The 288,358-nt window shown below is 49.0% G+C and overlaps 1 protein-coding gene across 1 annotated transcript; it reads left to right on the top strand.

The window, feature by feature from the left end:
* Positions 1 to 96,987: 96,987 nt before the first annotated feature.
* On the top strand, positions 96,988 to 281,507 carry TDRD12 (tudor domain containing 12). Its single transcript, XM_069215982.1, has 5 exons — positions 96,988 to 97,228; positions 99,293 to 99,432; positions 164,387 to 164,607; positions 234,388 to 234,501; positions 281,363 to 281,507. The coding sequence occupies exons 1-5, from the start codon at positions 96,988 to 96,990 to the stop codon at positions 281,505 to 281,507; spliced, it is 861 nt and encodes a 286-aa protein (XP_069072083.1).
* The last annotated feature ends 6,851 nt before the right edge of the window (positions 281,508 to 288,358 follow it).

Here is a 288,358-nt window from a genome sequence, read left to right as displayed (position 1 = left end):
GGTATTAGTAGAGGGATTAAGCTTAACAAATTTGGTATCCCCCTTACCTGCCACCTCACCCTGTTGACATTTGCATCCACATTGAGGTGCCATTTTTCCCTTCATTAATTTTGCTAATTGCAAAATCAGGTTCCTGACTTCATCAACCCTCTGTAAAATAAGAGCCACTTTGGCTTCGCTAACAGGTTGCTTCAAACCAGTGATAATAATAGGGGTATTAGATGAAGTGACATCCTCTGGAACTGGCTCAGACAAGGATTTCGCATGATCCATGGGTAAGTCACCCTCCTCAGCCAGGGGGCCAAACTGATTAGTGCATAGTATATCGGGAGCCACCCTTGCCTCAGGGCTCAATGGGACGGGTATGGTTATTACATCCTCTACAGGGATTACCCCCCGTCCAGACAAGGAGTTAGAAGCACTACACACAGTTCAAGCCCTGCGACTCCTGTCACCGAACTATGTCGGTGACTGATCTGTACCTTGTGTGTCTTTGGTGCCTGGAGCGTGATGACGTCCCGTAGTCGTGCTCTGAGTGTCGGCCCATAAACCCGAAAGCTTTGACAGAGCGGTCCCTAAAGCTCATGTCGGCCCGACACTCGGCGGCGCTCACGGTCTCGTTCGAGAGAAAGGTCTTGAGATCAGCCACGGAGTCACCACCACTCCTCGTCATCCTAGCCATCGGGACATTGGGGTCACAAAAAGAAGTCGAAGAAGGACAAGCGTTTTTTGACTTCGCCCCGTCGCTCGGACGATGTGACGCGTTGAAGCTCTAGGCCTCCGTCATCGGAGCCTTTATCTGGGTCGGCTCTGCGTTTCCCTGACTTCCCAGGAGCCGGAGCCGCCCCTGCCCAGCGGAGAGAATTTTATGAGGCAATGCGCCTAATTTTTGGCAGTCTGACCCACCTTCGGCTCCCTCGGGCACAGGTGAGTCAGTGGGGGCCCCCTCGGGTTCAAAGTCATCGGCTTCAGCCACGGCTCCGGAGGGTCCCTCCAGATCCAATTGCGTACGCGTCCCGACGTCGGTCGAGCCAGTGTGACCAGCCTCTGTGTCGGGTCAGACGTTGGTGCTCTCGATGTCGGTTGGGCCCACAATCGACATCGATCCCATCTTCATAACCAACGACCTGGAGCCGGAACAACGTCGATCGACACCAATTCCGTTCTCTATGGGCTCTCCTGGGCCGAAGGTTGATCCAGACCCTTATTCTTGTGGGTAATGATAGGGGGAGAGTATGGAGGGGACGCTGGACCCTTTAGAATACCAGCTTGACCCCCAAATGGACTGGGTGCAGGATTTGGGTGATGCCAGTGGTTTAGACACCTGACCTGACACAGGCATGCTCTCTCCTCCTACCATGGCTACAGAAGAGGGTGCTTCTTATTCCATGGTGGTGAGAAGTGCGACTGAGTTTCTTGACCTCCAGTTACCTTCTGTGTAGGTTAGGCCTAATATCCTAACCAACACGCTTCAGCCAGGGTCTTCCTCTTCCGAGCCCCTTCTTCTCTTTAATGAAGCACTGACAGATGTCCTTTTGGGTACTTGGTCCAGACCCAACATAGGGGTTTCTGTGAATAGGACGATTGTCCACCGCCATCGGCCTGCGCCGTTAGACCCAAAATTCCTCACCAAACACCCCACACTTGCGAGCCTGATCATCCAGGCTTCTTCTTCAACTGGTGCATTCCCTGCCCCCTCCCCCCCGGACAGGGAATCAAAAAGACTAGACAACTTGGGGAAGAAGTTGTTTTCTTCCGACAGTCTAGCGCTGCGGTCCTGAATACTGCATACCTTTTGGGCCGCTATTCCCATACCCTCTGGGATACGGTTGCGCAGGTGCTGCCTAGAGTTTCGAGCCAGAACAGATGGGGACCATACGTCTCTTCGGAGACAAGGCGGATTCAGCGCTCGAGCGCTTTAACGATTCCCGAGCCACGGCCCAATCCCTTGCCCTCGCGCCCGCTCCTAGACCCCAGCAGTCTGCCTTTTGCCCCTTTCGTGGCTACGGAAGGGGCACCCTATCGCATCCTCCCCCCTCTGCCCATCAACCCGCGCATGCTGTACGGCCCGACGCCGCTGCGGACCTAGGATCCCATGCCCCTGGGGTTCAGGGAGCCAGCGGGCTCCTCTGCCTCCAATTCTTCCTAGTCGGCAGGTACACCAGGAGCCAGTTGGCGGCAGAATTCGCCATCATTTACCCCAATGGCTACTCCCTCCCCTTCGAGACACTTCCTCCAGCCATGCGCCTTCATACAATCAGATATCGCAGGATCATATAGCGCTTCTCCGCGAGGAAGGCCAAGCCCTTTTGGCCAAAGGAGGAATAGAGAGGGTTCAGTTGCCAGGAGTAGGTCATGGTAGCTATTTCCGCTACTTTCTGGTGCCGAAAAAGGACAAAGGTCTTCGGCTTATGTTAGACCATCTGTCCCTCAATCTCTTCCTTAAAAAGGAGAAGTTCAAAATGTTGACATTGGCTCAGGTCCTATCTGCCTTGGATCCCGGAGACTGATCGCTAGCGTTGAACTTGCAAGAGGCATGCTTCCAAATTCTCGTTTTGCCAGCCCACAGACATTACCTACGATTCGTGGTAGGTCACCAGCACTTTCAGTTTACTGTGCTTCCCTTTGGCCTTACCAGTGCCCCTGGGGTGTTCACGAAGTGATGGTAGTGGTGGCAGCTTTTCTGCGCAGGTTAGGGGTCCCAGTCTTCCACTTTCTCGACCATTGGCTGTTAAAGGCAAATTCACCCCAGACAGTCGCCTCCCACCTCCAGACTACGGCGAACCTTTTGCATTCGCTGGGGTTCACTATCAACGTGGTGAAGTGTAAGGAAATGCCTTCCTTGGCATGGTTACCCCCTACCTTTTTGCCTTTTGTTGATACCAGTTATGATTGAAAGTGTGCTTGGGACCCTGCTCACCAGGCCACAGCACCAGTGTTCTTTCCGTAAACTGTACCTTTGTTTCCTCAATTGGCACAGCCCTGTCACCCAGATAAGTCCCTTGTAAATAGTACCCCTGGTACCAAGGGCCCTGTGGGCAGGGAAGCTCTCTAAGGGCTTAGCATGCATTAGGCCACCCTGGGGTCCCCTCACTCAGCATACTGCCTCACAGCTTGTGTGTGCTGGTGGGGAGAAAATGACTAAGTCGACATGGCACTCCCCTCAGGGTGCCATGCCAACTCTCACTGCCTATGGCATAGGTAAGTCACCCCTCTAGAAGGCCTTATAGCCCTAAGGCAGGGTGCACTATGCCACAGGTGAGGGCATATGTGCATAAGCACTATGACCCTATAGTGTCTAAGCAAAACCTTAGACATTGTAAGTGCAGGGTAGCCATAAGAGTATATGGTCTGGGAGTCTGTCGAACACGAACTCCATAGCACCATAATGGCTACACTGAAAACTGGGAAGTTTGGCATCAAACTTCTCAGCACAATAAATGCACACTGATGCCAGTGTGCACTTTATTGTAAAAATACATAACTTGGCATCAGCAAAGGCAAAAAGTCAGGGGGTAACCATGCCAAGGAGGCATTTCCTTACAGCATCTCACCAGATAACGAACGCAAGAGCTCACCAGAGTTCCTCTGCACTTCCCTCTTCGACTTCTGCCAAGGATTGACCGCGGACTGCTCCAGGACGCCTGCATAACCGCAACAAAGTAGCAAGAAGACTACCAGCAACATTGTAGCGCCGTATCCTGACGGCTTTCTCGACTGTTTCCTGATGGTGCATGCTCTGAGGGCTGTCTGCCTTCATCCTGCACTGGAAGCCAAGAAGAAATCTCCCGTGGGTCGACGGAATCTTCCCCCTGCTAAAGCAGGCACCAAACTTCTGCATCACCGGTCCTCTGGGTCCCCTCTCATCCTGACGAGTGTGGTCCCTGGAACACAGGAGCTGCGTCCAAGTGTCTTCGACAGTCCAGTGGCCCTTCTGTCCAAATTTGGTGGAGGTAAGTCCTTGCCTCCCCATGCCAGACAGTAATCCTGTGTACTGTATGAACTGCAGCTGCTCGGGCTTCTGTGCACTTTTGCAAGACTGCCTTTGTGCACAGCCTAGCCCAGGGCCCCAGCACTCCGTCCTGCATTGCCCAACTCGCTAGTAAACAGTTAGCAAAGTAGTGCAAATACTGTAGAACACAACAGAATGCAATAGGAGACAACAGGCCTAGGGGCAACACAAACCATATACTCCAAAAGTGGAATGCGAACCACAAATGGACCCCAGGCCTAGTGTAGTGTGTAGAGGGTTGCTGGGAGTGTAGGAAAACACTAAGGGTGTCCAAGATACCCCATCATAAGACCCTGAAAAGTAGGAGTAAAGTTACCCTACTACCCCAGAAAGACGGTAAAGTCGAGATAGGGGATTCTGCAAAGGCAACAACTGACTGCAAAGCACTGAAGACGGATTCCTGGACCTGAGGACCTGTAAAGGAAGGGGACCAAGTCCAAGAGTCACTCAAGTGTCCAGGGGGGGGCAGGAGCCCACTAAACCCCAGAGGAAGCTGCATAAGGGCTGCCTCTGGGTGGAAGAAGCCGAAGATTCTGCAACAACGGAAGGTGCCAGGCACTTCTCCTTTGGTCAGAAGATGTCCCACGGCCCACCGCGTCCTGGAGGATGCAGAGTTGTTTCCACGCAGAAAGACCGCAAACAAGCCTTCCTAGCTGCAAGAGTCACGGAGGAAGGTTTTGGGTGCTGCCAGGGCCCAGGAAGGACCAGGAGGTCACCCCTTGGAGGAGGAGACAGAGGGGGCGCTCAGCAACACGGAGAGCCCACGCAGAAGCAGGCAGCACCCGCAGAAGCACCTGAACAGGCTTTCAGAAGATCTGAGCACGACGGTCGACCCAACACAACAAAAGAAGGTCCCACGAAGTCAGAGTCCAACTCAGAGAGTTGGGCAATGCAGGATGGAGTGCTGGGGACCTAGGCTAGGCTGTGCACGAAGGAAGTCTTATAAAGGTGCACAGAAGCCCTTGCAGCTGCAGTTCACGCAGAACACAGGATTACTGTCTGGCGTGGGGAGGCAAGGACTTAACACCACCAGATTTGGAGAGAAGGGCCACTGGACTGTCAGGGATACTTGGACCCAGCTCCTGTGTTCCAGGGACCACGCCCGTCAGGATGAGAGTGGACCCAGAGGACCAGTGATGCAGTCTTTTGGTGCCTGCATTAGCAGGGGGAAGATTCCGTCGACCCACGGAAGATTTCTTCTTGGCTTCCAGTGCAGGGTGAAGGCAGACAGCCCTCAGAGCCAGGAAACAGTCGGGAAAGCCGGCAGGATGAGGCGCTACAATGTTGGTGGAAGTCTTCTTGCTACTTTGTTGCGGTTTTGCAGGCGTCCTGGAGCAGTCAGCGGTCGATCCTTGGCAGAAGTCGAAGAGGGAAGTGCAGAGGAACTCTGGTGAGCTCTTGCATCAGCTATCTGGTGAGATACCCACTGGAGAGACCCTAAACAGCCCTCAGGATTGGTTACAGAGAAAGGTAAGCACCTATCAGGAGGGGTCTCTGACGTCACCTGCTGGCACTGGCCACTCGGAGGTGTCCATTGTGCCCTCACACCTCTGCATCCAAGATGGAAGAGATCTGGGACACACTGGAGGAGCTCTGGGCACCTCCCCTTGGGAGGAGCTGGTCAGGGGAGTGGTCACTCCCCTTCTCCCCTTTCCTTTGTCCAGTTTTGCGCCAGAGCAGGACTGGGGCGATCCCTGAACCGGTGTAGACTAGCTTATGCAAGGAGGGCACCATCTGTGCCCTTCAAATCATTTCTAAAGGCCAGGAGAGGCTACTCAACCCAGGCCCTTCACACCTATTTCCAAAGGGAAAGGGTATAACACTCTCTCTCAGAGGGAATCCTTTGTTCTACCTTCCTGGGACTGGGCTGCCCAGACCCCAGGAGGGTAGAAACCTGTCTGCGGGTTGGCAGCAGCGGTAGCTGCAGAGAAAACCCCGGAGAGTTAGTTTGGCAGCACCCGGGCTCTATGCTGGAGCCCCAGGGATGCATGAAATTGTCCCCCCAATACCAGAATGGTATTGGGGGGACAATTCCATGATCCTAGACATGTTACATGGCCATGTTCAGAGTTACCATGGTGACGGTACATATAAGTATTGACCTATAAGTAGTGCATGGGGGTAATGGTGTCCCCACACTCACAAAGTCCGGGGAAATTGCCCTGAACAATGTAGGGGCACCTTGGCTAGTGCCAGGGTTCCCTCACACTAAGTAACTTTGCACCTAACCTTCACTAAGTGAGGGTTAGACATATAGGTGACTTATAAGTTACTTATGTGTAGTGAAAAATGGCTGTGAAATAATGTGGATGTTATTTCACTCAGGCTGCAGTGGCAGTCCTGTGTAAGAATTGTCTGAGCTCCCTATGGGTGGCAAAATAAATAATGCAGCCCATAGGGATCTCCTGGAACCCCAATACCCTGGGTACCTAGGTACCATATACTAGTGAATTATAAGGGTGTTCCAGTGTGTCAATCAGAATTGGTACAATTAGTCACTAGCCTGCAGTATCAATTTTAAAAGCAAAGAGAGCATAAACCCTGAAGTTCTGGTTAGCAGAGCCTCAGTGATACAGTTAGGCACCATACAGGGCATACTTTGAGCACTGGGGTCCTGGCTAGCAGGATCCCAGTGACACAGGCAAAAACAAACATACATACAAGTAAAAATGGGGGTAACATGCCAGGCAAGATGGTACTTTCCTTCAACTATACCACAGGTGAGGGCATAGTTGCTTAAGCACTATGCCCCTACAGTGTCTAAGCAAAACCTGAGACATTGTAAGTGCAGGGTAGCCATGAAGAGTATATGGTCTGGGAGTCTCTCAATTACTAACTCCACAGGTCCATAATGGCTACACTGAAATCTGGGAAGTTTGGCATCCACTTCTCAGCACAATAAATGCACACTGATGCCAGTGTGGGATCTATTGTAAAATACACCCTGAGGGCATCTTAGAGATGCCCCCTGAATACCAGTCCGACTCCTAGTGCAAGGCTGACCAGTTTCTGTGAGCCTGCCACAACCAGATGAGTTTCTGGCCACTTGGGATGAGTGCCTTTGTCACACTGTGGCCAGGAACAAAGCCTTTAATGTGTAGAGGTGCTTCTTACCGCCCAGTGCAGGAACTGTAACACCTGGCAGTGAACCTCAAAGGCTCCTGCCTGTTGTTCCAGCACCCTAGGACATCCCAGCTAGTGGAGATTCCCGCCCCGCCGAACACAGCCCCCACTTTTGGCATCAAGTCCGGAAGAGATAATGAGAAAAACAAGGAGGAGTCCCCTACCAGTCAGGACAGCCCCTAAGGTGTCCTGAGCTGAGGTCACCCCTGCCTTTAGAAATCCTCTATCTTGAGTGTGGAGGATTCCCCCAATAGGAATAGGGATGTACCCACCTCCCCTGTGGGAAGAGGCACAAGGAGGGTGTAACTGCCCTCAAGGACAGTAGCCCCCTGAGCTAAACACACCCCTAAATTCAGTATTTAGGGGCTCACCAGATACCAGTAAATCAGATTCCTGCAACCTCAAAAAAACAAGGACTGCTGACCTACAAGCCTGCAGAGAAGGAGGAAGACAACTGCTTTGGGCCCAGCCCTGCCGGCCTGTATCCAACTTCAAAAACCTGCTCCAGCGACGCATCCGACAGGAACCAGCGATCTCTGAAGCCTCGGAGGACTGCCCTGGACTAAAGGACCAAGAAACTCCTGTGACTGCACGTTTCCCGCCGGAAGTGTGAGACTTCACACTCTGCACCCGACTCCCCCGGCTTGAGATCGAGAGAACAAACACCTCAGGGAGGACTCTGGCAACTGCGAGCCCTTGAGTAACCAAAGACGACCCCCCTGAGCCCCCACAGCAACGCCTGCAGAAAGAATCCTGAGACTCCCCCTGACCGCAACTGCCTGTAACAAGGGACCCGACACCTGGACCCAGCACTGTACCTGCAGCCCCAGGACCTGAAGGAACCGAACTTCAACGCAGGAGTGACCCCCAGGCGACCCTCTGCCTTGCCCAAGTGGTGGCTGTCCCAAGAATCTCCCCCCGTGCCTGCCTGCACAGCTAGAGGGAACCCCCGGTCCCTCCATTGTTTTCTACCTGAAACCCGACGCCTGCTTTGCACACTGCACCCGGCCGCCCCTGTGCCGCTGAGGGTGTGTTGTGTGTGCCTACCTGTGTCCCCTCCATTACTGTACAAAACCCCCCTCGTCCGCCCCCCAAGGACGCAAGTACTTACCTGCTGCCAGACTGGAACCGGAGCACCCCTGTTCTCCATAGGCACCTATATGTTTTGGGCACCTGTTTGACCTCTGCGCCTGACCGGCTCTGAGCTGCTGGTGTGGTAACTTTGGGGTTGCCTTGAACCCCCCAACGGTGGGCTGCCTATGCTCCAGGACTGAGACTTGTAAGTGTTTTACTTACCTCCTAATCTAACCTTTACTTACCTCCCCCAGGAACCGTTGATTTTTGCAATCTGTCCACTTTGAAAATAGCTTATTGCCATTTTTACAAAGACTTTATATGATATTACTTGTATTCAAAGTTCCTAAAGTATCTAAGTGAAGTACCTTACATTTAAAGTGTTTACTGTAAATCTTAAACCTGTGGTTCTTAAAATGAACTAAGAAAAAATATTTTTTCAATATAAAAACCTGTTGGCCTGGAGTAAGTCTTTGAGTGTGTGTCCCTCATTTATTGCCTGTGTGTGTACAACAAATGCTTAACACCACCCTCTGATAAGCCTACTGCTCGACCACACTACTACAAAATAGAGCATTAGAATTATCAAATTGTGCCACTATCTTACCTCTAAGGGGAACACTTGGACTCTGTGCACGCTGTCTCTCACTTTGAGATAGTATATACAGAGCCAACTTCCTACAGGAGGGATGCAGTCAAGTTCACCATGTGGTCTGGATACGACGGGCAGGCGAGTCAGAGTTTTTTCATAGTCTGTGGTTCGCCATCTGGCTGAAAACCACTGGCTTTTCGAGGCTGTCCAGGCATCACTCATGGCAATGTCCTTTAATGGCTTTCGGTTGTTTGGTGAGAAGGTGGTCTCTGCATTTCAGCGCTTTAATAACAGCAGAGCCTTGTTCGGGTCCCTCGGCCTTTCCATGGCCCCACGCCAACCTCAGTTCACCTTCTGCCCCTTTCATGGTCACATCTGGGGCTTACAATTGCTTCTGTACATGCCAAGCCACCCAGCAATCTACACAGTTGTTTTTATGACTGAAGAAGTGATTCCCTTAGACCACATGGGTCAAGCAGCCAGAGTTGGAGCTAGTCCACCACCCCCAGCAGCCTCAGCCTCCAAATACTTTAGTATGCCCTCTGATCCTCATGGGCATTCGGTAGGGGGCAGGATACCCCATGACCTTCACCACTGGAGTTCAATAACAACTGACTGTTGGGTTTCGGAGCTTGTCCAGAGGGGCCACTCCCTCCCCTTTGTGACAACCCTCCAAACCATACCACTTATTTATGATAAGCTCACGGAAGACCACCTCTCCTTGCTTTGTCTGGAGAGGTTGGCTCTCTTGGCCAAGGGAGCTTTAGGGAAAGTGTTGGCATCAGAAGTAAGCTGTGGTAGTTAATCTCTCTGCTTTCTCGTGCCCAAGAAGTATGGAGGACTTCATCCTATTTTAGTCCTGCGCCACCTTAATCTCTTCCTGAAATAGGAAGAATTCAAAATGCACACACTCACACAGTCATGCCTGCCCTAGACCCAGGAGACTGGAGGGTATCACTAGAATTTCAGGACACTTATATTCACAGTCCTGCCCTGCCTGTCCACAGGTGCTACCTTTGGTTCACAGTAGGCCAAGAGCACTTTGCCATGCTCCCCTTTGGTCTTACCAGTGCCCCTCAAGTTTTCACAAAAGGGATTGGGTGGTTGCAGTTCCTCTGCGGAGATCAGGGATTCCAGTCGTTCCCAACCTCAACAATTGACAGTTAAAGGAAGTTTCACTACACACAGTAGTTTCCCACCTGCAGATTATGGCAAACCTCCTGCACTCAGTTAACTATCAACCTGCTGAAGTCACACCGGACTCCCTCTCAGATGCTCCCATTCATTGTAGCTGTTCTGGACAGAGTGCTATTTCGGGCTTGTCCTCCTGATTGGCAAGTCCAGGTTGTACAGTGTAGGAAGTTTGCTCTGTATATACTATCTCAAAGTGAGAAATAGTGTGCACAGAGTCCAGGGGTTCCCCTTAGATGTTGATAGTGGCAATAATAGATAATACTAATGCTCTATTTGTGGTAGTGTGGTCGAGCAATAGGCTTATCAGAAGGTAGTGTTAAGCATTTGTTGTGCACGCACAGGCAATAAATAGGAACACACTCAAAAAGTTAACTCCAGGCCAATAGGTTTTTCTATAGAAAAATATTATTTTCATTATTTATTTTAGAACCACAATATTCAGATTTCAAGTAAATACATAAATTGTAAGGTACTTGGCATAGATAAGTATACAACTTTGAAGTAAAATAGTAATGTACACTGGAAAATTCAACAGTTCCTGGGGAGGTAAGTACATGTTAGTTTAGCAGGTAAGTAAAGCACTTACAAGTTCCGTCTCTGTGGCATAGGCAGCCCACCGTTGGGGGTTCAAGTTAACCCCAAATACCCAGCACCAGCAACACATGGCTGGTCAGGTGCAGAGGTCAAAGTGGGGCCCAAATATCATAGGTGCCTATGGAGACTAGGGGTGCTCCAGTTCCAGTCTGCTAGAAGGTAAGTACCTGTGTCCTCAGTGAGCAGACCAGAGGGGTTTTGTAGAGCACCGGGGGGAGGGTCCCACACAAAATACACCCTCAGCGGCACAGGGGCGGCCGGGTGCAGTGGGCAAACAAGGCATAGGGTTTTGTATAGAAATCAGTGGAGGGACCCAGGGGTCACTCAGATGATGCAGGAATGGCACAGAGGGGCTTCTCGGGGCAGCCACCAACTGGGCAAGGGTGAGGGCCGCCTGCTGGTCACTACCGCACCGGTGCTTGGTTCTTCACGGACCTGGTGGCTGCGGGTGCAGTACTTCTTCCAGGTGTCGGGTTTGTTTGTTACTTGCCAGTCGCGGTTGGGGAATCCCCTGGATTCCCTCTGCAGGCGTCGTTATGGGATTGCAGAGAGGTCAGGTCAGGGTGGACACGTCGTTGGAGTCGCCTGGGGTTCCTCTCTGTATCATTGGTTTCTCTGGACACGGGCCAGGGGCATCAGGTGCAGAGTGGTGAGGACTTGCGCTTCTGGAGTGAGGAGGAAGTCCTTCAGAAGAGGTTTCTTCTGTTCTTCTTTTGACAGGGCCGCTGTCCACAGGAGTTCTTGATCCTCTGGGATGCAGGCAGTCCTCTGCAGGAGTTTCAGAGGCCACTGGACCTGCAGGACGCGTTGCTCTTCTTGTGCAGCTTCTGTGAAGCAGGAGACAGGCCGGTGGGGCTGGGGCTAAGTCAGTTGTTGTCTCCTTTCCTTCTCTGCCGGGATTTCCGCTAAGCAGTCCTTCTTCTTGTGAGGTCGTCAGGAATCTGATTTCCTGGGTTCAGGGTCGCCCCTAAATACTAGATTTAGGGGTGTGTTTAGGGCTGGAGGGCAGTAGCCAATGGTTACTGTCCATGAGGGAGGCTACACCCTCCTTGTGCCTTCTACCTTTGTGGAGGGGGGGCACATCCCTTATCCTATTGGGCTAAATCTTCCAAAACAAGATGGAGGGTTTTCCAAGGAGGGGGTCACTTCAGCTCTGGTCACCTTAGGGGTGGACCTGGCTGAGAGGGTGACTCCTCCTTGTTTTTCGCATTATCTCCCCAGACTTGCAGCCAAAAGTGGGGGCTGTGCCCGGGGGGGTGGGGGCATCTCCACTAGCTGGAGTGCCCTGGGGCATTGTAACACGAAGCATGAGCCTTTGAGGCTCACTGCTAGGTGTTACAGTTCCTGCAGGGCGGAGGTGTGAAGCCCCTCCGCCCAGTGCAGACTCTTTCTGGCCTCAGAGAGCAAAAAGGGTCTCTCCCCAGGGGATCAGAAACTCGCCAGTCAGTCCTGCACTGAAGAATTTGGTAAAATACTGGAGGCATCTCTAAGATGCCCTCTGTGTACATTTTGTAATGAATCCAGCACTGGCATCAGTGTGAGTTTATTATTCTGAGAAGTTTGATACCAAGCTTTCCAGTGTTCAGTGTAGCCATCATGGAACTGTGGAGTTTGTTTTGACAAACTCCCAGTCCATATACTTAATATGGCCACACTGTACTTACAATGTCTAAGAACAGACTTAGCCATTGTAGGGGCATACTGCTCATGCAGCTATGCCCTCACCTGCGGTATAGTGCACCCTGTCATAGGGCTGTAAGGCCTGCTAGAGGGGTGACTTACCTATGTCACAGGCAGTATTTTGTGTGCACGTCGACTTTGCCTTTTTCTCCCTACCAACACACACAATCTGCAATGGCAGTGTGCATGTGTTAGGTGAGGGTCCCTTAGGGTGGCACAACACATGCTGCAGCCCTTAGGGACCTTCCCTGGCCACAGGGCCCTTGGTACCACTGGTACCTTTTACAAGGGACTTATCTGTGTGCCATGGGTGTGCCATAGTGGAAACAATGGTACATTTTTAGTGAAAGAACACTGGTGCTGGGGCCTGGTTATCAGGTTCCCAGCACACTCTGCCAAGTCAGCATCAATATCAGGCAGAAAGTGGGAGGGTAACTGCAACAAGGAGCCATTTTCCTACATACAGGCTATGATATCAATGTTTCAGCCTGCTGAATTTTGGTGAAAATTACTGAGGACATAGGGCCTCCTGTCCTCCTCCGTGTCTCTTATGACACTTGCCTGCTGGCATATGAGGGCTCAGCAGTCATGCCTGAAATTCCAGTGAGCACACCACTGGGAGAAAATCTTCACCATGGTCCATATCTCAAAGGGAACTACAAAATATCTGCAGTGGTAGTTAACAAACCATGATTGGGTCATATCAGACCCCTCTCCCTTCCCCATCCAGACTTGAATACCGTGACACATGCATTATGTCTGGGCTGGGGAGGCCATCTGTCAGAAGTGGAGATCTGAGGACTCTGGTGGAAGCTGGACTCCACATCAACCTGTTGGAGCTCTGAGCAATCCAACCGGCGTTGAAGGCCTACCTTCATTTATTTCTTCCCTCTCTCAAGAAAAAGATAGTGCAGGTGTTCACAGACAACACCACCACTGTGTGGTACTGCAACAAACTGGGCCGAGTGGGGTTGTGGACCATTTGTCTAAAGGCTCTGTGCTTCTGTACATGGCTGGAACATCATGCCATATCTCTGGTGGTTCAACACCTGGTGGGCTCTCTGAATGCCAGGGCAGACTAACTCAGCCCTCTTTACCATTGATGCCTTGCAGATCACGAATGGTTTCTCCATCTGGAGATGGTGTACTCTCTCTTCCAAGAATTGCAAGATCTTTGGTTGTATCTGTTTGCCTGCAAGAAAACGCAGTGTCAGTGTAGTGCATGTTTCCATTTCTGTCTTTCGTTCAGAGGTGTTTTTCATCTCATGTAGAGTTCTGCCCTCCTGTAGGCATTTCCTCCCATACTATTCCTCCCTATAGTTCTCAAGAAACTCAGGAACGACTAGGCCCAAGTTATTCTAGTGGCTTCAGATTCTGGTATCCTGAACTACTGAGCTTGAGAATGGGTCCTCTGATCAGGCTGCCTCTTCAGGAGTAATTTCTGTTGCAGCAAAATGACAGGGTTCTGCACCAAACCTGACAACGCTTCGCCTTCATGCATCAAGATTGAGAGACAACAGGGTACAGCTTTCGATCATTCACCTGAAGTCTGCAGTGTTAATTTGTCAGCCAGACGTCCCCCCTTAAAGACCGTGTACGCTTGCATTTGGGGCAAGTTTGTCTCATGTTGTACAGTTAAGCAAGTTGCCCCACTGTCTGCACCCCCTTCCCATGTTCTTCAGTTTACTCTTGGTCTAGCCCAGAAGGGCTCTGCTTTGGGCACTTTAAAAAAAGAAAATCTTTCTGCCATCACTGTATTTAGTTTGTTTCAAGAGGTGTGCAACACTTGTTTCCTCCTTCAACCTTCAGTATGCCTCACTGGGACATTAATTTAGTTCAACATTTCTCATGTGTGCTCCTTTTGAGACTTTAGACAACTGCCCTGTTAGACTCGTCACTATAAAGAACACCTTTCTCATGGTATTAACAGCTGTCCGGAGGGCCAGTGAGGTACAGGCTTTATCTCAGCCTCTGTATCGTACTGTTTACCCAGACAAGTGTTCTTCGGACTAGGGTATCCTTCTTACCAAGGTGTCTGCTCCCTTTCATTTAGGCCAGTCCATCACCCTACCTACTTTTAGTGCTCCCCCCACCCCTCTAAGGAAGAAGAGAGACTTCATCATCTGGATCAAAGGGTGGACGATCATCTGTTTGTGGGGTATGTCCGCGCCAAAAATGGAAGCGTCGCAGAAACAAAGCATTTCACGATAGATAGAAATTCTGTCACCCTGTCCAAGTAGGGACTACAATCTGTAGGAAAAGGACCCTGTTGGCATGATCACCCCCCAACACGTTTTGCCTAATGTTGATGCCAGATTTGATAGGACGTGTGCTGGGTCCCTGCTAACCAGGCCTCAGCACCAGTGTTCTTTCCCTAAAACTGTACCTTTGTTTCCACAATTGGCACAGCCCTGGCACACAGTTAAGTCCCTTGTAAGAGGTACCCTTGGTACCAAGGACCCTGTGGCCAGGTAAGGTCCCTAAGAACTGAAGCATGTAGTATGCCACCCTCAGGGACCCCTTACTCAGTACATGCATACTGTTTTGCAGCTTGTGTGTGCTAGTGGGGATAAAAGGCAAAGTCGACATTGCACTCCCCTCAGAGTGCCATGCCCACAAACCACTGCCTGTGGCATAGGTAGGTCACCCCTCTAGCAGGCCGTACAGCCCTAAGGCAGTGTGCACTATACCACAGGTGAGGACATAGCTGCATGAGCACTATGCACCTACAGTGTCTAAGTCAATCTTTAGACATTGTAAGTGCAGGGTAGCCACACTGAGTATATGGTCTGGGAGTTTGTCATTACAAACTCCAGTGCACCATAATGGCTACACTGAATACTGGGCAGTTGAGTATCAAACTTCTCTGCACAATAAACCCACACTGATGCCAGTGTGGGATTTATTGCGAAATGCACACAGAGGGCATCTTAGATATGTCCCCTGTATGATAGCCCAACTGGTAGTGCAAGGCTGACTGGTGTGTGCCAGCCTGCCACTGCCAGGTGAGTTTCTGACCACATGGGGTGAGTGCCTTTGTGCACTCTGTGGTCAGAAACAAAGCCTGTCCTGGGTGGAGGTGCTTCACACCTCTCCCCTGCAGGAACTGTAACACCTGGCGGTGAGCCTCAAAGGCTCAAGCCTGGTGTTATAATGCCTGCAACTGAAAAGCAGCATGTTCTACAGGACCAGCGACCCCTGAAAAGCCTTCAGGGGACTGTCTGCAACACAGAGGACCAAGAACTCTGATGGGCAGCAGCTCTGCCCAACCAGATGAAAAGACAACCAACTTTAAAGGGACTCCCACCTCACTCCAGAAGCATGAGTCCCCACTACTCTGCACCCGATGTCCCCGGCCCGTGTCCAGAGTAACCAACTATCTAGAGAGGGCCCGTGGGGACTCAATCAACGTGTCCACTCTGGCCTGACCTCCCTGCACCCCCACGACGACGCCTGCAGAGGGTATCCTGAGGATCCCCCCCGACTGCAACTGCCCGGGACGAAGATACCTGATGCCTGGAGAAGCACTGTACCCGCTGCCCCCAGGCCTGTGAGAAACCGACCACCGGTGCAGCAACGATCAGCAGATAGCCCTCACCCTCGCCCAGTCGGTGGCTTGCCCGAGAGGCCCCTGTGCCCTGCCTGCAGCGCCTGTGACCCCCGGGTCCCTCCATAGAGTTTTATTGAGACCTGATGCCTTGTTTGCACACTGCACCCAGCCGCCCGTGCTACTGAAGGTGTGGTTTTTGTGCCTACTTGGGGCCCCTCGAGTACTGCTCCAAACCCCCCCACACCCCACCCCCCGCCACTACCCTCTGATAAGCCTAACTGCTCGACCACACTACCACAAATAGAGCATTAGTACTATCTATTATTGCCTCTGTCAAGCATCTTGGGGAACCCCTGGACTCCGTGCACACTATACCTCATTTTGATATAGTATATACAGAGCCATCTTTCTACAAAATCGTAGTCAGGGTAAGTCACATGACCCAAATTAATCTTTGCTCATCTTCTGGTAGTTTGGCACAGAGCAGGCAGGCCTAATTTGGAAGGCAATGTGTCAAGCATTTGTAAACACACACTGTAGACACAATGACAACACCACAAAAAGAATCCACACAGGTTTATGAAAACTAAAATGTATCTATGTAATCAAGACCAAGATGACGAAAGATCCAATCAGTACATTATGTTGTATTGTTTTAAGATACTAATTTCAGAAGCAGTGCTATATGAATCAATTGCGCTCTTGATATGGGGACTACGGAAATGTTTCTTCACAAGTGCAGTGTATCCGTGTCTGTATTGCGTTGGCCCTCTGCCGTTTCAAAGGGTGCCAGGATGTCACCACTGTGTGGGTCGTTACAGACCTGGGTGAGGCCAGGTGTTGGAGTGGACACGAGGCAGCGACTGCCTCGCAAATCCCGCAGCGACTCTGCTCCGAGACAACAAGGTGAGTGAAGTGCTGATCCTGGGGGTGGGAAGGAATGGGGGGTAGGCAGGTACCAGGGGACAGTTCTCACTGGTGGAACAGGGCAGAGGCTATGGGGAAGCCTTTCCACAGATCGGTACATCCTTAAGAGCTAACACTGCTTCTGGAGTGCTGCAGGGGGAACACTGAGCTTACCCAGATAAGTCATGAGGTGAAGTTCCTTGTCAGGCTTCCCTTTGATGGCCAGCGCCACTTTGATGTTCCCCCAGAGACCGCAGGGAAAACGGGGGCAAGCCAGCAATCCCTTGGAGTCACTCTGTAGGATAGATTTTTGGTTCCTGAAACTGGGCAGAAGTCAGCAGGCAGCAGGGCATCTCACCCAGGTAGAGTATCAGTACCATGGAACAGTCACGCCTAGCAAGATGGCAGTCCTTCGGCACAGCAGCTTTTATTCCAGTGTAGATTCTTCCAGGTCCAGTGTGTACTGATTTTATTGGGTCAGAAGCACAGTACTTGTACTAAAAAGTGCCTGTGAAGTGCACAGGCCCCCCCTTTCAGCTCCACCTTAGCTCCAGACTATTAGTGGGGGGGGTAACCAGCCCCTTTGTCAGGGCCTTGGCCAACTATCCTTTGAGCTGTAAGTGAAAGCCCTTCCCATATTCTTGCCAGGAAGACCCATCAGTATGTAGATGAATGCAGATGCAGCTGAGTATCCTGTGTTGTGGGTGTCTCGTAGCCCAAGCCAGATGTGTATTTGAGATAGACTGTGGGCACACAGGGCAGTGAGTGCAGAGAAATGGCCACTTTCTAAAAGTGACATTTCTAAAATAGGAATGATAAATTCAACTTCACCAGTTAAGAGGATTTATTATTGCCATTGCAATGTTACTAAACATGATACCGCTACTCCTCTCAGATCCGGAATTACAGCTTAAAAGTATTATAAGAAATTCCTAATGCTATTCTATGAGAGGGGCAAGCCTTTCAGTAATTACCAGAACATGAAAAACGTAGTACGTGTCCTGCCTTTCGCTTACATGGCACCCTGCCCTATGGGCTAACTTGGGCCTACTTTAGGGGTGACTTATATGTAAGAAAAGGGGAGTAATGGCTGGCAAGAGGTTTTGAATGCCAAGTCGGGGTGGCAGAGAGACTACACACACAGTTTCTGCAGTGGTAGGCCTGAGACATGTTTACAGGGCTACTTGAGTGGGTGGCACAGTCAGTGCTGCAGGCCTGCTAGTAGCATTTAATTTACAGGCTCTGGGTATATGGTATACCACTTTACAAGGGACTTACATGTAAATTAAATATGCTAGTTGTGAATACACCGATGTCACCATGTTCTAGGGGAGCAGCATATGTACTTCAGCACCTGTTAGCTGTGGTAAAGTGCTCAGAGTCCTAAGGCCAGTAAAAAGATACAGCAACAAAACAGGAGGTAAAGGCAAAATGTCTGGGGGAAGACCACCCTAAGGATGCCAGGTCTAACAATAATACTCTGCATCAAAATCTGCTATACATTGGCTAAAAAGGAACTTCCTGAAGGTTTGCTTGCTCACTGTACCAGAGCCAAGGCTGTAATCACTGCATTAACTCTCTGATTGCCCATCATGGATATCTGTCAGGCAGAAACATGGGCTTCTCTGCACACGTTTATGAAGCACTGCTTCCTTGGCAGTCATTTTGCCAATTTGGTCTCACAGGACTTTCTAGTATAATGCATGTTGCAGTCCCACCTCCAAACAAGTATTGCTCAGATATCTATTCTAAGATATGGCATCTGCGGAAAGAAGTCTTTATCAGATGAACATGTTGCTTACCTTCGATAGCACCTTATCTGATCAAGACTCTTTTTAGCTGCAGATTCCTTATTGACCAACTATAGGAGGCTGTCTGGTTTGTAGTGGGTACCTTTGGTACTTACCCCTTATACGAGGTCCAGTTATCCCTTATTAGTGAAAAGTAGGCAGTGTCTAGAAGCCAGGCTCTCTAGGGGTAGCTGTAGCTGAGCTCCCAAGGCTTATCTAGGAGACATGCAAAGCTCATGCAATAACACTGTAGTCACTCAGTACTAACACACATGAAAGAAAATACTCAGTGTTCCAAAAATAAAGGAACTTTATGTTGGTGACACAAATGCCAAAAATACCGTAGAGACTATATTCCCTTAGGAGGTAAGTAATACGCAAATTATATACACTAGTATGCAGAAATAGCTATAAAAACAGTTGGAAAACAGTGCAAATAGTGAAAATCCCAATAGTTAGAAATGGCTCTGGGGGAACACAAACCATATACTAATAATAAAGTGGAATGCGAATGTTGTTTTCCCATCTAGGCAAGTGTAGTGTGTAGAGGGGCGCAAGGAGTATTAGAAAACACCAAAGATAAGTAATAGAACCTACTCAGAGCCCAGAAAAGCAGGAGTAAATCACATTAACTTTCCTAGAACACACAAGAACACGAGAAAGAAGATAATGCAAGAAGCAGAAGAGACTGCAAGACACCAACAGTAGATTTCTGGACTTGAAGATCTGTGGAAGAAGGGGACCAAGTTCAAGAAGCACCGAAGAGTCCAGGGAGAACAGGAGCCCCTGCTAACCCGGAAGAAGGTGCAAAAGAACCACCACTGGTGAAGAACAACAGTCAGTACTGGACCCAAGAAGACGGATGCGGGTTCCTGGTTGGTGCAGATGATGTCCCTCGCCAGATGTGTGATTGCAGTCTGGTTTGCTTCACTGCATTCCTCCAGCAAGCCTTGGCGCACACACAGCTGCGCGGTGAGAGTAAAATGGCGCTGCCGGGGACCGGGAGGGACCTGGTGGACTCTACCCAGGAGGGGGAGTCCGAGGTGGCTCTCAGCAACTCAGAGAGCCCTCAGAAGACCAGGCAGCACGCACAGGAGTCCCACAGCACGGGGAAAAAGAAGGTGCAAAAGGAGAACCACGCAGCATTACGACAAAGGGTCCCACGCCGCCTGAGAACCACGCAGGAAGCTGTGTGTCGCAGGATGGAGTGCTGGAAGCTGGAGCTGCACAGTGCATGAAGAACTTGGTGGAAGGATGCTATCAAGCCTTGTTAACTGCAAATCACTTGATGCACACAGTACTGTCTTGCGTGGGGAGACAAGCTCTTACCTCCACCAAAGTTGGACAGTAGGATGTCAGGACTTTTGGGACCACTTCAGTCCACCACCTGTGAGGCAGGATCCACGCAGCTCATCAAGAGAGAGGATCCACGCCGCTTGTCGTTGATGCAGAGAGGTGCCTACTGAAGCAGGGGAGTGACTCCTTCACTCCAAGGGAGATTCCTTCATTCTGGTGCAGGCTGAAGACAGGCTGTCCTCTGAGGATGCACGACCGGGAAACAGTTGCAGTTGCTGGCAGGAGCTGAAGATTATATTGCAGAAGTCGTTTTTTCTTCTTTGTTGCAGTGTGTAGAGCTCCAGATGCAGTTTCTTCGATGAGAAGGTGAAGTAAGGATGCAGAGGATTCCTGCTGGAGTCTTGCAATCCGAATCTGAAGAACCACGCAAGAGAGAGACCCTAAATAGCCCTGAAAGGAGAATTGGTCAGATAAACAGGTAAGCACCTATCAGGGAAGAGTTCTGACGTCACCTGCTGGCACTGGCTACTCAGATGCTCCTAAAGTTCCCTGCCAACTTGGAATCCAAGATGGCAAAATCCAGGGACCCTCTGGAGGAGCTCTGAGCACCACCCTTGGGGTGGTGATGGACAAGGGAGTGGTCACTCCCCTTTCCTCTGTCCAGTTTCACACCAGAGCAGGGACTGGGGGCCCCTGACCCGGTGTATACTGGATTATGCCAGGAGGGCACCAAATGTGCCCGTCATAGCATTTCCAGTGGCTTGGGGAGGCTACCCCTCCCAAGCCTGTATCACCTATTTCCAAAGGGAGAGGGTGTAACAGCCCTCTCCCAAAGGAAATTCTTTGTTCTGCCTTCCTGTGCTTGAGCTGCTCAAGCAACAGGAGGACAAAAACCTGTCTTAGAGGTGGCAGCAGCTGGGGCTGCCTGGAAAACCTCAGAAGGCTGAAATGGCAATACTGGGGGTCCTCTAAGGAGCCCCCATTGTACGTGGAATCATACAACCAATGCTTGCAAAAGCATTGGGGTATGATTCCAACATGTTTGATACAAAACATGCCTGTGTTCGGAGTTATTATGTAGCTGGACATAGGTAGTGACCCATGTGCAGTACACACGTAAAATGGCGTCCCTCATTCACGAAGTGTGGGAATATGGTTCTGGAGGTCATGAGGGCACTTCTGCTAGTGCATGGGTGCCCTCACACATAGGTACTCTGCACCCTTCCCTCAGGGCCTGCTTATAGGGGAGAATTATAAGTGACCTGGTGCAGTGTAAATGGCAGTGAAAGGGTATCTGCATCTTTTCACACAGGCTGCAGTGGCAGTCCTGTAGAAGCCGTTGCATGGGTTCTGTGTGGGTGGTAAATATAGTCTGCAGCCCATAGGGATCCCCTGGAACCCCAGTGCCCTGGGTACCAAAGTACATGTACTAGGGACTTATAAGTGGGCACCAGTATGATAATTGCGGGTGAAATACTGGATTACCAGTATGCAGTAACCATAATTTAAGGAAGAGAGCATAACTACTGGGGTCCTGCTTAGCAGGATTCCAGTAGACACAGTCAAACACACTGACAAACAGGCGAAAAGGGGGTCGGTGGTAACCAAGCTAGAAAGAGGCTACTTTCCTACACCAAACCATCCTTTGCACTCTACGAATATATTAAGAGTAAAGGGCTGTTTGCTCTTTAAGGGGTCTAGTTTCACACACCAGTGGCAATGTTCTTTGTGGCTCTGTGCTTCTTGGGCTGAAAGTCACAAAATGAAACTGACAGCATGCTGGGGTTGTGCCTGTATAGGTACTGCCCCATGTCACTTCTGGCACAGACAGTGACATGCGGAGGTGAAATTCACCTACTGGCACCCAGGGGTACTGCTCACGAAAAATCCTGATCCAGTTTGACGCCTGGGGATAATTCTAAGGTAAGGAGTCCGCAGGTGTATAGTGTCTTCAAGATAAGACGTTACCAAACGTAATTAACTAGTTCTTCAACTCTTTCTCCTGTGACTATTTTAAACCTATTCTCAGTTGATAAGCATTAATTCTCTGAAGTGCTCTGTAATGGAGAGATGCTGGAAAAACGTCCTGAATTGAATCTGATAAAATTTCCATTAGTCTTGCTAGATGTCGTGCAGAGATTCTCTTTTTCATTTTTCTGTGTATCGTCTTCAACTTCTTCACTGATAAACTCATTACACAGTCTGTTGTCTGTACATGAAAAGCCATTGTTTGTATCTGTAAACCTAAAAAGTTCAGTTCCTGACTTTAAATGCATATGTCCCAGTTTACAACAAAACCCCCATCTTCTATGATGCAAACTGCAAGTTCTGTATGCTCCTCTGACTGCTCCTTTGCAACTGGTTAACAAGAATATCATCCACAAATATAATCGGATGCACACCTCTAGCTCTCAACCAACCCCCTGTTGATCTCATTACCTTCATAAAGCATTGGGAGTTTACATCAACCCAAAGGGGGAGGCATGTAAATGTACAACTTTTCTCTTGCCATTGAAACCTTAGATTAGTCTGTGTTTTATGCACACTGGTAAAGTCATGTAAGCATCCTTCAAATCCAGTCTTGTTAACAAGTTGTGTCTCATCAAGACATCTCTTAGCAAATGGGCTCTCTCCATTTTTAAATGACTGTAAATCACAGAGCTGTTTAAAACTGAACTTTATCGCTTCTCATACCCTTTTACTTCTTTTCCACTAATAGATTGCTCAAATGTCCCTCTAACACTTAAGCTACCATTTATCTTGCTACTTTTAGAAAGAACGCTTCCAGTGGAATGCTTTCCAGAGTCTATTCCTCAGAAGTGAATTAGAGAAATTTTGGTTTCTGAAACTGAATAAGTTGATCCACAAACACTATTCTGAAAGTAGAGACTTCTAGTTGCAGATTCCTTACCTTAGAATTTTCCCCCAGGCGTCAGACTGGATCCGAAGATTTTTTTCTTTGAGCAGTACACTTGCGCATTAGTAGGTGGCATCCTTCGACTCCGTGGGTGTTGTTGGTGTCGTAGACCAGTCACAGAGCCACCACCATTTGTCTTCGAAGTCTTTGGATCAAGGTAAGAAGAAGTTGAAGAAATCCCTTCATCATTCAACTTCACCCGGTTCCTCGGTTGATTCAACACGGGAGGAGTACGGATGCTCGAGGCTTCTGTCTTCGGAGCCTGCTTTTGGGTCCTCTAGGAAGGTAGCCTCTTTCAAGCCTTGTTACCCCCACTTTTGGCCTGTTTGTGAGTATATGTCAGGGTGTTTTCACTGTCTCACTGGGATCCTGCTAGCCAGGGCCCAGTGCTCATAATAAAAACCCTGTGTTGTCAGTGTGTTTGATATGTGTCACTGGTATCCTGCTAGCCAGGACCCCAGTGCTCATAGGTTTGTGGCCTATATGTGTTCCCTGTGTGGTGCCTAATTGTATCACTGAGGCTCTGCTAATCAGAACCTCAGTGTTTATGCTCTCTCTGCTTTCTAAAATTGTCACTGCAGGCTAGGGACTAAATTTACCAATTCTCATTTGCACACTGGTACACCCATAGAATTCCCTTGTATATGGTACTTAGGTACCCAGGGTATTGGGGTTCCAGAAGATCCCTATGGGCTGCAGCATTTCTTTTGACACCCATAGGGAGCTCAGGCAATTCTTACACAGGCCTGCCACTGCAGCCTGAGTGAAATAACGTCCACGTTATTTCACAGCCATTTTTTACTGCATATAAGTAACTAAAAAGTCCCCTATATGTCTAACCCTCACTTAGTGAAGGTTGGGTGCCAAGTTACTTAGTGTGTGGGCACCCTGGCACTAGCCAAGGTGCCCCCACATCGTTCAGGGCAAATTCCCTGAACTTTGTTAGTGCGGGATACCATTACACGCGTGCACTATACATAGGTCACTACCTATGTATAGCGTCGCAAAGGTAACTCCGAACATGGCCATGTAACATGTCTAAGATCATGGAATTGTCCCCTCAATACCATTCTGGTATTGGGGGGGACAATTCCATGATCCACCAGGTCTCTAGCACAGAACCCAGGTGCTGCCAAACTGCCTTTCCGGTGTTTCCACTGCTGCTGCTGCCAACCCCTCAGACAGGATTCTGCCCTCCTGGGGTCTGGGCAGCCCCGGCCCAGGAAGGCAGAACAAAGGATTTCCTCTGAGAGAGGGTGTTACACCCTCTCCCTTTGGAAATAGGTGTGAAGGGCTAGGAGGAGTAGCCTCCCCCAGCCTCTGGAAATGCTTTGATGGGCACGGATGGTGAGCATCTCTGCATAAGCCAGTCTACACCGGTTTCCCCCAGCCCTGCTCTGGCGCGAAACTGGACAAAGGAAAGGGTAGTGACCACTCCCCTGACCAGTACCTCCCAGGGGAGGTGCCCGGAGCTCCTCCGGTGTGTCCCGGACCTCTGCCATCTTGGATTCAGAGGTGTTGGGGGCACACTGGACTGCTCTGAGTGGCCAGTGCAAGCAGGTGACGTCAGAGACCCCCCTCTGATAGGCTCTTACCTCTCTTGGTAGCCAAACCTCCTTTTCTGGCTATTTAGGGTCTCTCCTCTGGGGTATTCTTCAGATAACTAATGCAAGAGCTCACCAGAGTTCCTCTGCACTTCCCTCTTTGACTTCTGCTGACTGCTCCATGAAGCCTGCAAAACCGCAACAAAGTAGCAAGACGACTACCAGCAACATTGTAGCGCCTCATCCTGCCGGCTTTCTCAACTGTTTCCTGGTGGTGCATGCTCTGGGGGCTGTCTGCCTTCATCCTGCACTGGTAGGCAAGAAGAAATCTCCTGTGGGTCGACTGAATCTTCCCCCTGCTAACGCAGGCACCAAATTTCTGCATCACCGGTCCTCTGGGTCCCCTCTCATCCTGACGAGCGTGGTCCCTGGAACACAGGAGCTGGGTCCAAGTGTCTTCGACAGTCCATTGGCCCTTCTGTCCAAATTTGGTGGAGGTAAGTCCTTGCCTACCCACGCCAGACGGTAATCCTGTGTACTGCGTGAACTGCAGCTGCTCTGGCTTCTGTGCATTTTTGCAAGACTTCCTTCGTGCACAGCTTAGCCCAGGTCCCCAGCACTCCGTCCTGCTTTGCCGAACTCGCTGAGTTGGACTCCGGCATCGTGGGACCCTCCTTTGTTGCTCTGAGTCGACCGTCATCCTCAGATCTTCTAAGTGCCTGTTCCGGTGCTTCTGCGGGTGCTGCCTGCTTCTGCGTGGGCTCTCTGTGGTGCTGAGCGCCCCCTCAGCCTCCTCCTCCAAAGGGCGACCTCCTGGTCCTTCCTGGGCCCTAGCAGCATCCAAAATCCTCAACCGCGACTCTTGTTTGCGGTCTTTCTGCGTGGAAACAACTCTGCACCCTCCAGCACGCCATGGGACATCTTCTGGCCAAAGGAGAAGTTCCTGGCACCTTCCGTTGTTGCAGAATCTTTGGCTTCTTCAACCCAGAGGCAGCCCTTTTGCACCTTGATCCGGGGTTTAGTGGGTTCCTGACCCCCGGCACACTTGCGTGACTCTTGGACTTGGTCCCCTTCCTTTACAGGTCCTCAGGTCCAGGAATCCGTCTTCAGTGTTTTGCAGTCAGTTGTTGTCCTTGCAGAGTCCCCTATCTCGACTTTACTTTCTTTCTGGGGTAGTAGGGTAACTTTACTCCTACTTTTCAGGGTCTTTGAGTGGCGTATCTTGGACACCCTTAGTGTTTTACTACACTCCCAGCGACCCTCTACAGACTACACTAGGCCTGGGGTCCATTCGTTGTTCGCATTCCACTTTTGGAGTATATAGTTTGTGTTGCCCCTAGGCCTATTTCTCCCTATTGCATTCTATTGTGTTCTACATTGTTTGCACTACTTTTCTAACTATTTCTTACCTGATTTTGGTTTGTGTCTATATATTTTGTGTGTATTACTTACCTCCTAAGGGAGTATATCCTCTGAGATACTTTTGGCATATTGTCACTAAAATAAAGTACCTTTATTTTTAGTAACTCTGAGTGCTGGGTTTTCTTATGATATAGTGCTAAATTATATAAGTGGTATAGTAGGAGCTTTGCATGTCTCCTAGTTCAGCCTAAACTGCTTTGCTATAGCTACCGCTATCAGCCTAAGCTGCTAGAACACCTCTAATCTACTAATAAGGGATAACTGGACCTGGCACAAAGTGTAAGTGCCACAAGGTACTCACTATATGCCAGGCCAGCCTCCTACAGGGACCAATAGGGATAGGAATGTGCCCCCTCCCCAAAAGGAGTGAGCACAAGGAGGGTGTAGCCACCCTCAACGACTGTGGCCATTGGCTACTGCCCTCAGACCCTTAACACACCCATAGATCTAGGATTTAATGGCCTCCCTGTACCCAGCTCACCAAATTCCTGGCGACCTACAAGAAGGAGGACAACTAAGCTGAAACCCCCAGCAGAGAAGAAGGAAGACAACTGCTTTGGCCTAAGCCCTACCGGCCTATCTCCTGCTTCAAAGAACCTGCAAAAAGACCAGAGACTCGTCCAGCGGGCCCAGTGACCTTTACCAACTCCAGAGGACTGTCCTGCACCGAAAAGGACCAAGAACTCCTGAGAACAGCGACTGTCTGAAGAAACCTACAACTAAGGACTCTCACCTCACTCCAGATGCGTGAGTCTTTACCCCTGTGCACCCGATGCCCACAGCCTGTGTCCAGGTGGTCCACCCAGCAAGTAAGGGTTCCCAGGCGACTGCAAACAAGTGCCCAGCTTGGGTTAACCTCTCCTCCCCTCCACGACGACGTCTGCCAAGGGAATCCCAAGGACCCCCCTGACCGTGAAGCTCCGGACAGAGATATCCGACGCCTAAAGGCACACTTGACCCGCAGCCCCCTGGCCTTGGAGAAACCGACCCCAAGTGTCTGATGGTTCAGCAGGCAGCCCTCCTCCCTATCCGACCGGTGGTGTGCCTGAGACACCTCCCTGGACCCTACCTGCAGCCTCTGAGTGACCTGACTTCCTGCTTTCACCCTGGACCCAACCGCCTCTGTGCTGCTGAGGGTCTGTGTTTGGTGCTTGCTTGTGGCACCTTCAGTGCTCTTCTAATTGCCCCTGGTCTGCCCTCCGAGTCACGGGTACTTAACTGCTGGCTGATCGGATTCCGAGTACCCACTGTCTCCATAGGAGCCCACGTTAAATTTTCTCATCTTTGATCTCTGCACCCGGCCAGCCTGTGTTGCTGGTGGTGGGTGTTTGGGGTTAACTTGAACCCCAACCGCGGACTTCCTGAAACCCAGAGACTGAGACTGTAAGTTTTATACTTACTGTAGGAAGTTGGCTCTGTATATACTATTTCAAAGTAAGAAATAGTGTGCACAGAGTCCAAGGGTTCCTCTTAGAGGTAAGATAGTGGCAAAAGTAGATAATTCTAATGCTCTATTTTGTGGTAGTGTGGTCAAGCAGTAGGCTTATCAGAGGGTAGTGTTAAGCATTTGTTGTACACACGCAGGCAACAAATGAGGAATACACACTCAAAGACTTACTCCAGGCCAATAGGCTTTTATATTGAAAAATATATTTTCTTAGTTTATTTTAAGAACCACAGGTTCATGATTTACATTAAACACTTTAAATGTAAGGTACTTCACTTAGATACTTTAGGAACTTTGAATACAAGTAATATCATATACAGTCTTTGTAAAAATGGCAATAAGCTATTTTCAAAGTGGACACTGTGCAAAAATCAACAGTTCCTGGGGGGGGGGGGGGTAAGTAAAGGTTAGATTAGGAGGTAAGTAAAACACTTACAAGTCTCAGTTCTGGGGTATAGGCAGCCCACCGTTGGGGGTTCAAGGCAACCCCAAAGTTACCACACCAGCAGCTCAGGGCTGGTCAGGGGCAGAGGTCAAAGAGGTGCCCAAAATACGTAGGCGCCTATGGAGAACAGGGGAGCTCTGGTTCCAGTCTGCCAGCAGGTAAGTACCTGCGACCTCGGGGGCAGACAGAGGTGTTTTGTAGAACCCTGGGGGGACACAAGTAGGCACACAAAATACACCCTCAGCGGCGCTGGGGCGGCCGGGTGCAGTGTGCAAAGCAGGCATCGGGTTTCAGGTAGGAAACAGTGGAGGGACCCGGGGGTCACTCTAGCGGTGCAGGCAGGCATAGGGGGGGGGGGAGCTTCTCAGGACAGCCACCCCCTGGGCAAAGCAGAGGGTCGCCTGGGGGTCACTCCTGCGCTGAGGTTCCGTTCCTTCAGGTCCTGGGGGCTGTGGGTGCAGTGTTGGTTCCAGACGTCAGGTCCCTTGTTACAGGCAGTCGCAGTCAGGGGGAGCCTCTGGATTCTCTCTGCAGGCGTTGCTGTGGGGCCTCAGGGGGGTCGTCTCTGGTTACTTACTGGCTCACAGTCGCCTGGGAGTCCTACCTGAGGTGTTGGTTCTCTGAATCTCAAGCCGGGGGCATCGGGTGCAGAGTGTGAAGTCTCACGCTTCCGGCGGAAAACGTGCAGTCTTTGAAAGTTGCTTCTTTGTTGCAAAGAAGTAGCTGTTTTTGAACCGGGCCGCTGTTCACAGGAGTTTCTTGGTCCTTTAGTCCAGGGCAGTCCTCTGAGGCTTCAGGGGTCACTGGTCCCTGTCTGATGCGTCACTGGAGCAGGTTTTCGAAGTTGGAGACAGGCCTGTAGGGCTGGGCCCAAAGCAGTTGTCGTCTTCCTCCTTCTCTGCAGGCTTGTAGGTCAGCAGTCCTTGTTTCTTCAGGTTGCAGGAATCTGATTTCCTGGGATCTGGGGAGCCCCTAAATACTGAATTTAGGGGTGTGTTTAGGTCTGGGAGGGCAGTAGCCAATGGCTACTGTCCTTGAGGATGGCTACACCCTCTTTGTGCCTCCTTCCTGTGGGGAGGGGGGCACATCCCTAATCCTATTGGGGGAATCCTCCAAACTCAAGATGGAGGATTTCTCAAGGCAGGGGTCACCTCAGCTCAGGACACCTTAGGAGTTGTCCTGACTGGTGGGTGACTCCTTGTTTTTCTCATAATCTCCTCCAGCCTTGCCGCCAAAAGTGGGGATGCCCTGGGGTGCTGTAACAAAAGGGGTGAGAACTTTGAGGCTCACCGCCAGATGTTACAGTTCCTGCAGGGGGGGGGTGTGAAGCACCTCCACCCAGTGCAGGCTTTGTTCCTGGCCACAGAGTGACAAAGGCACTCTCCCCATGTGGCCAGCAACATGTCTGGTGTGTGGCAGGCTGGCATAAACTAGACAGCCTACACTGGAAGTCAATTGGTATTCAGGGGGCACCTCTATGGTGCCCTCTGGGTGTATGTTGCAATAAATTGCACACTGGCGTCAGTGTGCATTTATTGTGCTGAGAAGTTTGATACCAAACTTCCTAGTTTTCAGTGTAGCCATTATGGAACTGTGGAGTTCGTTTTTGACAAACTCCCAGACCATATACTCTTATGGCTACCCTGCACTTACAATGTCTAGGGTTTTGCTTAGACACTGTAGGGGCATAGTGCTCATGCACATATGCCCTCACCTGTGGTATAGTGCACCCTGCCTTAGGGCTGTAAGGCCTGCTAGAGGGGTGACTTACCTATGCCACAGGCAGTGTGTTGTTGGCATGGCACTCTGAAGGGAGTGCCATGTCGACTTAGTCATTTTCTCCCCACCAGCACACACAAGCTGTGAGGCAGTGTGCATGTGCTGAGTGGGGGGTCCCCAGGGTGGAATAAGACATCCTGCAGCCCTTAGAGACCTTCACTGGCATCAGGGCCCTTGGTACCAGGGGTACCAGTTACAAGGGACTTACCTGAGTGCCAGGGTGGTGCCAATTGTGGAGACAAAGGTACAGTTTAGGGAAAGAATGCTGGGGCCTGGTTAGGAGGGTCCCAGCACACTTCTAAATCATAACTTAAAGTTAGGGGGTAACCATCCCAAGGAGGCATTTCCTTACATTTACCTGTAAACATATCTAACTTTTTTTCCTCCCATGAACTGTTTGAAAAATGCAGTGTGTCAATTTTTAAAATAGCTTTTTGCCAACAATTCAAAAACTCTTTTACTTAACCTTTTCCAAACAAAGTACTGTTGATACTTGTGTGAAATCCAAAACGTTTAAGGTACTTACCTGCAACTTGAATGGTCTGGTTCTAAAAATAAACTAAGAAAATATGTTTTTGCAATATAAAAACCATTGGTCTGGAGTTAAGTCATTGAGTGTGTGCTTCTTCTATTTTCTGTGTGTACAAAAAATGCTTTGCACTGCCCTCTGATAATCCTAACTGCTCAACCACACTCCCACAAAGAAGAGCATTAGTATTATTTACTGTAGCCTCTGGGGAACCCCTGGACTCTGTGCGCACTATATTTCACTTTGATCTAGTATATACAGAGCCAGCTTCCTACATTTGTTAATATCATGTTCTCATCCATCATGGAGATTTTGCTTAGTAGCACGTTTACATGCATCTGGTGCTGCAGACGACTTCTGTTCAGTGGTTGTTATGCTGTTAATGACATTTATAATCATGTTTTCTCCGTTGTTCCACACATGGTGGTTCTTTTTGTTATTTCAGACCAGGTCTGTGTTCATTCCACGTATGGTGTGGTAACTGTTGTGGTATTTTTTATAGGCGGGTCTCCTACAATCTCTAATTTCTATGGAGATTTGTGTTCAGCCACTGCTCATCGGAGCCATTGGGTAAGCTTTCCGCTTCTCTTTACCTGCTTCTTGTTCCCTTTTCATGGTGGTCATGAGGGTCATCCCTTATTTTGTTTCTCTATAACAATATCTTTATTGTCATATTTTCTTTTTTGTATGTAGATTTACGGTGAAGTTGTGGTCATGGTATGTGGTGAGCTCCCCTGTGACTTTGTGGCTAGGCTCATGGATGTTCCCACTGAGTAGTAAGGGTTCTTTTCCGCATATGTTTCAGTTATTTCCCTCCTTCACCTTTGATTTCAAAAGCCTTTTTTTCCTTTCAGGCATACCTCACCTCTTCCATGGACATGTATTCTAATCATTAGTCCACTGTGGCAGTGTTATCCTCGTATACCACCATTAGTTTATGCAATGGATGTTGCTGTTTGTTCCCTTCCTTCCATATGGGAGGGAAATAGTGCACCTATGGGATGTTGTTGACCCCTATTCTTTTATGACTGGCTGTGTGTCTGTCTTGGAGGGTTGTTTCCCTTTCTGTATGTAAATTTGTAACCTGTTTTCGGTTCTGCAGGTATCTCACTAAAGGCTTCTACCCCTAGCACTGCTACTTCATTTTTGGCTCAGGGTTGTGCAGGTTTTTTTTTCTCTTTTTCTATTACACCTTCCTTTCTGACCTTACAGGTTTCTAAGGTCTGGTACCTAGTTTCAGTTCCGGGAAGCATTTTGTTTTATACACCTTTTATCAGTAATCTGAGTGGTCTACACTTGGCTCTCTATTCTCTGTGCTGGTTCTTCCTTGGAAATTACTACTCTTACTTCCGTTATTCTTTTACAGATTTCTTCCATTTGTTGCTTCCATCCTTTTTGTGTTTAGACTCTCCTCAAAGGGTGTTTCTCTGCATTGTGTTTCTGTTCTAACTGTATCAAACAGTATCTGCCGATTTATCAGACCAGGTGGTTCTCCACCATCTACTTCCTTTGATGTACTGGCCTTGTTTTCACCTTGGTTGCATTTGCCGTATTGAGGAGTGTTTTATTATATTTCCCCCCCCCCCCTCTTCATTTTCCTCCAGTGTGGTCGCTCCTCTACAACCTTCTACTTTCTTCTATTAGAAGCACAGCTCAGATTTATTGCTTTCAGTGTGATGCTTCTGCTTCTTGCAGATTTCCAATAACCATTTTGGCACAAGCAAAGTTCTGTATCACTCCATATTGGATGATTATGTGCATCATTCATCTGGCTAATTCTTTGGAGAACTTCATGTCCTTTACCTGTTGTGGCTTCACCAATAGTTCATTTTCGTGGACATTTCTTAAATGGCCAATACTTTTTATATCTGCTTGTGATGCATGGGTCTCCTTCTTTTTGTGGATATGCTACATACTTCTTCTCTCCTTTGTCTTTCTCATAGCTTGTCTTCTACTCCTTAGTTGACCGGTTGTGTCTTGAGAGACTGGGTGAGATGTGTTTGCAGCCCTCCTCCTGGGTTGCTATTGCTTTGGCATCTAATTCTAACATAAGGAATCTGTGGTTAGTTGTCAATCAGATGAACAAGGGACTTACCTTTGGTAATGCCTTATCTCTTAGAGACACAGACTAGCCTCAGATTCCTTATTGACCCACCCATCCTCTCCACTCTGCGAACTGGGTTCCTTGGCTTCAGTCTCGCTTCAGGGCATTCTTTTGTTGTGTTTCATTTTGATAGTTGTTACATCGTGATTATGTCCACTCTTTTTGTGTATACCCTGTTCCATTACCAGTTTCTAAGTGGCTCTGCATCGTTGGGGGTTCAAGTCACGAAAGAAACAAACATTAGCGCATCAGGGGAGGGACTATATGGACTCAGTCGACATCATATTAGGGGGTGACGTTGATATGGAGTTGCACAACACCCACTACTGACATGCAGTGGTGCTGCTGAAGACAAGTTTTCAGATCCAGTCTGACACGTGGGGGACAAGTCCAATTCTAAGATGAGGAATCTGCGGCAAGTCTGTGTCTCTACCAGATAAGTCATTACCGAAGGTAAGTAACTTGTTCATCACATTGTTTTCCTCCTGCCATCTTAAGAATAAGTACCAAGATTTTATTTTGCTGAAAGAAACTCCTGCTATTTACATTCGTCAAGGAGCACTGTTTTCCAGTTATCCCTGCACATACGTCCTTAACAACTTTTTGAAATGGAAGAGAGGATGATGTCTATCAGTATTGGGCACTTAATTGTACAACCGTCTTGAATACTCCTCAGGCATATTTTCGAAATATTTTGTGACATGGGGAAATTGCCTGTTGAAAGCCATCAATTTCATACTAACGTCAGCTATTAAGGTCTTCTCCAAATCCTTAGCTCCAGTTGTAGTTTGCTTAAAGACATAGCATACTAGTTTTCCCATGCCTCAGTGACTAACATGTCAATTTAAAGTAGACTGCTACTTGAAACTTTAATTACAAGACTTGCATGTTCTGGGAGTTGACAATATTTGGAAAAATAATCCCTGGTGAGGCGGCTGATGTAGACATGACGTCCTGAAGCTTATATGCAAAGAACATTTACTCTTGCAGATAATGTTTTTGTGTGATTTGATGAATTTGAAGTCTTATTTTATGTTAAATTCTGAAAATGTTCATAGTTCACAATTTTCCTATCTAAGGAGAAACATAATTTTAGTGAAAGTAAGGGATAGACTGTGGCCATTTCACTTGTTCTTTTATTTGAACTCCTGCTTGTTCCATGAGTTTTGAAGGGCCTGATAACTATCTCCTTCTCTTACCCAAGCATTATCTTCAGATCCATAATTGTAATCTTTAACTTTGAAACAGGAATCATTTTGCCCCTTTTTTATGCACCCTAAAAATAATGCTTGAATGCTGCTTTGATATTATTGCCTAAAGCGTGAAGGATCTGCAACCTCTCTGCAGAGATCCCCCTTCCGCTCTTTTCATGTGTGACAACATTGTGGAGTTAAGCCATTCTTTTTCATAAATTAGTAGGAGAGGTAAAAATGCATTGCTGTATTTATTGCTCAGTCTTATTATGGCTTGGTGTCCAGTACAATTCATGAAATGAAGAAATAATTAATACATTTATTTTCATGAATTAAAACGTGTCCAATTATGGTCACAATACAAAATTTCTCAAAATGAAATTCAATTAAATACATATAAGCAAAGGAGCCCCAAAATAATGCAGTTCAATATAAAACGGCTCCAATCCAAGAGAATACTAAAATTGAAGTAGACAAAAGTATAAAATGATTTTTTCTGCCGCAGTGATAATGGTTAGGGTGTTTGGGTCCGTTGCAGCCTGATGGCAGTGGAAATAATATTGACATATTTCCCGAAGTGTGCCAGATACATGGGAACAGTAGTGGTCACACAAAATCCCAGTGCATCATTACAAGTAGAAACCCCATTCTTCAGGGAAAGTGCAAAGGGCATTTAAAAATTCAGCAACATAGCCGGTGCAAAATAGATTGTCTTTTGTAATTACAGAATCTGTAGGGTCTGATGCCAGGTGTTGTGCTCAACCAGAGTAAATGTCATTGATTGGAAGGACCATGAGACGCTTTTAAAATCCAGTGTCTGGTCTCCTTCCTTAGTACTGCCTTTAAATACAGTTGCAATCTCATTTCCCCATATGACTTTTATGATTGGTGTAGCATAGGTAATGGTATGCACAGTTGCTAGGTCAGCCTTCTTAAAAGGGACACAGCTTTTTTCTTCAGAATGGACTTTGTTTGACTGGGGACCAGTGAGGACCACCTGCATGTTAAATATAGACATTTAAATCCAAGACCACATTTCTGAGTCATGGATTGGTCAGAGTGCTAATGATCACTTGGAGAATCATTCAGGTATCCGGTTTAGCTTGCTGAGTGGCATGATAATAGTTCAGAAAGACGGCATGTCAAAGTACTGCCTGATCAAGCCAAATTTCGGGAAAAGCAGCTAATGGCGGATGTATTTTGGAAGGTCAATCAACCCTTAAGGGGTGTTGAACTAAAACTTGAAATGTCCTTGAGTAGGCTTGTAGGCTGTAAGAGAAGTTGGGTAGCAACTTTGCTCATGTAACTCGCAAGATATCCTCTGCTGATGGAGAATATAGTTGTCAAGGCGATAATGTTATTGATGGTGGAAGAGTATTGTCTGTAGGTAGCTTGATAAAATGGTATATTTGCTTCAGCTGCCCCATGCCTCAAGTTTGTGTAGTAGAAATTAGCATAAGCTTTAACCTCGGTGTCCATTTAGCTGAGTGGCATTGCTTCCCTTTTTTGTGAATTGGCTAAATATTAGATCCATTCCAAGACTGTGGGACCTCTGCGAATTGAATACAGTCCACATACTCGGGGTGAGCAAATTTGGCCATAAATATGTACCTGTCTTAAAGAATGCCCTTGGTCAACCACTGGGGCTGGACACCGAGTCAGCTCTCTTGGACTTAATATCTTTGTAGACAGATGCTCAATTGAAGACCCCGGACCAGTGCTTCTCATCTTCATTCTCTAGCTCCTGCCCCAAATGGACACCTCAGTGGCTGACGGAGGAATCTGCATCTCTGTAAAACTTCTGAACGTGTTCTGCCCATTACATTGTTGGTACACCATTCCCTCTAATAGTATATTTATTGGTTAGTGTGTTGATGCATAGGCAAAGCTTATCTTGATTAATGTACATTTAACCATTCCGATTCCACTTGGTTGACTTTTGTGATCCACAGTGTTCAGCAACTCCTTATTTTGCTCAGCTACCGATGTGCTGCCTGATTTGTTGTAGCCTTACTGCATCTTCTGGTGGCAGATTTCAGTGCAGTTTTGTTTAGCTTTAATTTGATGGTATACCGTGTTCTTAAATCTGCATTTCTTAATAGCTAAAGGGCAATGGTTTATTTGGCCCTCTAGGTTGCAAAACACCAATTCTCTAATTGAGGCCAAGTCACGTTGCAGGTTACCAGAGCTAACGTGATTTTGTAGACTCTTCTTACTGGTGTTAAATTGATTCAAACTGGCCTCTCTCGATTTTGGTCTCCTTACCAGCTTGTTTTTTCCCAATCCTGTAGAGGTGCTTAACATGTTTAATTAAGTGCAATTGGATGCTCCAGGTCAGACTGTGTAACAGCTGCATGGTGATTGCTTTCAGAGCTTTTTATGGCCCTGCTTTACATGAGGCCAATAGCAAGGCCCTTGCAAAGAAGAACTCCAGCGTGATGATAACCCTGAATGTGTGTATTGGTGTGCCAACAATATTACTGAGAGTTAGGAGAGTTTGCATGGATGTGAGTGTTAGTTTGGAGCCAAGCGGATATTTCCCCTGCCGAATGGGTACCGTTATAATGTGGATCATCCACCAAGTTGTCTAAGTTTTGTATATTCAAGTCACCTGTTAACAGAATCTCATTTGATGGGAAAATCAAGACTAGGTTTGTAAGCGCCGTGCAGAAGACTGAAATCATGGCATTTCTGCCATGTCTGAGTGTTTAGGTATACTTTGATTTACATAATTAATTTGACTCTTTTGGAGTTTGTTCCAGTTGATTGTAGCTTCTAAAAGGGATGGACACTCCATCAACTATGACTATGGTTGTCTCAAGGTTTGTGCTTGTGGCTATAGAGGTCGCAAGGCCACCTGTTGGGAGTCCAAAGTGATTTGTTTTGAAAGCCACTTCCCTGCAAGCAAAAGAGGTCAGCCTTTTTGGTGAATTTAAGGGCCTGTCCTGGGTTAAGGTCTGTCTTGGTCCTGCTGCATTCCAGGAGAATATGGTGAGCTTAAATTTAAAAATGCAGCCTCTGCGTTCATACCTTTACTAACAGTGCTAAGATCAGTTATCTTTCTTGGCTGATTCACTGTACACATTGCTTGCTGGCTTTTGTTCAGACTTGCCTGAATCCAGATATTACTCTGCTGATTCTGGTTCTACAGTACATGTCAGTACCCCACTGTGTGAAGCAGTGTTTTTCACAAAGTACTGGGTTTGCAATTAACAAGGTTCTCAGGGTGACAATCGTACATTCAGTACTTGGAAATGAAGAGTCTGTCGACCTGGATTCTGAAACTATCTTTGCTCTAATATTGGCATAAAGTTGGAATATGTTGTGAGAGATGGAGGATGGTTGTCCTATTTAAGATGATGTTTTGCCCACTGAATGTATATGATGGAATAAAAATAAGTTTCAATGTTCATGTGTCGTCCTGTTTCGGATTAAATACCACCCTTGGGTGGTTATATTTTTGAGTAACAAGTGCTTGAGGGATTGTTCAGGGAGTTAATACGGAAGCAGTTCTGGTTGTGGCCTATTTGCTTTGTCCACCAATGTCCATGACTGGTGTTCCTTGAGTGCTGTTTGGACTGTTAGGTCCACAAGGCTGTTGGAAAGCCTATCTGCAACAGTCAGTGTAGCTGGAGGCTTTTGGGATGGTTCCCCTTGTGGATGGTGCCCCTGTTCTCATCCAATAGGGTTGCTGGTGCATGTGGGAGGACCTTTTCCCCAGGGGGATCATACTCCCCTGCTGCAGGTGAAGAGTTTTGGGCTTCACAGACAATTGAAACTGGTGTTTGGTTAACACTCATTAATGTGGGTCTAGGGGCCTGGGTTTGCAGCTGGGAATGAGTCACCATATTTTGAACGAGTGGTGCACCCCAACTGAGATGATGGGGTGATTTTGGCCTGTAGGAAAAATGGAAACCATTGTGAGGTCAGTATTGGGGGAGGAGGAACATTATTGTGATCCCTAAACTGAATTTAAGACCGTCACCAACCACGCTGATCTTGTTGTTTTTTTTTCATTATTCCTCCTTCTGTCTGCTGGCTGGGGGTTCGAGTGTCAGTCGGGGTGCCTGTAAAGGAAGAAAACTAGTGGAAGAACCTTTGCCGGTTCATTCATGCAGCTGTTTATGGCCAGAGTGCCGTTTGATGGGAGCTGAGTTTCTAATTCCAACAGAGTCACAGTGTTGCCTGGGCCACCAGACTGTTTGGAGATGTAGCTGCTCGGGACATTTTGCCCTCTTCTGAAGCAGTTAGTCTGGTGGTTCAGTCTAGTGGGTCACAGCTTTGATCTCTCCTTTCTGTGGGATTATTAGTTTTAAGATTTTCCACAAGAATTGGGAGTAACTCAGTGTGTGTGCAATGATTGTCCACTTTTGGAGTACAGGTGTGCGTCATGTTCCTGTCAACGTGGAGGTATGCACTTAGCTTGGCTTCCAGGTTTATTGATTTTGAATCCATGCTAGTTATTTCATTTGCAAGAGTTTGCCTCAAATCAGCCTAGAATTCTAGTTTGTGTGACTGCCAGGTTGAGGTGTTTGTGGCGGCAAGAAGAGTTGAATTAATAGACAGCAAAGTGACCTTAATGGGTGTTTGCCAAGTAGACCTGAATTTATTCGCAATGGTGGATGTACAATCGCCTCTAGTAATTTCTAGTCTGAGTTATTCAGTAAGAAGCTTGCTGAGTTTCTTAAAGGCACCTCCAGTCTGTTAGTTTGTGGCCGACTGCATGGAGACAAGACCAGGGCCCGTGTCAACCAGGACTCATCCCTTTCTGGCCCAAAGGCTTGATGAACTTCTGCTGTCACCTCTGTTTGATGGCCTAATGGTGTCAGCCAAGAAGTTACTGGTTTTTATCTTTTCCGGGGCGGGGTGTGGCAGTGTAGAGGTAGATAGCTCCGATGTTGACTAGAGTTAGATAATGTAACTATTATGGGTTTCTTGACCTGGGTGTAAGACACTTGCCCGACACAGAGTAGATAGGAGTGGAGTGCTCACTTTTTGTTTGGTGATGCATTCTGTGGCACGAGTGGGGGCAACCCGATGTTGGGTTATTGCGATGAAAAAAATAGTGCTTGATTGAAAATGGGCTCTTTGGTCTTTGCTTAGCTTTTGGGTGATGATGCTGTTTATGCACTCCTCCGGCCCTTCTTCATCGCACTCAGTGTATGTTTGTTGTTGGCATTTGATAACGTGCATTTTTTTTTTCAACATGCCGCATGCTTATTCCTCATATTGAAAATTATACGCAAGAGTTTCTGCATATGTAGAAGTGTATAGAAGGACTTACAGAACTTGTGATACCGCTGCAGTTACTGATTTCAGATGCATTTTCTGTCCTGGAGCCAGGCAAATTATGACCGGCATCATTAGGAGGGTGAGACGCTTGGACAATGTGACATGTATGGAATAGGCAATAGCCAGCCTCTGTAGTGGAATTTGCAGCCACCTTCTCACCCAGTCCCCTGATCTTCTGGTCGTGTTACCCAAGCAGCATTTTGTCGGCTCTGTGCTAGCCTACTTTTCTCTGGGGAGGGGCACAAGCACAGCAATAGCAAGTACAGGCGCAAAAAGAGGCCTAAGGACAAAGGTTGGTCTGATGGTGGCTGAAAGTATTCCTGGAATGCTGTTTGAGGTTTGCAGTTAAGTTTGCTCAAAATCCCTCTCAAGGTCCATTGCAAGTTTATTAATTTTCTCATCTGAGATTTGAAACTAGCACTGTTGACCAAATACCTGCTGATTGGGATATTGAATGAAGTGAAGGGGCAGGGAGGAACAATGGAGTTGTTAAAGCAGGGTGGCAAGCCTATGGGAGCTACAGGTACTGCTGCAGAACACTGCCAGTCGTGAGTCTGGCTGAACGGAGTCCAGACGGGAAGAGTCACGGAGGTTAGAGAGGCTAAGGGGGTGAGGGGCAAGGGCCAGAGGAGCATAAGCGTGGACCTGGGTGCAAGGCGCACCAACCACTATGCTGACTGGATCAGCGCCCTGAGGTTTCAGTTGCCGGTGCCTTGTTTATTCCTCCATAGTCTAAACTTGTGATTCCCCAAGCTACTGCCAAATTGCCTCACACTTGCCCCTCCTGTGATCGATAAGTTATTTGGAGCAGGAGAAGCAATGCTTTCTCTACCCTCCGGTTTCACTCCTGGCTCTTCCCTGCTACATCTGTGGCTATGCCAGTGGACTCCTCCTTCTTCTGAAATTAATAAGAAGTTAATACATAGAGGAGTTCTTTAGTTCAACCACTTCATCATTTGCTTGCTAGAAGTTTCATTCACATTTTTGGGTCAGCCCACAGGATAGCATTCAAAAGATTGAGCAATGGATTATCCTGTTGGCTTTTTGTCTCTTTACCTCTGATTCCGCATGCGGAATGGGTGAACTACTACTAACAAAGGAGTCTGCCTTTAGCTTTACTGTTAGGCTAATTTCTTCATGCTGTGGAGCTTATTTGACCACTTTAATTGCCACATATCAGAGGCTCCATATCTGTGGGCTGACTAGTAGTGCTTCACTATCATGAGTAGCTCAAAAGGTGTAGCACTTGACACCCACCGCACTGGCGTGGGGCAGCTGTGATAGGTACCAACATTAGATTGTTCTGCACCTACTTGACTGCAGGGTGACGGAGCCGGAAGTAATGGAAAGTCGTGCACCTCTAATTTCCATTATGACAGGTCGTTGCAGTGTAATTTAAATGTCAAATGGCTTCTTGTTTCAGGCCTGCAGATTATGCTATGGTCAATGTTTGGAATGGCTGCTGCTTTCATGACTCCTGACTTTAGTCAACATGTCTGTGCCGAGCCTTGGGGGAACTTGGTTGCAACAGGTTGTAGGAGACGTGTAATTCTCTTATTAGGAGGCAGCAGATGTCTTCTCTGCTGGTGCATTTCAAACTGCAGCCTCAGTTTCACAGTGGTTTGCCTCTCATTGTTTAACACTAGCTTAGTGGCTCTGTCAGTCATGATTTGTGCTAGTTGTTTAACATGAAGCAAGGTGCTAAAAGGAAGACTCAGACGTGCTATATATTTGCAGTTGCTTGTTGCTAGGTTACAGCTAGCTCTAATTGATAAAGTAACATTTTATATGATGCCTGGAGAGGCAGAACGTGTTAGAGAAGATCAAGAGAGCTTGGCTGGGGTAATGTAATGTGGACTGTTTGGAAAAAGAAGAGTGGATGGATTTGGTACTTTGAGCAGTGGCTGGGGGGTGTACAGGATCTTCAAGGTTTTTTTTGCAGTGGAGGGCACCACTATTTAGATGCAGGTGTCCAGGGTGAGAGCGCGGGAAATTAAAGGGGCTAGAGCTCTATTAAAATGGTAGGACTTGCAATGAAGTTCAAAGGATTCTTGAGAATAGCAATTCTTTGAATGTGCCAGTGGAAGCTCAAGATGGTTTGTGACTGTAAAGCACTCTTGGTGTGGACAGAGCTACTGAACTGCTACTCATTTGAGGCTTATGAGGATTTGTGGCTTTTAAATGTTTTTCTATCACAGCTACGAATAAAGTCTTCTGTGTTCTCCTGTGAATGGCAAAGTGATCTAATTTAGGACAGGGTTCCCTCACATGTCTTGTGCGTCTAGGTAAAATAGACCTTGGCACAGTAAAACAGAGAGCCCCCTTTCATTTGTATAAGCTTAAATTAGGACTTGCTGCAGAAGCTTTGTCTAATTCAAAATCTAATGGTGATGATGTTGTTGGGACTTCCACGCTGGTCGCTCTTTTCTTAACATCTTATTCATTTGTTCCTATTGCCGAATGAGTACATTTTAAAAAGCCTTTCCATTTGCCATAAGACCATGTGACAATTGTTGTGTTAATCTGTAAATTAATCATGCTCTATCCACCTGCATGCTGAGTTTCATCAGGTGCTCTTGTGGTACCTGAGAATAGAGAACTTTGGGGCTGGCGGATCAACTTTTTCTTACTCTGCTTTTGAAGCGTGGAATTCACTGCCTCCTTATTTGCATATGATATTTGTAGGAGGCTGGCCTGGTTTGTAGTGGGTACCTTGGGTACTTACACCTTACACCAGGTCCAGTAATCCCTTGTTACTAAATGTAGTAGTGTTCTAGTAGCTTAGGCTGATAGAGGTAGCTGTAGCAGAGCAGCTTAGACTGAACTAGGGGACATGCAAAGCTTATGCAATACCACTTATAGTTACATAGTACTTATCCACAAGTAAAGACAATACTCAGTGTTACCAAAAATAAAGGTATTTATCTGATAGAGACGTCTAGTTGCAGATTCCTTACCTTCGAATTTTCGCCCAAGCGTCAGGCTGGATCCGGAGATTTGTCTTCGAGCAATACCTTTGCGCGTCGGTAGGTGTTGTGGTCACCGTGATGACGTCAGGAGTAGTACATAGACGCCGCCCTCGCACAGTGACGTCCGTTCTTTTCTTTTCACGCCACACGCTGATACGGAGAGAGCTACCCTGGCTATTTTTTGGCCCAATTCGACGGTTTTGTCGAGTTTTTTTGTGTACGACTTTGGTGTGTCGAGATGTCCCCGAAGACCGGGTTCAAGCCTTGTGAGGACTGCCATCGGACGATGTCAGTGACTGATCCTCATTGCGTTTGTCTGTGGTGCCTCGAGAGAGACCACGACACGAAGTCGTCCTCTGAGTGTCAGGCAATGCACCCGAAAGCTTTGAGGGAGCAGTCCCGAAAGCTAATGGTGGCCCGGCACTCTACTCCGCGTAGGTCCCGGTCTCGCTCAAGAGGAAGGTCTAGAGATCGGAGGTGGGGCCATGACCACTCGTCTTATTTTAAGTCCTCGGGTCAAGGTAAGAAGAAGTCGTTGCATCGCTCAACTACTTCACCCTGTCGCTCAGCCGACTCACCGCGGGCGAGCGTCCACGCACTAGGCCTCCATCCTCGGAGCCTGCGTCTGGGTCGATGTAGGAAGGTAGCCTCTTTCTAGCCTTGTTACCCCCACTTTTAGCCTGTTTGTGAGTATATGTCAAGGTGTTTTTACTGTTTCACTGGGATCCTGCTAGCCAGGGCCCAGTGCTCATAGTGAAAACCCTATGTTGTCAATGTGTTTGATATGTGTCACTGGGATCCTGCTAGCCAGGACCCCAGTGCTCATAAGATTGTGGCCTATATGTGTTCCCTGTGTGGTGCCTACCTGTACCACTGAGGCTCTGCTAACCAGAACCTCAGTGTTTATGCTCTCTCTGCTTTCTAAATTTGTCACTGGAGGCTAGTGACTAAATTTACCAATTCTCATTAGCACACTGGTACACCCATATAACGTCCACGTTATTTCACAGCCATTTTACACTGCACATAAGTAACTTATAAGTCACCTATATGTCTAACCCTCACTTAGTGAAGGTTGGCTGCCAAGTTACTCAGTATGTGGGCACCATGGCACTAGCCAAGGTGCCCCCACATCCTTCAGGGCAATTTCCCCAGACTTTGTGAGTGCGGGGACACCATTACACGCGTGCTCTATACAAAGGTCACTACCTATGTATAGCGTCACAATGGTAACTCGGAACATGCCCATGTAACATGTCTAAGATCATGGAATTATCACCCCAATACCATTCTGGTATTGGGGAGACAATTCCATGATCCCCCGGGTCTCTAGCACAGAACCCGGGTACTGCCAAACTGCCTTTCCGGGGTTTCCACTGCAGCTGCTGCCGCCAACCCCTCAGATAGGATTCTGCCCTCCTGGGGGCTGGGCAGCCCCGGACCAGGAAGGCAGAACAAAAGATTTCCTCTGAGAGAGGGTATTAAACCCTTTGGAAATACGGATTCCTGGACCTGAGGACCTGCAAGGCAAGGGGACCAAGTCCAAGAGTCGCGATAGTGTCCATGGCGGCAGGAGCCCAGGATGAAGGTGCAAGAAGGCTGCCTCTGGGTGGAAGAAGCCAAGGATTCTGCAACAACAAAAGGGGCTAGGAACTTCTCCTTTGGATGGACGATTTCCCACGGCGTACTGGTGGAAGTGTTTCCACGCAGAAATACCACAAACAAGCCTTGCTAGCTGCAAGGGTCACCGTAGAGGTTTTTGGGTGCTGCTGGGGACCAGGAAGGACCAGGATGTCACCCCTTGGAGGAGGAGACAGAGGGGGCGCTCAGCAACTCAGAGAGCCCCCACAAAAGCAGGCAGTACCCGCAGAAGTACCGGAGCAGGCACTTAGAAGATTTGTGAACCGGAGCTGGCTCAGTGCCACAAATGCAGAAGTTTGGTGCCTGCGTTAGCAGCGGGAAGATTCCGTCGACCCAAGGGAGATTTCTCCTTGGCTTCCAGTGCAGGGTGAAGGCAGACAGCCCTCCGAGCATGCACCACCAGGAAACAGTCGAGAAAGCCGTCAGGATGAGGCACAATGTTGCTGGTAGTCCCCTTTAGGGAAATGGACCACATAAGCATTTTGGGGTTTTTATCCTTCATCTGTTGTAGCCATCTGAGAGGCCAGTGGGCAGTCTGAACTATGAAGTCAGAGCCAAACAGGTGTGGCCTAAGCTTCTTCAGGGCCCAAACCACAACCAAAGGCTTCCCTCTCTATGGTACTCCATGTTTGTTCCCTAGGGAGTAGTTTCTTGCTTATAAAAGCAACTGGCTGGTCATGCCCATCATTTTTCTGGGTAAGGATTGCTCTGATCCCCATTTCTGAAGGATCTGTTTGGACTATGAATGTCCTGGAGTAGTCTGGTGCTTGTAGGGCTGGAGCAGAGCACATAGCATTCTTCAGTGTGTCAAACGCCCTTTGACAATTCAATGTTCAGTTAAACTTTTGGGACATTTTCTTGGAGGTCAGTTCTGTGAAGGGAGCAACTGTAGTGCCATAATCCTTCACAAATCTCTGGTAGTTCCCAGGCAAGCCAAGGAATGCCCTAACTTGTGTCTGGGTTGTGGGAGTTTCCCAAGCCAGAATAGTCTGAATCTTGTGTTGCAGGGGTTGCGCTTGGCCTCCACTAACCAAGTAAACAACTTGTCTCAGCTGTATCTGGCACTTACTGGCCTTGATAGTGAGGCCTGCCTTCTGCAGGGCCTCAAGGACCTTCCCTAGGTGGATCATGTGATCCTGCCAGGTGGAACTATAGACAGCTATGTCATCCAGATAAGCTAAACTAATCGTTTCCAGTCCAGCAAGGACTTGGTTCACCAACTTCTGGAAGCTGGCAGGTACATTTTTAATCCAAATGGCATAACCGTGAGCTGATAATGCCCACTAGGAGCATCAAATGATGATCTCTCTCTTGCTGCTGGGGTCTGGCAAATCTGCCAGTTCCCAGATGATAAATCAAAGGTACTCAGATATTTTGCTGCCCCTAGTCAGTCTGTAAGCTCATCAGCTCTTGGAATTGGGTGAGCATCCATTTTTGTAACAGCAGTTAGGCCCCTTAGTCCACACAAAACCTAATTTCCTTTTTCCCTCCCTTGGAGTGAGGTTTGGGGACTAACACTACTGGGTGTAGGAATGTAGCCTCTTTCTATCCTTGTTACCCTCACTTTTGGCCTGTTTGTGAGTATATGTCAGGGTGTTTTTACTGTCTCACTGGGATCCTGCTAGCTAGGGCCCGGTGCTCATAGTGAAGACCCTGTGTTGTCAGTGTGTTTGATATGTGTCACTGGGATCCTGCTAGGCAGGACCCCAGTGCTCATAGTGTATGCCCTGTATGTGTTCCCTGTGTGGTGCCTAACTGTATCACTGAGGCTCTGCTAACCAGATCCTCGGTGTTTATGCTCGCTCTGCTTTTAGAATTGTCACTGCAGGCTAGTGACTATCTTTACCACTTCTCATTGGCACACTGGTAGACCCATATAATTCCCTTGTATATGGTACTTAGGTACCCAGGGTATTGGAGTTCCAGTGCTGCAGCATTTCTTTTGCCACCCACAGGGAGCTCAGACAATTCTTACACAGGCCTGCCACTGCACCCTGAGTGAAATAACATCCACGTTATTTCACAGCCATTTTTCACTGCACATAAGTAACTTATAAGTCACCTATATGTCTAACCCTCACTTGGTGAAGGTTGGGTGGCAAGTTACTTAGTGTGTGGGCACCCTGGCACTAGCCATGGTGCCCCCACATCGTTCAGGGCAATTTCCCCGAACTTTGTGAGTGCGGGGACACCATTACACGAGTGCACTGCACATAGGTCACTACCTATGTGTAGCGTCACAATGGTAAACTCCGAACATGGCCATGTAACATGTCTAAGATCATGGAATTGTCCCCCTCCGGAATTGTCCCCCCAATACCATTCTGGTATTGGGGGGACAATTCCATGATCCCCTGGGTCTCTAGCACAGAACCCGGGTACTGCCAAAGTGCCTTTCCGGGGTTTCCACTGCAGCTGCTGCCAACCCCTCAGACTGGATTCTGCCCTCCTGGGGTCTGGCCAGCCCCGGCCCAGGAAGGCAGAACAAAGGATTTTCTCCGAGAGGGTGTTACACCCTCTCCCTTTGGAAATAGGTGTGAATGGCTGGGGAGGAGTAGCCTCACCCAGCCTCTGGAAATGCTTTGATGGGCACAGATGGTGCCCATCTCTGCATAAGCCAGTCAACACCTGTTCAGGGATCCCCCAGCCCTGCTCTGGCACGCAACTGGACAAAGGAAAGGGGAGTGACCACTCTCCTGACCAGTTCCTCCCAGGGGAGGTGCCCAGAGCTCCTCCTCTGTGTCCCAGACCTCTGCCATCTTGGATTCAGAGGTGTTGGGGGGCACACTGGACTGCTCTGAGTGGCCAGTGCCAGCAGGTGACGTCAGATACCCCTTCCTGATAGGTTCTTACCTCTCTTGGTAGCCAAACCTCCTTTCTTGGTAGCCAAACCTCCTTTTCTGGCTATTTAGGGTCTCCCTTCTGGGGTGTTCTTCAGATAACGAATGCAAGAGCTCACCAGAGTTCCTCTGCACTTCCCTCTTCGACTTCTGCCAAAGATCGACCGCTCCAGGACACCTACAAAACTGCAACAAAGTAGGAAGACGACTACCAGCAACATTGTAACGCCTCATCCTACTGGCTTTCTCGACTACTTCCTGGTGGTGCATGCTCTGAGGGCTGTGTGCCTTCACCCTGCACTGGAAGCCAAAAAGAAGTCTCCCATGGGTCGACGGAATCTTCCCCCTGCTCCAGCCGGCACCAAACTTCAGCGTCACCGGTACTCTAGGACCCCTCTCATCCTGACGAGCGTGGCCCCTGGAACACAGGTGGTGGACCCAAGTGACCCGGACAGTCCAGCGGTCCAACTTTTGCCTCCCCTCTCCAGACAGTAATCCTGTGTACTGCAGCTGCTAGGGCTTCTCTGCACTCTGGCAAGGAATCCTTTGTGCACAGCCTAGCCCAGGTCTCCAGCACTCCGTTCTGCATTGCTCAACTCGCTGAGTACATCACTGGCTTCGTGGGACCCTCTTTTGTAGTGTTGAGATGACCGCCGTGCTCAGTTTTCTTGAACCCGTGTTCAAGTACTTCTGCAGGTGCTGCCTTCTTGTGCGTGGGCTCTCGGTTTGCTGAGGGCCCCCTCTTTCTCCTCTTCCAAGTGGTGACCTCCTGGTCCTTCCTGGGCCCAGGCAGCACCCTTTTCCTTCGACTGTGACTTTTGCAGCTAGCAAGGCTTGTTTGCGGTCTTTCTCCAAAGAAACAACGCTGCATCCTCCAGCACTCTGTGGGACATCTTCTGTGCAAAGGAGAAGTTCCTGGCACCTTCCATTTTTGCAGAATCATCAGCTTCTTCCACCTGGAGGTATCCATTTTTCACCTTCATCCGGGGTTTAGTGGGCTTCTGCCTCCCCTGGACACTTGTGTCACTCTTGGACTTGGTCCCTTTCCATCACAGGTCCTCAGGTCCAGGAATCCGTCTTCAGTGCTTTGCAGTCTGCTGTGGTCTTTGCAGAATCTCCTATCACAACTTTATTGTGGTTCTGGGGAAGTCGGGTCACTTTACTCCTACTTTTCAGGGTCTTGGGGTGGGGTATCTTGGACACCCTTAGTGTTTTTTTACACTCCCAGTGACCCTCTACACACTACACTAGGCCAGGGGTCCCTAAGTGGTTCGCATTCCACTTTTCTTTTTTTTTATAAAGAAATTTTATTGATTTTGCAAAAAGATAAAACATATAAATAAGGCAGTTATACATATAGATAACTAGACGTCAGCGGGCACCAAACAGTGGTCAATCCCAATGTCCCAGACAACACCTTGTGCGAGTAGATTGTGCATCTCTACGGTGGCATATCTCGTAAGTACCTCATCCCATTAGGAGGGGGGGAGGGGTGTGTGTTCCGGCTCACCCTCTTGGTATGTCAGTCAGTTTGTGGGGGGGGGTAAGCTGTTGTGGCCTCCCACTTCCCCAGACCTTATTATATTTTTCCGGACAACCTCTAGCTTCGTATACTAGCTTTTCACATTGAGCACACCAGTCCACCCCCGTCTCCATTTAGTCAGAGCCGGTGCTTTATTGGCTTTCCAGTCTGTCATAATGTCTCTTTTGGCTACCAGGCACGCCAACCCTAGGCAGGCTCACTCTGCTCTTCCTAGTCCAGAGTCTTCCATGATCCCTAGCAGGAATGTCAATGGTGTCAACTCCGTGTCTACCCGGAAGGCCGTTGATCTCTCGCGAGATAACCCCCCAATAGGTTTTAATAGCTGGGCATGTCCATACCATGTGGAAGAAGTCGGCATCTAAACTCATACAATGGGGGCAGTCAGCTGTGGGTCAGAGACCCACCTTGTGCAGTTTGGCGGGTGTAAAGTACGCCGCGTGGAGATAGTAAGTCTGAATTAGTCGGAGTCGAGTCGTCATCGTTAAGGTGTGAGGAGCTGCCAATGCTTCATTCCAGTCCACCTCTTCCACAGGACCCACCCACCCCTCCCATTTCCGATGAAGTCCCTCGAGGGAACAGGCAGTGGTGGTGGTTAGTGTGCGATATATCTGGGAGACGCCTCCCTTACCCAGATTCCCCATCAGTGCCCTCCTCTCCATAGGGCTGCCCTCGGGAATGTTGTCCCCTGTCTGGATCTGCGCCTGTAGGGCGTGGCGGACCTGGAAATATTTATGGAATTGCGTCTTATTTAGCGAAAAAGTTTCCTGGAGGCCTTCAAAGGAACGGATGTGTGAGCCCTCCCATACATCCCCCAGTGTGGAGATACCTATTTTGTCCCATTTCGGGAATCCTTCTAGGCCCGCTACCTCTTTTAAGTATGTCCCATGCCATAGTGGGGTCCGTTGGGTAAGGCGCCCCCATCATCCTGATACCTTCTGGGCTGTCCGCCATCCCTGCAGTACCACTCCGGGACCCCACGCGAGATCGGGCCACCTTACATGGCATCAAAGATCCTAGGATAACTCAATGTCTGGAGTTCCAGCCGGTACGCCGGATCTGTCCATCCCCCCCCATCCAGTCACTGATCACTAGCAACTGCATCACAAGGTGGTAATAATGAATATTGGACATTCCCAGACCCCCTTCATAAACGTCTCTCTGGCAAGTTTTAAGCGCCAGTCGGGGCCGGGTGCCACTCCATAAGAACTGGCGCGCTAGCGAGTCCATTTCCTTGAACCACTTCATGGGGATAGGGTGTGGGACGTTTTGGAGGAGAAGCCTGGGAAGAACCATCCTCTTTTAGAGTGCGATTCTTCCAAGTAGGTTGAGGGGGAGGTCCTTCCACCGTTGGAGATCGTTTTTGATTCTTTTGGTTAATGGTGTGATGTTGAGCTCCCATGTTAATTCAGGGAGCGTTGAGACATGTATCCCCAGGTATTTGAAGTTATTCCTCTGCACAGGTATGTTTTGCTGCCAGTCCACACAGTCTTGAGATTGATGGAGGGGAACCAGCAGGGATTTTTTGGGGTTTAGAGTCAGTCCTGAGGCCTCTGAGAAGAGATCTAGAATTTGCAAAATGCGTGGGCCACTCTTGGCCGGGTTAGAGATGTACAACAGGACATCGTCCGCGTACAGCGCCACCCGGTCCTCCGGGCACATAGGCCAAGGCCAGCCCTCTATCAGAGGGTCCTCTCGTAGTAGTTTTGCCAGGGGTTCTATTGTTAGTGCAAAGAGCAGGGGGAATAATGGACAACCCTGTCTAGTGCCACTGCCGATAGGGAATGCATCTGAGACTACTCCGTTTACTTGGACATGAGCTGTTGGGTTAGAGTAGAGTAGTCCCACCAGTCTCCAGAATTTGGGTCCGAATCCGTTTTTTTTAATACGTGTTCAAGGTAGGACCAATCCACTGTGTCAAAAGCTTTCTCGAAGTCAAGTAAGAGCAACGCCAGTGGGGTGTGTGACAGGGTCGTGCGGTGTGCCAGGGCCAGGTGTAATTGCCTAATGCAGTGCCTAGTGCTACGAGCAGGCATGAAGCCACATTGATCAGGGTGTACCAAGGTGGGCATTGTATCTTTTAGTCTGGAGGCAAGGATTGAGGCTAGCACCTTGATCTCGGTGTTGAGGAGTGAAATGGGTCGGTATGCCGAGCAGTTTTGCGATGGAGGTTGGGTTTTAGGGATCATTACAATTGTAGCTAGGTCGATCCCAGGAGGGAAATGACCCTTCTGCTCAGCTTCCTCATACATCTTAAGTAAATATGGAGCTAAAATGTCACTACATTTCTTGTATATCTCCGCTGGGAACCCATCTGGCCCTGGAGTCTTGCCCATGCCAGGCTGGCAATCGTGTTAGTTACTTCTGCGATGCTAATTGCCTCATCCATCCTTGCCTTGGTCGCCTGGGAAAATCTGGCTAGGGTTATGTCGTTTAGGAGGGGGGATTCTTTTTCCATAGTGGGCCGAGGGTGATCTGCGTACAGGCGCGTATAGTAGGAAGCGAAGCTCTGAGCAATCTCAAAGGGTGCTTTGGAGAGGGTACCTGAGTCGTCCCTAATTTCGGGAATGGTTCTGTTGACTAGGGGGCGAGTGGCCAACCAATGGAGGAGCTTCCCATTTTTGTCTCCCCAACCATAGATTTGTGCGGATGATGCCCTCCACATGTGTTTCACTGACTCTAGTACTAAGTGTTTGATTTCGTCTCGGACCCTGGTAAGCTGTCTCATTGTAGAGGCCTCAGATGAGGTCGTTTGTTGGCGCTCCAGCTTTAATGCTTTGGCCTCCAACTTGTTCACTCGCGAGTCTCGAGCGCGCTCGCGCGCCCGTAGGAGGCATTTAGCATGCCCTCTTAGGGTGGCCTTACAGGCAGCCCATAATGTGCCCGAGGACTGAACCGTTCCTACATTCAGCTCAGAATATTGTGTGAGGTGTTGCCTAATTTCCAGGGTATAGTCGTTATCTTGCAAGAACCATGCGTTCAGACGCCACACCGGACGCCTAGTGGGGTCCACTCCGCCCAACCGGATTTGCACGGGTGCGTGGTCCGACACCCCTCGAGGCAGTATCTCTGCCCCGTGACGCCGGTGAAATCCAGGGCTGGCATGAATACTAAATCCATTCTGGAGTGTGCCTGGTGAGCGGCCGATGTGTGTGTATATTGACGTTCCTTGGGGTGCCAAGTTCTCCACACTTCACACAGGCCAAGGCTTTCAGCCCAGCCATTAAGGCTCGTGGCTCGGGAGGACCTGCCTGCAGTAACATCCCCGGATACATCTAGTCTGGGGTCCAGAACCTCGTTGAAGTCCCCTCCTACTAACGTGGGAGCCTGGGCGGGCTCCCGGGTCTGAGCCCCTTGCGAGCGGAGGAGCGGTGCTGTCGACGCGGCCGCCTCGGATCGAGTCGCAGAGGGTGCCTGAGCCAGGGGCCGGCATACGGGCCCCCCGGCGGGCTGAGAAACAGTGCGGCCAGCGAGGAAGACCCTCCCGGCGACCGTGCCCCGCAAATCAGGTACGCGGTGGGCTGGGAGGGAATCGAATCGACTCGGAGAAGTCTGAGTCACAGATAGGCGCCCGCGCTCCCAGCGGCTGACTCCGGGCGCCTGGGGTGAAACGGGCGGCGACCCTCCCAGAAAACTATCGGGCCCCGGGGCCTAGCGCCAGAGAGGAGTGGCTCTCCCCTGGGAGAGAGGGGAGAGGAGACAAGAGACTCGGCCTCAGAGCAGGAGCATTGAAGATTTCAGGTGCAACGGCGGGCAGGGCGGCTGGACAATCCCAGACCCCCTCCCGTCAAAGAGACAATACACAAAACTTTAATAAACCCGGGCCCCCAAGAATGTCAATCCTGAATGCTGGGGAGAGACTCCTCTGAGCCTCGATCATATCGCTAACCACGCCAGCCAACCCGGCTATAGAGGCAGGTCGAAGAGGTACTAAAGCAGCCATAGGGGGGGAAATATTCCACCTCCTCCTAGAGACGCGAAACAAGACCTGGTACGAGAATAATCAGCCACTTAACGGCACGGCCCAACGGAGCGGAGTAGACCAGCGGCTGCCGGATGCTGGGGAAGAAACTGAGACAATGACCACCCGTATGACCTAGGTGAGATCCCACTGGCGAACCTCCTCCGAGACTTCCCCATGGGAGTGCGCATAGGGTGCGAAACTTAGACGAGGCGGCTGTAAAAGCCGAATAGGCCACCTCCAACCCCTGAGACAAAATGAGGAAGGACAGAGCGAACAAACAACCCCCACCCTCCCAGCAAAAAATCGACCAGTTCACAACACCAGCAGGCCCCAGGGGAGAAGGGGAGACAACCACTGGAGGCCCAGCACTAGACGGAGTGAGTGCCATCCTCCAGGCAATTCAATCATCGCAGTCAGCCGTAGAGACTAAAATCGGGGAAGTGCGTGAGGATATGGGCCTCATCAGGCAAGATCTCAGAAACGCGGTGAACCGAATCACTGAAGTAGAAAGCCGAGTCTCCCAAACTGAGGACGAACTAGCTGATCTCCGAACCAAAGTGGCCCAGTTGCAGACGCGAACATCCGAGCTACACCGCCATGCGGAGGATGCAGAAAATCGATCACGACGTAACAACCTGCGCTTTGTTGGATTTCCTGAGGGAGCAGAAGATAAAGCCTCGGACTTCTTGGAGCAATGGATTAAGACTTGGATGCCAGACCAAACTCTTTCACCCTGGTTTGCAGTGGAATGTGCCCAGAGGGCCCTTGCTCCGCGCCCCCCACCGGGCGCCCCCAGGCGCCCGATGATGGCACGCATCCTCAACTTCAGAGATCGCGACAATATCCTCAAAGAAGCAAGACGTTCGGAGGATCTTCAATGGGAAAAAACATAGAATCCTAATATTCCCAGACTACACCCGGGAGGTCCAGACCCGTCGCCGCTCGTATGAACAGGTCAAACAAAAACTTAGAGCCATGCAACTTTCGTACATACTCCTCTTCCCTGCGCGACTCAAAGTCATTATGGCGAGTAAGGCGCATTTCTTCGAATCCCCGGAGGAGGCATGGGACTGGCTAACCGAGGAGGGCTTGGGGACTCGCAAAAGACTTATGACACGAGGGGGGGAACCCTCCCGTGATGATCCCCCACCTGTTGGGGGGCCCCGGAGGAGCCGTAAACGCACCAGATCTCGGAAGGGAAGACAAAATGACCTGGACACTCCCATGGAGGGGGGGGGAACAGCTGGAAAACCTGGCTCCCGGGGGAAAGGGACGCCTGGCGAGCTCTCAGAGATGCAGAAACAGACACGAACTGGAGACGACGGCCGCTTGAGCCAATCCCCGGTGCTTGGTTGACATGTCACACGGAGCTCCGATTGGGGTGCGGGGGGGACCGGAGGGTCTGGGTCGCCCCTGAGAGCCCCCCCCAGGGGGCTCCACCGGTGATCCGGTTTCTCCTTGGGATTTGCCAAACATGGCCTGACTTCTTGCGAATAATTGTAAGTGGAGGGGTCCACCACTCCACTCCTAGGACAGCTTCACTGGCTGTTTTGTTCTGGTTGGGGACTAGGGCGACAGATGGTTCCTGGGTGGGAGTATGGGATGGGGGGCGGTTGGGGGATAAGAAGTTTGAGTTGGGGTTAGATAGCTACAGTTTGATAATTGTTTCTTACAACTTTAGTAGTGCACTGTTACGGTTTAAATGGTCATTCCTGTGTCCGCTGGCAAACACCCAACAATGCAAGACTCCCAAGCAGTCCACGCCTGGTCCTCACTGACACAAATCATCTCCTGGAATGTGAACGGCCTATTAGATAAGATCAAGAGATCCGCAGTAATTAACACTCTCCGTAGATACTCCCCCTCAGTGGTCCTACTGCAGGAAACCCACCTCCTGGGAACTAAATGCCCTATGCTCGCACGAGGAGGAATCAATAGGGTTTACCACGTGAGCTTCTCTATAGGCTCCAGAGGAGTGGCCATCCTGCTCCACCACTTGCTACCTATGGTGATCACATCTACATTGGCTGACCCGCAAGGCAGATTTAGAGTTGCCTCAGGGTTACTTCGCGGCTCACCGCTGAACCTCGTTTGCGTGTACGCCCCCCTGCGGGACTTGACGCCTTTTTACTCACACTCCGCCAGGTAGTAGCGGGACTCCCCTCGGGGCGGCCGCGTCAACAGGCCAGCCCCAAGCCCCGGGCCCGGCTGGATGCCGCGGGTTCAGCCGCCATCTCGATTTTGCCGCTTTGGTCGCGATCGGCGTCCGCGGCCCGGAGCATGTCGATGCCGGTTTCACAGGATTCTCAGGAGTCCAGGAGCCCGTGGGAGCACTTAGGATTGCCTTTTAGGTGTTGTGTTCGCAGCTTCTTTGGGCGGATGCCGGAGGGGTCCAGAGCACTCTGAGTGCGACCACCATCTTGACGCCCGAAGCCACGCCCCCCTCCACTTTCTTAGTATATGGTTTGTTTTGCCCCTAGGCCTATTGCATCCTATTGCATTCTACAGTGTTTGCACTACTTTTCTAACAGTTTACTTACCTGATTTTGGTTTGTGTGTATATTTTGTGTATTTTACTTACCTCCTAAGGGAGTATATCCTCTGAGATATTTTTGGCACATTGTCACTAAAATAAAGTACCTTTATTTTTAGTAACTCTCAGTATTGTGATTCTTATGATATAGTGCTATATGATATAAGTGGTATAGTAGGAGCTTTACATGTGTCCTAGTTCAGCCTAAGCTGCTTTGCTATAGCTACCTCTGTCAGCCTCAGCTGCTAGAACACTACTAATCTACTAATAAGGGATACCTGGCATGAGGTGTAAGTACCATCAGGTACCCACTGTAAGCCAGGCCAGCCTCCTATAAAATGCCTCTAGATTTTTCAGGTGGTGTGCTATGTGTAGGAAAGTACCATCTTGCCTGGCATGTTACCCCCAAATTTCACTGTATATATGTTGTTTTAATGTATGTGTCACTGGGACCCTGCCAGCCAGGGCCCTAGTGCTCATAAGTGTGCCCTGTATGTGTTCCCTGTGTGATGACTAACTGTCTCACTGAGGCTCTGCTAACCAGAACCTCAGTGGTTATGCTCTCTCTGCTTTCCAAATTGTCACTAACAGGCTAGTGACCAATTTCACCAATTCACATTGGCATACTGGAACACCCTTATAATTCCCTAGTATATGGTACTGAGGTACCCAGGGTATTGGGGTTCCAGGAGATCCCTATGGGCTGCAGCATTTCTTTTGCCACCCATAGGGAGATCTGACTATTCTTACACAGGCCTGCCAGTGCAGCCTGAGTGAAATAACGTCCACGTTATTTCACAGCCATTTACCACTGCACTTAAGTAACTTATAAGTCACCTATATGTCTAACCCTCACTTAGTGAAGGTTAGGTGCAAAGTTACTTAGTGTGTGGGCACCCTGGCACTAGCCAAGGTGCCCCCACATCGTTCAGGGCAAATTCCCCGGACTTTGTGAGTGCGGGTACACCACTTCACGCATGCACTATACATAGGTCACTACTTATGTATAGCGTCACAATGGTAACTCGGAACATGGCCATGTAACATGTCTAAGATCATGGAATTGTCACCCCAATGTGATCCCCCGGGTCTCTAGGATAGAACCCGGGTACTGCCAAAATGCCTTTCCCGGGGTTTCACTGCAGCTGCTGCTGCTGCCAACCCCTCAGACAGGTTTCTGCCCTCCTGGGGTCCAGCCAGGCCTGGCCCAGGAAGGCAGAACAAAGGACTTCCTCAGAGAGAGGGTGTTACACCCTCTCCCTTTGGAAATAGGTGTCAGGGCTGTGGAGGAGTAGCCTCCCCCAACCTCTGTAAATGCTTTGATGAGCACAGATGGTGCCCATCTCTGCGTAAGCCAGTCTACACCGGTTCAGGGATCCCCCAGCCCTGCTCTGGCGTGAAACTGGACAAAGGAAAGGGGAGTGACCACTCCTCTGAACTGCACCTCCCAGGGGAGGTGCCCAGAGCTCCTCCAGCGTGCCCCAGACCCCTGCCATTTTGGATTCAGAGGTGTGCTGGCACACTGGACTGCTCTGAGTGGCCAGGGCCAGTAGGTGACGTCAGAGACTCCTTCTGATAGGCTCTTACCTTTCTTACTAGCCTATCCTCCTTCCTAGGTAGCCAAACCTCCTTTCTGGCTATTTAGGGTCTCTGCTTTGGGGAATTCTTCAGATACCGAATGCAAGAGCTCACCAGAGTTCCTCTGCATCTACCTCTTCACCTTCTGCCAAAGGATCGACCGCTGACTGCTCAGGACGCCTGAAAAACCGCAACAAAGTAGCCAAGACGACTACTGCAACCTAGTATCGCTTCATCCTGCCAGCTTTCTCGCCTGTTTCCTGGTGGTGCATGCTCTGGGGGTAGCCTGCCTCCTTCTTGCACCAGGAGCTCTGCAGAAATCTCCCGTGGGTCGACGGAATCTTCCCCCTGCAACCGCAGGCAACAAAAGACTGCATCACCAGTCCTCTGGGTCCCCTCTCAGCACGACGAGCGTGGTCCCTGGAACTCAGCAACTCTGTCCAAGTGACTCCCACAGTCCAGTGACTCTTCAGTCCAAGTTTGGTGGAGGTAAGTCCTTGCCTCCCCACGCTAGACTGCATTGCTGGGTACCGCGTGATTTGCAGCTGCTCCGGCTCCTGTGCACTCTTCCAGGATTTCCTTCGTGCACAGCCAAGCCTGGGTCCCGACACTCTAACCTGCAGTGCACAACCTTCTGAGTTGTCCTCCGGCGTCGTGGGACTCCCTTTTGTGACTTCGGGTGGACTCAGGTTCACTCCTCTTCTAAGTGCCTGTTCCGGTACTTCTGCGGGTGCTGCCTGCTTCTGAGAGGGCTCCCTGACTTGCTGGGCGACCCCTCTGTCTCCTCATCTGAGTGGCGACATCCTGGTCCCTCCTGGGCCACAGCAGCATCCAAAAACCCTAACCGCGACCCTTGCAGCTAGCAAGGCTTGTTTGCTGTCTTTCTGCGTGGGAACACCTCTGCAAGCTTTTTCATGACGTGGGACATCCATCCTCCAAAGGGGAAGTTCCTAGTCCTCTTCGTTCTTGCAGAACACAAAGCTTCTTCCATCCGGTGGCAACTTCCTTGCACCCTCAGCTGGCATTTCCTGGGCTCCTGCCCACTCTCTGCACTGTCACGACTGTTGGACTTGGTCCCCTTGTCTTACAGGTACTCAGGTCCGGAAATCCACTGTTGTTGCATTGCTGGTGTTGGTTTTCCTTGCATAATCCCCCTATCACCACTTCTGTGCTCTCTGGGGGTTGTAGGTGCACTTTACACCTACCTTTCCGGGTCTGGGGTGGGCTATTTTTCTAACCCTCACTGTTTTCTTTCAGTCCCAGCGACCCTCTACAAGCTCACATAGGTTTGGGGTCCATTCGTGGTTCGCATTCCACTTTTGGAGTATATGGTTTGTGTTGCCCCTATACCTATGTGCTCCTATTGCAATCTACTGTAACTCTACACTTCTTGCATTACTTCCTTTTGCTATTACTGCATATTTTTGGTATTGTGTACATATATCTTGTTTATATTTGGCATCCTCATACTGAGGGTACTCACTGAGATACTTTTGGCATAGTGTCATAAAAATAAAGTACCTTTATTTTTAGTATATCTGTGTATTGTGTTTTCTTATGATATTGTGCATATGACACCAGTGGTATAGTAGGAGCTTTGCATGTCTCCTAGTTCAGCCTAAGCTGCTCTGCTATAGCTACCTTCTATCAGCCTAAGCTGCTAGAAACACCTCTTCTACACTAATAAGGGATAACTGGACCTGGTACAGAGTGTAAGTACCCCTTGGTACCCACTACAAGCCAGGCCAGCCTCCTACACTATGTGGCAGAATATCTTAAAGCCAGTGCGGACGAAGTCAGCTGTCAACCACTTGCAGATCAAGAATCGCAGTTACATCTGGAGGTGGCTCTGGAAATCTTCTGCCAACAGGACGAACCTTGGCTCAATCTTTTCACAACCGCAGAGACGGCAGAGTCAGCAGTTTTGCAAGTTTGAGTTTCCAAGATGTTGCTTGCTCAGAGACATGTTCCCCATATATTGGAACTCTGGACTCCTGTACGCATTTCTTCTAATACAGTGATTCCCAACCTTTTGATTTCTGTGGACTCTCACTTTAACATTAATGGAACCCAGGGACCCCCACTCAATCATCATTAGAATTCGGGGACCCCCGCCTGAGTCATTACTGGAAGCTGGGGACCTAATTTGTCAATATTAATTAATATTTTTTAATTTTCTAGGCTCTCGCGGACCCCCTGAGAAGGCTTTGCGGACCCCTAGGGGTCCCCGGACCACAGGTTGGGAACCACTGTTCTAATACCTCTACTGCTCCGAGGTCTGAGGAAGATCAGCATGGACTGAGCCCAAGTCATCTTCCTGGCCCCAAACTTAGCACAGAGAGTATGGTATCCTGAATTCCTGCCCTTGAACATCTGTATTTCAATCAGGTTTCCCCTTTGGGAGCATTTCCTGACGCAGAAGTAGGGTAAGTTCTCGCATCAGAACCTGCACATGCTCCAACTCCCTGCTTGACGATTGAGCAGTGACAGTTGAGGACTTTGTCTTTCTCCTGAGGTAGGTGATGTGATCTTGGCAACCAGTTATCCCTCAATAAAATCTTTATACTTCCACTGTTGTAACACGTTTATGGCTTAGTGTATTAGCAAGCAAATTGAAACACTTAGTGTCAGACTGTCCAAAGTGTTTGTTAGTGTTTGTTGTTCCTAGCCCAGGAAGGCCTTGCTTTGAACACTGTTAAAGGATATCTGTCAGCTCATTTGCTCTATTGATGGTTGCCAGACTTTGCCATCTCGGTCTTTTAAGACTTTTGTTTTGAGCCAGTTAACACCTAGAATTTACTGCTTTGGTATCTAATCAAAAAGTGAGAAATCTGCAATTAGAAGTCTCTATCAAAAGAACGAGTTATGTAGTTTCTATAACAATTTTTCTGTTCGAGACTATGTAATTGCAAATTCTTCAATGACACTCCCATTCTCCCTGTTTTGTTCTGTAAACTGGACTCCTACTTGAAAAAAATTCCCTATAAGCATTCCACACATTGGTCACTGTCAAGTTAGTGATTGGATTCCAGGAGTGCAAACACTTCAGAAAGCAACTGAATTCCGCTTGTATGGGTGGAGCCCACATAAGGTCCCACATGTCTATTCTGAGTGGAGTGAAGTTGGTGCAGAGCCGCATTGTGCCACCCGAAGTATGCAGGGGTGTAACTTGAGATTTTCCAGATCCACTCTGATGCATGGGGAAATATTTAAGGTGAGTAATCTGCAGTTAGGTAGAATCTCTAACAAGAAGAGTGTTACCGAAGGTTAGTAACATGTTCTTTAAACTGCCAAAGTGTGTTGACTCACCAGATAAATATGCTTTAGCTAAGCTGTAGGAAGCTTGCTCTCTGTATAGTGCACTAAAATGAAGTACACTGTGCAGAGAGTCCAGTGGATCCCTAGCTAGTTTGGCAGAGACAAAATTAGATAGATTTAACTAATGCTCTATTCTGTGGTAATGTGGGTGAGCAGTTAGGCTTATTAGAGAGTAGTGCTAAACATTTGTTGTACTCAAATGAGACACACTCAAATAAAGCCAAGACCAATTTAGAGAAAATAGCAGCTCTTTTTATGTTTCAAACCCAAGAACTACGATATCAGGTAAGTAGACTTTTAAGCATAAATACTTTGCAGTTTCAGAAATCAACAGTGCAATTTTCAGAGTTCTCTATGTTATCCTATGAAGGAAAACAATGTTCAGCAAACACACGGTTAACAATGACTTACAAAACCACTCTCAGGGAGTTAAGGAAAGTAGTAGACACTGATCAGAACCACACCAGCAGGTTACTCCGGGCAGCACTGGGGCGGGCGGGTTCAGTGTTGCAGTATGGTGTCAGGTGCCCAGTGGTTTTCTATGGGAGTTGGACCTCATGACAAACAGGCTGTAGGCTCTGGCTAGGAAGCCAGTCAGGGGCAACAAGCAGGTAGGTAGTATATCTGGAGTACGCTGGGATGTAGGTGCCCCTTTGGTCCTCTTCTCCAATGCTCTGTGTCGACGGATGCAGGGGTGTCTTTTGGTGTCGAGTTTACTCATCCAGGAGCTCTCACGGTCAGTAAGTCCGGCGTGTTGAGGCTTCAGGTGTTGTAGGGTAGTCTAGCAGGGGTGGACCCAGGGTGGACTCAAGCTCTTAGGAGCCGGAGGACGTCATTGGCACCAGTGACCCACCTCAGGTGGGGTTAGCGGCGACCAGTACAGTGGTTGCTGGAGGTGTCGGGTTTCCTCTCACCATCAGGCTGCAGAAGGGGGGGGGGGCCTGTGTGCAGAGGCTGTAGTCGTCTTGGGTGAATCCAAATGGGTGAGACCACACTGGACTCAGTTTCTGGGCAGCTGGGTACCCATGTTGGCAGTGTTGGTTGGCTTCACCTCAGGTCATGGGCGTCTGGTGCAGTGGTCACTTCTGGTGTTGGGTCTTTTGGGGTTCCAGCAGCTACAGAGTCTTTTACTTTGAGTTTCTTGTTGCAGAACACGTCTGCTGCTCACGGGAGACTTGAGTCGTTGTTGAAGGCTCGACAAGTTGGCTTTTTGGGCAGTATCCTTTGAGGCTAGCAGGTAGTCCTGCGTGGTCTGCTGCTTCTTCTTTTCCCCTTCTGCGGGTGCAATGCTTCTTTGTCCTCATCTTGGTAGGTCGTCAGGGTTTGAGTACTAGGGTTCAGGGATACCACCTAAATATTAAATTTACAGGCATTACAGGGTGTGCCAGATGGGTGCCAATGGGCTGCCCACCTTTAGGCTGACTACACCCTTCTTATGAACATTTACGCTGGACAGTGGGCACAACCCTAAACCTAGTGGCCTAATTCCATCTAACCAAAATGTATGAATTAAAAAAAGTAGCTAACCCTCCACCTAAGGATCCAGCTCGCATTCCTTCTTCTCGAAGAATGATTAGTGCTTTAGATGAGTCTCCAAATAGTATTGGTCCTAGACACAGAGCCAACACTCTTTTCCTAACTAATGTCCCAAAGTTGCCATCCAGGTCTGTTGAGGGCCAAGAGTCTAGACTTAAGGTTATTCACTGGCTACGCAATCGGCAGGGATGCCTTTCAGTTATACGCTCAGACATTCTAAAAACTGAAAGATGGAGCCCCTCTGGGTCCAATCTTGATGTAATTATGATTGTGTTTTTGGATAAATTCTTGGCAGACCAACTTATTGACTCTGTTGCACGCAAGGGACAGCACAAGGAGCTAAAAGGAGGAGGCATCAGGCTAGTTTCTTATCTAACTGACTCAAAACAGGTTCCTGTGTTCGGTCCCATTGCCAATGTTAATGAGAGAGGCTCTAGGGAGGAAGGCATATTTATGCATCATGGTTCTGTATGACTGTCTTCCGCCCAGAAAGCCGTCAATGAGGATAATTTAGTGGCATCCACAATAGTCAAATCAGATAAGACCCTTGTTAATGAGTCGAATTACAAGGATGCTCTACCCTCAAAACATGGGACTGTAACGGGAACTAATGGGTTATCCATTATGACTTGGAATCTTGCTGGCCTTGCTAGGAAACTGGATGATGTGGACTGGGTTGCTTACATAAAGTCACAAGATGTGTGTCTTTTCCAAGAAACCTGGGTCGAGGGCCAATCAAGTATGGATGGGTTTCTCTCTTTTAATATCCCTGCACAGCCATCAGAGAAAGCAACTGGTCGTGCAAAAGGGGGACTTTTAATTCTTTTAAATTCAAAGCTCCTATGTGATTATAAGGTTTTAGAATTTGATTGTCCCGACTTGATGGGTTTACAAATTTCTTTTCATCAAAATTTTAACATAACTCTTATCAATGTTTATGCCCGTTCTGTTGCACGTGGTACAGAATCACATATTTTAACTCTACTCTCTGATTTTTTAGACACAATACAAACTACTTCCTATTTAATTATCGCAGGGGATGTAAATTGCACTTTCGAACCCTCTGGATTCCTTAGTGATTTAACTGTGGAAGAGGACGAATTATGGGGGATTGCACAGTTGGATGGTGATAGTTATCCTCCGCGCTCTCGTGTCGCAGCACAGCTTACTAGATTATGCTTAAAGTTTGGCCTAAGGGCCTGCAATGGTCGAACTCCTTCTGACTTAAACCTTGCACCGACATTCCTACGAGGTTCTGTGGCCAGTGTAATTGATTATTTTTTGGTGGATGTGCGTCTTTGGCCACTGCTGCTAGATATAAGGGTAGATTCAAGATGCAAGAGTGATCACTTCCCACTGCTGCTTACCCTTTCTGGGAATACCTTTGGTAGAACCTCGAATACGCAACTATCAATGGTCCCTCCCCCTACCTTAAATAATGCTAATACAAAGGTGAGGTGGCCCAAAGTCATGTCAAACCCTTATTTGCTACGTAAGATTTATCAAGTGTTTCTAGATAATCTGTCAGTTTACGAAGACCTTGAGCCGGAAGCCATCCCACTTCTTGATATCCACGAAGATATGATGGTCAAACTTCAAAGTGTTTTTTATAAAAAGGCAGCCATGGTAAGCCGGCAACACGGGGGTTCATCTAACAGTAGATGGTTTAATGATGCATGTATGAGGGCTAAGACCGAGCTAAGAAAGGCCATAAAGGCCGGGTCCACGGGGGCGATCAAACAAGCAAGATGTATGTATAAAAAGACAATTTTACATTCAAAGAAAAATTGGGAAGATGTTATTTGGCAGGATTTGTTAGATGCTACAAAAGCAAACAACAATACGCTTTTCTGGGAACTCCTGACCAAGTACGAGAGAGGGGGTAGGTCTAATCTAAGGAACCATATTCAACCCGGAGCCTGGGTGGAGCACTTCTCTCTCTTGTATGAAGGAACTATCTCCACTGGGACTGCTGACTGTGACAAAGTGGGATTAGACCCCCTAATTTTACCAAATGCTAACCTTGCCACTTCTCCACCTGATGGGAATCTATACAACTCTGAGAGTTATATTTGTTTCTCCTTAGAAGAAACTGCAGATGCTATCAACTCTTTAAAGTCAGGTAAAGCCCCAGGTCCCGATAAAATTCCAGGCGACCTTTATAAATCAGAGTTATCCATATGGACCTGGTATATTAACCTACTGTCAAATAAAATCACAAAAGGAGGACAGATCCCTGAGACGTGGAAGGGTGCAGAAATGATCCCAATCTACAAAAAGGGTAATGTAAATTTTCCAATCAATTACAGACCGGTTAGTTTAATCGACAACTTACAAAAAATCTTTGCCAAACAGTTGTTAGTTAGACTATCGAGCTGGGCGACGGAGCAGCAGATCCTTTCACTGCTTCAGGCAGGGTTCCGCTCTAGAGTTAGTACGGTTGACCAGGCTTTTAGGTTGACCGTGCTACACTGGAAATATGTAGTCTTGGCAAAGCAAACTCTATATGTCACTTTTGTTGATCTGCGCTCTGCTTTTGATTTGGTCCCAAGAGATAAGCTTTGGGGAGTGTTACACAAAATAGGGGCACCATCCGATATTATCCACCTATTAATACGCATGCATGAAGGCACATACGCGCAAGTAAGATGGGGCAATCAAGGTGAATTGACTAACAAATTTCCCATTAAAAGAGGTGTCCGTCAGGGATGTGTGCTTGCACCACTTCTGTTTTCTTTATTCATCAACGAGGTGGTCCAAGAACTAATGACATGCCAGAACGATGCTCCCTCCCTAGTCAATCAGAAAATCCCAATTCTCCTGTTTGCGGACGACTCTCTATTGATTTCAAAAATCCCTATGGGGTTGCAAATTCTTGTGGACAGATTTAAATCATTCTGCTGGAATTTTGGTTTAGAGCTGAACTCGAAGAAAACGAAATTGATGGTGCTTCGCTCTGGCCCTCGTAAGAAATGTACTATTAGGTTAGAGGGAGCTATTTTGGACCAGGTTAGCTCCATTGACTACTTGGGTGTGAGACTTACAGATTCACTCCTTTGGGAGGAACAAGTTGGCAAGAGTGCTGGGCTCTTGCAACATCGGGCAGCATCCATATTGCGCCTCTGTAGGAATACCGTCGCTAAAGTTGTATCTCCAGCAGTAAAGATTTATGTGGCTAAGGCACAGGGTGCTGCTGTTTACGGCGCATAGATTTGGGGCATGTCAGATAGTAGTAGGATAACCAAAATTGAGAATAGCTTTGCACGGGCTTTTGTGCTTGCCCTACTAGCACCCCATTAACCCCCCTATTTTTAGATCTAGGGTTTAAACGAATAGCTGATTTAATTATCTTACGGCCTCTATTATATTGGGTGAGGCTTTGGGTAGTTCCCGAACTGGCCATATATAAGCTTTCTCTATTAGAATTGTTAAAAAGCCCTAACTCTACGTCCATCCCATGGATCAAATTTGTATCCGGTTGGTTTTGCACGCTGGGATTGAGGAACTTTTGGGAGAATCCCCAGCAGCTTGTGAAGTCCCATGTAAAAATACTGAAAGGAGCTTACTGGTCCCACATACGCAATAATTACATTTCTCAAAAATCGAATGGTCATTTAACTAATTTGTTTATTGATTTTAAATGGTACTCAGAGTTAGAACTATATTTAGATATAATACCTGATTTACTAGGCAAAAGTTTGTATGCCAGATTTCGATTCGGAACATTACCCTTGAAGGCCTTGACGAGCAGATGGGGACCTAAGTTAAGCTCTGATATTTGTCCCGCATGTGGTACTTCTTCCGAAACAGTAGAACATTTTCTGTTTTTTTGTCCCGCTTACTCAACCCCAAGGTTTAAATGGATTCACAAAATTTGTCGGGAATTGAACTTAAGGAAATGTTTTTTAGCTTTGAGGATTTTAAAAAGCCATAATTCAAATGTGACAATTTATGCAGTAAGTAAGTTTTTAGTAATGGCATGGCGCATACGCATCTTTTATCTACAATGATTTGAAATTGTTCCAAGTCGGGCATACATGGACTTTACTTTCTTTTTTAAAAAAAATTTGCTATGATATTTTGATATTTATTTATATTTATATTGTATTGTATTGTATTGCTTTGATGGTCTGTTGGCCGAATAAAGCTTATGTGTGAGACAAAAAAAGTAGTGTCCCTGTCAGCTCGTCCACCGTAGGGGTGGGACTGGCATGAAGTGCACACCTCCTAATCGAACTAATTTTCCCGCTTGTGCAGCTGCCAAAAGTGGGGTCAGGACAGGGAGCTTGGTCATCGCTGCCATTTGGAGCGACCTGGTTTGTATTGCGAAGGCTTCAAGGCCTTTGTAACATCCCATCCTGGAATGTTCATCCTGCCTGGTGTAGGAAAGTACCATCTTGCCTGGCATGTTACCCCCATTTTTCTTGTATGTATGTTTGTTTTTGCCTGTGTCACTGGGATCCTGCTAGCCAGGACTCCAGTGCTCATAAAGTGTGCCCTGTATGTGTTCTCTGTGTGGTGCCTAACTGTATCACTGAGGCTCTGCTAACCAGAACCTCAGTGTTCAGGCTCTCTCTCCTTTTAAAATTGTCACTGCAGGCTAGTGACTCATTTTACCAATTCTGATTGGCACACTGGAACACCCTTATAATTCCCTAGTATATGGTACCTACGTACCCAGGGTATTGGGGTTCCAGGAGATTCCTATGGGCTGCAGCATTTCTTTTGCCACCCATAGGGAGCTCAGACAATTCTTACGCAGGACTGCCACTGCAGCCTGAGTGAAATAATGTCCATGTTATTTCACAGCCATTTTACACTGCACTCATAAGTCACCTATATGTCTAACCCTCACTTAGTGAAGGTTAGGTGCAAAGTTACTTAGTGTGAGGGCACCCTGGCACTAGCCAAGGTGCCCCCACATTGTTCAGGGCAAATTCCCCAGACTTTGTGAGTGCGGGGACACCATTACACACGTTTCAGGTCCTGAGCTCGCCCCCCACGACCGCAGTACCAACCTGCTGCCTCCTGCCTCTGTCCCCCGACCACGCTGCTGTTTGCGTGTTCGAGGCCCTCCTCCACCCGCAGGCATCCTCCTGCGCCTCATCCCTGGGGTCTAGTGGGCTCTGACTAGCTTCACTTGACCCGTGTGCCGCTTTCCGCCGTACTGTAAGTTGTTTTTCTCATTTTTCTGCGCCTCGCCTCCGGCGCTTCTGCCCCCGTTGTGCCCCTCTGATTGCTGTTTCCCCGATCGTGTACTGTGCCATTACTGTATTTCATACTGTGTGTTTTCATATTGTGACTGCCTTTAATTTCGCTCGATTTTTTTGTGCCTTTTGCCCCTTGTGCGCTCCCCCTGCTCTCCGATCCCTGCCGCTGCCTCCCTGCGGCCCCGCCCCCCTCGCGCCCCCATTCGCCGCTCCCTCCCGCCTCCCAGCTGCTCCTCCCTCCCCCCTCCCTTCTTAATGGCTGGCGCTGCGCGTCGCGAGTGAGCGACCTCTGACCTGTTTCAGGTCCTGAGCTCGCCCCCCACGACCGCAGCACCAACCTGCTGCCTCCTGCCTCTGTCCCCTGACCACGCTGCTGTTTGCGTGTTCGAGGCCCTCCTCCACCCGCAGGCATCCTCCTGCGCCTCATCCCTGGGGTCTAGTGGGCTCTGACTAGCTTCACTTGACCCGTGTGCCGCTTTCCGCCGTACTGTAAGTTGTTTTTCTCATTTTTCTGCGCCTCGCCTCCGGCGCTTCTGCCCCCGTTGTGCCCCTCTGATTGCTGTTTCCCCGATCGTGTACTGTGCCATTACTGTATTTCATACTGTGTGTTTTCATATTGTGACTGCCTTTAATTTCGCTCGATTTTTTTGTGCCTTTTGCCCCTTGTGCGCTCCCCCTGCTCTCCGATCCCTGCCGCTGCCTCCCTGCGGCCCCGCCCCCCTCGCGCCCCCATTCGCCGCTCCCTCCCGCCTCCCAGCTGCTCCTCCCTCCCCCCTCCCTTCTTAATGGCTGGCGCTGCGCGTCGCGAGTGAGCGACCTCTGACCTGTTTCAGGTCCTGAGCTCGCCCCCCACGACCGCAGCACCAACCTGCTGCCTCCTGCCTCTGTCCCCCGACCACGCTGCTGTTTGCGTGTTCGAGGCCCTCCTCCACCCGCAGGCATCCTCCTGCGCCTCATCCCTGGGGTCTAGTGGGCTCTGACTAGCTTCACTTGACCCGTGTGCCGCTTTCCGCCGTACTGTAAGTTGTTTTTCTCATTTTTCTGCGCCTCGCCTCCGGCGCTTCTGCCCCCGTTGTGCCCCTCTGATTGCTGTTTCCCCGATCGTGTACTGTGCCATTACTGTATTTCATACTGTGTGTTTTCATATTGTGACTGCCTTTAATTTCGCTCGATTTTTTTGTGCCTTTTGCCCCTTGTGCGCTCCCCCTGCTCTCCGATCCCTGCCGCTGCCTCCCTGCGGCCCCGCCCCCCTCGCGCCCCCATTCGCCGCTCCCTCCCGCCTCCCAGCTGCTCCTCCCTCCCCCCTCCCTTCTTAATGGCTGGCGTTGCGCGTCCGCGCAGCGGGCGTGCCGCTGGCGCGCCAGAGGCAAGCCCGTCTGCGCCCGTCCGCGCCTGGACCGCGCCCAGCGCCACCCCCCCTGGTCCTCGCGCCCCCCGCATCCCCTGCGTCCGCTACTCAACCAACGAACTCCGCGCACTCAACCCCGTCCCCTCCGCAGAGTGCTTCCTTGCAACCCCAAAGCACACAAAAGGACCTTTCTCCTGCCGCACCTGCAACTTCTCCTGCGACAGAACGGAGAAGCCAACAACAAGAACTTCCAACACCAACCACCTGAACTGCATCCTCATCAACACACGCTCCGCACGGAAACACGCCATCGAACTCTGGGACTTACTCGACACCACCGCCCCTGACGTGGCCTTCCTGACCGAAACCTGGTGGAACGACTTCTCGGCCCCGGACATCGCAATCGCCATACCGAAGGGATACAAAATCACCAGAAGAGATCGAACCAACGGAATCGGCGGCGGAATAGCCATCGCCCACAAATCTACCCTCAAAATCCACACCCACACGGACGACACCCTCAAGACAGCCAAACACCTCCACTTCCAGATCCACACGGACCCCAACACGACCCTCAGAGGAACCCTCATATACCGCCCTCCAGGACCAAGAGCCCCCTTCAGCGACACCGTCGCCGACCTCGCGAGCACCCACGCCCTCGCTTCCCCAGACTACATCCTCCTGGGAGATCTAAACTACCATCTGGAAAATAACGACGACGTCAACACCGCATCACTGACCTCCAATCTCCTCAACCTCGGACTCCGTCAACTGGTCAACACTCCCACCCACATTGCCGTACACACTCTTGACCCCCTCTTCACCTCAAGCAACCACATCTCTTTCAGCCACACCTCCGAACTCCACTGGACCGACCATCACTGCGTCCACTTTTCCTATACGAAAATCACCGAACACCACCGCATCCCTCTACCTCCTCACCGCCGCTGGGGAAAAATCACCCAAGACCAACTAACCAGCACCCTCGTCAAAAACCCACCACCCGACTCAACCGACCCGAGCACTGCCGCCATCAACCTCCATCAATGGATCCTCGACTGCGCCAACACCTTAGCCCCACTCAAGAAACCCACCGCCAACCAAGGAAAGAAAAAACCAGCCTGGTTCACAGACGAACTGACCGCCTCCAAAAGCCTCTGCCAGAAGCTCAAGAAGAAGTGGATCTTAGAGCGCACACCCGACAACCTCGCCTCCCTCAAAGACGCCAACCGTGAACACCACCAACGGATCCGAGTCACCAAGCGCGCCCACTTCACTGAACGCATCAACAACGCCCACGACTGCAAAGAACTCTTCGGCATCGTGAAGGAACTCTCAAACCCCAACGCCAACTCCAACGACATCCCGCCCTCCCAGGAACTATGCGACGACCTCTCCACCTTCTTCCACCAGAAAATCACAACCATCCACGACAGCTTCAACGCCACTCCGCCGCCAGACCCCACCCCTGACATCTCCACAGACGCCTGCCGCCTCACCGCCTGGACCCACATGGACAACACCGAAACTATAACAACCATGAACACCATCCACTCAGGCTCCCCCACGGACCCATGCCCACATCACGTGTTCAACAAAGCCAACGCCATCATCGCCCCCAAACTCCGCAAGATCATCAACCTCTCCTTCAACTCCGCCACCTTCCCAGACAGCTGGAAACACGCAGAAATCCAACCCCTCCTCAAGAAACCCAAGGCTGACCCCAACGACCTCAAAAACTTCCGACCGATCTCTCTCCTCCCTTTTCCAGCAAAAGTCATCGAGAAGATCGTCAACACACAGCTCGCCCACTTCCTCGAAGACAACTCCATCCTAGACCCCTCTCAATCCGGTTTCAGACGAAACCACAGCACCGAGACTGCACTCCTCGCCGCCACAGATGACATCAGAACTCAAATGGACAACGGCGAAACCTCGGCCCTCATCCTCCTCGACCTATCAGCCGCTTTTGACACAGTCTGCCACCGCACCCTACTGACCCGCCTCATGACGCCGGCATCCAAGATAAAGCCCTCAACTGGATCTCATCCTTCCTCTCCGACAGAACCCAGAGAGTCCGACTCTCCCCTTTCCGCTCCAAAGCCACCAACCTCATCTGCGGCGTCCCCCAAGGCTCTTCGCTCAGCCCTACGTTGTTCAACGTCTACATGGCCCCCCTCGCTAAACTGGCCCGCCAACATCACCTCAGCATCATCTCCTACGCCGACGACACCCAGCTCGTCCTCTCCCTGACCAAAGACCCACTCACCGCCAAAACCAACCTCCACGAGGGACTAAAAGCCATCGCCGAGTGGATGAACGACAGCCGCCTGAAGCTCAACTCCGACAAGACGGAAGTCCTCATCCTCGTGCGCACCCCTTCGGCCTGGAACGACTCCTGGTGGCCCACCGACTTCGGACCCCCACCCACCCCAGCCAGCCACGCAAGAAACCTCGGCTTCATCCTGGACTCCGCCCTCACCATGTCCAAACAGGTCAGCGCCGTCTCCTCTTCCTGCTTCAACACCCTTCGAATGCTCCGCAGAATTTTCAAGTGGATCCCAACAGGAACCAGAAAGACGGTGACCCAAGCCCTTGTCAGTAGCAGACTTGACTATGGCAACGCACTCTACACAGGCATCCCAACAAAAGACATCAAACGACTCCAGCGTATCCAAAATGCATCCGCCCGCCTGATCCTCGACATACCCCGCCGATGTCACATCTCCCCTCACCTGAAGGACCTCCACTGGCTCCCCGTGGACAAGAGGATCACCTTTAAACTCCTCACCCACGCTCACAAGGCTCTACACAACACCGGACCTACCTACCTCAACTCCAGACTCAACTTTTACGCCCCCACTCGTCAACTCCGCTCTGCCAATCTCGCCCTCGCCATCGTCCCCAGGATCCAGCGCAAGACCTCCGGCGGCAGATCCTTCTCCTTCCTCGCCGCCAAGACCTGGAACTCTCTCCCCACCTCACTACGCCAGACCCAGGACCTCCTCACCTTCAGGAGACTCCTCAAGACCTGGCTCTTCGACCGCTAACAGCTCACCCCCCCCCCCCCCCCCCAGCGCCTCGAAACCCTGACGGGTACATAGTGCGCTTTACAAACGTAATGATTGATTGATACACACGTGAACTACATATAGGTCAATACCTATATGTAGCGTCACCATGGTAACTCCGAACATGGCCATGTAACATGTTTAGAATTATGGAATTGTCACCCCAATACCAGTCTGGTATTGGGGTGACAATTCCATGCATCCCCGGGGCACCAGCATAGACCCCGGGTACTGCCAAACTAGCTCTCTGGGGCTTTCTCTGCAACTACCGCTGCTGCCAACCCTCAGAAAGGTTTCTGCCCCCCTGGGGCTTGGGCAGCCCAGTCCCAGAAGGCAGAAAAAGGATTTCCTTTGGAAATAGGTGTTAAGGGCCCGAGAGGAGTAGCCTCTCCTGGCCTCTGGAAATGCTTTGAAGGGCACAGATGGTGCAGTGCGCCCCTTGCATAAGCCAGCCTACATCGGTTCAGGGATCCCCCCAGCCCTGCTCTGGCATGAACCTGGACAAAGGAAAGGGGAGTGACCACTCCCCGGACCAGCACTTCCCCAGGGGAGGTGCCCAGAGCTGCTCCAGTGTGTCCCAGACCTCTGCCATCTTGAATGCAGAGGTATGAGGGCACAATGGAGACCTCTGAGTGGCCAGTGCCAGCTGGTGACATCAGAGACCCCTCCTGATAGGTGCTTACCTCTCTCTGTAGCCAATACTCCTCTGAGGGCTATTTAGGGTCTCACTTGTGGGTTTCTCATCAGATAACGAATGCCAGAGCTCACCAGAGTTCCTCTGCACTTCTCCCTTCGACTTCTGCCAAGGATCGACTGCTGACTGCTCGAGGACGCCTGCAAAATTGCAACAAAGTAGCAAGAAGACTACCAGCAACATTGTAGTGCCTCATCCTGCCGGCTTTCTCGACTGTTTCCTGGTGGTGCATGCTCTGAGGGCTGTCTGCCTTCACCCTGCACTGGAAGCCAAGAAGAAATCTTCTGTGGGTCGACAGAATCTTCCCCCTGCTAACGCTGGCAGCAAACTTCTACATCACTGGTCCTCTGGGTCCCCTCTCATCTTGACAAGCGTGGTCCCTGGAACACAGGAGCTTGGATCCAAGGGTCCCCGACAGTCCCGTGGCCCTTCTGTCCAAATTTGGTGGAGGTAAGTCCTTGCCTCCCCACGCCAGACAGTAATCCTGTGTACTGCGTGAACTGCAGCTGCTAGGGCTTCTGTGCACTTTTGGAAGACTTCCTTCATGCACAGCACAGCCCAGGTCCCCAGCACTCCGTCCTGCATTGCCCAACCTGCTGAGTTGGACTCCGACTTCGTGGGGCCCTATTTTGTTGTGCTGAGACAACCGCCGTGCTCAGATCTTCTGAACGCCTGTTCAGGTGCTTCTGCGGGTGCTGCCTGCTTCTGCGTGGGCTCTCTGTGTTGCTGGACGCCCCCTCTGTCTCCTCCTCCAAGGGGCGACCTCCTGGTCCTTCCTGGGCCCTGGCAGCACCCAAAATCATCAACCGTGACTCTTGCAGCTAGCAAGGCTTGTTTGTGGTCTTTCTGGGTGGAAACAGCTCTGCATCCTCCAGCACGCCGTGGGACATCTTCTGACCAAAGGATAAGTTCCTGGCACCTTCTGTTGTTGCAGAATCTTCGGCTTCTTCCACCCGGAGGCAGCCCTTTTGCACCTTCATCCGGGGTTTAGTGGGCTCCTGGCTCCCCTGGACACTTGCGTGACTCTTGGACTTGGTCCCCTTCCTTTGCAGGTCCTCAGGTCCAGGAATCCGTCTTCAGTGCTTTGCAGTCAGTTGTTGCCTTTGCAGAATCCCCCATCTCGACTTTACTGTCTTTCTGGGTAGTAGGGTAAATTTACTCCTACTTTTCAGGGTCTTGGGTTGGGGTATCATGGACACCCTTACTGTTTTCTTACACTCCCAGCAACCCTCTACACACTACACTAGGCCTGGGGTCCATTTGTGGTTTGCATTCCACTTTTGGAGTATATGGTTTGTATTGCCCCTATGCCTATTGTCTCCTATTGCATTCTATTGTGTTCTACAGTGTCTGCACTACTTTGCTAACTGTTTACTTACCTGATTTTGATTTGTGTGTATATTTTGTGTATATTACTTACCTCCTAAGGGAGTATATCCTCTGAGATACTTTGGCATATTGTCACTAAAATAAAGTCCCTTTATTTTTAGTAACTCTGAGTATAGTGCTAAGTGATATAAGTGGTATAGTAGGAGCTTTGCATGTCTCCTAGTTCAGCCTAAGCTGCTCTGCTATAGCTACTTCTATCAGCCTAGGCTGCTAGAACACTTCTAATCTACTAATAAGGGATAACTGGACCTGGCACAAGGTGTAAGTACCACAAGGTACCCACTATAAACCAAGCCAGGCCAGCCTCCTACACCTGGGCAAGGTGGTTATATTTTTGTCCAGTGCAGGCTTTTGTCTCAGGGCCGAGAGCTCTGGCTCTCACTTTGGGGGTCCAGAAATGCATCTGTAGTGGCTGTGCTGGTCAGAACGTCACAGTCAACACACCAGTAGTTGGTAGGTTTCCAAGGGCCACATTGTGTGCATTTATTAATTAGTCTATCACTGGGTTGTAGGAACGTACCCTCTTTCTGGCATGGTTGACCCCACTTTTTGCCTGTCAGTATGTTTTGACTGCGTTCACTGAGATTATGCTAACCAGACCCCCGTTGACAGTGCTCTTTACCTTTCAACTTGGTTGCTTGGACCACAAACGCTCCAAATTTGGCATACTGGTGCCCCCTTATAAGTCCCTAGTATATGCTACCCAGGGCATTGGGGCACCAGGGGTTCCACATGGGCTGCAACATGTATTATGCCACCCAGGGGAGCCCATGCAAAGTGTTACTGCAGGCCTGCCATTACATGCACACTTCTCACTACAGGTCACTGCACCAGGTCAGTATAAGTCACCCCTATGGTATGCCCTCCTAGCCAAAATGCCAGGGTGCAGGTACCCGTGTGCGAGGGCACCCCTGCGTGCACAGAGGTGCCCCACAAACTCAGCTCAATTTTTACTAGAGTTTGTAAGTGCGGGGATGCCATTTTATGCATGTACTGAACATAGGCCACTACCTAAGTCCAGCTACATAATGGTAACTTCGAACCTGGACATGTTTGGTATCAAGCATGTCAGAATCATACTCCCAATACTGTTGCCAGTGTTGGCTGTATGATTCTATCCACTCTGGGAGCTCCCAAGAGGATCCCCAGCATAACTTCTACCAGCTTTCTGGGGTTTTCCGGGCAGCCCAAGCTGCTGCCACCCCTCAGACAGGTTTCTGCCCTCCTGCTGCTTGATGAGCTCAAGCTCAGGAATGCAGAACAAAGGGTTTCCTCTGGGAAAGGGTGGGGGTAGCACCCTCTCCCTTTGGAAATAAGTGTTGCATGGCTTGGGAGGGGTAGCCTCCCCAAGCTGCTGGTATGCTTTGAAGGGCACATTTGGTGCCCTCCTTGCATAAACCAGTTCGCACTGGTTCAGGGACCTCCAATCCGTGCTCTGGTGTGAAACTGGACAATGGAAAGGGGAGTGACCACTCCACTGTCCATCACCACCCCAGGGGTGGTGCCCACAGCTCCTCCAGATGGTCCCTTGATTCTGCCATCTTGAATCCAAGGAGGGCAGAAACCTCTGGGGGCATCTGAGTGGCCAGGTTTGCCAAGTGACGACACAGCCCCCTCCTAATAGGTTTTCACATGGCTATGTGACCAATCCCCCTTCCAGGGCTATTTAGGGTCTACTTGTTGGGTAGGTCTTCAGATTCTGCATGCAAGATTCCAGCAGCATGGATCCTTTCTCCTGCAACTCTGCATGGATCCTGCAACACAGGTGGTGATGCTGAGTGGTCCCCTAAACCAGCTGTCCAGCTCTGGAGATGGTGAGTCTCTGCCTCTCCATGAAGGACGTACCCCTGTGTACTGCTACTCTTGCAGCTACCTAGACTCTTTTTCCGAGGGATCTTCAGGCTCTTTGTAGCCCCAGCCTTCAGCATTCTAATCTGCAAAGCATGCTCTCCTGCCTGCTGCTCCAGCGACATAGGACTCCTTTCCAGGTGTGCTGAGTAGGCCTCCCTGTGACTCCTGTTCCTGTTGCCTGTGGGGTCTGCATCTACGACTTCTTGCTCTCCTACCTGAGTGCTGGGGGACGCCTGCGACTTCCCTCCTTGGGTTGAGTCCCCACAGATCTTCCTGCCCCCGGTAGCGCTGCAAATCTTCTTCTGCAACTTTTGCCTTTGCCACGGCTTGTTGAAAGTTTTGCCACACCACTGACCGACTGCAACTCTTCTTCCGACATGGGACATTGACTGCATCGCTTCTGGAACTCTTCCTCTGCTCCTGTGCTGCATAGCCAATTCCCGGTCTTCACCGTCGACCTGGTCCTGCATCTCCAGAAGGGTGGGTAGTGCCTACTGCCCCAACTGGACGCTCCAACTGGAACTAGACTTGACTCGGTCCCCTTCATTTGAAGCGCCTCTTCTATCTGGATCCATCTTCTGTACCTTGCAGTCTTGCTTGAGTCTTGCACAGTCCTTTTCCAAAGTTTCTCTGTGGGTTTTTTGAAAAACAGGTATTTACCTCTTCTCTCCTGGTCGTTGGGGGTCACTCTACGACTTACCATCTGATAGAATCCGGAGTTTTTTGTGAGCAGTACCCTGCACGTGCGCCGTCAGACGGCGTCGTTCGGATCCCCGTGGGTCGACCAGCTCCGCATGCGTCATCAGCGTCGTTGGAGTCGTCTATGACGTCACGGTTGTCTATATAGACACCGTCTTGGCGCGCGTACGTCAGTTCTTTTCCTTCCGCGCCGGTTAAGCGCAGTTTTGGAAAGAGCTACCCTGCTTCGACGGTTTGTTCTACACTTTTTTGACTGTTTGGAGTCATGTCTTCTAGAAAGACAGGATTCAAGCCGTGTGGTGCTTGTCGTCGCGCCATGTCGGTGACGGATCCGCACCGAGTTTGTCTTTGGTGCTTGGACAAGGACCACGATTCCACCTCGTGCTCCGAATGTCGGGCCATGGCGCCGAAGGCCTTGAGGGAGAGAACCCTTAAGCTTCTTACGGCCAGACATTCGTCTTCGGTCAGCACGACTCTGCGGAGGTCACGGTTTCGCAGTAGGAGGAGGTCGCGGCACTGCTCCCGGAGCCCCAAGCCCTCTTCCTTGCACTCGAGATCATCGGAAGGTAAGAGGCACAAGAAGAAGAAGAAGTCCAAGCGGACTTCGTCTTCGCGACGCCCGTCGACTTAAGAGGCGTCTAGGGAACGTCGACGTTCCAAGCGCGGTTCTGCGGAGCCGTCGCCAGGGTCGACTTCGCGTCTTCCCCCCTTTCCGGGGACCGGATCGACCCCGCTCAAATTAAAGAATTTTACGAGGCCATGCGTCTCGTCTTTGAGTGGGCTGTACCCTCGGGTGGGTCTTCGGGCCCGCGGGGTCAGCAGGGGCCCCTTTGGATTCGACGCCGGCGGCTTCGGCCTCGGCGCCGTTGGGGACCTCAGGATCCGATAACGGATCTGGACCGGCACCGGTTCCTCACAGTCGACCTCCTTCGGCGCCGGGTCTGACATCGACGATTCCGCCACCAGCACCCACCGATGGCAGCCCCATCCTTATTCTGGATGATCCGGAGCGACGTCGACTCTGACTCCGACGGAGCCGATTCGGCCCAGATCATTGTCTGAGCATTATTTGGAACAGATAGACGCAGGAGAGGAATGGTAGGGGTCTGAGGACCCTTTAGAATCAGGATTGCAACAGGACTGGTATGTGGATCTAGGGGAGGCCAGTGGACTGGACACATCTCCAGATACTGGTATGCTCTCTCCTCCTAATGTGGCTACGGAGGAGGGGGCTTCTTTCGCTATGGTGGTGCGTAGGGCAGCTGAGGTCTTGGACCTAGATTTGCCTACAGTGCCAGTCAGGACAAATATCCTGACAGAAGTGCTTCAGCCGGGGGTGTCAACATCGGAACCGTTGTTGCCCTTCAATGAGGCTCTTACAGACGTCCTTCTGGGTACGTGGTCCAAACCCAGCACAGGGGCTCCTGTGAATAGGACGGTCGGCCGCCGCCATAGACCCGCTCCCAGTGACCCTAGTTTCCTGGCACAACACCCCACTCCTGAGAGCTTGGTTGTCCAAACCTCTACTTCACATGGTGCCTTCCCTTCCGCTCCCCCGGATAGGGAAACCAAGAGGCTGGATCAGCTTGGTAGATATTTTCTTCCTCCAGCCTGGCATTGAGGTCTGTAAAACACCTCTTGCCTATTGGGCCGTTATTCTCATACTTTATGGGATACGGTGGCGCAAGTGCTGCCCCAGGTCCCGGAGGGCGTACGGGACACTCACCCAGGCTGTAAAGGATGGGAGAGATGCAGCCAAGTTTACAATCCGGTGTGGCTTGGATACGACCCACTCGCTGGGCAGAGCAATTTCATCGTCAGTGGCCCTTCGTCGCCACGCCTGACTACGTTCTACTGGTTTTTCAGGGGATGTCCAGTCTAGCTTGATGGACATGCCCTTTGATGGCTCTCACCTTTTTGGCGTAAAGGCAGACTCCGCGCTTGAGAGGACTGCGGAAGATCTGCAGTGGTGGCTAGTGAACTGCGAGTGGGTCAAGGGCAGACCCATCTCCCTTCCCCAACCAGATCTAACGGTAGTGACAGATGCTTCACTTCTGGAATGGGGCAGCCATCTGGGGGAGGTGGAGATCAGAGGTCACTGGTCTCCGGTGGAATTTGGGCTCCACATCAACTTGTTGGAGCTTCGGGCGATCCAGCTAGCATTAAAAGCATTTCTTCCAGTTGTGAAAGGGAAGGTGGTACAGGTGTTCACAACCGCAATGTGGTACTGCAACAAGCAGGGCGGTGTGGGGTCGTGGACCCTTTGTCAAGAGGCTTTACGCCTGGAACAGCAGGGCATGACCCTGGTGGTACAACACCTGGCAGGTTCTCTGAACGCCAGAGCAGACGAACTCAGCCGAAAATGCTTAGAGGGTCACGAATGGTGTCTCCATCTGGAGGTGGCGCAAGGACTCTTTCAGCAGTGGGGAGAGCCTTGGTTAGATCTGTTCGCCTCCGCAGAGAACGCGCAATGTCAGCAGTTTTGCGCGTTGGAGTTTCCAAGGGGGCTATCGCTAGGTGACGCTTTTCGTCGCGAGTGGAGTTCAGGCCTCCTGTACGCCTTTCCGCCTATACCACTTCTGCCCAGAGTTCTCAAGAAAATCGAGAACGACCGGGCCTAAGTAATCCTTGTGGCTTCGGATTGGGCACGGAGAGTTTGGTATCCAGAGCTTCTCAAAATGAGTATCGGTCCTCTAATCAGGCTGCCTCTTCAGGACGATCTTCTGTCACAGCAGCAGGGGAAGGTTCTACACCTGAACCTGTCAACTCTGCGCCTTCATGCATGGAATTGAGCGGCGACAGTTGATGGTTTATGACCTCCCTCCCGAGGTCTGTGATGTCATTCTGGCAGCCAGGCGTCCCTCTACTAAGTCGATCTACGCCTGCCGTTGGAAACGTTTTGTTTCTTATTGTTCAGAGAGGTCTATTGATCCTCTTTCTTCTTCTCTGTCTAACATCCTTTTGTTTATTTTGTCTCTCGCCCAGCAGGGTTCCTCCTTGGGGACTCTCAAGGGCTATCTTGCAGCCTTATCGGCTTTTCTTCAGTTGCCTGATCAACCATCTCTGTTTAAATTACCTATAGTACAGAGATTTTTGAAAGGGCTTGTACATCTGTTCCCGCCTGTGCCTTTCGTTATGCCCCAGTGGGATCTTAACCTGGTTCTTACCTTCCTTATGTGTGCTCCTTTCGAGCCCTTGCATAACTGTCCTCTCCGGCTGCTCACTATTAAGACAGACTTTTTGGTGGCAATTACATCTACCAGGAGAGTGAGTGAGCTGCAGGCTTTATCTTCTAAGCCCACTTATATAATGATTATATCCTGACAAGGTGATGTTAAGAACTCGTGCCTCTTTCCTCCCCAAGGTGGTGACCCCTTTCCATCTGGGTCAAAATATCACCCTGCTCACCTTCTTTGCACCACCGCATCCCTCTAAGGAAGAGGAGCGTCTCCATCGACTGGATCCAAAAAGAGCGTTATCGTTCTACCTTGACCGCACTAAAGAGTTCCGGGTGGACGACTAACTCTTTGTGGGGTACGTTGGTGCAAAGAAGGGTTGGACAGTACAGAAACGATCCATTTAGCGCTGGGTCGTTCTCTGTATAAAAATATGCTACGCTTTGGCGAAGAAGAAGCCTCCCGAGGGCTTGAGAGCTCATTCCACTAGGGGGAAAGCTGCTACCACTGCGTTAGCACGTGGCGTACCGGTGGTGGACATATGTCAGGCCGCAACGTGGGCTTCTTTACACATGTTTGCGAAGCACTACTGCCTGGATAGCCAGGTGAGGAGAGAGGGGCATTTTGCCCGTTCTGTCTTGCAGGACTTCCTTATATAAAAAAATTAAAATAAAAAAATAATCTCCTTCAGACCCACCACCATGGGTTATAGCTTGGGTGTCTATTCTGAGGTAAAGAAGCTGCAGCTAGAAGTCTCTATCAGATGAACAAGTTACTTACCTTTGGTAACAAAGTATCTGGTAGAGACTCTATCTAGCTGCATATTCCTTACACCCACCCAAGCCTCCCCGCTCTGGGGAAATTTTTTCTCATGTGTATATATATGTATAGATATATATTTTTCATTTTGGCAACTTTTGCCTTTCTTACAGGCATGATAGTGTTTTTCTCCAAACAGTCAAAGAGGTTAAAAGTGTATTGGTTGGTTCTTCCATGACTCTGTGCTTCTGGCGCGGGAAGTTGTGGAAAAGAACTGACGTACGCGCGCCGAGACGGCGTCTATATAGACAACTGTGACATCATAGACGACTCCAACGACGCACATGGAGCTGGTCGACGCACACGGATCCGAACGACGCCGTCTGATGGCGCGCGCGTGCAGGGTACTGCTCACAAAAAACTCAGAATTCAAAGCTGACGCCAGGGAATTCTAAGGTAAGGAATCTGCAGCTAGATAGTCTCTACCAGCTACTTTGTTACCGAAGGTAAGTAACTTGTTCGTTTGGGTTTCCTAGTTCCTCCAGTTCCCCTCTACAGATTATACTTACCTGGGTGTCGGTCCAGCATTCACATTCCATTTTTTTGTATATGGTTAAGCTCCCCCTAGGGTCACTATTGTCTATTGCACTGTTTTCTATTGCTATTTCCTGACAACTAAGGTGTACATAATAGTGTATTGACTCAGAATATTGCCTATATAGTTTTAGAGTATTTGTGCCACTAAAATAAATTACCTTTATTTGTGTTTCTTCCATGTGTGTAAGTGCTGTGTGACTATAAGTGGTATTGCATGAGCTTTGCATGTCTCCTTCGCTAAGCCTTGGCTTGCGCATTCACAGCTACTTCTAGAGACCCTGGCTTCTAGACACTGCCTACACTTCACTAATAGGGATACCTGGTATAAATAATACCATAGGTACTCACCACACACCAAACCAGCTTCCTACATGGGTGGTGCAGCGGTAGGATAAGCACTTTTAATTGCCTTACTACTCTGTCACTTGGTACTTTCTACAGGAAAGTCCATTTACTAACTATTAGGTACACTACACACTTAGATTTGTGGCTCTAGTCTCCTAAATTTGGGTAAGCTAGGGTCTGGCATAGCCTTGCACCAAACTTCTTTTGGGAGTTTGGGAGTTACAGTAGTTAGGGACACCTACACTACTCTAGCTAGACACCATATCTCCAGTGGAGAACACATGACAGGCCCTAGACTGAACACATGTGGGTCTCACTTTACAAGAGTTGAGGGAGTTATGTTCAGATAGGAAACTGAAAACAGGTAGGAACCCTTACAAAAGTCTACCCCTGGGAATACTTCTCCAGGCTGACTAGGACAGTGCTGGCAGCCAGGAAGAACAGGAGGACGTAGAGTCCTCCCCCCGACCCCCCTGTGTTAGAAAGAGACGACCTAGACACTGAAAAGGGTCAACAGGGTGCCATAGAGGATCAGATAATCCCTAGGAGACTCCCAGCCCTGCTGGGAGCACTACTGGTAGTGGGAGGGGAAGCCATACAAGTAGGCTCCCCTTTGTTCCCAGAGGGTCGGTTGAGATGGTGTCTAAGAATAAGAACAGATCCTCCTCTGCCCACTTGGTCTCCTAAGTATCTGAGGGAACACACTGCTCAACGTCAAATGAGGACTTCCTAGACAGGGAGTTCAGGCAACTGAGACTGGAGGAGACCAAGCTGAGGCTACAACAGCTAGCCCTAGATAGGCATTGGCAGTGTAGTGAGAGAGAGAGAGAGTCAGGGTTAGCACCAAATGGTGGCGGCCGTTTTAGTTTTAGGGAGCCTAAAGTCAGGGAGGGCTCTTGACTCCAGAAATATAAACAACTTGACCCCCCCTTTATAAAGTTGGGGTGACATTTACAAGTGGTTCACTGCTTTAGAGAGAGCCTGCAAGGTACAGAGGTCCCCCAAAGGCAGTGGGCTGCTCTCTTGTGGCTCGCCTTCTCTGACAAGGGTGGGGACTGTAGGAAAGTACCATCTTTCTTGGCATTTTACCCCTTTTTTTACCTGTATGTCAGTGTAGGAAAGTACCATCTTGCCTGGCATGTTACCCCCATTTTTACTTATGTGTCAGTTTGTTTTTGCCTGTCTCACTAGGATCCTACTAGCCGGGACCCCAGTGCTCATAGTTTGTGGCTTGAATGTTTGTCCCTGTGTAGTGCCTAACTGTGTGACTGAGGCTCTGCTAATCAGAACCTCAGTGCTTATGCTCTCTCTGCCTTTAAAATTGTCACTATAGGCTAGTGACCATTTTCACCAATTTTGATTGGCACACCGGAACACCCTTATAATTCCCTAGTATATGGTACCTAAATACCCAGGGTATTGGGGTTCCAGGAGATCCCTATGGGCTACTGCATTTCTTTTGCCACCCATAGGGAGCTCAGACAAATCTTACACAGGACTGCCACTGCAGCCTATGTCTTTTACCTCTGCATACATAGCACCAGGGCTTTATATTATGTGCAGAGTGAGAAAAAGAGGAAGATGATTTATCCCCACTCCTAGAAGAGTGTTTTGGACCTAAAGAAGGATCTTTGTGCTTACTTCTATCCCCATGCTTATCCGGAGATTTTTCACCATCTTTCTTCTTTTGTTTGTCATTCCCTATAAGAGTTTTTCTGCTCACCCTTGTTCTGACCAACTTGTCTACCTTCTTTCCCAATTCTTGGGAAGAGGTCAGATCTGAATCCACAAGATACTGGTTGTAGGATGCTGGCCTGGTTTTTTAGTGGGTACCTCGGGTGCTTATACCTTACACCAGGTCCAGTTAGCCCTTATTAGTGTAATGTAGTAGTGTTCTAGCAGTTTAGGCTGATAGAGGTAGCTATAGCAGAGCAGCTTACGCTGGACTAGGAGACATGCAAAGCTTCTGCAATACCACTTATAGTTACACAGTACTTCTACACAAGTAAAGACCATACTCGGTGTTAACAAAAATAAAGGTAGTTTATTTGGGTGATACATAACCAAAAACATCTTAGAGGCAATACTCCCTCTGGAGGTAAGTATTATACACAATATATACACTAGACACCAAAATAAGGCAAGTAATTAGACATAGAATAGTGCAAACAATAGCTAATGCTATAGAAAGCAATGGGAGAAAATAGGTCTAGGGTCAGCACAAACCATATACTAAGAAAGTGAAATGTGAACCACGAATTCCCCCTAGACAAGTGTAGTGTGTAGAGAATCGCTGGGAGAGTAAGAAGACAGTAAAGGTAAGTAAATTACCCCAACCCAGAGCCCAGAAAAGCAGGAGTAAAGTACTGCAAGCCTTCTTGGGACACACTACATGTTGTGATTAGAGTTATTGCAAGAACCAAGTATAGGAGGCTGGCCTGGCTTATAGTGGGTACCAGATGGTACTTAAACCTTGTGCCAGGTCCACTTATCCATTATTAGTAGTGTTCTAGCAGCTTAGGCTGCTAGAGGTAGCTATAGCAGAGCAGCTTAGGCCGAACTAGGAGACATGCAAAGCTCCTACTATACCACTTATATCATATAGCACTATATCATAAGAATTGCAATACTCAGAGTTACTAAAAATAAAGGTACTTTATTTTAGTGAAAATGTGCCAGAAATATCTCAGAGAATATACTCCCTTAGGAGGTAAGTAAAACACACAAAATACACACACAAACCAAAATCAGGTTAATAAACAGTTAGATAAATAGTGCAAACACTGTACAATACAATAGGATGCAATAGGCCTAGGGGCAACACAAACCATATACTAAGAAAGTGGAATGCTAACCACTTAGGGACCCCAGGCCTAGTGTAGTGTGTAGAGGGTTGCAGGGAGTGTAAGAAAACACTAAGGGTGTCCAAGATACCCCACCCAAAGACCCTGACAAGTAGGAGTAAAGTTAACCTACTTCCCCAGAAAACACACTAAAGTCGTGATAGGAGATTCTGCAAAGACCACAACTGACTGCAAAGCACTGAAGACGGATTCCTGGACCTGAGGACCTGTAAAGGAAGGGGACCATGTCCAAGAGTCATGCAAGTGTCCAGGGGGGCAGGAGCCCACTAAACCCCGGATGAAGGTGAAAAATGGCTTCCTCCGGGTGGAAGAAGCTGAAGATTCTGCAACAACGGAAGATGCCAGGAACTTCTCCTTTGCACCGAAGATGTCTCACGGCGTCCTGGAGGATGCAGAGTTGTTTCCACGCAGAAAGACTGAAAACAAGCCTTGCTAGCTGGAAGGGTCACGGTTGAAGAAAATGGATGCTGCCCGGGCCCAGGAAGGACCAGGAGGTCGCCCCTTGGAGGAGGAGTCAGAGGGGGCGCTCAGCAACACAGATAGCCCACGCAGAAGCAGGCAGCACCCGCAGAAGTACTTGAACACAGGTTCAAGAAAACTGAGCATGGTGGTCTTCTCAACACTACAAAGGAGGGTCCCATGAAGCCGGTGGTCAACTCAGCGAGTTGAGCAATGCAGGACAGAGTGCTGGGGACCTGGGCTGTGCTGTGCATGATGGATTCCTTGCAAAAGTGCACAGAAGCCCTAGCAGCTGCAGTTCACGCAGTACACAGGATTACTCTCTGGCGTGGGGAGACAAGGAATTACCTCCACCAAATTTGGACAGATGGACCACTGGACTGTCGGGGTCACTTTGAATCCAGCTCCTGTGTTCCAGGGACCACGCTCGACACGATGAGGGGGACCCAGAGAACCGGTGAAGCAGAAGTTTGGTGCCTGCGTTAGCAGGGGGAAGATTCCGTCGACCCATGGGAGATTTCTTCTTGGCTTCCAGTGCAGAGTGAAGGCAGACAGCCCCCAGAGCATGCACCACCAGGAAACAGTCGAGCCCACAGGAGAGACCCTAAATAGCCCTCAGAGGAGGATTGGCCCCCTAGTCAGGTAAGCACCTATCAGGAGGGGTCTCTGATGTCACCTGCTGGCACTGGCCACTCAGAGGCCTCCATTGTGCCCTCACACCTCTGCATTCAAGATGGCAGAGGTCTGGGACACACTGGAGGAGCTCTGGGCACCACCCCTGGGGTGGTGATCGACAGGGGAGTGCTCGCTCCCCTTTCCTTTGTCCAGTTTCGCACCAGAGCAGGAGCTGGGGGGGATCCCTGAATCGGTTTAGACTGGCTTATGCAAGGAGGGCACCATCTGTGCCATTCAAAGCATTTCCAGAGGCAGGGGGAGGCTACTCCTCCCCAGCCCTTAACACCTATTTCCAAAGGGTGAGGGTGTAACACCCTCTCTCAGAGGAAATTCTTTATTCTGCCTTCCTGCGACTCGGCTGCCCAGACCCCAGGAGGGCTGAAGTCTGTCTGGGGGTTGGCAGCAGCAGTAGCTGCAGTGAAAACCCCAGCGGTCTAGTTTGGCAGTACCCAGGGTCCATGCTAGAGCCCCGGGATGCATGGGATTGGCACCCCAATACCAGATTTGGCATGAGTGGACAGTTCCATGATCATAGACATGTTACATGGCCATATTCTGAGTTACCATTGTGAAGCTACACATAGGTATTGACCTATATGTAGTGCACGCGTGTAATGGTGTTCTCGCACTCACAACGTCCGGGGAAATTGCCCTGCTCTATGTGGGGGCACCTTGGCTAGTGCCAGGGTGCCTCACACTTAGTAACTTTGCACCCAACCTTCACCAAGTGAGGGTTAGACATATAGGTGACTTATAAGTTACTTAAGTGCAGTGTAAAATGGCTGTGAAATAAGGTGGACATTATTTCACTCAGGCTGCAGTGGCAGTCCTGTGATAGTATTGTCTGAGCTCCCTATGGGTGGCAAAAGAAATGCTGCAGCCCATAGGGATCTCTTGGAACCCCAATACCCTGGTACCTCGGTACCATGTACTAGGGAATTATAAGGTTGTTCCAGTGTGCCAATCAGAATTGGTAAAAATGGTCACTAGCCTGCAGTGACAATTTTAAAGGCAAAGAGAGCATAAGCACTGAGGTTCTGATTAGCAGATCCTCAGTTGCACAGTTAGGCACCACACAGGGAACACATTCAGGCCACAGCAATGAGCTGTGGGGTCCTGGCTATCAGGATCCCAGTGAGACAGGCAAAAAAAAACTGACACACAAGTAAAAATGGGGGTAACATGCCAGGCAAGATGGTACATTAATGCAAGAACCAAGCAAGACTGCAAACAACAAATAGTGGATTGCTGGACCTGAAGACCTGCAAAGGAAGGAGACCAAGTCCAGAAGTCGAAAGAAGTTACAGGAAGGACAGGAGCCCCTGCTAACCCAGAAGAGGGTGCAAAACAAGAGTCTCCTGTGGGACGAAGACTGCAGAAATGCGCCCAGGGAAGATGTCAGCGTGTTCCTGCGTGATGCACTGGATGTCCCACGAAGAGAAGTTGGATGCAGGCGAGTTTTGCCAGTGGATTTCTCCAACAAGCCTTGGTTCTGGCAAAGTCGCCTTTTGCCTCAAAATGGCGCTATCTGGACCCAGGAGGGACCTGGGGTACTCAACTCTGTGTGAGGAGGAAGAGGGGGCTTTCAGCACTTTAGAAAGCCCTCAGGACACCAGACAGCACTCATGGGAGTCCCAGAACACAGGGACAAAAGAGGTGCAAATTGCAGTTGGTGCAGCACTACAAAGGAAGGTCCCATGCCACCGGAGAACAACTCAGCGAGTTGAGTGTCGCAGGATAGAGTGCTGGGGACCTGGGCCAGGATGTGCATGAAGGAATTTTGCAAAGAGTGCACAGAGGCCTCAGGAGGTGAAGAAGACCAGTGCACAGGGGGTACTGCCTTTCTCGGGGAAGGCAAGGTCTTACCTCCTCCAAATTGGGACAGCAGGACCTCAAGACATTCTATGTCATAGGGGTCCACCACCTGTGTTCTAAGGAGCACGCTCGTCTCCAGTAGAGGAGTGCAAGAGAACCGGTCTTCCACTTAGAAGGTGCCTGCGTGAGCAGGGAAGTGACTCCGTCACTCCACGGGAGATCTCTCCGGTTCTTCTGGTGCGGGGTGAAGACAGGTAGTCCCCAGAACGTGCAAATCATGGAAATTGTTGCAGTTGCTGGCTGGAGCTGAAGTTGCAGAGGAAAAGTAGCCTTTCTAGATACTTTATTGCTGTTACAGCGGTTCCTGGAGCAGTCTGCAGTCGATCCGAGGTCAGAGGATGAAGTAGTAGTTGCAGAGGATTCCTGGTAGAAACTTGCAAGCAGAATCTGAAGAGAAACCCACAGAAGAGAGACCCTAAATATCCCTGAGAAGGGGATTTGAGACCTCATCAGGTATGGACGCATCAGGAGGGGTCTCTGACGTCACTTACTGACACTGGCCACTCAGAGCCCTCCAGAGTGCCCCCACACCTTGCAAAGCAAAATGGCTGAAGACTGAGACACACAGGAGGAGCTCTGGGCATCACCCCTAGGGTGCTGATGGACAGGGGAGTGGTCACTCCCCTTTCAGTTGTCGAGCTTCACGCCAATGCAGGGGACAAAGGGTCCCTGAACCGGATTTGACTGACTTATGCAAGGAGGGCACCATGTGTGCCCTTCAAAGCATTTCCAGAGGCTGGGGGAGGCTACCCCTCCCAAGCCGGTAACACCTATTTCCAAAGGGAGAGTGTGTAACACCCTGTTCGCAGAGGAAATGCTTTGTTCTGCCTTCCTGGGACTAGGCTGCCCAGAGCCCAGGAGGGCAGAACCCTGTCTGTGAGGTGGCAGCAGCTGTAGCTGCAGTGCAAGCCTCAGAGAGTTGGTTTGGCAGTACCAGATTTGGAATAGTGGCACAGTTCCATGATCTTAGACATGTTACATGGCCATATTCGAAGTTACCATTGTGAAGCTACATATAGGTATTGACCTATATGTAGTGCACGCATGTGATGGGGTCCCCACACTCTTGAAGTGTGGGGAAATGGCCCTGAACTATGCGGGGCACCTTTGCTAGTGCAAGGGTGCCCTCACATTTAGTAACTTTGCACCTAAGCTTCAGCAATTGAAGGTTAGACATATAGGTGACTTAAAGGTTACTTAAGTGCAGTGAAAATGGCTGTGAAATAACTTGTGCATTATTTCACGCAGGCTGCAATGGCAGTCCTGTGTAACGGTTTGTCTGAGCTCCCTATGGGTGGCAAAAGAAATGCTGCAGCCCATATGGATCTCCTGGAACCCCAATGCCCTGGTACCTAGGTACCATACACTAGGGACTTATAAGGGGGGTCCAGTGTGCCAATTGAAATTGGTAAATAAAGTCACTAGCCTACATTGACAAATTTAAAAGCAGAGAGAGCATTAGCACTGTGGTTCTGGTTAGCCGAGCCTCCGTGACACAGTCAAGCACTATACAGACACACATTAGGCCATAAACCATGAGCCCTGGGGTCCTGACCAAAAACATACTGACATACAGGTAAAAATAGGGGTAACATGCCAAGAAAGATGGTACTTTCCTACACAACTACCCCTCCCCCAAACGAGGGACAATAAGGCTAACCTTGTCCAGATGAGTCTTCATTGTCTAAGTGGAAATATCTGGAGAGTCCATCTGCATTGGAGTGGGTACTCCCAGGTCTATGTTCCACTGTATAATCCATCCCTTGTAGGGAAATGGACCACCACAACAATTTAGGGTTTTCACCTTTCATTTGTTTAAGCCATAATAGATGTTTGTGGTCTGTCTGAACAATGAAGTGAGTCCCAAACAAGTAAAACAAGTAGGGTCTCAGCTTCTTCAGTGCCCAGACCACAGGAAATGCCTCCCTTTCTGTGGTAGACCAACACTTTTCTCTAGGGGTCAACCTCCTGCTAATAAAAGCAAGAAGTTGATCCTGACCCTCTGAGTTCAGTTGTGATATTACAGCCCCTACCCCAAATTCAGAAGCATCTGATTGAACAATTAATTTTTTGGAGAAGTTTGGGCTCTTTAAGACAGGCGCAGAGCACATGCCTGCTTAAGCTCCTCAAAAGCTTTCTGACAGCTGGCTGTCCACAATACCTTTTTTTGGCATTTTCTTACTGGTGAGGTCGTAAAGAGGTGCTGCAGTGGAGCCACAATTCTTAACTAATCTCATGTAATACCCAGTGAGACCTAAGAAGGCTCTGACTTGGGTCTGAGTTGTAGGGGGATCCCAGTCCAAAATGGTCTGACTCTTCCCCTGAAATGGTGCAATTTGTTCCCCACTTACCAGATGGCCCAGTTAAACCAGTTTTCCCTGCCGTATGTGGCACTTTGAGGCCTTGCTAAGGAGGCCTGCCTTTTGCAGGGCCTTCAAACATTTCCAGAGGTGGACCTGGTGATCCTCCCAGGTGGAGCTAAAGACAGCAATATTGTCCAAATATGCTGTACTAAAAGCTTCCAAACCTTAGAGGACTGTATTCACCAGCTTCTGAAAAGTGGCAGGTGCACTTTTCAGACCAAAGGACATCACTGTAAATGCGATAGTGCCCTCCAATGGCATAAAATGCAGTTTTTCCTTTAGCATCTTCTGACATTTTGATCTGCCAATACCCTGCAGTCAAATCAAAAGTGCTTAGCTACTTGGCAGATGCCAGTGTATCTATTAGTTCATCTGCCCTGGGTATAGGATGAGCATCTGTTTTGGTTACTGTATTGAGACCCCTATAGTCCACACAGCACCGCATTTCTCTCTTTACTTCTTTGCTATGTGGTTTGGAGACAAGCACCACTGGGCTAGCCCAGGGGCTATCAGAAGGCTCACTAACTCCAAGGTCTAACATTTTCTGAACTTCAGCTTTTATGCAATCTCTGACATGGTCAGGTTGCCTGTAAATTTTACTTTTGACAGGTAAACTGTCTCCAATGTCAATTGCGTGATCACACCAAGTAGATGTACCAGGTGTGAGTGAGAAGAGTTCAGAAAACTGATCGAGGAGATTTTTACAGTCTTCCTTCTATCCAGTAGTAAGGCAGTCTGCCAGAACCACTCCCTCCCCTAAACTATTAGTTTCACTGGTGGAGAAGAGATCAGGGAGAAGGCCACTCTCTTTTTCCTGTCCCTCATCTGTTGCCATGAGCAGTGTCAAGTCAGCCCTGTCATAGTAGGGCTTTAGGCGATTGACATGAAGCGCCCTAAGGGGGCTTCTGTCAGTGCCCAGGTCTACCAGGTAGGTGACCTCACCTTTGTTCCCTACAATTAGATGGGGTCCACTCCATTTCTCCTGGGTGCTCTTGGGGCCACAGGCTCCAAAACCCCCATCTTCTGTCCTGGGTGATATTCTGTCAGGACAGCCTTCTGGTCAGACCATTGCTTTTGGAGCTCTTACCTGGCCTGAAGGTTTTTGCTCGCCTTTTTCATGTACTCAGCCATTCTACTTCTCAGGCCAAGTACATAGTCCACTGTGTCCTGTTTTGGAGCTTTTAAAGGTTGTTCCCAACCCTCCTTAACAAGAGTAAGTGGACCCCTAACAGGGTGCTCAAAGGGCTGTAGCCCACTCCTTTTTGGGGTACCTCCCTTTAGGCAAAAAGGGGGCATGGTAATAGGACATCCCATCTCCTTCTGAGTTTTTCAGAAAGTCCCCTAATCATACCTTTGAGAGTTTTATTAAACCTCTCAACCAGTCCATTAGTCTGTGGATGATAAGGGGTGTTGAATGTGTAGGTAACACCACACTCCTTCCACATTGCTTTTAGGTATGCAGACATGAAGTTACTACCTCTGTCTGACACAACTTTCTTAGGGAAGCCCACCCTGGAAAATATTTCCAGGAGGGCCTTTGCCACTGGAGGAGCTGTAGTGGGCCTCAAGGGGAGAGCTTCTGGGTACCTTGTGGCATGGTCCACTACCACAAGGATAAACCTATTGCCAGAAGCTGTAGGAGGGTAAAGGAGGCCAACAAAATCAACCCCTACCCTTTCAAAAGGCACACTAACCACTGGTAGTGGCATTAAGGGGGCCTTTGGGGTGCCACCAGTCTTGACACTGGGTTGGCAGGTGACACAGGAGCGACAAAACTCCTTTGTGTCTTCTGACATATGGGGCAGTGAAAATGTGAAACAAATCTGTCCCATGTTTTACTCTGACCTAAATGCCCAGCTAAAGGGATGTTATGAGCCAGAGTTAGAAGGAATTCTGTGTACTGAAAGGGGATGACCAGTATCCTGGTGGCACCAAGTTTAGGGTTCCTTGCTTCAGTATAAAGGAGATTATTCTCCCAATAAACTCTGTGGGTGTCAGTGACATCTCCATTCTGCTGTTTGACAGCTTTCTGTCTGAGGCCCTCCAATGTGGGACAGATTTGCTGTGCCACACTCAGCTCTTCCCTGGCAGCCCCCCCTGAACCCAAAAGCTCAGCTGTATCAGCTTCCAGCTCTTTTGGTGTAGGTTCTGCACAGGGGTTAGAATTCCTCTTCCTCAAAAGGGGAATCATCTGTGGAGGGAGGGATAGTGGACAAGTGTTTGCCCTTCCTACCCCTAGTTTTGGGGAGCACTTGGTACATTGTTCCAGGATCCAAGTTTCCCTGTCCTCTTTGCTTCTTGGCCTGAGCCATGGTAAGGGCAAAGATATACACAGGAATGCCCAGCATTGCTGCATGGGCCTCCAACTCCACTTCAGCCCAAGCTGAAGTCTCCAAATCATTGCCTAGCAGACATTCTACAGGTAATTCAGTGGCTACCACAACTTTGTTTGGACCAGTAACTCCCCCCCCCCCACCCCCCACCCCTAGTTGAGATTTCACAACAGCCATGGGGTGGCTTATAGGGTTGCTATGGGCGCATGGCACTTGGTACTGGTGACCAAGTAGGTGTTGCTCAGGGGCAACCAGTTTGCCCATCACAATGGTGACACTGGCACCTGTGCCCCTGTAGGCCTCAACCTGAACACCATTGATCAGGGGTAGCTGCTTGTACTTATCTATATTAAAGGGACAAGCAACTAAAGTGGCTAGGTCAATGCCACCATCAAAGACTAAAACAGCCTTAGTGATCTCCCTAACTAGACCAACCCCAACTACATTACCAATGGTGAGCCCAGCTTCACCCTTTTACTGGCTATTAGTAGTGCTCTTCCCACCACCACTGCTATTACTAGGGGCACTAGTGGTTGCAGTTGGGGTTGTGGTGGTGGGAGGTTTGGTGTTTTTCTTTGGACAATCACTGGCAGTTGCCCAGTAACCTTTGGCTCTACACAAATAACACCAAGGTTTCTTATCTTTGTGAGAAGAGGATTTGGACCCACCACCCCCCCGAGGATTTTTGTGGGCCGGATGAAGACTTTGATAATTTTTTATCTTTGTCCCCACCCTTGTCATGTGACTTACCATCCTTCTTGCCATCCTTGTCAACCATTGTAAGGAAATGCCTCGTTAGCATGGTTACCCCCCTGACTTTGTGCCTTTTGTTGATGCCAGTTATTGAAAGTGTGCTGGGGCCCTGCTAAATAGGCCCCAGCACAAGTGTTATTTCCCTAAACGGTACCTTTGTTCCCACAATTGGCACAGCCCTGGCACCAATATAAGTCCCTTGTAAATGGTACCCCTGGTACCAAGAGCCTTGTTGCCAGGGAAGGTCTCTAAGGGCTGCAGCATGTCTTGTGCCACCCTGGGGACCCCTCACTCAGCACATGCACACTGCATCACAGCTTGTGTGTGCTGGTTGAGAGAAAATGACTAAGTTGACATGGCACTCCCCTCAGATTGCCATGCCCACCTCACACTGCCTGTGGCATGGGTAAGGCACACCTCTAGAAATCCTTACAGACCTAAGGCAGGGTGCACTATACCACAGGTGAGGGCATATGTGCATGAGCACTATGCCCATCTAGTGTCTAAGCAAAACGTTAGACTTTGTAAGTGCAGGGTAGCCATAAAGAGTATATGGTCTGGGAGTTTATCAAATACAAACTCCCCATTTACATAATGGCTACACTGAAATCTGAGAAGTTTGGTATCAAACATCTCAGCACAATAAATGCATACTGATGCCAGTGTGAAATGTATTGTAAAATACACCCAGAGGACATCTTAGAGATGCCCCCTGAATACCAGTCCGACTCCTAGTGCTAGGCTGACCAGTTTCAGCCTCAACCAGACGAGTTGCTGGCCACATGTGGAGAGAGTGCCTTTGTCAGGAACAAAGCCTGTACTAGGTGGAGGTGCTTCTCACCTCCCCCTTCATGAACTGTAACACCTGGCGGTGAGCCTCAAAGGCTCATGCCTTTTGTTACAGGACCCCAAGGCATCCCAGCTCGTGGAGATGCCCGCCCCTCTGGCCACTGCCCCCTACATTTGGTGGCAGGGCTGGAGGAGATAATGATAAAAATAAGGAGAAGACACCCACCAGTCAGGATAGCCCCTAAGGTGTCCTGAGCTGAGAGGACCCCTGCCTTTAGAAATCCTCCATCTTGAGATTGGAGGATTCCCCCAATAGGATTCCTCAGGGAGGAGGCACAAAGAGGGTGCAGCCAGCCTCCAGGATAGTAGCCATTGGATACTGCCCTCCTGACCTAAACACCCCCTAAATCTAGTATTTAGGGCCACCCCAGAACCCAGGAAATCAGATTTCTGCAACCTACACAAAGAAGGACTGCTGACCTGAAAGCCCTGCAGAGATGACGGAGACAACAACTACTTTGGCCCCAGTCCTACCGGCCTGTCTCCAGACTTAAAGAAAAATGCACAGCGACGCATCCAACTGGGACCAGGGACCTCTGAAGCCTCAGAAGACTGCCCTGAAACCCGGAGGACCAAGAAACTCCAGAGAACAGCGGCACTGTTCACCCAGAGCAACAGTTTTGCAACAAAGAAGCAACTTTTAAAGAACTCACTCTTCCAGACGGAAGCGTGAGACTCCACCCTCTACACCCGATGCCCCCGGCTCGAGCTCCAGAGAACCAACACTACAGGGAGGACTCCCAGGCAACTGCGACCTCGTGAGTAGCCCGAGACGACTCCCCTGGACTCCCAGAGCGACGCATGCAGAGAGAATCCAGAGGCGCCCCTTGACCGCGACTACCTGTAACAAGGAACCGGATGCCTGTACCAAGCACTGCGCCCACAGCCCCCAGGACCAGAAGGAACTGAACTTCAGTGCAGGAGTGACCATCAGGCGACCCTCTGCCTAGTGCAGTCAGTGGCTGGGCCGAGAAGCCCCAATGTGCACTGCCTGCACCGCTAGAGTGACCCCCGGGTCCCTCCTTTGATTTCTATCACAAACCCGATGCCTGCTTTGCAAACTGCACCCGGCCGCCCCGCGCCACTGAGGGTGTGTTGTGTGGGTCAACTTGTGTCCCCTCCCTTATTGCTCTACAAAACCCCCTAGTCTGCCCTCTGAAGACGCAGGTACTTACCTGTTGGCAGACTGGAACTGGAGCACCCCGTTCTTCTTAGGCGCCTATGTGTTTTGGGCCCTCCTTTGACCTCTGCACCTGACCGGCCCTGTGTTGCTGGTGCAGCGACTTTGGGGTTGCCTTGAACCCCCAACGGTGGGCTGCCTATGCCCAGGAACTTGAACTTGTAAGTACCTTACTTACCTGAAAAACTAACCATTACATACCTCCCCCAGGAACTGTTGATTTTTGCACTGTGTCCACTTTTAAAATAGCTTATTGCCATTTTAACTAAAACTGTATGTTTAACTTACCTGTGTGGAGTACCTTGCATTTTATGTATTTTCTTAAAATCTTGAAACTTGTGGTTCTAAAAATAAATAAATTATTTTTTTCTATATAAAAACTATTGGCCTGGAGTTAAGTCTTTGAATGTGTGTTCCTCATTTATTGCCTGTGTGTGTACAACAAATGCTTAACACTACCCTCTGATAAGCCTACTGCTCGAACACGCTGCCACAAAATCTAATTTTGCCACTATCTTACCTCTAAGGGGAACCCTTGGACTCTGTGCACACTATCTCTTACTTTGAGATAGTATATACAATGCCAACTTCCTACACCCCCTGTATGAACGTTTCTGTTCACCCTTGTTCTGACCCATTTGCCTGCCTTCTTTCCCAATTCTCAGATCAGATCTGAGTCCACAAGATACTGATGCAACAAGTCAGACACAGAATGTTTTAAGATATGCTCTCTCAGAATCAAGTTCTATAGGCTTTCATAATCAGTCACCTTACTGCCATGTAACCAGCCTTCTACGGCCTTCACAATACAAAGTCTGTCCAGTCCTGTGATGACTCCATTCTGGTCTCTCTGAACTTAAATCTATACTGTTCAGTGGTTAAGCCCAAACCATCCAAGAGTGCATTTTTAAGAATTTGGTAATTATTTGCACCGTCCTCACTGACAGTAAGTCATCTGTCTCTCCCCTTGCCAGAGAAGGATAACCAAGGATAGCAGCCCACTGTACACGAGGGACCCTCTGAACTTTTCAGGCCCTCTCAAGTGCAGCAAACCACTTGTTGATGTCATCACCATCCTTATAAGGAGGGACATGTTTGTGCAGATTTCTAGAATCAAATGAAGGTTCCCTAACATTTGTATTTCTAAAACTGCTGCTGCCACCATGGGAAACTAACCCCAAACCCTGCTTCTCTTTCTCCACAGCCAGGGATTCCCTGTCTAACGCCAACTGTTGCTGCATTAGCCTCAGTCTGGTCTCCTCTAACCTCAGCTTTCTGAGTTCACTATCTAGGGACTGGTCCTCAGGGTTAGAATTACATGAAGCCTCTGAAACAGAGGTAACATGAGAGTGTACAGAGGCAGACCTATCTCTAACACTTGCCACTCTAGTGAATTGGCCTCTAGGGGTGAAGGGAGCCCTACTTGTGTGTGAACCATTCCCGCTACCAGTTATACTAGGGGGATTGTTGACATATAGGTCTGTGGAAGGACCCTCCCCAGGATTGTCAGTGTGCTTCTCTGAGCCTTCCTGGTTGGAGTCATCCTCTACCTCTTCCCCTGTCTGATCTGGACCAGTGCTGAGTCCCTGGTCATCTTGTAGGAAAAGATTTAAGAGGAACTCCTTATTGGGGTTCTTCCAAATCCCTAAACTTCTTTCAATACGGAGACCCCTTAAACTTTTAAAATTTAGATTCTCTTATGTTGTTCTCACAACTCTAGGGGTATCATCTACAGAAGACATATTGAAAGAAAAAAGTTTTAGGAAAATGAGTAAAAAGTTAGTAGAATAACAGAGCTAGCTTTTTAGAGAAAAGAAGAAAACTTTTTAGAACTTTGAAAACCTTTTGCAAAGTTGAACAGCACTTTAAAGAAAGTTAGAAAATTGTCTCTATGTATATGTTATATGTGCTCTAACTATTGGAGCAAGCTTTTCTTGTGAAAAGCACAGGTAAGAAAGTGCTAAAGCAATTGCAAGTACTTATCCCATTGCTGCTGCCAATGTAGGAGGCTGGCCTGGTTTGAATGGGTACTTTGGGTACTTACTCCTTATACCAGGTCCAGTTATCCCTTCTTAGTGAAGTAGTAGTGTTCTAGCAGCTTAGGCTGATAGAGGTAGCTATAGCAGAGCAGCTTAGGCTGAACTAGGAGACATGCAATGTTCACTGGGATCCTGCTAACCAGGACCCCAGTGACGATGTTCTGTACCTTTGAACTTGGTTGGTTGGACCACAAACACCCCACATTTAGCATACTGGTGCTCCTTATAAATCCCTAGTATATGGTACACAGTGTAGGAAAGTACCCTCTTTTTGGCATGTTATCCACTATTTCTGCCTGATGTCAGTGTGTTTGACTGTCACTGGGATCCTGCTAACCAGGACCCCTGTGCTTATGCTCTCTCTGGTCTCAAATTTGTCACTACATACTAGTAACCCAGTATTTCATCCCAAATTGGCATACTGGCCACCCTTTAGAAGTCCCTAGTATATGGTACTTGGGTATCCAGGGCATTGAGGTTCCAGGGGATCCCTATGGGCTGCAGCATTACTTTTGCAGGATTGCCATTGCAGCATGCGTGAAATTGTGCATGCACCATTTCAGAGCCATTTTCACTCCACCAGTTACCTTATAAGTCACACCTATATCAGGTCTTCCAACCCTGAAGAATAGGCGCAAAGTTCATGTGTGTGAGGGCCCCCCTACACCAGAAGAGGCACCACTACATCGCCCAGGACTATTTTCCCGAACTTCGTGAGTGTTGGGACACCATTTTACGCGTGCACTGGACATAGGTTAATACCCGTGTCCAGCTTCACAATGGTAACTCCGAATATGGCCATGTAAGGTGTCTAACACCTGGGAATTGTACCCCAATACTAATTCTAGTATTGGTTTTACAATTCCATGCACCCTGGGGGCTCCACAGTGGACCCCCAGTACTGCCATACTAGCCTTCTGATGTTTTCCAGGCAGCCCCAGCTGCTGCCTCCTCACAGACAGGTTTCTGCCCTCCTGTTGCTCAAGCAGCCCGAGCCCAGGAGGACAGAACAAAGCATTTCCTTTGGGAGAGGGGTGTTACACCCTCTCCCTTTAGAAATAGGTGTTTCAGGCATGGGAGGGTAGCCTCCCAGAGCCTCTGGAAATGCTTTGAAGGGCACAGATGGTGCCCTCCTTGCATAATCCAGCCTCAACTGGTTCAGGGATCCCCCGTCTCTGCTCTGGAGCGAAACTGGACAAAGGGAACCAGTCCCCTGTCCATCCCCACCCCATGGGTGCTGCCCAGAGCTCCCCCAGAGTGTCCCTTGATCCTGCCATCTTGAATCAAAGGTGGACAAAGACCTCTGGGAGCATCTGAGTGGCCAGGTTAAGCAGGTGATGTCACAGCCCCATCCTGATAGGTGGTCACCTGGCTAGGTGACCAGTCCCTCTTCCAGGGCTATTTAGGATCTTCTTTTTGGATGGTTCTTCATAACCGACATGCAAGATTCTAGTAGGACTCCTCTGCAACGTTTACTTCGACTGCTGGGCACTGGAACCACAACTGGACTCCACAGGAACCTACAATCTGCACCTCCAGGGACGACTTTGCTCTGCAACATTGTTTTTCCAGCTCCTTCCAACAACTGTATGAGTACAGTTAGTTGTTCAGTCTGCACCAAGAAACAAGAGGAATCTCCCTTGGAGTGAAGGAGTCACTCCCCTGTATCTGCAGGCACCAGCTGCAATGACGACTGCCCACGTGGATCCTTCCTCCTGCAACTCGGCATGGATCCTGCAACACAAGTGGTGGTGCTAAGTGGTTCCCTTGGTCCCCTCTTCCAGCTGTCTTGTCTTTGGAGGGGGTGAGTCTTTGCCTCTCCTTGTAAGACTGTACCCCTGTGCACTGTCACTCTTGCAGCTACCAAGGCTTGTTGACTATTCTTCCGAGGGATCTTCAGGCTCCGTATAGCCCTGGCCTCCAGTGCACTTCCCTGTAACACGTGGTCTCCTGCCTGCTGCTCCAGCAACTTGGGACTCCTTTCCAGGTGTGCTGAGGGGGCCTCACTGCGACTCCCACACCTGCTGCCTGTGAGTTGCCTGTGGGGGATCCATCCATGACTTTTTGCTCTCCTGACTGCCTGGGGGACGCCTGGGACACCCCTCCTTGGATTGAGTCCCCTCTGACCTTTATGGTCCCCTGCAGCAACGTCTTCCGCAACTTTTGCCTTTGCCGAGGCTTGTTGGTGGTTTCTCCGGACTGCAACTCTTTGGGATATCGACTGCATCACTTCTGGAACTCTTCCTCTGCTGCTGTCCTGGTCTTCACCGTCGGTCTGGTCCTGTATCTCCAGAAGGGTGGGTAGTGGCTCCTGTCCCAACCGGACACTCCAACTGGAACTGGACTTGGTCCCCTTCATTTTCAGGCCCTCTTCTGTCTGGATCCATCTACGTTTTCTTGCAGTCTTGCTTGGGTCTTGCACAGTCCTTTTCCAAAGTTTCTCTGTGGGTTTTGGAAAAACCAGGTACTTATCTCTTCTCTGCTGGGTTCACTCTGGTACTTATCGTGTGGGGGTTCCTAGTTCCTCCAGCTCCCCTCTATGGATTCCTGTTACCTGGGTGGGGCTCCAGCATTAGCATTCCATTTTTTTAGTACATGTTTTGACTCCCTCTAAGGTCACTGTTGCTATTGCAATGTTTTCTGTTGCTTTTTATGCTCTTTCCTGACCAATAGGGTGCAATAATAATGTATTTACTCACCTGCTAACAGATTATTGCCTATATAGTAGTTTAGTATTTCTGTCACTAAAATAAAGTAGCTTTATTTTTGTTACACTGTGTGGTTCTTTCGTGTGTGTAAGTGCTGTGTGACTACAGTTGTATTGCTTGAACTTTGCATGTCTCCTAGATAAGCACTGGCTGCTCATCCACAGCTACCTCTAGAGAACCTGTCTTCTATACACTGCCTACACTTCACTAATAGGGGATACCTGGACCTGGTATAAGATGATAACACCATAGGTACTCAACTCACACCAAGCCAGCTTCCTACATTGAGGGTTTATTATTCTGAGATGTTTGATACCAAACATACCAGGATTCAGAGAAGCAATCATATAGCTGGGGAACTTGTAATGAGCAGTGTCCAGTACGTGTTTTAAAATGGCATCTCTGTTCACTTACTATGTCTCAGAATCGACAGAGACATAGCAGGGGCATATCTTTCCATGCATCCATGCCCTCACATGCGCCTTGATGCACCCTGCCTTAGTGGTGACTTAAGGCACATCCAGTAATAGGTGACCTGGCACACAGGTGTGTGACAGGTTGTGTTTTCAATTTAGCCTGCACCACTGCACGCAGTCTTTATTTGCAGCACTGTGTGGGTTTGGTGAGGAGTCCCTGGGGGGTGGCACAGCTGGTACTGCAACCCTCAGGGAACTTCCTTAGTACCCCAGGCCCTAGGTACCAGCGGTACAATTTACTAGGGGTTGGAGTGGTAGCTAAAGAGGTTGCCAATTGTGCAAAACTACTGCACAGTTTGGAAAGAGATCTGGCACTGAGGACCTGGTTTGCGGGAACCCAGTGCACAGACACAGTCAAAGCAACATCAGAAACCAGGCAAACGGTGAGGGCTATCCATGTCAAAAAGTTTGCTTTCCTACATAAGCCAACATGACTGACTTTTTGTTGGTGGGAGGGCTAACGAAATTTGGGGGGGTGTTTGCCACAGCTGCCCTAAAAAGAAACTCCCATAATCAAGTAATGAATTAGGCTCCTCCATCAGACGAACGCTATTATGAAAATGAGTCGGAAGATGTAGCTGTAAGTAGTGCACTTGAAAGGCATTCTCAGTTGCTTATTTAGGAGACCTACGTTGTGCCAGTCTTTACTTTGTGAACAGAAAAGGTCATAAATCCAACAGCACGTTATGACAAAAATAAACTAATATGCAGGTGTGATTAGTGAAAAGCACTGTCTGGCACAGGCTAAGGCATCCAAACAACATACATTTCCGAATTAAAAAAGAAACCCTCTAAATCTGCAATTAAAATGTTATTAAAATAGCAAATGGAATGCCTTGAACAGCACACCCTTGTTGGCAATTACAATTTATACATCTTGTTGCTTCTGCTGTTGTGTGACATTTCATCACCAAACACAAATGGGGCAACATAGTTATCAATAAAATGGCATGTCCTAGTGAGTGGTACATCCAAGCAGTGGCAAATCATGTGAAAAAAGAGAAGGAATCTACTTTGTTATGAGAATTTTTCATAGCTATAGTGGTCTTTTTTTGTTTTTTTAATGGACACTCAGTGTTCAATTAAAATAGGGTAATTATCATTCATATTTAAATGGTGCAGGCAGTTTTCATTTCTAAGTATTGGGTAACTTATAGACATTTTTTTTCTTCCATAGTTTTAACTGATCGCTGTCTACCATCATTGCACATTTCTGATGCTACGTGTGTTATTCACTTTGGATTTCCAACATCTCAACGTATCTTTGGCATGCGTATGCTTTCCATGTTGGACAATTTCCAGAACAGATTTGATAAGGTTTGGAAGTGTTTTTTTTGTTTTATTTTTCTGTTACAATTAGTCTTTATTTTTCACTTTTGTTTCAGTAAAGAAATTGCTATGTGTTTGTTCTAGATAGTTGCAGAAATCTACAATTAGTGTGAGATAACTACAGTTTGCATATATGTTTACATGTATTTTAGTCTGCGTTTGTAGGAAAGTAGCACCTTTCTGTCATAGTTACCTCTACTTTTTGCCTGGTGTCAGCGTGTTTCAACTCTAGTACACTGGGATCCTGCTAACCAGGTCCCCAGTGTCCATGTTATCTCGCCTAAATGTAGTTGGTAAGTAACTTTTACAACTCACAATTGTCATACTGGTGCACCCATGTAAGTCCCTAGTAAATGGTACTTGGATACCCAGGGCATCAGTACACCAAGGGTCCCCCATGGGCTATTGATGTATTGTGCCACCCATGGGGGCCTATGCAAACTGTGACTGGAGGCCTGCAATTTCAACCTGCATGAAATGGTGGATGCACCTTCCACCCTAGATATAAGGTTAGCCTTATCTCGTGATCACTACACTCTGACCCTATACATCACCTCTAAGCTTGTCCATTCAGCCCAAGGGCAGAGTGCATGGTCCTCAGTGTGAGGGCACCCCCTGCATGAGCAGAGGTGCCCTCATAAACCCCAGACTCAAATTTCTGGGCTTTGTAAGAGTGGGGAAGCCATCTTAAGGTATGTAGTGGAAACTGGTCAACACGAGATGACCAACTTGTAGGAGGCTGGCCTGGCTTATAGTGGGTACCTTGTGGTACTTACACCTTGTGCCAGATCCAGTTATCCCTTATTAGTAGATTAGAAGTGTTCTAGCAGCTTAGGCTGCTAGAAGTAGCTATAGCAGAGCAGCTTAGGCTGAACTAGGAGACATGCAAAGCTCCTAATATACCACTTATATCACTTATCACTATATCATAAGAAAACAGAATACTCAGAGTTACTAAAAATAAAGGTACTTTATTTTAGTGACAATATGCCAAGGGTGTCTCAGAGGATATAATCCCTTAGGAGGTAAGTAAAATACACAAAATATACCCACAAACCAAAATCAGGTAAGTAAACAGTTAGACAAGTAGTGCAAACACTGTAGTACACAATAGAATGCAATAGGAGACAATAGGCCTAGGGGCAACACAAACCATATACTCCAAAAGTGGAATGCAAACCACAAATGGACCCCAGGCCTAGTGTAGTGTGTAGAGGGTCGCTCGGAGTGTAAGAGAACACTAAGGGTGTCAAAGATACCCCACCCCAAGACCCTGAAAAGTAGGAGTAAAGTTACCCTACTAAATTTGGTGCCTGCGTTAGCAGGGGGAAGATTCCGTCGACCCACCGGAGATTTCTTCTTGGCTTCCAGTGCAGGGTGAAGGCAGACAGCCCTCAGAGCATGCACCACCAGTAAACAGTCGAGAAAGCCGGCAGGATGAGGCGCTACTATGTTGCTCTCAATCCCAGGAAAGAACTGCAGCGTGTGAGATGTCCAGGTTGCAAAATATCTTGCAGACACATCTTGAAGTCTTGCAGACAATTCTGGGTTCCCACCCACAGGGGGGCCCTAAAGTAACCCAGGAAGGGGGTTGGATACATTCTGCAGGGACCCTATTGGAGTGGTGTGTGTTAGGGACGTCACCCAGCTGGACTAACCAATCAGATGCTCCCAGGGGCCTCCATCTTATTTCCAAGATGGCAGAATCAAGTGGCAACCTCGCAGAGCTCTCTGCATAGCCCTAGGGGAGGAGCTAGACAGGGGGGGTGGTCACTCATGTCTTTTGTGTGGCTTCACGTCAGAGCGGGAGCCAAGGGGCTCCTGCACTGAAGTAAAACGCTTTAGGCAAGGAGGGTACCAAATGTGCCCTTCAAAGTAGTCTGGTGGCGCTCAGAGGCACCCCTCCCCCGCCCAGTGACACTTATTTCTAAAGGGAGAGATGGTCACACCTCTCCTCCACAGAAAATCCTTTGTTCTGCCTGAGTTAGGCTCAGCAGCAGGTGAGCAGAACAGTGTTTGGGATTGTCAGCAGCACAGGCTGGCATGCAGATCCTGCAAGACTGTACAGGCAGACATGGGTGATCCCCTAGGGAAACCCCAGACTGCCCGGTGTCATGCTACTAGCAATGGAATTGGTGTGGTTGCATATTCTGACATCTTTGATACCAAACTTGGCTAAGTATGGTGAAGCCATTATGTAGTTGTGTAGGAAAGTACCATCTTGCCTGGGCATGTTACCCCCATTTTTACTTGTATGTATGTTTGTTTTTGCCTGTGTCACTGGGATCCTGCTAGCCAGGACCCCAGTGCTCATAAAGTGTGCCCTGGATGTGTTCCCAGTGTGGTGCCTAACTGTATCACTGAGGCCCTGCTAACCAGAACCTCAGTGTTTATGCTCTCTCTGCTTTCTAAAATTGTCACTGCAGGATAGTGACTAATTTTACCAATTTTCATTGGCACACTGTATAGGAGGCTGGCATGGCTTATAGTGGGTACCTTGTGGTACTTACACCCTGTGCCAAGTCCAGTTATCCCTTATTAGTAGAATAGAGGTGTTTCTAGCAGCTTAGGCTGATAGAAGGTAGCTATGGCAAAGCAGCTTAGGCTGAACAAGGAGACATTCAAAGCTCCTACTATAGCACTTATATCATATCGCACAATATCATAAGAAAACACAATACTCAGAGTTAATAAAAAATAAAGGTACTTTATTTTTATGACAATATGGCACAAGTATCTCAGTGAGTACCCTCAGTAAGAAGGTAAGTAATATACACAAGTTATATGTACACAAACCCAAAACAGGTAAGTAAGAGTAAGAAAAGTAATGCAAACAGTGTAGAATTGCAATAGATGAACATAGGTCTAGGGGCAACACAAACCATATACTCCAAAAGTGGGATGCGAATCACGAATGGACCCCAGACCTATGTGAACTTGTAGAGAGTCGCTGGGACTGTAAGAAAACAGTCAGGGTGTCAAAGATACCCCACCCTAAGACCCTGAAAAGTAGGAGTAAAGTACACCTACTACCCCAAAAGGACACAATAGTCGTGATAGGGGGATTCTGCAAGAACCACAAACACCAGCAAAGCACTGAAGACGGATTCCTGGACCTGCAAGGCAAGGGGACCGAGTCCAAGAGTCGCAATAGTGTCGGGGGGGGCAGGAAACTCTGGATGAAGGTGCAAGGAAGCTGCCTCCGGATGGAAGAAGCTTAGGTTTCTGCAACAACGAAGAGAGCTAGGAATTTCACCTTTGGATGGAAGATGTCCCACGGCGTGCTGAAGGTTGCAGAAGTGTTCCCACGCAGAAATACCGCAAACAAGCCTTGCTAGCTGCAAGGGTCGCAGTAGAGGTTTTTGGGTGCTGCTGGGGACCAGGAAGGACCAGGATGTCATCCCTTGCAGGAGGAGACAGAAGGGGCACTCACCAACTCAGAGAGCCCCCACAGAAGCAGGCAGCACCCGCAGAAGTACCCGAACAGGCACTTAGAAGATTTGTGAACCAGAGCTGGATCAGAGTCACAAAGGAGGGTTCCACGACGTCGGAGGCCGATTCAGAGTGTTGAGCACTGCACGACGGAGTGCTGGGGACCCAGGCTAGGCTGTGCATGAAGGAAATCCTGGAAGAGTGCACAGGAGCTGGAGCAGCTTCAAATCATGCAGTACACAGGTTTGCAGTCTAGATTGGGGAGGCAAGAACTTACCTCCACCAAACTTGGACTGAAGAGTCACTGGACTGTGGGAGTCACTTGGATAGAGTTCCTGTGTTCCAGGGATCACGCTCATCAGGATGAGAGGGGACCCAGAGGACCGGTGATTCAGTCTTTTTGTGCCTGTGTTAGCAGGGGGAAGATTCCGTCGACCCACAGGAGATTTCTTCTTGGCTTCCAGTGCAGGGTGAAGGTAGATGACCCCCAGAGCATGCACCACCAGGAAACAGTTGAGAAAGCCGGCAGGATGAGGCGCGACAATGTTGCTGGTAGTCGTCTTGCTACTTTGTTGCGGTTTTGCAGGCGTCCTGGAGCAGTCAGTGGTCGATCCTTGGCAGAAGTCGAAGAGGGAAGTGCAGAGGAACACTGTGAGCTCTTGCATTTGTTATCTGAAGAATACCCAAGAGGAGAGACCCTAAATAGCCAGAAAAGGAGGTTTGGCTACCAAGAAAGGAGGATTGGCTACCAAGAAAGGTAAGGGCCTATCAGAGGGGGTCTCTGACGTCACCTGCTGGCACTGGCCACTCAGAGCAGTCCAGTGTGCCCCTAAGACCTCTGAATCCAAGATGGCAGAGGTCTGGGACACACTGGAGGAGATCTGGGCACCTCCCCTGGGAGGTACTTGTCAGGGGAATGGTCACTCCCCTTTCCTTCGTCCAGTTTCGCACCAGAGCAGGGCTGGGGGATCCCTGAACCAGTGTAGACTGGCTTATGCAGAGATGGGCACCATCTGTGCCCATCAAAGCATTTCCAGAGGCTGGGGGACGCTACTCCTCCCCCCTTCACACCTATTTCCAAAGGGAGAGGGTGTAACACCCTCTCTCAGAGGAAATCCTTTGTTCTGCCTTCCTGGGCCAGGGCTGCCTGGACCCCAGGAGGGCAGAATCCTGTCTGAGGGGTTGGCAGCAGCTGCAGTGGAAACCCCAGAAAGGCAGCTTGGCAGTACCCGGGTTCTGTGCTAGAGTCCCGGGGATCATGGAATTGTCCCCCCCAATACCAGAATGGTATTGGGGTGACAATTCCATAATCTTAGACATGTTACATGGCCATGTTCGGAGTTACCATTGTGACTCTATACATAGGTAGTGACCTATGTATAGTGCACACACTAAGTAACTTGGCACCCAACCTTCACCAGGTGAAGGTTAGACATATAGGTGACTTATAAGTTACTTATGTGCAGTGAAAAATGGCTGTGAAATAACGTGGACGTTATTTCACTCAGGCTGCAGTGGCAGGCCTGTGTAAGAATTGTCTGAGCTCCCTATGGGTGGCAAAAGAAATGCTGCAGCCCATAAGGATCTCCTGGAACCCCAATACCCTGGGTACCTAAGTACCATATACAAGGTAAGTACATGGATGTAGCAGTGTGCCAATGAGAATTGGTAAATTTAGTCACTAGCCTGCAGTGACAAATTTAGAAAGCAGAGAGAGCTTAAACACTGAGGCTCTGGTTAGCAGAACTTCAGTGATACAGTTAGGCACCACACAGGAAACACATACAGGGCACATACTATGAGCACTGGGGGTCCTGCCTCGCAGGATCCAAGTGACACAGGGGCTAAAACAAACATACATACAGTGAAAATGGGGGTAACATGCCAGACAAGATGGTACTTTCCTACACACTGGAACACCCATATAATTCCCTAGTATATTGTACCTAGGTTCCCAGGGTATTGGGGTTCCAGGAGATCCCTATGGGCTGCAGCATTTCTTTTGCCACCCATAGGGAGCTCAGACAATTCTTACACAGGACTGCCACTGCAGCCTGAGTGCAATAACGTCCACGTTATTTCACAGCCATTTTTCACTACACATAAGTAACTTATAAGTCACATATGTGTCTAACCCTTGCTTGGTGAAGGTTAGGTGCCAAGTTACTTAGTGTGTGGGCACCCTGGCACTAGCCAACGTACCCCCACATTGCTCAGGGCAAATTCCCCGAAATGTGTGAGTGCGGGGACACCATTACAAGTGTGCACTACACATAGGCCACTACCTATCTGTAGCGTCGCAATGGTAACTTCGAACATGGCCATGTAATATGTCTAAGCTCATGGAATTGTCCCCCACTACCATTCTGGTATTGGGGTGACAATTCCATGATCCCCTGGGTCTCTAGCACAGAACCCGGGTACTGCCAAACTGTCTTTCTGGGGTTTCCACTGCAGCTGCTGCTGCTGCTGCCAACCCCTCAGACAGGTTTCTGCCCCCCCTGGGGTCTGGGCAGCCCAGTACCAGGAAGGCAGAACAAAGGATTTCCTCTGAGCGAGGGTGTTACACCCTCGCCCTTTGGAAATAGGTGTGAGGGGCTGGGGAGGAGTAGCCTCCCCCAGCCTGTGGAAATGCTTTGATGACCATGGATGGTGCGCATCTCTGCATAAGCCAGTATACACTGGTTCAGGGATCCCCCATCCCTGCTCTGGCGTGAAACTAGACAAAGGAAAGGGGAGTGACCACTCCCCTGACCTGCACTTCCCAGAGGAGGTGCCCAGAGCTCCTCCAGTGTGTCCCAGACCTCTGCCATCTTGGATTCAGAGGTATTGGGGCACAATGGACAGCTCTGAGTGTCCAGTGCCAGCAGGTGACTTCAGAGACCCTTCCTGATAGGTGCTTACCTCTTTCAGTAGCCAATCCTCCTTTCTCAGTAGCGAAACCTCCTTTTCTGGCTATTTAGGGTCTCTCCTCTGGGTTATTCCTCAGATAATGAATGCAAGAGCTCACCAGAGTTCCTCTGCACCTCCCTCTTCAACTTCTGCCAAGGATCGACCGCTGACTACTCCTGGACGCCTGCAAAACTGCAACAAAGTAGCAAGACGACTACCAGCAACATTGTAGCGCCTCATCCTGCCGGCTTTCTCAATTGTTTCCTGGTGGTGCATGCTTTGAGGGCTGTCTGCCTTCACCCTGCACTGGAAGCCAAGAAGAAATCTTCTGTGGGTCGACGGAATCTTCCCCCTGCCAACGCAGGCACCAAACTTCTGCATCACCGGTCTCTGGGTCCGCTCTCATCCCGACGAGCGCGGTCCCTGGAACATAGGAGCTGGGTTCAATTGTCTCCCACACTCCAGTGGCCCTTCTTTCTAAAGATGGTGGAGGTAAGTCCTTGCCTCCCCACGCCAGACAGCAAACCTGTGTACTGCGTGATTTGCAGCTGCTCCTGCTTCTGTGCACTTTTCCAGGACTTTCTTTGTGCACAGCTTAGCCTGGGTCCCCAGCACTCCGTCCCGCATTGCCCAACTCGCTGAGCTAGACTCCGACATCGTGGGACCCTCCTTTATGACTCTGAGTCGACCGCTGTCCTCAGATCTTCTATGTGCCTGTTCCGGTACTTCTGCGGGTGCTGCCTGCTTTTGTGAGGGCTCTCTGAGTTGCTGTGCACCCCCTCTGTCTCCTTCTGCAAGGGGCGACATCCTGGTCCTTACTGGGCCCCAGCAGCACCCAAAATCCTCAAATGGGACTCTTGCAGCTAGCAAGGCTTGTTTGCGGTATTTCTTCGTTGAAACACTTCTGCATTCTCCAGCAAGCCGTGGGACATCTTCTCACCAAAAGGGGAATTCCTGGCTCCTTCCGTTGTTGCAGAATCTTTGACTTCTTTCACCCGGAGGCAGCCCTTTTGCACCTTCATCCGGGGATTAGGGGGCTCCTGCCCCCCCCCCCAGTTACTTTCGTGACTCTTGGACTTGGTCCCCTTCCTTTACAGGTCCTGAGGTCCATGAATCCATCCTCAGTGTTTTGCTGGTGCTTGTGGTTCTTGCAGAATTCCCTATCACGACTATTGTGTCTTTCTGGGGTAGTAGGGTAACTTTACTCCTACTTTTCAGGGTCTTGGGGTGGGGTATTTTGGACACCCTTACTGTTTTCTCACAGTCCCAGCGACCCTCTACAATCTCCCATAGGTCTGGGGTCCATTCGTGATTTGCATTCCACTTTTGGAGTATATGGTTTCTGTTGCCCCCTAGACCTATGTCTACCTATTGCATCCTATTGTGATTCTACATTGTTTGCACTACGTTTCTTACTGTTACTTACCTGTTTTGGGTTTGTGTGCATATAATTTGTGTATATAACTTACCTCCTAAGTAAGGGTATCCTCTGAGATCGTTTTGGCATATTGTCACTAAAATGAAGTACCTTTATTTTTGGTAACTCTGAGTATTGTGTTTTCTTATGATATTGTGCTGTATGATATAAGTGGTATAGTAGGAGCTTTGCATGTCTCCTAGTTCAGCCTAAGCTGCCTTGCCATAGCTACCTTCTATCATTCTAAGCTGCTAGAAACACCTCTATTCTACTAATAAGGGATAACTGGACCTGTCATAGGGTGTTAGTACCACAAGGTACCCACTATAAGCCAGGCCAGCCTCCTACACGCAGTACTTATGCAAAGTAAAGACAATACTCAGTGCTACCAAAAATAAAGGTATTTATTTGGTTGACATGTTACCAAAAATATCTTAGAGACAACATTCCTTCTGGAGGTAAGTATTATACACAATATATATACTAGACACCAAAATCAGACAAGTAAATAGCCATAGAACAATGCAAACAGTAGGAAACCTATAGAATGCAATGGGGGAAAATAGGTCTAGGGGCAGCACAAACCATATATTAAAAAAGTGGAATGTGAATCACGAATTTCCCCCTAGACAAGTGTAGTGTGTGCAGAATCGCTGGGAGAGTAAGAATACAGTAAAGATAAGTAAATTACCCCACCCCAGAGCCTAGGAAAGCAGGAGTAAAGTACTGCAAGTTTCCTTAGGACACAATACACCTCGTTTTGGGGATTTTGCAGCAGCCAGCCAAGTCTGCAAAGAACAACTGCTGGATTATTCGACCTGAAGACCTGCAAAGGAAGGAGACCAAGTCCAGAAGTCGAAAGAAGTTCCAGGAAGGACAGGAGCACCTGCCAAGCTAGAAAAGGTTGCAAAAGAAGAGTCCCTGGTTAGTTGAAGACTGCAGAAATGCACCCTAGGAAGCTGCCAGCGGGTTCCTGCATAATACAAAAGATGTCCCATGGCTTGAAGATAGTTGCCTACGAGATTTCGTGTTGGAAGGCACCAACAAGCCTAGGCTATGACAAAAGTGTGTTTTTCATCTAAATGGTGCTGCATGGACCCAGGAGGGACCTGGGGGCATCAACTCTGTGACGAGGAAGAGGGGGCTTTCAGTACTTCAGAGAGCTCTCAGGATGCCAGCCAGCACCCCAGAAGCTGCAGGATCCGGGTTCAAAGGAGGTGCAAAACACGGTTGATGCAGCACAACAAAAGAAGGTCCTATGCCGTCGGAGAACAACTCAGTGAGTTGAGCGTCGCAGAGTGGAGTGCTAGGGACCTGGGCCAGGCTGTGCACGAAGGAATTATGGAAATAGGGCACAGAGGCCTCAGGAGGTGAAGAAGACACAATACACAGGGGTACTGTTATTCTCGGGGAGGGCAAGGTCTTACCTCCTCCAAATTGCATCAGTAGGACCTCAAGACAGTCTGTCGATTATGTCCACCCTCTGTGTCCTTAGGAGCATGCTCCTCACCGTGAGAGGAGTCCCAGGGTACCGGTGGTCGCCTTGGAAGGTGCCTGCTTGGATTATGGGAGTGACTCCGTCACTCCACGGGAAATTTCTTTGGTCCTTGTGGTCCAGGATGACGACAGGGAGTCCCCAGAGCATGCACTCTGTGGAAACTGTTGCAGTTGCTGACTTGGAGCTAAGGTTGCTGAAGAAAAGTGTCTCTTGTAGACACTTTGTTGCAGTTACAGCGTTTCTTGGAGCAGGCTGTGGTTGATCCGAGGTCAGAAGAGTCTGAAGTTGTTGCAGAGGATTCCTGAAGGAAATCTGAAGGAAAGGAAAGCAGACTCTGAAGAGAACTGTGAGAAAGTAGCCTCTTTCTAGCCTTGTTACCCCCACTTTTGGCCTGTTTGTGAGTATATGTCAGGGTGTTTTCACTGTCTCACTGGGATCCTGCTAGACAGGGCCCAGTGCTCATAGTGAAAACCCTATGTTTTCAGTATGTTTGTTATGTGTCACTGGGACCCTGCTAGCCAGGACCCCAGTGCTCATAAGTTTGTGACCTAGATGTATGTGTTCCCTGTGTGATGCCTAACTGTCTCACTGAGGCTCTGCTAACCAGAACCTCAGTGTTTATGCTCTCTCCCTGCTTTAAAATTGTCACTGCAGGCTAGTGACTAATTTTACCAATTCTGATTGGCATACTGGAACACCCTTATAATTCCCTAGTATATGGTACTGAGGTACCCAGGGTAGTGGGGTTCCAGGAGATCCCTATGGGCTGCAGCATTTCTTTTGCCACCCATAGGGAGCTCTGACAATTCTTACACAGGTCTGCCACTGCAGCCTGAGTGCAATAACGTCCACGTTATTTCACAGCCATTTACCACTGCACTTAAGTAACTTATAAGTCACCTATATGTCTAACCTTTACCTGGTAAAGGTTGGGTGCTAAGTTACTTAGTGTGTGGGCACCCTGCCACTAGCCAAGATGCCCCCACATCGTTCAGGGCAAATTTCCCAAGACTTTATGAGTTCTGGGACACTATTACACGTGTGCACTGTAGATAGGTCACTACCTATGTACAGCGTCACAATGGTAACTCCGAACATGGCCATGTAACATGTCTAAGATCATGGAATTGTCACCCCAATGACATTCTGGCATTGGGGAGACAATTCCACGATCCTCCGAGTCTCTAGCACAGACCCGGGTACTGCCAAACTACCTTTCCCTGCAGCTGCTGCTGCCAACCCCTCAGACAGGTTTCTGCTCTCCTGGGGTCCAGCAAGGCTTGGCCCAGGAAGGCAGATCAAAGGACTTCCTCAGAGAGAGGGTGTTACACCCTCTCCCTTTGGAAAAAGGTGTCAGGGCTGGGGAGGAGTAGCCTCCCCCAGCCTCTGGAAATGCTTTGATGGGCACAGATGGTGCTCATCTCTGCATAAGCCAGTCTACACCAGTTCAGGGATCCCCCAGCCCTGCTCTGGCGCGAAACTGGACAAAGGAAAGGGGAGTGACCACTCCCCTGACCTGCACCTCCCCTGGGAGGTGCCCAGAGCTCCTCCAGTGTGCTCCAGACCTCTGCCATCTTAGAAACAGAGGTGGTGCTGGCACACTGGACTGCTCTGAGTGGCCAGTGCCAGCAGGTGACGTCAGAGACTCCTTCTGATAGGCTCTTACCTTTCTTACTAGCCTATCCTCCTTCCTAAGTAGCCAAACCTCCATTTCTGGCTATTTAGGGTCTCTGCTTTGGGGAATTCTTCAGATAACGAATGCAAGAGCTCATTAGAGTTCCTCTGCATCTCTCTCTTCACCTTCTGCCAAGGAATCGACCGCTGACTGCTCTGGACGCCTGCAAAACCGCAACAAAGTAGCAAAGACGACTACTGCAACCTTGTATCACTGATCCGGCCACCTTCTCGACTGTTTTCCTGGTGGTGCATGCTGTGGGGGGTAGTCTGCCTCCTCTCTGCACTAGAAGCTCCAAAGAAATCTCCTGTGGGTCGACGGAATCTTCCCCCTGCAACCGCAGGCACCAAAAGACTGCATCACCGGTCCTCTGGGTCCCCTCTCACCACGACGAGCGTGGTCCCTGGAACTCAGCAACTCTGTCCAAGTGACTCCCACAGTCCAGTGACTCTTCAGTCCAAGTTTGGTGGAGGTAAGTCCTTGCCTGACCACGCTAGACTGCATTGCTGCGTACCGCGTGATTTGCAGCTGCTTCGGCTCCTGTGCACTCTTCCAGGATTTCCTTTGTGCACAGCCAAGCCTGGGTCCCTGACACTAACCTGCAGTGCACAACCTCCTGAGTTGTCCTCCGGCGTTGTGGGATCTTCTTTTGTGACTTCGGGTGAGCTCTGGTTCACTCCTCTTCGTAGTGCCTGTTCCGGCACTTCTGTGGGTGCTGCCTGCTTCTGTGAGGGCTCCCTATCTTGCTGGGCGCCCCCTCTGTCTCCTCACGCAATTGGCGACATCCTGGTCCCTCCTGGGCCACAGCAGCAGCCAAAAACCCTAACCGCGACCCTTGCAGCTAGCAAGGCTTGTTTGCGGTCTTTCTGCATGGGAACACCTCTGCAAGCTTCTTCACGACGTGGGACATCCATCCTCCAAAGGGGAAGTTCCTAGTCCTCTTCGTTCTTGCAGAATCCACAGTTTCTACCATCCAGTGGCAGCTTCTTTGCACCCTCAGCTGGCATTTCCTGGGCATCTGTCCATTCTCAACTTTGTTGCGACTCTTGGACTTGGTCCCCTTGTTCCACAGGTACTCTCGTCCGGAAATCCACCGTTGTTGCATTGCTGGTGTTGCTCTTCCTTGCAGAATTCCTCTATCACGACTTCTGTGCTCTCTGGGGAACATAGGTGCACTTTACACCTACTTTTCAGGGTCTTGGGGTGGGCTATTTTTCTAACCCTCACTGTTTTCTTACAGTCCCAGCGACCTTCTACAAGCTCACATAGGTTTGGGGTCCACTCGTGGTTCGCATTCCACTTTTGGAGTATATGGTTTGTTTTGCCCCTATACCTATGTGCTCTCATTGCAATCTATTGTGACTGTACATTGCTTGCATTGCTTTCTATTGCTATTACTGCATATTTTTGGTATTGTGTACATATATCTTGTGAATATTTGCTATCCTCATACTGAGGGTACTCACTGAGATACTTTTGGCATATTGTCATAAAAATAAAGTACCTTTATTTTTAGTATATCTGTGTATTGTGTTTTCTTATGATATTGTGCATATGACACCAGTGGTATAGTAGGAGCTTTGCATGTCTCCTAGTTCAGCCTAAGGTGCTCTGCTAAGCTACCTTTTCTATCAGCCTAAGCTGCTAGAACACCTCTTCTATACTAATAAGGGATAACTGGACCTGGTGCAGAGTGTAAGTACCTCTTGGTACCACTACAAACCAGGCCAGCCTCCTACAATAACCCACAGGAGAGACCCTAAATAGCCCTGAGAGGGGGATCGGCTACCTTACCAGGTATGGACTTATATGAGGATGGGTCTCTGACGTCACCTGCTGGCACTGGCCACTCATAGTCCTCCAGAGTACCCCCACACCCTGCAAAGCAAGATGGATGAAGTCTGGGACACACTGGCGGAGCTCTGGGCACCACCCTTAGGAAGGGGATGGACAGGGGAGTATTCACTCCCCGCGCCAGAGCAAGGTACAAAGGGTCCCTGAACCGGTGTAGACTGGCTTATGCAAGTAGGTCACCATCTGTGCCCTTCAAAGCATTTCCAGAGGCTGGGGGAGGCTACCCCTCCCCAGCCCGTAACACGTAGTTCGAAAGGGAGAGGGTGCTACACCCTGCTCTCAGAGGAAGTGCTTTGTTCTGCCTTCCTGGAACTGGGCTGCCCAGGAGGGAAGAACCCTGTCCATGTGGTGGCAGCAGCTGTAGCTGCAGTGCAAGCCTCAGAGAACTGGTTTGGCAGTACTGGGGGCCCATGGTGGAGCCCCCAGGATGCATGGAATTGGCTCCCCAATACCAGATTTGGAATGGGGGGACAATTCCATGATCTTAGACATGTTACATGGCCATATTCTGAGTTACCATTGTGAAGCTACATATAGGTATTGACCTATACGCAGTGCACTTGTGTAATGGCGTCCCCACAGTCACAAAGTCCGGGTTAATGGCCCTGAACTATGTAGGGGCACCTTTGCTAGTGCAAGGGTGCCCTCACAATTAGTAACTTTGCACCTAACCTTCAGCAAGTGAAGGTTAGACATATAGGTGACTTATAAGTTACTGTGTTGCTAAGCGCCCCCCTCTGTCTCCTCCTACAAGGGGCGACCTCCTTGTCCTTCCTGGGCCCGGGCAGCACCCATTTTCTTCAACCACGACCTTTGCAGCTAGCAAGGCTTGTTTGCGGTCTTTCTGTGTGGAAACAACTCTGCATCCTCCAGCACACTGTGGGACATATTCTAAGCAAAGGAGAAGTTCCTGGCATCTTCCGTTGTTGCAGAATCTTAGCTTCTTCCACCCGGAGGCAGCCATTTTGCACCTTCATCCGGGATTTAGTGGGCTCCTGCCCCACTGGACACTTTTGTGACTCTTGGACTTGGTTGCCTTCCTTTACAGGTCTTCAGGTCCAGGAATCCGTCTTCAGTGCTTTGCAGTCAGTTGTGGTCTTTGCAGAATCTCCTGTCACGACTTTAGTGTGTTTCTGGGGAAGTAGGGTCACTTTACTCCTACTTTTCAGGGTCTTGGAGTGGGGTATCTTGGACACCCTTAGTCCCTCATTTAAACCCTGGCAGTCCGTAACTGCCAGGGGAAATGTGACAGTAGTACCGTCAACAGGCTGGCGGTACTACACAATGTATTTTGACTGTGGCGATTTCTACTCCCCTGCCATGGAAAGGCTGGCGGTAAGGGGACTCGGGTTGCCCATTGGAGCCCCTGCACTGCCCATGCACTTGGCATGGGTAGTGCAGGGTCCCCCAGGCACAGCCCCATCTCGCAATCCACTGCCTGAATTACAGGCAGTGGATTGCGCGACGGGTGATGCTACAGCCGCCGAACGGCCACATTGCCGCCAGCTCCATTAGGAGCCGGCTGCAATGTTACGGCCCAGCGGGGATGTCCAAATGCAGCCGGCGGGTTCCTGGCCGCATAGGCGGGCGACTGGAGGTCCAATATTGGCGGTTGGCTTCGGCCAATGTTGTAATGAGGGCCTTAGTGTTTTCTTACACTCCCAGTGACCCTCTACACACTAGACTAGGCCTGGGGTCCCTAAGTGGTTTGCATTCCACTTTCTTAGTATATGGTTTGTGTTGCCCCTAGGACTATTGCATCCTATTGTATTTTACAGTGTTTGTACTACTCTTCTAACTGTTTACTTACCTAATTTTGGTTTGTGTATATTTTGTGTATTTTACTTACCTCCTAAGGGATTATATCCTCTGAGATATTTTTGGCACATTGTCACTAAAATAAAGTACCTTTATTTTTAGTAACTCTGAGTATTGTGATTCTTATGATATAGTACCTATATGCTATAAGTGGTATAGCAAGAGCTTTGCATGTCTCCTAGTTCAGCCTAAGCTGCTCTGCTATAGCTACCTCTATCAGCCTAAACTGCTAGAACACTACTAATCTACTAATAAGGGATAACTGATCCTTGCACAAGGTGTAAGTACCATCAGGTACCCACTATAAGCCAGGCCACCCTCCTACACTCAGTGACACAGTTAGGCACTAAACAGGCATACACATTAAGCCATAAACTATGAGCACTGGGGTCCTGGCTAGCAGGATCCCAGTGACCCAGTAAAAACACACTGACACACACTCACAAACAGGCCAAAAGTTGGGGTAACCATTCTAGAAAAAGGCTACTTTACCACACCTGGGTACATAGGTGCCATATACTAGGGACTTATAAAGGGGTTCCTGTATGCCAATCAGAATTGGAATATGGAGTCACTTAACTATTGTGACAAATTTGGTAAACAGAGAGAGCATAAGCACTGGAATTCTGTTTAGCGGAACTCCAATGACATAGTTAAGCATACTGACAACATATATAGGCCACAAACTATGAGCACTAGGGTCCTGACTAGCAGGATCCCAGTGAGACAGTAAAAACACACTGACAAACAGGTCAAAAATTGCCGTAACCATGCTAGGAGAAAGCCACCTTCCTACAACTTGGCCCTTTACTTCTGTCTGTGGAGCAGAACTCCAACATCCCTCTGGAAATCGTGAAACCATCTTAGAGTGCTCCAGTATCTCTTCTGCCTTTTAACAAAACTCTGATGGACCAATTTCGGCTGTCTGGGAGACTCAATTTTTCCACAGAGTTTGGCTATCCAAGCATAGTTGCCAAAACTAAATCCAAACGCCTTCGCTAATGTTCCTCTGGACTGAGAGTCTGAACAACGCACCTTCATGACGTAAAAAGTTTTTGCACTTGGCTCTTTTCACTCCAAATGTAATGTGTCTCCTAGGTTGATAACGCCACATGCTGTTAGAAATGGCAAAGGAGCTTATCATTGTCCTAGTTTTACGAAGAATCCGTTTTCTGAGTTTGTTTAAAAAAAAAAATGAAAAAAATGCTTATGCTGCCAAGCACGTTCTGAAATGTGACCTAGATTATATTGGCACAGTTGCCCAGTGTGTGTCTGTGGTGGCTGCCTTCCACAGGCATGCCGGGATGCACTCCAGAGACTTTCCTGGGAACGCCCAAACTGCCTTGATGGATATGCATGCCATTGTGTGGAAAGTGGCACTTAATCGTGGAAATGGATTCCTCCTTGCAGCGCTTCAAATAGTCATACCACAGTGCACTAACTTGGACTGTCCTCCAAGCGGTTCCATCAAGAAAACTGCCACTTTTCTGGCTTTTCAAGGGGCCAACCTTGTAGAGGAGGCAACCCTCCTGACCCTGAAAGTTTCTGCACTTCTTTCATGGAAGTGGTGGGCCTAAGTCTCCCCTTCTTCTGCTGTTTCTGAGCCCCTCTGTCTTCCCTGCATCTTCTGCTTCTGGTTGGAAGGAACATCTCTCACTGTTGCCCATTTGTGACGGATCACTCCCTCCCATCCTCCACCTTGACTTGTGCCTCTATTGTATTGTATTTGGGCGGTCCGACCCCGATACGGCACCTTCGGACTCCAGGGGTTCGGCTGAGAGGCCTTAGGGTTCTGCACCGGTGGCTTCGGCTACGGCCACTGAGGTGAACTCCGGATCTGCGTCAGTCACACCCTTGAGACCTTCCTCTGCGCCAGGTCAATCATCGACGCTCCCGATGTCGGTAGTGCCCACTATCGACGTCAACCCAATTCTTATCCCTGACGACTCAGAGTCGGAGGGGCATCGGCCGACGCTGCCTTCGACTTCGATGGGGCCTAGGTCGGATTCGGACCCTTTTTCTTATGGGTACGAATATGGGGAGGGATTGGAGGGGTCCCTGGACCCTTATGAATACCAGGATGATCCTTCTATGGACTGGGCTCAGGAATTGGGCAAAGCCAGTGGTCTGGATACTTCTCCTGACGGTGGCTTGCTGTCTCCTCCTACTGTGGCTACGGTGGAGGGAGCAACTTATGGTATGGTGGTCAGTAGGGCAGCTGAGGTCCTTGGTCTCGAGCTTCTCACAGTTGAGGTCAGGTCTTATCTTCTGATGGAGGTGCTTCAGCCTGGGGCTTCTACTTCAGAACCCCTTTTACCGTTTAATGAAGCCCTCACCGATGTCCTTTTGGGTACATGGTTCAAACCCAACACAGGGGCTCTTGTGAATAGGACTATCGCACATTGTCATCAGCCCGCTCCGAACAACCCTAAATTCCTGTTCCAACACCCCACGCCAGAGAGTCTTGATATCCAGGCTTTCTCTTCTTCGGCCGCATTCCCTTCCGCTCCCCCAGATAGACTGGAACAGTTTGGCAAGAAATTGTTTTCTTCCTCCAGTCTCGTGCTGCCTTTTGGGCCGCTATACCCACTCTTTGTGGGATACGGTTGCACAAGTCCTGCCGCAGATACCGGAGGAGGCCCGTGCTATAATCTCCCAGGCTGTGAAAGATGGGAGCGATGCAGCAAAGTTCACAAGCCGTTGTGGGCTGGACACGACCGACTCCTTGGGCAGATCGGTTTCTACGACGGTGGCCTTATGACACCACGTTTGGTTACGTACTTCTGGTATTTCTGGGTGTAGGTAGTTGGCTCTGTATATACTATCTCAAAGTAAGAGGTAGTGTGCACAGAGTCCAAGGAGTGCACAGAGTTGTGGCAGGCTGGCAGAAACTGGTCAGCCTAACACTAGAATTTGGATTGGAATTCAGGGGGCATCTCTAAGATGCACTCTGGGTGCATTTTACAATAAATTCCACACTGGCATCAGTGTGCATTTATTGTGCTGAGAAGTTTGATACCAAACTTCCCATATTTCAGTGTAGCCATTATGGAACTGTGGAGTTTGTGTTTGACAAATTCCCAGACCATATACTCTTATGGCTACCCTGCACTTACAATGCCTAAGGTTTTGCTTAGACACTGTACCCGCAGCCCCCAGGACCAGAAGGAGCTGAACTCCAGTGCAGGAGTGACCACCAGGCGACTCTCTGCCTAGCCCAGTCGGTGGCTGGCCGAGAAGCCCCCCTATGCCCTGCCTGCACCGCTAGAGTGACCCCCTGGTCCCTCCATTGATTCTTATCACAAACCTGACGGCTGCTTTGCACACTGCACCCGGCCACCCCTTTGCCGCTGTGGGTGTGTTTTGTGTGCCTACTTGTGCCCCCCCCCCCCCCCAGTGCCCTACAAAACCCCAATGGTCTGCCCTACGAAGACACAGGCACTTACCTGCCAGAAGACTGTAACTGGAGCACCCCTATTCTATAGGCGCCTATGTGTTTTGGGCACCTCTTTGACCTCTGCACCTGACCGGCCCTGAGCTGCTGGTGTGGTAACTTTGGGGTTGCCTTGAACCCCCAACGGTGGGCTGCCTATGTCCAGGAACTGAGACTTGTAAGTGTCTTACCTCTCCCAGGAACTGTTGATTTTTGCACTGTCTACTTTTAAAATAGCTTATTGCCATTTTAACAAAAACTGTATGTTATTGCTCTAATTCAAAGTTCCTAACTTACCTGTGTGGAGTACCTTGCATTTTATTTATTTACTTCAAATCTTGAACTTGTGGTTCTAAAAATAAATTAAGAAAATATATTTTTCTATATAAAAACTATTGGCCTGGAATTGTCTTTGAGTGTGTGTTCCTCATTTATTGCCTGTATGTGTACAACAAATGCTTAACACTACCCTCTGATAAGCCTAAAGCTCTACCACACTACCACAAAATAGAGCATTAGAATTATCTAATTTCTCCACTATCAACCTCTAAGGGGAATCCTTGGACTCTGTGCACACTCTCTCTCACTTTGAGATAGTGTATATAGAGCAAACTTCCTACAATGTGTACCCCCTTTGAGCCAATGCATAATTGTCCCTTGCGGCTCCTCTCCTTCAAAACTATCTTTCTGGTCGCTATCACCTCTGCACGCAGGGTGAGTGAGCTTCAGGCCCTTTCCTCAAAACCTCCACACTTATCTGTGCACCCTGACAAAGTAGTGTTGCGCACTAGGGCTTCCTTCCTAAGGTGGTTACACCCTTACATTTAGGCCAGGCCACCCCCACATCCTTCCCATGAGGCGGAGAGACTCCACCGCCTGGACCCAAAAAGAGCGTTGGCTTTCTACCTCAATCGTACTAAAGATTTCCGGGTGGACGATCAACTCTTCTTTGGATATGCGGGTGCGAAAAATGGGAAGGTGTTGCAAAAGCATGCCATCTTTCAATGGGTGCTTCTTTGCATTAAAATGTGCTACGCCTTGGCTAAGAAGCAACCCCCTGAGGGCTTGCGTGCTCATTCTACCAGAGCAACTGCTGCTTCCACTGCGTTAGCATGCGGGGTTCCTGTCAGGAGTAAACCGACGCCACCTGCCGGCGCGCAAGGGTATTGCTTGAAGAAAAATCTCCGGATCCAATCTGACTCCTGGGGTAAATTCTAAAGTGAGAAATCTGCAACTAGAATATGTTTCTACCAGATATTTTGTTACTGAAGGTAGGTAACTTGTACTTCAGGTTTACGTTTTACAAATGAAGTGTTTGTTTGTATTTTATACTACTGTTCTCTTTTTCTCTCCTACACAAGCCTGTAGGTAACCAAGCACCTGTGAGGGAATGAGAACTGGTTAATTATGATAATATAACAAAAAAATACATGTGTACATACTTTGCTGCTTCATCTTTCTTTTCATAGTTGAACAACAACGCAAGCTCCCATTTGGTCATTTGATGAATGGTGAAGCGTTCTTCTAATTGTTGTGTTTCGTTCTACTAGTCTCTTACCCTTCACATGTTTAATTTTTTCTCACTATTTTTTCCACCTGCATCTTCAGATTCCGGAGATTATTCTGTATTTTTTAATTCTGATGGATACAACTACCTGTGGATTCCTCACCTAATGAATACTCCCATGGCGCCAGCATTCGACAGAAATCTTCTTCCTAGCTTCTGCATGTCGACGAGGACGTCACATTTGCCCACGCGACGCCGTCTGACGTCATACAGGCAATAAGAAGTCCTCGCCGACGTGCCGACATCAGTTCCCTTCTTTCCGTGCCATTCGAAACGGTTATCTTCGAGGGAGCTACTGTTGCTTTTCGAGTTAGTGTGTTTTTCTGCTGCGTGTTTTTTCTCTGAGGTTACTGTGTCTCAGAGGAAGTCTGGTTTCAAGCCCTGTCGAGAGTGTGGGGGCAAAATGTCGGTTACTGACCCTCATTCGGACTGTTTGTGGTGTTTGAGTTCCGACCACGACGTGGCCACGTGTGATTCATGTCATTACATGAATCCGAAAGCCCTGAAGGAGCGAGAAGCCAAACTCTTTAGGGCGAAGTCAAGTCAAGAGTCAAGAGAAAGGAGAAGAGACATCATAGAAAATCCTCCTCGCCGAAGTCTCATCGACGTCATCGAGACTCCCGGCGTCGTCGGGACTCACGGCGCCATTCGAGCAAGGAGAGGTCTTGATCGAGGTCGCCATCGGCTCGGCGTCGGAAGACTTGGGAGGTCAGTCCCACAGTCACTCCTCATCCATCGACGCCGTTGCCTTCTCTGTTGCCTTCACCGACTTCGCCTGGACAGACGTCTTTAGTGTTTGAGGTGCCACAGCCTCAGGTGTTCTCACCGACGTCTCGGACGTCGAGGCCGGCGTCTGGGTCGCCTTCGATCCAGGCACCCCAGTATCCGGCTTTCCCGGCCCCTGGAGCCGTTAATACTGCATTTTTAAATGCGATGTTTACCATCTTCCAGCAGATGGCTCCAGGCAGTGCTCCGACTGGTCCTTCGGGTCCGTTGGCTTTCAGCTTGGGTGCTCCAGCGCCGCTACGGCCAGCACCCTTCATGCCCTTTCTCCCCTTGGGGAATGTGGGCTCGGCGCCGGTGTCGGCTCCGGTGGCTCCAGAGGTTTCGGCCCCGGAGGTTTCGGCTCCATCGGCTTCGGGGTTTCGGCCAGTGACCCCGGCATGGCCTTCTGAGATTCCGAGACACACTTCTCTTCATCCGACTCCTGGCTCGGCATCGAAGCTTCCTGTGGCGTCTGACATGGCGTCGGACGGATCCGGTGATCGGCGTCGTTCCTCGACTTCTGCAGACACCATGTCGACGCCGCGAATTGAGGAGAGGTTACATTCGAGGTGACGTGCTCTCCGTCTCTTGGAGGAACAGGAATATCAACGGGTCCTGGAGGAAGGAGAAATTGAGGATTCTGGCGAGGGTCTTCATGGACTGGATACAGCTAGTGGCCTTGATACTGCCCCTGAGTGGGACTTGTCATCTCCAGGGGAGTATACTGAAGAGGCAGCCACTTTTCATGCTGTGATAAGGAAGGCGGCTAACTTCCTCGAACTGCCTTTGCCGGTGGCTGAGGCGAAACAAAATTTACTGACTGAGGTCTTACATCCGGCCTCTACATCGGCAGAGCCTCTTTTGCCATTTAACGAGGCGCTGCTTGAACCGGTATTGGAGGTCTGAAAGAAGCCGGTATCTTCCTCTGCTGTCAATAGGTCTGTGGCCAGGAGGTATCGGGCTGCACCATCTGACCCTGGCTTTCTTTCCAGACACCCTACGCCGGAAAGCTTGGTGGTCCAGGCTTCGTGTTCTGCAAGATCTGCGCCTGGATCTTTTCCAACAGTGCCGGCGGACAGAGACTCCAAAAAGTTGGACTCACAGTCAAAGAAAGTGTTTTCGTCTTGTAGCATGGCGTTAAAGTCCACCAACGCTACGTGTATCTTGGTGAGGTACATCTATGCTCTTATGGACGAGATAACATCATTGCATACAGAGCTTCCTCAAGGACTCTTGAATCTCGTGTCGGATGCTCAGGCTGCTGCAACCCAGGTTATCCAATCTGGGTTGGATACAAGTGACTCGGTGGCTAGAGCGATGGGCATGGCGGTGGTTGCGAGAAGACAGGCTTGGCTTCGCAACTCAGGGTTCTCTTCGGATGTACAGTCGAAACTGTTGGACCTCCCGTTTGATTGGGACAAACATTTTGGTGCCAAAGCAGATTCGGCCTTTGAGAGGTTTAAGGAGAGCAGGGCCACGACCAAGTCGTTAGGACTGCAAGCCGCTTCTTCTGCCTCCTCCAGGTTTTTTAGGAGGTTTTGAGGATTTGGTCGCGGCTCATCCTCCTCTTCCTTTCGGGGGAAATTCCAACAACCTACCTCCTCTCTCACCTTTAGATCATTTAGAGGGAGGGGTAGGGTCCGTACCAGAGGAGCCTCTCAGCAGCACTCTGCCTCTTCCTCGTCCTCTGGAGGGGTGCAGCAGGGGAAGCAGCCTTAGGCTTCCACCAATTCCCACTCACTCCTCACCTGTAGGGGGAAGGTTACTGCATTTTCTTCACAAGTGGGAGGTCATCACATCAGACACCTGGGTTACCAGCATTGTGGGAAAAGGCTACACCCTTCCCTTTCGGGAGTTTCCGCCCCCCCATCCCGCCCCGCCCATCTTATTGTTCAGAAGAACACCTCCTGTTAGAACAGGAGGTTCAAGTCCTCCTTTCAAAGGGCGCGGTGGAGTTGGTTCCAGAGCAGGAAAAGGGTCAAAGTTGTTACTCAAGGTACTTCCTGATTCACAAGAAGGATGGTCGGTTGAGACCAATCCTCGACCTGAGGATTTTGAATTGGTTCCTCAAACAGGAAAAGTTCAAGATGCTGACCCTAGCTCAGGTGCTTTTGGCGTTGAACAAGGGAGATTGGATGGTGTCTGTCGACTTGCAGGATGCTTACTTTCATATCCCGATACTCGAGTCGCACAGGAAGTATCTCCAGTTTGTGGTGGGGTCGTAGCACTATCAGTTTGCGGTCCTCCCGTTTGGTCTTACTTCAGCACCTCAAGTCTTCACGAAGGTGATGTCTGTGGTTGCGGCAGAGCTCAGAAGGAAGGGGATAGCAGTATTCCCTTACCTGGACGACTGGTTGATCAAAGCCAAGTCCCCGGAGCTTGTGTTGCAGCTTGTGTTGCATCATCTGCAGTCGACAACCCAGTTGTTGTTCGACCTGGGCTTTTCGGTGAACGTGCCCAAATCTCACCTAGAGCTCTCAACGCCTCCTGTTCATAGGGGCAGTACTGGATACAACATTGGATCGAGCCTTTCCTCCGCCTCAGCGGATTCAAGATATTCAGGAGTTGGTTCCAATGTTTCGAAGTGGAGCGGTCGTTCCAGTCCTCAAGGTCCTTCGTCTGCTCGGTCTGTTTGCCTCCTGCATACTGTTGGTCACGCATGCTCGCTGGCACATGAGGGCTCTTCAGTGGTGCCTCCGAAGGCAGTGGTCTCAACACAGAGGAGATCTCGAAGGTTCTGTCAGGATCTCCAGAGATGCTGCCACGGATTTGAAGTGGTGGATTGCGGACGACAATCTTTCCCAAGGAAGGCCGTTCACGCAGCCTCCACCAGTGACCACGGTCATAACGGATGCTTCCACTCTAGGGTGGGGAGCTCATCTGGGGGACCTGGAAATCAAAGGGCTTTGGTCTCCAGAGGAACAGATTTTTCATATCAATCTGTTAGAGTTACAGGCTGTACGTCTGGCTCTCAAGGCCTTCCTCCCATCCCTTCGCGGTCAGTCGGTTCAGGTCCTCACGGACAATACTACCGCGATGTGGTATATAAACAAACAGGGAGGAGTGGGGTCGTACCTTCTCTGCAGAGAAGCTCTTCGGCTATGGTCCTGGGCGAAGGACCATCGGATTTTGGTAGCAAATCATCTGGCCGGAGTCTTGAATGTACGTGCGGACAGTCTCAGTCGCCATTTCTCGGCCGACCACGAGTCTGCCTTCCAGATCAAGTCCGTCTAATCTTCCAGTTGTGGGGGTTTCCTCGGATAGATCTGTTTGCCACCCGGGAGAACTCGCACTGTCCGTTATTCTGCAGCCTCCAGTATCTGGTGCAGGGAGCTTTGGGGGACGCGTTTCAGAGAACCTGGTGCAACCAGTTGCTTTACGCGTTTCCCCCCATACCCTTGATTCCTCGAGTATTGAGGAAAATTCGCCATGACCGGGCCCAAGTAATCTTAATAGCTCCGGATTGGCCAAGGAGGGTGTGGTATTCCGACCTTCTCCAGCTCTCACTGTGCCCTCCGCTCCGTCTCCCTCTTAGGGCAGACCTCCTCTCGCAGTCGCAGGGGCAGGTTTTACACCCCAACCTCCAGAGTCTGCACCTACATGCCTTCAGATTGAACGGGGCAACCTGAGTTCCTTCTCTCTCCGGCCTGATGTAGTGGATGTTATCTTAGCAGCCAGGCGACACTCCACTAAATCTATCTACGCTAATAGGTGGTCTAAATTTGTGGTATGGTGTGGAGAGAGACAGATTTATCCCTTACGTGCTCATTTGTCAGATGTTTTATCTTTCGCTTTGTCTTTAGCACAGAGGGGTTGTGCAGTGGCTACTATTAAAGGTTACTTGTCTGCCTTGTCCGCCTTCATTTGTCTTCCAGACCAACCTTCGTTATTTAAATCTCCTATAGTACTTTGATTCTTGAAGGGCCTTATGAATAAATATCCTCCAAATCCTTTTGTTATGCCTCAATGGGATTTGTCCTTGGTCCTGACTTTCCTTATGGGGTCCCCTTTTGAGCCTATGCATTCTTGCCCCTTGAGGTTTTTAGTTCTTAAAACAGTCTTCCTGGTGGCTATAACATCTGCAAGGAGAGTGAGTGAGTTGCAGGCTTTATCGGTAAAACCCCCTTACACAACTTTTTATGGGGATAAGGTGGTGTTGAGGACCAAGGCTGCTTTCCTTCCGAAGGTTGTTTCACTCTTCCATTTGGCCTAGACAATTACTCTGTCCACGTTCTATCCTCCGCCTCATCCTTCAAAGGAAGAAGAGAGACTACATCGCTTGGACCCAAAGAGGGCGTTAAGCTTTTACATAGACAGAACGAAGGATTTCAGGCTGGAGGATCAGCTTTTCATCGGATACGTGGGCAAGAGGAGAGGAAAGGCAGTCCACAAGAGAACACTCTCCAGGTGGGTTGTTCTTTGCATTAAAATATGTTACTCTTTAGCAAAGAAAGATCCTCCTGATGGTATTAGAGCTCATTCCACCAGGGATAAGTCGGCCACTTCGGCCTTGGCTAGAGGTGTTCCTGTGGTCGACATCTGCAAGGCCGCAACTTGGTCGTCCCTTCACACTTTTGCGAAGCATTACTGCTTGGACTCTGAGGTCTGAAGGGACGGCCATTTTGCACGGTCAGTGCTGCAGGATTTCTTGATTTGACCATACAGGCACCCACCACCGGGCGCGTTACTGCTTTGGGACTCTATTCATTAGGTGAGGAATCCACAGGTAGTTGTATCCATCAGAAGAACGAGTTACTTACCTTCGGTAACGACTTTTCTGGTGGATACATTAGCTACCTGTGGATTCCTCACGTCCCACCCGCCTCCCCGTTGCCTTTTTGGTCTCACCAAGTAATTCTGGAGTGTGCTCCTCTTGGTCTTGAGGAGTGCAATAGATTATGTATATATAGACATATGTATATGTTTATATGTGTATGTATATATATATATATATATATATATATATATTTGTATATACATATATTTAGTGTATATATTTGTTTATTTAAAAAAAAAAAAATATATATATATATATTAAATTTATAGCCATCTTCTTGCAATGATGTGTGGTTTACAATGTTGTGAGATGTTGCTTTTGTCTTTCATCGCATTAGATTATTGTTCTCAGGCACGTAAAGAATGTTGGTACTGACGTCGGCGAGGACTTCTTATTGCCTGTATGACGTCAGACGGCGTACCGTGGGCAAATGTGACGTCCTCGTCGACGTGCAGAAGCTAGGAAGAAGATTTCCGTTGAATGCTGGCGCCATGGGAGTATTCATTAGCTGAGGAATCCACAGGTAGCTAATGTATCCACCAGAAAAGTCGTTACTGATGGTAAGTAACTCGTTCTTTTGGTTGAAGTGATGTACATTAGAGGAGATGACCTAGATTTGCTCAGTTTGTTATGCCTTGCATATCACAGCAAGATTGTTGAAGGACGACGCACACTTTACAACATTGTTTTTATTTTATCTGAAAATGCATAGTTGAGCTAAGAATGGAGGTTGTGAACCTGTGACACTTGTCCACTGCAAATAGGTCCATTGTTTGCTGTGCTCTGGGAGTCCTTTCTTGAGGCCAGTTGCACATGTGAAATGTATGATTTTTTTTTTCTTTTCTTTTTTTAACTTTAGTAACCACTACCAGAATGTAAGACACCATGTTGCACAGCCATCTGATTTCACTGTTTGTTTATTCAATCTCTCCAGTAGGTCCAAGTATGCACCATTCAATGTCTAGAGCCTGTAAGTACCCTGTGTCCAAGTTTGTCTTTTGCTTCAGAGAAAGTGTTCAGTTTTAGGTAGAGTACAAAAAAAACTGTTGTCCAACCAACCTGGTTGGCATTGTGGTTTCATTCATCAGGTTGGTTTATTGTAATGCATCTGGATCAGTGGACGCTGATATTTTGCACTAAGAGGTATTGCACCCATCCCTTTCTGACTGCACGTCATGGAACCAAGTCTATTTTTGGTCTTCCTTTAGGTGGTTGCACCAGGGAGTAGAGCTATCCTTATTTAGTGGATCCCCACTAGATGGCACCTGTCATCTTCCTCACTGCTATTTCTCACTGAGTTTGACTCCTCAGTGCAAAGAGGAATTGGAGGAGCTACCTTCCAAGTCAGCAATTAAGAATCAAACTGAATGGAAATAAAGGCTGAGTTCCCTTGATTGTCAGGAACTTTTCACAGTGTGCTATTGCAGATTAAAGGACAGATTGTAGAGTAGGCAGTTCATTGGCTGAGCTTACCTTGACAGTTGATTGCCTCGGTCACCTGACTGTCTTTGATACCTGTTTCAAACCTTTTTCCAGTAACTGGTGATTTATCTTGTCACTTACCCCAGTACTTAAGTCAGGTGTTCTCAAGCACCTCATAGGTGTTTTCACCTGGCCACTTCCACATTCTCGCAGAAACGCTGAGGTGAAAAGAAAAGCATTTATCTGATCCCTGTGAGCCCTTCGATCTGTGTAACCCTGAGAAATAGTTATCCAGACATTCCTATTCTTGCATATTCAGGAGGTAGCATTACCATTTGACTTTCTTCCCTGCCTGTGTTCAATTCATTCTTGGTTTGGCTGTGTACACCAAGCTGAGTGCTATATAACAAGTTGTTGCACCTTCGCTGATACCACTCGGCTCAGCCTGAAATCAGTTTGAATCAAGTTTATTGTGAACTCCACTTCCAGTACTGATCTCAAGTCATTTACTTAAACTGCTGCTCACACCCCTCTTGTACTACAGCTTACCTGCTTGCAAGGCTGCCTTCATAAATGAAGCTCACTCTGGCAGATTCATGCAGTCTAATACAGCCTACTTCATTCTACATGTAGAAAACTCATCTTTGGGCACTTGGTTTAAAACCCAGTTCCCCCACAGGACGATAGCTTGTGACTCACAATTATTTTTCCATTGAATCCCAAGTTTGAAGGAATTGTTAAAAGAACATAGGAAAAGTATACATTTTTGACAGGGACTTCTAACTTCAGATTCTCTTCCAGGGGATCCTCATCAATAGTCATAAACATTGAATATTCCCGCCCTTGTGCGGGGACCCCGGAGCATATATATAAAATACATACATATCATGTGTAAAACAGCAATGCAGGCTATCATCATAAATAGGCTAAAATGCTTTATTTCTATGCAAGTTTTTTTTTTTTTTTTTTTTTTTTTTTATATTATAAAATCACAATAGATCATAAATATCTACCTAAGCCCCCAAAAACTGGACTTAGGGAAGTAAACAGCAGTAAATAGCAGAGAAAAATAGAAAAAACTACATTGAAAAACAGTGAAGCATTCTTAGCCAATAGGCTGCATGCAGGTTAACACAGGAGAACCATAAAAACTTTGGCACCGTGCCTTTAAGACCCTGAGCACCTCCAGTATCCCACCATGCCTCAGGGGTGAAGGGAAGGTGACAGTTGGTTCACAGTTAGGTCAGTTCTTTTTTCCGGCTTCTTCTGAGAGGATCCTGGAGCATTGAGCTCTCAGTTTTTCTGAGTTTTTCTTCAGAAAAATCCTTAAAAATAGTGTTTTTCCTATTTACTCGACAGATAACATCTTTTGTCTGAGTTTGGAAGTCTTTTTTGACAGAAAATGCCATCTCTTTTTGTAAAATGTCCTTCTTGTGGGAAGAAGAAAGCCCAGTCAGACCCACACTCTCTGTGTATTGTCTGCCTGCCACAGAGTCACTGTCCTGACACCTGCAAGTATTGTAAGAACATGTCAAGGAGGACTCTCAAAGACAGAGAGAAGATCAGGCTACATGGGCTTCAGGAGAGGAAAAAGTCAACATCCTCTTCACTTCCCAGACCTACAACAGAAGGAATGGCCCGATCGACGTCGACAGGTAGGATTGTGCCTGTTTGTTCTCCATCGACGTCATCGGCACCACCGTCTCACCGGCATAGATCGCCGTCGACGGCGACCAGACCGACGTCGAGGGACAAAACGTCGAAGCATGGACACAGGGGTACATCTCCGTCGACGGCAGGCCGCCGTTCGGCGTCGAGCCATCTCCGGCGCTCCCGTTCGCCGTCGAGAACGTCTCACCCCTTGGCGTCGAAGGACACAACACCAAAAACACCTCGACGGCATGAACATCCGCCGTCGAGCACTCGCCACTCAACGTCGAGACACACGACGGCGAGTAGGTCCAGGTCCCGCGATAGGCGATCGGCGTCAAGACACTCGACGGCAAGACCTCCGACGTCAAGACCTTCGACGTCGAGAACAGACCAGCCATCGCAACCTTCGACGTCGAGGATACAATCGACGTCGACACAACCTTCAGCTGTGTCACAGGCAGTAGAGCCAGCGGACAAAGCTCCCTCACCGGTGGTCTCTATAAGGAGTGCATCATCCCATTCCAGAGCATCGGGGCATGTTTCTCCCATCACAGCATCCCCGGATTCACAATACTCTAGGATGTATTCTCCTACTGCCTCATTACCGAGAACGCCATCGCCTACAGCTAGAGCAGGACGGGCTCGTTCTGCTTCTCGTCAGCCGACCACAAGACCTGCACACTCTGCTACAGCCTCTCGGAGCAGGTCCCGTTCCCGAAGGAGAACCAGGTCACGAACACCACACAGAAGATCACCTTCTTGGTCTTCTTCAGGATCGTCTGTTGGGCGCTACTCCCCCACACTCACAGATTCTCCACCTGCTAGGATTTCCCCGGTGGATGATATCACCACTTTTAATGAGGTTCTTCTAAGGGGAGCGCAGAAGCTAAATATTGAGGTACCGGAGCCGGCCACCTCATCCTCAGTTATCTTTGAGACCCTACAACACAGATCAGTCTCGAGAAAACTGCTGCCACTAGTACCGGGTTTGCTGCAACCGACTATGGACACTTTTCTGTCTCCAGCCACTCTCAAGTCTGCCCCGGCTAGGATTCAAAAGAAATACAAAGCTCCGGAACAAGATCCTTTATTCCTGCGGAAGGATCCGCCACCGGACTCTGTGATCTTAGCCGCAGCCAGAAAAACACACTCTGTGGCATCATCTTCCACAGTCCCCCCGGATAAGGAGAGCAGACACCTAGACTCTCTGGGGAGAAAGATGTGCGGTACGGCGGCATCTGCTATGAAGGTCTCCAGCGCCTCAGCACTTCTGGGCAGATATGACCGCTCTCTGTGGGACTCACTCCACAGATTTACAGAAAAGTTGCCCAGGGAAGATAGACAGTACTTCCAGGAAATCTTGCAGGAAGGGGGCCTAGTATCTAACCAGGTCATCAGCGCGGCGGCGGACGGGGCGGATTTGGCTGCGCATGGGTATGCGCACGGAATCTGCGCTAGGAGGTCTTCCTGGCTACGGCTCACGGGTCTGAAACAGGAAGCACAGCAGCGCATTTTGAACCTCCCATTCAGCGGGAGTTCGTTGTTCGGTACCCACGCGGATGAAGAGATGGCCCGAATGAAAACGGAAGTCGACACGATGAGGGCAGTGGGCCTGGAACGTAAAAAAGACTTCAGGCGGAGGTACAGGCCGTATGACAGACGACCATTCCAGCAGAGGGTTCAAACCCCTCACTGGTCTCAGAGGCCACAACAACGACAGGGACGTCCCCTGTTTCAGGCACGTAGACCCACAAGAGACCGAGGGTCAAGTAGACCTCAACAGTCTACAGCAAAGACACCATCAAAGCAATGAGGCATTGCTTCCCTCAGCACTGTGCACCACTCCGGTGGGGGGAAGTGTTACGCATCATCTTCGCGAGTGGCACTCCATCACAAAAGACAAATGGGTGCTCAATATTGTCGAACATGGCTATTCTCTCCTTTTCAAAAAACCTCCTCCACACTTGCCGCCAGCAAGGTGTTTTCCTTCTCATCTCAGCCTGCTACGCAAGGAAGTTCTCGCACTCCTACAAAAGAAAGCTGTAGAAAAGGTTCCTCCGGCACAAAAAGGAAAAGGGGTGTACTCCCGTTACTTTCTGGTGGCGAAAAAAGGTCAACAGGGCCTCTTCAGGCCAATTCTGGACTTACGGCTCCTGAACAAGTACATAAGAAAACAAAAGTTCAGGATGCTAGCCCTTCACCAGATTGTCCCGCAACTGCATCAGGGAGACTGGATGTGCTCCATCGACCTACAGGATGCATATTTTCACATCCCAATAGCAACCAAACATCGGAAATTTTTACGTTTCCAGATAGCGTCACAGCACTACCAATTCAGAGTCCTTCCATTCGGCCTGAAGTCTGCACCCCGAGTCTTTTCAAAATGTGTAGCAGTGGTAGCGGCACACCTTCGAAGACAAAAAATATTCGTCTACCCCTACCTGGACGACTGGCTAGTGAAGGCCTCATCTCCGGATCAGGCGAGAAAACATCGAGATATCGTTCTAAGAACTTTCGAGTCTCTAGGTCTTCAAATCAACCACGACAAGTCAACCTTGATTCCAACACAAAACCTCCACTACCTGGGAGCGATACTAAACACAGAGCTCCAAAGAGTGTATCCTTCGGAGGAACGACTTTTATCAATCCACAGGAAGTGTCAACAACTATTAACAGCCGATGCACCTACAGCTCGTCAGGTGACATCGCTTCTGGGCTCCATGGCTTCATGCATCTTCATTGTCCCGAATGCCAGGCTACGCATGAGGCCCCTTCAGGAGGCATTAGAGAACAATTGGAGCCAAAAGACTGGTCACTGGGAGGACAGAGTTCGACTACCAGCAGTGGCTTTTCAATCACTACAATGGTGGATGCACAGACCTCACCTGTCGATAGGTTCTCCGTTTCACCAGACAATTCCAGTCGACACTCTGGTAACGGATGCGTCTCTTCAGGGTTGGGGTGCTCATCTGGGTTCCTTCCAAGCTCAGGGTCTGTGGTCCGACAAGGAAAAGAACTATCACATAAATCTACTGGAACTCAGAGCACTCCATCTGGCGCTCAAATCTTTCTCTCCATTGGTTTAGGGGAAATCTATCCTAATTCAGACAGACAATACAACCACAATGTATTACCTGAACAAACAGGGGGGAACAAGATCACTACCTCTGTCTCGAGAATCCCAAACGATATGGCATTGGCTCCTGGCCAGGGGAATGTCTATCACAGCGGTACACCTGCCAGGCCAGCAAAACGTAGAGGCAGATTTCCTGAGCAGACATCTGGAAGACGCGCACGACTGGGTGCTACACGACGAAGTCGTCGAGGACATCTTCGGTCAATGGGGTCGACCCCAGTTGGATCTCTTTGCAGACGAAACAAACAAGAAATGCCCAGACTTCGCATCCAGGTTCTGCCGTCCGGGATCTCAAGGGAATGCCCTGTTGATCAACTGGTCAGGGACATTTCTCTACGCCTTTCCACCGATTCCCCTCATACCGGCAGTAATCAACAAATTTTACAACTCCAGAACCAGAATGATTCTGATAGCGCCACAATGGCCCCGCCAATTCTGGTACACGGACCTACTCAACTTATCGGAAAGACCTTACAGGAGGTTGCCGTGCAGACCGGATCTCCTGAGCAGAATGGAAGGCAGAATCCTACATCCCAACCTTCCCTCTCTGAGCTTGACAGCATGGCTCCTGAATTCCTACAGTATGGGCACCTAGGGCTCTCACAGGAGTGCATGAGCATCTTGAAAGAGTCAAAACGACCTTCCACGCGGCGTTCTTACGCTTTTAAGTGGAAGAGATTTTACATCTGGTGCTCTCAACAAGGTATAAATCCCATACGAGCTCAGGAGGACGTCATACTGTCCTATTTACTTCATCTGGCGAAGTCTGGTCTGCAGGTATCTTCTATTAAGGTTCATTTGTCTGCAATTACAGCGTATCGTAAGTCGCCTTCTCAGGAATCCTTCTTTACGATACCTGTAGTCAAGGATTTTTTAGAAGGCTTGAAAAAGGTTTTTCCTCCCATTCGGAGACCACCTTCTCCATGGGAACTGAATGTAGTCCTGTCAAAGCTTATGGGCCCTCCTTTTGAACCTATCCACAAGGCCTCTTTACAGCACCTTACGTGGAAGACGGCTTTTTTGGTGGCCATTACTTCAGCGAGGAGGGTCAGCGAAATTCAGGCTCTGTCTTGCAGAGAACCGTACACGGTTTTTCACGATAATAGAGTGGTTCTGCGAACTCACCCATCTTTCCTTCCGAAGGTGGTGTCAGAATTCCATATCAATCAGACTATATCTTTACCGACTTTCTTTCCCAAGCCGGAGACTCCGGCTGAGAAAGCATTGCACTCTTTAGACTTGAGAAGAGTGCTGAAATTCTATTTGGACAAAACAAAACCGATTAGACATTCTAACCATTTGTTTCTAAATTATGGTCATTTAAGAACAGGAGAGGCAGCGTCTAAACGAACGATATCAAGATGGATTGTGTCTTGTATTGTTAACTCTTACCAACTGGCTAATAAGAGATTACTGGCTAGGCCAAAAGCGCATTCCACAAGGGGAAAAGCGGCTACTGCTGCCCTCCTTAACAATGTACCAATTTCCGAGATTTGTAAGGCTGCTACATGGAAGTCTGTGCATACCTTTACTAAGCATTACTGTTTAGACTCGGATGCAAGAGCGGATGCCCAGGTGGGGCAGGCCTCTCTTAGAAATCTATTTGCATGAATATATATCTTTTCCTGCACTTCTTTCAGACAGTCCGCAGAGTTTAGGGATGGGCTTGCTAATCTATTCAATGTTTATGACTATTGATGAGGATCCCCTGGAAGAGAAGGATAAGTTACTTACCTGTAAATCCTAGTTCTCTTCCAGGGGTATCCTCATCAAAGTCATAAACAACCCACCCTCCTCCCCGGACTCAAGTCTCCTGGAAGTGCAGGACAGATTATCTTTCTGATCAGTTACACAGATTGTCACCGTAAAAAAGTACTGACCTAACTGTGAACCAACTGTCACCTTCCCTTCACCCCTGAGGCATGGTGGGATACTGGAGGTGCTCAGGGTCTTAAAGGCACGGTGCCAAAGTTTTTATGGTTCTCCTGTGTTAACCTGCATGCAGCCTATTGGCTAAGAATGCTTCACTGTTTTTCAATGTAGTTTTTTCTATTTTTCTCTGCTATTTACTGCTGTTTACTTCCCTAAGTCCAGTTTTTGGGGGCTTAGGTAGATATTTATGATCTATTGTGATTTTATAATATAAAAAAAAAAAAAAAAAAAAAAAAAACTTGCATAGAAATAAAGCATTTTAGCCTATTTATGATGATAGCCTGCATTGCTGTTTTACACATGATAATATGTATGTATTTTATATATATGCTCCGGGGTCCCCGCACAAGGGCGGGAATATTCAATGTTTATGACTTTGATGAGGATACCCCTGGAAGAGAACTAGGATTTACAGGTAAGTAACTTATCCTTCTTCACCTTTTGATTTTCCCCAGGTGTTATACTGGATCTGAAAATTTTACAGCAATTACCTTGTGATAGGTGGTGTCATGAAGCTCAGTGTTGCTCTGTCCACCTCGGATATGACATCGGGTCCCAATACATGCACTGTCCCCACTCTATCATTTTTGGTATTTCTGCTCCTGGTGCAGATCGAGACCTAGAAATGCTCTCTCTTTACGTAACTTTCCCTCAGGAAATCTTGTTTTTTTTCCATCAAAACTTAGTGTGCAGATATGCACCACAAAACAGGATTCAAACCGTGCTGTGAATGTCAACGACCAATGTGGGTGACAGACACACTCGTCTGCCTGTGGTGCCTCAGTGCCACATGATAGTCATGCTCATCCTGTGCTTAAATTAACTGTAAGGCATTTTGAGACTGCCACCAAGTTACCATTGCTGAACTCTGAAAAAAGTCATGAAAGAAGTTAGGTAAGCGTTGCCCCACCAGGTCGCGGTTGCCTACAAACTCCTGGACCGATCCCTTCACCACTCCACATCGAGATCAAGGACTTAAGGAAAGTACAATAAGCTGAAAAAACACTCAAAATCAAAGCATGGTTCTCCGTCGTCTCGCATCTCATTTCTTAGAATTGCGTGGCACCCTGGGTAATTCTAGTCCTTGGAGTTACTCTACAGAGCAGACTTCACAAGTCCTTTCACTCAACTTCGTCCCACCTCAGCGGTCAGTCCTGGCAGATGAGATGCCTTGTCTGTAGGAGTGGGTAGCAGTCTTAATTGGTAGTCCAAGTAATCTGTGTGGGCTACCCTAGGGCCTGGGTAGTTCCATCAGAAAATGTTACTCGCACCTACCAACCTCCACCCAAGGTCAGACCTGCCCTTGAGCATGATATCGCCGGCTCCATCCCTGGCACAATGTTCAAAGCTGTTCCCAGCACCACAGACTAGAACCTTCACACCTTCACTGACGCCAGACCTGGATTTGATAGTTGTATCACATTTGGAAGCTTGACCCCGCGTTCTCCACTGCATTGTATTTAAAAAAAAACTTTTTCTGATGCTGATCAACACTTTTATGATCAAGATATTGAAAACAATGTCTTTAATGATGAGGACAATGTTTGTTAGGACCTTCAAAGTGACAGTGGGTTAAATACCTCCCCTGACATGGACTTAAACTTGGCCTAACTCTGTGGCCACTGATGGCCTGCGTCCTTTGCAACTTCATTACAGGGGCAGCCAGAGTACTTGTCCACAACTTGCCAGTGCAAGAGGTGATGACCAGCTTGTTGACTGAGGTTCTTAACTTGGCACCTACCACTTGGGAGAATCTGCTTCCTTTCAGTGAGGTCCTAGTAGATGTGCTTGTGGGCACCTGGGTGAAACCAAGTTCTTGTCAAACAGTCAGGTGTCATATGCAACGGCCGTTCAGACCTACTTCCGGGGACCTACACTTTCTAAAACATTTCATCCCTTCTAATACATCATCTCACCCTGGAGAGAATGGTAGTATGAGCATCCTTCAGCTGCCAGAACCTTAACTGTTTTTTCCACTACTTTACTCAATAGAGAATCCAAACAGATTTAAACAGTTGCAAAATGTTTTATGTGATAAAGACTTCTAGCTGCACATTCCTTACCTGTGAATTCTCCCAAGGCGTCATACTGGATCTGTAAGATTTTTTGTGAGCAGTACCCCATGCACCTGTAGGTGGCAGTGACGGGCTCCGCGTCAGTTGTTAGTGTCGTCCGTGTCGGAAACGATGTTGCGAGACCTAAATGGACACTACCCAGGCTCACCATCAGTTCTTTTCTTTCCACGCCAGCCAGTGTGAGCAGGTATGTACTGGACACTTGTCATTATGAGTTATCCATCGATATAATGGTTTCACTGAACCCTATGGTGTCTGGTGATGCCAGTCTGTTGGAACTAGGAATTCTGGGACAGGGTTATGCCCACTTTCCACAGGAAGTGATCATATAGGGGGGTGTAGTCACCCCCAACGTTAAGTAGCCCATTGGCTACTACCCTACACTCCCCTAAACACCCCTAAATTCGATATTTAGGTGTCCCCATGACGCCAGAAGAACAGATTTGTCAGACCCAAGAAGAAGAGGATTAAGAGCCGGATAAGTGAGAACTGCAGACTGCTGGTGGACTTTTGGTGTGCAACCCTGCCTGCCTACCTGCTCCTTTCCCAACAATCTTGACATACCAACTTGTCCTACAGCTTTGCATGCCCCAAAAGCCTAGGAGGGCCTTCAGCACTTCACCAAGCAGTCAGCATCTTCCTTCAAGTGGAGGAGCTACTTTCCTACAGCACTAATGTACCAACCACAATGCTCATCATCACACCATTCTGCTGATCACCGGAGTCACTGACGCAGCAGCCACCCAGGAGGAGGTCATCATGCTCCAGGAGGTTGAACATTTCTCCCCACCAAGTGTGAAGGTACCAGGAGCCACCGGAGCCGTCTGCTCCGATACCCAGGGTATCAGACCACTTGCAGCAGCCAAATACAGCAGCTGAGGACCAGCCATCAAGGGACTGCAGCATTGCAAAGGACATCAGCAAGAGTGACCCCACTGCCCTCTTTTGTTGGTCCACCTAAGAACCATGGGCACCTTAACGCAGGAGCATCAGATGACGAAAACCCACTGCACCTGAGCTCCACAGCCCGTGTCCACAAAAACCAACTGTGTTCCCTCACACCCAGGACCCTCACTGACTGAGGCCCTTGTTGGGAGCTCTGACTTGTCCACAAGCCACCCTTTGCAGTCTCCTTCTAGGGTCCCCCCTCCCCCTCGTCATCAACTGTGCAGTGCGCAAGGCATCTGACTCGACCATCACCAATGCACCCAGACGCCCAGTGCAGGTAAAACTGTACTGCTGGTGTTTTTAGTGACCTTGTACCCCTAGCACTCTGCAACCTAGAGGGGGCCCCCAGAAACTCTAAGGACCCCATTGCAGTAGAAGTACCTTTAAGACTTACCGCATAAAAGCACATTTGAGTGAACTGTTTATTTACTTTCTAGATATTAATGCAAGTGTGTAGGGAAGTGTTTATTTTGAACATGGTCACCCCCATTCTTTTTTTTTTTTGTGCTAACTGGTACTGAATCAACTAAGGTGCACTGGGTCTCTGCCAAACAGGTCGCCAGTGCTCTTTCCCTAAAACAAGGTTGTGGGAAGCTGGCCTTCTATGTCGTGTGCAAAGCTAGGCATACTGTGCAAGGGATTCAAGCAACCACATGTTGGTTTGCAGAGGTAAAAATCGGATCACCTACTGCTCCAATTTTTGAGGGAGCTGATCGGGCAGTTAGGCTAATCCAGGAGATGTGATAAGCATTTGTTGTACTCACAGTATCAATCATGCACCACACACAGTTAATAAATAACCCGAGACCAGAATTTATAGAAAATACTTCAGTTTCACATAATTTTTAAGACCAGAATGGTTAAGATATGTTAAGTACTTTTTGAGTTATGATTTTTCAAAGTTTTAATAAAGTTAGCCTTCCTGTGCATTATTACACAGCATAGGAATCAATGGAAGGCCACCTGTAAATATAAAATCACAGTTTGGTTACCAGTCTCTTCTTTTGCAGGATGGTCGATGAGGATGGTGGGCACACTGTGCCAGCTACTGGAGAGCCTCGGGTGCCTTCCCTTTCCAGTGGGAGCGGAGCTGGAAAGTTGCGGTCGCAAGGAGTTAGGGAACCGTGGCACACAGCTGGTTCCGCGATGCAGTGCTCAGGGCAGCTGGTTGCAGGGCAAGTTGGAGATCTTGGAGGCTGTGCTCAATGGAGCCCTTTGGAGCTGGAGGTAAGTCTTTTCCCGGGGGCCTTGGAGGACGACAAGGGTGCTCTTGTGGGAGGTCCAGGGTATTCCTGAAGTCTGTCTACTGGGGCTTTTTCCTGGTCCAGTTGCAGCTCTGGGAGACATGTTTTTGCTGTAGTCTGACATACACTGACCAGTACCTGGGGAATTGGCACAACTAGTGCATGGTAGGGCGCAGTGCCATCAAGGTTGGCACACTTGTCGGTCTTGTCCGGGCTGTCTTTGATATGTCGGCGGGTCTGGCTGTGGCTTCTGGTTGTGAAGATATTGTCCAATTGGTAAAGTGACCCTCACCTGTTTGCTGGTTCTTTACAGGTTTCTTTTGGTTCTTGAGTGGTGCCTCCACTCAAGATGGAGATCTTGGGCTATTTCAATTAATCAATCAATCAAACATTTGTAAAGTCTACTACTCACCTACTAGGGTCTCAAGGCACTGAGCGGGGGGAAGGGAAGGACTGCTACTGCGGGAATAACCAGGTCTTGAGGCGTTTCCTGAAGGCCCGAGGTCCTGGGTCCATCGTAGGTAGGCAGGGAGGGTGTTCCAGGTCTTGGTGGCAAGGTGTGAGAAGGATCTGCCGCCGGCTGTAGTTCGATGGATGCGAGGGCAAGGTTGGCGGAGCGGAGTTGACAGATGGGAGTGTGTAAGGTGAGTCGCTCGTTGATGTAGGCCAGGCCTGTGTTGTGAAGAGCTTTGTGAAGCCTGGAGGTGGTCTGGGTCTTTTGAGGTCCGTCCAGTGGTCCGCTCCTCTGCAGCAGTGATTTTCGGGACTGGTGCAGCAAGAAGGGGTCTTGGAGCCTATTCTGGTGCAGCAGGTCACCTGTTCTCATGCTGTCGGGTTCTTTGGTGCTGTCTTCTTTTCTTCCTGATGACTCTGATTTCTTGGTCTAGGGGAACCCACTAAATACTGAATTTAGTGCCCGCTTTAGGGGGAACCTGGTAGTGTCCAAAGGTACACTTAACCTTGGGTGGCTACACCCACTACAGTGGCCACTTGCTGTGGGAGGGGTCACTACCCTAAACCTCATTGGCTATTTTCCTGCCATCCAACATGGAGGAAGATGAAATGGAGGGTCCACTTCTCCTGCAAGCCCCTAGGGGTGGTGCATGCTCAGCGAGACCCCTCCTCTTACCCTTTGTGTGTTTCCTCGCCTTAGCTCCAACCAAAAGTGGGGGTTGGCAGAGGGGGAAGCCATCTGCTGCTAGCAGCAGGCCTGGAGGCTTGAGTTTCACGGGTTGTAGCCCTTTGAAGCTCACTGCCAGGGGAATGCACATTCCTGAGGGGAGGAGGTGTTAGCTTCTTTACCCTAGAAGGACGTTGTCTTACAAACCAGAGACAGGACTCTCCATTAAGGTTTGTATATTGGCTGTCTGGAGGTGGCATGCTGGATGGTACCAGGCAGCAACCATGCCAGTTAGGTTAGTTTTTGCAGGGTGCACCTCTAAGGTGGCCCCTGGGTACATTTAGGGATAAATCCAATACTGGTACCAGTTTGGATTTATCATCCTGAATTGTTTGATACCAAACAACCCAGGGTACAGAGTGGCCTTCGTGTAGCTTTGGAACTTGTGTTTGGACAGTGTCCAGCACATGCATGTAAAATGGCTGCTATGGTCACTCGGAATGTCCCAGGTTTGGCAAGGGCACAGTGGGGGCATATTGCTCATACAATTATGCCCTCACATCTAGTATGTTTATGTGATTTACTCCTGCTTTTCCTCAGCTCTGGGGTGGGTTCTATTACTTACCTTTGGTGTTTTCTTACAGTCCCAGCAGCCCTCTACACACTACATTTGCCTAGGTGGGAAACCGACTTTTGCATTTCACTATTTTAGTATATGGTTTGTGCTCTCCCTAGGCCCATTTCTACCTATTGTGATTTTCACTATCTCCACTGTTTTCTAACTGTTTCTACAGCTATTCCTGCATTCTAGTTTATATACTGTGTATATTACTTACCTCGTAAGAGAGTATAGTCTCTAGGGTATTTTTGGCATTGTGTCACTAAAATAAAGTACCTTTATTTTTGTAACACTGAGTATTGTCTTTAATGTGTGACTACAGTGGTATTGCAAGAGCTTTACATGTCTACTGGTATAAGGTGTAAGTACCTTTGGTACCCATTACAAACCATACCAGCCTCCTACAGTTAGCAGGATCCCAGTTGTAGGAAAATGGCTCCCTGTTGCAGTTACCCCCCTCTTTTTGCCTGATACTGATGCTGACTTGAATGAGTGTGTGCTAGGACCCTGCTAACCAGGCCCCAGCACTATTGTTCTTTCACTAAAAATGTACCATTGTTTCCACAATTGGCACATCCCTGGCACACAGATAACTCCCTTGTAAAAGGTTCCAGTGGTACCAAGAGCCCTGTGACCAGCGAAGGTCCCTAAGGGCTGCAGCATGTGTTGTGCCACCCTAAGGAACCCCTCACTTAACACATGCACACTGCCACTGCAGATTGTATATGTTGGTGGGGAGAAAAAGGCAAAGTCGACATGGCATCCCCCTCAGGATGCCGTGCACACAAAATACTGCCTGTGGCATAGGTAAGTCACCCCTCTAGCAGGCCTTACAGCCCTAAGGCAGGGTGCACTATACCACAGGTGAGGGCATAGCTGCATGAGCAATATGCCCCTACAGTGTCTAAGTTAATTCTTAGTCATTTTAAGTACAGTGTGGCCATAATAAGTATATGGTGTGGGAGTTTGTCAAAACGAACTCCACAGCTCCATAATGGCTACACTGAATACTGGGAAGTTTGATATCAAACTTCTCAGACTAATAAACCCACACTGATGCCTTTGTTGGATTTATTACAAAATGCACCCAGAGGGCATCTTAGAAGATGCCCCCTGTATTTTACCCAATCCTTCAGTGCAGGACTGACTGATTTGTGCCAGCCTGCCACTGAGACGAGTTTCTGCCCCCCATGGGGTGAGAGACTTTTATGCTCTCTGAGGACAGAAACAAAGCATGCACTGGGTGGAGGTGCCTCTCACCTCCCCCTGCAGGAACTGGAACACCTGGAAGCCCCAGCCGCAGAACTCCAGAAGCAGCCCGGGCCTCCTGCCAGAGTGCCCCTGATGTGCTGTGAACGACCATGGAACCAACTTACTTCCTGCTCCTGAGGGCATTCTTGCGCACAGCTCCTGGATCTCCGATTCGCTCTCCACCCAACTGCCCTGTGCCCTGCACTGAAGAACCTGCTGTGCCCCAAAGATCCCCCACCCCTTGCGACCTCAACACTCCAAGGGGACCACAAGGAACCATCTTTAAACTTACCTGTGCAGCGCTTTTCCAAGTGGTCCCTTGCAGTGGCGCTGCACCGGCTCCAGAGACCTTTTCCCGCTGCTGCTTCAGGAACCGGGTGCTGCCCGATCTTCTCCAGCTGGCACAGTGTGCCCACTGATGACCTCGACCAACCTACAAGAGAAGAATCCGGTAAACCAACTGTACGATATTATATGTATTTTTAAAGGTGATCCTCCATTGATACCTATAGTGCGTACTTACGCATAAAACAACTATTTTTATTAATTTCAGAAATTAATATCTTGAAAAGTACTTAATTCGGATGATCTAGTTCTTAAAATGTATATTAAATTGTGAAATATTTTTATCAATTGGTTACGAGTTATTCCTTTGAGTGTGTGAATTGCAAGATTGATGCTGTAAGTACAAACAATGCTTTGCACTTCTCCAAGATAGGCCTAACTGCTCGACCAATCTATGTTAAAAATTAGAGCATTAGTGATCTAGTTTTCACCCCTGTAAACCAACGTGTGGTTGCCTGGACCCCCTGCACAGTGTGTTTAGCTTTGCACACTACCTAGAGGGCCAGCCTCCTACATTGCCCCACGAACTGCGTCTAAATATGTGTAAGTCATCCCTGTGGCAGGCCTTAGATCCCTAAGGCAGGGTGCATTATGTTTGATGTGAGGACATATCTGCATGAGCAGATACGGCCCTATGATGACAGGTTTGATTACTAGATACTGCTGGTGATCTGAGGAGCCAAGTTAAGTTATGTACTGGACACTCGTCATTACGAGTCCCCAGCTGCATAATGATGTCATTGAAGCCTAGGGTGTTTGGTATCAAACACCTCGTCTTAATAAATCCAGGTTGATGTAAGCCCTGGATTTATTATGCACCAAGAGGGCACCTTAGAGGTCCCCCTGACATATACTAATCTCCTAGTGTGTTAGCTGACTGGTATTGACCAGCTTGCCATCACAGACATGTTTATTATGTCCTGGAGGTGAGAGCCCATGCTCCGAGGTCAGAAAGAATGCCTACTTCGGAGGAAGGTGTTGTCATCTCCTCCAGTAGGATGGCTAGTGAATCTTCATACCAAGGCCAGGGGCTTTAAATACTCTGCCGCAGGCTGGGTGTTACCTGTCAGCCAGCACACTAGAGGACCTGTATGTTTCAGGGGGCACCTATATGGAAGGTAACTGCAAACGATTTGCAGTGGTGGCTGATGAACCATGAGTAGGTCAGCAGCAGACCGCTCCCCCTTCTCAAACCATATCTGACAGTGGTGGCAAGTACATCACTTCTGGGATGGGGCGTCCATATGGGAGAGGTGGAGATCAGAGGGCTGTGGCCTCTTTCGGAATCTGGACTCCAAATCAACCTGTTGGAGCTCTGTGCGATCTGATTGGTATTGATAGCCTTTCTATCCTCCATCAAGGGAAGGCTAGTGCATGTGTTCACGGCCAACACTACCAACGTGGTGCTGCAACAAACAAGAAGGGGTAATGTTGTGTACCCTCTCTCAAGAGGCCCTGCATCTCTGGACATAGCTAGGTCAGCTCATTTCACTGGTGGTTCAGAATCTGTTGGACTCTCTGAAAGTCAGAGCTGGCGAACTTGGGAGACGATGCCTTGCAGATAATGAATGGCAGCTCCATCTCAAGGTGGTGCAAGGTCTCTTTTAATAGTGGGTAAAGGCTTGGTTTGATCTAGTTGCCACTGTTATGAACCTGCACTGTTTGTAGCTCTGCATGCTAGAATTTGCAAGGTGGCTGATGGTCAGAGAAGCTTTTTGTCTATAGTGAAGCTCAGTCCTCCTATATGCCTTTCCACCCATACCACTCCTGCCCATTGTTATCAAGAATATCAGGCATGACTGGGCCCAAGTCGTCCTTTTGGCTCCAGACTTGGCACAGAGAGTTTGGCATTTCAGGCCATTGAGCATGGCCATTGATCCTCCGATCATGCTGCCCCTTCAGGAGGATCTCCTATCACAAAAACAGGAGAGGCTTATCTACCCAAATCTGTCAACTCTCTGCCTTTTTGCTTGGAAGTTGAGCAGCAACATTTGACAGCTTTCGACCTTTGTCCCATAGTCTGTAACATTATCTTGGCAGCCATGCTTCCCTCCACCAAGATGGTATATGCCTGCTGTTGGCAAAAATGTGTATCATACAGAAAGACAATTGGATCCCCTTTATGGCCCCCAGCAAAACGTGCTGGGGGTTGCGTAACTAGTTAGCATGGAGGAGTCTCGTTCGTTATCGGAAAGGATTGACAGATTGATAGCTCTTTCTCGATTCTGTGGGTGGTGGTGCATGGCCGTTCTTAGTTGGTGGAGCGATTTGTCTGGTTAATTCGGATAACGAACGAGACTCCTCCATGCTAACTAGTTACGCGACCCCCAGCACGTTTTGCTTGAAGCTATTTCCATTTTTCTCTTCAAATAAAATAATTGACTGTTGAATGTTTACCAACACTACTTATCGTGTTTACAGTGCTTTGTATCAATAGATAACTCTGATGTGGGGTCTTACAACTTACTAACTCAGTATTGTAGCAATTGGGAGGTCTGGGGTCCAGGCCCTCCGGTTTTAAGTTCCCACAGCCTTTCTAAAATTCTGCATTTTTCACAGGAAGTCATCCGGCCGGACCCTTCTTTTTTCCCTGAAGCAACTTGTAAATCATGAACCTGTGGTTCTTAAACTAGACTAAGAAAATATATTTTTCTGTATATATATATATATATATAAGTTATATCGAAGAAAAACGTTATCATATTGATTACATGATTATAGGTGGTTAAAAATTGTTCCAACATAGATAATTATTAATTCCCGGGAAGTAAATTGGCAAGATATATCATATAAGTATAAATATATAAATAAATATACATAAATAAAGATATATATAAATATTGGCATTAATGCATAATTTGATCCAAACAACAACCCCAATTTAAAATCAGTAAATATCTATCAAATATGAAAAGAGACAATTCAATATGCTAAGTGCAGATAATAATGACTATAACCAGTTCAGGTTCAAAATTATCACCTAAATTGGCATGTATAAATTATGGAAATCCAAATAATGGCTTTAGCAATAGGTCTATCATCGATAGAACAATCTCATAATAATTTCAACCAATTAGATGACAAATAAAATTAACCTCATGTATAAAAGATAATTAAATATATATATATCAATGTAAAAGAAACTATTTACAGTTGAACCGCCATTGTTGGTAAAGTACTTGTGTCAAAGTGCAATCATATCTAATCTATAATGTGATAGACAGTGTGTAAAAATGAATGAATAAATAAATAAAAGTTAAATTCTTCAATTGTAGATCTGGCTCTACTGGCTCCAGCACCAATTAAGAGCAAATCCTCATTAGAAACAGATCTTCATTTAACATCATCAACATAGTACTGTGAATTAGAAGTCTCCTAGAGATCCAATTTAGAAGAGGAGAAGAGAATCTAAGATGGACATATAACTCAGCATCTAAATTATGCCCCCATGGGTTTTCAAAGTCGAGTAATAAGATAATTTTAGATTCCATCCGTCTTAGCTCTGCTGCTCTGTTTCCTCCCCGCAGATTGGTTCTGATTGTTTTAATTCCATAGAATATCAAGGAACTACAATCACCCTCATGAGCCTCCCAGAGGCATATATATATATATATATATATATATATATATATATATATGTGTGTGTGTATATATACACACAGTAATAATTAGGAATTCGCTCAAGAAAGCATTGGTAAGAATTAGTGAAATGAGGTGAGAACCTAAGTGACACCCAGTGACCAGGAGAGCAGTACCTGGCCTTCCCAAGGACTAACAAAAGAACTTAGAAAAGGGATTGTGCAAGAACAGGACCAATCTAGGAGAAACCAAAGGTGGATTCTGGCAGAAGAGGACCTGCAAAAGAAGGGGACAGAGTCCAGTCCATGATGGAGTGTCCAGTGGGGCAGGAGCTACTACCCTCCCTTCTGCGGATGAAGATCCAGATCAACAGTGGAAGAAGAGGACCAGCTGTGGAGCCCAGGAGCTGAAGAATAGTCCTTGGAGCGGTGCAGGTGGTATCTCACATCGGTCGCAGGGTCGCAGATGGTCAGTGGTGTAGGAGAACCACTAACAAGCCTTGGCAAATGCAAGAGGAGCAAAAGAAGAGTTGCAAGGCTGAAGAGGACCAGGGAGGTCCAGGGGACCCAACGTGGGAAGTTGGCTTGGTGTGTGGTGGGTACCTAAGTTACTTACACGTTATACCAGGTCCAGATATCCCCTATTACTGAAGTGTAGGCAGTGTCTAGAAGCCAGGCTCTCTAGAGGTAGCTGTGGGTGAGCAGCCAAGGCTTATCTAGGAGACATCCAAAGTTCATACAGTAACACTGTAGTCACACAACACTTAAACACATGAAAGAAAACCCTCAGTGTTACAAAAATAAAGGTACTTTATTTTAGTGAACACAATTACCAAAAAGTACTAGATAGGCAACCCTCCAATAGGAGGCAAGTAACACATTAGATAGGTACATTAGTAATCAGAGCTAAGCATAACTAGCAGTAGAAAACAGTGCAATAGCAATAGGCAGTAGTGACCCTAGGAGGAGCCCAAACCATATATTTAAAAAAATGTAATGTGAATGCAGGACCCCCGCCCCCATCCAGGTAAAAGGAATCTGTAGAGGGGAGCTGGAAGAACTAGGAACCCCCAAAGGTAAGTACCACACTGCCCCCAGCGACCAGAAAGAACGGAGTAAGTAACTGGATTTTTCCCCAAACCACCAAAAGGACTAAAAAAAAAGAGTAATGCAACAACCAGACAAGACTGCAAGAAACCACCGGTGGATTCCTAAAGAGGGAGTCCTAATAAGGCGACAAAGTCCAGAAGTCGTAGGAGTGTCCAGTGGTGGAAGGAGCCACTACCCACCTGTCTGTTGTTGCAGGAGTTGGTAGGATGAAGACAGGCAGCAATGCAGCTCTGGAGTCGGTGAAGATTTCTTGGAGGATGCAACTGACATACCACACTGGATGGATGATTGCAGTCTGTCTGTGGCATGGAAAAGTCACCAACAAACCTTGGCAAAATCAAGAGTTGCGGTAGATAAAAAGCAGAGCTACCAGGGATCAGCAAGGTCCAGGAGGACTCAGCCCATGAGGGAACATCCCAGGGGATCCTCAGCGATGCAGAAAGTACACAGAAGAAAAGGCAGCCTCCACAAGAGACCAACTGGAAGAGGACCCAGGAGTTGCAGAGTAGTCCACGTAGCACAACTAAAGAAGGGTTCCACGCTGCAGAAAAACGCAGAAGCACACAGAGGGCTGTGTGTCACGGGTAAGAGTGCTGGGGCCACACGGAGCCTGAAGATCGCTTGCAGGAGATGCCAACAAGCCTTGACAGCTGCAAGAGGCAAGCTGCATGGGGTTCCTGTCCTGCATTGGAAGACAAGGACTTACCTCCACCAAAGTTGGACAGCTGGCAGAGAGGACCAAGGGGACCACTCCAGACCACCACCTGTGACGCAGGATCCACACAGCTCAGGATGAGAGGAGATCCACGCAGCTGGTTGTCGTTGCAGTTGGTCCCTGCAGGTGCAGAGGAGTGACTCCTTTGCTCCAAGGAGGATTTCTTCTTCCTTCTCTTGCAGACTGAAGACTTGCCGCCCTTCAGAGGATGCACAACTGGGGGAATGTTGCAGAAGCAGGAAGGAGCCGTGGAAACAATGTTGCAAGCAGAGTCTTCATCGTGCATGCAGCTTGTCGTTTCCTGGAGGGTCCAGTTGCAGTTCCAGTGGCCAGAAGATGAAGTAAACGATGTAGAGGAATCCTGCTGTTGTCTTGCTTGTCAAATCTGAGGACCCACCCAAGAGAGAGGCCCTAAATAGCTGTGGAAGGGGGATTGGTCACCTAGCCAGATGACCACCTATCAGGAGGGGGCTCTGACGACACCTGCCTGATCTGGCCACTTAGATGCTCCCAGAGGCTACTGCCCACCTTGGATTCAAGATGGCAGAAATTAAAGGACCCTTTGGAGAATCTCTGGCCACCATCCCTAGGGTGGTGATGGACAGGGGAGTGGTTTTGCGCCAGAGATGGGACTTGAGGTCCCTGAACCAGTGCAGACTGGTGTATGCAAGGCGGTCACCAAATGTGCCCTTCAAAGCATACCAGTGGCTTGGGGATGCTCCTCCTCCCAAGCCATGTAACACCTTATTTCCAAAAGGAGAGGGTGTTACCCCCCTCTCCCAAAGGAAATCCTTTGTTCTGCCTTCCTGGGCTTGAGATGATCAACAGCAGGAGGATAGAAACCCATCTGAGGGGTGGCAGCAGCTTCAGCTGCCCAGAAAACTCTGGAAAGTTGGTAGGAGCAATGCTGGGGGGTCCTCCAAGGTTCCCCAAGTGTGCATAGAGTCCTACATCCAATACTTACAACAGTACTGGGTTATGATTCCGACATGTTCGATACCAAACATGCCTAGGTTCGGAGTTATGATTATGTAGCTGGACATAGGTAGTGACCTATGTCTAGTATACGCTTAAAATGGCATCCCCACGCTCACGAAGTCACATAAAATGGGTCTGGAGTTCATGTGGGCCCCTCTGCTCATGCAGGGATGCCCTTACTCACAGGTACATGAACCCTGCCCTCTAGGCTAGGAGGGCCTATCATAGGGGTGACCTACAGTGACCTGGTGCAGTGACCTGTAGTGAAAAGGGTGCATGCACACAGGCTACAATGACAGGCCTGTGTATACACTTTGCATGGGCTCCCCAATGGTGCATAATACATGCTGGTGCCCATGGGGAACTCCTGGTGGCCCAGTTACCATGGTACCATATACTAGAGACTTACAAGGGGGCACCAGTATGTCAAATATGGGGGGGTGTAGTTGTAGGAGACTGACCTCGTTTGTAGTGGGTACCTAAGGTACTTACACCTTATACCAAGGCCACTTATCCCTTATTAGTGAAATGTAGGCAGTATCTAGAAGCCAGGCTGTCTAGAAGTAGCTGTAGGCAGAGCAGCCAAGGTTGAACTAGAAGACATGCAAAGTTCTTGCAATACCACTGTAGTGTTGGAGAAGAGGTCAGGGAGAGGGTCACTCTCTTCTTCCTACCCCTCATCTGTGGCCATGAGTAGGGTCAAATTTGCCATATCATAGTAGGATTTGAGGCAGTTGATATGAAGTACCCTAAGGGGACTTCTTGCAGTGCCAAGGTCTACCAAATAGGTGACGTCACCCCTCTTTTCCACAATAGGATGTGGTCTACTCCATTTGTCTTGGAGTGCCCTTGGTGCCACAGGCTCCACAACGCACACCTTCTGTCCTGGGTGGTACTGTGTCAGGACAGCCTTCTGGTCATGCCATTGCTTTTGAAGCTCTTGGCTGGCCTGAAGGTTCTTAGTGGCCTTTTTCACGTAGTCAGCCATCCTTGATCTTAGGCCAAGCACATAATCACAGTGTCTTGTTGAGGGGGCTTCAAGGGTTGCTCCCATCCCTCTTTGACAAGAGCAAGGGGTCCCCTAACAGGGTGGCCAAATAGGAGTTCATAGGGGCTGTAGCCCACTCCTTTTTAGGGTACCTCCCTGTAGGCAAAAATGGGGCATGGTAGGAGGACATCCCATCTCCTCCTGAGTTTTTGAGAGAGTACCATGATCATGCCTTTGAGAGTTTAGTTAAATCTTTTAACAAGTCCATTTGTTTGTGGAAGAAAGGGTGTGGTGAATTTATAGGTTACAGCACACTCCTTCCACCTAGCTTTTAAGCATGCAGACATGAAATTACTACCCCTGTCTGATACTACCTCTTAGGAAAGCCCACCCTGGAAAATATTCTCAGTAGGGTCTTTGCCACTGCAGGAGCTGTAGTGGTCCTTAAGGGAATTGCTTCTGAATATCTTGTGGCATGGTCCACTACCACTAAGATGAATCTGTTGCCAGAAGCAATTGGAGGGTCCGGGGGCCAACGGTATCATCCCCTACCCTTTCAAAGGGCACCCCAACCACAGGCAGTGGGGTTAAGGGGACCTTTAGGGTGCCACCACTCTTTCCCCTTCTTTTGCAGGTCCTCTTCTTCCAGAATCTACCTTTAGTTTCCTCTGGTCTGGTCCTGTTCTTGCACAGTCCATTTTCTAAGTCTGCTTGTTATCGCTGATCCCCTGGTCGCTGGACTTCACTCGGGTACTCACCTCTTGGGGTTCCTAGTTCTTCCAGCTCCCCTCTAACTACTCCATATCCTTGGGTGGGGAACTTCACTTTGCAGTCCACTATTTTAGCACATAGTGTGGTCCCCTCTTAGGGCCACAACTATTTTTCACTCATTCTTAACAATGCTTGTTGTTTCTTGTACCAGTTCCTCATTATTACTGGGTGTGTGTGTCCAGTTCCTAATTATTACTGTGTGTGTGTGTGTGTGTGTGTGTGTGTGTATATGTAATATATATATATATATGTTTGATGGCATGTGTAGCTGCAGATACACATGCTGTGCACATCCCGCCATCTGGTGTTGGGCTCGGAGTGTTACAAGTTGTTTTTCTTCGACGAAGTCTTTTCGAGTCACGAGATCGAGGGACTCCTCCCATTTCGGCTCCATTGCGCATGGGCATCGACTCCATCTTAGATTTTTTTTCCGCCATAGGGTTCGGACGTGTTCCTTTTCGCTCCGTGTTTCGGGTCGGAAAGTTAGTTAGAATCTCTGAAAAATCGTCGGTATTGTTTGCGTTCGGTATAGGGTCAGATCGACACCGACTTTTGAAGAGCTCCGGTGGCCCTTCGGGGTTTTTTCGATTCCCCGTCAGGGCCTGGTCGGACCGGCCACGTATCTCTTCAAGGCTGATGGAACGGACCCCATTCCGCTTCTGCCCAAAATGTCATAACAAGTATCCGTATACAGATCAGCATCTGGTCTGTAACTTGTGTCTGTCTCCAGAGCACAAGGAGGATACCTGTGAAGCCTGTCGAGCGTTTCGGTCGAGGAAGACATTAAGAGACCGAAGATCGAGAAGACTGCAGATGGCGTCGGCACCGACAGGACAAGGGCGTTTCGAGGAGGAAGAAGAAACCTTCTCCATCCAGGAATCGGACTCGGACGAGCTCGATCCCGAAGAAACGCCAAAAACCGTGAGTAAGACGTCGAAACATAAAACTCACGAGAAGACAACAAAAGCCCAGGGGACGCCACCGCCAACAGGCCATGGCTTAACCTGAAAAATAGGTGACCGATCATCGGCACCGAAAAAGGGCATGCTTGTGGCGAAGTCATCCGACTCCGGTCGAGATACCGCCACACAGCAATCTCGTGCCTGAAACAGCGGCTCCGAGCAGATTCGGCACCGAGACAGTGGCACCGAAATGGGTCGGCACCGAGACACCGCGACGCCGAAAATAAAGGTTGCCTCAGAGCCCAAAAAGGCGACCGAAAAGGTTTCGATTCCGAAACATCCAGCCTCGGAACCGAAAACAGGTTCCTACACATAGGAACAGGGATTGTCATCCCAGATGCAAGGACATAAGTTCGAAGAGGAACTTGAATCAGTAGAGCCAGACTACACTCAAAGAAGGCTCCACATTCAAAAAGACACAGGGAAGATAAGCACTCTTCCCCCAATTAAGATGAAAAGAAGACTTGCCTTTCAAGAAAAGGACAAGCAGGCACAGGCAAAGGTGGCAAGACAAACAACTTCACCACCATCAATGCACACATCACCGGTAGTAACTCCACCACTGATGCAATCCCCGACTCATACTGCAATGAGTCAAGATGATCCAGACGCATGGGACCTTTATGATGCTCCTGTATCAGATAACAGCCCAGACTGTTATCCTGCGAGGCCGTCGCCACCTGAAGACAGTACATCCTACACGCAGGTGGTCTCAAGGGCAGCTGCTTTTCATAACGTCACCTTGCATTCAGAACCAATTGAGGATGACTTTTTGTTTAATACACTATCCTCCACTCATAATGCTAAAACATTCCAAACAAATATTTCAGGATCCTGTAAAAGGCAGAGCCATAACTCCAAGGGTGGAGAAGAAGTACAAGCCACCGCCAACAGACCCTGTTTATATTACGCAGCAATTAACACCAGACTCTGTGGTTGTCGGGGCAGCTCGCAAGAGAGCAAACTCTCATACCTCGGGAGACGCACCACCTCCAGACAAGGAGAGTTGCAAATTTGATGCTGCGGGTAAAAGGGTTGCAGCACAAGCAACAAACCAATGGCGCATTGCCAACTCACAAGCACTTTTGGCAAGATACGATAGAGCTCATTGGGACGAAATGCAGCATTTCATAGAACACTTACCCAAAGAGTTCCAGAAAAGGGCACAACAAGTGGTGGAAGAAGGACAAAGTATCTCCAATAATCAGATACGGTCAGCAATGGATGCAGCAGATACGGCTGCAAGGACAGTAAATACTGCAATAACGATAAGGAGACACGCATGGTTGCGTACGTCAGGATTCAAGCCGGAAATACAACAAGCCGTGCTGAATATGCCCTTTAATGAACAGCAGTTGTTTGGGCCTAAAGTCGACACTGCTATTGAGAAACTCAAAAAAGATACTGATACGGCAAAAGCCATGGGCGCACTCTACTCCCCACAGAGCAGAGGCACATTTCGCAAAACACAATTTAGGGGAGGGTTTCGAGGTCAACCTACAGAGGCCACACCCTCACAAGCAAGGCCCACTTATCAAAGCCAATATCAGCGGGGACGTTTTTGGGGGCAATATAGAGAGGGACAATTCCAAAAGAATAGAGGGAAGTTCCAAAGCCCCAAAACTCCTCAAAACAACCAGTGACTTCCAAGTCACACATCCCCAACACATAACACCTGTGGGGGGGGAGACTAAGCACATTTTACAAACATTGGGAGGAGATAACAGACACTTGGGTACTGGCAATTATCCAGCATGGTTATTGCATAGAATTTCTCAAATTCCCTCCAAACGTCCCACCGAAAACACACAATATGTCAAAACAACATATAGATCTTCTAGGACTAGAAGTTCAGGCATTGCTGCAGAAAGAAGCAATAGAATTAGTACCAAACCAACAGAAAGGAACAGGAGTTTACTCTCTGTACTTTCTCATACCCAAAAAAGACAAGAGTCTGAGACCTATATTAGATCTCAGAACATTAAATACCTACATCAAATCAGATCACTTTCACATGGTGACATTACAAGACGTAATCCCACTGCTCAAACAACAAGACTACATGACAACACTAGACCTAAAGGATGCATATTTCCATATACTGATACATCCTTCACACAGAAAGTACTTAAGGTTTGTATTCCAAGGGGTACATTACCAATTCAAGGTGTTGCCATTCGGAATAACAACTGCGCCAAGAGTTTTTACAAAGTGCCTGGCAGTCGTAGCTGCACATATCAGAAGGCAGCAAATACATGTGTTCCCGTACCTAGACGATTGGTTAATGAAAACCAACACGCTAGAACGGTGTTCACAACACACAAAGTATGTCATAGAAACCCTCCACAAACTAGGTTTCTCAATCAACTACACAAAGTCACACCTTCTGCTGTGTCAAACACAGCAATACTTATGGGCGACAATCAACACAGCAAAAGGGATTGCCACCCCAAGTCCACAAAGGGTTCAGGCATTTCACAATGTAATGCAGGCCCTGTATCCAAAACAAAAAATACAAGTCAAAAGGGTGATGAAACTCCTAGGCATGATGTCCTCATGCATAGCCATTGTCCCAAACGCAAGGTTGCACATGCGGCCCTTACAACAGTGCCTAGCATCACAGTGGTCACAGGCACAGGGTCAACTTCTAGATCTGCTGTTGGTAGACCGCCAAACATACACCTCGCTTCAATGGTGGAACAGTATAAATTTAAACCAAGGGCGGCCTTTCCAAGACCCAGTGCCACAATATGTAATAACAACAGATGCCTCCATGATAGGGTGGGGAGCACACCTCAATCAACACAGTATCCAAGGACAATGGGACACTCAGCAAAAACAGTTTCACATAAATCACTTAGAACTATTGGCAGTATTTCTAGCGCTGAAAGCATTTCAACCCATAATAAGCCACAAACACATTCTTGTCAAAACAGACAACATGACAACGATGTATTACCTAAACAAACAGGGAGGGACACACTCAACACAGTTGTGTCTCCTGGCACAGAGAATATGGCATTGGGCGATTCACAACCACATTCGCCTAATAGCACAATTTATTCCAGGAATTCAGAATCAGCTAGCAGACAATCTCTCTCGGGATCACCAACAGATGAATGGGAGATTCACCCCCAAATACTGAACACTTACTTCCAGAGTTGGGGAACACCACAAATAGATCTATTTGCAACAAAGGAAAACGCAAAATGCTGAAACTTCGCATCCAGGTACCCACAAGATCAGTCTCAGGGCAATGCGTTATGGATGAGTTGGTCAGGGATATTTGCTTACGCTTTTCCCCCTCTCCCACTCCTTCCATATCTGGTAAACAAGTTGAGTCAAAACAAACTCACTCATACTAATAGCGCCAACATGGGCAAGACAACCTTGGTACACAACACTACTAGACCTCTCAGTAGTGCCTCGTGTCAAACTACCAAACAGACCAGATCTGTTAACGCAACACAAACAACAGATCAGACACCCAAATCCAGCATCGCTGAGTCTAGCAATTTGGCTCCTGAAGTCCTAGAGTTCGGACACTTAGACCTTCCACAGGAATGTATGGAGGTCATAAAACAAGCTAGGAAACCTACCACTAGACATTGCTATGCAAATAAGTGGAAAAGATGTGTTTATTACTGCCATAATAATCCAATTCAACCCTTACACGCATCTGCCAAAGACATCGTAAGATACTTACTACATTTGCAAAAGTCAAAGCTAGCTTTTTCTTCCATTAAGATACATCTTACCGCAATTTCAGCTTACCTGCAAATTACGCACTCAACTTCACTATTTAGGATACCAGTCATAAAAGCGTTTATGGAAGGCCTAAAGAAAATTATACCACCAAGAACACCACCAGTTCCTTCATGGAACCTCAACAGTGTCTTAACACGACCCATGGGTCCACCTTTTGAGCCCATGCACTCTTGTGAAATGCAATACTTAACATGGAAAGTTGCATTTTTAATTGCCATCACATCTTTAAGAAGAGTAAGTGAGATTCAAGCATTTACCATACAAGAACCATTTATTCAAATACACAAGCATAAAGTAGTTCTACGGACAAATCCTAAATTTTTACCAAAAGTCATATCACCGTTCCACTTGAATCAAACAGTAGAATTACCAGTGTTCTTCCCACAGCCAGATTCTGTAGCTGAAAGAGCACTACATACATTAGACATCAAAAGAGCGTTAATGTACTACATTGACAGAACAAAACTAATTCGAAAAACAAAACAATTATTTATTGCTTTCCAAAAACCTCATACAGGAAATCCAATTTCTAAACAAAGCATTGCTAGATGGATAGTTAAGTGCATTCAAACCTGTTATCTTAAAGCAAAACTGCCTATTACACCAAAGGCACACTCAACTAGAAAGAAAGGTGCTACCATGGCCTTTCTAGGAAATATTCCAATAACCGAAATATGTAAGGCAGCTACATGGTCTACGCCTCATACATTTACCAAACACTACTGTGTAGATGTGTTAACGGCACAACAAGCCACAGTAGGTCAAGCAGTACTACGAACATTGTTTCAAACAACTTCAACTCCTACAGGCTGAACCACCGCTTTTGTGGAGATAACTGCTTACTAGTCTATGCACAGCATGTGTATCTGCAGCTACACATGCCATTGAACGGAAAATGTCACTTACCCAGTGTACATCTGTTCATGGCATTAGTCGCTGCAGATTCACATGCGCCCACCCGCCTCCCCGGGAGCCTGAAGCTGTTTAGAAGTTGATCTTGAACATTTGTAAATTTGTAAATATATCACTTTAAACTACATTATGTACATACGTATTCACTCCATTGCATGGGCACTATTACTAGCATACACACCTCCTACCTCACCCTCTGCGGGGAAAACAATCTAAGATGGAGTCGACGCCCATGCGCAATGGAGCCGAAATGGGAGGAGTCCCTCGATCTCGTGACTCGAAAAGACTTCTTTGAAGAAAAACAACTTGTAACACTCCGAGCCCAACACCAGATGGCGGGATGTGCACAGCATGTGAATCTGCAGCGACTAATGCCACGAACAGATGTACACTGGGTAAGTGACATTTTCCATATATATATAGAGAGAGAGAGTGTGTGTGTGTGTGTGTATACTTACCTCCAGTTGGTGGACTGCCTATAAGTAGTCTAGTATGGTGTTACTATAATAAAGTACCTTTATTTTTGTAGCACTGTGGGGGCCCTTTCATGTGTAATAGGTTACCATGTTACTGTTGTGGTATTGCATAAGCTTTGCATGTCTCTTAGCTAAGTCTTGGGTGTTCATCCACAGTTACCTATATAAAGCCCTGGTCTTCTAGACACTGCCTACATTCACTAATAGTGGTTGTCTGGACGTGGTATTTGGTGCCAATATCATAGGTGTCCAACACACTAAAGGCCAGCTTCCTACACCCACCTACCGATGCATAGGAGTGCTGCTTACTAAAAAATGTCTGGATCCAGTCTGACACCTTGGGATAATTCTAAGGTAAGGAACCAGCGGCTAAATAGAGTCTCTATCAGATAAGGTGTTACTAAAAGTAAATAACTTATTCTTTTCGTGCAGTATAATGAACCAAATAGGTCCACTTTCTCTTTTTCAGAAGTCATGCTTCACTGTGTAGCTGCTGAGGCTTGTGTATAGGGACACAGTTAACCATATTGATATGTCCACCTACTATAAGTGGACCAGTTGTGAATGAAGAGATTTAAGTGCATATACTCCTCCTGTGCCACGTTTAATGCATAAGTAGATACCTGAGAAATCAGGTTCCCTTGGTGTAATTTATTCAGTAATACCCAGGGCGTAGCTTGGCCAGTAAGATTTGTTTGGGGGGGCAGGGTGAGCTTCAGATTTTCTGGCAATCAGGCTGGTATGTAATGTTATAATACATTATACAAGCCTGGTGCATAGTTAGGGGGTCTAACGGGCAGTGGAAAGGAATAGTATCATGAAATGGTGGGAGTACTAAGAGAAAACACTCTGTGTGTGTGTGTATAAACATCCCTGATATCAGACCGGCATTGCACAATACCAGGCTAAAAGCACCTGTACCCAACTATTTATCAGAAAATACATTTATGTGATAGAGACATCTAGTTGCTGATTCCCTCCCTTAGAATTTACCTGAGGCGTCAGACTGGATCTGGAGATTTTTCTTTGAGCAGTACCCTTTCGCGCCACCAGGTGGTGTCGGTTGACTCCATGTCCATCGTTGGCGGCCTGGTCACTGAGATGGCTTTGCAGTCGTACATAAGACCCACCCCGGCGCACTGATGTCAGTTCTTTTTTCTGCACCACATGCAGATCGGGAGAACATCTACCCTAGTCATTTTTTTTACTAAATTCAACCTTTTTGTCATCTTTTTTACTTCTTTGGTGCGTTGAGGGATGTCTCGAAAGACCAACGTCAGACCGTTTCGATGTCTGTCACCACTTGATGTCAGTCAGTGACCCACACCTGGTGTATTTGTGGTGTCTGGAGCGCAACCACGACCCAAAGTTGTGTCCCGAATGCCGGACCATGAACCCGGAGGCTTTGGGGGAGCAGTCCGTGAAGCTCATGACAGCCTGCATTTGAAATCTTTGGGACATTTGGGTCACAAGAAAAGGATGTAGAAGAAAGCCAAACGTTCTTAGACTCCACCCCATCGCCTTATTGTTCTGCAGACAGATCCCTCTAAGGTGCCTTTGGGGCCTGGGGGTTCGGATGGGCTATTCGGGTTCCATGTGGGTGGCTTCAGCCTTCAAGGGCCCCTCCGGGTCGTTGTTTGATCCGTACTGATGCCTGTTTTGCCAGCGCGACCTTAGACATCAAGGCTGTCGACAGCGGCTTGGCCTACAATTGCCGTCTACCCAATCCTCATTCCTGACGATCTGGAGTAGGAGGATTAGCGGCGCTTCCAAATTGAATGGGGTCTATTCACCCCATATTGGATTCTGACACTTTTTATTGTGGGTACAAATATGGGGAAGTATTGTAGGGGTCACTGAACCCTTTGGAATACCAGCTTGACAACCCTGACATGGACTGGGCACAGGAATTGTGAAAGGCTAGTGGTCTGGATACTTCTCCAGACGCTGGCATGCTGTCTCCTCCTACCGTGGCTATGGAGGAGGGAACACCTTACTCCATGGTGGTCCTTGACCTCGAGCTTCCCTCTGTAATAGTCAGGGCTAACCTCCTGACAGAGGTGCTTCAGTCTGGGGGTTCCACTTCGGATCCACTCCTTCCTTTTAATGAAGCCCTCACTGTGAGAAAATGCATTTTATTGACATTGTTAGCCCCCACTTTTTTCTGATGTTTGATTTAGCCTAGAAGTTGTTTTGGCAAGGACCCCGGCTAACCCGGTTCCCTGAGCCAGAGCTCTTTCCCTAAAACTGTTGGCACAATTGATACACCCTTAACTGCAACTATAAGTCCCTAGTAAATGGGTACATAGATACCCATGGCATGGGGTACTTAGGGTAGGCCCCTGAGGGCAACAGTACTTATTGTGCCACCCTCTAGGGCCATGCATCCAGATGCACCCACCACTGCCATCGCAGACTTAGTGTCCTGGTGCATACCTCAAAGGCAAACTCGACATGTCACTGCCTGTGTTCCCTGTCCACCAGACACTGCATTTACTATGGGTAAGACACCCCTCTGGCAGGCCTTACAGCCCTAAGGCAGGGTGCACCATATTATATGTGAGGGCATTGCTGCATGAGCAATATGCCCCCACTGTGTCCTTGCCAAACCTGGGACATAGTGAGTGAACAGAGCAGCCATTTGAATATGTGCAGGACACTGGTAAACAGGAGTTTCCCAGCTACATGATGGCCACTCTGAATCCTGGGTTGTTTGGTATCAAAACAACTCAGAATTATAAATCCAAACTGGTCCCAGTGTTGGATTTATCCCTAAATGTACCCAGGGGTCACCTTAGAGATGCCCCCTGCAAACGATATCTACCCTTGCATGGTTGCTGACAGGTTCCATCCAGCCTGCCACCACCAGACATCCAATCTACAACCTTGGGGTAGAGATCCATCTCTCTGCGTTGTAGAACAATGCCATTCCTGGGTGAAGGTGCAAACAACCCCTCAATCAGGAATGTACATGGCCCTGGCGACAAGCTTCAAAGGGCTTACTGCCTTTGAAACTCTACCCCCAGGCCTGCTGCTGGCAGGGCTACTAGCAGGAAATATCCGCCTCCGTTGCCAACCCCCACTTTTGGCGGGAGCAACAGCGGGAAAATAAACAAAGGGTGGGAGGAGTGGCCCCACCTGGCATGCACCATGCCTAAAGGTGTTGCCTGCGAGGTGGATACTCCAGTTCAATTTCCTCCATCTTGGATTGAAGGAAAATAGCCAAACCTGTGTAGGGATGTGACCTCTGCCCACCGGAAGTGGTCACTTACTGGGTGTAGCCCCTCTAAGGTAGATGACCCATTGGCCAAAACCAGTTTCCCCTAAAACTCCCACTAAATATAGTATTTAGCGGGCATCCTTAGACCCAGAAATCAGATTTGATGGACAAAAAGATCAGCACCAAGAAGAACCAAAGCACGAGGACTGTGGTCCTGCTGCACCAAAGTAAAGGCGCCAAACCCTGCCTGTTGCACCCTGGACCCAACAGTTGCTCTAAGGAGCTGCTGGACAACTCTACAAAAACACCAGAGGACCGCCTGGGGCTGCAAAAGGACCAGAAGGAAGCCCCAGTCGAGGTACTTTAGGTGCCCCCCAGACCTCCTACTAGAGTGATCCCATTGTCCTCAAGCAACTTACCTCCTGCTCCTGAGGGTATCCTTGTGCATAGCTCCTGGCTGTCCAATTCACTCTGAACCTGGCCGCCCTGTGCCCTGCACCGAAGAACCTGATGTGCCCTAAGTGTCCCCCACCCCTGGCAAATCTGGCACTCCATGGGGACCCAAAGGATTCATCTTTGAACTTACCCTGCAGTTCTGTTTCCAATTGGTCCCTCGCAATGACCCTGCATCAGCTCTAGAGACTTTCTCCCACTGCTCCCTATGGAATCATGAGCAGCTCGACCTTCTTCAGCTAGTACAGTGTGCCCACCAACCACCTGGACCAACGTGCAAAAGGAGAACTTGGTAAACCAACTGTACGATTTTATATGCATTTTTAGAGGTGATCCTCCATTGATTCCTATGGTGCGTAATTACGCATAAAACAACTATTTTTATTAAACTTCAGAAATTCATATCTTGAAAAGTACTTACCCAATTCTGATGTTCTTGGTCTTAAAATGTATATAAAAATCTGAAGTATATTTATAAATGGGTCTCGAGTTATTCCTTTGAGAGTGTGAGTTGCAAGATTGATGCTGTGAGTACAACAAATGCTTTGTACTTCTCCAAGATTGGCCTAACTGATTGACCAAGCTATCTTAAAAATTAGAGCATTAGGTGGTTTAGTTTCTACCCCTGTAACGTGTGGTTGCCTGGACCCCCTGCACAGTGTGACGGGCTGTGCACACTACATAGAGGGCTAGCATCCTACAGTGGCTTGATACAATCAAGACTGCTTTACTTCTTGCCATCAGCTCAGCTCACAGAGTGATTGAGCTTCAAGCTCTTTCTTCCAAGCCACCATTTTTGTCGGTCCACTGTAACAAAGTGGTGCTCAGTACAAGGGCCCCTTCCTTCCTAAGAATGTTAGGCCTCTTCACATAGACCAATTCATCACTTTGCCTTCTTTTTATGCACCCCCACATCCCTATCATGAAGAGAAGAGAGTCCACTATCTGGATCAAAAAAGAGCGTTGCCGTTATACTTCTATTGGAATAAAGATTTCCAGGTAGACGATCAACTCTTTGTTGGATATGTGGGTGCGAAGAAAGGGAAGGCAGTGCAGAAGCATACCATCTCTCAATGGGTATTGCTCTGCATCAAAATGTGCTATTCTTTGGCAAGGAAGCAACCCCCTGAGGGCTTGCGTGCTCACTCCAGCAGAGTAACTGCTGCTACCACAGCATTAGCACCTGGAGTTTCTGTCCTGGACATCTGCCTTGCAGCAACAGGGGCATCCCTGCACACGTTAACAAGACATTACTTCCTGGATGGTCTGGACTGTAGAGACGGCTACTTAGGTCATTCGGACCTGCAGCACTTTTTAGTATGACTTGGTTTGCAGCCCACCCCTGACAATGGTATTGCTTGGGTATCTATTCTAAGGTAAGGAATCTGCAACTAGAAGTCTCTATCAGATGAACAAGTTACTTACCTTTGGGAACAAGTTATCTGGTAGAGACATATTCTAGTAGAAGATTCCTTACCGACCCCCCCCATCCTCCCCACTGGCGAACTGATTTCTAGGGACAGGGATTACCATTTCAGGGCCCTAGCTCTGGCACACCACTTTCAGTGTTCTTCATGGCTCCATGCTACTTGCGTGGAAAGTCGTGAAAAGAAACTAACGTCAGCGTGCCGAGTTGATGTTATGTACGACCACTACGTCATCACGGAGACCACGATGCCAGTGACGGATGCGGAGTCGACTAACGCCACCTGATGGCGCGCAAGGGTACTGTTCAAAACAAATATCTGGATCCAATCTGACGCCTGGGGGAAATTCTAAGGTAATGGATCTGGAACTAGAATGTCTCTACCAGATAAATCGTTACCGAAGGTTAGTAACTTGTTCATTTTGGGGGTAACAACAGCCTTTTTAATGCCCATCTTGCTACCTTTCCATGTCTAAAAGTGCACCACATAAAATGAATGTTGGGCTGCAAGGATACCCATGCCATCAGCCTTTAACAAAATAGATGCCAGGTACTTCCCTATGAAGATTCTTGATTTTTTTTCCATTCTTTGATCCTCCCCTCTTTAAGATGAGTTGCTTTTAAAAAGCACAGATCTTCTCCCTACCTTGATTGTTCTAATTTCCTGCCATTGGCAGAGTTAATAATCCCTTGCACTTTAGATGCTGCAGTGTACATATCCACTCTTGAAACTCTTGCTTGAATATAAACTTCCATTGTGCTCCCTAGGGCACTCAGTGTTGACTGCAACTACTTAACTTATCCTTGACCCTTGGAACGCTGCACAGGCACATCTTCTTAAACATGTCCAGGTTTATTTTTCTGGTGCTTCCCTAAGTGCAGCTGTAGGAAAGTACCATCTTGCCTGGCATGTTACCCCCATTTCTACTGTATGTATGTTTGTTTTTGCCTATGTGTCACTGGGTTCCTGCTAGTCAGGACCCCAGTGCTCATAAAGTATGCACTGTATGTGTTCCCTGTGTGGTGCCTAACTGTATCACTGAGGCTCTGCTAACCAGAACCTCAGTGTTTATGCTCTCTCTGCTTTTAAAATTGTCACTACAGGCTAGTGACTAATTTTACCAATTCTCATTGGCACACTAGAACACCCTTATAATTCCCTTGTATATGGTACCTAGCTACCCAGGGTATTGGGGTTCTAGGAGATCCCTATGAGCTGCAGCATTTCTTTTGCCACCCATAGGGAGCTCAGACAATTCTTACACAGGACTGCCACTGCAGCCTGAGTGAAATAACGCCCACGTTATTTCACAGCCATGTTACACTGCACAAACTTTCCGGGGTCTCCACTGCAGCTACTGGTGCTGCCAACCCCTCAGGCAGGTTTCTGCCCCCCTGGGGCCTGAGCAACCTGGTCCCAGGAAGGCAGAACAAAGGATTTGCTCTGAGAGAGGGTGTGACACCCTCTCCCTTTGGAAATAGGTGTGAAGGGCTGGTGAGGAGTAGCCTCCCCCAGCCTCTGGAAATGCTTTGATGGGCACAGATGTAAGCCAGTCTACACCGGTTCAGGGTTCCCGCACCCCTGCTCTGGCACGAAACTGGACAAAGGAAAGGGGAGTGACCACTCCCCTGACCAGCACTTCCCAGGGGAGGTGCCCAGAGCTCCTCCAGTGTGTCCCAGACCTCTGCCATCTTGGATGCAGAGGTGTGAGGGCACAATGGACAGCTCTGAGTGGCCAGTGCCAGCAGGTGACGTCAGAGAACCCTCCTGATAGGTGCTTACCTTTCTCAGTAGCCAATCCTCCTCTGGGTTATTTAGGGTCTCTCCTGTGGGCTATTTCTCAGATAACGAATGCAAGAGCTCACCAGAGTTCCTCTGCACTTCCCTCTTCAACTTCTGCCAAGGATCGACCACTGACTGCTCCAGGATGCCTTCATAATCGCAACAAAGTAGCAAGAAGACTACCAGCAACATTGTAGTGCCTCATCCTGCCGGCTTTCTCAACTGTTTCCTGGTGGTGCATGCTCTGCGGGCTGTCTGCCTGCACCCTGCACTGGAAGCCAAGAAGAAATCTCCAGTGGGTCGACGGAATCTTCCCCCTGCCAACGCAGGCACCAAACTTCTGCATCACCGGTCCTCTGGGTCCCCTCTCATCCTGACGAGTGTGGTCCCTGGAACACAGGAGCTGAGTCCAAGTGTCTTCCACAGTCCAGTGGCCCTTCTGTCCAAATTTGGTGGAGGTAAGTCCTTGCCTACCCACGCTAGACAGTAATCCTGTGTACTGCGTGAACTGCAGCTGCTCGGGCTTCTGTGCACTTTTGCAAGACTTCCTTGGTGCACTGCCTAGCCTAAGTCCCCAGCACTCCGTCCTGCATTGCCCAACTCGCTGGCTGCGTTGGATTCCGACATCGTGGGACCCTCCTTTGTGACTCTGAGTCGACCGCTGTCCTCAGATATTCTAAGTGCCTGTTCAGGTACTTCTCTTCTGCAGGGGCTCTCTGAGTTGCTGAGCACCCCCTCTGTCTCCTTCTCCAAGGGGCGACCTCCTGGTCCTTCCTGGGCCCCAGCAGTACCCAAAATCCTCAACCGCGACTCTTGCAGCTAGCAAGGCTTGTTTTCGGTCTTTCTGCGTGGAAACAACTCTGCATCCTCCAGCACGCCGTGGGACATCTTCTGACCAAAGGAGAAGTTCCTGGCACCTTCCGTTGCTGCAGAATCTTTGGCTTCATCCACCCGGAGGCAGCACTTTTGCACCTTCATCCAGGGTTTAGTGGGCTCCTGCCCCCCCACCGGACACTTGCGTGACTCTTGGACTTGGTCCCCTTTCATTACAGGTCCTCGGGTCCAGGAATCCATCTTCAGTGTTTTGCAGTCAGTTGTTGTCCTTGCAGAATCCCCTATCTCGACTTTACTGTCTTTCTGGGGTAGTAGGGTAACTTTACTCCTACGTTTCACGGTCTTGGGGTGAGCTATCTTGGACACCCTTAGTGTTTTCTAACAGTCCCAGCGACCCTCTACACACTACACTAGGCCTGGGGTCCATTTGTGGTTCGCATTCCACTTTTGGAGTATATGGTTTGTGTTGCCCCTAGGCCTATTTCTCCCTATTGCATTCTACATTGTTTGCTCTACTTGTCTAACTATTACTTACCTGTTTTTGGTTTGTGTGCATATAATTTGTGTATATTACTTACCTCAGTAACTCTGAGTATTGTGTTTTATTATGATATAGTGCTATATGATATAAGTGGTATAGTAGGAGCTTTGCATGTCTCCTAGTTCAGCCTAGGCTGCTCTGCTATAGGTACCTCTATCAGCCTAAGCTGCTAGAACACTTCCATTCTACTAATAAGGGATAACCGGACTTGGCACAAGATGTAAGTACCACTAGGTACCCACTATAAGCCAGGCCAGCCTCCTACAGCAGCAGTCAGGGCTTTTTAGTATTCTTTGAAAAGGCCATACTCCTTGTCTGTGTCTGCTACCTTATAATGGTTGACTCAGGACCCCTTTCTGTTGTTCCTGCTTTCCTTGTATGTTAGAGCTCTGCATATTCTTTGAACAGTCTGCCACTGTGTTCTTAAATCTTTTGCAGTCCCATTTCTTGTCAATCCTATTAGTTTTCTCAGTCGCTCAGCAGTTTCTTATTTCAGGGTTCTACAAGTGACTTGGCCTCATTAAAGAATCTCCTTTGTCTATCCCATCTGCTATTGCTTCAGACGTTTTACTGTGTAGTGCAGTTTGGTGCAGTTGAGGTATAACTCTTGGAATTGCACACACCCTTCCATTCCCAGTTCTCCCAGTACCCCCAGACAGACAGATCAGATATGTTGATTTCCAGGTTCTTCTATTGGATGTTTTTCTATCTTCATTATTTCTGTTATTTTTATTATCCTCTGTCTATTTTTTACTACGTGCATTCTTCCCAGCACTTCGATGCTCTGTGAGTAGGAACGCGCTTTGTAAATCTCCAATTACATTACATTACTGATCAGATACCATGTTCGTGTTTAGGTTCATGCTTCCAGGGTTGTCCCTGCCAGTCACACATTCCGGGTGTTGACTAGCATTTTGTAACATTTAGTGGTATGGATTAAGGCAATGCTGCCTCTAAAACCACCACTGCCAGATGGATCATGCCCAGTATCTGTAATCATTACTTTTTATATGAGGTTTCTCCTCCACTTCTTTCAAATTGATGTTTGCTTCTGATTCATTTTCTGGGCAGATCATTTTAAGAGGGAATGCACAGTGACTTTGTGGGCTATTCCACTTTCTGTTCTAATCCTTAAGTCTTAAGTATTTCATTTGAAGGCTTCCCTATGCTGTATTATTCCATCATTTCATTCTTCCTCAGTCTGCTGAGTCAACCCATTTACTGGCAATTGTTGGGAACCAGGGATAGGAGTAGGATGAAGCAGTATATATGGAGACTCTTATCACTATCCTTTTGGCATTCTCACCTTCCCCTTTATCATCAGTTAGTACTATTATTTATAGCATGTCCTCCTACACACTGGATACTGGAACACTGGATACTGCTACATGGCTTTCTGCACAGTCATTAGTGGTCTGAATTTGCTACTTTGAGAGAAGTATATGCTACCATCACAAGGTGCAAAGTACCTGCAGGTTTGTACTAAGAGAGTTCCTTTAGTCAAATATATTAGAGTTCACTATGAATTTAACTCTCACTGTTTTCTTTCTTAAGGATACTTCTCTAGAACAAGAGTGCTCAAAGGCTAAGTCAGTCTTATTGATGAGTGAGAAAAATGCAGTCCATGCAGTTGGTATTTTACGTTATTTAGAGCGTACAGAAGCTGCTATTCCGCCTGAACTATTTGACTTCACAGCTGGTATCCTGTCAGCTAAAGAGGAAATGAAACATGGAAGACCTCTGTGTCAGCACCTTAAAGCATTTGGTGTTTGCAAGTAAGATTTAATGTTATTGCATGTATGCGGTTTTGTACTGCTTTCTAATGCACACTGATTACTGTTACACAACTTTTGGTGAAGGTTTCCTAGAACAGTTGCCAACTATTGAGACTATTTGGAAGAATTCCACCCTTTGCCTTTGTGTTTTCCTCAGTGCAACATCTCAAGTATGAGAGTTATGACCAGAGGTACATCCATTACACTTAAGATGTTTCACCGAGGAAAACAGAGGTGAAATGTAAATATGTAAAAAGCTATGAACTGATAATTTATCATTTTTTAAACAAACAAAAACTTGGACTAAACAGAGCCATAAATGGTCTTTTCTGTATTGACCTTGTGCTTATTTAACAAGTTTAAATAAAATAATTGTGACTTTACAAAGGTATGTGTTTATTGCAGCATGTGGATTGCCTATCACACATCCCTGGATACTTATTCCAGTCTTGGTGTGTCATTTGCCAAGATTGTCTTCTAGAATCTGATAGAGATTTCTAGCTGCAGATTACTGCAGGAAAGAAGCATTTTTCTGGCATAGTTCCCCCCCACTTTTTGCCTGATATCTGTATGTTTAGACTGTACTACACTGGGATCCTGCTAACCAGGACCCCAGTGTCAGTGTTCTCTCCCCCGAAATTTAGTTTTATCGTAACTATTACACCCCCTAATAAGCATGCTGGTGCACCCTTGTATGTCCCTGGTATGTGGTAGTCGGGTACTCAGGAGATTGGTACACTAGGGCGTTCCCCCATGGGCTGAAGCATGTATTGTGCCACCCATGAGGGCACACACATACTGTGATTACAGGCCTGTTGTTGCAGCCTGTGTGAAATGGTGCATGCATCTTTAACTCCAGATATGAGGTTTGCCTTATCTCATGGTCACTGCACTCTGACCCTATAAGCCACCCCTAAGGTAAGACCTTCAGCCCAAGGGCAGGGTGAATGGTTCTAAGTGTGAGGCACCCCTGCATGGGCAGCAGTGCCCTACAAACCCCACACCCCATTTTCTGTGCTTTGTAAGTGCGGGGAAGCCAACCTAAGGTATGTTGTGGACACTAGTCAACACGAGTTGGCAAACTACATAATGGCTTCACTGAACATAAGCGTGTTTGGTATCAAACATGTTGGAATCATACAATTACACAGATTATAGTGCTAGCTGCATGATACCATGTACTCTGGGGGTTCCCTAGGGGATCCCCCAAAGTATGCCTGTACAACCTTGCAGCGTCTGCATGCCAGCCCATGATGCTGCTGGTCCCAGATCCTGTTCCACCCTCCTGCTGCTGAGCCTAACTTGGGCAGGGGAAGGCAGAATAAAGGATTTCTTTTACAATAGAGGTGTGACCACCTCTTCTTTAGCAATGGGTGCCTCTTGGCAGGGGTGGGGTGGCCTCTGAGTGCCACTAGACTCCTTTGAAGGTCATATTTGGTGCCCTCCTTGCATAAACCGGTTCGCACTAGTGCAGGAATTCCAGTTTCCGCTCTGGTGCACAACCGCACAAAGGACAGGGAAGTGACCACCCCCTTGTTCAGCTCCTCTCCTATGAAGGTGCACAGAGCTCTGCCAGGTGGCCACTTGATTCTGCCATCTTGGAAATAAAATGAGCAGAGGCCCCTGGGAGCATCTGACAGGTTAGACCAGCTGGCTGACATCCCTGACCCCATCCCCTGATAGGGTTGGTCCCTGCAGGAAGTGTCCAACCCCCTTCCTGGGTTACATAAGGCCTCCCCTGAGGGTGGGGATGTAAATTCGTCTTCAAGACTTCAGGAACCATCTGCAAGTCTCCTCTGCAAGACACTTCTGCAACCTGGGCACAGCAACCGTTGCTGATCTTCGCCAAGACTGAGAACAAGACTGTAACCAGTAGGATGGCTCCTATTGCTACTTTGTTTCCAAGTTCTGCAAATACTTCTGCAACCTCCATGGCTGTGCATTCTCCAGAGTCAGAGGGACAGCAAGTAGAAATCGCCCTTGAAGTGAAGGAGTCACTCCCTTGCATCTGCAGGCACCTCATCGTCAACAACTGGTTTGTTGATCCTTCTGTCCCAAGAACTCTTCAAAGCTCTACAACACAGGTGGTGGTTCTGTGGCTCTCCAGAGGTCTTAACTGTCTTCTTCGCAACTGAGAAGCTTGTGGTACATCATTTGAGCCGTTTGGCTAGAACCCCAGTGCACTATGTCAGTTTATAGTTGCCAAGGCTTGTTGGCTCTTCAGTCCGAAGACCTCCTAGCTCCAACTCCACGTACAGCGTCCTCTGTGCAATCCCTGCGACGTGGGCATCCCTCTTTGCTGTGCTGCTAAGGTCTCCCTGTGTTCTCTGCCAGAGGGTCCACCTGGGGGCTTCAATGATTCCTGCTGGCTCTCCTGCTTGCTAAAGGCTGGCCATGACCTACCTGCAAAGGTTGGGTCACCTGGACCTTGCAGGTCCCCACAAATCCTGCAAACTGTGTGCAGCGCTTCCCTGCATTTCCCAAAGTTTTGTTGGCGGTCTGTAGGAAGTTGGCTCTGTATATACTATCTCAAAGTAAGAGATAGTGTGCACAGAGTCCAAGGGTTCCCCTTATAGGTAAGATAGTGGCAAAATTAGATAATACCAATGCTCTATTTTGTGGTAGTGTGGTCGAGCAATAGGCTTATTATAGGGTAGTGTTAAGCATTTGTTGTACACACACAGGCAATAAATGAGGAACACACAATCAGAGACTTAACTCCAGGTCAATAGTTTTTTATAAAGAAAAATATATTTTCTTACTTTATTTTTAGAACCACAAGTTCAAGAGTTGAAGTGAATACATAAAATGCAAGGTCCTCCACACAGGTAAGTTAAGAACTTTGAATTAGAGCAATAACACATACAGTTTTTGTTAAAATGGCAATAAGCTATTTTAATAGTGGACACAGTGCAAAAATCAACAGTTCCTGGGGGAGATAAGTATTGGTTAGATTGTGAGGTAAGTAAGACTCTAACAAGTCTCAGTTCCTGGGCATAGGCAGCCCACCGTTGGGGGTTCAAGGCAACCCCAAAGTTACCACACTGGCAGCTCAGGGCCGGTCAGGTACAGAGGTTAAAGAGGTGCCCAAAACACGTAGGCGCCCATGTAGAACAGGGGTGCTCCGGTTCCAGTCTGCCAACAGGTAAGTACCCGCGTCCTCGGGGGGCAGACCGGGGGGGTTTTGTAGAGCACTGGAGGGGACACAAGTAGGCACCCAAAACACACCCTCAGAGGCAAAGGGGCGGCCGAGTGCAGAGTGCAAAGCAGGCATCTGGTTTTGTATTGGATTCAGTGGAGGGACCCAGGGGTCACTCTGGCAGTGCAGGCAGGGCACAGAGGGGCTTCTCGGGCCAGCCACCAACTGGGCTAGGCAGAGGGTCGCCTGGGGGTCACTCCTGCACTGAGGTTCGGTTCCTTCTGGCCCTGGGAGCTGCCAGTGCAGTGCTTGGTCCAGGCTTCGGGTCCCTTGTTACAGGCAGTCGCGGTCAGGGGGAGCTTCTGGATTCTCTCTGCATGCGTCGCTATGGGGGTTGTAGGAGGCTGGCCTGGCTTGTAGTGAGTACCAGAGGTACTTACACCTTGTGCCAGGTCCAGTTATCCCTTATTGGTGTAGAAGAGGTGTTTCTAGCAGCTTAGGCTGATAGAAGGTAGCTATGGCAAAGCAGCTTAGGCTGAACTAGGAGACATGTAAAGCTCCTACTATACCACTGGTGTCATATGCACAATATCATAAGAAAACACAATACACAGATATACTAAAAATAAAGGTACTTTATTTTTATGACAATATGCCAAAAGTATCTCAGTGAGTACTCTCAGTATGAGGATAGGATATATACACAAGATATATGTACACAAACCAAAATTATGCAGATAATAGCAAAAGGAAGTAATGCAAGCAATGTAAAGTTACAGTAGATTGCAATAGGAGCACATAGGTATAGGGGCAACACAAACCATATACTCCAAAAGTGGAATGCGAACCACGAATGGACCCCAAACCTATGTGAGCTTGTAGAGGGTCGCTGGGACTGTAAGAAAACAGTGAGGGTTAGCAAAATAGCCCACTCCAAGACCCTGAAAGGTAGGTGTAAAGTGCACCTACTACCCCCAGAGAGCACAGAAGTTGTGATAGGGGGATTCTGCAGGAAGAACAAACACCAGCAATGCAACAACAGTGGATTTCCGGACCTGAGTACCTGTAAGACAAGAGGACCAAGTCCAAGAGTCGTGACAGTGTCGAGAGTGGGCAGGAGCCCAGGAAATGCCAGCTGAGGGTGCAAGGAAGCTGCCACCGTTTGTAAGAAGCTTGGTGTTCTGCAAGAACGAAGAGGACTAGGAACTTCCCCTTTGAAGGACAGGTGTCCCACGTCGTGAAGAAGCTTGCAGAGGTGTTCCCACGCAGAAAGACCGCAGACAAGCCTTGCTAGCTGCAAGGGTCGTGGTTAGGGTTTTTGGATGCTGCTGTGGCCCAGGAGGGACCAGGATGTCGCAACTTGGATGAGGAGACAGAGGGGGCACCCAGCAACGTAGGGAACCCTCACAGAAGCAGGTAGCACCCGCAGAAGTACCTGAACAGGCACTTAGAAGAAAAGTGAACCGGAGTCCACCCGAAGTCACAAAAGGGAGTCCCACGACGCCGGAGGACAACTCAGAAGGTTGTGCACTGCAGGTTAGAGTGTCGGGGACCCAGGCTTGGCTGTGCACGAAGGAAATCCTGGAAGAGTGGACAGGAGCCGGAGCAGCTGTAAATCACGCAGTACCCAGCAATGCAGTCCAGCGTGGGGAGGCAACGACTTACCTCCACCAAACTTGGACTGAAGAGTCACTGGACTGTGGGAGTCACTTGGACAGAGTTGCTGAGTTCCAGGGACCACGCTCGTCGTGCTGAGAGGGGACCCAGAGTACCAGTGATGCAGTCTTTTGTTGCCTGCGGTTGCAGGGGGAAGATTCTGTCGACCCACAGGAGATTTCTTCTGAGCTCCTGGTGCAGAAAGGAGGCAGGCTACCCCCAGAGCATGCACCACCTGGAAACAGTCAAGAAAGCCGGCAGGATGAAGCGATACAAGGTTGCTAGTAGTCGTCTTGCTACTTTGTTGCGGTTTTGAAGGCGTCCTGAGCAGTCAGCGGTCGATCCTTTGGCAGAAGGTGAAGAGGGAGATGCAGAGGAACTCTGGTGAGCTCTTGCATTGGATATCTGGTGGGATCCCCAAAGCAGAGACCCTAAATAGCCAGAAAAGGAGGTTTGGCTACCTAGGAAGGAGGTTTGGCTACCAAAAGAGGTAAGAGCCTATCAGAAGGAGCCTCTGACGTCACCTGCTGGCACTGGCCACTCAGAGCAGTCCAGTGTGCCACAAACACCTCTGTTTCCAAGATGGCAGAGGTCTGGGACTCACTGGAGGAGCTCTGGGCACCTCCCCTGGGAGGTGTAGGTCAGGGGAGTGGTCACTCCCCTTTCCTTTGTCCAGTTTCACGCCAGAGCAGGGCTGGGGGATCCCTCAACCGGTGTAGACTGGCTTATGCAGAGATGGGCACCATCTCTGCCCATCAAAGCATTTCCAGAGGCTTGGGGAGGCTACTCCTCCCCAGCCTTCACACCTATTTCCAAAGAGAGAGGGTGTTACACCCTCTCTCAGAGGAAGTCCTTTGTTCTGCCTTCCTGGGCCAGGGCTGCCTGGACCCCAGGAGGGCAGAAACCTGTCTGAGGGGTTGGCAGCAGCTGCAGTGGAGACCCCATAAAGGCAGTTTGGTAGTACCCAGGTTCTGTGCTAGAGACCCGGAGATCATGGAATTGTCCCACCAATGTCAGAATGACATTGGGGTGACAATTCCATGATCTTAGACATGTTACATGGCCATGTTCGGAGTTCCTATGTATAGTGCACGTGTGTAATGGTGTCCCCGCACTCACAAATTCCGGGGAATTTGCCCTGAACAATGTGGGGGCACCTTGGCTAGTGCCAGGGTGCCAACACACTAAGTAACTTTGCACCCAATCTTCACCAGGTGAAGGTTAGACATATAGGTGACTTATAAGTAACTTAAGTGCAGTGGTAAATGGCTGAGAAATTACGTGGACGTTATTTCACTCAGGCTGCACTGGCAGGCCTGTGTAAGAATTGTCACTGCTCCCTATGGGTGGCAAAATAAATGCTGCAGCCCATAGTGATCTCCTAGAACCCGAATACCCTGGGTACCTCAGTACCATATACTAGGGAATCATATGGGTGTACCAGTATGCCAATGTGAATTGGTGAAATTGGTCTCTAGCCTGTTAGTGACAAATTTGGAAAGCCGAGAGAGCATAACCACTGAGGTTCTGGTTAGCAGAGCCTCAGTGATGCAGTTAGGCATCACACAGGGAACACATACATATAGGCCACAAACTTATGAGCACTTGGGTCCTGGCTAGCAGGGTCCCAGTGACACATAACAAACATACTGACAACATAGGGTTTTCACTATGAGCACTGGGCCCTGGCTAGCAGGATCCCAGTGAGACAGTGAAAACACCCTGACATACTCACAAACAGGCCAAAAGTGGGGGTAACAAGGCTAGAAAGAGGCTACTTTCTCACAGGGGTCCAAAGGGGTCGTCTCTTGCTACTCACTGGGTCGCAGTTGCCTGGGAGTCCTCCCTGTGGTGATGGTTCTCTGGAGCTCGAGCTGGGGGCGTCGCGTTCAGAGAGTGAAGTCTCACGCTTCCGGTGGGAAGAGTGAAGTCTTTAGAAGTTGCAAGAAAGTTGCAAAGTTGTTGCTTGTTGTTGAGCAGAGCCGCTGCTCATGGGAGTTTCTTGGTCCTTAGGTTCAGGGCAGTCCTCTGAGGCTTCAGAGGTCACTGGTCCCTATTGGATGTGTCGCTGTTGCAGTTTTTCGAGTCAGGAGACAGGCCGGTAGGGCTGGGGTCAGAGCAGTTGTCGTCTCCGTCGTCTCTGCAGGGCTTTCAGGTCAGCAGTCCTTCTTGTTTCAGGTTTCAGGAATCTGATTTCCTGGGTTCTTGGGTGCCCCTAAATACTGAATGTAGGGGTGTGTTTAGGTCAGGAGGGCAGTAGCCAATGGCTACTGTCCTGGAGGGTGGCTACACCCTCTTTGTGCCTCCTCCCTGAGAGGAGGGGGCACATCACTAATCCTATTGGGGGAATCCTCCAAAACCAAGATGGAGGATTTCTAAAGGCATGGGGTCACCTCAGCTCAGGGCACCTTAGGGGCTGTCCTGACTGGTAGGAGACTCCTCCTTCTTTTTCTCATTATCTCCTCTGGACTTGCCGCAAAAAGTGGGGGCTTTGTCCAGAGGGGTGGACATCTCCACTTGCTGGGATGCCCTGTGGTGCTGTAACAAAAGGCATGAGCCTTTGAGGCTCACCGCCAGATGTTACAGATCCTGCAGGGGGAGATGAGAAGCACCTCCACTCAGTGTAGGCTTTGTTTCTGCCCTCAGAGAGCACAAAGGCTCTCACCCCAGGGGGGCAGACATTCGTCTCAGTGGCAGGCTGGCACTGACCAGTCTGTCCTGCACTGAACGATTGGGTAAATCACAAGGGGCATCTTCTAAGGTGCCCTCTTTGTGCATTTTGTAATAAATCCAACACTGGCATCAGTGTGAGTTTATTATTCTGAGACCAAACTTCCCAGTATTCAGTGTAGCCATTATGGAGCTGTGGAGTTCGTTTTGACAAACTCCCAGACCATATACCTAATATGGCCACCCTGTACTTACAGTGTCTATGAAAATACTTAGACAATGTAGGGGCATATTGCTCATGCAGCTATGCCCTCACCTGTGGTATAGTGCACCCTGCCTTAGGGCTGTAAGGCCTGCTAGAGGGGTGACTTACCTATGTCACAGGCAGTATTTTGTGGGCACTGCATCCTGAGGGGGATGCCATGTCGACTTTGCCTTTTTCTCCCCACCAATACACACAATCTGTAATGGCAGTGTGCATGTGTTAGGTGAGGGGGTCCCTTAGGGTGGCACAACTCATGCTGCATCCCCTAGTGACCTTCCCTGGTCACAGGGCCCTTGGTACCACTGGTACCTTTTACAAGGAACTTATCTGTGTGGCAGGGGGGTGCCAATTGTGGCAACAATGGTACATTTTTAAGTGATAAAACACTGGTACTGGGGCCTGGTTAGCAGGGTCCCAGCACACTTCTCAGTCAAGTCAGCATCAATGTCAGGCAAAAGGTGGGGACTAACTGCAACAGGGAGCAATTTTCCTACATGGTCCCAGTGACGCCTTTGCAATCAGACAACCGGCGTGGGACATCTTATAGATGACTTCCGTGGTCTTATGGCATCGCAGCTGCACTTATTCAACCACCGTCCAACAGGAAAACATCTCCAAAAATGGGTGGGCTTGGCCCTCCTGCACTGCATGGACACCTCCAGGTGGTCTGGACTCTGTCCTCTGTTTCCTTTGGTCCGCTTCTTCAGGAATCCACGCTGGCTTTCACCAACCTGGTCCACTGGTCATGACAGCAGTCAGACAACCGAGGTCCCCATTGACTTTCACAGGAGGTTGCAACACGACTTCACTGCTATGCATCATAGTGTAGGTACTCCACTGTTCTAGGTATCCACGGGTTGGGGGGCGCTATTGTCCCATCGGGCATCCTCGGGTCCTTTGAGAAGGGTCCCAAATCCATAAAATTCCAACCCCCCACTTCCCCACATTATCCTGTGTATAACTTATCCAGGGTTAGACCTCTGCTCCCGGGTTCCTGGGGAGTCCTACTTAATTATCTTGGGTGGTCCCATGCTTCCCTAGTCCTAGGGGTCCTTGAGTAGTAGGTGGGTTGGAGGCAATTCTCTCATTCCATTTACTTAGTATTGGTTTGCCACATTTTACCCCCCCAAATAGGGGCACCTGTTATTATATGCCTGTACATATCTTTCTGTAAGGATATTTTTGTATGATTGTATTTCTTGTTAGAAGCTATACCAAAATCTGATAGTCTTCTAGATGCAGTTTCCTTACCTTAGAATTTCCCCCAAGCGTCAGACTGGATCTGGAGATTTTTCTTCGAGCAATACCTGTAGGAAGGTAGCCTCTTTCTGGCCTTGTTACCCCCACTTTTGGCCTGTTTGTGAGTCTGTCAGTGTGTTTTTACTGTCTCACTGGGATCCTGCTAGGCAGGGCCCAGTGCTCATAGTGAAAACCCTATGTTGCCAGTGTGTTTGTGTCACTGGGATCCTGCTAGCCAGGATCCCAGTGCTCATAAGTTTGTGGCCTATATGTGTTCCTTGTGGTGCCTAACTGTATCACTGAGGCTCTGCTAACCAGAACCTCAGTGTTTAGGCTCTCTCTGCTTTCTAAAATTGTCACTGCAGGCTAGTGACTAATTTTACCAATTCCCATTGGTACACTGGTACAACCATATAATTCCCTTGTATATAGTACTTAGGTACCCAGGGTATTGGGGTTCCAGGAGATCCTTATGGGCTGCAGCATTTCTTTTGCCACCCATAGGGAGCTCAGGCAATTCTTACACAGGCCTGCAACTGCAGCCTGAGTGAAATAATGTCCACGTTATTTCACACCATTATTCACTGCACATAAGTAACTTATAAGTCACCTATATGTCTAACCCTCACTTGGTGAAGGTTGGGTGCCAAGTTACTTAGTGTGTGGGCACCCTGGCACTAGGCAAGTTGTCCCCACATCGTTCAGGGCAATTTCCCCGGACTTTGTGAGTGCGGGGACACCATTAAACACGTGCACTATACATAGGTCACTACCTATGTATAGCGTGTCAATGGTAACTCCGAACATGGCCATGTAACATGTCTAAGATCATGGAATTGTCACCCCAATACTATTCTGGTATTGGGGGGCAATTCCATGATCCCCCGGGTCTCTAGCACAGAACCCCGGGTACTGCCAAACTGCCTTTCCGGGGTTTCCACTGCAGCTGCTGCCAACCCCTCAGACAGGATTCTGCCCTCCTGGGGTCTGGGCAGCCCCGGCCCACAAAGGGAGAACAAAGGATTTCCTCAGAGAGGGTGTTACACCCTCTCCCTTTGGAAATAGGTGTGAAGGGCTGGGGAGGAGTAGCCTCCCCCAGCCTCTGGAAATGCTTTGATTTCTGCATAAGCCAGTCTACACCGGTTCAGGGATCCCCCAGACCTGCTCTGGAGCGAAACTGGACAAAGGAAAGGGGAGTGACCACTCCCCTGACCAGTACCTCCCAGGGGAGGTGCCCAGAGCTCCTCCAGTATGTCCCAGACCTCTGCCATCTTGGATTCAGAGGTGTTGGGGGCACACTGGACTGCTCTGAGTGGCCAGTGCCAGCAGGTGACGTCAGAGAACCCCTCTGATAGGCTCTTACCTTTCTTGGTAGCCAATCCTCCTTTCTTGGTAGCCAAACCTCCTTTTCTGGCTATTTAGGGTCTCTCTTCTGGGGTATTCTTCAAATAACTAATGCATGCAAAACCGCAACAAAGTAGCAAGATGACTACCAGCAACCTTGTAGCGCCTAATCCTCCGGCTTTCTCGACTGCTTCCTGGTGGTGCATGCTCTGAGGGCTGTCTGCCTTCACCGTGCACTGGATATCCAGAAGAAATCTCCTGTGGGTTGACGGAGTCTCCCCCCTGCTAACGCAGGCACCAAACTTCTGCCTCACCAGTCCTCTGGGTCTCCTCTCACCTCGACGAGCGTGGTCCCTGGAACACAGGAGCTATATCCAAGTGAACCCCACAGTCCAGTGATCCTTCAGTCCAAGTTTGGTGGAGGTAAGTCCTTGCCTCCCCACGCTAGACTGCAAACCTGTGTACTGCGTGATGTGCAGCTGCTCCGGCTTCTGTGCACTTCTCCAAGGATTCCTTTGTGCACAGCCTAGCCTGGGTCCCCAGAACTCCGTCCTGCAGTGCTCAACCCCCTGACTTGGACTCTGACGTTGTGGGACCCTCCTTTGTGACTCTGCGTGGACTCCGGTTCACAGATCTTCTTAGTGCCTGCTCCGGTACTTCTGCAGGTGCTGCCTGCTTCTGTGGGGGCTCTCTGAGTTGCTGAGCGCCCCCTCTGGCTTCTCCTCCAAGGGGTGACAGCCTGGTCCTTCCTGGTCCCCAGCAGCACCCAAAAACCTCTACCGCGACCCTTGCAGCTAGCAAGGCTTGTTTGTGGTCTTTCTGTGTGGAAACACCTCTGCAACCTCCAGCACGCCGTGTGACATCTTCCATCCAAAGGAGAAGTTCCTAGCCCTTTTCGTTGTTGCAGAATCCTTGGCTTCTTCCACCCAGAGGCAGCCTTCTTGCACCTTCATCTGTGGTTTCCTGGGTTCCTGCCCCCCTGGACACTATTGCAACTCTTGGACTTGGTCCCCTTGCCTTGCAGGTCCTCAGGTCCAGGAATCCGTCTTCAGTGCTTTGCTGGTGTTTGTGGTTCTTGCAGAATCCCCCTATCACGACTATTGTGTCCTATTGGGGTAGTAGGGGAACTTTACTCCTACTTTTCAGGGTCTTGGGGTGGGGTATCTTGGACACCCTGACTGTTTTCTTCAGTCCCAGCGACCCTCTAGAAGCTCCCATAGGTCTGGGGTCCATTCGTGATTCGCATTCCACTTTTGGAGTATATGGTTTGTGTTGCCCCTAGACCTATGTTCACCTATTGCATCCTATTGTAATTCTACACTGTTTGCATTAATTTTCTTACTATTACTTACCTGTTTTGTGTTTGTGTACATATAACTTGTGTATATTACTTACCTTCTAACTGAGGGTACTCACTGAGATACTTTTGGCATATTGTCATAAAAATAAAGTACCTTTAATTTTAGTAACTCTGAGTATTGTGTTTTCCTATGATATTGTGCTGTATGGTATAAGTGGTATAGTAGGAGCTTTGCATGCCTCCTAGTTCAGCCTAAGCTGCTTTGCCATAGCTACCTTCTATCAGCCTAAGCTGTTAGAAACACCTCTATTCTACTAATAAGGGATAACTGGACCTGGCACTGGGTGTAAGTACCACAAGGTAGCCACTATAAGCCAGGCCAGCCTCCTACAATACCAAATCCGCATTGGTAGGTGGCGTCTGTTGAAACCGCGGGTGGTGTTGGCGTCGTAGTCGCCGTGATGACATTGGGAGTAGTACATAGACTCTGCCTCAGCACAGTGACATCAGTTCTTTTCTTTCCGCTCCACGCGCTGATCCGGAGAGAGCTACCCTGGTCTCTTTTTGACTGAATTCGACCAATTTGTCGAGTTTTCTAGGGAGCTTTTGGTGCGTCGAGGATGTCCCCGAAGACTGGGTTCAAGCCATGTGAGGACTGTCACCGCATGATGTCGGTGACAGATCCGCATCGGGTTTGTGGTGTCTCAAGCGCGATCACGATCCGATGTCGTGCTCAGAATGCCGGGTCATGCACCTGAAGGCCTTGAGGGAACGGTCCCTCAAGCTCATGTCCAGCCCGGCGCTCAACTCCACATAGGTCCCGGTCTCGCTCGAGAGAAAGGTCTTGAGACTGTTCGTGGAGCCATCACCACTCGTTGTCCTCAAAATCTTAAGGTGCAGGTAAGAAGTCGTCAAAGAAGTATCATCGCTCTATGACTTCGCCTCGTCGCTCGGCTGATGCAACGTGGGAGAAACGTCAACCCTCAAGGCCTCCATCCTCAGAGTGACCCCCGCCTAACTTAAGGAATTCTATGATGTCATGCACCTCATCTTCGGGTGGACAGACCTGAGTACGGTACTTTTTGGCCCAAGGGGTTCGTTGAGGGGCGTCTGGGTCCGCTCGGGGATCCACACCGGTGCCGGTCGCACCATTGAGACCTTCCCCGGCGCTGGTTTGATTGTCAACGCTCACAACGTCGGTAGTGGCCACTATCGACATTGACCCGATTCTTATCCCCTAGAAATCTCGGAGTCGGAGCGGCATCGGCCGACGCTGCCTTTGTCTTTGATAGGGCATATTCACCCCATGTCGGATATGGACCCTTTTTCCTATGGGTACAAATTTGGGGACGGATTGGAGGGGTCCCTGGACCCTTATGAATACCACGATGAGCCATCTTTGGACTGGGCACAGGAATTGCGTGACATCAACGGACTGGATACTTCTTTAAATGCTGGCATGCTCTCTCCTCCTACCATGGCTACGGCGGAGGGAGTTACTTATGGTATGGTGGTCAGTAGGGCGGCTGAGGTCCTTGGCCTTGAGCTTCCTGCTGTAGAGGTCAGGTCCAAGCTCCTGACAGATGTGCTCCAGCCAGACGCTTTCACATCTCAGCCCCTTTTACCGTTCAATAGAGCCTTCACCGATGCCCTTTTGGGTACTTGGTCCAAACCCAACATAGGGGCTCCTGTGAATAGAACTATCGCATGCCGACATCGTCCCGCTACGAACGACCCTAAATTCCAGTCCCAACACCCCACGCCAGAGAGTCTTTTCATCCAGGCTTCCTCTTCTTCAGGCGCATTCCCTTCTGCACCACCGGATAGTGAATCAAAAAGGCTGGAACAATTTGGGAAGAAGTTGTTTTCTTCCTCCAGTCTTGCACTGCGATCTGTGAACACTGCTTGCCTTTGGGGCCGCTATACCCACTCTCTGTGGGATACGATTGTGCAAGTCCTGCTGCAGATACTGGAGGAGGCCCATGCTATAGTCTCCCTAGCTGTCAGCAATGGGAGAGATGTAATGAAGTCCACAATCCGATGTGGGATGGATACGACTGACTCTCTGGGCAGATCGGTTGCTACGACAGTGGCATTAGGATGCCATGCCTGGTTGCGTACTTCTGTTTTTTCTGGAGATGTCCAAAAGTCTCTCATGGACATGCCCTTTGATGGCTCCCGTCTGTTTGGACACAAAGCTGACTCAGCTTTGGAGAGATTAAGGATTCCCGGGCTACGGCTCGGTCCCTTGATCTTTCCTCTGCCCCTCGCAGTCTGCTTCTCACCCCATTGTGGCCACAGAAGGGGCTCCTTTGAGAAAGTAGCCACTTGGTTACCCCCCACTTTTGGCCTGTTTGTGAGTGTGTTTTTACTGTCTCACTGGGATCCTGCTAGCCAACACGACCCCAGTGCTCATAGTTTGTGGCCTATGTGTGTGTTGTCAGTAGTGCTTAACTCTGACACTAAAGTTCTGCTAACCAGAACTCCAGTGCTTATGCTCTCCCCACTTCCAAATTAGTCACTATAGTTTAGTGACTTCATATTCTAATTTCAGTTGGCACACTGGACCCCTCTTATAATTCCCTAGTATATGGTACCTAGGTACCCAGGTCATTGGGGTTCCAGGAGATCCTAATGGGCTGCAGCATTTCTTTTGCCACCCATAAGGAGCTCAGACAAACCCTTACACAGGACTGCCGTTGCAGCCTGCGTGAAATAACGCACACGTTATTTTCACAGCCATTTTCACTGCACTTGAGTAACTTATAAGTTACCTATATGTCCAACCAACATTTACTGAAGCCTAGATGCAAAGCTACTGAGTGTGAGGGCACCCTTGCACTAGCAAAGGTGCCCCCATGCTGTCCCGGACCAATTCGCCGGACTTCCTGCGGGCATACCATTATTCGTGTGCACTACATATAGCTCAATACCTATATGTAGCTTCACAATGGTAACTCCGAATATGGCCACGTAAGGTGTCTATGATCATGGAATTGTCCCCCCATTCCAAATCTGGTATTGGGGGGCCAATCTCATGCATCCTGGGGGCTCCACCATTGTCCCTCAGTACTGCGAAACTAGCTCTCTGAGGCTTGCACTGCAGCTACAGCTGCTGCCACCTCACAGACCGGTTTCTGCCCTCCTGGGGTCTGAGCAGCTCAGTCCCAGGAAGGCAGAAGAGAGCATTTCCTTTGGGAGGAGGGTGTTACACCCTCTCCCTTTGGAAATAGGTGTCGCAGGCTGGGGATGGATACCGTCCCAGAGCCTCTGGAAATGCTTTAATGGGCATGGATGGTGCCCTCCTTGCATAAGCCTGTTTACACTGGATCAGGGACTCCCAGTCCCTGCTCTGGCGCGAAACTGGATAAAGGAAAGGGGAGTGACCACTCCCCTGTCCATCACCACCCCAGGGGTGGTGCCCAGAGCTCCTCCAATGTGTCCCTGGCGTTAGCCATCTTGTTTTCCTAGATGTGGGGACACTCTGGACATCACTGAGTGGCCAGTGTCAGCAGGTGACATGAGAGACACCTCCTGATAGGTGCATACCTGGGTAGGTAGCCAATCCCCCTCTCAGGGCTATTTAGTTTCTCTCCTGTGGGTCTTTTTTCAGATTCAGCTTGCAAGTTTCCTCCAGGAATCCCTTGCAACCTATGCTTCAGCTTCTGTCTGTCGGATCAATCACAGACTGCTCCAGGAACTGCTGTAACTGCAACATAGTATCCAGAACGGCTACTGTGACCCTGCAACTTCAGCGCCAGCCACTGCAACAGTTTCCAAGGTGTGCACGCTCTGAGGACTCCCTGCCTAAAACCTGCACCAGAAGAACTGAAGGAATCTCCTGTGGAGTGACGGAGTCACTTCCCTTCTCCTGCAGACACCTTCCAGGACGATGACTGGTTCTCTGGTACTCCTCGTCTGATGGTGAGCGTGCTCCCAGGAGCACAGATGGTGGACCCATCTGACCCAGACTGTCCAAATTTGGAGGAGGTAAGAGCTTGCCTTCCCGGTTTGGGACAGTACCCCTATGCACCATGTCATCTCTAGCTTCTTGGGCTTCTGTGCACTTCTTCCAAGAATCCTTTGTGCACACTGTTGCGCAGGTCTCCGGCACTCCATCCTGCAACGCTCAAGTCTCTGAGTTCTTCTCCTGTGGCATGGGACCTTCTTTTGTTGTGCTGCATCAACCACAATATGCACCTTCTTTGTCCCTGTGTCCTAGAACTCCCATGGGTGCTGCATGGTCATCTGTGCGCTCTCTCCAGTGTTATGAGCCCCCTCTGCTTCCTCAAACCAAGTTGAGGTACACAGGTCCCCCTCTTGGTCCATGCAGCGCCATTTTGATGCAAACGGCGACCTTGCTTGAACCAAGGTTTGTTGGACGACTCCAGCAACGCAAACTGCCTGCATCCAACTTCGCAACATGGGACATCTCCTGCACCATGCAGGAACCCGCAGCCATCTTCTATGGTGCTCTTCTGCAGAGTTTTTCCAACTGGAGAATCCTCTTTTGCACCATCTTCTAGGTTGACATGGGCTCCTGTCCATCCTGGAATCTTCTGCGACTTCTGGACTTGGTCTCCTCTCTTCTCAGGTCTTCAGGTTGAGGAATTCACCTTTTGCTGCTTGCAGTTTTGCTTGGTTCTTGCAATAACTCTAATCATGACTTGTAGTGTGTCCTGGGGAAACTTGCAGTACTTTACTCCTACTTTCCTGGGCTCTGGGTGGGGTATTTTACTTACCTTTGTGGTATTCTTGCACTCCCAGTGCCCCTCTACACCCTACACTTGCCTATGGGGGCAATTTGTGATTCACATTCCACTTTCTTAGTATATGGTTTGTGTTGCCTCTAGGCCTATTACATTCTATTGTATTTTCTACTGTTTTCACTATTTTATGACTATTTACTTACCTAATATTGGTCTCTAGTGTATATATTGTGTATGATACTTACCTCTAGAAGGATTATTGCCTCTAAGATATTTGTTGGCCTTGTGTCACTAAAATGAAGTACCTTTATTTTTGGTAACACAGAGTATTGTCTTTTATTGTGTATAAGTACTGTGTAACTATAGTGCTATTGCAGGAGCTTTGCATGTCTCCTAGTTCAGCCTAAGCTGCTAGACCATTGCCTACATTTCACTAATAAGGGATAACTGACCCTGATATAAGGTGTAAGTACCTAGGGTATCCACTACAAACCAGGCCAGCCTCCTACAGCTCCCTATCGCGTTCCCCACCCAGCCACCCATGCTGTTCAGCCTCTGCATGGCCGGGGATGCGGAATCCCACGTGGATTTGGGACAGGGAACCAAAGGTCTGTCCAGTCCACCTCTTCGCCCGCTGCAGCCTCCAAACCCTCCTAGTCTGTCCCCTCACTCCCATCCAGTTGTGGCAGGATTCGCCATCACCTGCCCCACTGGGAATCCATCACTATGGACAGGTGGGTTTTGCAGATCGTTCGAAACGGCTACTCCCTCCCTTTCGAATCTGCCCAACCAGCCATGCCTCCATCACTCAACCAACTCCCGGAGGATCATTTGGCACTTCTCCGCTAGGAAGTCGCAGCTCTCTTGACCAAGGGAGCTATAGAGAAGGTCCTTGTGCCTGAAGTAGGTCGTGGTTGTTATTCCCGCTACTTTCTGGTGCCTTCGGGATCTAAATTACTTTCTGAAGAAGGAGAAATTCAAAATCCTCACCCTGGCTCAGGTTTTGTCTGCCTTAGACCCAGGAGACTGGATGCTAGTGTTGGACTTGCAGGATGCTTATTTCCACATCCCCATCCTGCTTGCCCACAGAGGTTACCTACGATTCGTGGTAGGTCACGAGCACCATCCGTTTACTGCGCTCCCTTTCGGCCTTACCAGCACCCCTCGAGTGTTCACAAAAGTGATGGCGGTGGTTGCAGCTCACCTGTGCAGGTTGGGGGGTCTCAGTCTTCCCCTACCTCTACGACTGGCTGTTGAAGGCAGACTCGGCCCAGAAAGTCATCTCCCACCTTCAGACTACCGTGAACCTCCTGCACACACTGGGGTTCACTATAAATGAGCCAAAGTCACACCTGACTCCCTCTCAGATGCTCTCTTTCATCTGAGTTCTTCTGGCATAGTGCAGTTTCAGGCTTATCCTCCTGAAAAGCGAGACCAAGATATTCAGGCTTTGATTCCGATCTTTCAGCTTCTATCTTGAGTTTTGGTGAGTCTGACTCTGAGGCTGCCGGGCCTCATGGCCTCCTGCATCCTGCTAATGACACATGCCAGATGGCATATGCTGGCTCTGCAGTGGGACCTGAAATTCCAGTGGGCGCAGCATCAGGGGAATCTCTCTGACATGGTCCAGATCTTGGAGGGGACTGCGAAAGAGCTGCAGTGGTGGCTTTCAAACCTGCATTGGGTCCACGGCAGAGCCCTCTCCCTTTCCCAGCCAGGTCTATCTGTATTGACTGTAAGGAAATGCATCCTTGGCATGGTTACCCCCTGACTTTTTGCCTTTCACTGATGCCAAGTTATGATTGAATGTGTGCTTGGAACCCTGCTAACCAGGCGCAGCACCAGTGTTCTTTCCCTAAACTGTACCGTTGCTTCCACAATTGGCACAGCCTTAACACTCAGATACGTCCCTTGTAAATAGTACCCCATCAGGAACCCAATACATCCTAGTTTAGTGGATCATGCTACTAGGTACCCTGAAGCAATTCCCCTTAGGTCCACTACTGCCCCTGAAGTAGCCAAAGCACTCGTAGGTATTGTTACCAGAGTGGGGTTTCCTAAGGAGGTGGTTTTTGACAGAGGTACTAACTTCATGTCAGCTTACCTGAAACATATGTGGAATGAGTGTGGGGTGACTTACAAATTCACCACACCACACCATACCATACCATCCACAAACCAATGGCCTTGTTGAGAGATTCAACAAGACATTGAAGGGCATGATCATGGGGCTACCTGAAAAACTCAAAAGGAGATGGGATGTCCTCTTACCATACCTGCTTTTCGCCTACAGAGAGTTGCCTCAGAAGGGAGTAGGGTTTTCCCCCTTTGAACTTCTGTTTGGCCATCCTGTTAGGGGACCACTAGCTCTTATAAAAGAAGGCTGGGAGAAACCTCTCCATGAGCCTAAACAAGATGTGGAGGACCTTGTACTAATCCTACGTTCAAGGATGGCAGAGTACATGGAAAAGGCAAGCAAAAACCTTGAGGCTGGCCAACAGCTCCAGAAGATGTGGTATGACCAAAAGGATGCTATGGTTGAGTTTCAGCCAGGGCAGAAAGTCTGGGTTCTGGAACCTGTGGCTCCAAGGGCACTTCAGGACAGATTGAGCGGCTCTTACCCAGTTCTTCAGAAAAAGTCAGGACACCTACCTGGTTGACCTAGGCACTAGCACGACCCCCAAGAGGGTGATCTATGTGAACCTCCTCAAATTCTTTCATGATAGGGCAGATGTAAACATGTTAATGGTTACAGATGTGGACCAGGAATCAGAGAGTGAACCTCTCCATGATCTCCTCTCCACTGACCCTAAAGATGGCTCAGTAGATGGAGTGATCTATTCAGACACCCTCTCTGGGCAACAGCAGGCTGACTGCAGGCAAGTCCTCCAGCAGTTTTCTGAGCTCTTTTCTCTAACCCCTGGTTAGAAACACCTGTGTACACATGATGTGGACACAGGAGACCGCATGCCTGTCAAAAACAAAATATTTAGACAGTCTGACCAAGTTAAAGAAAGCATCAAAGTGGAAGTCCACAAGATGCTGGAGTTGGGAGTGATTGATCACTCTGACAGTCCCTGGGCTAGCACAGTGGCCTTGGTCCCCAAACCTCACACAAAAGATGGCAAGAGAGAGATAAGGTTTTGTGTGGTCTACAGAGGGCTTAACTCTGTCACCAAGACAGATGCTTACCCCATTCCAAGGGCAGATTAGCTAATAGACCAATTAGGTACTGCCAAATACTTAAGTACCTTTGACTTGACAGCAGGGTACTGGCAAATAAAAATGGCACCTGGAGCAAAAGAGAAAACAGCATTCTCTACACCTGATGGGCACTGCCAGTTTACTGTGATGCCCTTTGCCTTAAAGAATACACCTGCTACCTTCCAAAGGTTGATGAATCAAGTCCTTGCTGGCTTGGAGTCCTTCAGTGCAGCTTATCTTGATGATATTGCTGTCTTTAGCTCCAACTGGAAGGATCGCCTTGTCCACCTGAAGAAGGTTTTGCAGGCCCTGCAAGCAGCAGGCCTTTCTATCAAGGCATCTAAATGTCAGATAGGGCAGGGTACTGTGGTTTACTTGGGACACCTTGTAGGTGGAGGCCAAGTTCAGCCCCTCCAACCCAAGATCCAGACTATTCTGGACTGGGTAGCTCCAAAACCCCAGACTCAAGTCTGGGCATTCCTTGGCTTGACTGGGTACTACAGGAGGTTTGTGAAGGGTTATGGATCAATAGTGACACCCCTCACAGAACTTATCTCCTAGAAAATGCCCAAGAAAGTGAACTGGACCGTGGACTGTCAAAAGGTCTTTGACACCCTGAAGCAAGCAATGTGTTCAGCACCAGTTTTGAAAGCTCCAGATTACACTAAGCAGTTAATTGTGCAGGCAGATGCCTCTGAACATGGGATAAGAGCAGTCCTGTCCCAAACAAATGATGATTGCCTTCACCAGCCTGTTGCATTTATTAGCAGGAGGTTACTCCCCCAGTGAGCAGCGTTGGAGTGCCATTAAGAAGGAGGCCTTTACCGTGGTCTGGTACATGAAGAAGTTGAGACCACACCTTTTTGGTACTCACTTCATAGTTCAAACTGACCACAGACCTCTCAGATGGCTAATACAAATGAAAGGAGGAAACCCTAAACAGTTGAGGTGTTCCATATCCCTACAGATAATGGACTTTGTAGTGGAACACAGACCTGGGACTGCCCATGCCAATGCTGATGGCCTTTTCAGGTTCTTCCACTTAGAAAATGAAGACTCTCTTGGGAAAGATTAGTCTCATCCTCTTTGGTTTGGTGGGGGGGGGGTTGTGTCAGGAAATGCCTCCTTGGCATGGTTACCCTCTGACTTTTTGCCTTTTGCTGATACCAAGTTATGGTTGAAAGTGTGCTGGGATCCTGGTAACCACGCCCCAGCACCAGTGTTCTTTCCCTAAACTGTACCTTTGCTTCCACAATTGGCACAGCCTTGGCACTCAGATAAGTCCCTTGTAAATGGCACCCCTGGTACCAAGGGCCCTGATGCCAGGGAAGATCTCTAAGGGCTGCTGCATGTCACCCGGGGGACACCTCACTTAGCACATGCACACTACCTCACAGCGTGTGTGTGTTGGTGGGCAGAAAATTACTAAGTCCACATGGCACTCCCCTCAGAGTGCCATGCCAAACTTACACTGCCTGTGGCATAGGTAAGTCACCCTATAGCAGGCCTTACAGCCCTAAGGCAGGGTGCACTATACCACAGGTGAGGGCATATGTGCATGAGCACTATGCCCCTACAGTGTCTAAGCAAAACCTTTGACATTGTAAGTGCAGGGTAGCCATAAGAGTATATGGTCTGGGAGTTTGTCAAACACGAACTCCAGAGTTCCATAATGGCTACACTGAAATCTGGGAAGTTTGGTATCAAACTTCCCAGCACAATAAATGCACACTGATGCCAGTGTGGAATCTTTTGTAAAATGCACCCAAAGGGCATCTTAGATATGCCGCCTGAATACCAATCCGACTTCTAGTGTTAGGCTGACCAGTTTCTGCCAGCCTGCCACAACCAGATGAGTTGCTGGCCACATGGGGAGAGTGGATTTGTCACTCTGTGGCCAGGGACAAAACTTGTACTCGGTGGAGGTGCGTCTCACCTCCCCCTGCAGGAACTGTAACACCTGGCGGTGAGCCTCAAAGGCTCACCCCCTTTGTTACAGCGCCACAGGGTATCCCAGCTAGTGGAGATGCCCGCCCCAACGGCCACTGCCCCCACTTTTGGCGGCAAGGCTGGAGGAGATAATTAGAAAAACAAGGAGGAGTCACCCACCAGTCAAGACAGCCCCTAAGGCACCCTGAGGTGACCCCCTGCCTTTAGAAATCCTCCATCTTAAGTTTGGAGGATTCCCCCAATAGGATTAGGGATGTGCCCCCCTCCCCACAGGGAGGAGGCACAAAGAGGGTGTAGCCACCCTCCAGGACAGTAGCCATTGGCTACTGCTCTCCCAGACTGAAACACCCCCCTAAATTTAGTATTTAGGGGCACCCAGAACCCAGGAAATCAGAATCCTGCAACCTGAACTAAGAAGAAGCACTGCTGACCTGCAAGCCCTGCAGAGACTATGGAAGACGACAACTGCTTTGGCCCAAGCCCTACCGGCCTGTCTCCTGACTCGAAAAACTGCAACAGCGATGCATCCAACAGGGACCAGTGACCTCTGAAGCCTCAGAGGACTGTCCTGAATCTCATGACCAGGAAACTCCCAAGAACAGCAACATTGCAACTTTGAAGCAACTTATAGAGAACTCACTCTTCCCACCGGAAGCGTGAGATTTCACTGTGCACCTCACGCCCCCGACTCGAGCTCCAGAGAACCAACACTGCAGAGAGGACTCCCAGGCGACTGCGACCTTGTGAGTAACCTGAGACGACCCCCCTGCACTCCCACAGTAACGCCTGCAGAGAGGATCCCGAGGCTCCCCCTAACCACGACTGCCTGGAACAAAGAACCCGACACCTGGACCAAGCACTGCACCCGCAGACCCCAGGACAGAGAGGAACCGAACTCCAGTGGAGGAGTGACCATCAGGCGACCCTCTGCCTAGCCCAGTCGGTGGCTGGCCCGAGAAGCCCCTCTATGCCCTGCCTGCATCGCCTAAGGGACCCCAGGCCCCTCCATTGATTTCTACAGAAAACCTGACCCCACCTTTGCACACAGCACCCGGCTGCCCCTGTGCCGCTGAGGATGTGTGTTGTGTGCCTGTGTATGCCCCTTCCCCCCCCCCCCCTCCCCCAGTCTGTGTTCCGAACACGCAGGTACTTACTTACCTGTTGGCAGACTGGAACTGGAGCACCCCTGTTCTCCATAGTGCCCATGTGTTTTGGGCCCTCCTTTGACCTCTGCACCTGACCGGCCCTGTGTGACTGGTGCAGTGACTTTGGGGTTGCCTTGAACCCCCAGCGGTGGGCTGCCTATTCCCTAGAAACTGAACTTGTAAGTGCTTTACTTACCTCCGAAACTTAGCCCTACATACCTCCCCCAGGAACTGTTGATTTGTGCTTATTGCCATTTTAACCCATACTGTGTATGTTACTGCTCTAATTCAAAGTTCCTTACTTACCTATGTGGATTACCTTGCATTTAATGTATTTACTTCAAATCTTGAATCTTGTGGTTCTAAAATAAATTAAGAAAAGTTATTTTGTTCTATACAAAAACTATTGGCCTGGGGTTAAGTCTTTGAGTGTGTGTTCCTTATTTATTGCCTGTGTATGTACAAGTGCTTAACACTACCCTCTGATAAGCCTACTGCTCAACCACACTACCACAAAATAGAGCATTAGAATTATCTTATTTTGCCACTGTCTACCTCTAAGGGGAACCCTTGGACCCTGTGCAACACTATCTCTCACTTTGAGATAGTATATACAGAGCTATCTTCCTACATCCTGGATAAGCCTTAGCTGTTCTCCACAGTTTCCCTTTGAGAGCTCTGGTTATCTAGAACATCTTAGACTATCACTAAGGATTGCCTGGACTCAGTACAGGGTGCCTCACTTATAGATGTACACCATACACTGCAACAGCTTTCTTCACCCGTGGACTGGCAGATGGAGTTGGGTGAAGCCAGTGGTCTGAACACTTCTCCTGAGACTGGCATGCTTTCTACAGAGGAGGGAGCACCCTATTCACTGGTGGTTTGGAGAGCAGGTGAGGTCCTGAGCCCTAAGCTGCCTTCTGTAGCAGTCAGGATTAACCTTGTTACAGAGTTGCTTCAGCCTGGGGCTTCCACTTCTTAACTCCTTTTTTTCCCTTTATTGAAGCCCTCACTGATGTCCAGTTAAGGACCTGGTCCTAATGCAGCACAAGGGCTCCTGTGAACAGGACAATCGCCTGCTGCCATAGACACTCTCCAAATGACCCAGTCTCCTTGACGCAGCACATGACCCCTAAGAGCTTGGTTAACCAAGCCTCCACATCTTGGGCGCATACCCTTACGCAACCCTGGATAGGGAATCCAAGAGGCTAGATTGGCTTAGGAAGATTTTTTCTTCCTTCAGCCTGGCATTTGACTATGTGAATGCCATCTGCCGTTTGGGCTGTTACACCCATACTTTATGGGACCCGGTTGTGCAGGTGCTGCCACAGGCCCCAGAGGAGTCCTGGTCCATTTTCTATTGAGCTATTGAGCATGGCCATTGTAGGAGGCTACCTCAGTTTATGATGTATATCTATGGTGTGGTACCCTATACTGAGTCCAGGCAACCCTTAGTGATAGTGGATAGTGTAGGAGGCTGGCCTGGATTGTAGTGGGTATCAAGGGGTACTTACACTCTGTACCAGGTCCAGTTATCCCTTATTAGTGTAGAAGAGGTGTTTCTAGCAGCTTAGGCTGATAGAAGGTAGCTATAGCAGAGCAGCTTAGGCTGAACTAGGAGACATGCAAAGCTCCTACTATACCACTGGTGTCATATGCACAATATCATAAGAAAACACAATACACAGATATACTAAAAATAAAGGTACTTTATTTTTATGACACTATGCCAAAAGTATCTCAGTGAGTACCCTCAGTATGAGGATGCCAAATATACACAAGACACATGTACACAATACAAAAAATATGCAGTAATAGCAAAAGGAAGTAATGCAAGCAGTGTAAAGTTAAAGTAGATTGCAATAGGAGCACATAGGTATAGGGGCAACACAAACCATATACTCCAAAAGTGGAATGCGAACCACGAATGGACCCCAAACCTGTGTGACCTTGTAGAGGGTCACTGGGACTGTGAGAAAACAGTGAGGGTTAGAAAAATAGCCCACCCCAAGACCCTGTAAGGTAGGTGTAAAGTGCACCTACAACCCCCAGGGAGCACAGAAGTCGTGATAGGGGGATTCTGCAAGGAAAACCAACACCAGCAAAACAACAACAGTGGATTTCCGGACCTGAGTACCTGTAAGAGAAGGGAAGGGGACCAAGTCCAAGAGTCGTGACAGTGTCGAGAGTGGGCAGATGCCCAGGAAATGCCAGCTGAGGGTGCAAGGAAGCTGCCACCGGATGGAAGAAGCTTGGTGTTTTGCAAGAACGAAGAGGACTAGGAACTTCCCCTTTGGAGGATGGATGTCCCACGTCGTGAAGAAGCTTGCAGAGGTGTTCCCACGCAGAAAGACCGCAAACAAGCCTTTCTAGCCCAAGGGTCGCGGTTAGGGTTTTTGGATGCTGCTGTGGCCCAGGAGGGACCAGGATGTCGCCACTTGGATGAGGAGACAGAGGGGGCGCCCAGCAAGTCAGGGAGCCCTCACAGAAGCAGGCAGTACCCGCAGAAGTACCGGAACAGGCACTTGGAAGAGGAGTGAACCAGAGTCCACCCGAAGTCAGAAAAGGGAGTCCCACGACGCCGGAGGACAACTCAGAAGGTTGTGCACTGCAGATTAGAGTGTCGGGGACCTAGGCTTGGCTGTGCACGAAGGAAATCCTGGAAGAGTGCACAGGAGCCGGAGCAGCTGCAAATCATGTGGTACCTAGCAATGCAGTCTAGCGTGGGGGGGCAAGGACTTTCCTCCACCAAACTTGGACTGAAGGATCAGTAGACTGTCGGAGTCACTTGGACAGAGTTGCTGAGTTCCAGGGACCACGCTCGTCGTGCTGAGAGGGGACCCAGAGGACCGGTGATGCAGTCTTTTGTTGCCTGCGGTTGTAGGGGGAAGATTCCGTCAACCCACGGGAGATTTCTTCCGAGCTCCTGGTGCAAGGAGGCAGGCTACCCCCAGAGCATGCACCACCTGGAAACAGTTGAGAAAGCCGGCAGGATGAAGCGATACAAGATTGCAGTAGTCATCTTTGCTACTTTGTTGCGGTTTTGCAGGCGTCCTGAGCAGTCAGCGGTCGATCCTTTGGCAGAAGGTGAAGAGGGAGATGCAGAGGAACTCTGATGAGCTCTTGCATTCGGTATCTGAAGAATTCCCCAAAGCAGAGACCCTAAATAGCCAGAAAAGGAGGTTTGGCTACCTAAGAAGGAGGATAGGCTAGTAAGAAAGGTAAGAGCCTATCAGAAGGAGTCTCTGATGTCACCTGATGGCACTGGCCACTCAGAGCAGTCCAGTGTGCCAGCAACACCTCTGTTTCCAAGATGGCAGAGGTCTGGGGCACACTGGAGTGGTCACTCCCCTTTCCTTTGTCCAGCTTCGCGCCAGAGCAGGGCTGGGGGGATCCCTAAACCGGTGTAGACTGGCTTATGCAGAGATGGGCAGCATCTGTGCCCATCAAAGCATTTCCAGAGGCTTGGGGAGGCTACTCCTCCCCAGCCCTGACACCTATTTCCAAAGGGAGAGGGTGTAACACCGTCTCTCTGAGGACGTCCTTTGTTCTGCCTTCCTGGGCCAGGCCTGGCTGGACCCCAGGAGGGCAGAAACCTGTCTGAGGGGTTGGCAGCAGCCACAGCTGCAGTGAAACCCCGGGAAAGGCAGTTTGGCAGTACCCGGGTTCTGTTCTAGAGACCCGGGGGATCATGGAATTGTCTCCCCAATGCCAGAATGGCCAGAATGGGTGACAATTTAATGATCTTAGACATGTTACATGGCCATGTTCAGAGTTACCATTGTGACGCTATACATAGGTAGTGACCTATGTATAGTGCACGCGTGAAATGGTGTCCCCGGACTCACAAAGTCCGGGGAATTTGCCCTGAACAATGTGGGGGCACCTTGGCTAGTGCCAGGGTGCCCACACACTAAGTAACTTTGCACTCAACCTTCACCAGGTGAAGGTTAGACATATAGGTGACTTATAAGTTACTTAAGTGCAGTGGTAAATGGCTGTGAAATAACGTGGACGTTATTTCACTCAGGCTGCACTGGCAGGCCTGTGTAAGAATTGTCAGATCTCCCTATGGGTGGCAAAAGAAATGCTGCAGCCCATAGGATCTCCTGGAACCCGAATACCCTGGGTACCTCAGTACCATATACTAGGGAATTATAAGGGTGTTCCAGTATGCCAATGTGAATTGGTGAAATTGGTCACTAGCCTGTTAGTGACAATTTAGAAAGCAGAGAGAGCATTACCACTGAGGTTCTGGTTAGCAGAGCCTCAGTGAGACAGTTAGGCATCACACAGGGAACACATACATATAGGCCACAAACTTATGAGCACTGGGGTCCTAGCTATCCTACCCCTAGCTGGGGTCTGTGTCAATGGGGTCCACCCTCTGTGTTCCAAGGAGCACGCTAGTCGCCAGGAGAGAAGTCCAAGAGAACCGGTTGTCGACTTAGAGGATGCCTGCGTGAGAAGGGAGTGACTCAGTCACCCCATGAAGATTTCTTTGGTCCTTCTGGTGCAGGGTGAAGACAGGGGTCCTCAGAGCGTGCACACCGTGGGAACTGTTGCTGTTGCTGGCTGGAACTGAAGTTGCAGAAGCTAAGCATCCCTTCTGGATACTTTGTTGCTATTACAGCGGTTCCTGGAGCAGGCTGCCATCGATCTGAGGTCAGAGGAAGTAGTAGCTGCAGAGAATTCCTGCTGTAAACTTGCAAGTAGAATCTACAGAGAACCCACAGAAGACCCTAAATAGACCTGAGAGGGGTATTTGCTACCTTATCAGGTAAGGACCTATCAAGAGGGGCCTCTGACGTCACCTGCTGGCACTGGCCACTCAGAGGCCTCCAGAGTGTTCCCACGTCTTGCAAAGCAAGGTGGCTGAAGTCTGGGTTACACTGGAGGAGCTCTGGGGGAGTGGTCACTCCCCTTTCATTTCTCCAGTGTTGTGCCAGAGCATGGACAAGGGGTCCCTGAGCCGGTGTAGACTGGCTTATGCAAGGAGGGCACTATCTGTGCCTTTCAAAGCATTTCCAGAGGCTGAGGGAGGCTACCCCTACCCAGCCTGTAACACCTATGTCCAAAGGGAGAAGGTGTAACACCCTGCTCCCAAAGGAAATGCTTTGCCCTGCCTTCATGGGACTGAGTTGCTCAGACCCCAGGAGGGCAGAACCCTGTCTGTGAGGTGGCAGCAGCTGTAGCTGCAATTCAAGCCTCAGAGAGATGGTTTGGCAGTACTGGGGGTCCATAGTGGAGCCCCCAGGATGCATGGAATTGACTCCCCAATACCAGATTTGGAATGGGGGGACAATTCCATGATATTAGACACCTTAAATGGCCCTAATTGGAGTTACCATTTTGAAGGTACATATATGAATTGGCCTATATGTAGTGCATGCTTGTAATGGCGTCCCCACACTCACAAAGTCCTGGGAAATGGCCCTGAACTATGTGGGGGCACCTTTGCTAGTGCAAGGATGCCCTTACACTTAGTAACTTTGCACCTAGCCTTCAGTAAATGAAGGTTAGACATATAGGTGACTTCTAAGTTACTTAAGTGCAGTGAAAATAGCTGTGAAATAATGTGTGCACTATTTCACGCAGGCTGCAGTGGCAGTCCTGTGAAAGGTTTTGTCTGAGCTCCTCATGGGTGGCAAAGGAAATGCTGCTGACCATAAGGGTCTCCTGGAACCCCAATGCCCTGGGTACCTAGACACCATATACTAGGAACTTATAAGGGGGGTGCAGTGTGCCAATTGAAATCAGTAAATGAAGTCACTAGCCAATAGTGACAAATTTAAAAGCAGAGAGAGCATAAGCACTGAGGTTCTGATTAGCACAGCCTCAGTGACCCAGTTAAGCACTATACAGACACAAACATTCGGCCATAAACTATGAGCACTGGGGTTCTGAACAGCAGGATCCCAGTGAGACAGGCAAAAACATACTGACATATAGGTAAAAATGGGGTTAACATGCCAAGAAAGATGGTACTTTCCTACACCCTCATTGCGACTTACTGTGCCTGCCTCCAGTGGGTTGCCTTTGGAGGCTGTGATTGCTTCTGTTGGCTCTCCAGAGTGCTTAGGGTCAACTTGGACTCCCCTCCAAGGGGACCTTGCTGGTTCTCTTCAACCTTTCAACTCTTCTTTTGCTCCTCTTGTATTTGCTGAGGCTTGTTGGTGGTTCTCCTGCACCACTGACCATCTGCAGCCCGACGTGGAACACCATCTGCACTGCTCCAAGGACTCCTCTGGAGCTCCTGGGCTGCACAGCTGGTGTTCTTCCCCCGACGACCTTGATTTTCATCCACAGAAGTGTTGTAGTAGATCCTACCCCCACTGGAAACTCCATTGTGGACTGGACTCTGTCTTCTTTTTTTGCAGGTCCTCTTCTAAGGGAATCCACCTTTATTTTCTTCTAGACTGGTTCTGTTGTTGCACAATCCATTTTCTAAGTCCTCTTGTTAGTCCTTGGGAAAACCAGGTACTTCCCTCTGCTCTTGTGATAGCTGGGGGTCACTTAGGTACTGATCTCTTGGGGTCCCTCGTTTCTCCAGCTCCCTTCTAACAACTGTGTATCCGTGGGTGGGGACTTCACTTCGCATTCCACTATTTTAGTCTATGGTTTGGTCCTCCCCTAGTGTCCTAACCATTTGTCACTTATTCTTGCCAACGCTTGTGTGTGTGTGTGTGTGTATATATATATATATATATATATATATATATATATATATAGTGTACTTACCTCCAGCTGGTGGACTTCCTATATGTAATCTAGCATTGTGTTAAAGTACCTTTATTTTTGTAACACTATGTGGTTTCATGTATGCTAAGTTGCTGTGTGACTGTAGTGGTATTGCATAAGGTTAGCATTTCTCCTAGACAAGTCTTGGCTGCTCATCCACAGTTACCTCTAGAGAGCCCTGGCTTCTTAGACACTGCCTACACTCACTAATATGGGTCGCCTTGACCGGGTATAAGGTGTCAACACCATAGTTGTCTACTACACACCAGGCCAGCTTCCTACACCTCCCCTTATGGCATGCCTCCATCCCACGGCTGCTTACCAGAAGATCATCTTTCACTTCTCTGCGAGGAACTCATGGCTCTCTTGGCCAAGGGAGCCATACAGAGGGTCCCTGCACCATAAGTAGACTGTGGTTGTTGTTCTCGCTAGTCTCTGGTGCCCAAAAAGGACAAGGGCCTACATCCTATCTTAGACCTTCAATCTCTTCCTCAAGAATAAGTTCAAAATGCTAACTCTGGCTCAGGTCCTATCCGCCTTTGACCAAGTAGACTGGATGGTAGTGCTGGACTTGCTGGACACTTAATTCCATATACCCGTCGTGCATGCCCACAAGCGCTGCTTGCAATTTGTGGTAGGTCACAATCACTTTCAATTGAATTTTCTCCCCTTTGGCCTTACCAGTGCCCCTCGGGTGTTCATAAAAGTGATGGTGGTGGTTGCAGCTCACCTGCGCAGGTTAGGGGTTTCAGTCTTGTATCTCGACGACTGGCTATTGAAGGCGAACATGCCCCAGAGAGATGGTTCCCACCTTCAGACTACGGCAAACCTTCTGCACCCGCTGGAGTTCACTATAAACGTGCCAAAGTCACACCTGACTCTTCAGGTGTTCCCTTTTGTCTGAGCTGTTCTGGACACAGTGCAGTTTTGGGCCTATCTTCCAGAAGAGTGAGTCTAGGATATTCAGGCTATGATTCTGATGTTTCAGCCTCTATCCTGGATTTTGGTGAGCATGACTCAGCCTCCTGCTTACTGCTTGTGACACATGGCATATGCGAGCTCTACAGTGGAACCTGAAGTTCCAGTGGATGCAGCTTCAGGAGAATCTCTCCGACATGGTCCATATCTCGGAGGGAACTACGAAAGACTTGCTGTTGTGGCTTTCGAATCACAATTGGGTTAGCAGCATACCCCTCTCCTTTCCCCCGTCCAGATCTTATAGCAGTGACAGATGATTCTTGGGGTGGGGCAGCCACATGGGAGCGGCGGAGATAAGATATGTAGGAAGTTGGCTCTGTATATACTATCTCAAAGTAAGAGATAGTGTGCACAGAGTCCAATGGTTCCCTTTAGAGGTAAGATAGTGGCAAAATTAGATAATTCTAATGCTCTGTTTTGTGGTAGTGTGGTCGAGCAGTAGGCTTATCAGAGGGTAGTGTTAAGCACTTGTTGTACACACACAGGCAATAAATTAGGAACACACACTCAGACTTAAGTCCAGGCCAATAGTTTTTATGTAGAAAAATATATTTTCTTAATTTATTTTTTAGAACCACAAGTTCAAGATTTGAAGTAAATACATAAAATGCCAGGTACTCCGCACAGGTAAGTTAGGAACTTTGAATTAGAGCAATAGCATACACAGTTTTAGTAAAAATGTCAAGCTATTTTTAAAGTGGACACAGTGCAAAATTAACAGTTCCTGGGGGAGGTAAGTAATCGTTAGTTTGTCAGGTAAGTAAAACACTTACAAGTCTAAGTTCCTGGGCATAGGCAGCCCTCCCTTGGGGGTTCAAGGCAACCCCAAAGTTACCATACCAGCAGCTCAGGGCCGGTCAGGTGCAGAGGTCAAAGCGGTGCCCAAAACACCTAGGTGCTATAAAGAACAGGGGTGCTCCGGTTCCAGTCTGCCAGCAGGTAAGTACCTGCGTCTTCGGAGGGCAGACCAGGGGGGTTTTGTAGAGCACTGGGGGGGGGACACAAGTAGGCACACAAAACACACCCTCAGCGGCACAGGGGTGGAATTGTGGAAAGCAGGCATCGGGTTTTGTATAGGATTCAATGGAGGGACCCAGGGGTCACTCTACTGGTGCAGGCAGGGCACAGGGGGGCTTCTCGGGCCAGCCGCCGACTGGGCTAGGCAGAGGGTCGCCTGGGGGTCACTCCTGCACTGAAGTTTGGTTCCTTCTGGTCCTGGGGGCTGCGGGTGCAGAGGTTGGTCCAGGCATCGAGTTCCTTGTTACAGGCAGTTGCGGTCAGGGGGAGCCTCTGAATTCTCTTTGCATGCGTCGCCCTGGGGGTCCAGGGGTGTCGTCTCGGGCTACTCACGCAGTCGTCTAGGAGTTCTCCGTGTGGTGTTGGTTCTCTGGAGCTTGAGCCGGGGGTGTTGGGTGCAGAGGGTGAAATCTTACGCTTCTGGCAGGAAAAGTGAAGTCTTTAGAAGTTGCAAGAAAGTTGCAAAGTTGTTGCTTGTTGTTGAGCAGAGCCGCTGCTCATGGGAGTTTCTTGGTCCTTTGGTTTGGGGCAGTTCTCTGAGGCTTCAGAGGTCGCTGGTCCCTGTCGGAAGCGTCGCTTTTGCAATTTTCTTCCTGTCAGGAGACAGGCTGGTAGGGCTGGGGCCAAAGCAGTTGTCATCTGTAGGAGGCTGGCCTGGCTTATAGTTGGTACCTTGTGGTACTTACACCTTGTGCCAGGTCCAGTTATCCCTTTTTAGTAGTTTAGAAGTGTTCTAGCAGCTTAGGCTGATAGAGGTAGCTATAGCAGAGCAGCTTAGGCTGAACTAGGAGACATACAAAGCTCCTACTATACCACTTATATCATTTAGTACTATATCATAAGAAACACAATACTCAGAGTTACTAAAAATAAAGGTACTTTATTTTAGTGACAATATGCCAAAAGTATCTCAGAGGATATACTCCCTTAGGAGGTAAGTAATATACACAAAATATACACACAAACCAAAATCAGGTAAGTAAATAGTTAGAAAAGTAGTGCAAACACTGTAGAACACAATAGAATGCAATAGGAGACAATAGGTCTAGGGGCAACGCAAACCATATACTCCAAAAGTGGAATGCGAACCATGAATGGACCCCAGGCCTAGTGTAGTGTGTAGAGGTTCGCTTGGAGTGTAAGAAAACGCTAAGGGTGTCCAAGATACCCCACCCCAAGACCCTGAAAAGTAGGAGTAAAGTTACCCTACTACCCCAGACAGAGTAAAGTCGAGATAGGGGATTCTGCAAAGACAACAACTGACTGCAAAGCACTGAAGACGGATTCCTGGACCTGAGGACCTGTAAAGGAAGGGGACCAAGTCCAAGAGTCAAGCAAGTGTCCATGGGGGGCCGGAGCCCGCTAAACCCTGGATGAAGGTGCAAAAGGGCTGCCTTCGAGAGGAAGAAGCTGAAGATTCTGCAACAACGGAAGGTGCCAGGAACTTCTCCTTTGGTCAGAAGATGTCCCACAGCGTGCTGGAGGATGCAGAGTTGTTTCCATGCAGAAAGACCACAAACAAGTCTTGCTAGCTGCAAGAGTCACGTTGAAGGTTTTGGGTGCTGCCGGGGCCCAGGAAGGGCGAGGAGGTCGCCTCTTGTGGAGGAGACAGAGGAGGTGCTCAGCAACACGGAGAACCCACGCAGAAGCAGGCAGCACCCGCAGAACCACCTGAACAGGCATTCAGAAGTTCTGAGCACGACAGTCGTCTCAGCACAACAAAACGAAGTCGAAGTCCAACTCAGCGAGTTGGGCAATGCAGGACGGAGTGCTGGGGAGCTGGGCTAGGCTGTGCACGAAGGATTCCTTGCAAAAGTGCACAGAAGCCCTAGCAGCTGCAGTTCACGCAGTACACAGGATTACTGTCTGGCGTGGGGAGGGAAGGACTTAACTTCACCAAATTTGGACAGAAGGGCCACTGGACTGTCGGGGACACTTGGACCCAGCTCCTGTGTTCCAGAGACCACGCTTGTCAGGATGAGAGGGGACCCCGAGGACTGGTGATGCAGTAGTTTGGTGCCTGCGTTAGCAGGTGAAGATTCTGTCGACCCACTGGAAATTTCTTCTTGGCTTCCAGTGCAGGGTGAAGGCAGACAGCCCTCAGAGCATGCACCACCAGGAAGCAGTCGAGAAAGCCGACAGGAGGAGGCACTACAATCTTGCTGGTAGTCTTCTTGCTACTTTGTTGCGGTTTTGCAGGCGTCCTGGAGCAGTCAGCGGTCAATCCTTGGCAGAAGTCGAAGAGGGAAGTGCAGAGGAACTCTGGCAAGCTCTTGCATTCATTATCTGATGAGATACCCACAGGAGAGACCCTAAATAGCCCTCAGAGGAGGATTGGCTACAGAGAAAGGTAAGCACCTATCGGGAGGTGTCTCTGACATCACCTGCTGGCGCTGGCCACTCAGAGGTGTCCATTGTGCCCTCACACCTCTGCATCCAAGATGGCAGAGGTCTGGGACACACTGGAGGAGCTCTGGGCACCTCCCCTCGGGAGGTGCTGGTCAGGGGAGTGGTGACTCCCCTTTCCTTTGTCCAGTTTCGCACCAGAGCAGGGCTCAGGGGATCCCTGAGCCGGTGTAGATTGGCTTATGCAAGGAGGGCACCATCTGTGCCCTTCAAAGCATTTCCAGAGGCCAGGAGAGGCTACTCCTCTCAGGCCCTTAACACCTATTTCCAATCGGGAGAGGGTGTAACACCCTCTATCAGAGGAAATCCTTTGTTCTCCCTTCCTGGGACTGGGGTGCCCAGGCCCCAGGGGGGGCAGAAACCTGTCTGAGTGTTGGCAGCAGCCGTAGCTGCAGAGAAAACCCCGGATAGTTTGGCAGAACCCGGGCTCTATGCTGGAGCCCCGGGGATGCATTGAATTGTCCCCCCAATACCAGGATGGTATTGGGGTGACAATTCCATGATCCTAGACATGTTACATGGCCATGTTCGGAGTTACCATGGTGACGCTACATATAGGTAATGACCTATATGTAGTTCACGCGTGTAATGGTGTCCCCGCACCCACAAAGTCCGCGGAAATTGCCCTTAACAATGTGGGGGCACCTTGGCTAGTGCCAGGGTGCCCTCACACTAAGTAACTTTGCACCTAACCTTCACTAAGTGAGGGTTAGACATATAGGTGACTTTTAAGTTACTTAAGTGCAGTGTAAAATGGCTGTGAAATAACGTGGACGTTATTTCACTCAGGCTGCACTGGCAGTCCTGTGTAAGAATTGTCCGAGCTCCCTATGGGTGGCAAAAGAAATGCTGCAGCCCATAGGGATCTCCTGGAACCCCAATACCCTGGGTACCTAGGTACCATATACTAGGGAATTATAAGGATGTTCCAGTGTGCCAATCAGAATTGGTCAAATTAGTCACTAGTCTGCAGTGACAATTTTAAAAGCAGAGGGAGCATGAACACTGAGGCTCTGGTTAGCAGAGCCTCAGTGATACAGTTAGGCACCACACAGGGAACACATACAGGGCCTACTTTAGGGGCACTGGGGTCCTGACTAGCAGGATCCCAGTGACACAGGCAAAAACTAACATACATGCAAGTAAAAATGGGGGTAACATGCCAGGCAAGATGGCACTTTCCTACATTATCTCAATCATCTCTGCAGGGCTTTCAGGTCAGCAGTCCTTCTTCTTGTTTCAAGTTGCAGGAATCTGATTTCCTGGGTTCTTGGGTGCCCCTAAATACTAAATTTAGGGGTATGTTTAGGTCAGGAGGGCAGTAGCCAATGGCTACTGTCTTGGAGGGTGGGTACACCCTCTTTGTGCCTCCTCCCTGAGGGGAGGGGAGCACATCCCCAATCCTATTGGGGGAATCCTCCAAAATCAAGATGGAGGATTTCTAAAGGCAGGGTTCACCTCAGATCAGGGCACCTTAGGGGATGTCCTGACTGGTAGGTGAATCCTCCTTGTTTTTCTCATTATCTCCTCCAGCCTTGCCGCCAAAAGTGGGGGCAGTGGCCTGAAGGGTGGGCATCTCCACTAGCTGGGATGCCCTGTGGCGCTGTAACAAAAGGGGGGTGAGACTTTGAGGCTCACCGCCAGGTGTTACAGTTCCTGCAGGGGGATGTGAGAAGCACCTCCACGCAGTACAGGCTTTGTTCCTTGCCACAAAGTGACAAAGGCACTCTCCCCATTTGGCCAGCAACTCGTCTGATTGTGGCAGGCTGGTAGAAACAGGTCAACCTAACACTAGAAGTCGGATTGATATTCAGGGGGCATCTCTAAGATGCCCTCTGGGTGCATTTTACAATAAATTCCACACTGCCATCAGTGTGCATTTATTGTGCTGAGAAGTTTGATACCAAACTTCCCAGATTTCAGTGTAGCCATTATGGAACTGTGGAGTTCGTGTTTGACAAACTCCCAGACCATATTCTCTTTATGGCTACCCTGCACTTACAATGTCTTAAGGTTTTGCTTAGACACTGTAGGGGCATAGTGCTCATGCACCTATGCCCTCACCTGTGGTATAGTGCACCCCGCCTTAGGGCTGTAAGGCCTGCTAGAGGGGTGACTTACCTATGCCACAGGCAGTGTGAGGTTGGCATGGCACTCTGAGGGTAGTGCCATGTCGACTTAGTAATTTTCTCCCCACCAGCACACATAACCTGTGAGGCAGTGTACATGTGCTGAGTGAGTGGTCCCCAGGGTGTCATAAGACATGCTGCAGTCCTTAGCAACCTTCCCTGGCATGAGGGCCCTTGGTACCAGGGGTACCATTTACACGGGACTTACCTGAGTGCCAGGGCTGTGCCAATTGTGGAATCAAAGGGACAGTTTAGGGAAAGAACACTGGTGCTGGGGCCTGGTTAGCAGGGTCCCAGCACACTTTCAATCATAACTTGGCATCAGCAAAAGGCAAAAAGTCAGGGGGTAACCATGCCAAGAAGGCATTTCCTTACAAGATGTCTCTGGTCCAAACTCCACATCAGTCTTTTAGAGCTCGGGGCTATCAGACTTGCATTGAAAGCTTTGCTTCCCTCTCTAAAAGAGAAAGTGGTTCAGGTGTTGATGGACAACACTACTGCCATGTGGTACTGCTACAGGCAGGGTGATGTGTGGTTGTGGGCTCTTTGTGAAGAGACTCTGCGCCTCTGGACGCGGCTGGAACATCAGGACATAATCCTGGTGGTTCAACATATGGCGGGCTCTCTGATCACCGGAGCAGACGATATCGGTTGTCGATGTGTAGTGAATCAGGAATGACGTCTCAATCCGGAGGTGGCACAAGGCCTCTTTCAGTAGTGGGGAGAGCCCTGTAAGATCTGTTCGCCTCTGCAGAAAACGCGCAGTGTCAGCTGTTTCACGTTGGAGTTGCTAAGGCAGCACTCACTCAGCAATGCTTTTCATCTGAAGTGGCACTCAAGCCTCCTTTACGCCTTCCCGCCTATACCACTTTTGTTCAGATTTCTTAAGAAGTTGAAGAGCGACCGGGCCCAAGTAATCCTTGTGGCTCCGAACTGTGCATGAAGGGTATGGTATCCAGGGCTCCTGAGCATGGCTACGGGTCCTCCGATCAGACTGTCCCTTCGGGAAGATCTTCTGTCACAGCAGCAGGGGATGGTTCTCCACCCGAACCTGTCCAGTCTTCACCTTCTTGTATGGGGATTGAAAGGCGGCAATTGACAGCTTTTCACCTTCCGCTCTAAGCCTTTGATGATATCTCAGTAGCCAGGCATCCCACCACCTTAACGGTATATGCCTGTCGTTGGCATAAATTTGTGGCATGGTGTACCAACAAGTCTGTGATCCCCTTTCTGCACCTCTGCACCACTCTCACAGGTTTTCTTGTTCATCCTTTTTTTGGCCCGATAGGGCTCTGCTTTGGGCACCCCTAAAGGTTACTTATCGGCCTACTTGTTATGCACCCCCACATTCCTCTCATGAAGGGGAGAGACTCACCGTCTGGATCCAAAAAGAGCATTGGTGTTCAACAGGGATATGGAATTCCTGACGCCCGGGACATATTGCTTGGGGTCAAGGACTACAAGTTTTCATGTTTATAATGTCCTTGGGACAAGTAGGCTCAATCCCCTGCGCACAAACTCTTTGACTGCCAGTTTACAGAGAAGGGAACTGTCTGCACCTGAAGGAATATGTGTGTTCAAACTAATGCTGTTCGAACTTGTATTTATGGTTAATTAATGTAAAACCTTCATTATTGGGGTGAGAGCTATAAATAAACATTTTAAGGTCATTATCCACTACTGACAGTGGTTCCAGAAAAAAAAAAGCATACACGTTTCTAAAGTTTAACAATATGAGGCTAAGTATAATGTTCCCAGATTGCCCTCTGATTAGATGCTAATGTTTGCAGAAAAACAACCACCACTGGTAAGAAATAGCATAAAATAGCTAGGGCCCTATATTTGCATTCAAAATAAAATGTTCAGAAAAAAATGCATATAGGAAAAAAAAGTTTTGCTACTATGAAATTTTAGATGCAATTTCTTTAAAAAGTAATTTAGTAAAATGTGTTGATGGATACTAGTAGTCCCAAAAAATATTCCTAATGGGAAATCAGTTTAACCATTTTCAACAAGATTATGGGAAGCACGAAAATAAACAAGCCCTTGCAAAGCCAACCGATCCAACATTTTTTTGTGAGCCTTTTTGTTTCGTCAATGCATTTCTTGTTTTGACATGGCTTTTGTAACACTTTATTGTTGTGGGAACTGCCAGGCCCTCACCATTGTAACAAACGCTGGCAAAAAGAAAAAATGTTTTGTTCTCAAAAAGCACGTATTGCCATCAGTGGTGTAACAAAGACCCCGCAACCCCCTTGCAAATATTCAAGCCCTAATATAGTAGCAGCCCTGGCATAATCAGGGAGTCTATTATCAGAGCTGGGCAAGTAGATTTTGTTTTTTTACAGGACAAGTAGATTTAAGAAGCAACATTTTGAATTGACATGTAGCCATTTTATTAAATTCCACACCCCTGGTTCTACTTCAATCATACTAATGATATCCGGGTGACGATCAACTCTTTGGATATGTGGGTGCCAAAAAAGGGTGGACGGTGCAGAAGCGTACCATCTTGTGATGTTGGGTGCTGCTCTGCATTAAAATGTGTTATTCTTTGACTAAGAAGCAACCTCCCGAGGGCTTATGTACTGATTTCACCAGAGCAACTGCTGCTACTACAGTGTCAGCTTGCAGAGTTACTGTCCTAGACATCTGCCAGGCAGCAACGTAGGCGTCTTTTCACACGTTCAACAGACATTACTGCCTGGTCAGGTCCACAGAGATGGCTACTTTGGTTGTTCGGTCCCGTAGGACTTTTTAGCCCACCCCTGAGGATGGTATTGCTTATGTATTTATTCTAAGGTAAGGAGTCTGCAACTAGAAGTCTCTATCACATGAACAAGGTACTTACCTTAGATAACAATTTATCTAGTAGAGACATTCTAGTTGCAGATTCCTTTTCTACCCTACCCATCCTCCCGCTTGCAAACTGATTTCTAGGGAATTAGATTACCCTTTGAGGCCCTTAGCTCTGGCACACCAATTTCAGTGTTCTTAATGGCTCCGCACTACTGGCGTGGAAAGTTATGAAAAGAAACTTATGTCAGTGCGTCAGGGTGGCTCCGATGTACGACTGCGATATCATCATGGCCCCCAACGTTCAACATGGAGTCGACCAATGCCACCTGACAACTCACAAGGGAACTGCTCGAAGAAAAATCTCCAAATCTGATAGAGACTTCTAGCTGCAGCTTTCTTACCTGGCGTCAGCTTTGAATCCGGAGTTTTTTGCGAGCAGTACCCTGCGCGCGCGCCATTGGACGGCGTCGTTCGGAACCGCGTGCGTCGACCAGCTCCGCGTGCGTCGTCAGCGTCGTCTATGACATCATGGTTGTCTATATAGACGCCGTCTTGGCGCGCGTACGTCAGTTCTTTTCCTTCCGCGCCGGTTAAGCGCAGTTTTGGAAAGAGCTACCCTGCTTCGACGGTTTGTCGACGCTTTTTTGACTGTTTGAAGTCATGTCTTCGAGAAAGACATGATTCAAGCCGTGTGGTGCGCACCATGTCGATGACGGATCCGCACCGAGTTTGTCTTTGGTGCTTGGACAAGGACCACGATTCCACCTCGTGCTCCGATTGTCGGGCCATGGCGCCGAAGGCCTTGAGGGAGAGATCCCTTAAGCTACTTGCAGCCCGACATTCGTCTTTGAGCGGCGCGAATCCGCAGAGGTCACGGTCCCGCAGTAGGAGGAGGTCACGGCACCGGTCCCGGAGCCCCAAGTCCTTTTCCTTGCACTTGAGGTCATCGGAAGGTAAGAGGCACAAGAAGAAGAAGAATTCCAAGCGGACTCCGTCTTTGCCACGCCCGTCGACCGACGAGGCGTCTAGGGAACGTCGACGTTCCGGGCGCGGTTCTGCGGAGCCGTCCCCAGGGTCGACTCCGCGTCTTACCCCCTTTCCGGGGTCCGGATCGACCCTGCTCAAATTAAAGAATTTTACGAGCCCATGCGTCTCGTTTTTGAGCGAGCTGTACCCTCGGGTGGATCTTCGGGCCCCGGGGGCTGGCAGGGGCCCCTTCGGATTCGACGCCGGCGGCTTCGGCCTCGGCGCCGTTGGGGACCTCAGGATCCGATAACGGATCTGGACCGGCACCGGTATCACACAGTCAACCTCCTTCGGCGCCGGGTCCGACCTCGACGATTCCGCCACCGGCGCCCACCGGTGGCAGCCCCATCCTTATTCCGGATGATCCAGAGCCGGAGCGACGTCGTACGACGTCGACTCCAACTTCGGAGCCGATTCGGCCCAGATCATTGTCTGAGCATTATTTGGAGCAGCCAGACGCAGGAGAGGAATGGGAGGGGTCTGAGGACCCTTTAGATTCAGGATTGCAACAGGACTGGTATGTGGATCTAGGGGAGGCCAGTGGACTGGACACATCTTCAGATACTGGTATGCTCTCTCCTCCTAATGTGGCTACGGAGGAGGGGGCTTCTTTCGCTATGGTGGTGCATAGGGCAGCTGAGGTCTTGGACCTAGATTTGCCTACGGTGCCAGTCAGGACAAATATCCTGACAGAAGTGCTTCAGCCGGGGGTGTCAACATCGGAACCGTTGTTGCCCTTCAATGAGGCTCTTACAGACGTCCTTCTGGGTACGTGGGCCAAACCCAGTGTAGGAGGCTGGCCTGGCTTGTAGTGGGTACCAAGGGGTACTTACACTCTGTACCAGGTCCAGTTATCCCTTATGAGTGTAGAAGAGGTGTTTCTAGCAGCTTAGGCTGATAGAAGGTAGCTATAGCAGAGCAGCTTAGGCTGAACTAAGTATCTCAGTGAGTACCCTCAGTATGAGGATGCCAAATATACACAAGATATATGTACACAATACCAAAAATATGCAATAATAGCAAAAGGAAGTAATGCAAGCTATGTAAAGTTACAGTTGATTGCAATAGGAGCACATAGGTATAGGGGCAACAAACCATATACTCCAAAAGTGGAATGCGAACCACAAATGGACCCCAAACCTATGTGAGCTTGTAGAAGGTCGCTGGGACTGTAAGAAAACAGTGAGGGTTAGAAAAATAGCCCACCCCAAGACCCTGAAAAGTAGGTGTAAAGTGCACCTATATTCCCCAGAGAGCACAGAAGTCGTGATAGGGGAATTCTGCAAGGAAGACCAACACCAGCAATGCAACCAAAGTGGATTTCCGGACGAGAGTACCTGTGGAACAAGGGGACCAAGTCCAAGAGTCGTGACAAAGTCAAGATTGGGCAGATGCCCAGAAAATGCCAACTGAGGGTGCAAAGAAGCTGCCACCGGATGGAAGAAGCTGTGGATTCTGCAAGAACGAAGAGGGCTAGAAACTTCCCCTTTGGAGGATGGATGTCCCACATCGTGAAGAAGCTTGCAGAGGTGTTCCCATGCAGAAAGACCGCAAACAAGCCTTGCTAGCTGCAAGGTCGCGGTTAGGGATTTTGGATGCTGCTGTGGCCCAGGTGGGACCAGGATGTTGCCACTTGGATGAGGAGACAGAGGGGGCGCCCAGCAAGTCAGGGAGCCCTCACTGAAGCAGGCAGCACCCGCAGAAGTACCGGAACAGGCACTTGGAAGAGGAGTGAACCGGAGCTCACCCGAAGACCCAAAAGGGAGTCCCACGACGCCGGAGGACAACTCAGGAGGTTGTGCACTGCAGGTTAGAGTGTCGGGGACCCAGGCTTGGCTGTGCACGAAGGAAATCCTGGAAGAATGCACAGGAGCTGGAGCAGCTGCAAATCACGCAGTACCCAGCAATGCAGTCTAGCGTGGGGAGGCAAGGACTTACCTCCACCAAACTTGGACTGAAGAGTCACTGGACAGTGGGAGTCACTTGGACAGAGTTGCTGAGTTCCAGGGACCACGCTCGTCGTGCTGAGGACCGGTGATGCAGTCTTTTGTTGCCTGAGGTTGCAGGGGGAAGATTCCGTCGACCCACGGGAGATTTCTTCAGAGCTCCTGGTGCAAGAAGGAGGCAGGCTACCCCCAGAGCATGCACCACCAGGAAACAGGCGAGAAAGCGGCAGGATCAGCGATACAAGGTTGCAGTAGTCGTCTTTTCTACTTTGTTGCGGATTTGCAGGCGTCCTGAGCAGTCAGCGGTCGATCCTTTGGCAGAAGGTGAAGAGAGAGATGCAGAGGAACTCTGATGAGCTCTTGCATTCGTTATCTAAAGAATTCCCCAAAGCAGAGACCCTAAATAGCCAGAAAAGGAGGTTTGGCTACCTAGGAAGGAGGATAGGCTAGCAACACAGGTAAGAGCCTAGCAGGAGGAGTCTCTGACGTCACCTGCTGGCACTGGCCACTCAGAGCAGTCCAGTGTGCCAGCAGCACCTCTGTTTCCAAGATCCCAGCGGTCTGGAGCTCACTGGAGGAGCTCTGGGCACCACCCCTGGGAGGTGCAGGTCAGGGGAGTGGTCACTCCCCTTTTCTTTGTCCAGTTTCGCACCAGAGCAGGGCTAGGGGATCCCTGAACCGATGTAGACTGGCTTATGCAGAGATGTGCGCCATCTGTGCCCATCAAAGCATTTCCCGATGCTGGGGGAGGCTACTCCTCCCCAGCCCTGACACCTTTTTCCAAAGGGAGAGGGTGTAACACCCTCTCCCTGAGGAAGTCCTTTGTTCTGCCTTCCTGGGCCAAGCCTGGCTGGACCCCAGGAGGGCAGAAACCTGTCTGAGAGGTTGGCAGCAGCTGCAGTGAAGCCCCGGGAAAGGCAGTTTGGCAGTACCCGGGTCTGTGCTAGAGACTCTGGGGATCATGGAATTGTCTCCCCAATGCCAGGATGGCATTGGGGTGACAATTCCATGATCTTAGACATGTTACATGGCCATGTTCGGAGTTACCATTGTGACGCTGTACATAGGTAGTGACCTATGTACAGTGCACACGTGTAATGGTGTCCCCGCACTCACAAAGTCCCGGGAAATTTGCCCTGAACGATGTGGGGGCACCTTGGCTAGTGCCAGGGTGCCCACACACTAAGTAACTTAGCACCCAACCTTTACCAGGTAAAGGTTAGACATATAGGTGACTTATAAGTTACTTAAGTGCAGTGGTAAATGGCTGTGAAATAACGTGGACGTTATTTCACTCAGGCTGCAGTGGCAGGCCTGTGTAAGAATTGTCAGAGCTCCCTATGGGTGGCAAAAGAAATGCTGCAGCCCATAGGGATCTCCTGGAACCCCAGTACCCTGGGTACCTCAGTACCATATACTAGGGAATTATAAGGGTGTTCCAGTATGCCAATGTGAATTGGTGAAATTGGTCACTAGCCTGTTAGTGACAATTTGGAAAGCAGAGAGAGCATAACCACTGAGGTTCTGGTTAGCAGAGCCTCAGTGAGACAGTTAGTCATCACACAGGGAACACATACAGGGCACACTTATGAGCACTGGAGCCCTGGCTGGCAGGGTCCCAGTGACACATACACTAAAGAACACATATACAGTGAAATATGGGGGTAACATGCCAGGCAAGATGGTACTTTCCTACACACAGCACAGGGGCTCCTGTGAATAGGACGGTCGGCCGCCGCCATAGACCCGCTCCCAGCGACCCTAGTTTCCTAACACAACACCCCACTCCTGAGAGCTTGGTTGTCCAAGCCTCTACTTCACGTGGTGCCTTCCCTTCCGCTCCCCCGGATAGGGAATCCAAGAGGCTGGATCAGCTTGGGAAGAAGATGTTTTCTTCCTCCAGCCTGGCATTGAGGTCTGTATACACCTCTTGCCTATTGGGCAGTTATTCCCACACTTTATGGGATACGGTGGTGCAATTGCTGCCCCAGGTCCCGGAGGGCGTGCGGGACACTCTCACCCAGGCTGTAAAGTATGGGACAGATGCAGCCAAGTTTACAATCCGGTGTGGCTTGGATACGACGACTCGCTGGGCAAAGCGATTTCATCGTCAGTGGCCCTTCGTCGCCACACCTGGCTACGTTCCACTGGTTTTTCAGGGGATGTCCTGTCCAGCTTGATGGACATGCCCTTTGATGGCTCTCGCCTTTTTGGCGAAAAGGCAGACTCCGCGCTTGAGAGATTCAAGGATTCTCGAGCCACAGCCAGATCCTTGGGCCTTCGGGAGGGGTGTGGTGCCACGCCAGCCACAATTTAGCCACCGTCCTCAGGCTTCACAGCATGCCGGAAGAGGACGTGGTCGTGGTACCATCAGACCCAGAGGGTCTGGCCAGAGGTTGACCGCCACACAGCCCCCCTCCACTGCGCCCAATCCCTCCTAGTGTGGTTCTGCAGGATCACGTCAGTCCAGTTGGAGGGAGGATTCGTTTTCATCTCCCTCACTGGCTTTCCATCACCACGGACAAGTGGGTCCTGCAGATCATACGGAAGGGCTACTCCCTTCCCTTCCAGTCTTTCCCTCCTCCTATCCCTCCGACAAAGGAATGGCTGATGGAGGACCTTTTAGCTTTGCTCCAAGAGGAAGTTTAGGCTCCTTTGGCCAAGGGAGCCATAGAAAGAGTCCCGATATCAGAAGTAGACAGTGGTTGTTATTCCCGCTACTTTCTGATTCCCAAAAAGAAAAAAGGCCTTCGCCCTATATTGGATTTAATGGACGTCAATCTCTTCCTCAAGAGGGAGAAATTCAAGATGCTCACTCTTGTTCAGGTTTTGTCTGCCCTAGACCAAGGAGACTGGATGGTAGCGTTGGATTTGCAGGATGCGTATTTCCATATTCCTATCCTGCCAAGCCACAGATGTAACCTGCGGTTCAAGGTGGGCCACAAGCACTTTCAGTTTACCGTGCTTCCTTTTGGTCTCACCAGTGCTCCTCGGGTGTTCACAAAGGTGATGGCGGTGGTGGCAGCTCATTTGCGCATGTCAGGGATTTCAGTCTTCCCCTACCTGGACGATTGGCTGTTGAAGGCTCCTACGCCCCAAGCTCTCGTCGCCCATCTCCAGACGACGGCGGACCTCCTGCATTCGCTGGGGTTCACTATAAATGTGCCGAAGTCACACCTGACTCCCTCTCAGAAGCTCTCTTTCATCGGAGCTGTTCTGGACACAGTGCAGTATCGGGCTTATCCTCCTGATCAGCGGGTTCAGGATATTCAGGTTATGATTCCAATGTTTCGGCCTCTATCCTGGATCTCGGTGAGACAGACTCTGAGGCTGCTGGGACTCATGGCTTCCTGCATCCTGTTGGTTAAGCATGCCAGATGGCGCATGAGGGCTCTGCAGTGGGACCTGAAGTTCCAATGGGCACAGCATCAGGGAAATCAGGCAGACCCCTCCCTTCCCCAACCAGATCTAACGGTAGTGACAGATGCGTCACTTCTGGGATGGGGCGGCCATCTGGGGGAGGTGGATATCAGAGGTCACTAGTCTCCGGCAGAATACGGGCTCCACATCAACTTGTTGGAGCTTCGGGCGATCCGGCTAGCATTAAAAGCATTTCTTCCTGTTGTGAAAGGGAAGGTGGTGCAGGTGTTCACAGACAACACTACCGCAATGTGGTACTGCAACAAGCAGGGCGGTGTGGGGTCGTGGACCCTTTGTCAAGAGGCTTTACGCCTCTGGACATGGCTGGAACAGCAGGGCATGACCCTGGTGGTTCAACACCTGGCAGGTTCTCTGAACGCCAGAGCAGACGAACTCAGCCGAAAATGCTTAGAGGATCACGAATGGTGTCTCCATCCGGAGGTGGCGCAAGGACTCTTTCAGCAGTGGGGAGAGCCTTGGTTAGATCTGTTCGCCTCCGCAGAGAACGTGCAATGTCAGCAGTTTTGCACGTTGGAGTTTCCAAGGGGGCCATCGCTAGGTGACGCTTTTCGTCGGGAGTGGAGTTCAGGCCTCCTGTATGCCTTTCCGCCTATACCACTTCTGCCCAGAGTTCTCAAGAAAATCAAGAACAACTGGGCCCAAGTAATCCTTGTGGCTTCGGATTGGGCACGGAGAGTTTGGTATCCAGAGCTTCTCAAAATGAGCATCGGTCCTCCAATCAGGCTGCCTCTTCGGGAGGATCTTCTGTCGCAGCAGCAGGGGAAGGTTCTACACCTGAACCTGTCAACTCTGCGCCTTCATGCATGGAGATTGAGCGGCGACAGTTGATGGTTTATGACCTCCCTCCCGAGGTCTGTGATGTCATTCTGGCAGCCAGGCGTCCCTCTACTAAGTCGATCTACGCCTGCCGTTGGAAATGTTTTGTTTCTTATTGTTCAGAGAGGTCTATTGAGCCTCTTTCTTCTTCTCTGTCTAAAATCCTTTTGTTTATTCTGTCTCTTGCCCAGCAGGGTTCCTCCTTGGGGACTCTCAAGGGCTATCTTGCAGCCTTATCGGCTTTTCTTCAGTTGCCTGATCAACCATCTCTGTTTAAATCACCTATAGTACAGAAGTTTTTGAAAGGGCTTGTACATCTGTTCCTGCCTGTGCCTTTCGTTATGCCCCAGTGGGATATTAATCTGGTTCTTACCTTCGTTATGTGTGCTCCTTTCGAGCCCTTGCATAACTGTCCTCTCCGGCTGCTTATTATTAAAACAGCCTTTTTGGTGGCAATTACATCTGCCTGGAGAGTAAGTGAGCTGCAGGCTTTATCTTCTAAACCTCCTTATCTCATGATATATCCTGACAAGGTGGTGTTAAGAACTTGTGCCTCTTTCCTCCCCAAGGTGGGGACCCCTTTTCCTCTGGGTCAAAATATCACCCTGCCCACCTTCTTTGCACCACCGCATCCCTCTAAGGAAGAGGAGCGTCTCCATTCACTGGACCCAAAAAGAGCGTTATCGCTCTACCTTGACCTCACTAAAGAGATCCGGATGGACGACCAACTCTTTGTGGGGTACGTTGGTGCAAAGAAGGGTCGGGCAGTACAGAAGCGATCCATTTCACGCTGGGGCGTTCTCTGTATAAAAATATGCTACGCTTTGGCGAAGAAGCAGCCTCCTCAGGGCTTGAGAGCTCATTCCACTAGGGGGAAAGCTGCTACCACTGTGTTGGCAAGTGGCGTACCGGTGGTTGACATATGTCAGGCCGCAATGTGGGCTTCTTTACACACGTTTGCGAAGCGCTACTGCCTGGACAGCCAGGTGAGGAGAGAGGGGCATTTTGCCCGTTCTGTCTTGCAGGACTTCCTTGTATAAAAAAATAATAAAATAATCTCCTTCAGACCCACCACCATGGGTTATAGCTTGGGTATCTATTCTAAGGTAAGGAAGCTGCAGCTAGAAGTCTCTATCAGATGAACAAGTTACTTACCTTCGGTAACGAGGTATCTGGTAGAGACTCTGTCTAGCTGCAGATTCCTTACACCCGCCCAAGCCTCCCCGCTCTGGGGAAATTTTTTCTCATGTACATATGTCTGTGTATATATATATATATATATATATATATATATATATATATATATATATATATATATATATTTATTTCATTTTGGCAACTTTTTGCCTTTCTTACAGGCATGATAGTGTTTTTCTCCAAACAGTCAAAGAGGTTAAAAGTGTATTGGTTGGTTCTTCCATGACTCTGTGCTTCTGGCGCGGGAAGTTGTGGAAAAGAACTGACGTACGCGCGCCGAGAAGGCATCTATATAGACAACTGTGATGTCATAGACAAATCCGACGACGCACGCGGAGCTGGTCGACACACGCGGATCCGAGCGACGCCATCCGACGGCGCGCACGCAGGGTACTGATCACAAAAAGCTCCGGATTCGAAGCTGACGCCAGGGAGTTATAAGGTAAGGAATCTCCAGCTAGATAGAATCTCTACTAGATACCACGTTACCGAAGGTAAGTAACTTGTTCATCTAGTCTGACGCCTAGGGGAAACTGCAATTTGACCAAGCATGCCAGCGGATGAGGAGCTGGATCTGCGGCAGATCCTGGTGGCGATGCAGCATAGTCTTACCCAAATCGACGGGAAGATTGATTCTCTCTTCTATCGCATGGACAGAATGTCCGAGCGTTTAGATAAACATGCGAAGAGGCTGGATCAGGCGGATATCAGACGCAGAGGATGGCCAAACGGAAATGAACACTGGGTATACTTAACTGAACAAAAGTATGTGCTCCTTACAGGCCAAGGTGGATGACTTAGAGGACCGATCGAGAAGAAATAATTTGTGCATTGTTGGTATTGCTGAGTCCACTGCGATTGACAACATGGAAAGCTTCGTTGAACATCTGCTCATTCAGCTGCTGGGGCGAACCACTTTTTAGTAGTGGAAAGGGCCCACCGCTCTTTGGCGGCTCGGCAGCCTCTGGGTGCCCCTCCTCGTCCCATAATAGCGAGATTACTGAATTACAGGGACCGAGATGCGGCTCTGCGCCAAGCCAGAGAATTGAAAACATTACAATACGAAGGCATGACTGTCTCACTATACCCGGATTTCACATTACCAGTGCAAGAGGCAAGGCAACAGTTTATTGCTGAGAAGGAACAACTTAGAGACCTGCAACTGGAATATTGCATGCTGTATCCAGCCAAGTTGCGAGTGGAGGTGGACGGGAAGCCATTGTTTTTCATGAATTGTAGGAGGCTGGACTGGCTTGTAGTGAGTACCAAGGGGTACTTGCACCTTGCACCAGGCCCAGTTATCCCTTATTAGTGTATAGGGTGTCTAGCAGCTTAGGCTGATAGATAATGGTAGCTTAGCAGAGCAGCTTAGGCTGAACTAGGAGACGTGTGAAGCTACTACAGTACCACTTAGTGTCATATGCACAATATCATAAGAAAACACAATACACAGTTATACTAAAAATAAAGGTACTTTATTTTTATGACAATATGCCAAAGTATCTTAGAGTGTACCCTCAGTGAGAGGATAGGAAATATACACAAGATATATATACACAATAGCAAAAATATGCAGTATAGTCTTAGAAAACAGTGCAAACAATGTATAGTTACAATAGGATGCAATGGGGAAACATAGGGATAGGGGCAACACAAACCATATACTCCAAAAGTGGAATGCGAACCACGAATGGACCCCAAACCTATGTGACCTTGTAGAGGGTCGCTGGGACTATTAGAAAATAGTGAGAGTTAGCAAAATAACCCTCCCCAAGACCCTGAAGAGTGAGTGCAAAGTGCACCAAAGTTCCCCTAAGGACAAAATAGTCGTGTTAGAGGGAAAATGCAAGGAAAACACAAATCAGCAATGCAACAACGATGGATTCCTGACTGAGGGTACCTGTGGAACAAGGGGACCAAGTCCAAAAGTCACAAGCAACTCGGAGATGGGCAGATGCCCAAGAAATGCCAGCGGTTGGTGCAAAGAAGCTCTTACTAGGCTGAAGAACTGTGAATACTGCAGGAACGACAAGGGCTAGAGACTTCCCCTTTGGAGGATGGATCCCCCACGCCTTGGAGAGTCGTGCAGAAGTGTTTTCCCGCCGGATGGACGCCAACAAGCCTTGCTACACGCAAATCGTGCGTTTGGCGTTTTTGGACGCTGCTGGGGCCCAGGAGGGACCAGAAGGTCGCAAATTGGACCTGCAGAGAGAGGGGACGTCGAGCAAGACAAAGAGCCCTCACTGAAGCAGGTAGCACCCGGAGAAGTGCCAGAAACAGGCACTACGAGGATGCGTGAAACGGTGCTCGCCGAAGTTGCACAAAGGAGTCCCACGTCGCCGGAGACCAACTTAGAAAGTCGTGCAATGCAGGTTAGAGTGCCGTGGACCCAGGCTTGGCTGTGCACGAAGGATTTCCGCCGGAAGTGCACAGGGGCCGGAGTAGCTTGCAAAGTCGCGGTTCCCAGCAATGCAGCCCAGCGAGGTGAGGCAAGGACTTACCTCCACCAAACTTGGGCTGAAGAGTCACTGGACTGTGGGGGTCACTTGGACGGTGTCGCTGGATTCGAGGGACCTCGCTCGTCGTGCTGAGAGGAGACCCAAGGGACCGGTAATGCAGCTTTTTGGTGCCTGCGGTTGCAGGGGGAAGATTCCGTCGACCCACGGGAGATTTCTTCGGAGCTTCTGGTGCAGAGAGGAGGCAGACTACCCCCACAGCATGCACAAGCAGGAAAACAGTCGAGAAGGCGGCAGGATCAGCGTTACAGAGTTGCAGTAGTCGTCTTTGCTACTATGTTGCAGGTTTGCAGGCTTCCAGCGCGGTCAGCGGTCGATTCCTTATCAGAAGGTGAAGAGGGAGATGCAGAGGAACTCGGCTGAGCTCATGCATTCGTTATCTGAAGTTTCCCCAGAGACAGAGACCCTAAATAGCCAGAAAAGAGGGTTTGGCTACCTAGGAGAGAGGAAAGGCTACTAACACCTGAAGGAGCCTATCACAAGGAGTCTCTGACGTCACCTGGTGGCACTGGCTACTCAGAGCAGTCCAGTGTGCCAGCAGCACCTCTGTTTCCAAGATGGCAGAGGTCTGGAGCACACTGGAGGAGCTCTGGACACCTCCCAGGGGAGGTGCAGGTCAGGGGAGTGGTCACTCCCCTTTCCTTTGTCCAGTTTCGCGCCAGAGCAGGGGCTAAGGGGTCCCTGAACCGGTGTAGACTGGCTTATGCAGAATTGGGCACATCTGTGCCCAACAAAGCATTTCCAGAGGCTGGGGGAGGCTACTCCTCCCCTGCCTTCACACCATTTTCCAAAGGGAGAGGGTGTCACACCCTCTCTCAGAGGAAGTCCTTTGTTCTGCCATCCTGGGCCAGGCCTGGCTGGACCCCAGGAGGGCAGCTGCCTGTCTGAGGGGTTGGCAGCAGCAGCAGCTGCAGTGAAACTCCAGGAAGGGCAGTCTGGCAGTACCAGGGTCTGTGCTACAGACCACTGGGATCATGGAATTGTACCAACAATGCCAGGATGGCATAGAGGGGGCAATTCCATGATCATAGACATGTTACATGGCCATATTCGGAGTTACCATGGTGAAGCTACATATAGGTAGTGACCTATATGTAGTGCACGCGTGTAATGGTGTCCCCGCACTCACAAAGTTCAGTGAATTGGCTCTGAACAATGTGGGGGCACCTTGGCTAGTGCCAGGGTGCCCTCACACTAAGTAACTTTGCACCTAACCTTTACCAGGTAAAGGTTAGACATATAGGTGACTTATAAGTTACTTAAGTGCAGTGTAAAATGGCTGTGAAATAACGTGGACGTTATTTCACTCAGGCTGCGGTGGCAGGCCTGTGTAAGAATTGTCAGAGCTCCCTATGGGTGGCAAAAGAAATGCTGCAGCCCATAGGGATCTCCTGGAACCCCAATACCCTGGGTACCTCAGTACCATATACTAGGGAATTATAAGGGTGTTCCAGTAAGCCAATGTAAATTGGTAAAAATGGTCACTAGCCTGTTAGTGACAATTTGAAAGTAATGAGAGAGCATAACCACTGAGGTTCTGGTTAGCAGAGCCTCAGTGAGACAGTTAGGCACCACACAGGGAACATATACATGCACACCTATGAGCACTGGGGCCCTGTGTGACAGGGTCCCAGTGACACATACATATAGGCCACAAACCTATGAGCACTGGGGTCCTGACCAGCAGGATCCCAGTGACACATAACAACCATACTGAAAACATAGTGTTTTCACTATGAGCACTGAGGCCTGGCTATCAGGATCCCAGTGAGACAGTGAAAACAGTGACAAACATCCTGACATACACTCACAAACAGGCCAAAAGTGGGGGTAATAAGGCTAGAAAGAGGCTACCTTCTCACACAACCCCCCCCCCCCAAACGAAGGACAATAAGGCTAACCTTGGCCAGTTGAGACTTTATTGTCTAAGTGGTGATAAGTAGAGAGTAGCTCTGCAATAGACTGGTTACTCCCTTTATCATCCACTATATGGTTACTTCCCTGTGGGGATGTAAACCACCCTGTTTGAAGTTTTTTAGCTAACCAACAATGTGAAGATGTATTTTCAGAGTTTCTATCAGTAAGTTTTAGTTTAGAGCAGTGGGAATTATCCACTGAACCTATTTGTAATGAGGGAAATGCCAGACAGGGATGCTGTCTCAGTAAAGCCATAGCTGGACAAAAACTTTGTCCATTTGGCTGGAAGAGAGAACAGGGATGCTGTTTCTCTTGAGTTGGAGCAGGGTAGGGATGCTGTCTTATGAGCTCCACACTAGGGCAGGGATGCTGTCCTAAGTGTTGTGAGGCAGTACAGGGTTTCTGCACTAAAGTTTCTCTGGGAGGGTTGGAGGGATGCTCCATGTTAACTAAAATGGTGCTCTTTTTGTCACCAATGTTAGTTATCCCACAGAGAGGTACTTCTACCTCAGGGAGTCCAGCTATGCCAGCTGATGATTCCCTTGGAACAGGTGCCACCCCAGGAGAGGTTTCTCCCACCACAGGAATAGTATCCTGAATGGTAGGGTGGTTAGGGGATACTGTGATACCCTTTTTACCTGTTGATGGAGAGGGATCCTGAGTTTTCAGGCCTTCTCTCCTTTGCTTTTTCATTTCACTTGAAATGAGAGGGAACAATTCCTCAGGGATGCCCAGCATGGCTGCATGGGCATAAAACTCTACATCAGCCCAACCTGAGGCCTCTAGGTCATTACCTAAGAGACAGTCTACAGGTAAGCTAGGTGATACCACCACCTGCTTAGGGCCAGTAACTCCACCCCAACTAAACTGAATTATAGCTAAGGGAAGAAACTTAGTGGAGTTATGGACATCAATAATCTTATACTGTTGTCCAATGATGTGTTGATCAGGGTGCACTAGGTTGTCAGTCACCAAAGTGAAACTGGCACCTGTGTCCCTGTAGGCCAAGGCCTCAACACCATTTATTGAAACTGTCTGCCTGTACTTATCCATTGTAAGGGGACAAGCAGCCAGTGTGGCAAGGCCAATGCCACTAGGTGTGACAGAAACTGTCTTGGGACTGATTACATCAGTTTCCACTATGGACCCATAAGTGAACCCAACTACACCCTTTGCTTGACTGTTGCCAGCAGTCCCACCACTAGTACCACTACTGCTAGGGGCACTAGAGCTTGATGTATTAGTGGTGGTAGGCTCAGGGGGTTTACCTGGACAGGACTTATCCCCTGGCCTATGGCCTCTGTTTTTACACACAAAGCACCAAGGCTTTTTAATGTGTGCAGGTTGGGAAGAAGAGGAAGAATTTGTTTTATCCCCACCCTCTGAAGAGTGTTTAAGATTTGAAGTGGGATCTTTGGTTTTACCCTTATCCCCATGCTTATCTTGAGATTTTTCACCATCTTTCTTCTTATTGCCATCTTTGTCACCCCCTGTATGAACTTTTCTGTTCACCCTTGTTCTGACCCATTTGTCTGCCTTCTTTCCCAATTCTTGGGGAGAGGTCAGATCAGAGTCTACCAGGTACTGGTGCAACAAATCAGACACACAATTATTAAGTATATGCTCTCTCAGGATTGTGTTATACAGGCTTTCATAATCAGTAACTTTACTGCCATGTAACCACCCCTCCAAGGCCTTCACTGAATGGTCAATGAAATCAACCCAGTCTTGTGAAGACTCCTTTTTGGTCTCTCTGAACTTTATCCTGTACTGTTCAGTGGTTAAGCCATAACCATCCAGGAGTGCATTCTTAAGAACTTGGAAATTATTAGCATCATTTTCTTTTACAGTAAGGAGCCTATCCCTACCTTTTCCAGTAAATGATAGCCATAGGATAGCAGCCCACTGCTTTTGAGGGACATCCTGTACAGCACAGGCCCTCTCAAGTGCAGCAAACCACTTGTTAATGTCATCCCCCTCCTTATAAGGGGGAACTATCTTGTGCAGATTCCTGGAATCATGCTCTTTTGCAGGATGACTATGGGGAATACTGCTGCTGCCACCATGGGTTTCTAAACCCAACTTCTGTCTTTCCCTCTCTACTTCTAAAGACTGTCTATCCAAATCCAGCTGTTCATTCTTGAGCTTCAGTCTGGTTTGTTCCACTCTCAATCTATTGAGCTCCCTTTCTAACAATCTGTCATCAGGGTGGGTGGGAGGGACATTTCTAGATACAGAGGTATGATGGGAATGAACAGAAGGAGACCTGTCCCTTACAGAGGGCACCCTAACAGCTTGGCTACCGGTATAATGTGAGAGCACACCATTAGTATGGTGTGATTCAACCTCTGTACCAACTATGCTAGACTGTCTAGTAATGGGCAGGCTGAGAAGTTTCTTTCCTGAACCTTTTCCTGGGGGAGTCCCTGGATCAGATTGAGAACCATTAGCTACTTTTTCTACAGATGGGGCACTTATGGCCTTATCCTGTACTCTAAGCATATTAATTAATAGTTCTAAAGAAGGATTCTTCCCTACACTCAAACCTCTCTCTATGCAGAGACTCCTTGCTCCTTTCCAGCTAAGGTGATCATATGCAAGTTTGGACAGTTCAACATTTTTTCCTGTGCCAGACATTTTTTAGGGAGAGTTAAAGTGATAGAAAAAGAGAAAAAAGTTTTCAGAACTTTTTGGAAAGACAGAAAAAAAAACTTTTTTAAACTTTTAAGAACTTTTTGAAAGTTTAGGAGTACTTTTCAGCACTTAGAAAAGAGTGAAAAGAGGAAATGCAAAACTTTTTGGCTATGTGTATATACACTGACCTTGTTTTGTATATTTTTCTCTTATGAAAAGTACAATGACAAGAGTGGTAAGTAGTCTCAAGCACTTATCCCACCACTGCACAACCAATGTAGGAGGCTGGACTGGCTTGTAGTGAGTACCAAGGGGTACTTGCACCTTGCACCAGGCCCAGTTATCCCTTATTAGTGTATAGGGTGTCTAGCAGCTTAGGCTGATAGATAATGGTAGCTTAGCAGAGCAGCTTAGGCTGAACTAGGAGACGTGTGAAGCTACTACAGTACCACTTAGTGTCATATGCACAATATCATAAGAAAACACAATACACAGTTATACTAAAAATAAAGGTACTTTATTTTTATGACAATATGCCAAAGTATCTTAGAGTGTACCCTCAGTGAGAGGATAGGAAATATACACAAGATATATATACACAATAGCAAAAATATGCAGTATAGTCTTAGAAAACAGTGCAAACAATGTATAGTTACAATAGGATGCAATGGGGAAACATAGGGATAGGGGCAACACAAACCATATACTCCAAAAGTGGAATGCGAACCACGAATGGACCCCAAACCTATGTGACCTTGTAGAGGGTCGCTGGGACTATTAGAAAATAGTGAGAGTTAGCAAAATAACCCTCCCCAAGACCCTGAAGAGTGAGTGCAAAGTGCACCAAAGTTCCCCTAAGGACAAAATAGTCGTGTTAGAGGGAAAATGCAAGGAAAACACAAATCAGCAATGCAACAACGATGGATTCCTGACTGAGGGTACCTGTGGAACAAGGGGACCAAGTCCAAAAGTCACAAGCAACTCGGAGATGGGCAGATGCCCAAGAAATGCCAGCGGTTGGTGCAAAGAAGCTCTTACTAGGCTGAAGAACTGTGAATACTGCAGGAACGACAAGGGCTAGAGACTTCCCCTTTGGAGGATGGATCCCCCACGCCTTGGAGAGTCGTGCAGAAGTGTTTTCCCGCCGGATGGACGCCAACAAGCCTTGCTACACGCAAATCGTGCGTTTGGCGTTTTTGGACGCTGCTGGGGCCCAGGAGGGACCAGAAGGTCGCAAATTGGACCTGCAGAGAGAGGGGACGTCGAGCAAGACAAAGAGCCCTCACTGAAGCAGGTAGCACCCGGAGAAGTGCCAGAAACAGGCACTACGAGGATGCGTGAAACGGTGCTCGCCGAAGTTGCACAAAGGAGTCCCACGTCGCCGGAGACCAACTTAGAAAGTCGTGCAATGCAGGTTAGAGTGCCGTGGACCCAGGCTTGGCTGTGCACGAAGGATTTCCGCCGGAAGTGCACAGGGGCCGGAGTAGCTTGCAAAGTCGCGGTTCCCAGCAATGCAGCCCAGCGAGGTGAGGCAAGGACTTACCTCCACCAAACTTGGGCTGAAGAGTCACTGGACTGTGGGGGTCACTTGGACGGTGTCGCTGGATTCGAGGGACCTCGCTCGTCGTGCTGAGAGGAGACCCAAGGGACCGGTAATGCAGCTTTTTGGTGCCTGCGGTTGCAGGGGGAAGATTCCGTCGACCCACGGGAGATTTCTTCGGAGCTTCTGGTGCAGAGAGGAGGCAGACTACCCCCACAGCATGCACAAGCAGGAAAACAGTCGAGAAGGCGGCAGGATCAGCGTTACAGAGTTGCAGTAGTCGTCTTTGCTACTATGTTGCAGGTTTGCAGGCTTCCAGCGCGGTCAGCGGTCGATTCCTTATCAGAAGGTGAAGAGGGAGATGCAGAGGAACTCGGCTGAGCTCATGCATTCGTTATCTGAAGTTTCCCCATAGACAGAGACCCTAAATAGCCAGAAAAGAGGGTTTGGCTACCTAGGAGAGAGGAAAGGCTACTAACACCTGAAGGAGCCTATCACAAGGAGTCTCTGACGTCACCTGGTGGCACTGGCTACTCAGAGCAGTCCAGTGTGCCAGCAGCACCTCTGTTTCCAAGATGGCAGAGGTCTGGAGCACACTGGAGGAGCTCTGGACACCTCCCAGGGGAGGTGCAGGTCAGGGGAGTGGTCACTCCCCTTTCCTTTGTCCAGTTTCGCGCCAGAGCAGGGGCTAAGGGGTCCCTGAACCGGTGTAGACTGGCTTATGCAGAATTGGGCACATCTGTGCCCAACAAAGCATTTCCAGAGGCTGGGGGAGGCTACTCCTCCCCTGCCTTCACACCATTTTCCAAAGGGAGAGGGTGTCACACCCTCTCTCAGAGGAAGTCCTTTGTTCTGCCATCCTGGGCCAGGCCTGGCTGGACCCCAGGAGGGCAGCTGCCTGTCTGAGGGGTTGGCAGCAGCAGCAGCTGCAGTGAAACCCCAGGAAGGGCAGTCTGGCAGTACCAGGGTCTGTGCTACAGACCACTGGGATCATGGAATTGTACCAACAATGCCAGGATGGCATAGAGGGGGCAATTCCATGATCATAGACATGTTACATGGCCATATTCGGAGTTACCATGGTGAAGCTACATATAGGTAGTGACCTATATGTAGTGCACGCGTGTAATGGTGTCCCCGCACTCACAAAGTTCAGTGAATTGGCTCTGAACAATGTGGGGGCACCTTGGCTAGTGCCAGGGTGCCCTCACACTAAGTAACTTTGCACCTAACCTTTACCAGGTAAAGGTTAGACATATAGGTGACTTATAAGTTACTTAAGTGCAGTGTAAAATGGCTGTGAAATAACGTGGACGTTATTTCACTCAGGCTGCGGTGGCAGGCCTGTGTAAGAATTGTCAGAGCTCACTATGGGTGGCAAAAGAAATGCTGCAGCCCATAGGGATCTCCTGGAACCCCAATACCCTGGGTACCTCAGTTCCATATACTAGGGAATTATAAGGGTGTTCTAGTAAGCCAATGTAAATTGGTAAAAATGGTCACTAGCCTGTTAGTGACAATTTGAAAGTAATGAGAGAGCATAACCACTGAGGTTCTGGTTAGCAGAGCCTCAGTGAGACAGTTAGGCACCACACAGGGAACATATACATGCACACCTATGAGCACTGGGGCCCTGTGTGACAGGGTCCCAGTGACACATACATATAGGCCACAAACCTATGAGCACTGGGGTCCTGACCAGCAGGATCCCAGTGACACATAACAACCATACTGAAAACATAGTGTTTTCACTATGAGCACTGAGGCCTGGCTATCAGGATCCCAGTGAGACAGTGAAAACAGTGACAAACATCCTGACATACACTCACAAACAGGCCAAAAGTGGGGGTAATAAGGCTAGAAAGAGGCTACCTTCTCACATGAATCACAAAAAGTTTGCTTTATTTATCACACATAGGACAGTGAGGAATGTGACTTTGGCAGAGACAACACTGATTCCCACACAGCCGAAGACTGAACTGTCCACCACTGAAATATACCCACATGGAGTAGATAGAGAGCGCTTCAATGTGGTGTACACCGTTAGTGCAGTTTGGGCCCTTTGCTGTCCTTAGATGGCTGGTGGTGTGGCTCTCAACAAAGCTGGACGCTGTTGGGGCGGTTGGTATGGATACTGTTTGACGATAAGGGTGGGGCCTTTTCGTTCCTATCTTGTGGTTTCCTTTTCTTTGGACCATGACTTAATCCACTGTTTGCTCGTTTGTTAGTTATAACTGTTGGTGGCTGACGTATAGGTGAAGTACGTAGTGGCTTGCTAACATCCACCTAAGCGTGTACCTCACTTATAGACGGGCTTAATGGAAGACATTTCAGTAGGGAGGGGGGTTGTATTGAGTCAATGTCAGCTAGGTGAGTTGTGGTAGTGCCTGTTTGGGGGGGGGGGGGGAGTTGAGGGGTATTCTATACTTTCACTGCACTGCAGATATAGTATTGTATGTATTCTTTCAAGCAAGTACATACATATAAATGTGACGAGACTGGCAAATCATAGTGACCACTACACAGGTAGTGTCACATGATTCTTGGTGTTCGGATCATGCAGGGACCCTGGGCCTGCACAAACTGGTCACGTGGAATGTCAGAAGCCTAAACGACGCTCGGAAAGTCCGTAAGATAGTAGCCTACTTATACAGACACAAAGTGGTCCTTGCTATATTACAAGAGACACATTTAGCGCCGGACATCCCGATGCTCAGCCCCAGACGATTACAGGGACAATTTGTGGCGGCAGGGTTCACTACTCATGCACATGGTGTAATGATTTGGGCCTCGTGGCCCTCAGGGGTACACCTTAGGAAAGTTGTGGCAGACCCAGGAGGGAGATATGTAGTTGCTCAATGTAAAGGGACTGCTGCCCCCTTTCTGCTAGTGGGGATTTATGGCCCAAATTTTGATAATCCTCACTTCTACTACAACTTGACCACTAAGGCGGACTCAAGGGGTGGGTTGCCGTAGATCTGGGGGGGAGATTTCAACTGTACTCTGGACCCTGCGCTTGACAGATCGGGGGGGGGTGCAGGCCGGCTGCTGCTGCTCGAGCGGTGAGGAAAGTGGCATCTGATTTGGGGCTGGTGGATGTGTGGCGCGATAGACGTGCAGGCAAAGGAGGTTACATGCACTACTCAGTTGCACATAATCTACACACATGAATAGATTTATGGCTGGTTGCTAGGAGCCTCCTGGGCGGTGCACACCTGGGGGATGCGTGGCCGTACTCTGACCACTCCCCAGTCCTGTTGAGTGTGGGTGTGCGGGTGCCACTTCCTTTCTTGTGGTGCTTCCCTCCCTATTCATTATTGGATCACGTTTTTCGTAAAGAGCTAGCTGAGGCAATTGTAGACTTTTTCCAACTTAATAAGGGCTCGGTGGCCAGCGTGGGAAACATTTAAAGTGTACCTTAGAGGGGTTACAATCTCAAAGCATGCTGGGGTTTTGCGATCAGGTGGCGCCTGGGTGCACTGGAGCGGGAGCGGGAGCTGGCGCAGCTAGAAGAAGAACAGCAGCTCAACGCTGATGACAAGGCCCCAGGCTGCATATGAGCTAAGTTAACTGAATTTCAAGATACTGCGTGGGCCGAGGTTCAACACATGGGGAAATATGCTACGGCTCGGATGTACGGGGGAGGGGAGAGGCCGGGATCAACCTTGGCGAAAATGATTTGTCCGAATAGAGGAAATAACCTGATTACAGTAATACAGGTAGAAGATGGTAGTGAAAGCCGGGAACCAGAATTGATACCTAACAGATTTTGTGAGTATTATCAGTCTCTTTATACCACCAAGATTGTTCAGGACCCGGAGGGGCTACTGGACGATTTAATGCATATTGAGATGCCAAGATTAGCAGAGGCAGACAGGGTCTCTCTCAGCGCACCTCTGACGTTAGAAGAAATGAATAAAGTGATAGGGGGCATGGCAGAGGGGAAGGCTCCGTGCCCGGATGGACTCACAGCCTATAAACACCTAATATTCCCTTATCTCAAAGAGGTTTTTGAGGAAATGGTAGAGAATGGTACATAAGCCGGGCAAACCCCAGGTACAATGCTCATCTTATCATCCGCTATCTTTATTAAATGTGGATGTTAAAATACAGGGAGTGCAGAATTATTAGGCAAATGAGTATTTTGACCACATCATCCTCTTCATGCATGTTGTCTTACTCCAAGCTGTATAGGCTCGAAAGCCTACTTCCAATTAAGCATATTAGGTGATGTGCATCTCTGTAATGAGAAGGGGTGTGGTCTAATGACATCAACACCCTATATCAGGTGTGCATAATTATTAGGCAACTTCTTTTCCTTTGGCAAAATAGGTCAAAAGAAGGACTTGACAGGCTCAGAAAAGTAAAAAATAGAGAGATATCTTGCAGAGGGATGCAGCACTCTTAAAATTGCAAAGCTTCTGAAGCGTGATCATCGAACAATCAAGCGTTTCATTCAAAATAGTCAACAGGGTCGCAAGAAGCGTGTGGAAAAACCAAGGCGCAAAATAACTGCCCATGAACTGAGAAAAGTCAAGCGTGCAGCTGCCACGATGCCACTTGCCACCAGTTTGGCCATATTTCAGAGCTGCAACATCACTGGAGTGCCCAAAAGCACAAGGTGTGCAATACTCAGAGACATGGCCAAGGTAAGAAAGGCTGAAAGACGACCACCACTGAACAAGACACACAAGCTGAAACGTCAAGACTGGGCCAAGAAATATCTCAAGACTGATTTTTCTAAGGTTTTATGGACTGATGAAATGAGAGTGAGTCTTGATGGGCCAGATGGATGGGCCCGTGGCTGGATTGGTAAAGGGCAGAGAGCTCCAGTCCGACTCAGACGCCAGCAAGGTGGAGGTGGAGTACTGGTTTGGGCTGGTATCATCAAAGATGAGCTTGTGGGGCCTTTTCGGGTTGAGGATGGAGTCAAGCTCAACTCCCAGTCCTACTGCCAGTTCCTGGAAGACACCTTCTTCAAGCAGTGGTACAGGAAGAAGTCTGCATCCTTCAAGAAAAACATGATTTTCATGCAGGACAATGCTCCATCACACGCGTCCAAGTACTCCACAGCGTGGCTGGCAAGAAAGGGTATAAAAGAAGGAAATCTAATGACATGGCCTCCTTGTTCACCTGATCTGAACCCCATTGAGAACCTGTGGTCCATCATCAAATGTGAGATTTACAAGGAGGGAAAACAGTACACCTCTCTGAACAGTGTCTGGGAGGCTGTGGTTGCTGCTGCACGCAATGTTGATGGTGAACAGATCAAAACACTGACAGAATCCATGGATGGCAGGCTTTTGAGTGTCCTTGCAAAGAAAGGTGGCTATATTGGTCACTGATTTGTTTTTGTTTTGTTTTTGAATGTCAGAAATGTATATTTGTGAATGTTGAGATGTTATATTGGTTTCACTGGTAATAATAAATAATTGAAATGGGTATATATTTGTTTTTTGTTAAGTTGCCTAATAATTATGCACAGTAATAGTCACCTGCACACACAGATATCCCCCTAACATAGCTAAAACTAAAAACAAACTAAAAACTACTTCCAAAAATATTCAGCTTTGATATTTATGAGTTTTTTGGGTTCATTGAGAACATGGTTGTTGTTCAATAATAAAATTAATCCTCAAAAATACAACTTGCCTAATAATTCTGCACTCCCTGTATATGCAAAGATATTGGCGGATCGGTTGGTCACATTGCTGCCAAAAATGGTGCAGCCGGAGCAATCGGGGTTTGTGCCTGGTCGCAATCTCACCACGAACCTTCGAACATTGTTCGGTACCATACAAAATCTAAACCCGGAACTGAGGGCCGTTTGACTCAGTGGAATGGTGTTTTATGAAGGCTGTTCTGTGGCGATTTGGAGTGGGAGATATATTTATGTGTTTGGTGTCCACTTTATATGGAGACCCATCAGCCAGAGTAAGAATAAATGGGATGGTAACTGCTGCGTTCCCTATTACCAGAGGCACTAGACAAGGATGTTCACTGTCCCCCCGCTATACGCTATTGTAGCCGAGCCTTTGGCTTGTGCTCTGCGAGAATACCATAGTCATTGAGGTCTCCGCTTTTCCGACTCCACCCTATTGGTTTCCACCTACGCTGATGACACGTTATTATACATTAAAAACCCACAAAGTAATGTTGCTCCAATTCTGCGTGAGATAGCACGGTATGGTACCTATTCTGGTCTTAGAATAAACTTGGGCAAATCCATTTTGTTCCCTCTGACACCAGCGACATAGCAGGTGCAGGTAGGATTCCCTTTCCTCTGTGAGGCAGGCTCAGTCAGATATCTGGGCATCAAGGTCCATACAGACCCAGAGGTGGTGCTGTCAGATAACTACATGTCTGCTTTGGAGACTCTAGCCAGTGATATTGAGAGGTGGATTAGACTTCCGCTCTCGTTGATGAGCCGCGTGGCACTTATGAAGATGGTAGTACTCCCTCAATTTTTGTTCCTGTTCAAAAACATCCCCATGTCACTACTGAAAACATACTTTGTGGCTTTGAGAAAGTTACTTATTAAGCTGGCATGGGCCGGTAAGCAGCCCTGATTTAAGTGGCAAACTCTGACACTCCCATACGAGCTGGGTGGCCTGGGAGCCCCTGACTTGGAAACTTACCACATGGTTGCGCGGGCAGCTGCTGCGCATTCTTGGATCCATGGGTCTGGTGACCTAAAGCGTAGGCTGGCATCCCCGTTACTACTGCAGAGTAAATTATTTCATGCTCCGGTTAGGCGATGCGGAGAGCTGGCATCTCTGAATTCAGTTCCGCATGCTTGGCATTCCTTGTTACGCATGCAGGGTTTGGCTCTACTGTACTCTCCGCATGTGCCCTTGGAGTTGTGCGGCGGGATATTAGCTTGGCGCAAGCCATAGACACTTTAGGAATTGTCAATATGGGGGATCTATTCGAGAACGGGGTCATGAGGCGATGGGAGGAGTTGTATGGACGGGTCCCTGGACCGTCTACGCTGCTCCAATATCAATACTTCTGGGCGAGACATGCTATAGCAGCACACTTAGGGGAAGACATGCGAGAACCTCCGGATATGCTGGCTTTATCTGCGGTGTTGGTACACGATCAGCCCCAGAGACTGATATGTTTGTATGTACACATGCAGGCAGCGCGTCTTAACAATCTAAATACAGCCCGGCTAGTGTGGCAGAGGGATTTGGGGATACAGCTTACAGATGGGCAATGGCGTCGCTGTTGCGGATTGACTCGCTCAGTTTCCCTGAATGGTCGACATCGCCTGATCCACTTTAAATACCTTAACATAGTATACTGCACTCCCCTTAAATTTCATGGCTACGGACTGTGCACCAGTGCGGGCTGTCCCAGGTGTAGTGCGGACTGCATGGACTTTCTTCACATGTCCGGGGCGTGTGCAGGTGTGCAGCGATTCTGGGTGCTGGTTTTTAAGGAACTGGAGGCGATATGTGAGCAAAGACTTAGCTGTGAGCCTGTTCTGGCGCTTCTGGAGTGGGAGGGAGACATAGCGAAATCAATTAGACGGTTGGTGGCCATTGGCTTACTGCTAACTAAGCGACAAATTGCTATGAGGTGGGATTGCGGCCCAGTGCCGACAGTTTTGGACTGGCAAAGAGATATGGTATATTGCAACACGCAAACAGATGTATATAGTGAATTACTCTGCAATTGAGGGCATCTCCGCTCTTTGACGTGAGCTTTTCGATCACCAGGCTCAAATCTCACCTTTGGCCCAATTACTCCAGTTCATAGGGGAGGTACACACCATCCTTCTCTGTGCCGTTACTCCTCCACAGAGAATCGCAAATATCCAGGAAATTATTCTGCTGTTTCAACCAGGTGCAAGAGTTCCAGTCCTGAGAGTCTTACAATTATTAGGTTTGCTAGCTTTCTGTGTTCTCCTAGTCATGCACGCACATTGCCACATGAGGACTCTGCAGGCAGTGGCTCCAGTATGAGGGATATCCTTTGAACTATCTCACGATCTCCCTTAGTTCTGTGGCTTGATGGGAGAATGAGGTATGTAGGAAGCAGGCTTGGTGTGTGTTTAGCACCTGTAGTGTTATCAACTTATACCAGGTCCAGGTATCCCCTATTAGTGAAGTGTAAGCAGTGTCTAGGAAGTCAGGGCTCTCAAAAGGTAGCTGTGGATGAGTAGCCAAGACTTTTCTAGGAGACTTGAAAAGCTTATGCAATACCACTAAAGTCACACAACACTCTCACACATGAAAGAACCACACAGTGTGTAGGAAATTACCATCTTGCCAGGCATGTCACCCCCATTTTTACTGTATATATGTTTGCTTTTGCCTGTGTCACTGGGATCCTGCTAGCCAGGACCCCAGTGCTCATAACGTGTGCCCTGTATGTGATTCCTGTGTGGTGCCTAACTGTATCACTGAGGCTCTGCTAATCAGAACCCTAGTGTTTATGCTCTCTCTGCTTTTAAATTTGTCACTGCAGGCTAGTGACTAATTTTACCAATTCTGATTGGCCCACTGGAACACCCTTATAATTCCCTTGTATATGGTACCTAGGTACCCAGGGTATTGGGGTTCCAGGAGATCCCTATGGGCTGCAGCATTTCTTTTGCCACCTATAGGGAGCTCAGACAATTCTTACACAGGCCTGCCACTGCAGCCTGAGTGAAATAACGTCCACGTTATTTTACAGCCATTTTACACTGCACTTAAGTAACTTAGAAGTCCACCTATATGTCTGACCTTCACTTAGTGAAGGTTAGGTGCAAAATTACTTAGTGTGTGGGCACCCTGGCACTAGCCAAGGTGCCCCCACATTGTTCAGGATAATTTCCACGGACTTAGTGAGTGCGGGGACACCGTTACACGCGTGCACTACATATAGGTCAATACCTATATGTAGCGTCACCATGGTAACTCCGAACATGGCCATGTAACATGTCTAGGATCATGGAATTGTCTGGTATTGGGGTACAATTCCATGCATCCCCGGGGCTCCAGCATAGAGCCCAGGTATTGCCAAACTAACTTTCCAGGGTTTTCTCTGCAGCTAACGCTGCTGCCAACCCTCAGACAGGTTTCTGCCCCCCTGGGGCCTGGGCAGCCCAGTCCCAGCAAGGCAGAACAAAGGATTTCCTCTGAGAGAGGGTGTTACACCCTCTCCTTTTGGAAATAGGTGTGAAGGGCCTGAGAGGAGTAGCCTCTCCTGGCCTCTGGAAATGCTTTGATGGGCACTGATGGTGCCCTCCTTGCATAAGCCAGTCTACACCGGTTCAGGGATCCCCCCCAGCCCTGCTCTGGCGCGAAACTGGACAAAGGAAAGGGGAGTGACCACTCCCCTGACCAGCACCTCCCAGGGGAGGTGTCCAGAGCTCCTCCAGTGTGTCCCAGACCTCTGCCATCTTGGATGCAGAGGTGTGAGGGCACAGTGGACACCTCTGAGTGGCCAGTGCCAGCAGGTGACTTCAGAGACCCCTCCTGATAGGTGCTTACCTTTCTCTGTAGCCAATCCTCCTCAGAGGGCTATTAAGGGTGTCTCCTGTGGGTATCTCACCAGATAACGAATGCAAGAGCTCACCAGAGTTCCTCTGCACTTCCCTCTTTTACTTCTGCCAAGGATCGCTGACTGCTCCAGGACGCCTGCAAAACAACAAAGTAGCAAGAAGATTACCAGCAACATTGTAGCACCTCATCCTGCCGGCTTTCTCGACTGTTTGCTGGTGGTGCATGCACTGAGGCCTGTCTGCCTTCACCCTGCACTGGAAGCCAAGAAGAAATCTCCAGTGGATCGACAGAATCTTCCCCCTGCCAATGCAGGCACCAAACTTCTGCATCACCGGTCCTCTAGGTTAACTCTCATCCTGACGAGCATGGTCCCTGGAGAACACGAGCTGGGTCCAAGTGCCCCCGACAGTCCAGTGGCCCTTCTGTCCAAGTTTGGTGGAGTAAGTCCTTGCCCCCCCACGCCAGACAGTAATCCTGTGTACTGCGTGAACTGCAGCTGCTCGGGCTTCTGTGCACTTTTACAAGACTTCCTCTGTGCACAGCCTAGCCCAGGTCCCCAGTACTCCCTCCTGCATTGCCCAACTCGTTGAATTGGACTCTGACTTTGTGGGACTCCCTTTTGTTGTGCTGAGTCGATCTTCTGAACGCCTGTTGCTGAGCGCCCCCTCTGTCTCCTCCTCCAATGGGGCGACCTCCTGGTCCTTCCTGGGCCCTGGCAGCACCCAAAACCTTCAACTGCGACTCTTGCAGCTAGCAAAGCTTGTTTGTAGTCTTTCTGTGTGGAAACAACTCTGCATCCTCCAGCATGCCATGGGACATCTTCTCACCAAAGGAGAAGTTCCTGGCACCTTCCGTTGTTGCAGAATCTTCGGCTTCTTCTACCCGGAGGCAGCCCTTTTGCACCTTCATCCGGGGTTTGGTGGGATCCTGCCCCCCCCTGGACACTTGCGTGACTCTTGGACTTGGGCCCCTTCCTATACAGGTCCTCAGGTCCAGGAATCCGTCTTCAGTGCTTTGCAGTCAGTTGTTGTCTTTGCAGAATCCCTTATCTCTACTTTACTGTCTTTCTGGGATAGTAGGGTAACTTTACTCCTACTTTTCAGGGTCTTGGGGTGAGGTATCTTGGACACCCTTAGTGTTTTCTTACACTCCCAGCGGCGCTCTACACACTACACTAGGCCTGGGGTCCATTTGTGGTTCGCATTCCACTTTTGGAGTATATGGTTTGTGTTGCCCCTAGGCCTATTGTCTCCTATTGCATTCTATTGTGTCCTACAGTGTTTGCACTACTTTTCTAACTGTTTACTTACCTGATTTTGGTTTGTGTGTATATTTTGTGTATATTACTTACCTCCTAAGGGAGTATATCCTCTGAGATACTTTTGGCATATTGTCACTAAAATAAAGTACCTTTATTTTTAGTAACTCTGAGTATTGTGTTTTCTTATGATATAGTGCTAAGTGGTATAGTAGGAGCTTTGCATGTCTCCTAGTTCAGCCTAAGCTGCTCTGCTATAGCTACCTCTATCATCCTAAGCTGCTAGAACACTTCTAATCTACTAATAAGGGATAACTGGACCTGGCACGAGGTGTAAGTACCATTAGGTACCCACTATAAGCCAGGCCAGTCTCCTACACAGTGTTACAAAAATAAAGGTGCTTTATTATGGTAACACAAATACTAAAATACTGTAAAGGCAATACTCCACTAGGAGGTGAGTAAACACACTGTTATGTACACATTAGAAGTCAGTGATTATCATATAAAGCAAAAGAAATAATAAAACCATAGAAAATAGTGAAGGCCTTGGGGGAGACCAAACCATATACTAAGTAAGTGGAATGTGAAAGGCAGTGGAACTTGCCCCCCCCTCCCAAAAGGATGTGGAATCTGTAGAGGGGAGCTGGATGAACTAGGAATCCCAAATGGTAAGTACCGGAGTGCCCCCAGTGACCAGGATAGAAGAGGCAAGTACCTGTTTTTTTCCCAAACCCACAGGAGAACTCTGGAAAAGGACTCTGCAAGGCCCAGACAAGACTGGAAGAAACTAAAGGTGGATCCTGACAGCAGAGGATTTGTGAAAGAAGAGGACCAAGTCCAGAAGAAGTGTCCAGCTGTGGCAGGAGCCACTACCCACCTTTCTAATGATGCAGAACTAGGTCGTAGTGGATGAAGAAAGTCAGCAGTGCAGCATAGGAGCTGAAGAGGAGTTTCAGAAGTGATGCAAATGATGTCCTACATCAGTGGTCGTGGTGCAGTCAATGCTGCTGAAAAAACACCAACAAGCCTTGGCAAATGCATGAGTCGGAGAAGTCTGTTTTGCAAGGCTGAAGAGGACCAACCAGGCCCAGGGGTCTCTTCCCAAGGAGGGGAGCCCAAGGTGACCCTCAGCAGCTGGTAGAGTCACAAGAAGAGGAGGTAGCCCCCACACATGACCCACAGGCAGCAGGCACAGGAGTCACAGTGAGGCCCACTCAGCACACATGGAGAGGAGCCCCACATCGCTGGAGCAGCAGGCAGGAGACTGTGCTGTGCAGGGAAGTGTGATGGAGGCCGGGGCTACACAGAGCCTACAGACCCATTGGAGGAGGAACGAGGAATCCTTGGTAGCTGCAAGAGTTGCAGTGCACAGGGGTACTGTCCTGCAAGGATAGGTAAGGGCTTACCATCTCCCAAGTTAGAAAGCTGGTAGAGAGGACCAAGGGGACCACTCCAGACCACCACCTGTGATGGAGAATCCACGCAGTTCCAGAGGATCCACGCAGCTGGTTGTCGTTGCAGTTGGTGCCTGCTGACGCAGGGGAGTGACTCCTTCACTCTAAGGGAGATTTCTTCTTGCTTCTTGTGCTGGCTGAAGACTCGTTGCCCTCAGAGGATGCACAGCCAGGGAAGTGTTGCAGTTGCTGGAAGGAGCCGGAGAAACAATGTTGCAGAACAGAGTTGTCGCTGTAGGTGTAGATTGTCGGTTCCTGGAGGATCCAGTTGCAGTCCTGTTAGCCAGAAGATAAAGTAAACGATGCAGAGGAGTCCTGCTGGAATTTGGCATGTCAAATCTGAAGACCCACCTGGGAGGGAGACCCTAAATAGCCGATCAAGGGGGATTGGTCACCTAGCAGGGTGACCACCTATCAGGAGAAGGCTCTGATGTCATCTGCCTGACCTGGCAACTCAGAGGCTCCCAGGGACCTCTGCCCACATTCGATTCAGGATGGCAGAATCAAGTGGCCACCTGGAGGAGGTCTGGGTACCACCACTGGGGTGATGATGGACAGGGGAGTGGTCACTCCTCTTTCCAGTGTCCAGTTTCGCCCCAGTCCAGGGGGTCATTCAACTGGTGCAAACCAGTTTATGCAAGGAGGGCACCATACGTGCCCTTCGAAGCATACTGGTGGTTTGGGGAGGCTACCCCTCCCAAGCCATGTAAGAACTGTTTACAATGGGAGAGGGTGGTGCCTCCCTCTCCCAAAGGAAATCCTTTTTCTGCCTTTCTCTGCTTGAGATGGTCAAGCAGCGGGAGGGCAGAAACCTGTCTGTAGGGTGACAGCAGCGCGGGCTGCCTAAAATACCTCAGAAGGAGCAATTCTGGGGGTCCTCTAAGGAGCCCCCAGTGTGCATGGAATCATTCAACCAATACTTTCAACAGTATTGTTGGGATGACTCCGACATGTTTGATACCACACATGCCCCGGTTCGAGTTACCATTATGTAGCTGGACATGAGTAGTGACCTGTGTCCCGTACACTTGTAAAATGGCTTCCCCGCACTTACGAAGCCCAGGAAAATAGAGCTGGAGTTCGTAGGGGCACCTCTGCCCACGTGGGTTCCTGCACCCTGCCCTTTGGGCTAGGTCAGCCTGCCATAGGGGTGACTTACACTGACCTGGTGCAGTGACCTATAGTGAAAGGATGCATGCAGACACATTTTGCATGAGCTCCCATGGGTGGCACAATACATTTTGCAGCCCATGGGGAACCCCTGGTGCCACAATGGCCTGGGTACCTAGGTACCATATACTAGGGACTTATAAGGGGCACCAGCATGCCAATTGTGGGGTGTGCAAAGTCCTAAGCAACCAAATTTAGGACTGGGTTCCTGCTTAGCCAGATCCCATTGAATACAGTCAAAACACTCTGAAAGCAGGAAAAAAGTGGGGGTAACCATGCCAAAAAGAGGGTACTTTCCTACAGTATCCAGGCACTAGAGTTACGAGTCCAGGTGATCTGTGTACAAAGTTGAGAAATCAGATGGCGGTTGTGAACTATGGAGATTAGAACAAGAGTAAGGAACAATAAACTTCATGGGTATTCTAATATTCCTAATCTGTGCTCTCCTTCCTTCACAACACCCATTTTACCATTCCCAAGTGCTTATATCATGCTCATACTTTGTATGGGTGGTTAAAAAAAAAAGGCAAGAACCTGATGAGAGCTGCTTGGTACATAAATGCAACCTTTCTAGGACAATAAATATTTTAAAATGTAAACATGATTTGTTCTCTTACTTTACACTTGCAGCTTATTCTCACCGCTTTGTTTATGTTAACAATTATTTTCAGGGAATCAAGAACATGTCCATTTCGACATCATTTTAATGCAGAAGTAGATTTACCGCGGAAAATTGGAGATAGTACTCTACCAACAGAGGGAATTGTATCTGTAAGTTCGAATCTGTAAGTTTTTGTCTGTGTATTAAAGCTCTGCCTAATACCTTTCTGTTGCATCTAACTTGTAATGTGTTTAAACATGTTTAAATATTTCAGCTTGATAATCTCTGGGGTGTAGCTTCAGGGGGGTTGTTTGGGGTGTGACAAATGCATTCTTGCCTTGGTACTTAGGTCCTGTGTCCAGAGTCCATTCTGCTATCTCTGTGTCGGTTTTTATCTTTGTGAGCCAAGAAGGAAAGATAAAATAGAGACCTATGATGTAAACTGGAAAGAGAGACAGAGATACCAATTGGTGGCTGAATTTCAAAATGTGAAACTGTAGGAGGCTGGCATGGCTTATACTGGGTACCTCGTGGTACTTATACCAGGTCCAGTTATCCCTTATTAGTAGAATATAGGTGTTTCTAGCAGCTTAGGCTGATAGAGGTAGCTATGGCAAATCAGCTTAGGCTGAACTAGGAGACATGCAAAGCTCCTACTACACCACTTATATCATATAGCACAATATCATAAGAAAACACAATACTCAGAGTTACTAAAAATAAAGGTACTTTATTTCAGTGACAATATGCCAAAAGTATCTCAGAGGATACCCTCACTTAGGAGGTAGGTAATATGCACAAAATATATGTACACAAACCCAAAAGAGGTATGTAACAGTAAAAAAAGTAGTGCAAACAATGTAGAATCACAATAGGGTGCAATAGGTAGACATAGGCCTAGGGGCACCACAAACCATATACTCCAAAAGTGGAATGCGAATCACAAATGGACCCCAGGCCTATGGGAGGTTGTAGAGGGTCGCTGGGACTATGAGAAAACAGTAAGGGTGTCCAAAATACCCCACCCCAAGACCCTGAAAAGTAGGAGTAAAGTTACCCTACCACCCCAGGAAGACAGAATAGTCGTGATAGGGTATTCTGCAAGAACCACAAGCACCAGCAAAACACTGAAGACGGATTCCTGGACCTGTAATGGAAAGGGGACGAAGTCCAAGAGTCACGCAAGTGTCCAGGCGGGGGGCAGGAGCCCACTAAACCCTGGATGAAGGTGCAAAAGGGCTGCCTCCGGGTGGAAGAAGCCGAAGATTCTGCAACAACGGAAGGTGCCAGGAACTTCTCCTTTGGTCAGAAGATGTCCCACGGCGTGCTGGAGGATGCAGAGTTGTTTCCACGCAGAAAGACTGCAAACAAGCCTTGCTAGCTGCAAGAGTCGCGGTTGAGGATTTTGGGTGTTTCTGGGGACCAGGAAGGACCAGGATGTCGCCCCTTGGAGGAGGGGACAGAGGGGGCACTCAGCAACTCAGAGAGCCCCCGCAGAAGCAGGCAGCACCCACAGAAGTACCGGAACAGGCACTTAGCAGATCTGAGGACAGCGGTTGACTCAGTCTCATAGGAGGGTCCCACGACGTCGGAGTCCAACTCAGCGAGTTGGGCAATGCAGGACAGAGTGCTCGGGACCCAGGCTAGGCTGTGCACAAAGGAATCCTTGGAAAAGTGCACAGAAGCCGGAGCAGTTGCAAATCACGTAGTACACAGGTTTGCTGTCTGGTGTGGGGAGTCAAGGACTTACCTCCACCAAATTTGGACAGAAGGGCCACTGGACTGTGGGAGACACTTGGACCCAGCTCCTCTGTTCCAGGGACCACGTTCGTCAGGATGAGAGGGGACCCAGAGGAACGGTGATGCAGAAGTTTGGTGCCTGCATTGGCAGGGGGAAGATTCCATCGACCCACAGGAGATTTCTTCTTGGCTTCCAGTGCAGGGTGAAGACAGACACCCCTCAGAGCATGCACCACCAGGAAACCGTTAAGAAAGCCGGCAGGATGAGGCACTACAATGTTGCTGGTAGTCGTCTTGCTACTTTGTTGCGGTTTTGCAGGTGTCCTGGAGCAGTCAGCGGTCGATCCTTGGCAGAAGTCGAAGAGGGAAGTGTAGAGGAACACTGGTGAGCTCTTGCATTCGTTATCTGAGGAATAGCCCAGAGGAGAGACCCTAAATAGCCAAAAAAGGAGTTTTGGCTACTAAGAAAGGAGCTTGGCTACTGAAAGAGTTAAGCACCTATCAGGATGGGTCTCTGACGTCACCTGATGGCACTGGCCACTCAGAGCAGTCCATTGTGCCCCAACACCTCCGAATCCAAGATGGCAGAGGTCTGGGACACACTGGAGGAGCTCTGGGCACCTCCCCTGGGAGGTACTGGTCAGGGGAGTGGTCACTCCCCTTTCCTTTGTCCAGTTTCACGCCAGAGCAGGGCTGGGGATCCCTGAACCGATGTCGACTGGCTTATGCAGAGAGGGCACCATCTGTGCCCTTCAAAGCATTTCCAGAGGTTGGGGGAGGCTACTCCTCCCAGCCCTTCATACCTATTTCCAAAGGGAGAGGGTGTAACGCCCTCTCTCAGAGGAAATTCTTTGTTCTGCCTTCCTGTGACTGGGCTGCCCAGACCCCAGGGAGGCAGAAACCTGTCTGAGGGGTTGGCAGCAGCAGCAGCTGCAGTGGAGACCCCGGAAAGGCAGTTTGGCAGTACCTGGGTTCTGTGTTAGAGACCCGGGATGCATGGAATTGTCACCCCAATACCAGAATGGTATTGGGTGGCAATTCCATGATCCTAGACATGTTACATGGCCATGTTCGGAGTTACCATTGTGACGCTACACATAGGTAGTGACCTATGTGTAGTGCACACGTGTAATTGTGTCCCCGCACTCACAAAGTCCAGAGAATTTGCCCTGAACAATGTGGGGGCACCTTGGCTAGTGTCAAGGTGCCCACACACTAAGTAACTTGGCACCTAACCTTCACCATGTGAGGGTTAGACATATAGGTGACTTCTAAGTTACTTATGTGCAGAGAAAATGGCAGTGAAATAACGTGGACGTTATTTCACTAAGGCTGCAGTGGCAGGCCTGTGTAAGAATTGTCTGAGCTCCCTATGGGTGGCAAAATAAATGCTGCAGCCCATAGGGATCTCCTGGAACCCCAATACCCTGGGTACCTAGGTACCATATACTAGGGAATTATAAGAGTGTTCCAGTGTGCCAATGAGAATTGGTAAAATTAGTCACTAGCCTGCAGTGACAGTTTTAAAGCAAAGAGAGAGCATACATACTGAGGTTCTGGTTAGCAGAGCCTCAGTGATACAATTAGGCACCACACAGGGCACACATACAGGCCACAAACCTATGAGTACTGGGGTCCTGGTTAGCAGGATCCCAGTGACACATATCAAACATACTGACAACATAGGGTTTTCACTATGAGCACTGGGCCCTGGCTAGCAGGATCCCAATGAGACAGTAAAAACACCCTGACATATACTCACAAACAACAAGGCTAGAAAGAGGCTACCTTCCTACAGAAACCAAATAAACTAGAATCAATACTGGCTTTCCTGCTTGTTCAAAGTTTGTGATCCTTGGCAAATTTTATTTCAGAGCCTCTATTTCTTCTTTAAATACTCGAATTCGGGTTGTGTGCTGTATAAGCACCTCCTATATTTGATATACTAGTCTGTAAAGTTACTCTGTCTGTAATAAATATCTGTGCCACATGTTGGGTTTACCCGACTACTGATTGCCTCTTAGTTCACTAGCTGCTTTGTCGTGGTTGATGGGGATGAGTGGGGGGGAGTGGGTCTGGCTGTAAGTTTCTAAAAACTATCACTTTTAAATAATGACTGTCTATACAGTGATATAAAGTGATGTCTTAAGGTGAAACCTTTCAATGAAACACTTCCATGTTAAAGAAATACATTATTTTGAAAAGATTGAATCATATTTCTTACGTTATTTTTGTTGTATAATATACATACCACACATTTTTGTGGGTGGTGCACAGACCGTTAGAGCAAAGCCAGACCCAAGTCTTGGCTCTGAATTGCCCCTTTGATTTTTCTATGCACCCTCTTCTGTTTGACTTGGGCTTAGTATGTGGGGCTGTCAGTCACTTGATCAAATAATGTTTGAAAGGTGAGGAAGAGTATCATGGAGCCCTGGCCACATAACCAATATGGCAACTCTACCATCAAGTCTTCTTCCAGGAGATACAATGAAAATACATTGAAAATAAGTGATCCCAGGAAAGGAACTCAGTCTGTTGTGTTGTATGTGACCATAGTCATGAGTTCCCATGGAGAAGTATCAGGCCAGGTGGGATGGGCAGTGGTGCAGCTTTAGTAGGATGTTTAGGACGTGACACCCCTCAAATGGATTCTTGTTTTGGTGGTTGTGTCTGGGGACCTGGAGTTGGGTCTTCTATGTCTCTCGATAGGAATCTACTGGTGATCAAACACCTAAAAGGTGATGGGATCGCTCGGTTAAGCATCATAACCTGTCATGTTTCACCTACTGTGCTGCTCCAGACAGAGGCCTACCTCATGGAAATCAGTACTGATCGTGTTCCTCACGGAAACAGTCCATCTCAAACCTTGGTCTTCTCACTCCCTCCAACATGTAGTGCACTTCATTTTTTAGTTGGGAAATTTGAGATTCTCACTCCCGAATATCAACAATTAAGCTACACTTCTAGGTAATCTACAATTCCATATAATTATGCAGTAATCCAGATATCTGTTGATGTCTTATTGATTTAACCAAAACCTGTCATTATAGTAGACATTGTAAATGGTCCTCTAGTACATCCTTAATTGTGACAGACTATTGAGATCTAGGTAGTTTTGCAAGTATTTTTGAAGCAACTTCTAATTTTTTTTTCAGTCTTATCTACACTCTGCTTTTAGTGTTTGTTGCTAATAGACCTCTTTTGGACTATACCAAAACTAGATTTGTTACCAAATGTTTTTCTTTTTTCTTTCTTATCTGATAGAGACATCTAGCTGCAGATTCTTTACTTTAGAATCCTCCCAGGTGCGAGACTGGATACAGATTTTTTTTTTTCCGCACAGCATGTCTGCACATTGGAAGAGGGCGTTTTACTACTCTGTATCAACATCCTCCACCAGATGTGACTTTCACGGAGTCCATATAACGTACTGTCAGACCATTTTTGGCTTACTTTGATGTTTTCGTCGATGGAACAGTGTGCCCTTTTCTTTCTGTATCTTCAGGATTTAATCCCTCTGCGTCCTGTGGATGACAAATGTCAGCCACGGACCCGCACCTCATTTGTATATGGTGCCTGGGGGAGCACCATGACTCCGTGGAGTGCGACTCCTGTCAACGCTCAGCCAAAGGCGCTTCAGGAACGTAGTATGAAGCTTCTGGCGACCTCTGTCTCCTTCTTGCACTGCGGTCTGCTCATGGGACAGTGCCAGAAGTTATTCCCGTGGACATCATTCTTCATCAACTTGACGTGGTAAGTTGCAACTCAAGCAGTCAAAGTCGTGGCATCCCCCAACCTCACTGCATACGGCTTCCCACCGCTCCAGTGTTGATGCCAGAGTCCACTCCACACCTCCCTCCCTTTCCTGGGACCGGGGCAACTCTGATCCAGAATCGAGAATATTATGATTCTCTTCCTGCAGTCTTGTGATCTTCACCTTGCCCTGGAGCACTTTTGAGCCCCAAAGAGGTGCAAAGTGCCTTGATTGTGTCAATGCTGGCAGGTTCGTCCTCTGCTTTAGTTCGACCTTCTGCTACCATTGTCAGAACCTTTATGCCGCTGGTGCACAACCCTGTATCCAGTCACCTAGCAATGCTGATCGACTTCACACCCCTTATCCCTTCTATTGAGGCGTCGCCCTTTCCGACCCGGTCAACATTTGGTATTGTGCCGATCAAGCCGGTTGTCTCCGACACCATCCTTCTGCTTTCTGAGGGGCATGAATTATGAGTTGCTGGGGAAGACTTGGGGTTTCTACCTCCTTTTTCTCATGCTGCTCAGCCTCCTGCGTATGATAGCTGGCTGACTGACCTAGGTGCGGCTAGTAGCTAGTAGCTTGGACTTTTCCCGAGCCTCAGGCCTCCTTTACCCGCACCCCTCTCTCCCGTTCCGGTCTTTCTGTGGAGGCAAGCTTCTTTCTAGCTGACAAGCCGAGGCTGGTTGCTGTGGTGTTGGATCTGTGACTTCCCTCTGTGGAATTGACTAATGATCCTCTAATTGGCATCCTACATCAAAACCAAACAGGTGTTGAGCTGGTGTTCATTATAGTGAAGCCCTACATTACATTTTGTTGGGGGCTTGGGCTAAACCTGATACAAGGGCCCCTGTCGATCGGGCTATATCTCACAGGCACTGACCTGTCCTTAGTGATCTGGCCTGTCTCCTCCGGCATCGCACTACTTGTAGTTTGGTGTTACAGGCTGCTGTTGGTTCTCATGAAATTGACACTGTTCCTTATGTCCTGTCTGACAGATTCCAGATGACTTGACAATTGTGGCAAACATATATTCTCCTTCACCAGTTCTGCTTTGCGGTCTCGTAACACGTCTTGCGTTGTATGTTTTTCCAATTAATTGTGGTAATCATTGGCACATATCTTGCCATTGCTTCTGATTTACACCCGGAATGATCTTGCCCTTTTGATCCGAGATGGCCAGCAGGCAGCAAAAATTATCTCTTTGGGGTGTTACGAATACCACTGACTCTGTGGGTTGGGCAGTGGCTTTGCAGTGCCTGGTTACGTACCGCTGGATCTTCAGAGGCTATTCAAGGCACTATAATTGACGTGCCTTTTGGGGTTGCCCATTTATTTGGCGCACAGGCTGACTCTCCTTTGAGGCGTCTTCGCGAAAGTCTGGGTGGAACAGCAAATTGGCTCTGTTCATCTCTACCCTCTGCCTCGCCAGTTCTTCCTGTACATGCTTGCATGGGAGGATATTTGGTTATGCTTTTTCTCATAGATCCGCTGTGCTTTGGCAGTACCCTTGAGTTTTTTTGTTTTCCAATGCCTGTTCCACCTAATAGTAGCACCCGGTTGTAGGAAAGTACCATTTTGCCTGGCATGTTACCCCCATTTTTCACTGTATGTATGTTTGTTTTTGCCCTTGTGTCACTGAGATCCTGCTAGGCAGGACCCCAGTGCTTATAGTGTATGCCCTGTATGTGTTCCCTGTGTGGTGCCTAACTGTATCACTGAGGCTTTGCTAACCAGAACCTCAGTGGTTATGCTCTCTCTGCTTTCCAAATTGTCACTGCAGGCCAGTGACTAATTTTACCAATTCTCATTGACACACTGGTACACCCATATAATTCCCTTGTATATGGTACTTAGGTACCCAGGGTATTGGGGTTCCAGGAGATCCCTATGGGCTGCAGCATTTCTTTTCCACCCATAGGGAGCTCTGACAATTCTTACACAAGACTGCCACTGCAGCCTGAGTGAAATAACGTCCACGTTATTTCACAGCCATTTTTCACTGCACATAAGTAACTTATAAGTCACCTATATGTCTAACTCTCACCTGGTGAAGGTTAGGTGCCAAGTTACTTAGTGTGTGTGTGTGTGTGCATCCTGGCACTAGCCAAGGTGCCCCCACATTGTTCAGGGCAAATTCCCCGAACTTTGTGAGTGCGGGGACACCACTACACATGTGCACTACACATAGGTCACTACCTATGTGTAGCTTCTCAATGGTAACTCCGAACATGGCCATGTGACATGTCTAAGATCATGGAATTGTCACCCCAATACCATTCTGGTATTGGGGGGACAATTCCATGATCCCCCGGGTCTCTAGCATAGAACCCGGGTACTGCCAAACTGCCTTTCTGGGGTTTCCACTGCAGCTGCTGCCAACCCCTAAGACAGGATTCTGCCCTCCTGGGGTCTGGGCAACCCCGGCCCAGGAAGGCAGAACAAAGGATTTCCTCTGAGAGAGGGTGTTACACCCTCTCCCTTTGGAAAAAGGTGTGAAGGGCTGGGGAGGAGTAGCCTCCCCCAGCCTCTAGAAATGCTTTGATGGGCACAGATGGTTCCCATCTCTGCATAAGCCAGTCTAGACCGGTTCAGGGATCCCCCAGCCCTGCTCAGGTGCGAAACTGGACAAAGGAAAGGGGAGTGACCACTCCCCTGACCAGTACCTCCCAAGGGAGGTGCCCAGAGCTCCTCCATTGTGTCCCAGACCTCTGCCATCTTGGATTCAGAGGTGTTGGGGGCACACTGGACTGCTCTGAGTGGCCAGTGCCAGCAGGTGACGTCAGAGACCCATCCTGATAGGTTCTTACCTCTCTTGGTAGCCAAACCTCCTTTCTTGGTAGCCAAACCTCCTTTTCTGGCTATTTAGGGTCTCTCTTCCGAGCTATTCCTCAGATAATGAATGCAAGAGCTCACCAGAGTTCCTCTGCATTTCCCTCTTCGACTTCTGCCAAGCACCGACCGCTGACTGCTCGAGGACGCCTGCAAAACCGCAACAAAGTAGCAAGATGACTACCAGCAACATTGTAGCGCCTCATCCTGCCGGCTTTCTCGACTGTTTCCTGGTGGTGCATGCTTTGAGGGCTGTCTGCCTTCACCCTGCACTGGAAGCCAAGAAGAAATCTCCTGTGGGTCGACGGAATCTTCCCTCTGCTAACGCAGGCACCAAAAGACTGCATCACCGGTCCTCTGGGTCCCCTCTCATCCTGACGAGCGTGGTCCCTGGAATATAGGAGCTGGATGCAAGTGTCTCCCACAGTCCAGTGGCTCTTCTGTCCAAATTTGGTGGAGGTAATAAGTCCTTGCCTCCCCACACCAGACAGCAAACCTGTGTACTGCGTGATTTGCAGCTGCTCCGGCTTCTGTGCACTTATCCAAGGATTCCTTTGTGCACAGCCTAGCCTGGGTCCCCAGCACTCCGTCCTGCTGTGCTCAACTCTCTGAGTGGGACTCCGACGTCGTGGGACCCTCCTTTTGTGACTCTGAGGTCACAGAACTTCCAAGTGCCTGCTCTGGTACTTCTGCAGGTGCTGCCTGCTTCTGCGGGGGCTCTCTGAGTTGCTGAGTGCCCCCTCTGTCTCCTCCTCCAAGGGGCGACATCCTGGTCCTTCCTGGTCCCCAGCAGCATCCAAAAACCTCTGCCGCGACCCTTGGAGCTAGCAAGGCTTGTTTGCTGTATTTCTGTGTGGAAACACTTCTGCAACATCCAGCATGCCGTGGGACATCTTCCATCCAAAGGAGAAGTTCCTAGCCCTTTTCATTGTTGCAGAATCTTCGGCTTCTTCCACCCGGAGGCAGCCCTTTTGCACCTTCATCCGGGGTTTCCTGGGCTCCTGCCCCCCTGGACACTATCGCGACTCTTGGACTTGGTCCCCTTCTTTTTCAAGTCCTCAGGTCCAGGAATCCGTCTTCAGTGCTTTGCTGGTGTTTGTGGTTCTTGCAGAATCCACCTATCACGACTATTGTGTCTTTCTGAGGTAGTCGGGTAACTTTACTCCTACTTTCTAGGGTCTTGGGGTAGAGTATTTTGGATACCCTTACTGTTTTCTCACAGTCACAGCGACCCTCTACAATATCCCATAGGTCTGGGGTCCATTCGTGAATCGCATTCCACTTTTGGAGTATATGGTTTGTGTTGCCCCTAGACCTATGTTTGCCTATTGCATCCTATTGTGATTCTGAATTGTTTGCACTGCTTTTCTTACTGTTACTTACCTGTTTTGGGTTTGTGTACATATAACTTGTGTATTTTACTTACCTCCTAAGTGAGGGTATTCTCTGAGATACTTTTGGCATATTGTCACTAAAATAAAGTACCTTTATTTTTAGTAACTCTGAGTATTGTGTTTTCTTATGATATTGTGCTATATGATATAAGTGGTATAGTGGGAGCTTTGCATGTCTCCTAATTCAGCTTAAGCTGCTTTGCCATAGCTACCTTCTATCAGCCTAAGCTGCTAGAAACCCCTCTATTCTACTAATAAGCGATAACTGGACCTGGCACAGGGTGTAAGTACCACAAGGTACCCACTATGAGCCAGGCCAGCCTCCTATACCGGTGGGGTGTTTCTGCCTTCTGCAAGTGTTTTTCTTTCTTATACTGTCAATGACAGGTTACTGTTTTTTGCTTTTCCTCTGGCGTTTATTGCCTTGGGTCCCTCTGTGGGTTTTCACACCTGCCGCTTCAAAGTGTCCTTCCTTTCAGAAGATAGTCTTCTACCCAGTTTACATTCATAGCAGGTGTTTTGCTAGCATTGTGCAGATGCACTTTTGCCTTTTTCCTCCCTGTTCTACATTAGGTGGCTTTCATTATTATTTACTTCTTGGTGTAGAAGTGATGGCTTTCCACTTCAGGTTTGTCATTGACAGCTTTTCGGGTGTTTATTTAGTTTTTGATTCTTAGTGATACCTGAAATACAGGTCATATAGTTTTCTTTACTCCGAAGAAGAGCTTGAGGTCGAGTTCATACTTTCATGGTATGTACATTATTATAGGTAGAGTATATTTTGTATGCCTGGTGAGCAGTCCACCCTCTGTAAAGTGTTAATTTATCATAAATTCATGATATTTAGTATCCCTTATAGGGAACTTTTGATATTTGCATCCCCAAAAGAGTCTCAGTATATTATGTACCTTCTGTTAAGAGTTCGTATTTAAAATATTCCTCTTATTAATCATGGGTATTATGTTGAAGTCTCTTATACTTTTATGTGACATTTGTGTGACCTTATGCTTCATTTATGGACGTTCATCAACAACATGATGTTCCATTGATGGGATTATACAGCACTGAGTGTGTCTTTTTCATAATTCCTTCTTGTGTTTTCAAACAAGGTAGTTTTTAGACTAGATTATTTGTTTATGTGGGTTTTACTTTTACCCCTGAAACTTACATTAGGTTTAAGTGATAGATGACATTACTTACGATTAATAGTAAAAGTTCTCTACTTCTGCTAGATTTAGTATATTATAAACTAGAAAGTTATCATATTGTGAGCTTTGACATTATATGTTTTGGTCTTAAAAGTTGTGTCTTATAGTCATTACATTTTAGTTGGCTCTACTGCACCTTCATGTAGATATTTGTTGGTTTACATGTGTTACTCTTTAATTTTCCTGGAATTATGTCATGCTTGCATATGTCTCCATTAAAATGTAGTCCCTCTGTAGATTCTGTTCACTTTATTGTACAGAATACTTAATAATCTTGACTCTTTAGGGGCTGTTCTGATGCTGTTGCTTTATTACCTAAGATTTTATTCTTTTCTGAAGGAATTTATCTTCTAATGGTGTACTTTTTCTTCTCTGTGAAGATGTTCATATAGGTTGTGCATGAGGAAAATAGGGGTTTGTCTCTTGGCTTCAAGCTTGGGTCCTCAGTTTGCAAAGTGTTGTGCCTATATAGAATATTCAAATTGATGTTTATTTTATAGATCGGTCAGATTATTTTTATTATAGAATCTTCCACATTTGTTTTGGTTTAGTATAGAAGACCTTTTCTAGTTCATCTGTAGATGGGTCTATAATCTTATAGTAGAGCTACGTAATAATGTAGGTTTTCGCTAGGCTATCAAGATTTATTTTTCCTACTATCGTATTCATCTTTATACTACTATTGCTTGGTGGTGGTTTCTCAGACACTTTCCGTTACTCTGACCGTTTGGAAGACTGTTTCTTTCCTTAGTGCTATGATGTACACAATAGTTTCCATACTTTTATGGGAGTATTGTCTGAATGACTGCTTGGATTTATTTTTATATCGATACTTAATAATATTATTAGTACATAAGTGTTTATTTTACTCCAATGTCAATATATCAATTAGGGATATCCTAGAGGTATTTATATTATCTCTAGTGAATTTTCCTAGGGAAGAGACTGCTTCTATGCCAATGGTTATTGTCTTCAGCTTATTTTTAAAGAGAGCAGTCTTTATGCTTTCTCCAGAGGAGATGGACCTTATTTTTTATAGAGCAGGTCTTGCTTGGATACAACTTCAGATTGCAAAGAAGTATTGTTCAGTGGCATGGCATGCTGATGTGAGTGTCACAAGCATTGAACCTGCAGTTTGGGTTTGGATATAGGAGCAAATAAATGTATATTCATAGTATTTGGCAAAATTGTCCTGCTTTCATAGGTAATGTTATCCCCAGATAGGTCATACTAACATGGATAATGTTATTCCCATGTTTTGTAATGTCTTATGACGTTGCTTACCTATGGTCCCTTCCACAGGTTTTTAAGTTGTAGAGAATGTTTTTACTCACCTAAATTATGAATGTCTGATGTTTTTATCTTATTCTAGACTGGTTTTGTTCCAGTGAGAGACTATTAATGGTCTCAGTTTGCAGAGTTTCCTCTGGGGATGGCTTGACTTTGGTATCTGATTCTGAAGTAAGGAATCTGCAGGTCGATGTCTCTATCAGATGAACAAGTTGCTTATCTTTGTTAACATATTATCTGGTAGAGGTAGGATCTTGCCGTAGATCCCTTAACAGCCCTCCCTTCCTCCCTGCTCTGCGAACTGCATCCTTTTTTTGTCTCAAAGATTCCGTTGCAGAAATTCTCATCTTGAATTGAGAAATTTGTGATTATTTGACACAAGGGTGTTGTTGGAAGCTGGCTCAGTATATACTATACCAAAGTAAGGTATAGTCTGCACAGAGTCCTGGTGATCTCCAGAAGCTTCACAGATCCTAAAATAAATAATACTAATCCTCTCTTTTGTGGTAGTGTGGTCGAGCAGTTAGGCTTATCAGAGGGTAGTGTTAAAAATGTGTTTTACACACACAGGCAAAAAACGAGGCACACACTAAGGCCCTCATTACAACCCTGGCGGTAAATGAAATATACCATGACCGCGGCGGTATACCGCTACGGGTATTATGACCCACTCAGAGAAATCCGCCACTATACAGACACCCACACAAGTCCGCCAGCCCAAAGGTCAGTGATAAACTGGCAGTACCAAAACCCACAGCATTACGCCAACAGAAATACGCCCACAGTATCAGGACCCACGAATCACCGTGGCTGTCTTTCAACCGCAGTAAACCATTGGCGGTACACACCTGACATACATACACACTCAAAATAAATACACACTAACAAAACTACACCACATTGGACAATTCAAAATACACACACCTGACACACATACACACACCATAGCCACACACTCAGACCACTATAAAACACACACCCACGTTACGCACAACCCTTTCAATGAAAAAAAGATTGATAACTGAGAGAGAGAGAGAGAGAGAGAGAGAGAGAGAGAAGCCAGGGGCACCCACTCAATCTGAGCCACAGAACACCATCACCCATACACCCCCACCTCCTCAACTAACAACATGGTGTAGGAGTCTGGCCTGGCTTGTAGTGGGTACCAAAGGTACTTACACCTTGTGCCAGGTCCAGTTATCCCTTATTAGTAGAATAGAGGTGTTTCTAGCAGCTTGGGCTGATAAAAGGTAGCTATGGCAAAGCAGCTTAGGCTGCACTAGGAGACATGCAAAGCTCCTACTATACCACTTATATCATATGCACAATATCATAAGAAAACACAATACACAGAGGGTCAGATGTAGGTAGCTAAACAATTGCGAGTCGGAAATTGCGAGTCGTTGCGACTCGCAATTTCCGACTCGCAATATGGTATCCAACAAGAAGAAGCAACTTCATTTTGCGACTCGCAAATGAAGTCGCACCGCAGATTGCGAGTCCGCTGTTTGCGAGGTCGCTTTTTGCGACCGCGCTAAAAACGAACACACAAATTGCAAGTGGGTGTCGCAAATTGCGACTGTGCCGCAAATTGGATGCAGGTGCAGCAGAACACTCTGGAAAACACTTCCTGGCTCTTGATGATATCACAGCCAGGAAGTTTACTAATACACCTGGGAGGAGGGAGGACCACACCTATTTTCAACTGCTGAACTGCCAATAGGAGGAACAGCAGCTACAATGGAAGAAACAGCCAGGAAGAGAAAGATAAAATTTGCAGAAAAAGAACTGGAGGTGCTGACGGACGAATGCTGCCAGCACCATGATCAACTCTTTGGGAGAGCAGCCCTCAGTGTGCCAGAGCAGGAAAAAGGGAGGATTTGGAGTGAAATCCAAGACAAAGTAAATTCAATGGATGTGAGCCACAGGAGTATTGAGGAACTCAAAAAAAGGTGGTATGACCTGCGCTCCCGGACCAAGGAGAGGGTGGCAGAGCGCCTCCGGGAGATGAGGGGCACTGGAGGAGGACCATCTACCATACCACCACCCACACCCTTGGAGGAAAGAGTGGAGCCATAGGCAGTGTCCGGAATAGGAGAGCTGGACACGTCAGCGCCAGGACCATCAACCAGTGAGTACCATGAGACATGCATGTACACCCATATCTGCCATACCCCCACCCACCTAGTACACAGCAGCATGCACAACCAAAATAGCTCCATTTCAGAGTAGCAACCACCTGAATGGTGCATTATGGGCAATGTAGTCAAGTAGACAGCTGATAGGCAACAGTTTATTAGGAAGCATATAACAGATGGTAGATACTGACAGTGTGTTCCCTATGTCCCACAGGTCTCCCACAATACACCACCTCCAGCCACACCGTCCAGGGGCGACAGGTCAGCCACCAGGCAGCACAGGACCCAGGAGCAGCCACCACAGGGACCTGCACCACCCAACCACAGTCCCCTCCAGATGCACCAGTGGCCATACTGGAGATTGAGGCAGCACCCGGTCCCAGCCACAGTGCCAGCGTACAGGACACAGAACCAACACTGCGTCGCAGGCGACGTGTCACTGTCCCTACAGTGTCACAGGGAGAAGTAGGGGACACCTCCATTTCCGCCGCCGAGGCTGCACTCATCCATGGTCAGCGCCTGCAGACAAGGGAAATTAAACTTATTTCAGGGGCCATGCGGCGCATGGAAAGAAACCAAACAACAGGTCTGCAACAGGTCCACACAGAGCTACAACATCTAAACAGCAATGTCGGTGACCTTGCGCTCTCAATCAGACAACTGGTGGCTGAACTTGTCACGGACAGAGAGGGTGCAAGGCGCCGTGACCGGCAGCTAATCCACCGGCTAGACCGCATGGCTGCCTCCATCGTCTGGCTGGCTGTAAACACCACAGGGCTGTCACGCCGCACAGTCAGCCTACAGGTGGACATGGGCCACTTTGCCAGCGATGTGGCTCGTGGGCTGGGACGCATTAGCCATGCAGTCGACATGATGGAGGCACGACAGGTGGCTAGGGGCACGGCAGACACGCCGCAAGAGAATGAGGAGGGCTCTATAATAAGTAGTGCATCAGCCATGGACACCAGGGTGTTGCGTAGTGGAAGTGCACGGCAGGGCACTGAAGACGCTCCAGGAACCAGCCATGCTGGGCGAGCACGGCGTAGGGTGTGAGCTACGCACTGACATACAATGGGGGCACATGAGGTTAATGTGTCCTCATAGCAGGTGGACTTTTACAGCCCCTGATCAGTAGTTTCTGTAAATAGTTTATTGGTTCACATCATTAAAGTTCTTGTTTGTTCCACTTCACACCTGGGTCCTTTGTGTGTGACATTCGTGTGTGTGGTGACAGTTAGCACGTACCTTCCAAAGTATTGGTTTGCAATGTGGTCCCGTCTCGGTCTGCCTTGATTTGCAATGCTTCTATCCCTAGGATGGCGATGTGGGAGCTCTTGCTCGTCATCCTCCGAATCTGGGTCTTCAGGGGTGAGATGTAGCCCACATCTGGTGGCAATGTTGTGCAGTATAGCGCATGCGCCAACGATCTTGAATGCTGTTATTGGGGCATACTGGAGGGCACCTCCACTTCTGTGGAGGCATCTGAATCTTGCCTTCAACAGTCCAAAGGTCCTCTCTGTAATATTTCGGGTCCTCCTATGTGCACTGTTGTATCGCCTCTCTGTCTCATTGCTGGGTGTTAAGTATGGGGTAAGTATCCAAGGTCGTAGTGCATATGCACTGTCACCTGTTTGGCACAAAAAGTACAATGTTGGCAGGGCATAGATGGGTTTCACATTGACCTGTGTGTATGTCTGCAAGGTGTATTCAGCTATACCTAGGAGGTATCCGTCTCCAAACTCCCCACGTTCTAGACGTTGGTGTATCCCACTGTTCCTGAAAATGTATGAGTCATGTGTACTCCCTGGGAATTTGGCTACCATGTCAGTTATAACATAATGGGCGTCACATACCACCTGGATGTTCAGTGAGTGGGTACACTTCCGGTTGCGGAACAGATATTCCAGATTTGCAGGAGGGCATATTTGTATATGTGTCCCGTCTACACACCCTATTACATGCGGGAAGTTGGCAATCCTGTAGAATTCCAACTTGGTGCTGTTGATTTCTGCCTCATTCTTGGGTAGGTATATGTATCTGGACATGTGTGTGAGTATGGCATCTAGGAATGCTCTGAAGAACCGTGAGAGTGCACTTTGAGATACCCCACCTGCCATGGCAATGACCCCCTGATAGCTACCCGAGGCCAAGAGGTGCAGTGAGCATAGCACTTGCACATGTGTGGGGATGGCGCTGCCGCACACAGTCTGGCGTTGAAGGTGCGGATTGAGTAGATCTATTAAATCTAGTATTGCTGCACTGCTAAGTCTGTATTTATCATATATCTGCTCCTCAGTTTGTTGGAAAAGTGTCTGTCTGGTTTTGTATATCTTCTCCGGTCTCTGGCTCCTCCTCCTCATCTGCTGTGCGGCGTGGGCTCTCCTCCTCCTTGCTATCACATATATCCCCGCCATCTTGAGTGACCCAGGTGCCTTCTGGGTCTCCTTTTATACTTTGGTTCTGGTTACCACCTGCTCTGAGTTAGTGGTGAATTGGAAGTGCAAAATGGGATTTTTGCGACTAGTCGCAGTTTGCGAGTGGCTATTTCATATGGTTTGCGACTCGCAAATTGCGACTTCCTATTTGCGGGTTGCAAAATGGGGTCGCTATTTATGCGAGTCGGTAATGGCTCGCGTCACAGTTTGCGATTCGGGAATGGGATTTTTGCATCCCATTTCCGATTTAGCGGGGTCGCAAATTGCGATTCGGGCCATTTGCGACTCGCAAAAGTTTGCTACATCTGGCCCAGAGTTAATAAAAATAAAGGTACTTTATTTTTATGACAATATGCCACAAGTATCTCAGTGGGTACCCTCAGTAAGAAGGTAAGTAATATACACAAGTTATATGTACACAAACCACAAATAAGTAAGAGTCAGAAAATTAATGCAAACAGTGTAGAATTAGGTTGCAATAAGCAAGCATAGGTCTAGGGGCAACACAAACCGTATACTCCAAAAGTGGAATGGGAATCATGAATGGACCCCAGACCTATGGGAGCTTGTAGAGGGTCGCTGGGACTGTAAGAAAACAGTCAGGGTGTCCAAGATACCCCAACCTCAGACCCTGAAATGTAGGAGTAAAGTACACCTACTACCCCAGAAGAGCACAATTGTCGTGATAGGGGGATTCTGCAAGAACAAACACCAGCAGTGCACTGAAAACGGATTCCTGGACCTGAGGACCTGCAAAGCAACGGTACCAAGTCCAATAGTCGCGACAGTGTCCGGGGGGGCAGGAGCCCAGGAAACCCCGGATGAAGGTGCAAGGAAGCTGCCTCCGGATGGAAGAAGCTTGGAATTCTGCAAGAACGAAGAGGACTAGGAACTTCTCCTTTGGATGGAAGATGTCCCACATCGCGATGAAGTTTGCAGAAGTGTTCCCACGCAGAAATACTGAAAACAAGCCTTGCTAGCTGCAAGGGTCGCGGTAGAGGTTTTTGGGTGCTGCTGAGGACCAGGATGTCGCCTTTTTGGAGGAGGAGACAGAGGGGGTGCTCGGAAACTCAGGGTGCCCTCACAGAAGCAGGCAGTACCCGCAGAAGTACCTGAACAGGCACTTGGAAGATTTGTGAACCGGAGTCCACGCAGAGTTACAAAAGAGGGTCCCACAACGTCAGAGGCCAACCCAGCGGGTTGAGCACTGCAGGACGGAGTGCTAGGGACCCAGGCTAGGCTGTGCACGAAGGAAATCCTGGAAGAGTGCACAGAAGCCAGAGCAGCTACAAATCACGCAGTACACAGGTTTGCAGTCTAGCGTGGGGAGGCAAGGATTTACCTCCACCATACTTGGACTGAAGGATCACTGGACTGTGGGAGTCCCTTGGATAGAGTTCCTGTGTTCCAGGGACCACGCTAGACAGGATGAGAGGGGACCCAGAGGACCGGTGATGCAGTCTTTTGGTGCCTGTGTTAGCAGGGGTAAGATTCTGTTGACCCGCGCAAGATTTCTTCTTGGCTTCTGGTGCCGAGTGAAGGCAGGCGGCCCCGAGAGCATGCACCACCAGGAAACAGTTGAGAAAGCCGTCAGGATGAGGCGCTACAATGTTGCTGGTAGTCGTCTTGCTACTTTGTTGTGGTTTTGCAGGCGTCTTGGAGCAGTCAGCGGTCGATCCTTGGTGGAAGTCGAAGAGGGAGATGCAGAGGAACTCTGGTGAGCTCTTGCATTCGTTATTTGAAGAACTCCCCAAAGCAGAGACCCTTAATAGCCAGAAAAGGAGGTTTGGCTACCAAGAAAGGAGGATGGGCTACCAAGAAAGGAGGATGGGCTACCAAGAAAGGAGGATGAGCTACCAAGAAAGGAGGATGGGCTACCAAGAAAGGTAAGAGCCTATCAGAGGGGGTCTCTGACGTCACCTGCTGGCACTGGCCACTCAGAGCAGTCCATTGTGCCCCCAACACCTCTATTTCCAAGATGGAAGAAGTCTGGGACACACTGGAGGAGCTCTGGGCACCTCTCCTGGGAGGTACTGGTCAGGGGAGTGGTCACTCCCCTTTCCTTTGTCCAGTTTCGCGCCAGAGCAGGGCTGGGGGATCCCTGAACCGGTGTAGACTGGCTTATGCAGAGATGGGCACCATCTGTGCGCATCAAAGCATATCCAGAGGCTGGGGAAGGCTACTCCTCCCCAGCCCTTCACATCTATTTCCAAAGGGAGAGGGTGTAACACCCTCTCTCAGAGGAAATCCTTTGTTCTGCCTTCCTGGGCTGCCCAGACCCCAGGAGGGCAGAATCCTGTCTGAGGGGTTGGCAGCAGCTGCAGTGGAAACCCTGGAAAGGCAGTTTGGCAGTACCCGGGTTCTGTGCTAGAGACCCGGGGGATCATGGAATTGTCCCCCCAATACCAGAATGGTATTGGGGGACAATTCCATGATCTTAGACATGTTACATGGCCATGTTTGGAGTTACCATTGTGAAGCTATACATAGGTAGTGACCTATGTATAGTGCACGCATGTAATGGTGTCCCCGCACTCACAAAGTCCGGGGAATTAGCCCTGAACTATATGGGGGCACCTTGGCTAGTGCCAGGGTGCCCACACACTAAGTATCTTGGCACCCAACCTTCACCAGGTGAAGGTTAGACATATAGGTGACTTATAAGTTACTTATGTGCAGTGAGAAATGGCTGTGAAATAACATGGACGTTATTTCACTCAGGCTGCAGTGGCAGTCATGTGTAAGAATTGTCTGAGCTCCCTATGGGTGGCAAAAGAAATGCTGCAGCCCATAGGGATCTCCTGGAACCCCAATACCCTGGGTACCTAGGTACCATATACTAGGGAATTATATGGGTGTACCAGTATGCCAATGTGAATTGGTGAAATTGGTCACTAGCCTGTTAGTGACAATTTGGGAAGCAGAGAGAGCATAACCACTGAGGTTCTGGTTAGCAGAGCCTCAGTGAGACAGTTAGGCATCACACAGGGAACACATACATATAGGCCACAAACTTATGAGCACTGGGGTCCTGGCTAGCAGGGTCCCAGTGACACATACCAAACATACTGACAACATAGGGTTTTCACTATGAGCACTGGGCCCTGGCTAGCAGGATCCCAGTGAGACAGTGAAAACACCCTGACATACACTCACAAACAGGCCAAAAGTGGGGTTAACAAGGCTAGGAACAGGCTACTTTCTCACAACCTTGAACTGCCATTGCTCCCCTTCCTGTGCCCCCCTTGGACAATGCACCTGTGATACCAATAGACTAGACACTACCCTGGACTTTCCTCCATCAGCAACCCAGCCCATTGCAATACCCCCCTCCACTTATTTGCACAAAAATAAACACCCTTGGGACTAATACAAGTATGGACTCTGTCAGTTGTTTCAAATATGTATTTGTTTAACCAGCTGTAAACATTGCAATTCAACTGTACAGTCATGTATACATAGGTATGACCTGTAGTGGGCAGCAGGGAACACACTAGGAGCCAGAGTGGGGCACATAGATCTGCAATAGAGATGCCAAAGGGTACAGTAAGTGGGCATACAATATGGAAATTCAGTCTGCCATGCACAATGTCCAACACAAAACTGCAATGGAAAGTGAAGTTACAGTGTTTTACCTGTGTGTCACTGGAAGTACTGTTGTACGAGTGATCTTCTGTTGTCCACATCTTCTTCCTCTGCCTCCTCTTCCTCACTGTCGACAGGCTCCACCGCTGCCACAAGACACCATCTCCAGGCTCATCTTCCTGCAGAAAAGGCACCTGGAGTCTCAAGGCCAGGTTGTGCAACATGCAACTATGATCTGGTACACCTTCTTGGGTGAGTAGTACAGGGATCCACCTGTCAGATGGAGGCACCGGAACCTGGCCTTCAGGAGGCCAAATGTTCTTTCAATGATCCTCCTTGTCACCCATTTGCCTCATTGTAATGTTCCTCTGCCCTTGTCCTGGCATTTCTCACTGGGGTCAGTAGCCATGAGAGGTTGGGGTAACCAGAGTCACCTGTAAATATTTGAGGGATACCTGTTAGACATACACTCACCCTTAGGGACAACCCCACACCCATTTACCTATACCAACTGGGTGGGGACCATGGGCTCACCTATTAGCCACACCCTGTGCCTCTGGAGTTGAGACATCACAAATGGAATGCTGCTATTCCTCAAGATGAAGGCATCATGCACACAGCTAGGAAACTTGGCATTCACATGGGAGATGTACTGGTCCGCCAAACACACCATCTGCACATTCAGAGAGTGATAGCTTTTTCTATTCCTGAACACTTGTTCATTCATCCGGAGAGGAGGGGAACAAATGCTACATGTGTACTATCAATGGCACCAATGATGTTAGGGATATGTCCCAGGGCTTAGAAGCCAGCTTTCACTGTGGCCAAATCCTCCACCTGGGGGAATACGAGTTAGCTGCGCATGTGTTTCAGCAGGGAAGACAACACTCTGGTCAACACGTTGGTGAACATAGGCTCTGACATTGCTGATGCCATGGCCACTGTCTCTTGAAAGGAACCGCTTGCCAGGAAATGGAGCACTGACAGGACCTGCACTAGAGGAGGGATACCTGTAGGTTGGTGGATAGCTGAAATAAGGTCTGGCTCCAATTGGGCACACAGTTCTTGGATTGTGGCCCTATCAAGTATGTAGGTTAGGATAATATGTCTGTCCTCCATTGTCGCCAGGTCCACCAGGGTTCTGTACACGGGAGGATGTCTCCATCTCATATTCATCCTCAGCGGTTGAAGTCTAGGGAGAAAAACGGCAAGCAGAGGGTCATATTCACACATATGTTGAAATAATGATGCATCTCTTCCTTTACAGAAACAGTATGTGAATTCAAGAGTCCGTTGATGTGCCAATGTCTGCTGTGACGCAGTTAGGTGCCTTGGCCTTTGCCCCCCTCAAATGGCAGCTCCCTGACCTGTGAGGAGAGACAAGTGGAAATGAGGTAATTCCGCTGGCGTTGTGTGCCGTTGCAGTCAGCGGTCGATGACCTCCGCGCAACTTCACATTGGTTAACATTAGGCCCTATGGGTTCAAGGAGCCAATGGCGATGTACGCCGGCGGTGATGGTATGCACCCTCGTGGATGTGACTGCCCTTTTCTAACTGTTCACTCACTTGCTACCTGACCTTCAACAAGAGAGGACCTACACTGCAAGTGCCCCTTTGACCTGTGTCTGGAAGCGACAATGGCTCATGTGTCTGGGGAAAGGGCCCCTGCCTTCACTTCAGAGGAGTTGGAGAGACTGGTGGATGGGGTCCTACACCAGTTCACTTTACTCTGTGGTCCTCCAGACAAACAGGTGAATACACTGTGAGCATGATGCGTGGGCTATGAATGTATGGAGTGCTGTGTGTGTAAGCCACATGTAACGGGGGGGGCTGAGGGGTCCTGGCCAGAGTGCTGCATGTATGGTGGTCTAAGTATGTGCATAAGGGGATGCGAGGGATATGGTGGGCCATGACTGTAACAGGCCGGACGGTATGACTGATACCATTTTCTATTTTTATTTTTCTGCAGCTCAGCGCCCATCAGAAAAAGGGTATTTGGCGTGCCATCGCCAAGGAGGTGCGGACCCTGGGGGTCTTTGACAGGCGGAGCACCCACTGCCACAAACAGTGGGAGGATCTGCGCCGCTGTGCAAGGAAGATGGCGGAGGGCCAGCTGGGGCTGTCCTCCCACGAGGAAGGGGTGCCCGTCGTACCATGACCCCCCTGATGGTTCCGCATCCTAGCGGGGGCCTATCCGGAGTTGGATGGGCGCTTGAGGGCATCACAGCAGCCACAAGGGGGTGAGTACAGATGCAGAATCATGACTTGGCGCACGTTAAGGTTTTACCTGGGTGGGGGATGTGGACTGTGGGTGCCCCTAGACAAGGGCGAACATGGCAGGATAGGTCTCTTGTTGGTCAGGCTCTTAAGCACTCCAACCCCAATGGTGTTAGTGGGCATCTACTCCTGGGCAGGGCCCTGTTCGTTTCAGGTGTGCAGCTGATGGCATTATGCTTTGTACCCCATGGGCTGGTGACTATCTTTGTAACTGGTAGTGCATGGCCTAGTGCATAGGGCTGCTCCCTGTGTGTTGTGTACGCCAACGGTAGTGTTGTTGCTGGCATTTACCAGGTGTATCCTCTGTCTCTTCCCCCTTGTGCGCATTAGCATCATCTGGCGGAGGAGCTGAGGCACAGGCGACAGAGGGAGTTGCATCCCACATGGCCCTGGAGGCCGAACCTACCGAGGGTGAAGGCACCAGTGGGACGGAGGGCAAGGGGAGCACCAAGACGGAGACACTACAGAAATCAACTCCTCCTCCTCCGATGGAAGCTCCCTGGCGGTGACGGATACCTCTGTGCCCACCCCAACAACCGGTACAGCCACCCCCACCTCTACCAGCACCGCTCTCCCAGCAGCCCCTCAGCGTGTTTCCTATGCCCGCTCACCCAGGAGGGTGGGCATCTCCTTCGCCCCAGGCACCTCTGGCCCTGCCCCAGTTAGCCCTGCTGCCCTCAGTGAAGAGGCTATTGACCTCCTGAGATCCCTCACTTTTGGGCAGTCAACCACACTGAATGCCATCCAGGGTGTCGAGAGGCATTTGCAACAAACAAATGCATACCTGAAGGGCATTAACTCTGGCATGGCAGCCCATCAGAGAGCATTTCAGGCTCTGGCCTCCCCACTGTTGGCAGCCATTGTCCCTGTCTCCAGCCTCCCCCTCCAACTTCCTTTACCCAGTCCCAATCCCCTCAACCCCAGACTATCCCAAGCATACCATCAGACCAGCTTTCACCCAAATCAACACACAGAAGTGGCTCAGGCAAACACAAGCACCACACTTCATTTCACAGTCACTCACACAAGCACCATCCCCATTCAGACACACCAACATCCACTGCCTCCACTGTCCCCCCCCCCCCTCCTCCTCCTCCTCCTCCTCCTCGTCCACCTCCCTTCCAGTAGCTTCTCCACTCATACCTGCATGGACTACATCCTCATCCACTACCTCCATCACCAGCACACCCATCACTACACATCCCTCACTGACAGTCACCACCCCCACATCCATGCACACGTCCCGTGTGTCCTCTCCCACTGTGTCTGTGACCCCTTCGCCCAAAGTACACAAACGCAAGCACACACCCACCCAACAGCTATCCACCTCACAACAGCATCCAGCTCATGCACCTGCACCTAAACACAGCAGACTGACACCACCTACAACCACTCCCTCTTCCTCCACTCCCAAACCTTCACCCTCTTCCCGCCCCAATGCCCCTAAGAAGCTTTTCCTAGCCAACATTGACCTCTTTTCAACCCACCCCCAATGTCCCCCCTCCCTCCCCCATCCTTCACCTCGGGCCAGGGTGACCAGAACCCAGGTCGCACCTCAGCCACCAAGTCCATGTCCTCTGTGGTCTCTGCAGGTGTCAGAGGCTCTAAGAGGGCACCCATCAGCCCAGCCAGTGTGCCCGAACCCCTGCCAAGACCAAGAAGATTCTGCCACCTGGCAAGGTCAAGAAGGGAACAGCATTCAGCAAGGAGAAGGAGCCACAACCAACCAGCAAAGCCACGTCAAAGACTCCAGCTGCCAGACCCAAGGTGACACCACCATCTGCCAAGGGCAGGAAGAGGCACAGAACAGCAGGAAAGGCACTTCTGCCGGCCGAGCCTGCAAGTGAAGGCCTGGTGGCTACCAGCACAACTGCCGGCACCGCCACCTGCACCGTGGCCAGCACCACCACCTGCAGTGCCGCAAGCACCGCCACCTGTACCGCCACCTGTACCGCCGCAAGCACCACTACTAGCAGCAGCCGTCCGAGGCTGCAGGGAAAGGGCTGGAGCCTCCCCCCAACCACTGGCAGCACCTGCACCGCGGCCAGCACCGCCACCTGCACTGCCGCTAGCCCTGCCGCAAGCACTGCCACCTGCACCGCTAAAAGTGGCACCACTGCCAGCAGCCCCAGTGGGCAGCCGTCTGAGGCTGCAGGGGAACGGCTGGAGCCTCCCCCCACCACTGGCAGCACTCCCACCAGCACCGCCACTACCACAACTGTGCAGCCATAGCCGCCGGCGGATGGACTGTAGCCCTGCCTCCATGAGTATCATGCATCCTGGCCACTGCAAATCTTGTGGCTCTGACACCCAGGTGAGGGTCTGTGACCTGGCACCCTGCAGGAAAGTACCATCTTGCCTGGCATGTTACCCCCATTTTTACTTGTGTGTATGTTTGTTTTTGCCTGTGTCTCTGGGATCCTGCTAGCCAGGACCCCAGTGCTCATAAAGTATGCCCTGTATGTGTTCCCTGTATGGTGCCTAACTGTATCACTGAGGCTCTGCTAACCAGAACCTCAGTGTTTATGCTCTCTCTGCATCTAGAATTGTCACTACAGGCTAGTGACTAATTTTACCAATTCTCATTGGCACACTGGAACACCCTTATAATTCCCTAGTATATGGTACCTAGGTACCCATGGTATTGGGGTTCCAGGAGATCCCTATGGGCTGCAGCATTTCTTTTGCCACCCATAGGGAGCTCAGACAATTCTTACACAGAAGCCTGCGTGAAATAACGTCCACGTTATTTCACAGCCATTTTTCACTGCACTTAACTAACGTATAAGACACCTATTTGTCTGACCCTAACCTGGTGAAGGCTGGGTGCAAAGTTACTAAGTGTGAGGGCACCCTGGCACTAGCCAAGGTGCCCCCACATCGTTCAGGGCAATTTCCCTAAACTTTGTGAGTGCGAGAACACCATTACACGCGTGCACTACATGTAGGTCAATACCTATATGTAGCGTCACAATGGTAACTCCGAACCTGGCCATGTAACATGTCTAAGATCATGGAATTGTCACCCCAATACCATTCTGGTGTTTGGGGGACAATTCCAGGCATCCCTGGGGCTCTAGCATAGAACCCGGGTACTGCCAAACTAGCTCTCTGGGGTTTTCCGGGCAGCTGCTGCCAACCCTCAGACAGGTTTCTGCCCTCCTGGGGTCTGGGCAGCCCAGTCACAGGAAGGCAGAACAAAGAATTTCCTCTGAGAGAGGGTGTTACACCCTCTCCCTTTGGAAATAGGAATGAAGGGCTGGGAGGAGTAGCCTCCCCCCAACCTCTGGAAATGCTTTGAAGGGCACAGATGGTGCCCTCCTTGCATAAGCCAGTCTACACCGGTTCAGGGATCCCCCCAGCCCTGCTCTGGCGCGAAACTGGACAAAAGAAAAGGGAGTGACCACTCCCCTCACCAGCACCTCCTAGGGGAGGTGCCCAGAGCTCCTCCAGTGTGTCCCAAACCTCTGCCATCTTGGATGCAGAGGTGTGAGGGCACAATGGACAGTTCTGAGTGGCCAGTGCCAGCATGTGACGTCAGAGACCACTCCTGAGAGGTGCTTACCTTTCTCTGCAGCCAGTCTTCCTCTGTGGACTATTTAGGGTCTCTCCTGTGGGCATCTCACCAGATAAAGAATGCAAGAGCTCACCAGAGTTCCTCTGCACTTCCCTCTTTGACTTCTGCCATGCATTGACCGTTGACTGCTCCAGGACACCTGCATAACCGCAACAAAGTAGCAAGAAGACTACCAGCAACATTGTAGCACCTCATCCTGCCGGCTTTCTCGACTGTTTCCTGGTGCTGCATGCTCTGAGGGCTGTCCGCCTTCACCCTGCACTGGAAGCCAAAAAGAAATCTCCTGTGGGTTGACAGAATCTTCCCCCTGCTAACGCAGGCACCAAACTTCTGCATCACCAGTCCTCTGGGTCCCCTCTCATCCTGACGAGCGTGGTCCCTGGAACACAGGAGCTGGGTCCAAGTGTCTTTGACAGTCTAGTGGCCCTTCTGTCCCAATTTGGTGGAGGTAAGTCCTTGCCTCCCCACTCCAGACAGTAATCCTATGTACTGCGTGAACTGCAGCTGCTCGGCCTTCTGTGCACTTTTGCAAGACTTCCTTCGTACACAGCCTAGTCTAGGTCCCCAACACTCCGTCCTGCATTGCCCAACTTACTGAGTTGGACCCCATTGTCGTGGGACCCTCTTTTGTTGCTCTGAGTCGACCGTCGTCCTCAGATCTTCTAAGTGCCTGTTCAGGTTCTTCTGTGGGTGCAGCCTGATTCTGCATGGGCTCTCTGTGTTTCTGAGCGCCCCCTCTGTCTCCTCCTCCAAGGGGAGACCTCCTGGTCCTTCCTGGGCCCTAGCAGCACCCAAAATCCTAAACTGCGACTCTTGCAGCTAGCAAGGCTTGTTTACTGTCTTCCTGCATGGAAACAACTCTGCATCCTCCAGCACGCCGTGGGACATCTTCTGACCAAAGGAAAAGTTCCTGGCACCTTCCGTTGTTGCAGAATCTTCAGCTATATCCAACCGGAGGCAGCCCTTTTGCACCTTCATCCGGAGTTTAGTGGGCTCCTGCCCCCCCCCCCCCGACACTTGCGTGACTCTTGGACTTGGTCCCCTTTCATTACAGGTCCTCGGGTCCAGGAATCCGTCTTCAGTGTTTTGCAGTAAATTGTTGTCCTTGCAGAATCCCCTATCTCAACTTTACTGTCTTTCTGGGGTAGTAGGGTAAATTTACTCCTACTTTTCAGGGTCTTGGGGTGGGGTGTTGTAGGAGGCTGGCCTGGCTTATAGTGGGTACCTTGTGGTACTTACACCCTGTGCCAGGTCCAGTTATCCCTTATTAGTAAAATAGAGGTGTTTCTAGCAGCTTAGGCTGATAGAAGGTAGCTATGGCAAAGCAGCTTAGGCTGAACTAGGAGACATGCAAAGCTCCTACTATGCCACTTAAATCATATAGCACAATATCATAAGAAAACACAATACTCAGAGTTACTAAAAATAAAGGTACTTTATTTTCATGACAATATGCCAAAAGTATCTCAGTGAGTACCCTCAGTTAGAAGGTAAGTAATATACACAAGTTATATGTACACAAACCCAAAACAGGTAAGTAATAGTAAGAAAAATAATGCAAACAGTGTAGAATTACAATAGGATGCAATAGGTGAACATAGATCTAGGGGCAACACAACACATATACTCCAAAGGTGGAATGAGAATCACAAATGGACCCCAGACCTATGGGAGCTTGTAGTGGGTCGCTGGGACTGTAAGAAAACAGTCAGGGTGTCCAAGATACCCCACCCAAAGACCCTGCAAAGTAGGAGTAAAGTTCTCCTACTACCCCAAAAGGACACAATAGTCGTGATAGGGGGATTCTGCAAGAACTACAAACACCAGCAAAGCACTGAAGCCTGATTCCTGGACCTGAGGACCCGCAAGGCAAGGGGACAAAGTCCAAGAGTCGCGATAGTGTCCAGGAGGGGCAGGAGCCCAGGAAATCCCGGATGAAGGTGCAAAAGGGCTGCCTCCGGGTGGAAGAAGCCGAAGATTCTGCAACAACAAAAAGGGCTAGGAACTTCTCCTTTGGATGGAAGATGTCCCACGGCGTGCTGGATGTTGCAGAAGTGTTTCCACGCAGAAATACCGTAAACAAGCCTTGCTAGCTGCAAGGGTCGTGGTAGAGATTTTTGGGTGTTGCTGGGGACCGGGAAGGACCAGGATGTCGCCCTTTGGAGGAGGAGACAGAGGGGGGCGCTCAGCAACTCAGAGAGCCCCCGCAAAAGCAGGCAGCACCCTCAGAAGTACAGGAGCAGGCACTTCGAAGATTGGTGTAACCGGAGTCCCAAAAGGAGGGTCCCATGACGTTGGAGTCCATCTCAGAGGGTTGAGCACTGAAGGACGGTGTGCTGGGGACCCAAGCTAGGCTGTGCACAATGGAATCCTTGGAGAAGTGCACAGAAGCCGGAGCAGCTGCAAATCACGCAGTGCACAGGTTTGCAGTCTAGCGTGGGGAGGCAAGGACTTACCTCCACCAAACTGCAGGACGGAGTGCTGGGGACCCTGTGTAGGAAAGTACCATCTTGCCTGGCATGTTACCCCCATTTTCACTGTATGTATGTATGTTTTAGCCCCTGTGTCACTAGGATCCTGCTAGGCAGGACCCCAGTACTCATAGTATGTGCCCTGTATGTGTTCCCTGTGTGGTGCCCAACTGTATCACTGAGGCTCTGCTAACCAGAACCTCAGTGTTTATGCTCTCTCTGCTTTCTAAATTTGTCACTGCAGGCTAGTGACTAAATTTACCAATTCTCATTGGCACACTGGTGCACCCGTATAATTCCCTTGTATATGGTACTTAGGTACCCAGGGGATTGGGGTTCCAGGAGATCCCTATGGGCTGCAGCATTTCTTTTGCCACCCATAGGGAGCTCTGACAATTCTTACACAGGCCTGCCTCAGCAGCCTGAGTGAAATAACGTCCACGTTATTTCACAGCCATTTTTCACTGCACATAAGTAACTTATAAGTCACCTATATGTCTAACCTTCACCTGGTGAAGGTTGGGTGCCAAGTTACTTAGTGTGTGGACACCCTGGCACTAGCCAAGGTGCCCCCACATCATTCAGGGCAAATTCCCCGGACTTTGTGAGTGCGGGGACACCATTACATGTGTGCACTATACATCGGTCACTACCTATGTATACCTTCTAAAAACTAAAAGAGGGTGAAAACTTGAGTTCTTGACGCCCCTGCTCCCTAATCTTAATTGCTATTTATGTATAAACTACGGTGCTCAACACTAGAGTTTCACCCCCTAAACCGCCCTAAATGATAACACAAAGTTATCCAATAATTATTTCAAAATGTGAAGGCACACGTATGAAAACTCATATACCTTTATATACAACTATATCTTAATGAATTTTCCGAAAGACATTTGCCACATCAAAAAATCATACCAACCAATTTCGAATTCGAATCTGTAATATGTATCAATGTGCATTTAATTAAACTGAAAATCAGCAGTCCTAATTAAACGTTCCTTCAATGATTCTTTAGTAGTCCAAATTAAACGTTCCTTCTATGATTCTTTACAATACCAAGTTCATAGTTCCAAAAACATAAAAAAATTCTTCAATTTATCTGGTCTCAAAAAGTTCCCTTTCACTCCCCTTTCCTTTGTCCAGTTTCGCGCCAGAGCAGGGCTGGGGGATCCCTGAACAGGTGTAGACTGGCTTATGCAGAGATGGGCACCATTTGTGCCCATCAAAGCATTTCCAGAGGCTGGGGGAGGCTACTCCTCCCCATCCCTTCACACCTATTTCCAAAGGGAGAGGGTGTAATACCCTCTCTCACAGGAAATCCTTTGTTCTGCCTTCCTGGGCCGGGGCTGCCCAGACCCCAGTAGGGCAGAATCCTGTCTGAGAGGTTGGCAGCAGCTGCAGTGGAAACCCCGGAAAGGCAGTTTGGCAGTACCCGGGTTCTGTGCTAGAGACCCGGGGTATCATGGAATTGTCCCCCAATACCAGAATGGTATTGGGATGACAATTCCATGATCTTAGACATGTTACATGGCCATGTTCGGAGTTACCATTGTGACTCTACATAGGTAGTGACCTATGTATAGTGCACGCGTGTAATGGTGTCCCTGCACTCACAAAGTTCAGGGAATTTGCCCTGAACGATGTGGGGGCACCTTGGCTAGTGCCAGGGTGCCCACACACTAAGTAACTTGGCACCCAATCTTCACCAAGTGAGGGTTAGACATATAGGTCACTTATAAGTAACTTATGTGCAGTGAAAAATAGCTGTGAAATAACGTGGACGTTATTTCACTCAGGCTGCAGTGGCAGACCTGTGTAAGAATTGCCTGAGCTCCCTATGGGTGGCAAAAGAAATCCTGCAGCCCAACAGGATCTCCTGGAACCCCAAAACCCTGGGTGCCTAAGTACCATATACAAGGGAATTATATGGGTGTACCAGTGTGCCAATGAGAATTGGTAAATTTTGTCACTAGCCTGCAGTGACACATTTAGAAAGCAGAGAGAGAGCATAAACACTGAGGTTCTGGTTAGGAGAGCCTCAGTGATACATTTAGGCATCACATAGGGAACACATACAGGGCACATACTATGAGCACTGGGGTCCTGCCTAGCAGGATCCCAGTGACACAAGGGCTAAAACACATATACATCAGTGAAAAGGGGGGTAACATGCCAGGCAAAATGGTATTTCGTACACAACCCCCCCCCCCCCCCCCAAACGAAGGACGATAAAACTAGCCTTGTCCAGATGAGTCTTCATTGAATAAGTGGAAGTATCTGGAGAGTCCCTCTGCATTGGAGTGGGTACTCCGAGGTCTATGTTCCACTATATAGTCCATTCCCTGTAGAGGTATAGACCACCTCAACAATTTAGGGTTTTCACCTTTCATTTGTTTTAGCCAAAGTAGAGGTGTGTGGTCTGTCTGAACAATAAAGTGAGTACCAAACACGTTTGGTCTCAACTTTTTCAGTGCCCAGACCACAGCAAAGGCCTCCCTCTCTATGGCAGACCAACGCTTTTCTCTAGGGGTCAACCTTCTGCTGATAAAAGCAACTGGTTGATCCTGACCCTCAGAATTCAGTTGTGATAGTACTGCCCCTACCCCTAATTCAGATGCATCAGTTTGAACAATGAATTTCTTGGAGTAACATGGGCTTTTTAGGACAGGTGCAGAGCACATGGCCTGTTTGAGCTCCTCAAAAGCTTTCTGACAGCTGGCTGTCCATAATACCTTCTTAGGCATTTTCTTGCTTGTGAGATCATTAAGAGGGGCTTCTATGGAGCCATAATTCTTGATGAATCTCCTGTAGTACCCTGTGAGGCCTAAAAAGGCTCTCACCTGGGTCTGAGTTGTAGGGGAAACCCAATCCATGATAGTTTGGATTTTCCCCTGTAGTGGTGCAATCTGTTCTCCACCAACCAGGTGGCTCAGATAAACCACTTTCCCCTGCCCTATCTGCCACTTTGAGGCCTTGATAGCGAGGCCTGCCTTTTGCAGGGCCTCCAAATCTTTCCATAGGTGGACCAGGTGATCATCCCAGGTTGAGCTAAAGACAGCAATATCATCTAGATATGCTACACTGAAAGCCTCCAACCCTTGCAGGACTGTATTCACCAACCTCTGAAAAGTGGCAGGTGCATTTATCAAACCCAAGGGCATTACTGTGAATTGTTAGTGCCCTCCTATGGTAGAAAATGCAGTCTTGGGTTTAGCATCTTTTGCTAATCTAATCTGCCAATACCCTGCAGTTAGATCAAAAGTGCTAAGATACTTGGCAGAAGCCAGTGTATCAATGAGCTCATCTGCCCTGGGTATAGGGTGAGCATCAGCTTTGGTTACCTGATTGAGCCCCCTGTAATCTACACAAAACCTCATCTCCCTCTTTCCATCTTTGGTGTGAGATTTTGGTACAAGCACAACTGGGCTAGCCCAGGGGCTTTCTGAAGGTTCGTTCACCCCCAAATCCAACATTTTCTGCACCTCTTGTTTAATGCAGTCTATGACATGGTCAGGCTGCCTATAAATTTTACTTTTGACAGGGAGGCTGTCTCCAGTGTCAATTATATGTTCACACAAGGATGTTGTACATGGTACAAGTGAAAAGAGGTCTGAAAACTGGCTTAGGAGTTTGATGAGATTGTCTTTCTTTTCTGCAGTCAGACAGTCTGCTAAAACCACTCCCTCCACCAAGGCATCTGCTTCAGTGGTGGAGAAGAGATCAGGGAGAGGGTAACTCTCTTCTTCCTGTCCCTCATCTCTTGCCATGAGCAGGGTGAGATCAGCCCTGCCATAGTAGGGTTTTAGGCGGTTGACATGAATCACTCTAAGGGGACTCTTGGCCTTGCCCAGGTCTACCAAGTAGGTAACCTCACCCTTCTTCTCAACAATTAGATGAGGTCCACTCCATTTGTCCTGGAGTGCTCTTGGGGCCACAGGCTCCCATACCAACACCTGTCCTGGGTGGTACTGAGTCAGGACAGCCTTCTGGTCATGCCATTGCTTTTGCAGCTCCTGGCTGGCCTGAAGGTTTTTACTGGCCTTTTTCATATACTCAGGCATTCCGGATCTGAGGCCAAGTACATATTCAACTATGTCCGGTTTAGGAGCTTTTAAAGGTTGTTCCCAACCCTCCTTCACAAGAGCAAGTGGACCTCCTACAGGGTGCCCTTTCTGGGGTACCTCCCTGTGAGCAAAAAAGAGGCAAGGTAACAAGACATCCCATGTCCTCCTGAGTTTTTCAGGGAGTCCCTTTATCATTCCTTTGAGAGTTTTATTAAACCTCTCAACCAGCCCATTTGTTTGTGGATGATAAGGGGTGGTGAACTTGTAGGTAAGACCACATTCCTTCCACTTTGCTTTTAGGTATGCAGACATGAAGTTGCTACCTCTGTCTGACACCACCTCTTTAGGAAAAACCCACCCTGGAAAAGATTCCCAGGAGGGCCTTTGCTACTGCAGGAGCTGTAGTGGTCCTTAAAGGTATGGCTTCAGGCTATCTTGTGGCATGGTCCACTACCACCAAGATAAATCTATTGACTGGGGCAGTTGGAGGGTCAAGGGGGCCAACTATGTCAACCCCTACCCTTTCAAAGGGCAACCCAACCACTGGAAGTGGAATTAGAGGGGCCTTTGGAATGCCACCAGTCTTGCCACTGGCTTGGCAGGTCACACAAGATTTACAAAAGTCGTTTGTGTCCTCTGACATATGAGGCCAGTGAAACAAGGGGACGAGTCATTCCCAAGTTTTCATCTGGCCCAAATGCCCAGCCAAAGGAATGTCATGTGCTAGGGTGAGAAGAAACTCTCTGTACTGCAGGGGAATGACCAATCTCCTGGCAGCTCCAGGTTTTGGGTCCCTTGACTCTGTGTACAAGAGGTTATCTTCCCAGTACACCCTATGACTGTCACTGACATCCCCATTCTGCTGTTTGACAGCTTGCTGTCTGAGACCCTCTAATGTGGGCCAGGTTTGCTGTGCCACACTCTGCTCTTCCCAGGCAGGCCCCCCTGCACCCAAAAGCTCAGCAGTGCCTGCTACCAGCTCCTCTGGTGTAGGTTCTGCACAGGGAGAGAATTCCTCTTCCTCAAAAGGGGAGTCATCTGTAGAGGGAGGGATAGTGGGCAGGGATTTACCCCTTCTACCCCTAGCTTTAGGGAGCACTTGGTCCATTATTCCAGGATCCAAGTTTCCCTGTCCTTTTTGTTTCTTGGCCTGAGCCCTTGTCAAAGCAATAATATGTCCAGCATTGCTGCATGGGCCTCCAACTCCACTTCTGCCCAAGCTGATGTCTCCAAATCCTTTCCTAGTAGACAGTCTACAGGTAAATCAGTGGCTACCGCAACTTTCTTTGGACCAGTAACCCCCCACCCCAGTTGAGATTCACAACAGCCATGGGGTGGGTAAGAGTGTTGTTATGAGCGTCTGTCACTTGGTACTGCTGACCAAGTAGGTGTTGATCAGGGTGGACCAGTTTTTCTATCACCATAGTTACACTGGCTCCTGTGTCCCTGTAGGCCTCAACCTCAACACCATTGATTAGGGGAAGTTGCTTGTACTTACCCATATTAAGGGGACAAGGAACCAAGGTAGCAAAATCAATGCCACCATCAGAGACTAAAACAGCCTCTGTGGTCTCCCTAACAAGACCAACCCCAACTACATTGCCAATAGTGAGCCCAGCTACACCCTTGGATTGGGTATTAGTAGAAGATTTCCCACCACCACTGCTATTACTAGGGGCACTAGAATTTGCAGCAGGGGTTGTGGTGGTGGGAGGTTTGGTGCTTTTCTTTGGAGAAGTGGAATCACATGCCCAATGGCCTTTGACTTTACACAAATAACACCAAGGCTTTTTCTGATTATTATTAGAAGTGGATTTGGACCCACCACCCCCAGAGGATTTTTGGGGGCCTGATGAAGACTCAGAATGTTTACTTTTGTCCCCACCCTTCTCAGAAGACTTACCATCCTTCTTCTTGCCATCCTTGTCGCTCCCTGTATGAACTTTTCTGTTCACCCTTGTTGTGACCCATTTGTCTGCCTTCTTTCCCAATTTTTGGGGAGAGGTCAGATCAGCGTCCACTAGGTATTGGTGCAACAAGTCAGACACACAATTGTTAAGAATATGCTCTCCTAGAATAAGATTGTACAGGCTTTCATAGTCCGAAACTTTACTGCCATGCAACAACCCTTCCAAGGCCTTTACTGAACAGCCCACAAAATTTGTCTAGTCTTGAGAAGACTCTTTTCTGGTGTCTCTGAACTTAATCCTGTATTGTTCAGTGGTTAAGCCAAATCCATCCAAGAGTGCATCTTTCAAAACTTTGTAGTTATTGGCATCACTTTCTCTAACAGTAAGGAGCCTATCCCTACCTTTTCCAGTGAAAGATAGCTAGAAAATAGCAGCCCACTGCCTTTGAGGGACCAACTGTACCATACAGTCCCTCTCAAGTGCAGCCAACCACTTGTTAATGTCATCCCCCTCCCTGTAAGGGGGGGACTAGCTTGTGCAGATTCCTGGAATCTTGCTCTTTAACAGGATTGCTATCAGAAATACTGCTGCTGCCACCATGGGGAATTAACCCCAACCTCTGTCTTTCCCTCTCTATGTCTAGGGATTCCCTATCTAAGGCCAGCTGCTGCTGTTTAACCTTCAGTCTGGTCTCTTCTACCCTCAACGTTTTGAGTTCCCTTTCTAACAAGTTATCCTCAGGGTGTAGAGGGTTTCTGGGACTGTAAGACTACAGTCAGGGTGTCCAAGATACCACACCTCAAGACTCTGAAAAGTAGGAGTAAAGTACCCCTAATACCCCAATAGGACACAATAGTCGTGATAGGGGGATTCTGCAAGAACCACAAACACCAGCAAAGCACTGAAGACGGATTCCTGGACCTGAGGACCTGCAAGGCAAGGGGACCAAGTCCAAAAGTCACGATAGTGTCCGGGGGGGGCAGGAGCCCAGGACAACCCGGATGAAGGTGCAAAAGGGCTGCCTCCGGGTGGAAGAAGCCGAAGATTCTGCAACAACGAAAAGGGCTAGGAACTTCTCCTTTGGATGGAAGATGCCCCACGGCGTGTTGGATGTTGCAGAAGTGTTCCCACGCAGAAATACCGTAAACAAGCCTTGTTAGCTGCAAGGGTCGTGGTAGAGATTTTAGGGTAGTGCTGGGGACCGGGAAGGACAAGGATGTCGCCCCTTGGAGGAGGAGACAGAGGGGGCGCTCAGCAACTCAGAGAGCCCCCGCAAAAGCAGGCAGCACCCTCAGAAGTACCGGAGCAGGCACTTAGAAGATTGGTGTAACCGGAGTCACAAAAGGAGGGTCCCACGACGTTGGAGTCCAACTCAGAGGGTTGAGCACTGAAGGACGGTGTGCTGGGGACCCAAGCTAGGCTGTGCACAAAGGAATCCTTGGAGAAGTGCACAGAAGCCAGAGCAGCTGCAAATCATGCAGTGCACAGGTTTGCAGTCTAGCGTGGGGAGGCAAGGACTTAAGGATCCCTGAACAGGTGTAGACTGGCTTATGCAGAGATGGGCACCATCTGTACCCATCAAAAGCATTTCCAGAGGCTGGGGGAGGCTACTCCTCCCCAGCCCTTCACACCTATATCCAAAGGGAAAGGGTGTAACACCCTCTCTGAGGAAATTCTTTGTTCTGCCTTCCTGGGCCAGGGGCTGCCCAGACCCCAGGAGGGCAGAATCCTGTCTGAGGGGTTGGCAGTAGCAGCAGCTGCAGTGGAAACCCCGGAAAGGCACATTGGCAGTATCTGGGTTCTGTGCTAGAGACTCGGGGATCATGGAATTGTCCCCCCAATACCAGAATGGTATCGAGGTGACAATTCCATGATCTTAGACATGTTACCTGACTGTGTTCGTAGTTACCTTTGTGACGCTATACATAGGTAGTGACCTATGTATAGTGCACGTGTGTAATGGTGTCCCTGCACACACAAAGTTTGGGGAATTTGCCCTGAACGATGTGGGGGCACCTTGGCTACTGCCAGGGTGCCCACACACTAAGTAACTTGGCACCCAACCTTCACCAAGTGAGGGTTAGACATGTAGGTGACTTATAAGTTACTTATGTGCAGTGAAAAATGGCTGTGAAATGACGTGGATGTTATTTCACTCAGGCTGCAGTGGCAGGCCTGTGTAAGAATTGCCTGAGCTCCCTATGGGTGGCAAAAGAAATGCTGCAGCCCATAGGGTACTCCTGGTTCTCCTGGAATCCCAATACCTTGGGTACCTAAGTACCATATACAAGGGAATTATATGGGTGTGCCAGTGTGCCAATGAGAATTGGTAAATTTAGTCACTAACCTGCAGTGACAAATTTAGAAAGCAGGGAGAGAGCATAAACACTGAGGTTCTGGTTAGCAGAGCCTCAGTTATACAGTTAGGCATCACAGAGGGAACACATACAGGGCACATACTATGAGCACTGGGGTCCTGCCTAGCAGGATCCCAGTGACACAAGGGCTAAAACACACATACATACAGTGAAAATGGGGGTAACGTGCCAGGCAAGATGGTACTTTTTTACAAGTATCTTGGACACCCTTAGTGTTTTCTTACACTCCCAGCGACCCTCTACACACTACCCTAGGCTTGGGGTCCATTTGTGGTTCACATTCCACTTTTGGAGTATATGGTTTGTGTTGCCCCAGGCCTGTTTCTCCCTATTGCATTATATTGTGTTAGACATTGTTTGCACTACTTTTCTAACTGTTACTTACCTGATTTTGGTATGTGTGTGTATATTTTGTGTATATTACTTACCTCCTAAGGGTGTATATCCTCTGAGATACTTTTGGCATATTGTCACTAAAATAAAGTACCTTTATTTTTTGTAACTCTTGAGTATTGTGTTTTCTTATCATATAGTGCTATATGATATAAGTGGTATAGTAGGAGCTTTGCATGTCTCCTTGTTCAGCCTAAGCTGCTCTGCTATAGCTACCTCTATCAGCCTAAGCTGCTAGAACACCTCTAACCTACTAATAAGGGATAACTGGACCTGGCACAAGGTGTAAGTACCACAAGGTACCCAATATAAGCCAGGCCAGCCTCCTACACCCCCCCCCAGTGCTGCATCACTGGGCACAAAGACCCCTCCAGAACCAGTGGAAGAAGACATCTATCCACTCACCCTATCCTTGGCAGGATGAAGCTCACTGGGCTCAAAGCCCCCTCCAGAACCAGTGGAAGAAGGCATCCACTCACCCTATCCTTGGCAGGATGAAGCACACTGGGCACAAATCTCCCTCCACCCACTCCAGAACCAGTGGAAGAAGGCATCCACTCACCCTATCCTTGGCAGGATGAAGCACACTGGGCACAAAGCCCCCTCCAGAACCAGTGGAAGAAGGCATCCACTCACCCTATCCTTGGCAGGATGAAGCACACTGGGCACAAAGCCCCCTCCAGAACCAGTGGAAGAAGGCATCCACTCAGCCCCTCCTTGCCAGGAAGAAGCACACTGGGCACAAAGCCCCCTCCAGAACCAGTGGAAGAAGGCATCCACTCAGCCCCTCCTTGCCAGGAAGAAGCACACTGGGCACAAAGCCCCCTCCAGAATCAGTGGAAGAAGGCATCCACTCACCCTATCCTTGACAGGATGAAGCACACTGGGCACAAAGCCCCCTCCAGAACCAGTGGAAGAAGCCATCCACTATATAGACTGTAGCTTTGCACTCCCCAGGATCAAGCAGTGGGCAAACCACCCACTTGAGAGACTGTGGCCTTGCACTCCCCAGGACCAAGCTGTGGGCATGTAGCCTCCTCCAGGAGCAGTGGCCTTGTACCATCTTCCAGCTGAGGTGCCCCCCCCTTTCCCATCCCCCTGAGGTGCCGGTGTGTTTTCGACCTGATCCCCCTGCAGTGTTCTCTCCGTTTTGAGGCAGGAGTCAAGTGTGGGCTTGGCCCATGTGTTATGGCCCAGTGGGCCACGGACTATTTTTGTGTGGACATTGTCCCTCATACTGTATATATTGTACATACTGTTCATTTATGTACGTGTTGCTATGGATTTCTAATATTACACTAATTTGACTCCCTTCCTTTTGTCCTTGCGTTATTCCTGAGGGTTACGGGGTGTATATGTAATGTTATTGCATCTGTTTGTGCATATGGTGTTGGGGGTGGGGGTGTTGCGTGTGTGTGTCATTCTCTTCCCCCCCCCTCCCCCCCCCCCCCCCCCCCTATGTGCTAGGTGCAGTACTCACCGTGGTCGTCGTCGCAGGCGTTGGTGCTCCTGGTATATGAGCAGATACACCAGCATGGGGAGGACCTGCAGCTCGGGCTCGATGGTGTCCTGTTTCTTCCTTGAGTGTCGAGAGGTGAGTGGTTTCCCTTCAAAGTACTGTTTCCGCCGTACTTTTGATGATGTTGGCACCGCCCCGGAAAAGCTGGCGGATAGGCGGTTTGTAATTCTGTTTGTGGTACATTGTCTTCCGCCTGGCTGTTGGCGGTTACCCCTGCGGTGTTTGTTGCTACCGCCGTGGCGGAGTCTTAAAGTGGCTGTTTGTGTGGATGATTTCCGCCATTGTCATGATTCCATTTTTGTTACCCCCGACCTGTTGGCGGTATTACCGCCGCTTTAACACAGACCGCCAGGGTTGTAATGAGGGCCTAAGAGACTAACTCAAATCTTGTCTGTATCCAAAATATACTTTACTTTATTTCTAGAACCAAAAGGATCTTAGTTGCAAGTAAGTACAGTTTTAACAATGTATCACTTTCAGGAATCAAATGCACTTTGTTTACAATTCACAGGTAAACAGTTTACAGGTAAGTAATACTTTTTAGTTTCAAAAGTGAACACAGTCCTAGGGCAGGAAAAGTAACAACACAATTTGCAGGTAAATACTTGACTTTACGATCCCAGTCTTTGGAGGTTAAGGTGTCCACAGGGCAAAGTTTAGGAAGTCAACAAGGGTACACCACCAGAAACCCGGGGCTGGCCGGGTGCAGAATTCAAATTTGGAGTCTGGTGCACAATGGAATCCTTTGGAGACAGGGGGCACTTAAAAAGAAACAGATTGCAGATAAGCACCTGTGATTTCAGGACACAGACCTGGGGGGCTTAGATAAGCACTGGGGGACCACACGTCAGCACCAAACACACACTGTCAGCGGCACAGGGGCAGCCGGTTGCAGGGTTGCAAACACAGCGTTGGGCACCCGATGCTTTTCAATAGGGGAACCCCAGTGGTAACAAAGATGCTGAAGGCTTGGTCCAGGGAGTTGGCTGAAGAAGACCAGCAGCTGGACAAATAAATAGATAGTCCACGGGACGTTGCTGATCCATCGCTTGGGTAATCCAAGTTCAGGGGCAGGTGCAGGGGTACCTTTAGACGTTGGAAAATCTTCACTGGAGTTGGTCGCAGTCATGGAGGTACTCTGGATTTAGGCTGCAGGCATTGTTGTGTTGGTCAGGAGGGGTCAACCCCAGGGTGTGCTCGAGGTCAGAATTGCCTAGGGACCTTCTCTGGGCTGATGGGACACCTGGACACGGGCTGTGGGTGTTCGGTGCATATTTGGCAGGACTTAAGGATCCGAGGAGGTTCTCAAGTCCTTTTTAGAGGTTTCTTTGTGGACAGGGCCACTGTCCTTTGAAGATCTTGATCCTTGGGTAGGCAGGCAGTCTTCTGGGAGTTTGTGGCGGATGCTGGTCCTGCAGGATGCGTTGACTTTATATAGCAGGAGTCTTGAAGATGCAGACAGGCCAGTAGGGCTATGGCCGTCAGTTATCGTCGGGAGTCTTCACTACTGGTACAGCTCTTCAGTCCTTCTTCTTCTTTAGGTCACCAGGAATCTGAAGAGCAAGATTAAGTAGTGCCCCTCAATACTAGATTTAGGAGCGTATAGGGGTCAGTAGTCAGTGGCTACTGATTGAGGTTGGTTACACCCTTCCTATGCCCAGTCCCTTTGCGGAGGGAGGCACATATCTAACCCTATTGGCTATCACCCTCCAAAACAAGATGGAGGATTCTGCCAGGAGGGATTCACCTCCGCTCTGTGATTACTAGGGGTGGTCCCAGATAGAGTGGACACTCCTCCTGGTGTTTACTAATTTTCCTGTCAGATCTGCCACCAAAAGTTGGACTTGGTCCGGGGGATGGGTATCTCCACTTGCTGGAGTGCCCTGAGGCAGCAGAACAAAAGGCAGGAGCCTTTGAGGCTCACCACCAAGTGTGGCTGTTATTGCAAGGGAGGTGTGAAGCACCTCCAGACAGAGCAGGCTTTATCCCTGACTCCTGAGAGCAGAAAGGCTCTCACCCCATTGGGTCAAAAACTTGTGTGATCGTGGCAGGCTGGCGTAGACCAGTCAGCCACACACTAGAGAGTTGGGTGAAATTCAGGGGCTTCTCTAAGATGCCCTCTGTGTGCATTTTACAATTAATCCAACACTGGCATCAGCTTATTGAGCTGAGAAGTTTGATACCAATCTTCCCAGTCTTCGGTGAACCCGTCATAGAGCTGTGGAGCTCGTAATGACAAACGCCCAGCCCATGTACTAAATATGGCTACACTGCACTTACAATGTTTGAGAATGGACTTGCACTGTAGGGGCATATAGCTCATGCATCTATGCCCTCACCTGCGGTATAGTGCACCCTGCCTTAGGGCAGTAACACCTGCTAGAGGGGTGACTTACAGATGCCACAGGCCGTGGTTTAATGGCATGGCACCCAGGGAGGGATGCCCTGTCGACTTTACCTTTTTCTCCCCACCAATAGACCCAGTCTGCAATGGCAGTGTGCCTGTGTTTGGTGCGGTGTCCATTAGGGTGACATAACACATGCTGCAGCCCTTAGGGACCCCCTCTGTCCACAGGTCCCTTGGTACCACTGGTGCCTTTTCCAAGGGACTTAGTTGGGTGCCAGAGGTGTGCCTATTGTGGAAGCAATGGTACAGTTTAGGGAAAGAACACAGGTCCTGGGTCCTGGTTAGCATGAATTCCAGCACACACTCAGGCAAGTTAGCTTTAGATATCAGGCAAAAAGCAGGAGGTAACCATGCCAAAAGGGGCACTTACTTATACCTCACACTTGTCTCAGTGATTTTTGCGGTGCTCTACCACCTTGGTCCTCAGCCCTTTTACCGTTACAGCTCCTACCTTAGGGCTAAACATGATTATTTTCTTTTTTGATTGTGGTCTACAATAGCTCCCTTTTCGTTGCCATGTGCTCCATTCCCCATGTCCTCTTGCACTGTTGTGTGGTTTTCCTCTATTCTGCTGGTGGGACGTATGTTCTTTCTCACCTTTTGTCTCTATTGTGCCAGTCAACTTCACCTACAGTTCAAACAGTTACTTATTTGTCAGGCTTGGGTGGCTTGTGTTTACAGATCCACCTCCTGGGTTTCTATTGCTTTGGTATCTTTTCTAAGTTAAAGAATCTGGGGCTAGTTGTCTTTATCAGATGCACAAGTTACTTAACTTTGGTAACGCCTTACCTGGTAGAGACACAGAATAGCTGCAGATTTCTTACCAACCAGCCCATTCTTCCCCGTTATGCGAACTACTTTATTTTACCTCACTATCCCTTGCTTGGTCTCATTCTACCAAGCATTGCCATTCAGTGGTGGTAATTTACAGTTACATCTTTTTTTTTTTTTTTTGGCACACTGTTCAGTTGCCAGTTTCTATGGTGGCACTGCGTTGTTGCCTGGATTCTGGTCAAAGAAGAAACTGACGTTTGTGTGTCCAAGAAGAAGATATGAACTCTGTTGACGTTATAACCCGTGGATGATGTCGATATAGAGTCACATGGCGCCCTCTACTGACACGCAGAGGTGATGCTTGTAGGAGTCTGGCTGTCTATGTAGTGTGCAAAGCTAGGCACACTGTGCAGGGGGTCCAGACAACCACATTTTGGTTTACAGAGGTAAAAATTGGAGTACCTAATGCTCTAATTTTTAAGGTTGTTTGGTTGAGCAGTTAGGCTAATCTTGGAGCAGTGCAGAGCATTTGTTGTACTCACAGAATCAATAAAGCAAGTCACACACTCATAACTCAAGACAAATTTACAAAAATACTTCCAATTTTATTCAAGATTTTAAGACCAAGATCATCAAAATCAGGTAAGTACTTTTTAAGGTATGAATTTTTAAAGTTTAATAAAAATAGTCTTTTTGTGCATAATTACGCACCATAGGACTCAATGGAAGATAACCTTTAAAAATTAAAATAAAATCAGACTGTAGGATTAACAAGTTCTTCTTTTGCAGGTTGGTCGAGGCCGTCAGTGGGCACACTGTGCAAGCTGGAAATGTTTGGGCGGCTCCCAGTTCCGACGGGTGCAGCGGTAGAAGGTCTCTGGAGTTGGTGGAGGGCTACTGCTTAGTGACCACTTGGAAAAGCACTGCACAGGCCAGTTTAAAGTTGAATCCTGGGGGGTCCCCTTGGAGTGTCAAGGTTGCAATAGGTGGGAGACCCTTGGAGCACAGCTGCATTTTCGCTGCAGGGCACAGGGCGTCTGGGTGCAGAGCGAATCGGTGAGCCAGGAGCTGTGCGCAAAGAAGCCCTTAGAAGCAGGAGGGAGGCTGGTCTGAGGGTCACTTACAGGTCAGCAGGGTCACTCTGGAGGAAGGTTCTGGTGGTTTCTGAAGTTCTGGGGCTTTCTCCTGGTCATTTTACAGCCTGGAGTGGAATGTCTTTCTGCGTGTCCGACGAGTAGTGACCACTACCCAGGGCAGTGGTACAGTTTGGCTGATGAAGGGTGCAGTGCCAACAACCATGGCACACTGGCATGGTTTGACCTTGCGGTCCGTGGGGTGAAGTTTGGTCCAGCTGTAATGTCTGGTTCAACGGTTAGCAGCTTGGTCAGTGAAGTATACCTCACTGGTTTGTTGGTTTCTTGGGGTTGCAGAGTGATGCCTTCACTCTGGAGGGAAATCTTTGGCGAGTTGTGAAGAGTGGATGTCCTCTGGAGGCTTTTAGAGTCTTTGTGCAGCAGGTCTTCAGTTCTCATGCCTTGAGTCTGATGTGTTGCTGGTCTGCTTGAGTCCTTAGAATCTAATTTCTTGGTCTCGGGATGCCCACTAAATATTGCATTTTAGGGGGAATCTGGTAGTGGCTAATGGATTATCTACCTTAGGGTTGCTACACCCCCTAAGTGGCCTCTTCCTGCTGGCAGAGATCACTTCCCTTTACCTGATTGGCAATTTTCCTTCCATCCAAGATGGTGTAAAATGAAATGGAGAGTGCTTTAAGGGGTGGTGCATGCTAGGTAGAGCCTCTCCTCCTGTCCTTTGTTTGATTTCCCCGCAGCTGCTCCCACTAAAAGTGGGGGTTTTCAGTGGGGGCGGCCATCTGCTGCTAGCAATAGGTCTGTAGGTCGAGTTTTTAAAGGCGATAAGTGCCACCAGGGCAGTGATAGTTCCTGAGGGAGGGGGTGTTAGCACCTTCACCCAGAAAGGGCTTTGTTCTGAATCCCAGAGAGAAGGATCTCTCATCCCAGGGATGCACATATGTGTCTGGTGGTGGCAGGCTGGATAGGACTGGCCAGCAACCATTCCAGATTAGTTAGTTTTTGCAGGGAACGCCTCTAAGGTGTCCCCTGGTACATTTGGTAATAAATCCAACACTGATACTAGTTTGGAATTATCATTCTGAGTTGTTTGATACCAAACAACCCAGGGTTCAGAGTGGCCATCTTGTAGCTGAGAAACTCGTATTGACCATTGGCCAGCACATGCATTAAGATGATTGCTCTTTTCAGTCACTATGTCCAAGGTTTGGGAAGGACACAGCTGTTATGCCCTAACACACAGTCTAGTGCACACTGCCTTAGGGCTGGAAGGCCTGCCTGATCGGTGTCTTACCCATAATGCTTGCAGTGTGCAGCCTACAATGGTAGGACTGGGTGCATGTGGATGCATGACATAGAGGCTGGCACAATCCGTGCTGCTTCCCTCAGGGACCTACCCTTAGTACCCTATGCACTAGATACCTAGGCACCATTTACTAGGGACTTATAGTGGCAGCTAAAGGTGTTACCAATTGTGCCAGTGCATCACAACAGTTTAGGGAAAGAGATCTGACCCAGGGAACCTGGTTAGCGGGGGCCCTGGACACTAACAACTTCTAGGCTACATAACATACCAGACAAAAAGTGGAGGCTAACCAAATCAAAAGAGGTCTTCTCTCACACTACTCCCCCTTAATAAAAATGGATGAGACAATCATTTCCCTAGTGAGTCTTCCGCATCTAAGTTGAAGAATCTGGAACTGCCATCTCCATTGGCAATTCCAGTTCTTTGTTCCAGTTGAAAGTCCATTCCCTATAGGGAAATAGACCACCTAAGCACTTTGGGGTTTTCACCTTTCCTTTGTTCCTGCCACCTGAGAGGCCTGTGGTCAGTCTGAGCTATGAAGTGAGAGCCAAACAGGTATGGCCTCAACTTCTTCAGGGTACAAACTTTGGCAAAGGCTTTCCTCTCTAGGACGCTCCATTTTTGATCCCTCAGGAGTAGTTTCTTGCTTGTAAAAGCAACTGTCTGGTCATGTCCATCATTTTTCTGAGAAAGAACTGCTCCTATCCCCATTTCAGAAGCATCTGTTTGGACTAGGAATTGCCTGGAGTAGTCTGGTGCTTATAGGACCGGAGCAGAGCACATGGCACTCTTCAGAGTGTCAAAGACCCTTTGACATCTCAATGTCCAATTACCCTTTTTAGGCTTTTTCTTGGAGGTTCGTTCTGTGAGGGGGGGAACTATGGTACCATAATCCCTCACAAATCTCCTATAGCACCCAGTTAAGCCAAGAAATGCCCTGGTCTGTGTCTGGGTTGTGGGAGCTTCGAAAGCCAGAATGGTCTGGATCTTGGTTTGGAGGGGTTGGACTTGGCCTCCACCAAACAGGTTGCTCAAGTACACAACTGTCCCCTGCCCTATCTGGCACATGTGTTCCTTGATAGTGAGGCCTGCCTGTGCAGAGCCTCAAAGACCGCCCCTATGTGGATAAGGTATTCCTGACAGGTGGAACTATAGACCGCTGTATCATCTAGGTAAGCTGCACTGAAAGTTTCCAGTCCAGTAAGAGTTGGTTCACCTCTGGAAGGTGTTGGGTACATTCTTTAGCCCAAAGGCCATATCAGTGAACTGATAATGCTCACTAGGAGTTTAAATGCTGACCCCTTTTGCTCCTGGGGTCAGACCAATCTGCCAGTACCCAGATGTCAAATCAAAGATACTCAAATATTTGGCTGCCCCGGGTCTGTCTCTGAGCTCATCAGCTCTTGGGATTGGGTGTGCATCCATTTTTGTAACCGAGTTGAGGTCCCTGTAATCACGCAAAACCTCATGTCCTTTTTCTCTCCTTTGGAGTGTGGTTTGGGGACCAAAATCTACTGGGCTAACCCAGGCACTCTAAGAAGGGTTCAATGACACCCAAACCCAGCATCTTTTTTTACTTCTGCTTGGATAATCTCTCTGACATGGCCTGACTGTCTATAAGTGTTGTTCTTGTCAGGCAAGCTGTCACCAGTGTCTACATCATTGGTGAACCAGTTTGTCTTCTCAGGGAGAATAACTCAGAATACTGTTTGAGGACTTGCCTGCAATCTGTTTGCTGTTGTTCTGTGAGGGTGTCTGATAAAACCGCTCCATCCAAAGAACCATCTTGTGGGTTCCTGGGGAGGAGATCAAGGAGAGGCTCACTTTAATTCTCCTTCACCTCATCTGTAACCATAAGCACAGAAGGGCTTTAGGCGATTGGCATGAATAATTCTTCTTGTATTTTTTACAACTGCCTAGTTCATTAGATAAGGTATCTCCTGTTTTCTTTCAAGGATGGGATAGAATCCATACCATTTTCCTGGAGGGCTCTTGGAGCAGTACCCTCCAACACTCAAACTTTTTGCCCTGGTTGGAACTCAACCAGAGCAATTTTCTGGTCATACCGGAGCTTTTGCAGCTCCTGGCTGGCCTGAAGATTGTTGATGGCTTTCTCCATGTACTCAGCCATCCTTGAATGTAGTCCAAGAACATAGTCCACAATATCTTGCTTGGGCTCTCTGAGAGGCTTCTTCCAGCCTTCCCTAAAAGGACTTAGTGGTCCCCTAACAGATTGCCCAAATACATGTTGAATGGAAAGAAGCCTACTCCCTTTTGTGGCACTTTCCTGGAGGCAAACAGCAAGCAAAGAAGCAGGACATCCCATCTCCTGAGCTTTTCAGGGAATCCGCCAATCATACCTTTTAGGGTCTTTCGATCAACCCATTTGTTTGAGGATGGTATGGGGTTGTGAACTTGTAGGTCACACCACATTCCTTCCCCTGTGTTTCAAGTATGCAGACATGAAGTTTTAACCCCGTTCTGTTACTACTTCCTTAGGGAACCCTACCCTGGTGAAAATACCCAGGAGGGCTTCTGCAACTTGAGGTGCAGTAATGGTTCTAAGGGGTATAACCCCAGGTTGTCTATTGGCATTACCACTAGTATGTCTCTCTCGGAGCTGTTTGAGGGTCAAGGGGACTAACAATGTGGACCCCCTACTCTTTCAATGGGTACCCCATCCACAAGTAGTGGCGTTATGGGGGCCTTTAGATGTCCTCCTTCGTTGCTACTGGCTTTGCAGGTAGTGCAGACTGGCAAGTCCTTAACTTTTTGTGAGATTCCTGGCTAATAAAAGTGGTTATCTGATAGAGACGTCTAGCTGCAGATTCCTTACCTTTGAATTTCATCAGGCGTCAGACTGGTTTTGGATATTTTTCTTCCAGCAGTACCTCTGCGTGTCATCAGGTGGTTTCGGTCGACTCTGTGGGCGTCGTTGGCGTTGTGTTCACCTTGATGATGTCACTGTAGTATATAGGTGCCACCCTGGCACGCTGACATCAGTTCATTTCTTTCCTTGCCAGCCTACGCGCAGATCCAGAGAGAGCTACCTCAGTAATTTTTTTACTACCTCAACACTTTTGTCTACGTTTTTGACGAGTTCGTGGATGCATCGAGGGATGTCCCGCAAGACTGGATTCAACCCCTGTGACTCCTGTCACCGAACTATGTCAGTGACGGATCTGCACCTCGTGTGCCTGGAGTGCGATCATGACCAAAAGTCGTGCTCAGAGTGTCGGGCCATGAACCCGAAAGCTTTGATGGAGCGGTCCCTAAAGCTCATGGCGGCCCGACACTTGACTCCGCAGCGCTCACGGTCTTGCTCAAAAGGAAGGTCTCGAGACCACCACTCCTCGTCCTCCAAGTCATCAGGACATTCGAGTCACAAAAAGTCGTCGAAGAAGGACAAGCATTCTTCGACTTCACCCTATCGATCGGATGATGCCACTCAGGAAGAGCTTCGAGGCTCTAGTCCTCTGTCAACGGAGCCTTCATCTGTGTCAACTCCAAGCTTCCCCGACTTCCCAGGAGCCAGAGCCACCCCTGCCCAACTTAAAGAATTTTACGAGGTCATGCGCCTCATTTTTGGGCTGTCCGACCCATCTTCGGTGCCTTCGGACATAGATGAGTCGGTGGGGACTCCCTCGGGTTAAAAGTCGTCAGCTTCAGCCACGGCTCTGGAGGGCCCCTCAGGATCCAATCACTGATCTGTCCTGATGCCAGTCGTGCAACGGCGACCTTCCCCGGCTTCGGGTCAGATGTTGATGCTCCCGACGTCGGTTGGGCCCACAATCAACGTTGATCCCATCCTCATACCCAACGACCCAGAACCTGTACTACATCGCTCAACGCCTATTCCGTTCTCTATGGGCTCTCCTGGGCCTAGGGTTGATCCAGACCCTTATTCTTGTGGGTTTGGATACGGGGAGAGTATGGAGGGGACGCTGGATCCTTTAGAATACCAGCTTGACCCCCAAATGGGCTGGGTGCAGGATTTGGGTGATGCCAGTGGTCTAGACACCTCCCGTGACACTGGTGTGCTCTCTCCTCCTAGCGTGGCTACGGAGGAGGGAGCTTCTTATTCCATGGTGGTGAGAAGGGCGGCTGAGGTCCTGGACCTCGAGCTACCTTCTGTAGAGGTTAGGCCTTATTTCCTGACTGACGTGCTTCAGTTGGGGTCTTCCTCTTCCGAGACCCTTCTTCCCTTTAATGAAGCACTGACAGACGTCCTTTTAGGTACTTGGTCCAGACCCAGCACAGGGGCTCCTGTGAATAGGATGATTGCCCGCCGCCATCGGTCTGCACCATCAGACCCAAAATTCCTCACCCAACACCCCACGCCTGAAAGCCTTGTCATCCAGGCTTCTTCATCTGGCGCATTCCCTGCCACACCGCCTGGACTGGTAATCAAAAAGACTGGATAATTTGGGGAAGAAGTCTAGCGCTGCGGTCCGTGAACACTGCATGCCTTTTGGGCTGCTATTCCCATACTCTCTGGGATACGGTCGCGCAAGTGCTGCCTTCAGTTCCGGTGGAGGCCTAGACTATCCTTTCCCAAGCCGTAACCGATGGGAGGAATGCAGCGAAGTTCATGATTCGTTGTAGACTGGATACGACCCACTCTCTGGGCAGATCGGTTGCATCGACGGTGGCAATAAGACGCCACGTCTGGCTGAGAACATCTAGCTTTTGAGGGGATGTCAAGCAATCTTTGATGGACATGCCCTTCGATGGCACACGTCTCTTCGGAGACAAGGTGGACTCGGCGCTCGAAAGCTTTAAGGATTTCCGAGCCACGGCCCAGTCCCTTGTCCTGGTGCCCACTTCTAGACCACAGCAGTCTGCCTTTTGCCCCTTTCGTGGCTACGGAAGGGGCACCCAACTGCATCCTTTCCCCCCTGGCCATTGCCCTGCGCATGCTGTACAGCCCCTGCGCGGCAGCAGATGCGGGATCCCCCGCCCCCGGGGATCAGGGAGCCAGCGGGTTACCCAGTCCACCGCACTCTTCAGCCTCCAAGCCTTCATAGTCCGCGGGTACATCAAGAGTCAGTGGGTGGCCATCACCTGCCCCAATGGCAATCCATTACCTCGGACAGGTGGGTCCTCCAAATTGCACGAAGGGTGAGGAAGTCCAAGCCCTTTTGGCCAAAGGAGCTATAGAGAGGGTTCCTTTGCCAGAAGTAGGTCGTGGTTGCTATTCCTGCTACTTTCTGGTTCCAAAGCTCTTCGGCCTATATTAGATTTTCGGTCCCTCAGTCTCTTCCTTAAGAAGTGGAAGTTCAAAATGTTGACATTGGCTCAGGTCCTATCTGCGCTGGACCCCAGGGACTGGATGGTAGTGTTGGACTTGCAAGACGCACACTTTCATATTCCTGTCTTGCCGGCCCACAGACGTTACCTACGATGCGTGGTAGGTCACGAGCACTTTGCTTACCGTGCTCCCCTTTGGCCTTACCGGTGCCCCTTGGGTGTTCACGAAGTGATGGTAGTGGTGGCAGCTCATCTGCGCAGGTTAGGGGTCCCAGTCTTCCCCTACCTCGACGATTGGCTGTTGAAGGCGAACTCACCCCAGACAGTCATCTCCCACCTCCAGACTACGGCAAACCTTTTTCTTTTGCTGGGGTTCACTATCAACGTGCCGAAGTCACACCTGACTCCTTCTCAGACTCTCCCTTTCATCTGAGCTGTTCTGGATGCAGTGCAGTATCGGGCATATCCTCCCTAAAAGCGAGTCGAGGATATTCAGGCTATGATACTGATCTTTCAGCCTCCGTCCTGGATTTCGGTGAGAATGACTCTGAGGTTCCTGGGCCTCATGACCTCTTGCATCCTGCTGGTTCAAAATGCCAGATGGCATATGTGGGCTCTGCAGTGAGACCTGAAGTTCCAGTGGGCTCAGCATTAGGGGAATTTCTCCGACAAGGTCCCGATCCCGGAAGGAACTACGAGAGACCTGCAGTGACGGTTAACAAATCAGGATTGGGTCAAGGGCAGATCCCTCTCCTTTCCCCAACCAGATCTTACGGTTGTGACAGATGCGTAACTCATGGGATGGGGTGGCCACATGAGGGAGGCGAAGGTCAGAGGCATCTGGTCTTCGGCGGAAACTGGGCTCCAAATCAATCATCTGGAGCTCCGAGTGATTCGACTAGCATAAAAAGCATTCCTTCCCTCTCTCAAGGTGAAAGCAGGGCAGGTGTTCATAGATAACAGCACCGCCATGTGGTATTACAACAAACAAGGCGGAGTGGGGTCGTGGATCCTTTGTCAAGAGGCCCTTCTCCCGCTAGACTTGGCTGGAACATCAGGGCATTTCCCTTGTGGTTCAACACCTGGCAGGCTCCTTGAATGCCAGAGCAGATGAACTCAGCCGACGATGCATGGTCGATCATGAATGGCATCTCCATCCAGAGGTGGTTCAAGGTCTCTTCCTGCAGTGGGGAGAACCTTGGTTAGACTTGTTCGCCTCCGTAGAGAACGCTCAATGTCAGCTGTTTTGTGCATTGTAGTTTCCAAGGTGGCACTCGCTCTGCAACGCTTTTCATTGTGAGTGGAATTCAGGCCTACTGTATGCCTTTCTGCCTATACAACTTTTGCCCAGAGTTCTGAAGAAAATCGGGCAAGACCAGGCCCAAGTAATACTGGTGGCTCCGGACTGGGCACAAAGAGTCTGGTATCCCTAGCTCTTGAACATGGCCATAGTTCCTCAGAGAGGATCTTCTGTCGCAGCAGCAGGGGAGGGTCCTACACCCGAACCTGTCAACTCTGCGGCTTCATGCGTGGCGATTGAGCAGCAACAGTTGACGTCTTTTGACTTGCCACCTGAAGTCTGTGACGTTATCTTGGCAGCCAGGCGTCCCTCAACCAAAACTGTATGCGCCTGTTGTTGGAAGAAATTTGTGGCATGGTGCATCGAGAAATCTGTTGATCCTCTTTCTGCTCCTCTTTCTCAAGTCCTCCTCTTTATTCATTCCCTTGCCCAGCAGGGTTCCATCCTGGGCACTCTGAAGGGATATCTTTCTGCTATCTCTGCTTTCTTGAGGTTACCAGATCAGCCTTCCTTATTTAAATCTCCTATAGTTTGGAGGTTTCTTAAAGGCCTCCCACATCTCTTTCCTCCTATCCTATTCATCAGGCCCCAATGGGATCTCAGCCTGGTCTTAATATACCTTATGTGTACCCCGTTTGACCCGCTTCACAACTGTCCTTTATGGCTCTTCACTATCAAGACTGCCGATTTAATTGCCATTACTTCTGCCCGCAGAGTATTGAACTCCAGGCTCTGTCATCTAAGCCACCTTTTCTTGCCATACATCCTGACAAAGTGGTTCTTCGCACAAGGGCTTCTTTTCTACCTAAGGTAGTGACCCTTCCATGTCGGACAGGCCATCACCTTGCCTACCTTTTATGCACCCCCACATCACTCTCATGAAGAGGAGAGACTCCACCATCTGGACCCAAAAAGAGCGTTGGCTTCTACCTTGATCATACCAAAGACTTCCAGGTGGACGATCAACTTTGTGGCATATGTGGGTGCAAAGAAGGGGAAGGCGGTGCAGAAGAGGACCATTTCACGATTGGTACTCTTGTGCTTCAAAATGTGCTACACTCTGGCTAAAAAGCAACCTTCTGAAGGTTTACGAGCTCACACCACCAGAGCTACTGCAGCTACCACAGCGCTAGCATGGGGCATTCCAGTCCCGGTCATCTGTCAGGCAGCGACGTGGGCATCTCTGCACACTTTTACAAAACACTACTGCCTGGACAATCGGGTCCGAAGGGATGGCTACTTTGGCCGTTCAGTCCTGCAGGACTTCTTGATGTGGTCTTGGTTCGCAGCCCATGTGGGAGGCTGGCCTGGTTTTAGTGGGTACCTTGGGTACTTACACCTTACAACAGGTCCAGTTATCCCTTATTAGTAAAGTGTAGTAGTGTTCTAGCAGCTTAGGCTGATAGAGGTAGCTATAGCAGAGCAGCTTAGGCTGAACTAGGAGACATGCAAAGCTCCTGCAATACCACTTATAGTTACACAGTACTTATACACAAGTAAAGACAATACTCAGTGTTGCCAAAAATAAATGTAGTTTATTTGTGTGACACAGTACCAAAAATATCTTAGAGGCAATACTCCTTCTGGAGGTAAGTATTATACACAATATATACACTAGACACCAAAATAAGATAAGTAATTAGGCGTAGGATAGTGCAAGCAATAGGAAATGCTATACAATGCAATGGGAGAAAATAGGTCTAGGGCAACACAAACCATAAACTAAGAAAAAGGAATGCGCCTTCCAGTGGGTGCCCTCACACATGGGGTGCCCTCATACTTAGTAACTTTGCACCTAACCTTCAGCAGGTGAAGGTTAGACATATAGGTGACTTATAAGTTACTTAAGTGCAGTGAAAATGGCTGTGAAATAGTGTGTGCACTATTTCACGCAGGCTGCAATGGCAGGCCTGTTGAAGGGTTTATCTGAGCTCCTTATGGGTGGCAAAAGAAACGCAGCAGCCCATAAGGATATCCTGGAACCCCAATGCCCTGGGTACCTACGTACCATATACTAGGGACTTATAAGGGTGGTCCAATGTGCTAATTGAAATTGGTAAATGAAGTCACTAGCCTATAGTGAAAAATTTAAAAGCAGAGAGCGCATAAGCACTGAGGTTCTGATTAGCAGAGCCTCAGTGACACTGTCAAGCACTATACACAACACACACATTAGGCCATAAACTATGAGTACTGGGGTCCTGACCAGCAGGATCCCAGTGAGACAGGCAAAAAAATACTGACATACAGGTAAAAATAGGGGTAACATGCCAAGAAAGATGGTACTTTCCTATAGCCCATCACCGAGGATGGTATTGCTCGGGTATCTATTCAAAGGTAAGGAATCTACAACTAGAAGTCTCTATCAAGTGTACAAGCTACTTACCTTCGGTAACAATATATCTGGTAGAGACTTATTCTAGTTGTAGATTCCTTACTGACCCACCCATCCTCCCCGCAATGCAAACTGATTTCTAGGGATAGGAACTTCCCTTTAAGGGCCCTAGTTCTGGCGCACCACTCTGTGTTCTTCATGGCTCTGCACTACTGGCGTGGAAAGTTGTGAAAAGAAACTGACATCAGCGTGCCGGGGTGGCCCATATATATGTCCGCGACGTCATCACGGCGAACACGATGCCAGCGACGCCTGCGGAGTCAACCGACGCCCCCTGACGGCGCATAGAGGTACCTCTCGAAGAAAAATCTCCAGATACAGTCTGACATCTGGGGAAATTCAAAGGTAAGGAATCTGCAACTAGAATATGTCTCTACCAGATATATCATTACCAAAGGTAAGTAACTTGTACATCTAACCTCCTCCAAGTTTTATTTTTGCCCAGATGCCCAGCTAAGGGAGTGTCATGGGATAAAGTGAGGAGAAATTCTCTGAAGTGCTGGGGCACTACCGCCTTTCAAGTTGCACCAGGCTTAAGATATCTGGCCTC

Source organism: Pleurodeles waltl, chromosome 12 (genome assembly GCF_031143425.1).
Source record: "Pleurodeles waltl isolate 20211129_DDA chromosome 12, aPleWal1.hap1.20221129, whole genome shotgun sequence".
NCBI classification, from domain to species: Eukaryota; Metazoa; Chordata; class Amphibia; order Caudata; family Salamandridae; genus Pleurodeles; species Pleurodeles waltl.
The sequence above is the reverse complement of the archived record's forward strand: the minus strand, read 5'-3'. Positions and strand labels throughout refer to the sequence as shown.

Excerpts from the sequence above, each read along its gene's own strand:
- TDRD12 (XM_069215982.1), top strand. The coding sequence starts at position 96,988 with ATGACTTTTTGCTCTCCTGACTGCCTGGGGGACGCCTGGGACACCCCT. Across the intron at positions 97,229-99,292 it reads GGTCCTGTATCTCCAGAAGG|TTTTAACTGATCGCTGTCTA; the intron begins GTGGGTAGTGGC and ends TTTCTTCCATAG. Across the intron at positions 164,608-234,387 it reads AAAGCATTTGGTGTTTGCAA|GGAATCAAGAACATGTCCAT; the intron begins GTAAGATTTAAT and ends AATTATTTTCAG.